The sequence below is a fragment of the Chiloscyllium plagiosum genome, unplaced genomic scaffold (assembly GCF_037043375.1).
Source record: "Chiloscyllium plagiosum isolate Xiang-an unplaced genomic scaffold, Cpla_swu_hap1 HiC_scaffold_30, whole genome shotgun sequence".
Lineage (NCBI taxonomy): Eukaryota > Metazoa > Chordata > Chondrichthyes > Orectolobiformes > Hemiscylliidae > Chiloscyllium > Chiloscyllium plagiosum.
This window is the reverse complement of record NW_028270168.1, coordinates 16,915,495-17,150,897: the sequence shown is the minus strand read 5'-3', so window position 1 is coordinate 17,150,897 and position 235,403 is coordinate 16,915,495. Positions and strand designations below refer to the sequence as shown.

The 235,403-nt window shown below is 40.8% G+C and overlaps 2 protein-coding genes across 5 annotated transcripts; both read right to left on the bottom strand.

Moving 5' to 3' along the window:
- Positions 1-277: 277 nt before the first annotated feature.
- On the bottom strand, positions 278-179,757 carry rnf19b (ring finger protein 19B). 3 transcript variants are annotated; one of them, XM_043717448.2, is made up of 11 exons: positions 179,631-179,757; positions 46,497-47,007; positions 37,794-38,095; positions 16,899-17,104; positions 16,387-16,531; positions 12,852-13,014; positions 10,088-10,202; positions 8,330-8,470; positions 5,941-6,148; positions 4,646-4,780; positions 278-2,614 (listed from the first exon to the last, which is right to left on the bottom strand). In XM_043717448.2, the coding sequence occupies exons 2-11, from the start codon at positions 46,731-46,733 to the stop codon at positions 2,176-2,178; spliced, it is 2,091 nt and encodes a 696-aa protein (XP_043573383.2). In that variant the 5' UTR covers positions 46,734-47,007; positions 179,631-179,757; the 3' UTR covers positions 278-2,175. The 3 variants fall into 3 exon arrangements, with proteins under 3 accessions (XP_043573383.2, XP_087832904.1, XP_043573380.2); XM_087976778.1 differs by having other exon boundaries at positions 16,387-16,528; XM_043717445.2 differs by lacking the exon at positions 179,631-179,757 and adding an exon at positions 47,115-47,257.
- An 11,419-nt stretch (positions 179,758-191,176) lies between these two features.
- ak2 (adenylate kinase 2) lies at positions 191,177-218,688 on the bottom strand. 2 transcript variants are annotated; one of them, XM_043717452.2, is made up of 7 exons: positions 218,479-218,685; positions 214,687-214,812; positions 212,396-212,506; positions 207,212-207,306; positions 206,096-206,168; positions 204,461-204,656; positions 191,177-191,949 (listed from the first exon to the last, which is right to left on the bottom strand). In XM_043717452.2, the coding sequence occupies exons 1-7, from the start codon at positions 218,575-218,577 to the stop codon at positions 191,942-191,944; spliced, it is 708 nt and encodes a 235-aa protein (XP_043573387.1). In that variant the 5' UTR covers positions 218,578-218,685; the 3' UTR covers positions 191,177-191,941. The 2 variants fall into 2 exon arrangements, with proteins under 2 accessions (XP_043573387.1, XP_087832903.1); XM_087976777.1 differs by lacking the exon at positions 191,177-191,949 and adding an exon at positions 198,481-200,664 and having other exon boundaries at positions 218,479-218,688.
- Between the last annotated feature and the right edge of the window lie 16,715 nt (positions 218,689-235,403).

Below are 235,403 nucleotides of genomic sequence, written 5' to 3'. Positions count from 1 at the left end.
TCTCCCCGTGTCTGCGTGGGTTTCCTCCGGGTGCTCCGGTTTCCTCCCACAGTCTAAAGATGTGCAGGTCAGGTGAATTGGCTATGCTAAATTGCCCGTAGTGTTAGGTATAGGGGTATGGGTGGGTTGCGCTTCGGCAGGGTGGTGTGGACTTGTTAGGCCGAAGGGCCTGTTTCTACACTGTAACGTAATCTAAAAAAAATCTTTCAGTCCCTTTCTTAACAGCAAGAGCAATGATGCACAAGGTGAATAAAAACGAGTCAATGAGGTGTGAGAATTAAAGTCAGACAATTTGCTTTATTTTTTTCATATTTATATTAAGCAATAACAAAGTGGTAGTTTTAAAATAACAAAAAACTGCTCTGATCACAAATTCTTGCTTGCACTGTTATTATGTGCTTGTGGCACTGTGGTAGGATCAGGGAATTGAAGAACCTGTAGCTGTGCATGTTTTGCAAGGAGTGACAGTTCATGAATAATTAAATAAAACTCCACTAAAAAGATATTTTGCAATGTTATTCCCCACTACCTTGGAGACACTGACTTGCTAGAGTGTGGCTCCACAAGACACCAGACCTAGTCAAGTTGCTCCTGGTGTGAACCTACATACTCAGATGTCAGCACTCAATAAGCTGTTAACTAGAGAGCTCTTCACAGCCAAATCCCACCCTGTTCTCATTTGAGAACGACACGTGTAAACTTTCTAGAAAGAGTCAATTAACAATATTCAGAAGAGATAATTCTACCTGATTTGAGATAGTTTGGGGTGCTAAGAGCAATTCCAGTATTACTATTGCTTCCCAAGTGAAATTAACCCAGAGGAAACAAAAACTGGAATAGTTAAACACTCCAGCAAGCACTGCTGCTGTCTACTCCATTAGAACAGAGTTCTCTCTTGGTTTTAAAGGAGACCATATTTAAAGCAATGTAATATCCACTGTACAATTTAATAAATCAGAAAAATACAATTACAATTTAGTTTGGTTCAAAACATTATAAATTAAAGATTTGATAGGTTTTGTCCATTTCATTTTTTAACCTTATGACATTCACCATGAAATATATGCAAACAGAAATCATATTTAAAATAGAAGAGGCTGATTTGAGACAGTAAGGTGCCCTGATCAGTGTCAAGTTATTATTGTAGTGTGACAATCAATGCCCAGATAGCTAAATTGGAATATTCTGAATTGTGATAGCCACTAAAGTATACACATTAGGCTCTTACACTATCTCACTAGCAGTAGAGTGGTCCTTGGAAAACTATAGTGCAAAAAAGTCACAAGTACATTCCAGGTTGTTAAAAGGCATTTCAGGCATGGAGACATTTTTCGGACTGTCAAACGCGTTCAGTCGAAACAGGGTTTCTTGCTCTAATCACCCAAACAGAATGAAGAATTTTAATGGGTGGAGTTTGGAAATCAATGCTAACTGGAGGTACTATCAAACCATCCTAAAATACAAGGTGACATGGATCAAAACAAGTCCCAATGAGACTTCCATTTTCTCTGTGACAGATATTCCTGTTTTGTTCCCCTCAAAAAAAGCTAAAATCTACAGCTGCCTGGATGTTTGCAGTGGAGACCAGTTTATACCAGTACAACTGACTTTGTACTGACAACACTATCTTTTCAGATGTACGTACAAAGCTTGAAGTGAGAGTTGAAAATCCAAATTAAAAGACTAGTTTCATTGTACTCATTTGGTATGCAACCACACTGAGACATGGCATCCTGCAAGTCAGAACCCACATAGATCCTAAATGTGGTGACTGGTATATTCTTGTAAAATTATTTGTTTGGAATGCATGTTTTACAAGTCAGAAAGGGCAGGACTTCACATCAACCAGCATCTAGCAAATCTTCACATTTGGGATGATCAAGAACAATTTGGAAAGATCTATGATCCCTGTAGGACTGAGATTTCTTTTGCTGGAGAAGAATTCTGAGAAAGAAACAGTTCTGCTTAAATTCATGCAAAAGTAACAGCAGAAGTGCTAACAGGTTTCACAAAAAATAATTAAAATCTTTATTTACTACATCAAAAATGTGATTGTGCAATGAAATCTTGTACATTTAAGCACATTATATTGAGACATCAAATACAATATAATTCCATAGTCTGAAAAGTAAAGGTGCATGTTGTGTGTTGATGAATTATGTGAGGGTTGGAAGTTTAAACGTAGTATACAGTCACCGTTGGCTGCCCATCTTTGTCGAACACGTATTCCTTTTGTTCATCAACATCACCATCCACACTCTCATCATTTAAGAGCTTGACATCTGAAGCAGCAATCTCCAACTGGCTGCTATTCACTGGACTGGGTGAATCACATTCATCGTAACTAATGTCAGGCACATCATCTGACTGAGTGTCTGTGCTATCTTCATCACTTCTTATGCTTTCTGGTTGGGCAAGAGTTACATCGCAGGGTTTACTTGTGATGCAGTCTCTGTGGTCACTATTGGAAGAGTTAGCCTTCTCGTCACAGCACAGTCCCTCCACTGACTGAGTGTGGATATGAAGTGATTCATCAATGCTGCTACCACTGGTTAAACAAAGGTGGCTGGGTTTGGTTTCAATGTCAACTTGCACTTCTAGATTATTGCACTCCCTGTATTGAAAACAGAAATTAATTAGCTTAGCATGAAGCTCTCAATTACAGATTTAGATTTTGCCATAGTTACCATCTCAGTTATAGGCAGTCCTACAGTTGTGTTCAAAATGCTGAATAGAAGACGAGATGAATCATTAGCTGTTTTTTAATCCAGAACTGAAGTTTTGTTCAATCTGCATAATCATGCAAACTAATGAAAATGATACATTTCCTCATCACAAGTGGCCATTCTGCTTTGACTTGAATAAGGTAATTCCTAATTACTTTCTGTGACCTTTTTCAGACCCTGATATAACCCTACTCTTGCAGCTCAGTTTTAAAATTGGACCAAACTAACCAACTATGCTTCTACTTTTATCATGGTTCATCAGCAGAAGTGAAGAACAACCAGACACTTCTTGGTGAATGGGTGAAAGAGAGACTTCTCCACCACAGGTGAAAAATGTTTCACCAAAACTGGGAGAAATTAGGCTCATCTTTTGCAGCCTTTAAAAGGAAAAGTCCATGTTGCCTCTAACATTTAATAGCTTTGTCCTAAAGATGATATAATATGTTTGAAAAGACATTGTTAAAATAGAGTTTTTCCAAATTTATTCTTTAAAAAGTTCCTAAACATGTAAGTCAGAGTCAAATTTAGGCACAGCACTTTGACTTTCCTGGAGAGTGCTGAACTATTGCAGATTTAACTACCTAATGTAACTGCTCCCCAAATAGTGAAGAATTTCAATATTAAATGGAATTATGCATCCAGTGGATTTTTGGCAGAAGACGATCATGTTAGATGATGATTCTAGTTCTTTCAGCCTGGTACACTGTATTCATTGATAATGAGCAGGCATTTCTATATTAGGGGAGAAAGTGAGATCTGCAGATGCTGGAGATCAGAGCTGAAAATGTGTTGCTGGTAAAGCACAGCAGGTCAGGCAGCATCCAAGGAACAGGAGAAGGGCTTATGCCCGAAACGTCGATTCTCCTGTTCCCGGGATGCTGCCTGACCTGCTGTGCTTTACCAGCAACACATTTTCATTTCTATATTAGGGACAGATTGCATGATTTCTTGGTACAGCACCTTCATTCAGTCCACAATCATGATCCCAAGCTTCAAGGTGCTTGTTCTTTTAATTCTCCCCCATTTGACTTTGCCTCCTATAGTGTTCTAATTAAGTTGAACAGAGCCCAATTTCTTGTTCAGACACTTTGCAGCCTTCTGAAATTGATGATGAGTTCAAAAATTTCCAGTCATAACCACAACTCCCACTTCTTTGGCCAACAGCTGACAATAATAATACTGTCAATGTCATTTACAGTTCCACAAAACCATCTTTCGTTTCTCTCATCCCATTGCCATGCTCTTTTGCCTTGCACCATCTATTTTGATATTTAATCATTCTTACCTTCTACTATGTCTTAGATATTTCTGGTTTGTTCTTTCCTGCTCTTGTTCTTGCTCAAAACCTGTTACAAGTCTAACTTTTTCCAGTTCTAACAAGACCTGTTTCACTTTCCCCATGGGCTGCCTGACCTGCTGGGTATCCCTGGCATTTGTTGGTTGATGTTGCTATTTTCTGAATGAAATGATTAATCAATAAGGTAGTATTAAATATAAAGCTTTACAAAAGTGGAAGAGAGTAAGATCTTTCAAGACAAGAGGGTGAAATAATGCAAATGTAACAACTGTGTGTAAAGGATTTCCTTTTGGCATAAACTCCCCTTTTTATTTTCAATCATTCTTGAGCCTCAACTAGCTCAAACCAGCTGTGACTGGAAAGATCAGAAAACAAAAAGCTCCCAGGCTCTGACAATCCTCGTGACAAGCTGAAGTTAAAGAAATGAACTGTATTGCCTTCATGGAATTAAAATTAGATTTAGAATATGACCTACTTTGGGAATATGTGGATCAATCTAATCAAATCTAAAGAATGAAGCAATTTCCAAACTTTAATAGTTACTGGCTGGAGGTTTCCTCAGTAAAAGTTGCAGTTTACTGGTTATCCATTCTATAGCAGCCTGGCATGTTTGTTATCTCACCTGTCATGTGGATTGTATGAGCTGATGATTGAACCTGCCATAGCCCTAGTGCTGGCATTATCACTGGTTGCTCCAAGGCTGATGGAATCTTTATTCAAACTGTAGCTTTTTTTAATATCAGTCTGAATCTCCAACCTGTGAAACATATTGAAAAACATCATACTTGGGTTTGTTATCAAAATCAAGTTCTCACTTCAATATGGCACTCCAAACCTGAAACAGTTCCCCTCACATTTCTTCACCAGATTCAGCAAAGGATATCCAGTTTTACAGGGGAATGTATTACTGTATCATGAGCGATAGCAGCCACTTCCCCACATTCTTCACTGTCCCAAGTTTCCTAGTCTATTCAGTCCCAATCTTCAATTTGATACTGCAATCTCTTCCTCAAAATAATTAGGTCCAGTCTATCCTATATTCTGTAAATCTTACTACGTATTGTAGAAAGATAGGTCTACTGAAGGCATCTCTTTAGTTGAATTAATGCACAACCTTACCAAATGATAGATAAGTAGCACATGAAATTTCATAATGGCAGAATAAGATTTATACTTCAGCTTTGTCACTAACTAATTGTAACTAATTCCAGATTGAAAGAACTGATATAAAGTTTCCTCCCCTCCTTATTGCAAGCTCTGCACTTTAATCAAGAGTAGAAGGCAGGTTTGTATTTTGTACTTTTAATCAATGAGATTGAAAGGTTCATCTGAAGTTTGCTGTAGGCTTAACATCATCCTTTGGATCATTTAGGATGTGATCATTGCTATTGTATCACAAATGAAAACATTGATGCAATTTGACATGGGTCTTTTATACAACATGCACATGATGGCATAGGTGTTAAAGTATACAATTGTTTTGTCATTGTCACACAGTATCTTCAAAACAATACAAGAGAGAAAGGAGATCATCTTTTCCAGAGTGAATTCCAACAATGGCAGAACCAAGCTCTGTTCCACCCTTAACTAGATGTTTTTATTCTTTAATGAGATGTGGGCATTTCTGGCAAGGATGGCATTTATCATCGTCCCTAACTGTCCTCATATCGAGTGGCATGCCTTTCTAATTTAGATGCAGTCAGGAGTCAACTGCATTGGTGTGGATCTGGAGTCACATACAGACCAGCCCGAGTAGGGGTGGCAGATTTCCTTCCCTAAAGCACATTGGTGAACCAGGTGCCTTTTTTTCCGCATTATACAGCGAGCAACAATAGTTAGTTATATTCCAGAATTTAAATTCCACCTGTCCCCTATTTCTTTAACACCTTTACAGAAAAAAATGGAGTTAATATTTACCTGCCATTCTGTCCATTGCTCCCTGACAGTGCCCCTCCAGTCAGCGTGCCCCCCGATAAAGCTGCAAAGCTGGCAGTCTCACTGTAGTTGCTCTGCATTACACTCACACCATCTAAGGGGCTGCCACTGGAACTCAGAACACTGGTCAATCCCTCGACACTACTCTCTCCAATGCTGGGGTTCTTCAGAGCATGCCAAGCATCAGCAACTGAAAGATCACAGAAAGATTAGGAGGAGAGAGAAAGACAAGGCAGAGAGAGTGGAAGAGTCAGATAAAGAAAGACCCATATCAGAGAATAATGTTAAAAACTCTCCTCATGATTATTTAATGTTCATTCACTTGTCATCTATCTCCTACAGGAATATAAAATACCACTAATTCTCAAGGTTAAATTTTAACCGGTGTGAATATCTGAAACAATTAACACATTTAAATTCCCATTTATATTATTTTTCTGAAACAGAATTGTCACCTTTTTACAAACTCAGGATTTAATAAGTTTTACTTCAAATTCACAGTGGCATTTATTGGATGGAAATAATAGGTAGTTTCTGAAAAAAAAATTAAATTACATTTCTGAGTTGAAGTTGAGGCTCCATTGGGGGATTTAGTTTTTAAAAGATCTCTTACCATAGAATAGAATACCACAGAATTCTTACAGTATGAGAACAGGCCATACAGCTCAACAAGTCCACAGCAACCAACTGAAGAGAATCCCATCCAGACTCTATCTCTATAACTGTGCATTTTTCCCATGGCTAATGCATCTAACCTACACAACCTGAATACATTGGGCAGTTTACTTTGGTCAATCCAGCTAACCTGCACAGCTTTGAACTGTGAGAGGAAACTGGAGCACCCGGTGGGAATCCACCCACACATGGGGAGAATGTGCAAACTCCACACAGTCGCCGGAGGCTGGAATCGAACCCAGGTCCCTGGCGCTGTGAGGCAGCAGTGCTAACCACTGAGCCACGGTGCTGCAGTTGAGGCTTCAATTTGGTGGAATGGTGGCGGGTCCAACCCCACTACATTCTCACTTCCTCCAGAATCAAAGTGGGGCAGGACGATTTGTGGATGTGTACCCACCACACTGTCAACTGAAGCTTTTAAGTCAGCAATTAATAACCTCCTCTCAGATGGCAGGACACACCATACACAAGAGGGAAAACAGGTAGTGATCTTCCAATGGGGGGAATGGGGCACAAGGGGAGGGTGTGGAAGAGCCTCCCTGTTCAAAAGGCACTAAGTGCCTGATCAAAGGTCACCATAGTCACTTCCTTCCGACTCTCTTCTCATTACCTCCCTTCAACAAAACCTTATAGCCTGACGTAGTATGCCCCCTCCCCAAGCTCACTGGTCAATCCTCTGGTAACCCTCACTCCAGCCACAGCCTCTCGAATGACACAGCTAATCACAGGAGCTTTCATTTGGCAGCACTCATCAGACGCCTTCTCCATCCTTGTGGTCCCACCATTGGCTCCTTAAGTGAGGATCAGTTAACCAGTGGGACATCCTGAAGGAGGCAATGTGTGTTTCTTGCTAAACAAAAAAAGCCAAAGAAAGCCAGAAATTGCTGGAAAAACCTAAGCAGTCTGGCGGCATCTATGGAGACAAAGCAGAGGTCCAGAGGGTTCAGTGGAGCCAAAACGTTAACTCTGCTTTGTCACCACAGATGCTGCCAGACCTGCTGCGTCTCCCAAGTCATTTCAGGTGTATGTGTGTGCCCAGCTGGCATGACCTCCCTACTGCTACTATCAAATGCAGCCCCTTGTAAATGAGAATGCTGGGGAATACCATCAGACAAACCACCAGACCCGAAATGTTGACTCTGCTTTCTCTCCGCTGATGCTCCCACACCTGTTGAGTTTCTCCAATTACTGTTTTGTTACTGCATCAGATTTGTTCTACTGTGCACGTGTTGCAGTCATTTCCAATACATGGTTCCATTTCCAGTACATTTACAGATTTTGCAGGTAGGTACATGTGTAGAGAACTTGCTATATGTAAACAGACATACAGGTGAGAAGAGACGTCTATATAAGATAGAAAAAGATGTGACTAAACATGTACGTATGTGAGTATACAGGCTTTGGATACATAAACACACATGCACAAACAAGCATATGTGTAAGCAAACATATACACACCCTCAGGTAAATAAGCAAATACACCAGGTGAACAAATGGATGCAGTGATCGGGAGATAGTCTGCAAAACGGAATAAGACATGTACGTAGTCAGCTGGCAAAATACGCACTTACACAATATACCCTTCTGACAGAGCTGCAAACTTTTCTGGGATACAATTAGCTATAAATTTCTAATGCATGCTGAATATTGATGTAGCCCTTTTAAAGTGACTCTCAGCTTTGTGTCTGATAGTTACCAGTAATTGGTCCATCATCTTCATCAAATTCAATCTTCACTCCTTTTCCATTGGCTGTACTAACTCCACATCCACCGCCACGGCAAAGTGATACTGGGACCACGCCATAAACATAAGCCAACATGATGGGAACTCCAATTCCTTAAAGAAAAGCAGACCTGACCTTAGTAATGTTTTGCTGAGAAACAAAAAAACAGCCAGCTCCCAATGTTCCATCCCTCTGAAATGTGCATTGACAACTCGATCCCCTGACCTGTCCGGACTTGTCCGACCTGCCCAGCTCCTTTTCCACCTATCCACTCCACCCTCTCCTCCCTGACCTATCACCTTCATCTCCTTCCCCACTGACCTATTGTACTCTATGCCACTCTCTCCCCACCCCCACCCTCCTCTAGCTTATCTCTCCACGCTTCAGGCTCTCTGCCTTTATTCCTGATGAAGGGCTTTTGCCCGAAACGTCGATTTTGCCTGTCCTCGGATGCTGCCTGAATTGCTGTGCTCTTCCAGCACCACTGATCCAGAACCTGTAACCAGTTACAGCAGCACTGATTTTACTCATTAATTATTTATAAAAGAAAACTAATTTACTGTAGGCACATAAATAATACTTGTATCAGAGAAACATTCATAAGACATCTTCAAAAAATTAGTTGACCAGCTGAGATATCCAGTTGTAATGTTTTTTCAGGGTAAGGCAGGGTCACTGTTTACCATTTTTATTGTACTTATTTAAAGAAAAGATTTACGCAAAAATAAAAGGCCATTGACTGCAGGAATTGAATTTCTACTAAAGCCAATTTTACAGCTTGTCATCTAATTCAAATTAAAATGACAATCGTCAGCCGATTCAGCCCAGACTTACGTTAGGAGAATTCCTTCAGCAACAGAGACAGCTGGTTCCTTGAGAACTTCATGCCAAGGGGCAAGTTACCCACTTATTGACTTGGATCACAATCAAAAGACTCACCTGAGGAAGTTTAGCAAGCTTGCCAGTAAAGATGGTCTTGGCAAAGGGTCTGTCTTGTTTTTAAAAATGGTCCTTTTGTTATTTGAACCAAGGTGAGGTTTAATTATGTCTACCTTATGCAGAGCAATACAAAATAATCAGGCAGATTAACAATTTGTTTCTGTCCTTGTCTCACTAGTATTTACAACCACTATATGAAAGATTTAGGATTGCATATGAGACACATGATTCAGTTTCAGCCTCAAAGGATCCCATTGTTAATGCCTGGGTTATACTATTGTGTAGTTAGATGTTGGACAGTATGAGACTGAGATTGCTTGTAGGAGTGATTAGCATTTCTGCATTTAAAAATATAGATTCAGACCAACAATCCATCATGGATTGTGACTAACATGCAATGAAAGGATTAGTGTTGCCCCTTATTTCTCTCACAGTAACAATGACTGTCACCATCAATAACAGCAAAAACACTTGAGGGAAGACAATGAGATTCCTCAAGAGGGTGAAGAGATCCTAAATGTCAAGATGAGTTTGGATTCAGCCAAACAAAACCAAGAGGTTTATTATATGAGCATTGTTAGAGCTGATGGGTCCATAGTTCAGTCAAGGAGTTCTGTATATGCAATCAGAGTATCAGACAACAAATAAAATCTTGGAAAAGCATAATTCTTGCTCCTCCAACTTGAAAACTGAGCCAAGGCAGTAAATCTTATTTTAACAGAAGGTTAGTCATTCTGTGGATATTGTGTTTGTTGTGAGATCCAGTCTCCAGTTAGAAATTCAGAGCTTACCTACACTGACTGCAGCTATCACAGGAGAAGCAATAACAGATAAGGTAACTGCACCAGTAATTGCCAGATTCCTTTTGTGCTTTGAAGTCTTCTTTCCTTTGTAGCGACTGTGAATCTAAATAACAAAAGCCAGAATTAGTTAAGACATTTACAAATTCAAAAGAAAACCTTCAAAGAGAACAGGAACATTTTTTTTGCTTGCATCCTACATATGCCAATTTTCTTCAATCTGAACAATACTCCTGAAATTGACACATTTACATGATACTGCATAGCTGGAAATGTGTTGCTGGAAAAGCGCAGCAGGTCAGGCAGCATCCAAAGGCACAGGAGAATCGACGTTTCGGGCATAAGCCCTTCTTCAGGAATTCCTGAAGAAGGGCTTATGCCCGAAACGTCGATTCTCCTGTTCCCTGGATGCTGCCTGACCTGCTGCGCTTTTCCAGCAACACATTTCCAGCTCTGATCTCCAGCATCTGCAGACCTCACTTTCTCCTCATGATACTGCATAGGCTACATGGAGGGGTAAATGTCTAATGTGTTTCCATGCTTGGTGTTGATTTTAAATTTGCTTTACAGCGAGTGGTAAAGAACTTATTCCCTTTTCTTCATTGCAAAATAGACAGTGCAACCATTTCAAGTTAAAAAAAAAAATCGGGGTAGAGATAAAACTACCATTGTCCTAGCAGGCTGCAGGGCTACTCTGGTATTAGAGAGAGAAAAAGAGAGAGAGAAAAAGAGAGAGAGAAAAAAAGAGAGAGAGAGAGAAAAAGAGAGAGAGAGAGAGAAAAAGAGAGAGAGAGAGAGAAAAAGAGAGAGAGAGAGAGAGAAAAAGAGAGAGAGAGAGAGAAAAAAGAGAGAGAGAGAGAGAAAAAGAGAGAGAGAGAGAGAAAAAGAGAGAGAGAGAGAAAAAGAGAGAGAGAGAGAAAAAGAGAGAGAGAGAGAAAAAGAGAGAGAGAGAGAGAGAAAAAGAGAGAGAGAGAGAGAGAAAAAGAGAGAGAGAGAGAGAGAGAGAGAGAGAGAGAGAGAGAAAAAGAGAGAGAGAGAGAGAGAGAGAGAGCTGTTTAACCTCCGGGGAAGGGAGAGGTTGAGAAGGATATTTCTTCATTGTAACCCCAGCTGCTGTGGGAATTGAACCCATGCTGTTAACAGTAGCTTGCCATTACAAGCCAGCTATCTGGCCAACTGAGCTAACTGATCCCCCCACCCCCAGAGTAAATCAATGTTCCAGTGCCATTTCGCTACTGGAAATAAATGAAAGTTTAGTTTCCAAAACTATCATAAACTAAAATGCTAACATAAATTTTAATTCAAAACCAATTTGATCAATCACTAATCTGTGGCTGAACTCAGAAGAATTACCTTCTTAGTGTTTGGGTTGGACAAACTGTAGAGGATTTAGGAGAGAAACAATCATTCAATCCAACCTTTAAGCCTATCGATCTACGGCTCTGTCAGTCACTCATATACTCATCGAGTTTCCTTTTGAAAGCATCAAAGCCAGTTGCCTCAGCTAGTTGGCTCAAGCCTGTGGTACTGGAGTTCTACTTTCTAAGCACTCCAAGCAAACACAGTTAAAAATCACACCACAGCAGGTTATAGTCCAACCGGTTTAATTGGAAGCACTAGCTTTCGGAGCGACGCTCCTTCATCAGGTGGGTTGTGGAGATTGTCTACAACCACCTGATGAAGGAGCGTCGCTCCGAAAGCTAGTGCTTCCAATTAAACTGGTTGGACTATAACCTGCTGTGGTGTGATTTTTATCTTTGTACATCTCAGTCCAACACCGGCATCTCCAAATCAAGTAAACCACATTTTGCTTTAGACGTAAATCTGGTACTTAGTTTTTAACATCTTTTCCAATCTGCTTTTATTGATGTTATTTACATCTCTAGATCCTTTTGCTATTTTATACAGCTCAATTTCTTATTTTCTGAAGGTGTTACACAGCAAACTTGTTACCCATTGACCCTTTGCAACTGCATGTAACCTCAGCCGTTAAGTTCAAGATAGAGATTTCTAGTTACTAATGACATCAAGGAATATGGGGATAGCACAGGAATATGTTAAGGGACAAGATCAACCACATTCTAGAATGAAAGAGCAAATTTGAGGGACTGAATGGCCTACTCCAATATTCATTCAACTAGGATACACCCAGCAACTGAGTATTTTGATGATATGAAACACCTGTATTTAAACAAGAACAATGACAAGTTTGGGGCAAAAACAGAAAACGCTGGTCAGGCAGCAGCCCTAGAGAGAAAAAAAAAGTCAAGGTTTTGAATCCAGTGACCCTTTGTCAGAGCTCTTGTCTGGGATGTTGCTAGAGAACGACCTGCATTTTTACACCAACAAAAATACAATTTCAGGTACCAAGATGGGAAGAAACCCCACTTCATGAGCAATAATCACAAAGAAAATGCCTTATTTTAGGGCTTATTAGCATTAAAATAAAACTCAGAAAATGATAATAGTAAACCATGTCTCCTAAGGTGAATCTATTAAAAAAAAGTTGAAGAATTCAAATTAGCATTCAGATCCACTAGATGAAATATAACAATTATTATTCTCCGGTCCAACTTCATAATTTACTGCATGCTTATTGTTTTCAGCAAGAAGACAAGCTGTGATCATATTAAATGTTGGAGCTGACTCAAAGGGCTGAATTGTCAGCCTTACTCCTATTGCTTATGTTATCAGAGGACATTAAAACAATATGTTACAAACAAAGGGGCAGATGTACTTTATTATTTTCCTTTACCTTCCGACCAACATAAACTGGGATGCCGATAATCATAGCTGGTACAGCAATTCCAGCGATGAGAGAAATGCCCACTGGAGCACCAATCAATGTGCCAAGCTGCCAAAGAATTTTTTTCTTCTTGCTCCATGGCTTCTTTCCCCAAAATGTACAGCCAGAGGGACTAGAGATGGCAACAGAAGAAAGGGATTTTTTTCACTAAGATAAAAGCATCAAGATGCCAACATATCATTGAACACAATTAAGAAAACACAGTCATGGAGTCATATAGCATGGAAACAGACCCTTTGGTCCAATGCCAACCAAGTTTCCCAAACTAAACTGGTCCTATCTTCCTGCAATTGGCCCATATCTCTAATCACCAGATGCCTGGAGGAGGAATGCCACATCTTCCACCTCAGGACCCTCCAAACCCACGGCATCAATGTGATTTTCATCAATTTCCTCATTTCCCCTCCCTTCTCTCCCCCCCCCCCCCCCAACCTTATCTCAGTTCCATCGTTCCAGCTCAGCACTGCCCTCATGACCTGTCCATCTTCCTTCCCAGCTATCCGCTCCACCCTCCTCTCTGACCTATCACCTTTACCCCACCTCCATCTACCTACTGCACTCTCAGCTACCTTCCCCCCAGCCCGATCCCCCTCCCATTTATCTCGCCACACCCTCGGCTCACAGCCTCATTCCCGAAGAAGGGCTTTTGTCCAAAAGGTCAATTCTCCTGTTCCTTGTATGCTGCATGACCTGCTGTGCCTTTCCTGCACCATACTCTCCAGCATCTGCAGTCCTCACTTTAGCCATATCCCTCTAAACCTTTCTTATTCATGTACCTATCCAAATGGCTTTTCATGTATTTGGTTCAATGTAAAATAGATTCATCTCTCACAGCTAGATGGCAATATTGCTGTAGCTGAAAGGCTGTGAACCATGACTGAGATGAATTTGCAATCTAAGTACATTTAAACAGGCAACAAACATTTCTGAAAAAGGCAAAATGCTGCATGTTGAAAATCTGAAACAGAAAAAAAAATCATCAAAATACTTGGATCAGTATGTGCACAGGGAGAAACAGAGTATTTTAGGTCTATGGGCTCAAAAGGTAGAAGACAGAGGCTAGTGGTGGAGGGTTGTTTTTCAGACAGAAGGCCTGTGACCAGTGGAGTGCCACAAGGATCGGTGCTGGGTCCTCTACTTTTTGTCATTTATATAAATGACTTGGATGTGAGTATAACAGTTTAGTAAGCAGATGACACCAAACTTGGAGGCATAGTGGACAGTGAAGAAGGTTACCTCATTTTACAACAGGATCTTGATCAGATGGGCCAATGGACTGAGAAGTGAGAGATTGAGTTTAATTTAGATAATGTGAGATGCTGCATTTTGGGAAAGCAAATCTTAGCAGGACTTACACACTTAATGCAAGGTCCTAGGGAGTGTTGCTGAACAAAGAGGCCTTGGAGTGCAGATTCATAGCTCCCTGAAAGTGGAGTTGCACGTAGATAGGATAGTGAAGACGACATTTGGTATGCTTTCCTTTATTGGTCAGAGTATTGAGTACAGGAGTTGGGAGTTCATGTTGCAGCTGTACAGGACATTGGTTAGGCCACTTTTGGAATATTGCGTGCAATTCTGGTCTTCTTCCTATTGGAAAGATGTTGTGAAACTTGTAAGGATTCAGAAAAGATTTACAACAAAGTTGCCAGGGTTGGAAGATTTGAGCCATAGGGAGAGGCTGAACAGGCTGGGGCTGTTTTCCTTGGAGTATCAGAGGCTGAGGCGTGACCTTATATAGATTTATAAAATCATGAGGTGCATGGATAGGGTAAATAGGCAAAGTCTTTTCTCTGGGGTGGGGGAGTCCAGAACTAGACAGCATAGGTTTAGGGCGAGAGGGTAAAGATATAAAAAGAGACCTAAGGGGCACTATTTTCACAGAGGGTGGTATGTGTATGGAATGAACCACCAGAGGAAGTGGTAGAGGCTGGTACAATTGCAACATTTAAAAGGCATCTGGATGGGTATATGAATAGGAAGGGTATGGAGGGATATGAGCTGGGTGCTGGCAGGTGGGACTAGATTGGGTTGGGATATCCAGTCGGCATGGACAGGTTGGACCGAAGGGTCTGTTTCCGTGCTGTATATCTCTATGACTCTATGATCTTTTATCATAATGTGCATTTTGTTTGCTTGATCAGAACATGAGAGCTTAGGCTATGTATATACACAATAGAAAAGCTGAGTTATTTTACAACAAATGCATTTCTACGGATTGTAAAAAGTATAATTCAGCAGAAATGTAAAGTGATATGGGAAATTACCTCCTAACCTTCAAGGCGGAAAAACAGGCTTCATGTTATGTGGAATTAAACTAGAGCTACTGTACACTCTTAGGCAAGAGACTTGGGAAAAAAGAATTTTTAAAAATATTGGACTAATATTTACAGCATTCCACTAAACATTTGATACCAGCACAGTTCAGAAATTAGTGTGATACTAGTGCCATAATGAAATAAAAATATGATGTGAAGATTTTGTCACCTTCCCCATTGTACTTCTGATTTAGAATCTGGCTACTCGAGAGACATCAACCTTTTCTCCAGGCAATGGCTTACAGGCTTCTACAGTTCCAATGGCAATCTTTACGCATGAGCTTGACAATAAATATTAAGGGTTTATTAAAATAGAAGACAGGTTATTGCACAGAAATTAATTTCCAGCAATAGTGAGAGATCAAGAACATTGGTTTCCTCTGAAGTCCATGAGCAGAGTCCATTGTAATTTGCTGGAAGGTAGAAGGCAGAGCATAGGATAAAGGGAACTCCCTCGGACTAGGGGAATGTGATATATGATGTCTCTCAGGAATTAGTACTGGGCTACACACTGTTATTTGGATGAAGAAATCCAAGAGTTGCTTATCGAAATTCACAGAAGGAATCAAATTAAGAGACACAGTAAATTGGACAAATGGGACCAGAAAACTACAATGGAAAGGACTAAAGAATGGATTTAGTAATTGGGGAAAAGAAACAGTGGCAGATGAACTTCAATGTATAGAAGCACAGTCATCCACTTAAGATCCAAGAATGATAAAGGAGAATTATGTCAAAATGCAAGAAACTAGGACTTGTGGAAGATGAAAAGGATTTGCGTGTTGACATAGACAAACCATTAAACACTAGCACATAGGTACAAACTGTAGTCAAGTAAGTCTATATGCATTGACCTTTATCTCAAAAGAGCTGTAATACAAGGTGGTGGAGTTATGCTTCAGTTATAGAGAGCTTTGGTCAGACCTCATCTGGGGTACTGGATGCTTTTCTTTGTATTACACTTTCTGATGCATTTTATATAAAATAACAGCTTTCACTCACCAGCTCATCAAATGAGCAAGTTAATATATCATTGCTAGCAAGTACATATTTTTATCCAAAAATAAGCAAAGTTTTATTTAAAAAATCTAATAGTGATTGCTTCTCTCCCTCCAGTGTTGCAAGTCCAAGAACACAACTTCTAATCATTAAAAGATGCTGTCTCTTACCTGAGATAATGGAGGTCAGAAATCTCCTTCATGCAAAGCCAGCAGAACTCACAGCCACAAACAGCACATGTCATGTGATTACAACTCCCATCATTCATTTTAATGATGTAAGCCCCACATCGTGGGCATGGCTTGATATCATCTGCTAATGAGACAGAAGTGAATGATTGGGCTGTGAATAGCTGATTTAATCCATAGAGAATAAAGGGCATACTATCTACCATAACTAAATTTCAACTGGATATAGCTAATAGAAATAAAGCTATTTCAAAATACCATGTATTATTAAAATACATTTAACATTACTTGTATTTAAGTTAGATAAGAATAAACATTTGAAGTAAACATGGAGAAGTGGAATAATATTTCATTTACCAACAGTGAAATCAATGCATATTGATCAATACAAACCCATGACAAATATGGAAAGTAGGCAGTACACTGGCGAATATTGGCTATTTGGAACTGTAAGCCCTGTATGAACTGTGACTGTGTAGATACTGACCACATACCATTGCCTGGTTCCTGGCCATAGTTCAGGCCTGACGTTTGTTTAGTACGAATTCGAAGACTTTGGGCCCTTTGTTGACGAGCATTATCACAGGTCTGATTTGGGTGCCACAGCTGTTTGCAGTGATAGCAAAACTCTGTGCCACAGCCATCTCTCCCACAGGTAATCTTCGGACAGCTTGCACATCCATAGGCAATGACAGCATATCTGGAAAATGCAACAATTTATTCAATTGAAAATTTAAATAATAAATCAGCATTCTTCCTTATCTAATATCACTGTTCTTTGTAATTTTATTTTTCAAATTCTTCAGCAGTTATTTGAATGACAAAACTGAATCCAAATTGAAAATAAAAACTATTTTTCACTCCTTTTAAGAAACGAACGTAGATCACCAACACCACTCCCCTCAACCACCACAGTGGGCAGTTAGAGCTATAAAAGTCCTATTCGATAACTAACAGAGCCTCAAGGTCAACGTTGGTGACAACCATCTTGTTTAATTTCCTTCTGTACACTATGTCCTGCACTTCATATTGAAGGCCTGGTCAAAGTCAAGAATTCACTGTGCAAGGGTAACAACCCATATCCTGTGGTTCAATACAACACACTCAAAGTACAACATCAAAATGGCACAGGAGCTCGTGTGCAATGGAATGATCCTGCTTATGGGTCAACAGGCCTGGATTCAAGTCTCACCTGCTCTATAGGTCTGTCATAACAAATGTGAACAAGTTGATTAAAAAGATGTTAAAATGCAGACTGTATAGCATCATTAGCAAATATATACTATCATTACCAAGCTGTTGGTCGTGAGAATTGGAAAGTTCTCACTTGTATAGAAGAGGGCTCTTTCTAACAGTAGTGAAAGTGTTGTAGCAAAGTAATGACAATCATTCCCCCATCTAGCGATGACTGGGAAATGGTTCCTTGCTAACAATCCAGCACCACCATCCTGATCTACACACTACAACTGACTGAAATAAATTATTGCATCAGGATTTCTGCCATGTTGGTGGGATTCTATTGAACTACAATCAAACACAAACAGAATAGAGATTTCATTCTTCCTGAATTACAACAACTGTATTTCAAATGCACTTCATTAGTTGTGAAGTACTTTGTGACATCCTGACAGGATGGAAGATGCTACATAAATCCAAGTTCTGTCTCCTCTTTGATCCAGTATACAACACATCAGCACACAAGGAAATAATCATCAAATCATCTCAGTAAAAATTAAAATAGTGAGAGCCGTGATCTTATAAACAATCACAAAGAAAAACACGTCAAGCTACATTTGACTTTGAGAACCACAGTGAGGATATCACCATTCACAACCACTAAGTCATAAATTGGACAATAACTTGTAGCATCTGTTTACATGCAGCTAAATGTGAATTCAGGAGGTTCTGTCCAATTCTCCCTGCTCCTTTGCAGGTGGTACTCCATCAGTACCTTATCAATAGAGTCTGTGTTAAAATGCACAGAGAACATAAAGGAACTGCACTTATCCAATAAGCATGACAGAAAATTACAGTTAGTCCATTCAAGAATAATTGAATTTTAAAACAACATGACAAATCTTAATTACTGCCAAACAGCTCTCTGATACTGAAAATGTATCATTATGCAATTTCTTTTTGGAGATTTTTATAAAACATTGTGTCTCCTCTCTCTCAATCCCATCTTTCTTTCCTTCTCTTTTATGTTCTTTACATGATTTTAGAATTAATTAAATATTGTAATTATACCTCCTGACTTAAGACACATTTCTCATGTGAAGTCTTTCAATCTGATTGGTCGAAGAGAAACATTATTGTATGCCTACTCACATATGCTATAAATGGAAGGTGTTGAACTGAAAAGTATTTCCAAATATTGAAAGATGCCTTTCAAAACTGGGAAAAAAAAAATCTGTGTAAGCATAAATGTACAGCTGAATAGTATTCCTTCACTGCCACCTGCAAAATTCAGGCCAAAGCCTTTGGACGTAGAAGCAGAAAATGAAGTCCCATTAATCACAAGTTAAATACAAGAAGAGGTGATTATTTGTCCCACTCAGAAAGACTTCAGTGTACCCAGTTTATGGCATTCTCCTGCTTTTGAGATTATTGAAGGATCTTCATCTTTACAGTCCTACTCCATCTGGAAGCACAATTCCATCTCCTGAACACTGTGTTTATCACTGCAAACTCCTAGGGCATCTTTTCCTGCAACTAACTCTGCACTCCTTTCAGAGTTTAGGATTAAACTGCATTCCATTCTACATTTCCAAACTGCTTACTATTCGGCACTTTTCTATCGATAAGACAATGAACGGTTTAATAATAAATTTATTAATACATACATTTATCCTATATTACTGTATTCAGTCCTCTCTACCAGTTATTGCGTTTCAAAGCGGTTTAGATTTTGGCTCTGGTTTTCATGTCTTATACTCTGGCCAGAATGACCATGACTACTCTGGCCAGAATGACTAGTACATTTCATTTGAAATAAAACAGATTAAACATTTTGGAGTTAATACTATAGTTAACGTTTGTCTGAAGGTATGATCGCCATAGTCTTACCAGACCACAGGGCTGCTGTTTCAGAGAGAGACAACTGGTGGTGGTTTAAACAGAGGGCCCAGAGAAGTTGAGGAGAGTCCTTTGTGGTAATTTCACCCAATGCAGGAACTGAAACCATGCTGTTGCCATCTTTCTGCATTGCAAACCAGCTGCCCAGCCAACTGAGCTAACCAAACCCCAATAGTTTAAGATGGACTGCAAGTTTACTTCAACTGCAGCATCATATTCCAAACCTGCCCAACCAAAGTAAGGTCTTTACAAGACCAGAAAGTAAACAAAGATCAATTCCTGTAATAAAACATGACTGTAGGTGGGATGGGATCCAAACAGAGATGATTCAACTGCTGCAACAACACAATACCTGGAAAAATCATTTCATGGCCATGGGAAATTTTCTTCAGAAAAGGTCAATTCTGACTCATAACTCATTTCAGATTTGTTATGTTTTGATTTTAATAGTTCTGTAGAATGTCCAACCATTAGTACGTGCCTAGTTTGAGTTGCTTTTAAAACTAAGCAAAATTGTTGGACAATTTTATCCTAGTTCCAACCAAATAACTCATTGTAAGATAAATGAAAATAATTTACTGTGTGACACCAGAAAAAATGTTGGCAAGAAGGTTTATGTCTACTTGATACAATGGAATCACTTTACACAATATCTAAAAGGTCAATTTATTTCTCTCCTGAAGTGGAGGTGCCAGTGTTGGACTGGGGTGGACAAAATCAAAAATCACATGACACCAGGTTATAGTCCAACAGGTTTATTTGAAATCACAAGCTTACAGAGTGCAGCCCCTTGCACCTGTCAAAGGTGCAGCGCTCGGTAAGCTTGTGATTTCAAATAAACCTGTTGGACTATAGGCCGGTATTGTGCAATTTTTAGAAAAAATATTATTATTGAAAAGACTTCCCAAATATTCTCTCATGTCTCAGAGGAGATCTCAACCCCCAACTCTCTCTCCCAGACCTCACAAAGCTGCTTAGCCTTGTCCGAGGGGCCACTCTCCAACAGGTGATAAACAGTACTGACAGAGAGTGTGTTCTTAGCACGAAACACCCTCTTTCTCTCTGTCGGATCTGTAAGAGTTGATTAAACATGTGATTCCTTTTCGAATAAAATCCCTGATCTGAAAAAAGCGGAAAAGGTTTCTACTAGATAGTCTGCACTTACGAGTTATTTGATCAAAGGACATCATTGCTTCTCCCCCAAATAAGTCACCCAAGTAAGACAGACCCCTAGCTGCCCACAGTTTAAACTTGGAATCCATTATCCCCAGTTGGAAACCCAATATACCAATTATAGGGGTAAGAAATGAGGTTTTGGCTATATCGCCCTCGCTCTGCCGCATTGCTCTCCATGCTTTAACAGTATTGATAATTATTGGGTTATAACAATACTCCATAACCGCCCTCATTTTGTCTAAGAACAGCAGACTAATAAAGAGGGCACTTTACCTGAGAAGCTTCAATATCTAAGCATATTGACACCGACTCCTCACAGGCCGAGTCACTAACATAGGATAAAAGAGAGCTCAACTGGTAGTTTTTAAACATCCGTGAGATCTACTCCCCCCCAGTCTATGGGGCAGTTGCAATTTGGTTAGCTTGATAAGGGGTCACTTATAAGAAAGCTGAACCAGCTATTAAAGGCTCCTGAATGTCTGTCTGGGAAAGATCAAAGGAAGTATTTGTATGGGGTATAGCAAACGAGGGAGGACACCATTTTAATAAGGACTATCCAGCCTCGCCAGGATGTTGTAAGTGCCTCCCATCTTCGAAAGTCTTGTTTAATTTTGTCAAACAAGTGGACAAAGTTTGCCTCAAATAGATGATCAAAGACGGGAGTAACAAATATACCGAAATAAATAAAACCCCTCCCCCACGTGACCATTTAAAAGGAAATTAGGACGCACCCTTGGCATCAGGTGTTTCCCCAAGACCTCTGATTTTCTAAAATTAATCTTATAGCCCGAAAAAGCACCAAACAAATTGAAACTGCTGGGTTTGACAGAAAGATAAGGACATCATCTGCATACAACGTAATCTGAAAATTACAATGCTGAAGATCCAGTTGTTGTGGTCCACGTTGGCACTAACAACATAGGCAAGGCTAGGAAGGAGTCATAGATTCATAGAGATGTACAACATGGAAACAGACCCTTCGGTCCAACCCATCCATGCCGACCAAATATCCCAACCCAATCTAGTCCCGGAGGATCTGTTTGGGAATTATCAAACACTAGGAAGGAAACTGAAGAACAAGTCCTCGAGGGTCCTGCCGAAGATTACTGCCACATGCTAATTGGCATAGGGATAAGAAAATTAGGGAAGTAAACACATGGCTAAGAGATAAGTGTGGGAAAGAGGGATTCTATTTCATGGGACGGTGGCATCAGTTTTGGAACCGGGGCGATCTGTACCGATGGGACGGTCTCCACCTGAACCAATCTGGAACCAGTGTTCTGGCGAAAAGGATAAATAAGAGGTCACTAGGACTTTAAACTTGTAAGTTGGAGGGAAAAGAAAGGGAAAGCAACAGGGAGTATGGAATCAAGTAGAAAGATAAGTAGCAGGTTAGCATGTGTGCAGGGTTTAAGTTCAAGGCAGACTAGGAATGAAGCAAAAAAGAAGGGGGGGGGGGGTGAGGGGGGTTGGGAGTGCGCTCTTTTTCCTGGCAAGATATGCTAAATACATGCCCGGCCTTCTGTCATGCAAAAGCTAGTTCCTTCTCAGCTATCTGCGTGAGCATGGAATTCAATGATCATGGAAACGCTGTGATCCTCTGTAGCTTAGCCACCGAGGGTCTATAAAAGTATGCCCTCTCAGCTGCCCTCAAACGTGTCTCAAGCAAGCATTGCCGCTCTCCCTTCTGCTGCCTTCTACTGGCAGAGTAAGAAATAATAATCGCCCTGGCATAAGCCTTAGCAGTTTCCCAAAGAATGGATGGGTTAATGGGTGAATCTGAATTAATGGCTAAGAAAGATCTGAATTGATTAGAGAAATACTCAATGAACTTCCTATCCTTAAGAATAAAGGGATCCATTCGCCAGTGTCCCAAACCTGTTATATTGCTCTTAATCTTAACCAATAAGTATACTGCTGCATGATCAGAGATAATAATATTCCCAATTGTGCAGGACGCCACTGAATCTAAGAATGCTGCAGGGTAAGGAAGAGATCAATCCTAATGTGGCACTTGTGCACGTTAGAGAAGAAAGTAAAATCCCTACCTGTGGGGTGGAGCTGCCTCCAGACATTCACCAGTCCTAGTTCTGCACATAAATCCACTAATTGCTTAGATTGCAAAGATGATATTGGGGGGGGACTTTGGACACTCTGTCTACTGTGAGAACCACAGGACAATTGAAATCTCCCCCTATGATAATGTGCTATGATGCGAGGTTACTCAATTTGGAAAATACATTTACCAGGAATTTAAGGGGGTGCGCTGGGGACAATAAACATTCAAAACACCATATTCTTTGCCATATATCAATGCTTTGAAGATTATGAACTTCCCGTGAATGGTCTTTAATATAATCTGGCAATTTAAATGGGAGATTTTTCCTAACAAGTACTCCTAGGGAGAAATCAACCCGATCAAGGTGCATCTCCTGCAATAGGACAATATCCACTCTCTCCTTTTTAAGACTAGAAAGAACATTTTTCCTCTTGACTGGTGAGTGGCTCCCCTTAATGTTCCAGGTACACCATTTAAGCACATCATTAGCCATAACACTCTGTGACAACATTTGAACTCAAGACAAGACAGGAAGAACTCCAATTACAAATCGCTGAGCATCAACGAAAGAAGACTCAGAGCCTAAAAACTACACAAACTATTACAACTAACAAACTTTCAAAATCTATGTACATAAAGAACGAAAAAAATGAAATAAAATACAAAGCGCTGATGGCACTCAATAGGGGAAGTTACTCCCATCCACTGGGGGCACTTACACATCCCAAAACCTTGTCTTCTGCCCCGCTACCGATATGGCAACCAGGGCAATTAAATACAAAACCAGCCTTTAGCCATCACAACCACCTTCGTAACTCCCTCCAGCTTGAGTCGCACCCCAGACACAAGCAAAAAAAAAAAAGAGAAATTTAATAATGTTAACGAAGAAGTTAAAAGCAAGTATTCTACTCATCCCCAACTATAACTTAACAGTGGTTAATACCAGAAAAATCCAACAAACTATCTTTAAGAAAACAAACATGATTATCTATATTCATTAAATCATTCAGCCTACTTTAACATGTCCACAAAGTTTTTTCACTATCCCTGGAGAGTCGAATGTGTGCGTGGATCCATTGAAAGCAATACAGATACCTTAAAGAATACGGAATCTGAGTTCCCTTAGTCTTCTCTTGATATCATCAAAGACTTCTTTTTCTTAATCACTGCTGCTGAAAAGTCCTGAAAGAACATAATTCTGGAGCTCTTGTGAATCAAAGCGATTGGATCTCTCCCTGGGTTCTGGAGGCTGCTATAACTCTTTGCTTATCCCCGTAATTATGAAACCGCACAAGGACGGGGCGAGTGCGCTGTCCGAACCTGACCTGTGCATTGTAACCCAATGAGTTCTCTCAATCTTCACCTGCCCCACTTCAGCCTCTAAGCGAAGGAACCGCGGCAGCTAGTTCTCAAAACAACTCACTGGCTGAGTGCCTTCCATTCCCTACAGCAGACCAACGACATGAACATTCTTCCTCCTGCCCCTATTCAAGGTCGTCAACTTGTTCAATTCAGGTACAGACTTGTTTATCAAAGGCTTGGATCTGCTCCTTAGAGGAATCAATCGCGATCTCTGCAACTGCAGTTTGGCGCTCTACCTCATCTGTTCTCTTTCTAAGGCTTTCAAGTTGCTGCTCATGTTTTTGAAGCAAGGCAGAGAGTGGGTCCAAACTACTGCTGAACATTTTTTCAATTATGGCATCAATCATTTCACACAACTTTGCAAACTCCACGACCAGGGCCTGGTGAGTGACCAGGTCAGAGAGGGCCGCAGTTGCAGCCGTGCTCAATGCTTCCAGTGTGCGTCGGGACCTACCCAATCCTTTCCTGTGCTTTGTCATTTTCACTCGACAAAATGGGATTAGTAAAGATTCTATAACTATTTTAGTTTTGAACTTTAAGTAAATGGCTTAGGTGGGGTGGGTTAGAGCACTCCTTCACTTGTGCTGTGATGCAAAGCCCAGCAAAGCAGACCTTTCAGATCGCCGCCATCTTGAATCCCCTGCTGTGTGATTTTTGACCTTATTATTCTCGTTTCAACATGGTTAAATTTTCTGAAGTAAAATAACATACTCAGCCAGAAATTATCGGACAAGCAATAATGTGTGTAAGAACTAATAGCAAAATCAGTCAACAGATTCAGGGGATTAAGATACTAGCCAGGAGTTATAGATTTCCAGATTTCACTGGTTAATGCATGCCTTGCTTTTCATAAGCAACACCTTGTCCATAATCTGTTATTTTTGAGAACTTTTTGGATTTGCACAGTGATTGTCCATTAAATATGCTGCAGAAAATGAATAGTACAGGTTATTGCTTTTAAAAAAAATTTAACTGTTAACTCATTACCAATTAATCACATTGGCCAGAAAGAGAATAATTTTGACTGTTTAATCTAACTAATGAATGTAATAAGTTGTTGTTAGAGCTTACAAATGTTGAAAGTTTTATTAACATTTTTTTTCTTTTCCATTGGGTTTCTTTTCTCTCTTCACTCTAACTTATTATTTATTCATTCACAGGATCTGAACATAGGACAGAGAACATAGAACAATACAGCGCAGAATAGGCCCCTCAGCACCCTACACTATCCCCTCATCATCCATATGCTTACCCAAGGATTGTTTAAATCTCCCTAACGTGGCTGAGTTAACTACATTGGCAGACAGGCCATTCCACGCCCTTACCACTCTGAGTAAAGAACCTTCCTCTAACATCTGTCTTAAATCTATCACCCCTCAATTTGCAGCTATGCCCCCTCATACAGGCTGACATCATCATCCTCGGAAAAAGACTCTCACTGTCCACCATAACTAATCTTTTGATCATCTTATATGTCTCTATTAAATCCCCTCTTAGTCTTCTTCTCTCTGATGAGAACAGACCCAAGTCCCTCAGCCTTTCCTTGTAAGGCCTTCCCTCTAGACGAGGCAACATCCTGGTAAATCTCCTCTGCACCTTTTCCAGTGTTTCCTGTAATGGGTGACCAGAACTGTACACAATACTCCAAGTGACGCTGCACTAGTATTTTGCACTAGTTGCAGCATGACATCACAGCTCCAGAACTCAATTCCTCTATCAATAAAACCTAACACACTGTATGCCTTCCTAACAGCACTATCAACTTGGGTGGCAACTTTCAGGGGTCTGTGTACATGGACACCAAGATCCCACTGCACATCCACACTACCAAGAATCTTTCTACTGACCCAGTACTCTGCCTTCCTGTTATTCTTCCCAAAGTGAATCACCTCACATTTAGCTGCATTGACCTCCATTTGCCCCCTTTCAGCCCAATTCTGCAGTTTATCCAAGTCCCCCTGCAATCTGCAACATTCTTCCACACTGTCCACCACTCCACCGACTTTAGTGCCATCTGCAAACTTACTGACCCATCCACCTATGCCTGTGTCCAAGCAGTTTATAAAAATGACAAGCAGCATGTTCCCAAAACAGATCGTTGTGGCACACCACTAGTAACCGGACTTCAAGCTGAATACTTTCCATCAACCACCACTCGCTGCCTTTTTACAGAAAGCCAGCTTCTAATTCAAACTGCTAGATCACCCTCAATCCCATGCCTCCCCATTTACTGCAAAGGCCTACCATGTGGAACCTTATCAAAGGCTTGACTGAAGTCCATGTACACCACGTCAACTGCCCTACCTTTATCCACATGCTTGGTCACCTTCTTGAAACATTCAATGAGGTTTGTGAGACACGACCTGCCCTTGACGAAACCATGTTGACTATCTGCAACAAATTGTTGCTTGCTAGATGATTAGAAATCCTATCTCTTATAATCCTTTCCAAAAATCGTTTCCTACAACAGACATAAGGCTCACTGGTCTATAATTACCTGGGTCATCTCTACTGTCCTTTTTGAACAAGTGCACAACATTTGCAATTTTCCAGTCCTCTAAACTTGTAGACAATGACGACTCAAAGATCAAGGCGAAAGGCTTTGCCATCTCCTCCCTAGCTTCCCAGAGAATCCTCTGATAAATCCCATCCTGCACAGGGGACTTATCTACTTTCACAGCTTCTAGAATTGATAACACCTCCTCCTTACTAACCTCAATCCTTTCTAATCTAAAAGCCCGTATCTCAGTCTTCTCTTCTACAATATTTTACTTTTCCTGAGCGAAAACAAATGAGAAATATTTGCTTAGCACCTCTCCGATCTCCACAGGGTCCACACACAACTTCCCACTTCTGTCCTTGACTGGCCCTATTCCTACCCTAGTCATCCTTCTATTCTTCACATACGTATAGAAAGCTTTAGGGTTCTCCTTTATTCTACCTGCTAAAGACTGCTCATGTCCTCTCCTTGCTCTTCTTAACTCTCTCTTAAAATCCTTCCTAGCTAATCTGTAACTCTCCATTGCCTCATCTGAACCATCTCGTCTCAACGTCACATAAGCCTCCCTCTTCCGCTTAACAAGAGATACAATTTCTTTAGTAAACCACGGTTCCCTTACCTTATCACTTCCTCCCTGCCTGACGGGGACATACCTATCAGGGACACACAATATCTGTTCCTTAAACCAGCTCCACATTTTAACTGTCCCCATCCCGTGCATTTTGTTATCCCATTCTATACCTCCTAAGTCTTGCCTAATCACATTATAATTGCCCTTCCCCCATCTATAACTGTTGGCCTGTGGCATGTACCTATCCCTTTCCATCCCTAAACTAAACGTAACCGAATTGTGGTCACTCTCTCCAAAGTGCTCACCTACTACTAAATCAAACACCTGGCCTGGTTCATTACCAAGTACCAGATTCAGTGCGGCCTCCCCTCTTGTTGGCCCTTCGACATATTGTGTCAGGAAACCCTGCTGCGCACATTGGACAAAAACTGATCCATCCGACCTACTAGAGTTATAGCATTTCCAGTCAATGTTGGGGAAGTTAAATATCCCCATAATGACCCGTGTTCCTTTCACTCCTACCCTGAATCGTTTTGCCAATCCTCTACTCCATATCCCGGGAACTTTGCGGAGGCCTATAAAAAACTCCCAGCGGTGTCACCTCTCCTCTCCTGTTTCTAACCTCAGCCCATCCACCTGAGGAAATGAGTCCTAGTTAGAAGCCCTTTCAGACGACATTATACTGTCCTTGACTAACAAAGCCACACCTACCCCTCTTTTATCATCTTCCCTGATCCTAATGAAAGATCTAAACCCTGGAACCTGCAACATCCACTCCTGACCCTGCTCTCTCATGTCTCCGAAATGGCCACGACATCGAAGTCCCAGATCCCTATCCATGCTGCAAGCTCCTGGCATTGAAGTAGACACACTTCAAACCAGCTTGCTGTCTGCCAGCACACTCCTGTGACCGTGAAATCCTGTCCATATCCTCCCTACTCACATCCTCCTGTGCACAGGTTCCCATCCCACTGCTGCCTGTGAACAGGCAACACAGTGGCACAGTGGTTAGCACTTTCACCTCACAGCACCAGGAATCCAGGTTCAATTCCAGCCTCGGGTGACTATCTATGTGGAGTTTGCATGTTCTCCCACTGTCTGCATGGTTCCCATCAGGTGCTCCAGTTTCCTCCCACAGTCCAAAGATGTGCAGGTTAGGTGGACTGGCCAAGCTAAATTGTTAGACGGAAGTGGGTACTGCAGATGCTGGAGAAGCACAGCAGGTCAGGCAGCATCTGAGTAGCAGAAAAAAATTGATGTTTCGGGCAAAACGCCCTTCATCAGGAATTACTTTAAATTCCAGCCAACATGTCAGGATAGAGACTCTTCCCTCTTCACAGATGCTGTGTCGTCTGTCCTTTACATGGGTCAACTTTAAATCAAGTTTTTTTGATCTGAGGAGGTTCACCAGGATATTGCCTGATTTGGAGGGTGCTAGCTATGAAGTGAGGTTGAGTAGATTAGGATTATTTTCATTAGAAAGACGGAGGTTGAGGGGAGACCTGATAGAGATCTACAAAACCCCAATGATACGAAGTTTTGACAATCAAAAGTCTAAAGTCACCTTGTCCTGCATGGTAATTTATCATAAGTCATGTCTCCAATTGCTCAGATTACATCTCAAATTATTATTCTGCAAGAAAGGAGTTATTATAATTCTCTTTACTAAGTCACTCACAAGCACATTTCCATTCATTCATAACTTGGTGGTTTTGTAATTCAGTTTATCTTGCAAGAGTAAAATGTATTAAGCATCCCTTTCTAGGTTGCCAACCCATTACTGTTTCTTTAGACTTTCAATATTTATCGGACCCATATTGCAAGTAGCTTTTAAATGCAAAAGCAACCCATCGAATCTGAAGTCAATTTCACAAATCGTCCAACCAAAATTGTTGCATAATTAAGAGGTGTTAGTCCTTTTGTTTTTACAATTAGTAATGTTCGTAGAAGTACCAGACCTATATGATCTAAGTAACACAGACCTGTCCCTGAATAAGTATTAACTTTGTAACCTGCTCAGAACAATGCCATCTCCGTCATTGTATCTCCATAACTCACTCGAAATGATGGAAAGATTATAATATTAATTAGTCTTTAGTAACAGTCTCTTGTGACTTGAATAGGTTGCAGGACATCAAATAGTTTCTTCCTATAATCTGCTGCTTTCTAACTCTTTGAAATTTCCTTATACACCACCTATTTCTATAACGCTGTACTAACTTTTACTTAGGTCTGCTATCTTGCACTAATGTATGGATTTATAATTTTAAATACATATTATATAGGGCTACTACCCCCTTTAAGAAACTTACAATCAAAACAGCACTTCTGTGAAAACTCAATAAATGAATGTGTAGAAACTGTCAAAACCAGTTATGGTGGATGACTTCTCACGACCCAGCTCCAGGAGATCAGTTTAATATCCTCTACTTTTTTTATTTAGAACACATAGGATTTTTCACTTATTTAGATCATATAGGTCTGGTATTTCTACTAACATTACTAACTGTCAAGACAAAAGGTCTAACACCTCTTAATTATGCAAGCTCAGACCGGACAGACATTCTAATCCCATCAGAAATAACAGCTGCATTTAGTAAGTGCTTAAACTATCTCCTGCTTCCCCAGGATAGATGTCATGCAAACTGGTGTACAATAGATACAACTACATGACACGATAGTGCTAAAATTTTAATGTATATAAAACAGTGTATAAAAGAGGATATTGTAAAAGCTGTACTTTGAATTCCATCACTACCTCAAATGGTGTCATCAGAGGCTCAATAAAGAGGTTATTTTCACCACACACTAATCTTGGTCATTACTGTCCACGATCCCACTCCTACATTTGAAATAATAGCGTCTCCTACCATCCACTCCTGAGGAAGCCTGAATCATGGATTGATCCTCAGACTGCAGGAAACCTGGCAGCTAAAAGGAGGCAAGGATTGTTGCACAGAACAGGTAAATACTTTATTAACACTGCTCCAGACCACGAAAATTGCTTCCTCCTTTACCCACTAAGCAATTCCATTTAACCCTCCAGAAATACCAGGTTCCAACCACTTGGGAATCAATTAGGAGAAAGTGAGGACTGCAGATGCTAGAGATCAGAGCTGAAAATGTGTTGCTGGAAAAGCGCAGGTCAGGCAGCATCCAAGGAGCAGGAGAATCGACGTTTTGGGCATAAGCCCTTCTTCAGGAATGAGGAAGATGTGCCAAGCAGACTAAGATAAAAGGTAGGGAGGAGGGACTTGGGGGAGGGGCGTTAGGAATGCAATAGGTGGAAGGAGGTTAAGGGGAGGGTGATAGGGCTGAGAGTGGGTGGGCACGGAGAGGTTTCAGGGCAGAGGAAATGACCTGGGGGGTGCAGTGAGAGAGAGACTCACTGAATTTTCAGGGCAGAGGAGATGACCTGGGGAGGTGCCTCATCTTCCGCCTAGGAACCTTCCAACCACAAGGGATGAATGCAGATTTCTCCAGCTTCCTCATTTCCCCTCCCCCCCCACCTTATCTCAGTCCCAACCCTCGGACTCAGCACCGCCTTCTTGACCTGCAATCTTCTTCCCGACCTCTCCGCCCCACCCCCTCTCCAGCCTGTCACCCTCATCTTAAGCTCCTTCCACTATCGCATTCCCAACACCCCTCCCCCAAATCCCTCCTCCCTACCTTTATTCTTAGCCTGCTTGGCACACCTTCCTCATTCCTGAAGAAGGCTTATGCCCGAAACGTCGATTCTCCTGCTCCTTGGATGCTGCCTGACCTGCTGCGCTTTTCCAGCAACACATTTTTCAGCACTTGGGAACCAAAGTCTTCCACAGACTCCCTGGATTCAGCACCAGCTGTCACCATCCATTTCTCTGGTCTCCTGTGGTCATCTTTCACAATGTCTAGACCCTTCAGGTATTAAACTCCTCTGCTGATCGATCTGGCTGCTCCATCGATGGTTTCTCAGACCCTAAACTCTTAAAAGAGTTTCCAAATTATGTGCCACCCCAACCCTTCCTGCTATCCTGTAACCCACCTTCTAAATTATTCATCTCTCCTTCCTGGCTTCACTGACTGCAGCCTGCTCTCAAACAGACCTACATGTGCCTTTCCTGGCATCTACATGAAAAATGTTTCTATTTGAGGAGACACCAAGCTTATTTCACAAAAGGTGCCTTTAAATTATTGGCCAAATCCCAAAGGCTGCCTTACATTCAGACCTATAACTACGTCCATCAGAGCTTGGTTGGATCAATAAGTGGGAAGTCTCTTAGCAACGGAATCAGAGGTAGGCGTGTGGGCAGAGGGAAGATTAGTTATCTTGGTGTCACTCCATAAACAGTTGCCGTAAAAGCAATGCTTTTGGAAGTTTTCAGCAGTTTCACAGATGCACTTGAAAGACTTTGAAACTTCCGGTTAAATTTTCCAGTGTGAGCAGGTACATGCACAAGATTAATGAAAGGCCCACACAGTTATGCTATTATTCTTCTACTGTGTTTACGTCAGACCAACATGAAGAACCAGACTTAAAAAATATGAAACTATCTGGATTCATTCCTTTCCCAAGGGAAATAGGGTGATTTAAATGAATCAAAATAAGATACAAGCACACTATTTATCCAACCCCCTACCATACTATAGCATTGTGTAAGAAAGATTACTACAGTTTTTATTCAATTCCTTCATGGGATGTGGGCATCACCGGCTTGGTCAGCAATTATTGCCCATCCCTAGTTGCCCTTGAGAAAGTGATGGTGAGCTGCCTTTTTGAACTGCTCCAGTCCATTTGGTGTAGGTAGACTCACAAATGCTGTTAAGGAGGAATGTTCAGGATTATGACCCAGCAACAATGAAGGAATGGCAATATATTTCCAAGTCCAAGGCATGGGAGGGGGTGGTGTGTGAGTGAGTGAGTGAGTGAGTGAGTGAGTGAGTGAGAGAGAGAGAGAGAGAGAGAGAGATGGTGGGGGAGGGGAGGTAGTGGTGGAGCGAAGAGACTTGCAGCTGATGGTGTTCCCGTGTTTAGTGTTTTAGTTGCCCTTGTTTTTCTAGCTGGTAGTGGTCATGGGTTCAGAAAAATTCTGTCTATAGAAGCTTGGTGAATTTCTGCAGCGCATCTTGTAGATTTGACACACTGCTGCTACTGAGCATCAGTTGGGGAGCAAGTGAATGTAGTGCCAAATCAAACAGGCTAATTTGACCAGGATAGTGTCAAGCCTCAAGTGTTATTGGAGCTTCACTCATCCAAGCAAATAGGAATATTGTATCACACATCTGACTTGTGCCTGGTGGATGGTGGTCAGGCTATAGAGAGTCAGGAGAGGAGTTACCCACTGTAGGATTCCTAGCCCCTGACCCACTCTAGTAGTCACAATATTTATACTGTGACAGTGACAGTAATGTCATTGAAAGTCACCTCTTGTCGGAAATGTCACTGCCTGGCACTTGTTTGGAGCAAATGTCACTTGCCACTTGTAAGCCCAGGCCTTGATATCGTACAGGGCTTGCTACAATTGACTGGTTCTGTATTGAAGGAGCCTTAAATCAGGCAGAACATTATTGAAGTTGCCCACTTCTGACCTAATAATGGAGGCAAAGTCATTGGTGAAGCAGTTAAAGATGGTTGGGCTAAGGACATTACCTCAAGGAATTGTTGCAAAGATGTCCTGCAGCTGACAGGACTGATCTCCAACAACCAGAACGATCTTACTTTATGCCAGGTATGATTCCAACCATCAGAGAGATTCCCTGGGGTTTCCCATTGACTTCAGTTTTGTGGGAGCTCCTTAAATCTGAGCTCACCTCTGGAATTCAGCCCTTTTGACCATGTTTGTACCGAGGCTGTAATTAGGTCAGGAGCTGAGTGGCCCTGGCAGAATCCAAACTGGGCATCACTGAGTAGGTTATTGCTGAGATGCAGCTGCTAGATAGCACTGTTGAAGACACCTTCCATCACATTACTGATGATCGAGAGCAGACTGTTGGGGAAGTAATTGACTGGGTTGAATTTGTCCTACTTTCTGCGTACAGGACATATCTGGGCAATTTTCTACATTATGAGGTAGGTGTCAAAGTTGCAGCTGTATTGGAACAGCGTGGCTATGGGCACAGCTGGTTCTGTAGCATGTCTTTATTATTATTACTTGAATGTTGTCAGGGCGCCTAGCTTCTGCAGGATCCAATGCCTCCTAGTGTTTCTTGACATCATTTGGAGTGATTCAAATTGATTGGAGATGAGTATCTATGATATTGGGGCTTTCTGGAAGAGGTGGAGGTAGATCATCCACTTGGCATTTCTGACTGAAGTCTGTGTTAGAAGCTTCAGCATTACAGTTTGGACTGATGTGCTGGGTTCTCCCATTGAAGATGAGGATATTTGTGGACTCTACTCCTCCAGTGAGTAGTTTAACTGTCCATCACCATCGATGACTGGATGTGGCAGGACTGCAGAGCTTAGGTCTGATCCATTTGTTGTGGAATCACTTCGCACTTTCCATTACTTGCTGTTTGTACTGTTTGGCATGGAAGTAGTCCCGTTTTGTCTTTTCACCAGATTGTCATCTAATTTTGATATATGTAGAATTCCTTCTGCATGCTTCACTGCACTTCATTCTGATTAGCAGCATCTTTTTGATTTTTAAAATCACTCATGATTTATCATGAGATTAACATAAATTGCATTCCAAAAGTTAGGCTTTGACCAACTGACCCACTGCTTCAACCAGCATTCTCTCTTTGATTTCACTCCCTTTTTAAATGTTTAATATTCAAATAATTATCAATTTCTTTTAGATGTCACAGACTGAATCTCATTAAACGCGGATAGGAACACAGGGAAAGGTGGAGGTTATTTAGCACCTTCAGCCATCCAGTAAGGCCGATACATGACCCAGTTCCATGGCCCCAAAGGCTTCAATACCTTAAACTAATGAAAATCCACCAGTCTTAGATTTAAAAATTAATAATTGACCAATCTGCTATTTGTAGATGAGATTTCCAGGTTCCTTCTATCCATGTGTACAAATGCTTCCTAATTTCACTCCCAAAGCTCCTAATTTTTCAGCTGTGTTCCCTAGTTTCCCAAGCAGCTGAAACAGCTTCCTATGAACCCAGGAGATCCCCTTCACCCCTCATTTCCAAAGAACACAATTCTAGTTTGTGTATCTCTTCTTGTAATTTAACCCTTTCGATTTCTATGCCTCTCACTTTTCTTAAGGTGCAAAATGACAAGTGCAACTTTCCAAACTAGAACAGTAGCTTCTTGATTGAGAATATTTTGCAAGATCAAATTTAAGACATCTGTAATGTCCTCACCTACTTCATTTAAAACTCTTAGATGAAACTCATCTAGTCCTAGAGGTTTGTAACTCTCTCCCGCCAGCATTTTCTTCAATATTGTTGATTTACTTACGTTATGATGAGTCCCTGTCCATAAGGCCATAACATGTAGGAGCAGAAGGAGGCCATTCAGTCCATCAAATCAGCTGTGTCAATGAGATTGTGGCTGATCTGATAATCCTCAACTCCATTTTCCTGCCTTATCTCCATAACCCTTGACCCTTGCTGACTAGAATAAGTATATTCAGGGTTGACATAACAACCTAGTCTCTGTAGCACGCTGTGGTAAAGAATTCCACAGGTTCACAATCCTCTGACAGAAGAAATTTCTCCTCCTCTCCGTCCTAACTGGGTGACACATTACTCAGATATTATGCCTTCTGGTCCTACACTCTCCCATAAGGAGAAACAACCTTGTTGCATATACTCTGTCAAGCTTCTAAGAATCTTATAATATGTCCCAATAAAGGTCTCCACTCACTCATTTTTCTAAATGCCAATCAGTACAATTCCAACTTACTCAACCTCTCCTCATAAGAAAATGCCTCCATAACCAGGATTAACCTAACAAACCTTTTCTGGACTAGCTCCAATGTCACCATACCTTTCCTTGGATAAGGGAACCAAAGCTTTTCATGGTATTCTAGGCATGATCCAACTAGTGATTTGAATATTTTAGAAAGACCTCCCTATTTAAACTCCATTCCCTTTGGATGAACACCATTGCCCATTTGCCTTCCCGATTACCTACTGAACATGGATGCCAGCTTTTTGTGAATCATGCACAAAATCCCCCAAATCCCTTGATGTTGCAGTCTTTCTGCATTTGAATAATATTCAGCTCCTCTAATCTCCCTGTCTACTTGCAAAACCTCACATTTTCCCACATTATATTCCATCTGTTAAGTTTAGCCCGCTCACTTTACCTAACTGCAGGCTCTGTCATCTTCACCACTAGCCTTCCCAGCTATTTTTGTGTCATTCACAAACTTGGCAATAGTACATTCACACCCCTCATTCAAGTCATTAATTTATATACTGTAAGTATTTGTGGCCCCAGCACTGATCCCTGTGGCACTCCACTAATTACAGGTTGCCATCCTGTCCCCTCTATCCCAACTCTTTGATTTCTATTAGTTAGCCAATCCTCTATCCAAGGTAATATACTATCCCCAACGCCATTAGGTTACCTAATCAGTTAGGGGCCAACGTATGGTACAATAAACCTTTTAGAAATAACAGTTGTTTGGGCCACACTGTCCCTAATTCAATATTAGTTTCCTTGGAATGTATTCTATTATAAATACAGGCGAAGTGTGATCACTTAACATTCCTGCAATCACCACTCTTTAAGGGATACACTTTATTCTTGACCACACTCTTCTACCTAAATTAGTTGTAGATGTTTGCATGGATTTTGTTAGCTCTGTCAGGTTTCTTTCATATGTCTGTTGTGTAGCCCTCAGTGTCCAATTTTTCACTGCTTGCTGTTCTTTGTATTTCCCATTGGACAGTTTTTTCCTTCTTATTTTTACATGCTTTCATCTTTTCACTTCCCGTTGTCTCTTAACTTTTATTTTTGTCATCCAAAGTTGTTTTTTTGTCTTGGAAAATAGAGTTCTTGTTCCCAAGGATATAAACAATTCTGAATGATGTCAAAATTATTTTTTTAACATCTCCCTCTAGCCTTCTGCCAGTTTACCTATTACTGCTCAGGATTCTGGGTTAAAAGTGAGCTTCAACACCTGAGTGGCCTAACAACCTAGTGTGGATTAGTGGGCTATGAATGTCACAGCTTTGAGAACAGCTATTAAACATCCCTACTGCAGGTGAAGAAAGGAAGGGTCAAAATGTCTATCACTCTCAGTGCTGCCAGCAAGCAACTGTTGAAAGAAACCAGGACAGATGAATTTCAACTGGATCTAAATCCAAGAATCACAAAATCAACTATTCAATTACCAACATTAACACTACCAGTAACAACCATTGTAATGGCTACAATGTCTTTCCAACTACTCTTCACAAACTACTCAGTGACCCACTTTTTGTTTTAAACCTTTATCTTTTTGCTTGAAATCGCTTCTTATTCCTAATGTGCGTACGCGTGTTGTGTTATTATTTCTTACGTTCATTACCAATATACTTACTCTTTTGTGAACTCAAGAAAGCCTGGTTAAATCGGCTCCTTTCAAAACCAAAATTCCTTTGTCTCGGAAACAAGGCATGTGCAAGAGAAAAGATCCAATTTAAATTAACCTTGTTGTGAACAACTGAGGAGGCAGTCGGATAAAAGGAGGAGAACCGGTTCATCCTTCGTCACCTGAGAGCTTGACAATCTCACCTGGTTACTAGTTTGTAATAACATTTATTTATGGATAACTTATTTCCATATGGTTTATTGCTTTTTTACTTGACTACTCCGCTAATAATAAACACAATCACTATCCGCTAAAAAAAGCCAAACACGAACAAATTAAATACATATTCTATAACATTCTGGCCACTCCATGCTCTCTGCTAACTGTGATTTCACTTTGAGTTTTAACAAACTTTTCCAATAACAATTTCTGAGAAATAGAATGCAAACTTTTCCATGTTTATGCCCTTGTTGCTGGTTCACCAACAGGAGCAATCAATCTATCGTTACTTTCCCTTAAAAAGTTTCCATGATTCGGTTAGATTCCCTATCCCCCTTCTTGGTTCCAGTCAAAAAAAGTTCCAATTTTTCAAAGCTTGCTCATAATTATAACTTCTTTTCTGGGGTCATTCTAGTTTACCCTCCATAGGATCTGCCACACTTCCAATAAAATCTTCTCTCTTTCGGTAATTACCCAATTCTCTTTGGAAAGCCAGAATTGAATTTGTCTCTTCCACATGCTTTGGCATGTTAAAAATCACACAACACCAGGTTTTAGTCCAACAGGTTTATTTGGAAACACTAGCTTTCGGAGCGCCATTCCTTCATCAGGTGGTTCATCAGCAGCAGTCCAAAAGCTAGCACTTCCAAATAAACCTGTTGGACTATAACCTGGTGTTGTGTGATTTTTAACTTGGTCCACCCCAATCCAACACTAGAACCTCCAAGCTGTGCTTTGACATGGTATTCCAGATCCTAAACATTCACTGAGTGAAAAAAAAGGGTTCTCCTCATCTCACTGCTAACTTTCCTGCCAATCACTTTGAAACTGGTTCTTAATATTTCCACCTCATCCAGTCTGCCTAGGTACCTTCAATGAGTTTGAACACATCTGTCAATTGCAGCAATTAAATTATATGGTCAGTAAACGGATGATCTTTTTAAAACAGGAACACATACATACCCACAGTCTGGGGCAGGACACCATCGACAGTCAGGGTCAGAAGCCAGATACCGACGTAACATAAATTCCTCATATTTCTCCATCAGCGCCTGATCGTTCAATATCATCCGGATATCATATGGATTTAGCCGCTCAGAGCACTCAGGGCAGCTGATATTCACGCGGCTCTCTGTGATTTCAATGCGCAGGTACTGGCGCAAACAGTCAAGGCAGGAACGGTGGTGGCACGTCATAATTTCAGGCACATTCTCCTGTGGATGACGCACTAAGCAGAGGGGACATTCCAGAAAGCCGGACAACACCTTGAACAAGAACAAACATGAGATAATCAGTTGTCACAAATTCTTTATTGTTTCTGTCTGCTAGTAGGTTTCTCTGTGAGTTCAATCATAAATAGACAGAAGAATGGAACTAAAGCGAACGAAAAGATCCAGTGTTTCAGCTGCAAGATCAGTTCGTTCATTTTAGTCACAGCCACCTGGTGATATTGTCTATGGTGGAAAAAGAACTCTGCCATGATTCCTACTCCTGATCAGCTGATAATGATACCTACTTCAAAAAGATGCTCGTGGGTCAATACCAGGTACAGTGACCCCAAGTCCTGGCTGTGATTTTCCCCTCGGGTCTGGCAAGCCCTTCTTCTCTCTGTCCATGATTACACTTGAAGAATTTAACCCCACAATGTCATGGACTGGCTGCTTGAAGAACACAAGAGGACAGAAAACTAGAGAAAGAAAACTGTACACTAGCTGATGCATAAAAAAATGTCTTCAGACACAACTAACCTCAGAAGCCAGATTTCTTCAGTTCCATCTTCAGTGTAATCATTCAACACACTCAAAGTACACTACAACACCTTATGAAGGTGTCAGTTTAAGGAACCTACTAAAATTTAGTATCTTATTTAACAAATATGGGGTAAAGAACATAAATAATGAACAGGGTGACTCACTCAATGCCAGAGTTGCAGACACTGCTTCCAGACATTCATTGCTAATTTGTAATGTTATGTTGAGGTATCAGTTATCAAGACCAGTGCAGCTCTGACCTCAAGTACACCAACTTTTTCTAACATGGTGACAAATGATGATAATGATGATGAAGATGGTGGTGACATCAAATGAGCATCAACCTGTGCTGCAAAAATATGCACCTGAAGAGATGCTCTGGCAGTGCTTGATATGAATTAACATTACTTTCCAATTCTATTGTTCATAAACTAATGTCAGGTATGCGCACATTTCCACATAACTTTCATTTACCCAGACATAAAACCAAAAGAAGTTATTAATCCAAATTAAGAAAGAAAGATTCTATACATTTTATGAAGTAAGAACAATTAGGAGATACAACAGAATCCTGGCCTGTTAGGTCTTGCCCATCTGGTTGTCAGGTACCAGCTTCATGAGTTTTAAGAGCTCCCGAACTCTTTGTATCAATAATTCACTGTCTAATAGTTCCTTAATGTTGGCGGCTGTGCTGAAGCAACTCATTGATAGTAGATGGTGCACGATTCAACAGGGAGGCCTCCTAATTATTCATGGTTCTGTAACCACATGCCTTTTCCCTTCTCCTTTCACACCTCTCCCCAAAATTTGCTCCCATATATTGATGCTGGCCCAATCATCAACAGTTGCTCAATTCAACCCAACTTTCTGTGAGAAGCTTCTGTCTAGTCCAATTCACACCTCACCAGTGACATAGCAGCTCTTTAAATGGACAAGTACAGATGTGGTGCAGGGTGACAGATACTTGCTAGATTGATTTCGGAGAGGTTTCACTATGGGTACCTCCTTCCTTTAAATGCTCTATGGCCACATTCTCAGATGATTTAATTGGTAGAAGGCCCATCTGATGAAAATGAGATCGCACCTGATCAGAAAACCTACCAAAGCAGGAAGCAAACTGATTAGATACAAAAGTCCAACTGTTGATGTGACACTTACTTAAATAGCAATTTAAAGAACACAGTAACTGGTGGTGCAGATGGTTATTTTATTCCTGGCAATTTCTGAGAATACAGGTCTGATGGGACCATTTTGAGCTAATTTTCGAAACTGGGATCAGAGTTAACCATAAAAGCTTTCTTTTTGAATAACTCAGCTTATGGGCAGCTGCAACACCATACTGCCTGGAACAAATTTCTTTTGACCTCTATCTCCATTCCCAGTCAGTGTCTCAGATTGTTTAAAGCCTTAGTTAGTCAGAGGCTGGGAATCCTCCACTGAGCAACTCCCCTCCTGTCTCCCCAGAGCCTGTTCACCTTCTACAAGGTACAAGTCAAGAGTGAGATGGACTAGTCTCCATTTGCCTGAATGAGTCCAGCTTCAACAACACTCAATAATCTCAAAGCCATTCAGGAGAAAGCAGGTGGCTTGATTAGCATCACATCTAACACCTTCAACATTCACACCCTAACTTGGATGACAGTGGCAGCAGTGCATTTTTCTACAAAATGCACAGTAGCAACTCATCAAGGTTTGTCCAACAGCACTTACCAAACTAGTGATCCCTACCACCCTGGAAGGACAAGGTGGCAGCAGATGTACACGGACATTGTCACCTGCAGGTTTCCCTCCACACTACACATCCTGACTTGGAACCTTATCCTTCCTGATCATTCTAATCCTGAGCCTGGTCTTCTGTTCTTTTCCCTTCCTACCACTGAACAGTTTTCCAGTCTAATCACTGAGACACCCTCCTAACATCTCTCTCACCAAGTTCTTCCTTAAATCCAAAATGTTTTATGAGACTTTCAGTAACCCCTTTGAACCTACCTAACCTGGCTTGACTGCAAACCCCCTTAAAATATATTAAGATAATAGCCTGAACCCTAACTTTTTCTTATTGTTAAAGAGTAAATGTAAGGCATTGCATTTCAGATGCAAATCAATTGGTCAAACGACTTGACTTTAAGCAAAACACATTTTAACTAGTGTAAAAATAGACAAAAATTGGCTTAACTGTAACTATGTAAATGCTTAACAAAATAATATATACATTAACTCCTAATTAACTGTTCCGATATAGTAACATTCCATAAACACACCCTTGGCAAAGAAAAATTCAGTAAAATAGATTGTCTCACATGCAATTCTAGCAGTAGGAAGAGAACCCCAGCTTTTAGCTGTAACAGAGAGAGGAATAAGAGCTTCCTCATCCAGCTTTAAGATCCCAGCAAAGGTTGAAAGCTAAAACTAGAAATCCTGGTTTTATGGGAACTTTATGGGAACTTGACCCCACAAGTTCTAACTTTTAAAGAAGCCCAAGGCCTCACAAGCTGTTTACCTTATTGACTGCTTGCTACCACTGTCTCAATCTTCATAAAACAAAGGACAAAATACACCCATAGTATTGTCATAATAGGAAACAAATTTCAAAGGGCCTTTGAACTTTTCTTTATATTGTAGGCAATGTGTCTGAAGCAAGTTGTTGGAGTTATGTATTTAAGTGTTAAAGTTAACAAAAAGGTTCTGAAGCTTTATTGTCCAAAGTGTGACAATTTGATTCAAGAGCACAGACTCATTTTTGAAAGTTACTGATTGGTCATTTTCAGCTTACCTATTAAGGAAATGGTGTTGGTAAAAGATTGGGGACAGTCTAATTTTCAATAAAAACTGCATCTAAAGTTTGTCCACCATGTCTCAAACAATAAAACAAAAGCTGCTTATGGCGGAGCAGTGTTTGACTTGGCTCCTGACCATCTGGAGGTTTCCCAAGGTTGATTTAAGGCTGATTGTTCACAATTCATTTTACTTTTAAATTTAAATTTTGTTTGGAAGGCATGTGTTTTTTAAAATAAAAAAGTTGAAATTTGAGCCATTCTTTATTATTCTAATTCAAGCAATGAGAATATGCAACTACCACCTTGTCCACGTTTGCAGTTATGTAAAACTAAGACCCACTACTTATCAGTTTCATTGAATTTCGGTTATGGTGCCATACAGCACCGAAACAGACCCTTCAGTCCAACCCATCCATGCCGACCAAGTTTGCCAAACTAAACTAGCCCCATTTGCCTGCATTGGGTTAATATCCCTCTAAACCTTTCCTATTTGTGTACCTGTCCAAATAGCTTTTAAATAATGTAACTGAACCTGCACCTAATGTGTTATATTTTAAAACCATTCAGTTGAATATTGGAAAAAGCAGGCTTGAAACAGCAATAAATACATTTTTTTGTTTTAATATATAAAGTGTATCAGAATACATAGTCTTTGTTTTTGAAAGGAAATACGACCAGTCCTGTTTTTTTGATACACTGCTGTGACCATATAATACTCCTACCTAGAAGCCCAGTTGGAAACAGAAAAACATTATTGTTGAGTTCAGCCAAAGTCTGGAATTGAACTTATTGCTGCTAATTGGGAACCAAGCCAATGTTCTACAGCAGGAGCAATACAATTGCCACACCCTTCCCAAGTTCAATTAAATATGACTTTTCAAAAGGTTTAACTTGCACATTTGTAACTCCGATTGCCACTTGTTAATCGTTAAAGAAAGTTAAATGTGTTACTAGGTTAATCCTCCGAAATAATTTGAACTTTCAGAAAGTACAGTAACAACTCGACTGGACTAACCATACGTAATCACTTAATGTTCTGTCTCAGAATGAAAAAGAATGCAAAAACAACTGACTAATTGCTGCTAGATTATTGAAACAGGTCATGGTATTACAACAACCTACCCATTCACTTTAAACCAACTTAATTAATTTCATTTATAATGCAATTTATCTTCATATAATTTAAAAATCTCTGGACAGATCAAGAAAAATATTTAAAATAGGTCGACATTGTATTAAAACATACTCAAAGAGAGCACAGTAACGCTACACTGGCCTCGGAGCAGTTTAATTTCCATGTAGTTTGCAAAATCTGTGGGATTTTGTTCCGAGAACACTGCCAGATTTGCAAAACTGGTTATCTCAACTGCTGTTCTTCAACTGACTTATTTCACCTGCCTTCACCACATAAAAATATTAAAGTTCTCAAAATGTTAAACTCCACATAATTAGGTCTTATCACTGCAACCAGGCAACAATTACAAAGGTGTAATTTTCCGACAACCCTCTGCATGTTAAGTTATCTGGAATATGCATTCTTTCTGACTGTCTGATTACTCTTTGCATTGCACTTCCTTCTCAAATTATAGACAAATAGATCAGTGTCCTTTGTCTGCTTGACGTGGCATTTTGTCTCCATTAGTTGCTGTAACTGATGACCTATCTCATTTCTTCAACACAATGAAGGGTAGGAAGAATCAAAATGGAAATTATAAAATTAAACTGTACTTCACATGTAGGTCAATAATTAGCCTGCAATACTGGTTCTGAAGCTTTTATTTATACATCAGATAGTGCAATAATGTGAAGAATTCCTAGTCATTGCTAAATCATTAGGGTAAACTCCATAGGCAAGAAAGGATATAGAGTGACAAAATCAGCCAGGATACTCTCATGGAGCAACGAGGGGCTATTTAATCAATGGCATGGTTTAAAACGTATGACCAAGTCACTTGTTAGTTCCTTCATCATAAAATGTGCAACAGGGAGAGATTTAAAACAGGGAATGGAAGAGGATACAGTATTTGTATTCAAAACCTATGTTAGATAGAGCAGTCCCTTTCCATAAAGTTTCACCTTGGCCTCCATTATGGTGTTCACAGCATTTTCCATATAACTAACACATGTGGAACCATCCTTGACCAGAATCATTAGCTCACACATCTATTGATAAAGCACTGTGCCAAACATCATATGTGTATGCAACAGAAAAAGGACGAGACATTCTTAAGATGGCTGGGGTTGGAAACTGCAAAGAGAATTACGTGTGAGGTTTCTATACAAGAGAACACAGAGGAATGATGCTAACCACTATATTAGGAAGCATTACATGGCAGGAATGACAATGGAAGTTTGTGAGAATAACTGTTGACATACATTTCAGTGTCCATAAGGTTGATCAGTAATACAATTTATCATAGAATAAACATCTGTTTGATGTCTGGCAGTACTAGTGGCTAGATAGCAACAATTGTTTTTAAACTATATGTTAAGCAGACAAAAAATATTTTTTCTGAAGGAACATAAAGAAAAAAATCTATACAATTAAATTTCAGTAATATACCCATTAATAATCTTCAACAATTTATCAAGTGACCTTTTTTAAAAAAGATGAACTTAAGTTATAGAGCCCACAGTTCCCAACATACGTCCTCAACTATACTTAACAGGTCAGTTACTTTCATTATTTTTGACAATTATTTTTTCACACTATTCCTTCTGCTCCACAGTGTCCCAAGCCTCTGACAATCCAAAGCAGAGCTAAGACACTAGTTGTCATATCCTAACAAGCGTAATTATAGATTGTGTTCCCAAACTTGGAAAAAAAAATGGACTAAGCTGGCAATGCAGCAGTCTGATCACCTTGTACAAGAATTTTAGATTGGGATGCTAGATCCTAACAGAATGCTGCTGCTGGGTTTAGTGGCTTTAAATGCCTTTCACAGGCAGACAGACAGATTGCCACTTACTCTCCTGTTCCTTCATTGTCCCTAAACTCTCCTTGTTGCTCATGCTCCCCACCTGGTAACCCAGCAAAGATCCACAAACCACTGTTCATGTAATCCCAGGTGTAAATGTATGCACAGGTGGATTCATAAGCCGCTTCTGCAGTTTAATGATCATGTTTGAGTTAACACACTGGGGCCCTAGCTATGTCAACATGTAGGCAGTGATGTTGTATGACTAAATATCTTCCAATATCATCTTTAGCAGGTCTAGGCAAATTAATCATTTGTGTAATTTTTGAGACAAATTATGTCTTGTTACCCCCTTGCATCATAATCCCCCTGATAATTGCTAGAGCATATTTGAATTAAGTTTAAAAAAAACATCATGACCAGAATGCTGCAGTATCAATGCACTTTCCCAGGGATATAAAACAGTGTCTTTAGGACATGTAAATAATTTATTTTGATAGGCTCAGTCTGTTCCCTGCTTGTCATATCGGATAGGTCTAGTCCCATGTGCAGTCTTGGCCATCTAATCTTAGCAGATTTATCAATATTAATTTGAGAAAGATGTGAGCAGAAGTGAACCCAGGGATCAGGAACTTCAAGGGAAAATATCCTTTGATCCTTTGGATATTTTTAAAAGGAAAGTGAACGGAATCATTCTCTTGAAAAATGTTAAAGCATTCGAGAAAACCTGACAATCCTTCATTTTAGACAGAATTAGGGGTTTATTTCTAACACATTAATTGGGTTAGATGTACATGGATTGGAATCACTAATGCACTAGTAGATTCCTTGACATAAATAATTGATCAGTTTTGAAGAATCTGAGAATTGTAAATTTTGAAGTTAGCTAAAATTAAGATTTAGGAATTATGAAAGGAATGGGCAAAATTGATCGAATGTTTGAAGGGCACAGGGCAAAACATTAAAAATGAAAATTAGTTGGTTATATTTTAAATCATAAAAAAAAGAATACGAGCAAATTGGCCTTCGAAGCAGACAATACAAATGGTAAGGAAATCAGATGTATTTCTGAAAACAGAAGGGAATGAAGGTAACATTGAGAAGGCAGAGGGTTTGAATTAACTTCTCAAAAGGGGTCCAAATAGCTCTTTTTTTGTCCCTGAAAATGATAATGTCAAATAATACAAAAAATGCAAAACTGGACAGGACTTTGTTCCTGGAGAAATTATGAACAAAATTATGTATTTTGAGTATTTGGAGGTTCAAAACAATGACGTAACTCATTTTTTTCTAAAATTATTTAACGAAGCATCAAATTGATGAAGTACGTGTAAACAAATTTGCTAAGAGGCAAGTGAATGAACATTAATCTTGAATGTGTAATGTCATCATGAGAAAAAAAACTCATTTGACATTTGAGTTGCCAGCAGACTGTTTTGCCAAACACTTTTCTCAAAAACAACACACCTTTGAAAACCACTTGTTTGAGCGATGTGTCTTTTAAATGGCAGATCTGAGTTGCTCAAGCTAGAATGATTCCTTGGCTTATGGGAAAGTCATGGTGACCTATTGCCAAGCCTTTACAGCAGAACATTTCAGGAGTATGCAGAGGTATCAAATCAGAACCTATAATGAGGTTATATCTTTCTAACGCTATAATTTCATGCATTAAAATTATATATCAGGTGCATACAAATGCTTTTGTGGCATTGGCAGTTCGTTAGTCATGCAGTACAAAGTTAGCTACAATTTGTTCTGGAAATGCAACTCTCCTTGAGCAGGGTACAGATACATATTATGGTCATAGCTCTATTCTATAGTGGTCATTATTTCTAATGGCCATTGGGGAGGGGATTGGGTAAACTTTGACCATTAGGTCTCATAGCATCTACACCTTGCAACTGATCAGTATATAAATATTAAACTTTAAAAACATACAAATAATCCAGTATTTATTAAAATAACATTTACTGGGGAATCTTCATTTGCCTATGATAATCTGACCCCCTTGTCAGTCATGATACAATAAAGGTGGGAGTTAGGCCACTAATCCTGAGTTTCAAGTTTCCAATATCCACATATATTTTGGTTTTACCACAGCTGCTTAAGTAGTACTAACACTGGTGGTGCCCTATATATTTTATTTTAAAAAGCTGTGATTTGAGGTCAGATTACACAATTCTAACGCCTAATCGCATTTAATGGTAAATAGATTCCAACCTTCCTTGCTGAATCTGAAGATGTTAATGTTGTCCTGCTGTCAGACGCGTGCAGTTTCTTTTCAGTCTCTGCCACTTCAGTGTGAATGCTTTCGATGCTGGCAACAGATATTTCCTGCTTCTCCTTTGCTTTGGATTTGCCATTAAATATGCTCTGGAAAGAAATCCTTCTTCTCTTTGCCGGGCATTTGGGATTTGGAGTTGCATTAACTGAGGAGTGGGGGGAATCTGAACGCATTTTGTCTTTTCGGTGTTCGGGAAGTGGTTGAAATTATTTCCTGGAGGATCTCTCTCTGTGTGCGCTGTTACTAAAGCAGTTTCAGTCAACAATGGCAGGGAGAGTCGAACAGTCTCAACCAGCTGAGGTACAGCACAGCTGGATATAAAAGATCGGCTCCACCAAGGTGCCCCAGCCCGTCCCGAGTCTGTCCCCCTTCGGTAGCAGCTTCACCAGTCCACCGCTTTGCCCCGCCTCTGCCTCCTCCGTCCCTTCCTTCTCCTCCTGCTCGAAGCTGCAACATAAAACAAGAGGAAATGAGCAAGTCCGTTTTTACTCAGGCTTGTGAGAGTTGTGTCATCATGAAGGCATGACAGAGCATGCTCAGGAAAAGTGCCTCACCTACTGCTCTTTAAACGGAGTGAGCAGAAAATTACAGCGTGTGGGATGGAAACTGCGTCATGGTCAATAATTCGATCATTTCAGAGACACTTGCTAACAACAAAAAAACACCACTATCAGTCACTAGTCTCAGTTTGACAACATAATGTTTAACTCCTCACCAGCCTCCTCACAGGTTCCTGATCTCGACGCTGCACAGAAATGTTTAACTTTCACTTTTGCTACTTCGTCGATGAATCATTTTAACTCTTTAACAACCAGTCACAAGGTTGGGGGGGGAGAGACGACTCATTTATTTAATTCAGCAATAAAATTCTGTAAACGGTATCAGGATCCATTTTAAAAATCGTTTAGCCTAGCTGTGGAGGATTGTATTTATTTAGTTTTATCTTAAAAACATAGTGACTTTGCTCGACCAGCACACTGACAGGAAGTTGCTCATCCTGTCATTTGTTAATTGAGCCTGATCCTCTTGCAAGCTCTGCATGTCCTGGAAAAGATCTGCAACCAGTCAAGTGGGAAATTCAGGCATATGTCACGGGATCTTTACAAATGTTGTTAAAACTGAAGTTACTCTGTAAAAACAACGAAAATTAGTTTTAGCATTCAGTTTCCATGTTTTATTTAGGCAAGAAAACATCCTAAAATACTTGAGAGGTGAAGAAAATAGTCTGAATCCTGAGGGAGTGTGGGACAGAATTTATTTTGGACACAATTGCGAAGTTGTATACAAAATATATTCAAAATTGTGCTGCTTATCTTTCTGATAAGAATAACACTGTCCCTGAACAAACATAATAGGGCAGTGTAACAAGATGCAAGTAATATGTTCTTCCATTATAAGTATTAATTGATCAATGTAAAAATGGCTACTGCTCCAGCTTGACAAATACAATAGAGATGGTGTAGTACTGCAGCTGAATTTGAAGTGTAGGCTAATGCTGAGGAAACCTAGGGTTCGAATGCCCACCAAGGAAGGTCATGGAATTTGAACTGAAATATTCAATAAAGTTTGAATATTAAGGTACTGTCAGTGATATTGATCATGAAATGATCATCAGTTGTTCTAAACCCATCTGGTTCATTAGTGTCCTTAAGAGAAGGAAATCTGCCATCCTGAAATGGTCTGGCCTACATGTGATTCCAGACCCACAGCAAAAGAATTGACTGTCCTCTGAAATGACTTTGTAAACCACTCCATTCAATAACAATTAGGGATAGGTGGCAAATGCTAGCCTTGCCAACAATTATCCACAGCCGTAAATGGATTTATTGACAAAAAAAAAGCATCTGCAATAAGTATGCAATATATCACCTAAGGGTAGCTGAATTTAACATCACTGAAAATTAGTTTTTAAAAAACACCTATGCCGAACCATGAAGGGCAGCACGGTGGCTCAGTGGTTAGCACTGCTGTCTTATAGTGCCAGGGACTCAGATTCGATTCAACCTCTGTGAAGTTTGCACAATCTCCCCAAGTCTTCATGGGTTTCCTCCGGGTGCTTTGGTTTCCTCCCACAGTCTTAAAATGTGCAGGTTAGGTGGATTGGTCATGCTAAATTGCCTATAGTGTCTAGGGATGTGCAGGCTAGGTTGTTTAGCCATGGGAAATACAGGGTTACACGGATAGGGTGGGGGCGAATGGGTCTGGGTAGACTGCTGTCCAGAGGGTTGATATGAACTGGATGGGCCAAATGGTCTGCTTCCACACTGTAGAGATCCTATTAATCATTCACTGCTTTAATCAGTGCACATTGATTGGTTTCTTAGTTAAACTTTTTCCACGCCCTTAACAGGCTTTGCATGTAAGTTATTCAGTTGGAAATGGGTGATTTACAGCTGGTGGTGGTTAACAGATGAAGAAAAATATGATGGATGATTTGGTTATGGGAAATAAAAAATATTCAGTTGTGTACAAGAGAACTTCTGGATATTAAAGGAGAAATTCAGCAGGTTTGGCAGCATTTGTGGAGAGAGAAGGCAGGGTTAACGTTTCGAGTCCAGCATGACATTTTCAAAATTGGATTTTCTTTCAATTCTGAAGAATCATGTTGGATTCTAAACATTACCTGCATCTCTCTCTCCACAGATGCTGCCAGACCTGCTTGAGTTTCTCCAGCATTCTCTGTTTGTTACAGACAAAATAGAGTTGCTTTGTCTTTGCAATCTCAACCACAAGAGCTGGTGATCAGATTTAGTCTCCAGACTGTACTTCTGACCTCCCTACTATAGGTGGACTTCATAAATTGACATAGCAATGTAGAAAATAAACAGGACGGATGACAATGATGGAGACCAAATTTGAGGTGTATTACTTCCTTTAAACATACTACCCTGTAATCAAATATTCACAACTGAAATTTGAATTTTATGAGGTATACCACAGGCCACAGGTATACCGCTGTACAATAATGTAATAATTATACTTTTGGAACAGAAAACAAGAGGTTAAGAGGTCAAATCCTTCTATGGTAAATATTCAAATTAAAGTCAGCAAATCTACAAATTTGCGAGTTATCTTGATAGTTGTCAAATTGATGTAAAATCCCAAGTGGATCACTGAACTTAAGGGAATTTATATTTGCCAGGATTTGGTGTTGGAGAGACTGTTAGGTCTGAAGGTTGATAAGTCTCCGGGGCCTGATGGTCTGCATCCCAGGGTACTGAAGGAGGTGGCTCGGGAAATCGTGGATGCATTGGTGATTATTTTCCAGAGTTCAATAGATTCGGGATCGGTTCCTGAGGATTGGAGGGTGGCGAATGTTATACCACTTTTTAAGAAAGGTGGGCGAGAGAAAGCAGGAAATTATAGACCAGTTAGTCTGACCTCTGTGGTGGGAAAGATGCTGGAGTCTATTATAAAGGATGAAATTACTGCACATCTGGATAGTAGTAACAGGATAGGACAGAGTCAAATTGGATTTATGAAGGGGAAATCATGCTTGACTAATCTTCTGGAATTTTTTGAGGATGTAACTCTGAAGTTGGACGAGGGAGATCCAGTAGATGTAGTGTACCTGGACTTTCAGAAAGCTTTTGATAAAGTCCCACACAGGAGGTTAGTGAGTAAAATTAGGGCGCATGGTATTGAGGGCAAAGTACTAGATTGGATTGAAAATTGGTTGGCTAATAGGAAACAAAGGGTAGTGATAAACGGCTCCATTTCGGAATGGCAGGCAGTGACCAGTGGGGTACCGCAGGGATCCGTGCTGGGACCGCAGCTTTTTACAATATATGTTAATGATATAGAAGATGGTATCAGCAATAACATTAGCAAATTTGCTGATGATACAAAGCTGGGTGGCAGGGTGAAATGTGATGAGGATGTTAGGAGATTACAGGGTGACCTGAACAAGTTAAGTGAGTGGGCAGATGCATGGCAGATGCAGTTTAATGTGGATAAATGTATGGTTATCCACTTTGGTGGCAAGAACAGGAAGGCAGACTACTACCTCAATGGAATCAATTTATGTAAAGGGGCAGTACAGAAAGATCTGGATGTTCTTGTACACCAGTCAATGAAGGCAAGCATGCAGGTACAGCAGGTAGTGAAGAAGGCTAATAGCATGCTGGCCTTCATAACAAGAGGAATTGAGTATAGAAGCAAAGAGGTGCTTCTGCAGCTGTACTCCAGGTGAGACCACACCTGGAGTACTATGTGCAGTTCTGGTCTCCAAATTTGAGGAAAGACATTCTGGCTATTGAGGGAGTGCAGCGTAGATTCACGAGGTCAATTCCTGGAATGGCAGGATTACCTTACACTGAAAGACTGAAGCGACTGTGTTTGTATACTCTTGAGTTTCGAAGACTGAGAGGGGATCTGATTGAGACGTATAAAATTATGAAAGGATTGGACACTCTGGCAGTAGGAAACATATTTCCACTGATGGGTGAGTGCCAAACCAGAGGACACAGCTTAAAAATACGGGGTAGACCATTTAGGACAGAGCTCAGAAGAAACTTCTTCACCCAGAGATTGGTGGCTGTGTGGAATGCTCTGCCCCAGAGGGCAGTGGAGGCCCACTCTCTGGATTCATTTAAGAAAGAGTTGGATAGAGCTCTCAAAGATAGTGGAATCAAGGGTTATGGAGATAAGGCAGGAACAGGATACTGATTAGGAATGACTAATCATGATTATATTGAATGGTGGTGCAGGCTCGAAGGGCTGAATGGCCTACTCCTGCACCTAATGTCTATTGTCTATTGTCTATATGTTTCTGGGAAAAGATTTGATGCTAGTCAACAATGCAATTGGATCTTAATCACCTCAGTGTAAAAGAATCACCACTCCACATTCTGAGGTAAGAAATCTAGCCTTGTTAGCATTGTCCACATCCCAAAACTTTTTAAAAAAGCTCAATCTTCTCCTCACTGGATAGGACACATCTTTTCGTGGGCATCATTAGGTAGCAATCAATGATGCAGACCTTTATATCACCTTCCTCCCTAAAGAGAAATGCTAAAGTGGCCTCCACCACAACCAACCTGACTTCAATCATTTACCACAGAACAGTGATCAAACGTGGGAACTACCCGGTTAGCTTTAAACATTACGACAGTGGATTGTGAATTAGTTCAGACAGTTCCCAGTCCATTAGCTCTTTGGCGTCATCTATTCAGTCATACTCCAATTAAGACACTCCCAGCTTGTGTTATGTAAAGATTAATTAAGTTAAACATAAGTAGGCAGGTGAAGTCCATTAAAGCACCTCACTGGTTTTGTTAGAATTTATTTGAAAACTCTGTCTTGCCTGATGTTTGTCAAACATTACAGCAGAACAACATAATTTGCATGAAACGCATTCCAAAAATGGGTTAGTCATATCTGACATCCTCCTTCTCTAAACAATTGGGATGTCAGAGCATCTTCAACTGAATAAAAAAATGAACTTTATAATACCAAATTGGTTTTAAAAGACAAAGTGTTGCACTAGTGGTCTAACAGATATAACAATTGGCTTTATGCAGCTAATCTCACATCAGGCATAAAATGAAATGTCACTTTTTTTTTGCCCATGAGATGGAGGCATTGCTGACTGGGCCAGCATTTATTTCTTATCCCTAATTGCTGTCAAGGCAGTGGTGGTTGTGGTGAACTGCCTTTTCAAACTGTTGCAGTCTATGAGGCAATAGGAACCCACAGTGCCTTTAGCTAGAGAGTTCCAGGATTTTAAACCAGCAAATGTGAAGGGATGGCAAGATAGTTCCAGTTCAGATGGTCTGGAGCTTGAAGGGGAACTTACGGTGATGGTGTTTCCATGTATCTACTGCTCTTGATTCCTATGGTAAAGGTCAAGGTTTAGATGGTGCTATCTACACAGCCTGAGTTGCCGCAGTGCATTTTGTACCTGGTACACATTGCTGTCACAGTTCTATTAGTGGTGGAGTGATTAAGTGATGAAGGTGCTGGATGGGGTGCCAGTCAAGAAAGTTGCTTTGACGTGGATGGTATTGAACATTTTTAATGTTCATAAAAGAGGAAAAAAGTGATAAAACAAGAGAATGAGTATTTGATCACTATCCAATGGCCCCCCTGGAAAGTTATGTAGATGTTAGATGAGACAGAATTAGCCTTAGCTTTAATTTTTTTTCCACCCCTCACAAATTATTCTCTATGATTTAATGACCTGTGTCACAAATCACGAATATTACTAATGGGCAAGGTAACTAAAGCTTTCCCTACTCATTGGACTATATCTCAAGAAGAAAGATGAAGATTTATTTTTTCTCAGGGAGTCAACCATCTTTGGAACTCTCTGCCTAGAATGTGTGGGGGAGGTTGTTGAATTTTTTAAGACAGTGGTAGATAGATTCTTTATGAGCATGGGAATCAAAGGTTACTGGGGTAGGTGGGGATGTGGAACTTGAAACACAAACAGATCGGCCATGATCTTATTAAATGAGAGAGTAGGCACAAAGGGCTAAATAGTCTACTTCTTTCATTTGATTGTAAGGCACAGCACCTTCAGAACAGCAGAGCAGAGGTGAAAACCATGGAGTGGGTAAGAATAGTCACATTTTCTTTATTATTATTGTCTGAAGCTCACAGTCAATGATCCAGGAGTAGCAGACAAATGCACCCATTTGCAGTGTGATAGGGATAATTCAGTCAAATAAAATTTTTGGTTGTGCTACTAATTCACAGTTCAGGTATAAATCAGCTTATTCACAGATGAAGAATGAACACTTTTACGAAGAATGCTTATTTCTGGTGATAAACCCACTTACAATTGTGTTAATTAAACCGTGCCAACTTATCACTCTTAAATCCATAAAGAGATATTGTTATTTGACAGAGAAAAAACCTATTCTGTACCACTATGTTAACCAATTCTGTCATTCATGGATGATTTTAAATTTATGATTATGCAAAATAATTTAAGCAGAATTTTGAATGATGCCCTAACCAGCATAACTTCAAATATATATTTTGAGTATAACCTTCCTGATTGCCCTAAAGCAAAAACTCTACCCTATTATTTAGAAATTTGGCAAGTCACACAGACCTCACTTTATCTAATGGTTATCCACCATCTGTCATATCTACAGAACACTCAAAAGGTTATACACCTGTAACCTTGTTACTCATTTGTTTTGCATTGGCTTTTAAGAAAAGAGAGGATGTTTGCCAGCCCAATCAATCAGTGTGATATGTTATGCCTTGAAGTGGAAAGATGCAGATCTATGTATGTGATTGATTGCATATGGGAAGGCTAGTTAAACTCTGATGCCAAATTTCACGTCATCTATCATAGAATCCCTACAGTGTGGAAACACACCCAACAAGTCCACACCAATCCTTCAAAGAGTAACCCACCCAGACTCATTCCCCTATCCTATTACTCTACATTCACCCTGACTAATGCACCTAATCTGCACATTTTTGGACTGTGGGAGCAAACTGGAGCACCCAGAGGAAACCCACGCAGACACGGGGAGAATGTGCAAACTCCACACAGTCGCCTGAGGCTGGAATCAAATCCAGGTCCCTGACACTGTTAGGCAACAGTGCTAACCACTGAGCCACCGTGCCACCCACTTCTTTATTCTGAGACCATGCCCTCTGGTTGGACACTCTCCCATGTGAGGAAACAGCCTTTCAGCATTTACCCTATCTGACAACCTGAGTATTCGTTCATTGAAATGTTAACAATTTTGGGCGTACTAATCAGTGATCTGGAATTTCAATCAATGCACAAAGAGCTTTATGAAGGGCAGTATTTACATAAAAAGTGATTTACCTTTTTGTAGATTAAAAATTTAGATTAGATTTCTTACTTTCAAAAAGCCTTTATTATATTTTGTTAGCTATGTAATGAAAGGAGCAGGTGGCAGCTCATGTGGATAAAAACACTATAGTGATTGGAACCAGGGCTAGGTGGATCTCACTGACTATGACTTCCTGATTGGGATTGTTAACCGAGGCCAATCAGGGAGCCCTGGCTGACAGATGTAAACAGAAGATTCAGAATGTCTCCTCGATCTAGGGACTGGCTTTGAGCTGGCTACTCAGAGACCATGTACAGTATACATGTAAGTAAAGGGTGTCTTGGTGATGGGTTACTGGCCTTTGTGCAGTTATTTCAAGAACTAAATAGGTTGAAAGTATGACCCTAGACACAGATGAGTAGCTGATAGAAATGGTGGGGGGGGACAGTGGTGTGGTGTCAAAATGAAGCCATTCAGCCCCTCACGCCTCTACCACCATTCTTTTTGATTGTGACTCATTTGTACCTTAAATCCATCCACCCACCTTGTTTCAGTAACTCTTAACTTGCTTGGCAAATAATATCACTTTTGAAAATTTCAAATTACCTTGGGGTCACAATGTTTAAAGGTGAAAGGTCAGATTTGCATGACCTTTTGTGTGAAGAAGTGCTTCTTGACATCACCCCCAAGACCTAAAGCTCATTTAAAGTTTATGCACCTTCTTCTGGAAATTGTTTTTCTTTATGTGATCTATAAACTGCTTTGATAAACTTAAAAATCTCTTTTAGATCATACTTAAATCTTTTACGTTTATGGGAACACTTTGCAACCTGTCCTCATTATTTAACCAGTATAATTCCAGTAAATCAGTGTTATACACCCTCCAAAGCCAGTCTATCCTTCAGGTGTGATTCCCAGAATCAAATGCAATACTGAAGTTGGAGTCTAGCCAGACCTTTGAGCAGCTGTAACATAAACCTCCATCTCTTTGTAAGCGGCCCTTTTGAGATAAAGGCCAACATTTCATTAGCTTTTTACATTACATGCTTTTGACCAGTCTGCAGAACACAGATGACTTTTTTACAAGTATATTTGGTCTACATAATGTTCTTTATACAAAACCTAATACAGGCAGGTCCCAGGTTTCAAATGGGTTCTGTTCATGAGTCCATTCACAACCTGATATGTAGGCAAATCGGAACACAATGCAGGACTCTATAAAATAGCCATTCATAAGTACAGAAAATGCTCATATGTCAGATTTTTAAAATTATACCCCCATATGGGATTGCGTTCGTTAAGTACGAGTGTTCACAAGAGGGACGTACATAAACCAGAGAACACCTGTATTCCAATTAATTGTACTTTATTAAAAAGAGAAAGAGCTGGAGAAACTCAGCAAGGCTGGCAGCATCTGTGGAGAGAGAAACCAAGTTAATGTTTCAGGGAACATCTGTATTCCAATTAATTGTACTTTAATAAAAAGAGAAAGAGCTGGAGAAACTCAGCAAGGCTGGCAGCATCTGTGGAGAGAGAAACCAAGTTAATGTTTCAAGTCATGTTAATTGTGAGTAGTTATTATTTCAGTGCAGCTGAAAGTGGGAGTTGAAAAGCCCACAAGCAGTACAGCTTGATGCATCTCAGCAAGATTAGAATCAGAGCATTGTTATAGTATTAAAGGAGACCATTCAACACATGGCAGATGGAGTACAATGTGGGTAAGTATGAGGTGATGCACTTTGGTAGGAAGAATAGAGGCATAGACTATTTTCTAAATGGGGAGAAAAATCAGAAGTCTGAAGTGCAAAGAGACTTGAGAGTTCTAGTCCAGGATTCTCTCGAGGTAAACTTGCAGACTGAATCAGTAGTTAGGAAGGCAAACGCAATGATGACATTTATTTTGACTGGACTTGAATATAAAAGCAGGGATATACTTATGAGGCTCTCTAAGGCTCTGGTCAGACATTTGCAGTATTGTGCGCAGTTTTCAGCTTCATATCTCAGGAAGAACGTTCAGGCCTCGGAGAGTGTTCAGAGGAGGTTCACGAGAATGATCCCAGGGATGAAAAGCTTAACATATGAGGAACATTTGAGGACAGTGGGACTATACATGATGGAGTTTAGAAGGATGAAAGGGGGATCTAATTGAAACATACAGAATACTAAATGGCCTGGACAGAGTTGAGAAGATGTTTCCATTGGGAGGAGAGACTAGGTTCTGAGGGCATAGCCTTAGAGTAAAGGGAAGACCTTTTAGAACGGAAATAAGGAAAAACCTCTTCAGCCAGAGTGTGGTGAATTGGTGAAATTCATTGCCACTGAAGGCTGTGGAAGCCAGGTTATTGAGTCACACAGTCATAGAGATGTACAGCATGGAAACAGACCCTTCGGTCCAACCCGTCCATGCCGACCAGATATCCCAACCCAATCTAGTTCCACCTGCCAGCACCCGGCCCATATCCCTCAAAACCCTTCCTATTCATATACCCATCCAAATGCCTCTTAAATGTTGCAATTGCACCAGCCTCCATCACTTCCTCTGGCAGCTTATTCCATACACGTACCACCCTCTGCGTGAAAAAGTTGCCCCTTAGGTTTCTTTTATATCTTTCTCCTCTCACCTTAAACCTATGCCCTCTAGTTCCGGACTCACCGATCCCAGGGAAAATACTTTGTCTATTTATCCTATCCATGCCATTCATAATTTTGTAAACCTCTATAAGGTCACCCCTCAGCCTCCGACGCTCCAGGGAAAATAGCCCCAGCCTGTTCAGCCTTTCCCTGTAGCTCAGATCCTCCAACCCCAGCAACATCCTTGTAAATCTTTTCAGAACCCTTTCAAGTTTCACAACATCTTTCCGATAGGAAGACCAGAATTGCACGCAATATTCTAACAGTGGCCTAACCAATGTCCTGTACAGTCGCAACATGACCTCCCAACTCCTGTACTCAATATTCTGACCAATAAAGGAAAGCATACCAAACGCCTTCTTCACTATCCTATCTACCTGCGACTCCACTTTCAAGGAGCTATGAACCTGCACTCCAAGGTCTCTTTGTTCACCAACATTCCCTAGGACCTTACCATTAAGTGTATAAGTCCTGCTAAGATTTGCTTTCCCAAAATGCAGCACCTCGCATTTATCTGAATTAAACTCCATCTGCCACTTCTCTGCCCATTGGCCCATCTGGCCCAAATCCTGTGGTAATCTGAAGTAACCCCCTTCACTGTCCACTACACTTCCAATTTTGGTGTCATCTGCAAACTTACTAACTGTACCTCTTATGCTCGCATCCAAATCATTTATGTAAATGACAAAAAGTAGAGGACCCAGCACCGATCCTTGTGGCACTCCACTGGTCACAGGCCTCCAGTCTGAAAAACAACCCTCCACTACCACCCTCTGTCTTCTACCTTTGAGGCAGTTCTGTATCCAAATGGCTAGTTCTCCCTGTATTCCATGAGATCTATCTTTGCTAACCAGTCTCCCATGGGGAATCTTGTCGAACGCCTTAGTGAAGTCCATATAGATCACATCTACTGCTCTGCCCTCATCAATCTTCTTTGTTACTTCTTCAAAAAACTCAATCAGGTTTGTGAGACATGATTTCCCACACACAAAGCCACGTTGACATTCCTGAATCAGTCCTTGCCTTTCCAAATACATGTACATCCTGTCCCTCAGGATTCCCTCCAACAACTTGCCCACCACCGAGGCCAGGCTCACCAGTCTCTAGTTCCCTGGCTTGTCCCTACCACACTTCTTAAATAGTGGCACCACGTTTGCCAACCTCCAGTCTTCCGGCACCTCACCTGTTACTATCGATGATACAAAATCTCAGCAAGAGTCCCAGCAATCATTTCTCTAGCTTCCCACAGAGTTCTCAGGTACACCTGATCAGGTCCTGGGGATTTATCCACCTTTAACCATTTCAAGACATCCAGCACTTCCTCCTCTGTAATCTGGACATTTTGCAAGATGTCACCATCTATTTCCCTACAGTTTACATCTTCTGTATCCTTTTCCACAGTAAATACTGATGCAAAATATTCATTTAGTATCTCCTCCATTTTCTGTTGCTCCACACAAAGGCCACCTTGCTGATCTTTGAGGGGCCCTACTCTCTCCCTAGTTACCCTTTTGTCCTTATATTTAAGATGGAGATAGATAGATTCTTGAGTATCAAGGGGATCAAGGGTTATTGGGAGAAAGCGGGAGAATGGGGTTGAGAAAATTATCAGCCATGATTGAATGGCAGAGCAGACTTCATGGGCTGAATAGCCTAATTCCTGTTCCTATATCTTATGGTCTTATTTGTACACTGACTCTCTGAATGGGAAATATGACTGAGAACTATTCACCTGCCATTTTCCTGTAGCCTTGTACATTTATTTGAATAGAAACAATTATATGATAATTAACTTCAAAAAGTAAATAATACTCAGAGCTCAAAAAGAAAATTGAGGAATAATACTGGCTTGGTGATGCTTACCGTCTATAAAAAGTTGGTGTTGCACCTGTGTTTAAATGTGGAATGCAGTTTCCTAGAATCCAGAGAAGCAGAGACCTAGGAAAGGAAAATGAACTTCCAGAATGTGAGCAGTCATTGAGGCTGTCCAAAGTGGCTTTTCAAGTAAATCCTAAATCTTTGCAAAAGAAGAATTGGAAGCTTTTTTGAAATGTTAATGAGATTTGATGACCCACTGTGTCACTACTGGCTGGAAGATTGCTGTGAAATTCATCAGGGCTGTTTTGACTGCATTTGCTATGATGTGCTCTGTGGAGAGTTTGACCATGGTTTGTCTGTTACCCACAGGCACCTCAGGTCAGAAACAAGTTGTAATTACACAATAATCAAAGCCCCCTCCCACCCCGGTTATACTCTCCTCCACTCTTTTCTGTCGAGCAGAAAATACAAAAGTTTGAAAACATGTATTAACAGATTCAAGAACAGCTTCTTCCCCACTGTTTATCAGACTTATGAACAGACCTCCTGTATATTAGAGTTGATTTTCCTTTGCACCTTCTCTATAGATTCTGCATTTTGTTCCATAACCCTGATGTATTTATGTAAAGTATGATTTGTCTAGTTAGCATGCAATACAATACCTTTCACTGTATCTCAGTACATGGGACAATAATAAATCAAGTCAAAATCAAATCAAATATAATAGATTGTTTCACCATTCGAATTCTGTAATAATTACATTTTTATTAGTGCTTGTTCACAACCTTGAAATCTTGTGGCTCTAATCTCTTAATAAGTACCTCGGATCTCACACTTTGTCAAAGTTTATGAAATACATTACTGGTCCCAAGCTAGATTGTAACAGAAAGTTGGCAGTCAGTCTTGGGATGGTAACAATCTACACACCTTAAGTTAGATACTTAAAGGTGGTGCCTGCCACTGAACACTAAATTTTGAGGAAGGGTTACTGGACCCGATACATTAAGTCTGATTTCTCATCAGAGATTCTGCCAGACTTACTGAGCTTTTCCAGCAATTTCTGCTTTCGTTTCTGATTTACAGCATCCACAGTTCTTTCTTTTGTTAGCAGTTAGGTAAGAGGACAGGTACAATGGACAGAATTTTCTTTTTCTGTATATATTCATCTTCATGTACAAATTGCTCAATTTTTATGGGCAGGAACCCCACTTGAATCATATGGGTTTCAATATCCACGAGCGTCACATTTGAAAAGGTACCCAACAAAATTTTGATCTCTGCAAGAACATCACTCAACATCTGCCCACCATTCCCACCAACCCCCAGAGATGTCAGAGACCAGGCAGAAAGTGGCACTGCCTTTAGTGATGCCTCTCTAGAGGTTCTTCTAAAGACTTAGCAGGAGAGAAGAGGGCAACATATCCTTGTGGATGACAACTGAAGATCAAGTGATAAAGCCTTGTGGCTGTGGGGGTCATACTCATGAGAACCGGGCCCAGTTCTACAAGAGGATGAATAATCTTCTGTTATCTGTCTGGATGTGTACTTCTGTCTTTATACTTCATGCTCCAAGATCGCAAGATCGAGAGTTAACATTGTACATTTTCTACTGCAGAGACCTATCAGACACAAAGATGTGTGTCAAGCCTCTCCTGTCAAATCCGTCATGAGCAATCGATGTCTGTCACTTCATTCTAGTTACCATGTAGCCCTTCTGGTATCACTGTGGTACTGCCTCTCACACACAGTCCAACTCATCCATGCCAACCAGATATCCTAAATTAATCAAGTCCCACTTGCCAGCATTTGGCCCACACCCCGCTAAACCTTTCTTTTTCATGCACCCATCCAGATGCCTTTTAAATGTTGTAATTGTACCAGCCTCCACCACTTCCTCTGGTGGCTCATTCCATACACACACCACCCTTTGCGTGAAAAAGTTGCCTTTTAGGTCCCTTTAAAATCTTTCCCCTCTCACTCTAAACCTATGCCCTCTAGTTTTGGACTCCCCTATCCTGGAAAAAGGCCTTGATCTTCACCCTATCCATGCCCCTCATGATTTTACACATGTCTGTAAGGTCAAAATACGCCAGGAAAAACAGTCCCAGTCTAATCAGCCTCTCCCTATAGCTCAAACCACCCAACCTTGGCAACATCCTTGTAAATCTTTACTGAACCCTTTCAAGTTTAACAGCATCCTTCCTATAGCAGGGAACACAGTATTTCAAAAATAGCCTAGCCAATGTCCTGTACAGCTGCAATATGACCTCCCAACTCCTATCTTCCAAAGTTCACTCTGAAAACATGAAAAGATGTACAATAATTAACAACTCATACCCCATTAATTCATGGATCATCATAAGTAGGCGAACATACAGGTTTGAAAGCATTTCCCCAAAGCCTTGCATGGAACAAGGACATATCACCAAAATTTAGTCTTTTGAGCTCTGCTTGCTTGTCCTGATGAGGTTTGCTGGTATCAGCCACTGTGGCTGCCTCACATGGACAGATTTGTTGATTCAGTCACCCGTCATCCCTAACACTGTCTGACAATGAGCAACATTGCATCGACTGAGGCTTCTGCTGAGCTGGTTGATTCTGACAGATCTCACCCCCTACCTTGTTAGTGTTTTGCACTATGGTTATGAAGGAGCGACATTACTGAACAAGTTTGTACTCATTGGAACCTCAGGAAGAAGTTTACTTTACCAGATATTCACCTCATATATAGAATTGAGATTGTGAGCACGTCTCTCATTTTTTTGCCCATCAACATTCACAACTTCGAACATAATTCCAATGGGATGGGCATTAATGAGTATTCATGAAACACTAATTGATGCAAACCAGGTGATTGGGAATCTGAAAGGTACAGAGAATTTAATAGCAAAAGTTTGACCTGTTTCTGGAACTCTGCATTTTTGAATTGAAGTCTCCCACCTGCCCTCCTTAAAGCTCTGTGCAGACGTAGAAAATTCTTCCCAATCTCTCAAATACAGCTGTCCAAAAGTTAGAATTGTTCAAAACCTACAGACTTTCATAATGTCTCATGCATCAATTTTAATTAAAATTTAAAAAAATAATTACCCCCCGGACAATATGGCCAGCAGCTGCCATGGTGACGTATCCGATGCTCCAAATGATCCTTGACTCCACATAACCAGGGGCTTTATCTGACATTCCTACATCCCAAATCTGACCAAAATTTGGCCTGGGTGGCATGGTGGCTCAGTGGTTAGCACTGCTATCTCACAGAGCCAGGGACCTGGGTTTGATTCCCACCTTGGATGACTGTCTGTGTGGCACTTGCATATTCTCCCTGTGTCTGTGTGGACTTCATCCGGGTGCTATGGTTTTCTCCCACAGTCCAAAGATGTGCAGGTTAGGTGAATTGGCCATGTTAAATTGTCCTATTGTGTCCAGGGATTTGCAGATTAAGTGGAGTAGTCATGGGAAATGTGGGGTTACAGAGATGGGGTGCATCTGGGTGGGATGCCCTTCACAGGGTTGGTGTGAACTCGATGGGCTGAATGGCCTGTTTCCACACTGTAGGGATTCTTTGATCTGCCCTGAGATTGCCGGGTTTGAGGTGCATTATCTGAGCTTTTCACCATTTTTGTTGATCCAGGGATAGCATGTTCTTCACGTGGTTCTTTCTACGTAGGATGCAGGGGAAAACTACAAAGGCTTGAAAAAAGTACGTGATACATGAGCATTTAGTGCTGTGCTTCACGTCCCTTGGAGACCTACAGGCATGACGTCCCTGGTCTTCTAGACTGCTCTGTCAAGTAATAACTCAGAGTGGCAGATTTTAATTAGTTCTCTTTTGTGGACGTACACATGCTACAGCGAGATGGAAACCTCGCTTAAGAAAACAAAGTACCTTAAAACAAAACTTTAGCATTGCTGCAAGAAGCCTTTTTCCCAGAGCTGACTGTAAGCCTGTGCCAAAGCCGCACCTTTCCATCTGAGTGACAGGATTCAGTGAACCAAAAGTATAAAGGTGACACCTGATAAGATATCATTAAATTATCAAATAAACCAATTTATAAATCAGAATTATGTATGTTTTGACCTGATTATAATTAGGCAGTGTTTCAGTGCTGGTTTTAGATGTTGACAAACTTCAAAATATAAATTAATTTTGCAATCTTGTTGTAAAGGCGTAGATAAAACTCTTAGGAACAATGTCAGCCATAAACAAAATCCATTAGTTTGCCAAATGCTTTCAAAATATGATGAATATTCTCCAACTTGGACAACACTGTACAAAATAAATCAACTTTTGGAATCTAATAATTCTTTGAATAATACCTTGAAACACTAACAAAAGAAAATATATTAACTAAGCGAGCATCATAACTTTGAAACTACTCAATGGCTTCATAAAACACAGGGTCAGCTTAAACTGCAGCAATTATCAAGAACCACATGCATTGATGTTATGGCAAAAACTTTTTTTTCTCCAACCATTTATCCACTGTTGCTTTCCATTGTTTCATGTTCCACACTGTAGCCTGAATGATGGGTAGATCAGTAACATATGCACAGACTTCTCTCAGTCCAATCTGCAGCCTATCACGAAGCATTTAATTTCTGAACTGTGTTCTCCCCTGATGTATCAGTGTGAGATGAAAGTCCAGTGTAAACTCCAGTGAGATGTAAGTCCAGTGGTTTCACATATTGATATACTGCACTATCTGGTTGATATAACCTAAGGGCTTAAGCTATTTCAAACATGGTGGGCCGAAGGGCCTGTTTGTGTGCTGTACTGTTCTATGTACTATATCTTTCCTCAGTTTTATAAGAGAGCAGGTTCAAATTAAATCTGGACATGTCCTCAAAAGTATTGCTGGTGGAGAAGTCAGGTGATAATTGTGACCGGAAGGTCAAAATTTGTTTCTGTGCTTTACAATCAAAAATCAATCCATTCACAAACTCTGTCCCACAACAACAACAACAATTTGGATCTTTTTAGCACTTTTAATGTCATTTAGTGTCCCTAGATCATTCACTGAAGAGTTATCAACTAGATCAAAACACTAAGCTACAAAACCAGTTGTAGCGGAGATGACTGACAGCTTGGTCACACAGCAACATTTTATGGAGGGTTGTAAAGAGGTTAGAGAAACAAAGGGGGTTGGTAGGCAACTCCCCGTCGAGAGCATGGTGCTGGAAAAGCACGGCAGGTCAGGCAGTATCCAAGGAGCAGGAGAGTTGATGTTTCGGGCATAAGCCAATTCCATGGCATTGGACCTGGGAAACTGAAGGCATGGCCACTCCGGGGGGTGTTCAAAATTGAGAATGTTCAAGAAGCTTTAATTGGAGTACAACTGGTATCTCTAAAGGCTGGAGGATATTATAGAGATGGGAAGGAAGGAGTGAGGACTTGGAAGGATTTTAACAGGACCTGGTGTGATTAGGATGTGGGTAGCAGAGTTTTGCATGACGAAGTTTACAGAAGATGGAGAATGGGAAGTTGGGCAGACTTATGTTGGATTAAACATAGATCATACATAGAATATTACAGTGCAGTACAGGCCCTTGGGCCCTCGATGTGGCACTGACCTATGAAACCAGTCTGAAGCCCATCTAACCTAGACTATGCCATTATCGTCCATATATTTATCCAATGACTATTTAAATGTCCTTAAAGTTGGTGAGTCTACAACTGTTGTAGGCAGGGCATTCCATGCCCTTACTGCTCTCTGAGTAAAGAACCTATCTCTGATATCTGCCCTATATCTATCACCCCTCAATTTAAAGCTATGTCCCCTCGTGCCTGCCATCACCATCTGAGAAAAAAGGCTCTCACTGTCCACCCTATCTAATCCTCTGATCATCTTGTATGCTTTATTAAGTCACCTCTCAACCTTCTTCTAACGAAAACAGCCTCAAATCCTTCAGCCTTTCCTCATAAGACCTTCCCTCCATACCAGGCAACATCTTGGTAAATTTTCCCTGCACCCTTTCCAATGCTTCCACATCCTTCCTATAATGCGGTGACCAGAACTGTACACAATACTCCAAGTGTGGCTGCACCAGAGTTTTGTATAGCTGCAGCATGATCTCATGGTTCCGAAATGCAATCCCTCTACCAATAAAAGCTCACACACCGTATACCTTCTTAACAACCCTATCAACCTTGGTGGCAACTTTCAAGGATCTATGCACGTGGACAACAAGATCTCTCTGCTCATTCACACTACCAAGAATCTTACCATTAGTCCAATATTCTATATTCCTGTTACTCCTTCCAAAGTGAATCATTTCACACTTGTCCGCATTAAACTCCATTTACCACCTCTTGGCCTAGCTGTGCAGCTTATCTATATCCCTCTGTAACCTGCAACATCATTCCGTACAGTCCACAATTCCACCCAACTTAGTGTCATCCACAAATTTACTAAACCATTCTTCTACTCCCTCATCCAGGTCATTTATGAAAATGACAAACAGCAATGGCCCCAAAACAGATCCTTGTGGTACATCTCTAGTAACTGAACTCCAGGATGAACATTTCCCATCAACTACCACCCTTTGTCTTCTTAAAACTAGCCAATTTCTGATCCAAGCCACTAAATCACCCTCAATCCCATACCTCCGTATTTTCTGCAATACCCTACCATGGAGAACCTTATCAAATGCCTTACTTAAATCCATATACACCACATCAACCACTTTACCCTCATCCACCTGTTTGGTCACCTTCTCAAAGAACTCAATAAGGTTTGTGAGACACAACTTACCCTTCACAAAACCGTGTTGACTATCCCTAATCAAATTATACCTTTGTAGATGATTATAAATCCTATCTCTTATAATCCTTTCCAACACTTTCCCCACAACTGAAGTTAGGTTCACTGTTCTATAATTACCAGGGTTGCCGCTACACCCCTTCTTGAACAAGGGGACAACATTTGCTATCCTCCAGTCTTCTGGCACTATTCCTGTAGACAATGACGACATAAAGATCAAAGCCAACAACCTTCCACTACTGTCCTTGACCTGCCTGATTCTTACTCCAGTCATTCTTTTACTCCTGACATACCTATAGAAAGCTTTAGGGTTTTCCTTGATCCTACCTGCCAAAGACTTCTCGTGTACCTCCTGGCTCTTCTTAGCTCACTCTTTAAGTCCTTCCTGGCTAACTTGTAACTCTCAAGCGCCCTAACTGAGCCTTCACATTTCATCTTTACATAAGCCTCCTTCTTCCTCTTGACAAGAGCTTCAACTTCTTTGGTAAACCATGGCTTCCTCACTCAACCACTTCCTCCCTGCCCGACAGGTACAGTTGCTTTTCCTTGAACAAGCTTCACATTTCAATTGTGCCCATCCGCTGCAATTTCCTTCCCATCCTATGCATCCTAAATCTTGCCTAATCGCATCAAAATTGCCTTTCCCCCAGCTATAACTCTTGCCCTGCATACCTATACCTATGTCTTTCCATCACTCAAGTAAACATAGCCGAATTATGGTCACTATCACCAAAGTGCTCACCTACCTCCAAATGTAACACCTGGCCTGCTTCATTACCCAGTCCCAAATCCAATGTGGTCTCACCTCTTGTTGGCCTATCTTCATACTGTGTCAGGAAACCCTCCTGCGCACATTGGACAAAAACTGACCCATCTAAAGTACTTGAACTATTGTGTTTCCAGTCAATATTTGAAAAGTTAAAGTCCCCCATAACAACTACCCTGTTACTTTCGCTCCTATCCAGAATCATCTTTGCAATCCTTTCATCTACATCTCTGGAATTTTTCAGAGGCCTAAAGAAATCTCCGAAAGGGTGACTTCTCCTTTCCTGTTTCTAACCTCAGCTCATACTACCTCAGTAGATGAGTCCTTGTTAAACGTTCTTTCTGCCACTATAATACTGTCCTTGACTGACAATGCCACACCTCCCCCTCTTTTAGCACCTTCCCTGTTCTTACTGAAACATCTAAACCTGGGAACCTGCAACAACCATTCCTGTCCCTGCTCTATCAATGTCTCCGAAATGGCCATAACATCCAAGTTCCAAGTACCAACCCATACTACAAGTTCACCCAACCTATTCCAGATGCTCCTGGTGTTGAAGTAAACACACTTCAAACTACCTTCCTGCCTGTTGGTACACTCCTGCAACCTTGAAATCTTACTTAAGACCTCACTACTCTCAACCTCCTGTACAATGGAGCTATAATTCAGGTTCCCATCCCCTGTTAAATCAGTTTAAACATGCCCAGAGAACATTAGCAAACTTCCCCCCCACAGGATATTGATACCCCTCTGGTTCAGGTGTAGACCATCCTGTTTGTAAAGGTCCCACCTACTCTAGAATGAGCTCCAATTATCCAGGTATCTGAATCCCTTCCTCCTGCACCACCCCTGTAGCCACGTATTCAGCTGCTCTCTCTCCCTATTCCTCGCTTCGCTAGCATGTGGCACGGGTAACAAACCAAAGATAACAACTCTGTTTGTTCTAGCTCTAAGTTTCCACTCTAGCTCCCTGAATTTCTGCCTTACATCCCCATCCCTTTTCCTACCTAATTCATTGGTGCCTATGTGGACCATGGCATGGGGCTGCTCCCCCTCCCCCTTGAGGATCCTGAAAACATGATCCGAGACATCATGATCCCTGCCACCTGGGAGGCAACACACCAACCGCGAGTCTCTCTCATTCCCACAGAACCTCCTATCTGTCCCCTCCAATGCTGTACTAATGCTGTACTACTCTCCCCACATCCCTTCTGATCAACAGAGACAGACTCTGTACCCCATGCCAGAGACCTGTATCCCATGGCTAATCCCTGCTAAGTCCCCCCCCCCACCCAACAGTATCCAAAACAGTATACTTGTTACTGAGGGGAGAAGCCACAGGGGATCGCTGCACTGTCTGCCTGTTCCCCTTCCGTCCCCTAACTGTAATCCATCTACCTTTTTCCTGTACCTGAGGTGTGACTACCTCCTTGTAACTCCTCTCAATTACCCCCTCCACCTCCTGAATGATCTGAAGTTCATCCAGCTCCAGTTCCCTAACGCTGTTTCCAAGGAGCTGGAGTTGGGTGCACTTCCCGCAGATGAAGTCAGTGGGGATACTAGTGGTGACTCTTACCTCTCGGATTCTATAGGAGGAGCATTCACTGCCCTAACATCCATTCCCACTGTTCTAATTCCCAAAGAGACTATTGAGAAAAAAAACTAGTAACTTTACCAATCTGGTGCACATAACCATTTTTTTCCATCAAGTTTCCACAATGGTTGGATAAAATTTGCTGAGACAGAGGCAGAGGTGGATAATGTTATATAGATAGAAACAGGCAGCAAAGAGATGTTGGTTCAGTCTGAGACAGTGGCCAGGAAGAGGGATGGAGTCAGCGTATGGGGAACAGAGTTTCTGACAGGGGCCACAGGCAGTGGTCAAAAGTTGGCAGATTAACATCTAAATCGAGCAGATGGCGTTTAATACACATGTTCTTCAGAGAAGGATCAGTTGGTACTGAGCCCCTAATCTGCCATTTAACCTTGAGTGCCATATGTTCTTGAAATAACATAGTGAGCACTGCAAGTTATTTAAAATGTGTGCACAGCATACTGCAGCACCATTGCACTGAATAGTGGGATGTGGTTTAGCATCTACAGTCTTTGCAGGTTTAGCTAAAGGTTTCAGTCACATCTCCAAACATTAATAAATCATCAAATACCAGGCATTTCCCTTCAGGGGTGGTGAGGTCAGTAAGGGGAAATGATCTCACATACTCTGCATATCTCATGATAGAAGAGCACTGGTAGGAACTTAGAAACCGATCATTGGTCATCTGTAGCTAAGGCCAGGGTGTTTGTTTTAGGTATTTTAGTCAGTGAATAGTTGACCCACATTTGATGGCTCAGATCTCATCAATGCCCTTGCCTGTTTAACTGTTCTCAGGTATGGTAAATGTCCTCATCACATTGGAGAGGGACCCAGTCGATCTCAGCCCAGAGACCATCTATTTCTGACAATTCCAATCATTTCTAACTCAATTGTTACACCATTATGATGTGTAGGATATGTTTCTTTAATTGCTTCAGTACTGTAACCTTCTCTCTGTACAAAATTGCAACTCTTGAAACCTGCTAATGGACACAGCACTGCTGTCAATGTGTTTATTCAACATTGTTTTTCACTAACATGGTGCTACAGGAAGTATACAAATCTCTATATCACCGTAATCTACACACAACACTACAGTCTGAGTTTACTCATTGAACAGTTTAAGGACACTGTATATGCAAATAGACATCATTGCCGCATGGAATCTCCCCATGACCAGCTCTCAATAACATCTTACTTGCTTTCCATGAAAAACACAACATGAATGGAAATATCAACTAACCTCCTATCCTTTGCGCATTTCCAATGAATAGATTATGCATTTGCTAGACGTGAATCTCCAGCAGTATATAATCTGCTTCCACATCTTAATTGGCTCCATCCTGTGCTCATATTCGCCTTTGAAATGGAAAAGTCAAACAAGCTCCTTTTCATGACATGCTCATTAAGAAAACTGTTAGTTTTTTTTAATCTGCATTGGTCAATATTTATGTTAAGAGTCCTACAGTTCCATATGCCGTACAATTGGCCTATTGACTTCCTCATTAATAGGGAATGTGTTGGGGGGTTGCTCATCTGCAAGCTTGATACTGAAATAGGAATGTATCAAAGGCATCCTGTGAGATAGTGGCTCCCCTGGTAGGATCATTTCTTGTTGTGTACTGTATAACCTCAGGAATGGACCAAAGGCCTTTGGGTTTGAAAAGTGCCCAGTCTACCTCAGATTAATAGTAAGGTCTCCAGACGTTTGACTAACTGGTGTAGCTAGCTGTATCACACTGCTGCTATACAATAACAATAGGAGTTGTATTCTCCACTAACAAGATGCTATCATCAAACCAAAAGGACGTTCTGTCTACCACACCTATGAGTAATGTGACATATACATTTCAATGCCTGTGTGATGTCAGGTACTCAATCTGTGCATCTCAACAACCAGAAAATCATATCAAACTGCCTGTTTCTTTGGCTATTCGCAACAAGAATATGCTCTACTACCCACACTGGAAAACTCAAAACACAGGATCCAACATTAGATACAATTCCGTGATCAAACAATGTTAACTAATTCCAATTGTGCTACGAATTACACTGAGAACCAATTTAAAATTATCAGTTGGGTTCAAAATATGGCTCACTCACATGTGCTAAAAGATACATATAGTTAACATAGGCCCCTGAGCTTTGGAAACAGAGAGACTATGTCCACATTTTTCAACTAAATAAAATATTGGAGGACATCCTTTTCTTAGCACACTTTGCCACGGCAATACATTGACTAAACAGAGTCCACTGGCTTGAATTTAAACAGAAGATTGACAGCATAGTTTTTTTTCCATCAAAAACCTTCTCACTGTAAAACGAGCTGAATTTCCAAACAGCCAAAATCATGACTGGGACTGATCGCAATGAAAATGGCTCAAACTCCTACTCTTATATGTCTACATCAATGTCCTGGTGTAAAGTAATAACTGGTGCAGAAAGTGGCCGCCTGCTCATGCAGACTTATCATGATAGTATGATACTGAATGTATGAGATTCGAACTCACATATTTCCACAGTTAACTTCATGGAAATGCTGGCCATGAAGAAGTCCTGCCAACAACAATAAGACAATGCTGCTAGGACTAGTTGAGGCCATTTAAACATTTACTGTTTAGCACAGAATGAGTCATTGATCTTGAGATCGTCGATTGGCTCTCCAATAGCAGCTCCCCTTAATGGAACCAAATAGTTTTCACTCCCTCTGGGTTGCTATCCTCTCTACATAGCTGCAGGCAGAAGTGTTAGAATCATAGAAGGATACAGCGCAGAAAGAGGCCATTCTGCCCACAATACCTGAACTGCCTCTTCAGTAAAACTATTTAATTAATCCCACTCCTCTGACCTTACCTAGTTTGGTTTAAATATTTTTCCTCGTTGTCTGCTGCCAAATGTTACTGAATCTGCAACAATTCTGTTCCCGCTGCCCTCTGCTTCAAAGGACATAGCTAAACTAGTCAAAATCCCAGTTCAAACCCATCAAATCAGGCTGACCCTGGGGATTTTGCCAAGGTCAGTATCAGTGCTGCCAGATCAGGCGTGTTCTTTGTTAAAATTATTTTTTAAAAATTCGAACAGGTGCCTAATTTTCAGGTGGATTTATGTTGCTTGTGAAACGTCCACATCACGTGGTCTGAACCACATGCTCAATCCTCATTCATTCACAGATCTGTATCCTGAAACCACCCCCTTCCCCCCCCCCCCAACAGAACCCTGGGATACCATTAGCCTGAAGTTTCTATCTCTTTATCCAATTGGAGACCACAATAGAAGCTCTGTGGAAATCTAATGCCCAATGGAATGGAATGGAGTTTTGAGAAGATTTAATTTTGTTTTGTACACAGGTTTGTTAGATATTACAAGCCATTATCTGAACTTAGGTAACTCTAAGTTACTTTTTATGATTTTAGTGCAAAGATTTATTGTATTGAATAAAAATATAAGTGCAGACTTAGTTGTCTCTTAAACCAGCAAAATATTACTGCTTCCTTTGAATATCTTTTATTGATTTGATTTGGTTTATTGTGTCATGTGCCTATGTGCAGTGAAAAGCTTTGTTTGCGAGTAGTACAGGTAGATCAAAATAAGCAAGGACATCCAGATCACAGGGTGAGAAAAACTTGGATACAGTGAACCATATAGGTTTACGACACAGGACGTGCGCAAGGTAAGATCAACATTAATAAGATCAACATTATTTGAAGTTAAAGAGTCCATTCATTAGTTTCAAATGCCTTAACCCAAACTGATTAGTTGATTATCTGCAGTGACATAGCATGCATTACTGAGGTCTAATACACCAAGATAAAAGGACACTAAGAAACTTTAAAATGCCTTGTCAATTGAGTTAAAAATCACACAACACCAGGTTATAGTCCAACAGATTTAATTGGAAGCATTAGCTTTCGAAGCGTCGCTCCTTCATCAGGTGGATTGTCAATTGAGCTTCCTTTGAGCTGTTTAGGCAAGATAATATTGGGCTATTGGCATTTTACTGAACTGGAGCTAACAAATGCATTTTAATTTCTGACAGCCCTTCCTACATTTTGGAAATCACACAACACCAGGTTATAGTCCAACAGGTTTATTTTGAAGTCAAGCTTTGGGGTGTTGCTCCTTCATCAAGTAGCTAGTCAAGTAGCTAGACAAAGGAGCAGCACTCTGAAAGTTTGTACTTTGAAATAAATCTGTTGGACTATAACCTGGTTTTGTGCGATTTTTAACTTTATCCACCCCAGTCCAACACCGGCACCTCCACATCATGGCTACATCATTTTGGAAGGCTGGGATTTTGCCCATCACTTGATGTGACAGGACATTACTGAGGAAAACTGCAATATGTGCTTACAGGCAGAGCCCTTCCATTAAATGAAGGTCATCAATGGACTTTGGAGAAATGAGCAAGTCTACACAAGATCATTTAAATCAGGATCTACCTACAACATGTTGCTCTACTGCAGCAATTGCAAGATAACATATGAATTCAATTTTGGACTCCATTTTGAACAAGATAAATTCAGAAAGCTGGTTAAAATGATAATTTGAATCCAATATTGATCCTTAGAATACTAATTTTCACATTTTGAAAACAAATGGTAAAAGTCAACAAGTGACCCTCAAACACAAATAAAACCACTTTAATACACCTGATGTTAATAAATTCTAATGCACAAGTCTCATGATCCCTGATTTAATTTGTCAAATTTGTCCAAACCGGACAATGAAAATTTGAATTTAGGTTCACCATTTGATGTGTGAAACAAATGAACACACAAATTATGAGCAGGAATAGACCACCTGCCTGCTCTGCCATTCAATACGTTCATGGCTGGTCTGACTGTGCCCTCACATCCACATTGCTGCCTTCCTCAATAATCTCTGACTCCCAGTTTAGTTAAGAATCCATATCTACCTTAAAAATATTTAATGACCCTGCTTCCACCAGCCTCTAGTGAAGATAGTTCCACAGACTCATAGTCCTCAGACAAGAAGATCCACCTTACCGCCAACTGAAATGGAAGGCCCATTAATTTTAAACTGTGTTTGCTGTACATCTCTGTGACTCTATAACTCTTGTCTCTCATTCTTTCAACATTCTTTCAACATCTACTCCTCAAGTCCTCTCAGGATCTTACATGTTTCAGGAGAAAGTGAGGACTGCAGGTGCTGGAGATCAGAGCCGGAAAATGTGTTGCTGGAAAAGCGCAACAGGTCAGGCAGCATCCAAGGAGCAGGAGAATCGACGTTTCGGGCATAAGCCCTTCTTCAGGAAATGGGGGCTTATGCCCGAAAAGAAGGGATTATGCCCGAAATGTCAATTCTCCTGCTCCTTGGATGCTGCGTGACCTGCTGCGCTTTTCCAGCAACACATTTTTCAGCACGATCACCTCTCATTCTTCAAAACCCTAAATGATACAGGCCCAACCTGCCCACTCTTTCCTCAAACATAATTCCCAGCCCACCACCACCACCCACCGCAGCAACCCATCTCAGGTACCAATCAAGTTGACCTTCTCTGTACTGTCAAATGTAAAATGCAGCAATGTCCTGTGAATGGGACTTCATGACATTTTACTCAGGTTGCCTGGAATTTTCATGTGAAAATTTCTATCTTGCCTGAAAGTGCAAGGTAACCCAAAAGGTTTAACAACCTCCCTCCTGAATACTTTTACCATCAGACACCTCCCTCAAAGCCTCTGTTGGAATGATGCCATTCCAGATGGAACACTCCACCCTCCAGCCTCCTCACTGGTCCAGTGTTTGAGAATTCCATTCCTCCTCCTCGGATGTCCATGAACCTCTTGGATCCGAAAAATTGCTGACACTTATGTGTAGCATTTCGAAGGGCGGTGGGGACAGCACCAGTAATTGGGATTACTGATGGTACATGGACAGCCTGCACATATCCCAACAACTGGTCAGGTCCAATTCACAGTATCCCACAGACTCCCTCCAAAGTCCCTACATAGCCTCAGTTTGATAACCATCAGTACATCATAAATAAAGTAACACTGGTGGTAAGTGTTCTCCCTCAGAGCCAGGAGGCCTGGGTTCAAGTCCCACCTGCTCCAGATGTGTGTCATAGCATCCCTGAAGAGGTTCATGTGGAAAATGCCTGCGGAACTCCTACAAAGATGTCCTGAGACTATGAAATTTGACCTCCAACAATCAGAACCATTTTCCTTTGTGCCAAGTATGATTCCAACTGGTGGATAGTTCTCACCCCAATTTCAATTGATTTTGGTTTTTATAGGGCTCCTAGCTGTCACACTTGGTCAAATTATGCCTTGATGTCAAGAGCAGTCATTCTCACCTAACCTCTGGAGTTCAACTCTTTCACTTGTGTTCCGACTGTTTGGGTAAAGTGAGTTCAGGAGCTGAGTTGCCATGGCAGAAGTCAAATCAAATATCCCATGAGCAGGTTATTCCTTTGTCAGAGCTGCTTGATCTCACTGATGACACCTTCCAAGTTTTTCCTAATGATTGATAGAATGATAGGGCAATAATTTATCTTACTTTTTGTGGGCAGGAAATACTGGGTAGATGCCAGTGTTAGAGAGGCACTCTCATGACCATTTATCTGTGCTATAAGGAGAAGAATTATTCAGACCTACTCCTAATTACTACAAAGGCTCCTATTATGAAATGTACTGTATGGAATCTAGTTGATAATATGTTTACAATCAAATGTATTTTCTTTCTATCACACATCAATACACTAACATGTGAGAAATTGTCATTTATGCCAGGTACTGGCGGCTGTCAAACTGTTCACTGAGGCTAGTGGCTCTGGTGGGGGAAGAGTGCAGAGAGAACTGCTGATCTTGTTTTGAAGCATGTTATACCTCAGGCCTTTACTGAGTCACACTCAACAGCCTAAAGGCAATACAGATTATCTTCAGTAAGTTTAGATGTTGCCAATAGTTCTTGTCAACATATTGATAGAAATACAACTTCTGAACCAGCAAGTAAGGTGCAGTGAAATAGAAGAGTCCAGGATGTCAACTTTGGATTTGTAATTAGAGTCATAGAGTCAAAAAGATGTACAGCATGGAAACAGACCCTTCGGTCCAACCTGTCCATTCCGACTAGATATCCCAACCCAATCTAGTCCCACCAGCCAGCACCTGGCCCATATCCCTCCAAACCCTTCCTATTCATACAACTATCCAAATGCCTCTTAAATGTTGCAATTGTACCAGCCTCCACCACTTCCTCTGGCAGCTCATTTCATACACGTACCACCCTCTGCGAGAAAGAGTTGCCCCTTAGGTCTCTTTTATATCTTTCCCCTCTCACCCTAAACCTATGCCCTCTAGTTCCGGACTCACCGATCCCAGGGAAAAGACTTTGTCTATTTATCCTATCAATGCCACTCATAATTTTGTAAACCTCTATAAGGTCACCCCTCAGCCTCCGACACTCCAGGGAAAACAGCCCCCACCTGTACAGTCTCTCCCTGTAGCTCAAATCCTCCAACCCTGGCAACATCCTTGTAAATCTTTTCAGAACCCTTTCAAGTTTCACAACATCTTTCCGATAGGAAGGAGACCAGAATTGCATGCAATATTCCAACAGTGGCCTAACCAATGTGCTGTGCAGCCGCAACATGACCTCCCAACTCCTGTACTCAATACTCTGACCAATAAAGGAAAGCATACCAAACGCCTTCTTCACTATCCTATCTACCTGCTACTCCACTTTCAAGGAGTTATGAACCTACACTCCAAGGTCTCTTTGTTCAGCAACACTCCCGAGGACCTTACCATTAAGTGTATAAGTCCTGTTAAGATTTGCTTTCCCAAAATGCAGCACCTCGCATTTATCTGAATTAAACTCCATCTGCCACTTCTCAGCACATTGGCACATGTAGTCCAAATCCTGTTGTAATCTGAGGTAACCCTCTTCGCTGTCCACTACACCTCCAATTTTGGTGTCATCTGCAAACTCACTAACTGTACCTCTCATGCTCACAGCCAAATCATTTATGTAAATGACAAAAAGTAGAGGACCCAGCACCAATCCTTGTGGCACTCCACTGGTCACAGGCCTCCAGTCTGAAAAACAATCCTCCACCACCACCCCTGTCTTCTACCTTTGAGCCAGTTCTGTATCCAAATGGCTAGTTCTCCCTGTGTTCCATGAGATCTAACCTTGCTAATCAGTCTCCCATGGGGAACCTTGTCGAACGCCTTACTGAAGTCCACATAGATCACATCTACTGCTCTGCCCTCATCAATCTTCTTTGTTACTTCTTCAAAAAAACTCAATCAGGTTTATGAGACATGATTTCCCACACACAAAGGCATGTTGACTGTCCCTAATCAGTCCTCACCTTTCCAAATACATGTACATTTGTTCCAATTAATTTAGACTTTGGATTTTGTGGCTCCAAGCTGCACATTAGATGTGAAACCTGAATGATGGAATTGCAGCTGTATTTGAAGGAACAGTGCATTTATGGAAATCAGAGGAATTCAGGACAGGACCTACACATGGAGCAAGGACAGCTTTCAGGTGTAATCATTCCTCAAAAGATTAGTGCTCGGTATAATCAGAAGTAGGAGGGACACAGGGGACTGACAAGAGTTCTGTGTTCAGGTGATGGATGCAATGTAGCAAGGCAACCTAACTTGGTCAGGAAAAGTGAGTAGATTTGCTGACTCAGCTACACTTTCAGCTACCCCCCACCTTTCAATTTGTCTTGTTACATGTCCTCATCCTATCACTCCTCACACCCACTTGATGTTCAACCCAACCACCCTTCACTTTCTTTGTTCTTCATCATATTCCCACTAATCCATTGATTGTTGCTACTCACCCACTCTTCATGCAGCGTCATTCCTACCTCACTGTCAGTCTCACATAATACAACGTATCCATTAGGTAATTTTGGGACGGCATGGTGGCACGGTGGTTAGCACTGCTACCTCACAGCGCCAGAGACCCGGGTTCAATTCCCGCCTCAGGCAACTGTGTGGAGTTTGCACATTCTCCCCGTGTCTGTGTGGGTTTCCTCCAGGTGCTCCAGTTTCCTCCCACAGTCCAAAAATTTGCAGGTTAGGTGAATTGGCCATGCTAAATTGCCTGTAGTGTTAGATGTAGGGGAATGGGTCTGGGTGGGTTGCTCTTCGAAGGGTTAGTGTGGACTTGGTGGGCCGAAGGGCCTGTTACCATACTGTAAGTAATCTAATCAGGTAAGTAGTCACCATCAATCACTCACAGGTCTGTTTCTTCAAACTTTGTAGGATCATAGGGAGATGTTGTAGCAGAGTTGCACAATTGTGTCATTTTTCAATCACTGATAATTTTACTGTGATTAAGCAAATTAGGAATTAAATTATTTTCTGTTTAATTATGGTTAGTTGTGAAACAGAAGAAAACCATGTGACCAGATCAAAAGTAAACTTTATGGTTCAGGCCAATTTAAACGAAGGCTAACAAATGTGAGAATACTGGAGGTAAACAGTTTTTACTCAAATGCTATGTTTAAAAGTAGTTTAATTTTGTAACAAAGTATAAAACAGAAACATGCATATTAATTTGAAATCAGGTTCTGGGGTAGGCTTTGTCATCTTTTAGTTGTTGTGACCTTTTTAGGTGCATCAACTGAGACATGTGGGATGATAGTTACTCACTGGGAGGTGACACTACACACACTCAGCAGATACACAAATTGTTCACTGGTGCCATCTGATCTTGGTAAAGCTGGTAAACCAAGAGAGACAAGCTGTCATAAAAGGGATGATCTTATAAAGTGATTGACATGCAAGTGAATGAATCAGGAGACAGTAAGAAGTTATGTCACTAAGATGGCCACTATTTTTAGAGAAACCAATCAGAAATTAAGCATTTATTGTTTAGTCAATCCAAGACTGACCTTAGATATTTCATAATCAACTTGTTCAGAGATGTTATGACACATCTGATGTAGGTGGGACTTGAAGCTGGGTATTCCTGTCTCAGAGATAGTAATACTACCACTGCACCACATCTACTAATAAGCCCAACAGAATTCAAAATTGCTTTGATCATGCACAAGAGGTAGGGACTAGCAAGGGCTAATACAACTTAGGATTTTAGGGATCTGATATACAAGAAAGAAAGATCAAAGAATGAAGGAGAAGTTTAGTCAACAAAACAGAACAACAATGCCCATTCATTCAATGTTGCAAACTGGCAATGTAAGTAGATCAAATAGAAAATCACTGTTTTTGTCAAGTATTATTTCTTTTGTATTTATTCTCATTCAAAATTTCTGTAAAGCCTGTGCAATGTATTTGGGTTGGGGATGGGTCTTGTGACTAATCAAGATTATTAAACTGTTAAATTTCTCAAACTCAGTCTATAATTGTAAAATCTACATTAATTAAAGTTAAAGTGAACCCAAAAAATATTACACAGTGGATACTGTCCCTGCTTCTGAGCCAGAAACTCTGGTTCAAATCCTACTCCAGAATTTAATTACCATGGCAAGTTTGTCTATAGTATGGTCAAACAGGTTGAGCATCAACATTGAACCCTTCCATCTTACATGAATGGCTGATGGTCAAATATGGAGAGATTCCTGGTCAACAACATGATGGAAAGAAATTGAAGACTCTATAATTATTATTTGTAGCTTCAGGCTACAAAGTGCATATAATTTGAACTGCTTGGTTTAATTGACTGCTTGGTGAAAGTGAGGACTGCAGATGTTGGAGATTAGAGTTGAGACTATGGTGCTGGAAAAGCACAGCAAGTCAGGAATAGATCAAATTGGCACCAACAGCAGCGGGTTTTGAACCCTATGTTGGCTCAGGTGGTTTCAGTACCTGCCTCCTTGCTTTACTCTATAATGGAAGCACTGAGTTAGACCTGCCTTCTGGAGAGCAAAACATGAGAGAGAGTGTTAGACGTAACCTATGACAAACATCCATTTCACTAATAAAGAACAGCAGGTAGACCTGCGATCCTCTCATTCAGCATTGAACAACTCACAGATAGATTAGATTACATTAAAGTGTGGAAACAAGCCCTTTGGCCCAACACATCCACACCGACCCGCAACCCACCCAGACCCATTCCCCCATCCCCCACATTTACCCCTTCACCTAACACTACGGGCAATTTACCATGGCCAATTCACCTAACCTGCACATTTTTGGATTGTGGGAGGAAACCGGAGCACCCGGAGGAAACCCACACAGACACGGGGAGAATGTGCAAACTCCACACAGAGAGTCGCCTGAGGCGGGAATTGAACCTGCATCTCTGGCACTGTGAGGCTGCAGTGCTAACCACTGCGGCACCGTGCCACCCACTTTCAGGGTGGAAATTCTGCCCAGTGTATCAGATTAGTAGACAAGCAGGAGGCTGGAAGAACACAGCAAGCCAGGCAGCATCAGGAGGTGGAGAAGCCAATGATTGTGGTATAACCTTTCTTCAGGAATCAGTTTGTTCACCTTTCATCGGAACTGGCTCTGAGTGTTTCCATTAATTTTGTTTTCATACAGAGGTGTGACTTGTGAATGACACATACTGGTCTCACTCATTTTGTTTCAAAATGGAACTCCAGTACATTTATTTTCAAGTATGACTGGTTGTTAACTGTTTTTTTTCACTCTGGGTGCCATTGCTTGTGGCGTGGTGTTAACATTTGTCCAGAAACTGTTTCTCCCAGATGGATGCTTGAATAATAACACATAAAAAGTAAGCTGCAAAACAAAGTTTGGAATCTTTCTTGATAGTTTTTTTTTAAAGACAAAAATTCCAGAATATGTTCCTTCAGACATTCAGATAGTTCGGAATGTCTGCATTTTCTCTCAATCTGATTTCTAAGGGACTTCCATTGGATTGTTCCATAGTTAAGGGCAAAGTACTGCAATGGTTTGCTTTTTATAGGATGGCTGACAAGAAAGTTCTCCCATCTTACTGTCTACCATCAGGCATAGTGGAAGGACAAATGAGCTGATAAACAACCTGGTTGGATACATAATAAATGCACCATATGACCATCAATTCCTGGTGGGGGGCTCAAACTTTGGAGTTTTTGGTGGTGACGCTACCTCTGCAGTCCAAGAACACCTCAGAGATTGTCAGTGACACCATTACAAATATCTGTCAAATGCTGATTAAGCTCAACAATGACTGAATGAATCGTGAAAAGATTCTGATTCGCAAGGAAGCAATCGTATCACTATTCTGTGTTTTCCATGATCTTCCCTTGTTCTGCAAATGTTGCAGGATATCCATTAAGACAATTCTTCAGCAATCGCATTCCTTCTGAGTGTGAACTATCTTTGCAGTAAGATTAGAGTGGTGCTGGAAAAGTGCGGCAGGTCAGGCTGCATCCGAGGAGCAGGAAAATCGACATTTCGGGCAAAAGCCCTTCATCAGGAAAGAGGCTGGGAGCCTTGGGGTGGAGAGATAAATAGGAGGGGGGTGGGACTGGGGAGGAGATAGCTGAGAGACTCTCCCAGCCTCATTCCTGATGAAGGGCTTTTGCCCGAAATGTCAATTTTCCTGCTCTTCGGATGCTGCCTGACCTGCTATGCTTTTCCAGCACCACTCTAATCTTGACTCTAATCTCCAGCATCTGCAGTACCCTCTTCCACCCTGAACTATCTTTGCACCTATAGCTGTGCACATTTGGCAGGTCCACATTGATATCTGAGTTTTCACCTGGTGATTCACATTTTGCAAGTGAACACAAGCAGACACTGCCGTCATGGACCGGCACAGGGAATCCACATCAGGAAACAAAATCCTTTCAGGTCTCTGCACACAGATGCTTAACTTTGAGGATCAAAAAATGTCTGGAGCTGGAAGAACTTGGATTGTCCCTCCAGCTTTCAGAAACTACCCATTGCTCCAAACTGAGCAGGAAACCTGTCTCCAAACCAATTCAACACGCATCAGTCATTTGAAAACTTAATCAGTTTCTCCAGCAATGGTGGGTTCCCCACTTTCATGGTGGAAATTCTGCCCAGTGTATCAGATTAGTAGACAAGCAGGAGGCTGGAAGAACACAGCAAGCCAGGCAGCATCAGGAGGTGGAGAAGCCAATGATTGTGGTATAACCTTTCTTCAGGAATCAGTTTGTTCACCTTTCATCAGAACTGGCTCTGAGTGTTTCCATTAATTTTGTTTTCATGCAGAGATGTGACTTGTGAATGACACATACTGGCCTCACTCATTTTGCTTCAAAATGGAACTCCAGTACATTTATTTTCAAGTATTACTGGTTGTTAACTGTTTTTTTTCACTCTGGGTGCCATTGCTTGTAGCGTGGTGTTAACATTTGTCCAGAAACTGTTTCTCCCAGATGGATGCTTGAATAATAACACATAAAAAGTAAGCTGCAAAACACAGTTTGGAATCTTTCTTGATAGTTTTTTTTAAAAGACAAAAATTCCAGAATATGTTCCTTCTTTTCCTAAGTAACAGCCAGCTTCACAAGGAAAGGAGATGGAAAACAAATGTATGTAATAAATATTAAAATAAAAGAAAGAACTGCGGATTCTGGAAATCTGAAGCTAAAACAGGAATCACTGGAGAAACTCAATAGGTCTGGCAGCTTCTAGGGAGAGAAAGCAGAATTAATCTTTAGAATTCAGTGACTCATTTTCAGAACTCAAGAACATCTGCTCCAAAGAAGAGTCACTGCACTCGAAACATTAACTCTGTTTTCTCTCCACAGTCACTCCCAGACTTGCTGAGTTTCTCCAGCAATTTCTGTTTTTGTTTTATATAATAAATGTACTTTTGGAAGTCTGGACTCCAGAGGGTTGTGGATGTTCTGTCGATTAATGTTTTTAAGGCTACAATAGATAGATTCTCTCGGGAAATTGAGGAATAAAGAGAGTGGTGAAAATGTCGAGGTGAAAGATTACCCATGATCAGACTGAATGGCAGAACAGGCTCCTATCTATTATGTCCTTATGTATTCAGACTTCAGCAAAATAATAAAAGTAAAATATTGCTTTTGATGAAGTTTTGTAATAAAAACAAAATGTTGCAGAAATTTGGCAGTGGAGAGAAGCAAAGTTAACATTTCGAATTGAATATAACCAAGTTCAAAAGATGTCATACTGGATTCGAAATATTAATGCTTTTTCTCTCTCCACAGATGTTGCCAGACCGGTTGATTTTCTCCAGCATTTTGTTTATACTTCAGAAAAATAACAGCATTTATTGTGTTTAAAGTTTAGTAAATGCAAATCTTTCTTTTCAATAACCTGTATGAACAAATGTTTGAAACTTGAATTAAACAGTTTGCTTTGCTGATACTGAGTTGGAATGAAATGATTGGGGAAAAGAAAGAATACGCTGGTCTTATTGATTCTTGAGCTGGGACACAAACAGATAATCAATGAAGAGATCAGTTGTACTGAGTGAGAAGGGAGAGGAAACTTGATCCACGAAACCGTTTCACCGGCTAAAGATCAAGAATGTACCTCGTCAAACTTGCCAGTATTCATGAATGAGTTTTGGCAGAGAAATTGAACAGGCTATTAGACAGAGGGATCTCGATCAGACTTCCTGCTTTTGACTCCAATCTAGAACCAGAGAGTGGTGACTCTTTGTTCCAGCAGGGTTGCTGTGGGAAAGCGCGGTTACAGCAGTATCTTTGGTTCAGCAGCATTGGGGTGTAAGAGCCCAGATCCAGCTGAGCTCGAAGTGGGAACTGTTCCAAAGACTATCTAACTTTATTGAGCGAAGTCTATGAGATGAACTTTCTGGTTTTATTTTTTTCTAGCTTTATGTTCTGGGGTGTTTTGGTTTATTTTCTGTGTTTTAAGATGGCTCCAGAGAGCGGTGACACTAAACAACACTTTTCACTGTATTTGTAATAAATACACATGACAATAAATCAATTCAACCTCTGCTACTGGTACACCTGTGCAAAAACCAAATGAGCAAAGGACTGGGTTAGATAGTAATGGCCCTTTTAATCAAGTGCTGAATAGTCTGTTCACTTTGCGGAACGATTCAGAGAGCACCTCTGGGCCACCCGGACGAACCAACCCAACCACCCTGTAGCACAGCATTTCAACTCCCCCTCCCACTCCACCGAGGATATGCAGGTCATTGGACTCATCCACCGCCAAACCACAACAACGCAACGATCGGAGGAGGAGCGTCTTATCTTCCGACTGGGAACCCTCCAACCACAGGGGATGAACTTGGACTTCACCAGTTTCTTCATCCCCCCTCCCCCCACCTTGTCTCAGCTGAATCCCTCCAGCCCGGCACCGCCTTCCTGACCTGCAGTCTTCTTCTTGACCTCTCCGCCTCCATCCTACTCCGACCTATCACCCTCACCTTGACCTCTTTCCACCTATCACATTTCCAACGCCCCTCCTCCAAGTCCCTCCTCCCTACCTTTTATCTTCTCCTGCTGAACACTCTCTGCTCATTCCTGAAGAAGGGCCTGTGCCCGAAACGTCGAATCTCCTGTTCCCTGGATGCTGCCTGACCTGCTGTGCTGTTCCAGCAATAAAGTTTCAACTTTGATCTCCAGCATCTGCAGACCTCACTTTCTCCTGTTCACTTTGCCTGCCAAGACTCATTCATGAATGGGTTTGACAAGATACAAGGTTGACCTTTCACCCAAGAAAGAGTTTCACTGGAGCAAGTGAACACTCAGAACAGGGACAGAATATGTAAAAATGCAAGGTATATTATAAAAGACAGAAACTAGTTGAAGTCCACATCAGGAGGAAGGGTTACACAGATGTATTATTTATTTATTAGAGCAATGTATGTGGTAATAGCAACACTTCATATTGCTGGAAAAATAAAGCAAATATACAGTTCAATTTGATATCCCCAATAGCTAGTCTGCACACAATCAAAATACACCCCCAAGGTAATATTCAGGACACCTGGGTTCAAATTTAAATTTGATACTAAAAAGAAAATCTGGAATTAAGAGTCTAATGATGATCATGAAACCATCGCCAATTGTCAGAAAAATCCATCTGATTCACTAATGTCCTATGGGGAAGGAAATCTTCCATCCTAACCTGGTCTGGCCTAGATATGACTCCAGACCCAGAGCAATGTGATTGCTCTTTGGGAAATAAATCCTGGCTGAGTCAGTGACAGTCACATCATGAAACACAGAATCCCTACAGTGCAGATAGAAGCCATTTGGCCCATCAAATCTGCACCGACCCTCTGAAAAGTTTCCCACTCTGTCCACATAACCATGCATTTCCCATGGTTAATCCTTATACTCTACATATCCCTGAATGATAAAGGTTAATTTAGCATGGCCAATCCATCTAACCTGCACACCTTTGGACGGCTGGAGGAAACCAGAGCATCCAGAGGAAACTCACACAGACGTGGGGCGCACATGCAAACTCCATACAGTCACTTGAGGCTGGAATTGAACCCAGTCCCTGGTGCTGTCAGACAGCAATGAATCAAAATAATTGAAGGCCTCAGATCCCATTTACATGGAGCAAGTTTACTACAAAAACAGTAGGCCCTTCACAGTGTGGGAAACAGCAGCGACCAGGAAGGGCAGTGAGTGGACCAGGTACCAGGCGGGATGGGGGGGGTTCATATCTGACATTGGCCCATGCCCTTTGAATGTGAGATCAAGAGGAGCTGTCACATTTTCTTATGTTCAACTATGTGTATTTTAAAAATATAATTTGTTGGTTTCAGTGTCTGGTCTCCTCAGAGACACATAAGCTGCACGTAGTCCTAGCTGTTGCTTAATGACGAATGCTATGACTGGATTGGGGTTGCTAAACGGAGGTCTGTGATTAAACCAGAAAAAAGAACACACTTTTTGAATAACAGACGTTGTATGCTGGTACTTTAAGCAGAACACATCCTTTCAGTCTCAAGTGCTCAAAGAATTGAATAACCTTTTGGCTCACAGTGGTTCTGCTGATTCTTTGAAAGAACAAATCAACTAATCTTTTTTTCCCAACAGTGTTGAAAATTATTCGTTACAAGTACTTATCCAATTTCTCTCTGAAAAGGTATTGCTTCCACCAGCCTTTGAGACAATGCAATCCAGTTTATAGCATTACAAACACACAGGTTAGACCACTGGGCATATTAGGTTTGCTGTGCCATTCAATGAGATCTTGCCCAATTTGATCACTGCACATTCCCGACTAACGCCCCTGTTAATGTTTCACTCCTTTACTTATCAAGAATCCATCTACCTCTGCCTTAAAAATACTTAAGGACTCTGCTTCCACTGACTTCGGAGGAAGAGAGTTTCAAAGATTCACAGCCTGCTGTGAGAAAAAGATTTCTCCTCGTCTGTCTTCAATGGGTGACCCCTTATTTTGAAACGATGACCCTGGATGCTCCCACAACAGGAAATACCCTGCCCAGAGTTGCTCTGTCAAGAGCCCTCAGGATCTTAGACATTTGAACTGACATAAAAAGAATTTTCACCTCCCCACTGGTTCCCCTGCAATTGTCTTAAATCTTAAATAGTTACGGAACCTCCTACCTGTGTGGTCAGTTACTCCTTATTCCATCAAAATTCCTCATAACTTTAAATACCATGATCTCCATTTAATATTCTTTGCTCAAAAGAAAACAATAATACTTTATGATCTCACTATATACTGTAACTAGACTATCATAAAATAGATTTAGGCCAAAAGCATTTCAAAATGTTTCCTTGCTATAAGAAAATAATACCACTTCCTTGAGGGAACCTGCTGGAAAGAAATTCTTTAGAAATGCAATACTTTGAACTGATAAGATTTCAAGTGAGTTTGTATCCTTGCCAATCCAAGATTCTAATCTCAATACAAGAATAACCATGAGGAAATAAAACTTACTTCCTCATAACATTACACTTACACTATTACGATATGATTCAGAGGACAAAGGGTGAGATCCTCAGAAGAAGTTTGCCAAAGGGCTTTGGAGGGAATCAAAGGTCCATTTGGAATAGATTTTGAGGAACATTCAGAAAATGAGGAAAGAGATGATAACCCTGAATGCATTAGGAAGGGAATTTCAGATTTCAAGAAATTTCAAAAGCTTCGTTACAGAGGAAGAAGGGGTCATGTAGTGATTGTAATGAGGTCAGCTATGTGGACTTCATAGAATATGAGTTTCCTGACTGGGACTGTCAATCTGGTCCAATCAGGGAGCCCTGGCTGACATATAAACAGGAGTGTTCCCTCCTCCAACTCTATTTTGACTTAATCCCTGCCCACCACTTCACTGTTTGATCACGCAGCATTGCCCTTTGATGAGAAGGGCATTGCTGGTCACTGGCTATTTGGGTGTTTCCTCTCTTCCTGGTGGTGGAATATATATAAGGATTTATACACCTGTTGTCTTTCACTGTGTCTCTTACCTGCACACACACAACATGGGTACTGGGGAAAATATAAGCACTATCGCTGTTAGGCGGTAGTTGAGAGTATTTAAAAAAGTGGAAAAGGAAAAAAAATAAACAGGAGTGCCAGAGGTTCCGTCCATTCTGAGAGAGCTGTATCATTATCAAGGACTCTCTTTATGTAAATAAAGGGTGATTTGGTGATGGGATACCAGTCAGAGCAGGACACACAAAGAGCTGGGATTGAAAAGGTAGAGGATAGAGTCTGTGGAGCTTTAAAGTCAATGTAAGGTTTAATACCCAAAGGATAAAGGTTTGTACATCTGTGAATTGGGACTTGGAAACCATTCTAAATTGACAAGGGGAAAGTGAAAATTTAGAGGGTGGAAAATACACCTGTGCCTGGAATACTTCACACTTTATATAATGGGAATAGGTGGGATGTGATTTGATCTCAATGTCTGCATCAAATCTGTACAATATATGGTCTAACTTAAACATTTCAATAAGCACAGGATTAAATCCACACAAAGTCACCTTCAGCTTTCGTTCACTGCTGCCTCTGAGTCACAAGGATCCATCCTAATGCTTGACCACAAAAATCAAGGCCAACGTTCCAATGCAATGCTGGGGGAGGGTTGCACTGTCAGGGGTGCCAGCTTTCCAATGAGACAGTAAGCTGAGGCAACATTTGTCTGGTCATATGAATGTAAAAAACTCATGGCACTCTTACAAAGAAGAACAGGGGAGCTCGCCCTGATGTTCTGGCAAATATTTGTCTCAATCAACATCACTGAAAATATTTTCCCTTGATCATAGAATCATACAGCATGGAAACAGACCCTTCAGTCCAACCAGTCCATGCTGAACATAATCCCAAACTAAACTAGTCCCAACTGTCTGCACCTGGCCCATATCCTTCCAAACCTTTCCTGTTCATGGACCTTTAAAATGTTGTAATTGTACCCGCATCCACCACTCCCTCAGGAAATTCATTCCATACGTGAACCACCCTCTGTGTAAAAAAAATTGCCTCTCATGTCTTTTGCAAACCTGTCTTCTCTTATGGGAACTTGCTGTGTTCAATTTGTTACTGCGTTGCCAAGGTTACAACAGTGGATACACTTTAACAATACACTATTGTCATAAAGCCAGCTGGACGGCATGAAAAGGGTTAACTAAAAGCAAGTTTATCTTTCTTGGTACACAGTGAAGAAAGGCAAAATATCACTTAGAGCATGTCTCTCACGAATACTTTACCAGCAGTTGCCTAATTGTCATAGGAAATTTTATTAGGTCCATTTTCTAATTAACCTAAATTCATAGATATAAATGAAACTTAATTTGTGAAGTTCATGAATATAATTTAGGTCAATGACATAAATCTTAAATTCTCAATCTGCAAGACTCAATTTATTTTCCTTAATACATGGACTTTAGAATAAAACATCTCACCTGGAGAAAAATGTATTAATTATTTGTGCTACAAATGGGACACATGTACTGACTCAGCTGGCAACATCTTCAGTGGACCCAGAAGGTTCTGAATTTGACGCTCTCAACTTCAGGATATCAGTGTAGAATCTAAGATCACACTGCAGTGACATATTCAGAAAGGAGAGTTCATTTACCAAATCCCTTTCACAACCCAAAACATTCTAAATTGCTTCAGTATTTAACAATCAATGAATTATTTTGCAATGCAGCCCTTGTAGTAACGTAGGGATTGCAATGACGTGATCATCCACAGCAAGATGTCACAAACAGCCCAGGTGATAGCTCGATATACCATTATTGGTCAAGAGATAAATATTCATCAAGAGAAATCCTTTAGCATTCTTCAACTATACAATGGGATCTTTTAAATTTACGTGACAGCTCAGGACTGGTGTAAAATTTATGCTCACCACTGCTCATTATGTTGTAGGAGCTCTCTGATTGATTTGCTGCAACCATCTTCAGTTAGGGTAGGGTTTGCTTGGTCTAATGTAGCAAAAGAAACCACTTGGTAGTCCAATAAGAAGTTGCTCTTGTCTTAAGAAAGAAGTAGTTTATTGCAATGATAGCACGTATGTACAGATTTCCACTATCTAATAGCCACTGTTACAGAGAGTATGAGAAGGCCCAAATGGTAGGTCTTTCTCCTTTGAGATCTTAAGCTGTTGCCCCAACAAGCAGATATGATATTCTCATTCTGGGTGAAGCTTAAGGGACTGCACAGTATTACCTCTTTCAGATCCTTACGTGCCCATTCAACAAGGATACCAGGACTTCAATGTAACTATCTCAAGTGAACAATTTAATTATCTTTTATGAAAGGCAACACCTCCAACCAGACTCCTTCAGAGCCCCTGCTGATGTTTATGGATTGGGTTGAAACCCACAGCCTTCTGCTTACCGGCTGATACCCTAGATATAAGTCTGACCTAAAGCTTTGTTGGCCTTTCAGATGGAATGTGAAAGATCTAATGGTAAAATGGTGGAGTCCATATTTTGGACAGACAAGGCCAAAAGAACGAAAGGGGCTTCTACATCCAAACATGTCTCATAAAATCTTTCATTGACAGGCTGACCAAAAAAAGCACAATGAGTGCAAATAGCAAATTAGCTCAGGCATCAGAGTGCATGTGATTTCAGACCTTGCAAAACAATTTATAAATTGAACCTTATCAACCATTGGACAGTTTTTTTTAACTTTTCCGCAAAGGGTCTGCATCCATTCCTTTAATCCCAGGTGAGGCGAAATGAAACATTGCCCTCTGTTAATAGAACAAAATTAAAATAAACTGAAGTAAGCGACTTACGTTAAACAGTTAAGCCTCAAGTGATGATCTATTTTGTCATTGCAGAGGTGAACTCAACCTCTTTATTTTAAAGTTAAACTAGAAAGCGGAAGGAACTGTTAGTACAATTTGTTAGCAAACTTTTAGTGTTGGACCTACCCCATCAGAATACAGATACTTAATACATGTGTTATTGGAGTGACTAAATCTTGACAGGGAGAGGAAATAAGGGACATTTTGCACGGGGGCTGGAATAGGACGGGCGGAGTGCTGATGAAATCTGAGGAGTGGAAGCGTGGGAAAGCTTGAAACCAAGGAGGTCAACACTGATGGACAACATTTGGGGAAGATGAGAGGTTGGAAATGTATTCAATTAAAATGGGAAGACTTTGTAGCTAAATGTCCCACTTAGAAAGAAGTGGCCCATTCAAAGTTAGAATCAGGGGCTTACTTTCGTTTACTCAGCCCTGGACTACATGTAGCCAAATTATTCATTTGATACCAGGTCATTGCTTAACTACAAATACAGAGAGCCAAGTAATGTTCTGGGGACCTGGGTTTAAATCCCACTGTGGCATATGATGGAATTTGAATTCAATAAACATCTGAAATTAAGGGTTAAATGATGACCATGAAACCACTGTCAATTGCCAAAAAAACTCATCTGGTTCACTGATATCCCTTAGGGAAGGAAACTGCCTTCTTTACCTCGTCTGGGGTACATGTGACTCCAGACCCACAGCATTGTGGGTGACCCTCAACTGCCACCTGGGCAATTAGGAATGGAAAATAAATGCTGGTCTAGCCAGCGATGTCTACATCCTGTGAATGAATTTTTAAAAAGCTTCGAATTTAGATGGTGACAAGTCAATTTACAAAGTTACAACTACTCATAGTTATCCAATTAACAGTGAGATGAGGAGTTCTTCTAAAGTCAGCTCACATTACAGGGAAATGGGTCAGTTACCAGACATTATACATGTAAAATAATTAACAAAGGAACTTGAGAAGGAAAGAGGAGAATATTTTTCAGAGGGGACCTGGAATACTGGAAGGAATGGTGGAATCACATTTCATAGGAACTTTTAAAGGCAAAAGGACATGTACACAAAACAGGTGCGTTCTGCAGCATTTTGGGAAGGGGAAACAGACTTAGGACTAAATTGGGCAGATCTTACAAAACATTGGCATAGTCACAACAGGTCAGGTTGACTCTTTCTGCCCTAAAAGATGCTATGGTTATATTAACAATCATAGTCGAGTCAAGAAACATTACGTAAAATATGAAAAATTTATGGGAACTAGTTCATGAAAAATGGCAAACATTGAATATATCCAAACGCACTACCTCCAGGGGAAAGTGATTTCCAGTGTTTAAATACAATTGTAATTTATTTTATTTGCGATTGTTTGAAATTAATAATGTATCTGTTGTGAGGTTTTAAATGCAATCAATTTGAATCAACTAGAATGCAAAACTTTTAATGTAACATCACAAGAGTTTATAAGAGAACATGTATCTGAATTCCTCTCAGATCCCGCAAAAAAAGTACAATTGCAGAAGAAGAGGATCAGTATTTGAAGAGAGTATGCACAACTCTAAACTTGCTACCTGTGTCCAACCTCTGCTCAAATGGGTCTACAGGTGGAATGTTTTGCTGCCTTGAGCACTGTGGGCAATGGTGAGAAACCAGAAAAATACAGTGAGAATGGGAAAAATCAGATTCCTGATTATTAGCTATCTCTCTGCACCTCCCAATTCTCTCCTTCCTCAAGAACTGGACAGTGCCAATTCCTAAAATGTATGTCAGAGTGGTTTCTTGTTGGCAGCAGCTCGACACTTGCTTCTCTTCCAACTCTTCGCCATAATGTCCTTGCGTACTTCATGGATGCCAACCTCTTCCACAAACAGGTCGGCTTTGCAAACCACCAGCCTCACCACACCACCCTGCCTGCACTCGGACAAACTCACACCCCACCTCAGCCCTTCAGGACTTCTCTTTAGAGCTCAGGGACACAGACAGCCTGCCTGATTCTGCCAGATTGCTTTGTACACAAGGAGGCATACACATCTCATGGCACATGAAGCACTTCGCTTCCTTTCTTAGTGCTCACTTACTCTTCAATATCTCAGAGGCTGCCAGCTTTTGTGGCTTGCGTTGCTTTTTTCGTGCAGAGAGAAAGATGGACAAATTGTCACAGTTCAAAGCACTGAACAGTCATGAGAGTGGACAGGTTGCTCTACAGCTCTGTGTTCGGTCAATGTTACATCTCAGGGCACAGCAGAGGTACCAGGCCCTTCAAACACCCTCCATCTCCCTCCCCTGCATGTGATGCTGCAGCTTGTTGAAGTCCAAGCCAAGGAAGGACCCTGCATTTGGAAAGGACACTCTCAGAAGTCCTGGCCCTCTAAGACGAAGGGCCCCTCGGAATGACACCAGCTTTAGTCTTCCATGCCAATACAGCCAATGAAACCCCATTACAAAGTAGAGTAGGTCCTGCTCCAGACCTGAAAACAGCAGACCCCTCTCCTGCCTTGAGCACCCAGATCCCCTAGAGGCCTGGGCACCAGCTGGTGGGCCTTAATGTATACCCCTGCACCAGCCCCCATATTGGACTGGTAAGCTAGAATCTCAGGCTAATGTTCCAGGGAGCTGAGTTCAAACCCCACAATGGTAAATGATGAAGTTTGAATTCAATAAAACTCTGATATGGGAAGCTAGCCCTAATGCGACTATGTAATCACTGTTGTAGCCTAACTGGTTCACTAATATCCTGTAGGGAAAAAATCCTCCATCCGTACCTGGACTGGTTCCAGACCCACAGCAATATGGGTTGACTGTTAACTGCCTTCTGGACAATTAGGAACGGCCAGCGACATCCACATCCCTTGAAATATTTTCATGAGGTTATTTGTAAAGCACAAGATGGCTGAGCATGTGACTGTAGGATAACCTTTGAAATATGATACTCAATAGAACACTATGTGATCTACCCTTCCCTTTCAATACTCTTAATAACTTCCTTTATTTTGAACCCTAAAGCAGCTGTTCTTATTTCATGAAAGCCTGTGTTCATTGCATTTAGTTCAATTTAATAATGTGATTTGCCCCAGGCAGAGACATACTGGCAATCATGTGTGACAGTGTTTCCCAGATCCCTCCTCACGACAGTATGGAAAATCTCAAATGTAAATATCTCTTTAGCAGGCTTGGCATTAACTGTTGCGAATACAATAAATGAGTGCAACAGGTTTCTACGCTACACCACGGTTTGTGCAAATTTAATTATTTCAAGCCTTATTGAAAGCATTATTAGTTTATACTGTGTACAGTTGGCATAATAGAGAAAGGGCTTCTGACTCGGACTCATAATCTGTTCACTCTTGACCCAAGGAAGCTCATAGTATCAGCGGTCAAAGCCATTTGTCTGATAAGAATTCCAATTTGAATTGATTTCACCCTCAGGCTGTTACCTGACATGGAATTCATTGTGTCTATTATAATTATATTGAGTGGAACATGAGTCCATGATTAAGAAAGCAAATGTAATGTTGTCATTTATCTCAAGAGGGTTGGAATATAAAAGCAGCGATGTTCTTCTGAGATTTTATAAAGCTCTAGTTAGGCCCCATTTAGAATACTGTGTTCAATTTTAGGCCCCACACCTCAGGAAGGACTTACTGGCACTGGAGCGTGTCCAGCGGAGATTCACACGGATGATCCCTGGAATGGTAGGCATAACGTATGATGATCGGCTGAGGATCCTGGGATTGTACTCATTAGAGTTTAGAAGGCTGAGGGGAGATCTAATAGAAACTTACGAGATAATGCATGGCTTAGAAAGGGTGGACGCTGGGAAGTCGTTTCCTTAGGCGGGGAGACTAGGACCGTAGGCACAACCTTAGGATGAGAGGGGTTCAATTTAGAACAGAAATGAAGAGACATTTCTTCTGCCAGAGAGTGGTGGGCCTGTGGAATTCATTTCCATGGAACGTAGTGGAGGTCAGGACGTTGGGTGTCTTCAAAGCAGAGATTGATAAATTCTTGATCTCACAAGGAATTAAGGGCTATGGGGAGAGTGCGGTAAGTGGAGTTGAAACGCCCATCAGCCATGATTAAATGGCAGAGTGGACTCGATGGGCCGAATGGTCTTGTTTCCACTCCTATGTTTTATAGTCTTATGGTCTCCTGCTGCATGGGGAAAGTTGAATATTATTGCAAGCACTTTAAGATTTAAGTTGAAATAATTTTGTAATTTTTTTATTAGATAGATTTTATTAACAAGAATGGCACTGGTGGCAAAAAGATCAGCTGTCATCCCCTCCACATGTTGCCATTGAAGTGGCTGTGGTGAGGATGAGAATGATGTCTATCTCCTACAGAATGTGCCTATGTGAGGAATGTGTGGAGAGAAATGCAATCTTTTTTTTGAGGTTTATCCTGAGCAACACGATGATGCTCTCTGGTCAATGGGCTGTTTCCAGGGACACAGACCAAGGTAAACATCAACTGCACCTGGAGGATCATCAGCTCCATGAAGGATCCCCTATGGTCTGCCCGAAACCTGTTGGTCTTTCAATGCAAGGAGTTGTCCTTGATTGAGTACTGTAGACCGGCATTTCCAAGGGCTAAGACCGTGAGCTAATGAACGTACTAAAGCTTGGCGGAAGCGAGGACTGCAGATGCTGGAAATTAGAGTCGAGAGTGTGGTGCTGGAAAAGCACAGTGGGTCAGGCAGCATCGGATGCTTGGCATTAACTGTTGCAAATACAACAAATGAGAGCAACAGGTTAGGGCAGCCAGCGCAGAGCTGCAATGGGGAAATGTTTGTTTCCCAAAGCCTGTCAGCCATTGTGCACTGAGGGGCAGGAAACTGTGGGCACTGTGTCTTCTAAAGAATTTACATTGCATACCAAGAGTATTGAAAACATATTGAGGAACCTCAATTTCTCAATACAGTACATGGGGTGTCCACTGCAGGAGCACCATGGGAAAAGGTTCAAGGTCTTTCAGCCATAGCACAAAGGCTGGATTCTATAGAAGTCTTCAGGCTATATGCCTGACAAGAGAGTGAGCATCAAGATTTTGGTGAGACACTTCAGAGGGAACATGCTGCAGGAAGAAATTTTCATTTCTATTGTACATTCTGTAATTTTCAGTGCAGGCTGTACACATGGCATGGAATTTCACCAGTGTGAAAACAGGCCCTTTGGCCCAACAGGTCCACACCGACCCTCCGAAGAGCAACCCACTCCCCTCTGATTAGTACACCTAACACTATGGGCAATTTAACATGGCCAATTCACCTAATCTGCACATCTTTGGTCTGTGACAGGAAACAGGAGCACCTGGAGGAAACCCACGCAGACACCGGGAGAACGTGCAAACTCCACATAGACAGTCACCCGAGGCCAGAATTGAACCTGGGACCCTGGTGCTGTGAGGCAGCAGTGCTCACCACTGAGCCACTGTACCGCCCTATAATGAAAGTATTAAGGCTATTGCAATTGTACAAAAGATTTCTAAGAGTGGACCATGCTGTATGAAGCCAAATTGAAATTTGTTACACTTTCCATAATTTTTTAAGTTGAAATGTTCTGTGATATACTTATATAAACATGAGAAATTATGTATACTCTGGAAATGAATGCCTGGTAATTAAGGTGAGGATGAAGGTGGGACAAGAGAGGGGTTTTAAGAGATGTTTGCTTGCAAAAAAAACCTGAGAGTTTCTTTTGTTCCTCAGATGCACCCCTTGCTATTTTCTGAAAGTAGCAAGTGGTTTTGACTGAAAATCACCTTCCAAAAAAAAACTGCACAACATATTCAGATTAGTTTTTCTCTTCCTGAGGAATTTCAATTAGCATCTCACAGAAAACTATCCTTGATACAAATTCTCCCCACAATTTCACAAACCGCATTCTCAAGGATTAAAAATATAGCCCAAAAAGCAGCTGATGAGTTACACATAAAGCAGCGTATCACAACATGATAGATTGCTGCATGTCGACATTAGATTTGTCAGTTGTGTAAAAGATCACGTTGACCATACATGGATTTCCAAAGTTGTAGAGGGAATGATTGAGCAGCTGATGCAGAAAATATTGGCAGAAACCATTGCCAAATGTGCACTAGTGACCCTGTTGGAGTCTCTCAGTTGATAAATACTTCATTTTGTTGAACTTTTAAAAATATTAAGTTAATGGAATGTGAGAGTCACTGACAAGGCCTGTTTCTAATTGAACCACCATTTATAAAACTAACCCAACTTGATGAGCAAGAAAAGCAACATCAAATAACAACTTGGGTTCACATGTAAAATATTAGTGAAGTAGTTATTTTTGTATTCTATCCCCTGGATATATATAAGTAACTGGGTACTTTTTACTTCACCCTATACTGATGGTATAGAAAGTTTACAATAGCCATACAGCACATTACATACAATGACCAAAGAAACTTGCAGAAATAAAACAGGCTTGTACATGCTAATAGGCATACAAGAGGAAGTGACAAAAATATGTGCATCATTTGCTGCATCTTAGATTTCGTGACAGTCTGTAAAGATGTAAACTATCCCACTATGTTACTCCTTTTTTTGAGTCATACAGTCAGACAGCACAGAAACAGACCATTTGGAGCAACTAGGAGAAAGTAAGGACTGGAGGTCCTGAAGAAGGGTCCTGCCCAAAATGTCAACTCTCTTGCTCCTTGGATGCTGCCTGACCTGCTGTGCTTTTTCCAGCACCACGCTGTATCTACGTACCTTTTGGTCCAACTAGTCCGCGCTGATCAAGTTTATCAAACTAAACTATTCCCATACGCCTGCATTTAGCCCATATTCCTCCAAACCATTCCTATTCATGAACTTATCGAAATGTCTTCTAAACACTGTAACTGCAGCCTCATCCATCACTTCCTCTAGCAGTTCATTCCACTCACCATAACCACTCTCTGTGTAGAAATTTGCTCCCCACACTACCCCCCACCCACCCCCGCCATCTCCTTTTTAAATCTTTTTCCTCTCACCTTAAAAATATGCCCCTGGTTTTGAAATTCACCATCTCAGGGAAAAGACCTTTGGTATTCATCTTATCTGAGCCCCTCATGATTTTATAAACTCTAAGGTCACCCTCAATCTCTGATGACATTTTTCAAGTGAAAAATGTCCCAGCTTACCCAACCTATTTTTATAACTCAAACCCTCTATTCCTGGCAAAATCCTGGCAAATCTTTTCTGAACCCTCGCCAACTTAATAACATCTTTCCTATAACAGGGTGATCAGAATTGTGCACAGTACCCAGATATTAGCCTTCTATAAAAATTTGATATTTTCCTATCTTCAATGCAATGATAATCACACAATTCAGAATTCACCTATGAGATTTAATCACAGACTAGAATGTCCAAATGGGAAAAGACACAAGGCCATCTGTAGAACATTGCAATTGCTTTAAAAGTGAAACTTGTGCTCAAAGACTACAGAGAAAAAAACGCTTTGCTTCATCAGAAAACTCACACAGACATCAGTGGTGGAGACAATGGTTGTTTGTGGATGTGGTGCCAATCAAGTGGGCTGCTTTGTCCGAGATGGTGTCAAGTTTCTTGAGTGTTGTTGGAGCTGCACCCATCTAGATAAGTGGGAAATATTTCATGACACTCCTGACTTGTGCTTGTAGATGGTGGACAGGCTTTGGAGAGTAAGGATGTGAGTTATTTGCCACAGTATTCCTAGCCTCTGATCTGCTGTTGTAGCCACTGTGTGTACATGGCGAGTCCAGTTGAGTTTCTGGTCAATGGTAACCCCAAGCATGTTGATAGTGGGGGACTTCAATGATGGTATCACTATTGAATGTCATGGGGTGGTGATGAGATTGTCTCTTACTGGATATGGTCATTGCTTGGCATTTGTGTGCTGCAAATGTTACTTGCTATTTGTCTGCCCAAACCTGGGTATTGTCCAGATCTTGCATTTGGACTTCTTCAGTATCTGAGGAGTCACAAACGGTGAAGAACGTTGTGCAATTAATAGAGAACATCCCCACTTTGATCTTATAATGGAGAGAAGGTCATTGATAAAGCAGCTGAAGACGGTTGGGCCTAGGACACTACCCTGAGGAACTCCTGTCAAGATGACTGACCTCCAAAATCCATAATCACCTTCCTAGGTGCTAGGTATGACTCCAACCAATGGAAAGATTGTCCCCCTGCTACCCATTGAATCTAGTTTTGCTAGGGCTTCTGGATTCCACACTCGGTTGAATATAGCCTTGATGCCAAGGACTGTTACTCTCACCTCACCTCTGGAATTCAGTTCTTTTATCCATGTTTGAATCAAGGCTGTAATGAGGTCAGGAGTTGAGTTCTACCCATTTGGCCTCACTGGATGAGCCCTCCAAGATGTCCTCTCTTAGTTCAGCTGTAATATTCTTCCTAATCAGTAATGTAACTACTGAACCCCTTTCACAACCCTCTCTTTATCATACTTGAAACATCTAAACCTTGGAGCATTAAGCTGCCAGTCTCAACCAAGTTGTAGCCATTGCAGAAATATTGTAGTTCCTCATACTAATCCAGGCTCAAAACTTATCTATATGATAGTACTAGGTATAAGTTGCATTGACTCATTAGACATTATAAGAATGACTATCGGGAGACAATAAAGACAGGTGTGCCTCCAACAAAATCTAAAGCTAGACTCACCGCGATTAGAATAGATATATATTTGATGACTGGCATGGACACAGTGGGCTGAAAGGCCTCTTTTCACAATATTACTCCTCATTTTCCCCACTCAAGACGATATGTCATCATCTGATTGGGTAGAACTTAATACAGTTTCCAACAGTAACCCTTTCAGAAAGCTTACACTGTAGATAACAACAGAAGGATGGAGGAAATTTGGGAAGTAGAGAGGCCTGAGATGGAGGAACACAGAGATCTCTCAGTGCCCAAGGAGATTACATGGATAAGGATGGACAATGTCCTGGAGAGATCTGAAGATAAATTGAGAATTTTGAGTCATTGCAGGGAAAGGAGGGACAATGAAAGTATGATTGGAGAATAAGGTTCCAGATCATCAGTGGAAGTAGGTAAGCTAGCTGGGAGAGAGGACATAGACCAAGCTGGGGCTTGGTCAGTGTAACTATTCATCACCCCATACATGCTGTTTTAACAAATACTGTTTAAATGGAAGTGGCATACATACTGGAAATAATTTTGAGGTCCCCACACTCTGGAATTGATTCCCTGAACCTCTCTGGGCCTCTCTCTCTGGCTTCAATACTTTCTCAAAACGAACTTCTTTAACCAGGTTTTGATAACTCCTATCCCCACTTCTTTGTCTCAGGAAATATTTCAAAATGAAGCACTTGGGAATATTTCCTACATTAACTGTGTATAACATTTAGTTGCATCACAACAACCTAAAAAAATCCACTGATGGTGAGGCACTTTGGAATGCCCTAAGGTGGCACATGTTACTATATAAATGCAAGTTTGTTCTTTTTTTGTATGAAAAGGCTTCCTCAAAAATCAAAATGGCAGCTCAAACCAATTCTGAAAATCCCCCAAGTAATTTTATAAACTGTAGACTGGTTCTTCATGCTTTGATTCTTAATCTTAGTTACTTAGTAAACAGTGATAATTTAGTGTGTTTTAACCAAGCAACACAGTTCAGATTAATGTAACTGATTTCTGATAGCAGTCTTTTATCATAATATTGAGTGAATCATGATTTTCTTGCTGAAAGAAAATGGAAAATATCTATGAGACACAATACATTACGGATGGGATCAACACAAAGAACTTGCAGTAGATAGCAACAACTTATAGTTATTGAATGCATTAAAAGTAATAAGACAACTCAGGAGCATTATCAGACAAAATCTGACACCACCAGTTAACGTGTGGAGATTTTAAAGCAGATAATCAAAAGCTTGATCACAGTTGTATTTTGGGGAGCATATTCAAGGAGGAAAATGATACTTTAGGACCAGAAGTCCAGTGCTAAGGGCAATGGCGGGTAAAGGCATAGTTACCAATAATGGAGCAATTAAAATCAGGGATGCTCAAGAGACCAGAATTTGAGGAACACAGATATCTCAGAGGCAAAGGAGATTACAGAGATATGGAGAAGTGAACCCACAGAAAGAATTAAAAACAAGCGTAAGCAAATTTTAAAATTGAAACACTGCTCAATTAGAAGTCAGTGAAGGTGAATGCAGATAGGGATGAAGGTTGCCCTGCTACAGGAAGGAAAATATTAAATTGGAGAAGTTGCAGAAAAGATTTACAAGGTGGGAACGGAAGGTTTGAGTTATAAGGACAGGCTGGAGAAGCTGGGACATTTTTCCACTGGAGCTTAGGAAGCTGAGGGGTAACCTTACAGAGGTTTGTAAAATCATGAGGGACATTGACGAGGTGAACAGCAAAGGTCTTTTCCCGAGGGTGGGGGAGTTCAAAACTAGAGAGCACATTTTTAAGGCACAAGGAGAAAGATTTATAAGGGGCTTCAGGGGCAATGTTTTGACACAGAGAGTGGTTCGTATGTGAAATGAACTGTCACTGGAAGAGGTAGATGCAGGTACAGTTACAGCATTTAAAAGACATTTGGTTAGCTACATGAACAGGAAGGGTTTAGAGAGATATAGGCCAAAAGCAGGCAAATGGAACTAGTTTAGTTTGGGAAACTTGGTCAGCAAGAACAAGTTGGACCACAGGGTTTAGTTCTGTCCTGTGTGACTCTATGACTCTATAACTTGGTGTGAATTGAGATGCAGGCACAGAGTTTTGGATGGCCTCAAGCCTACAAGTATTGGATGCGGAAGGCCAGCTAGGGTCCTAGTGAAATTGGTCAAATCTTGAGGCAATGAAGACAAGGATGATGGTTTCATCAGGAAATGAGCTGAGGCGGGGTGAATTTAGGCCAGTACAGCTACACAGAAATAGATATCAATGTTGCAGCACCCTTTCTGTTTTAAACACAAGCCTCAATACTCTACCACGGAGGTGAGAAAACATTGGGGTAGACATTGATAAAACCTCTATCTTACTTTATTTATGATTCTGTTTTGGAAAAAAAATGGAATAAAGGGTAGATAATTCTGTTCTATTGGCCTCTTCACCTTTTTTTTAAAAGTTCCCACCAAATTGTTGGAGTAAGATAAGTGAGGTCAGAGATAATTATGTTTTGAACAGATAAAGAAGGCTCAAGGCTCCAGCAGCAACAAGCTTCCTCTTCGAACACAGATGGCTCCAGATGTGGTTTCACGGTAGATACAGTTTCCACGGGTTAAGGGTATTGCTCCATTTTTGTGTTCCATCAATTAACACATATTGCTTCACTTAAATGGAAATCAAGTCATTTGGGAAAATCTGTTTTACTTTTACAGTTGGTGGTTTTATAGAAGTGAAAGTTTCTTTTTGAAAAAAGAGAGTTTGTTTGCTGAAAACATGAATGGGATGAGAATTTCACATTAACCAGAATGGAAATGATGCCGGAGCTAAAAGGAACGGAAGAAATTAATTCTTTTTCTGCAGGTTTTTAATTACAAATAAGCAAAGGGAGAATTTGTAGCGAGAATTTGAAATACGATAACAGTGTGGTTTCCTGTGCACATATGTGACGCATATGTAATCTGAGAGCTAAAAATAAATGATGAAAAGGATTTTTTGTTTGTTAAACCCATTCATAAGTTACCTGCTACCATGTTTGGGGCAGAGGAGTGGGAAACAGTAGCTGTATTGAAAGCACATATATGTCTCATCTTCAAATGCAAACTTTTACTGAGGGAGGGCAAGGAAGAACTCAGCCTATTTGCATTGTCCCAGAGGTGATGGAGTGGAACAGGGGAAATACGATCAACCCACTTCACTACTTAAACATACAGTGGAATTATGTTACAGACAACAGTTTAAGATGCACCACATTTACACACAATGCACTGGCTGCACCATTTCTTTACCATGTTGGGGGTCTACCGCAATGGGCACAAACTCATAACCCCAAGTTTTCACTCTGGGGTGACAGCACAGAAATCCCACCCAGGTAAAAACATTCCAATGTTGAAATTTTTCTTCCAGGGATGGGAGGAGACCAGATTCTCTGGAAATCAGGGCATGCAACCCTGGAGCCCCATGTCAATTTAGTGTGAACTCGTGCCAATATATGTCCTCCATCTATCATCCTTTGGTCTTCTATGCCAATGTATTCAGGATCCACACAGGTAGACCTCAGGAACCATTCTGAGATAAAACAAAATAAGTCTGAAGCGCAAATTACAGAATTTATTTGAAAACAAAACACTAATTCATAAAAACGTTTCTACATAATCCCTTAAAACATGTAATTTAACTCTCTAATTTGTTGTAAAAACAAGTCATAGAGTCATAAAGATTTACACCATGGAAACAGACCCTTTGTTCCAACTAGTCCATGCTGACCAGATATCTTAACTTAATCTATTCCCATTTTCCAGCATTTGACCCTTATCCCTCAAACCCTTCCTAGTCATTTACCCATCCAGATGCCTTTTAAATGCTATAATTGTACCAGTCTCCGCCACTTCCTCTGGCAGCTCATTCCATACACTTATGAAAAAGTTGTCCCTTAGGTCCCTTTTAAATCTTGCCCCTTTCACCCTAAACCTATCCCCTCTAGTTCTGGACTCCCCCACCCCAGGGAAAGTTAGGGTGCAAATATTATCTTTAGTAGAGTGGTGTGCTCTTCCTGCCGGATGTGGGAGATTAGGGAGACTTTCCATGTTACTGCTGATTATGTCTGTAGTAAGTGTGTTTGGTTGCCAATCCTATCAGATTGCATGGATCAATTGAAGCTGCAGTTAGAGGCAATAAGGAACTTACAGGGTCTAGAGGGTGTGATGGATGACAATTATAGGAAGGGAGAAAAAAATCGCAGATACAGACAGGTGGATGGGTTACCTCCAAGGAAGGTAGGAGAGGGAGGCAGGTAGTGAGAAGTCTCCTGTGGCTATCCCCATCACAAACATGAAATGTGTTTGAAATGTGTAGTTCCATTTCAGGGAGTATATATTTGGAGCTGTCTTTCATATGGTGAAATGGCAGACAACCCACTATAATACGGAGGGTTGTGAATTCAGTTTGGAGGAAAGATGGCCATCTAGCCTCTTGTGTGTTTCATGTAACCTGCACCATCTGCAAATACACTGGTGAGGGGTCCATCATGAATCCCAAGTCAAGGTGTGATGAGATGCACTATGAAGAGGCTTGTACAAGAGGTGCCAAAGAGGAGGTTGTGTATACCCTTTAAAAGGAAAGGTGCAAAATACAAAGCAGATTGAAAGCTTTTGGATAACTCTTTGATAATTGCATGGAAGAGTTAAGAGATAATGGGTTCTGATGTGGTCACCTGTAATATAATGGTCCCTGGGACAAAGAAGGAGAAGCATCCATCACCAAAGGTGTTAATCTGGTAAAATGATGGAACAGGACTTGCTCTGTCTTTCACAAAGGTTTACTCACAACATCCCTTGCAGATGTACAGACTATTTTTCCCATTCACAGACTCAATGCCCTCACCTTCCTGCTGGAATACGGTTCTTACACACAAAACAATTGCTTGGATGTGCCATGGCACAGGTCAGTGGCCATCACTTCCTGAGGTGGGCCGTTTACCACTGCACAGGACCCCTCACTGGGACTTGTTTCTGTGCCCAAATCTTTCCTCAGTTGCTCCTGACTGCATTAGAGCATGTACAAATATACACCCAACTGACATAGCATTTGAAACATGAACAGTAGGAACATATGTACCCAAGTGTTTTCTTTAAATAACTGACCAAGGTTCATTTGCAATAACGTTTATAGGTATTTCCCCTTCTGTCATGTTGTGTAAAGGACATAGTGACTGGTTCTCCTTCAGCTGGCCCAGATATCGGGTTGTTTCACAGACTTACAGATATTAGAACAATCAGTCGGCTCTTTAGATTAGAATCCTTACAGTGTGGAAACAGGCCCTTCGGCCCAGCAAGTTCAAGCTGATCCTCCGAAGAGTAACCCACCCAGAACCATTTCCCACTGACTACTGCACCTAACACATTGGGCAATTTAGTGAGGCCAATCCACCTGACCTGCACATCTTTAGGTTGTGGGAGGAAACCCACGCAGACATGGGGAGAACATGCAAACTCCAGGCAGACAGTCGCCTGAGGCTGAAGTCGAACCTGGGTCCCTCGTGCTGTGAGGCAGCAGTGCTAACCACCAAGCCACCATGCCACCTGTTTAGTAATCCCTTAGCAAAAGACAAACAGCAAAATGACTTGGCTGTGGTTATTGATCTACCCTGAAACTATCTTGTAAATGTCAACAAGAGATTAATTAAGGGCTTACTTTGGGAGATTAAGGTAATAGAATACACAGTGGGAAAAAAGTATTCAAGAGTTTTGGAAAGATGAAGCTTCATTGTCAAAGTGAGCTCCTTTCATCCTGCCTGAAACCCCTCCCTTCGTGTTGAGTTGCAGCTTCTCCTTGATAACCTAGACAAATGATCACATTCATCCTGGAATCGAAATAAATGTGGAGGCCACTTATAACATTACTGCAAGCATTGAATATTTAAAGAACTCATGAAATGAATAGGATACATCTTCATATGGGGTTGTATCTCCTACAACAGAAGCCAAAGCAATATCCACATGAACAGCAAGCAAAAGGTGAATGGTAAGAAGCAGATAAACCACTGACTGAGAACGTGCTACAAAAAGGTTAAATAAATTTAAAGAAAAGTTGTATCAATGTCAGCCTTACAAGATCAAGCTTGACTGAGTCAGCACCAATGACTCCAGTGGTCTCTGCTTTTAATGGGAATAATCAGCAGTTACCTCATTCTGTTACAGTCGGTAAGAATTGAGCAAACTGCTTGTATGATTGGTCATTTACGGTTATCCTGCAACACGGGCCATAGTTGCATTCCGATTGAAAGGAAACTTAATCCCCTTACCAGCAAATCAAACAATGAGAAAACATTTGGAGTTGAGACCAAAGAACAAACCAGCCATTGGTATCCAAAGCCATCAGAGTGAACCAGAATTCCAGCAACACCAGAAAAATTCACTTACCAACTGCATGGTGCCTTTAATATATACAGAATCTTAAATCACTTCACAGATGGTATTGTGAAAACAGATACTCGAGGTAGGAAAGACTTAGATGAACAAGCAAATCCTTGATTCAAGAAAGAGCATGTTTATGGAAATGGGGAGAGGGAGGTATGGAAATTTGGGAAGGGAATTCTACAGAGGAGGATCCAGGAAGTTGGAGTGTCAATGATTGGGTGAAGCCAGGGGAGATGCACAAGTTGCTGGAGATAAAGTTGATGATAAATTCAGGGACTTGGAAAGGGAAAGAGGGATTTTGATGTAGGACAGTAATTAATGAGGTTGGGAGGGCTGAGGATCAATTATTTATGTATAAACCTTGATGTTAGGGAATACTGGAGAACATTGAATAAGACCAGGCAATTGGGAGTGTTTTCCTTGGAGGGGAGAAGGCTGAGATGATGCTTTGATAGATGTTTTCAAAATTATGAGTGGTCTGGACAGAGTGGATCAGGGGAAACAGAGCCCTCACTCGTAAACAGATTGAGAACAAAACAGTACAACTTTAAAGTGTTTTGCAAGAGAAGCAAATATGAGGTGAGAAAACCTTTTATCTGACAGTGAGTGGTTAGGGTCTGGAATGCACTGTCCAGAAATGTGGTGGAAACAGGTTCAATTGACGTATTCCAGAGGGCATTGGATGGTTATTTAAATATACCCTAGGGTTACGGGGAAAAGGCAGGAGATTGGCACAAAGTTAAAATGCTCAGAGACCCAGTGTTGAGACAATAGGCCGAATGGCCCATGTAACAATTCTGTGATTCTTCTGTGACACAATGGGCTGACTGGCCTCTTTCTGTGCTGTAATTAAGAGTGGGTATACATCTATCAGTATGCTACTGAATAGCTACCTGGACCAGGAATCCTTGCTGATTTACCCTCTTCTCCCTGTCTTGGATTTTGAAGAGGGAAGATTATGATGCTCCGTTCTCCATCGTGGCTGAGATCAGGTCAATTCAGCGTGTCAACTTGGGTCATTTGTCATTTATTGATAAAAGATCAGACAGACAGCAAGGATTATGTGGTCACATCTGAAGAAAGGTAGACAGTTTTTTTTTCCCCCTGTAGCTAATAGTCTTCCCTCACACAAAACATTAGAAAGCAAGACTCTTCTGAAAAACAGCTGTTGCACCAGTCCACAGAACAACTTACCGCATCACACAATGAATCATTCATTAATGTACTTTAAGCCATTTTCAAGTAATGAGAACATTAAAAGCTTTTTTAAATAATTAAAAATGTTCTGATGAACAAAACCTGCTGGTGAGTTATATGACTCATACAGGAATATCACATACACAGCTTGACACAGGATTTACATGCTGGTGCCATTTTTGGCAATAACTAGTTTATAAATTGAACACGTTACCAAATTCCAAAAATTGGCTGGATCGCCCTAATCTCCTGTCTGCCAAGAAGATTTGTCGTCATTCTGTTTTAAGCTGTCGGTAGAAAATGATTAATATCCCCAGAAACTACTTGCGATGGTTTGTTGGAAACCTAATGTGCTTGTGCCAATGGCCTCTGTCAAACCAGCAAAGACTAAACAAGATGCTGTCGGAAAAATCTGAAATTAAGCTGGTTGCAGAGTCTCCACAGCATCAAGTACTGGACCCAGTACAGGTACAGCCATCCATTGGAATGTAGTTTTGACCAGTACAGCTGCAGAGACATAGCTGTTACATCAGTTATGATTACACTACCAAATTACAACAGTAATGTACGTCATCGTTAGTACGGTGCTTTGGGACATTGTATGGTCAGAAATCCACTATATATTTTTTTCTTATTATTACTTTGTTTGAGAGGAATTTGTCTTTGTGGGCTAAAAGAAATAAAATACATATGTATGGATTCGTACCCACATATGTGGCTGGATAAACACCCTTCCAAACACAGAGCCCATCAACCAAACCCACCACATTTAGACTTCAGCCATTAATCTGGAGGCACCAAAACACCAATGTTGGTGGTGTTGAGCTCTCTATAGACACCAATGTGTCAGGTTTGCCAGAGCAACAGAGACATGTACTGAATTCCCTCATTGGTAGCATGAAAACATCGAAAATTGGAGCACAAGTAGGCCATTCAGCCTTTCAAGCCTGCTCCCTCAATCATTACAGTTGTGGCTGATCATTCAACTCAGTTTCCTAGTCCTACTTTCTCCCCACTGATTCATTTAGCCCTAATTTCTAACTCTTCCTTGCAAACTTGGGTGCATGGAAAGCATGGCTTATCTGGAATTGCAACTACTCGTAATTTGCATCTGGAAAAAAAGTGTAGTGCCAGCTAACCCATAGTTCAGGTGAGTTCAGTAACTGAGGATATCCCACAGAATCCTAATGTGACTCCGTTCATCAGAAAGTGCCAAGATTTCTCATCTCAAACTGTAGGCGGAATCTTGTTGAGGCATCAGAAATCTTATCTGACCGTTTGAGAGCCAAAGACCCACACTGCCTTGCCCGGGGAAGACCAATGAGCAATATGTCAATCAGGCATTGGCAAGGACACAGGCAGACCTCCAATCAAGACCCCAAGGGCTGACGTTCCTACCCAGAAGAGCTTCTGGCCAACCAGAGGCTGGGAGATCCTACAATCAACCATGGCACAGAGGAGGGCACTGCTGCTCCAGGAAGATCACCCCTCACCCTCCACCCCTGCCCTCCCAAAGATCCCAGGATTGTGTGAGACCCTGGAGAAAGGTAGATAATGGATAAGATGTTTGAATGAGGGCTCATGGGGAAAGAAGGGCAAGGAGCTGGATGCAAAGCAAAGGGTTCAGTTTCCACAACACCCACAAGACACTGACTGCCTTTGATTAAGGGACCTGAGCCCCTCCCAAGGTGACAGATTACCTACAGAGTAACAGCTATCATAATGTTTCATAGCACCAAACCTACCTGTAGCTGGGATAAATCCCAACAGGAACAGGCTGAGGGCCTACTGCAATTTTTATGAACATAAAAACAAGGAACAAGATTATGCCACTCAGTCTTTCACCACTCATGACTGTTCCGATTTTCACCTAAACGCTATTTTCTTGCATTCACCTGATAATCTTCCATCCCCTTGGTAATTAAGAATATATCTATCTCTCACTTAAAAATATTTAAAAATTCTGCATGCACTGTCTTTTGAGGAAGGGAATTTCAAAGACTCTCAACTGTGGAGAGAAGAAAATTGGTTTGTTATCTCTGTCTTAAATGGGTAATGCCTTATTTTTAAAACTATGACTCCCTAGTTCTAGATTCTCCCATAAGAGGAAACATCCTTTCAACATCCACTCAGTCAAGACCTCGGGATCATATCGTCATCATTATTACTGGCAGTCCCTTGTAGATGAGAATGACTCTCTCCCACTCTCAGGGTGAGTCCGTAGGTGGTTGTACAAACTGATGGGGCTACCACAGACTTGGTCACACTAGGGGCAGGTAGTGGTCATGGGAAGGGGGTGGGTGGGGCATCGGTATGGCAGCACGCTCCTTTTGCTGTTTTTGCCTGGCTTCCATTTTGTCCCAGCGGCAAGTCTCGAAGTGCTCAAAGCCTTCCCAATGCCCTTCCTCCACTTTGAACAGTGTTGGCCCAGTGATTCCCAGTTGTCTGTGGGAATGCCACACTTCGCCGGTGAGGTCTTGAGGTATCCCTGAAGCACTTCCTGTCCACCTGGGGCTCCCCTGCCATTTTGAAGTTGGGAGTAGAGCTTGGGGAGTTTTATGCTGGTCATGCCGATGACGTAGCCAGTCAAGGATGGTCAGTACTTTGATGCTGGTGATGTTGGCCTGGTCTTACAGGTTTGAATTAACTTACCTCTGTCTCTTCAGAAGTCCACAGCAATTCTTCATTGGGGCACTGAAGAGCTTCAATTGGCAGAGGAGCAGGATCACTGACCCTCGGCCTTTTCACCAAGAACTGAATTCTGGCAGAGCCAGGAACGTGCTGGAATTCTGGTTCACCACCATCTCACTAAGTTCTGGGCCCTTCCTCCTTCAAGCTCACCACCCACTGAAGTTTGTGCCCAACACAGATGTGTCATTTTAGATTTAGATTAACTTAAACTCTCTGTGCAGTATTACACAAGTTGCACTTTATTTGGGTGAAACAAAATTTTTTTTAGCATTCCCAGGCTTTCACCAAAACAATTTACTAAAAGAAGTCTTTTCGTGCCCTGAAACAAAATAAGCTGAGTCACGGACTTACAAAGACTGAAATAAACCTGTTTTGTTGCAAGAGAACAACAGACATTGACCCAATATTTTGTGATCATATTCCATAAAAATGGATATGGGGAGGTTTTGATAATTAGATACAAAGCGGATATGTTCCATATAAAAGCAGTTTGGCAGTAATTGAGCATCTTCGGCTGTAATGGTGAATTCCTATTTAAAAATAAAATATCAATTGCCTTCTCCAAAGTTGATATACACTTCTAGCTGCAGACTAGCCCAAATCACAAACACTACCTTAATTTTAAATTTTCTACGGTTTGCAGAAATAATCCCTATTGGTGGAAACATGCATTGGACAAATAACCACAAAAGGATCAAAAACAGAAATTGCTGGTGAAACTCAGCAGGTCTGACAGCATCGTTGGAGGGAAAGCAGAGCTAATGTTTCAAGTCCAGTGTTAGAACTCAAAGGAATGTTTGTGCATAACACTGGGAACATTTTAACCTGAACTGACTCAGATTCAAGCCAGTTTCCACATGCTGCAATGGAAGGTTTTGTGTACTGCTCGGGGTGTCCATTGAAATCCCCAACCCACACAAAGAAAAACACAATCGTGGCATGACACAAACACCTTTTTTTATCGACTGTAACTGCAACACAGAAAGATCTGCCACAGACTGAGATATCAGATGACAGAAAACAACTGCACCTTCAGTTGTTTGTGTCACTAAAGAATGCTGAGGATATGGAAAACTCTCACTTCGGCACATTTTAACACAGATTGCATCTGTCTTCACAAGCCAACTGCACACTCGATCAGACAAAAGTGCCAAGTGCTTTATGTTCACAGTTACAGAACAGGATGCAATAGCTCAGGGTTCAGAATCTTTGATGCATTTTTGAAGGCTGCAGACACTTATCTTTATAGCTCTGTGCAGACATCCTGCAGAATTATAAACTTGCTTTTACAAGTCTCTGCCAGAATAAAATATATGGAGTTTTTAATTTCCTGTGAACCTGCTTCTCAGATAGACCAAGAGATTATTGCCATGGCTCGCTCTGTCTGAGTTAGTCTTTTGAAAAAAAACCCTGTGAGAAAACTGATGAATTTCTATGCTGTCTGTCACTTCTAACCTCATGCAAAGCATGAAAATAACTTCCTTTAAGCTGGTTGGGGCAAAAATAAATGCACCATAGAACATGCTGTAATTAGAAGCAGCTCATTAATAAACACAACATTTACTTTATCAAAAGAGGGTGAATAAAGTCAAGGTGGGGGAGGGGGGAGAGGAAGCACAAGATCCCTTTTTAATTTTATAAGGCTTTGCTCCACACCCTAATTAATCCCCAGAGATTTTCTGCAATAAAACAATACCAAGACAAATTCCTTCTCACACAATATATTGTGATGATAGGATTGGGATGCTTTCAGGCCTTCTCCTCCTCCCTAGGCTCATTTCTTTCTAACCCTGGGCATCAGGGAAACTATATCAGAGTGAATACATCAAGGAGGGATCCAAAATTGGCCACATTCCCAAGGAGAAATTACCAGTTTTCCTGATTGAACTCCCTGTTGGAGTTGGCGTTAGCATTTTGCAATGTCTGCTTTTCTCTCTTGACTCCCCGTCTCCCCTCACATTTGTGACTCAACGCTGAGAGTTTGTTCCATCTTGGCCAACGGATCTCTCATACCTCACCCACATAACCCACATAGGAAGGCCGAGAGGCATGTGCCATTAGTCATTCTAGAAGGGAGCTGAAAAGGAGAGAAAAGGGGAGGAGATTTGGAAAGAATCATGGTTCTGCCCCAGTTCTATGTTCACCTCTTCATACTCAGCTTATCAGGAACAGGAAATAAACCAAATATATACATTTTAGCCTCCCAGGGAGGTTAAGGTTCAATTGAAGTCTGTAAAATGATTCTGTTTTAAATCAAGAGGCTAGGCAATACAAACTCGCAGATATCTAATTTATGTTGAAGGTAATTAAGTAATTTTCTTTTTACAAATTAAGATTGATTCAGAGAAGAAAGAAAAGATAACACTGTTCCTACTAATTTATTATTTCCACGTGGTTGGTTCTGACAGAGACAGTTTGAGAATAACCATCCTGTTTCTCTGTTTAAATGTTGAAGCTCGCGCTCCACCACTCAGCCTTCCCTGGGTAGCTGGATGGGAATAATTCGATTAAAGAGGTCTACAGCACAGAGAAAGGCTTTTGGCCCATCAAGTTTATCTTAAATCTCTGCCCCCTGGTCACTGAACCCTCCACCGAGGTAAAGTTCTTTTCTGTCTGCCCTGTGAATGCTTTCATAATTGTATACATCTCATTTTACCATGGAAGAATTTGATCACAGTACATTTACTGGGACAACTACATACTAAAGCATCAGTATAATGCGGCTGAATTACTAACTGAGTTTACAGTCGAAACCTGACCATACCAAAGCAGACTCACCAGGGATCTAACTTATAATATGTTGTTCTACACATTGAGTTTGAACTGTGACACCTAATTTACAGTTTTGACCTCATACTAAACACTAAACTTCTAACGTGACAGCAATAATGACATTACACAAGTGCAAACACCTAATTCAAAACTAGGATGTTTTTGAATATGGCTTTGAGCTTTAGGAATTGAAATTTTTAACAGTGGATGTATGGTGGCAGCTGATTGAGAAACTGGCTATAATTCTGATGTCAGTGCTACTCAAACAAGCTTGAAGTTAATTACACTAAGAAGCGAACCTATGTTTACAAGGTCAGAGGGAGAAGTATAAACATGAATAGTTGTTAAGCAGGTAGCAGAGCTGGAGGGTCTCCACATAGTGAACTAAAAGAGCTGAATTACAAATGCAGCTTCTAGACAATAGAAAGCTGGAAGCAGTTTCATAAATGTGGGGGTCTCTTTACAAACCCAAAGTCTGGAGAAAGGATAGTTCTATCAATAGCAATATAAAGTATTCATAATGGCTTACAGAGTCGAAGAGTTGTGTTTTTTTTAAACGTAAAATTACTAATTTGCTTAAAATGCCATTTGAGGACATCCCCAATCATTTCACATTGTCATACAGATAGACCATGGGGATAGAAAGCTCCTTTGTTAAAATTAGTTGGGTTTTGTCACAGAAGACACTTGCAGCTTTGCTTTACTGTAGGCTATGCCACAACGGATTGACTGATCTGACAGGAGATGATTATTCGCCAGGCCTGATATCTAAACAGAGGAAAATGCCATCATTTACCATGTGGAATTCAGTTGGGTCTCAAATGCAATTTGGATTTCATGAAGGGAAAAGCTAGAAGATTTGCCTAGATAGCAAAAATGGAGGAAATCTACAATGGTCCTTACAGTGCCTTGTGGCTGAAAGCAGTCCGCAGATTTAGCTCGGAAGCTGTGAGAAAGCATTTGAATATCTGCTGGTGATCAGAACCAGGTGGCTGAGATAGCTTAGAGTCTTAAAGAAAAGTTCGAGGGTCACTTAACCAAAAAGTCAACCCAATGATCCTATAAAAGTCTTACTTCAGAGAATAGCTGGAATGCTGAGGGGAGTTAAAGTGAATTCCAGAGGGCTCTTGCATACGATTGAGTTGGTCCCCACTGAAATAAAGATTGTTCAATATTTGTTATAATGTACAAGGGAACTTTGCAGGGGCTGGGGAAAGTAAGAAGTAAAATTGAGTTTATAGCATAAGTAGTTCCAAGGCAGAGTATGAAGTTAATACAGTTAGCTTTGCCGAATTTTTAAATAACAGCACTTTGTTTAAAAAAATGAAATCATGTGGCACAGTACTGTTGATTAATCAGATTTTTCTTTAAATGTTAGTGGTCCCTATCAAGATCATAAGAATGCAATAGTTTCTGTCACTTCATCTAGGAATACTAGGTCATAGGGAATTTCCACCTTTTGTTTCCAACCTACAACAATTGCCAGAACAACCAAGCTCTTAAAAGAAATTCAGATTGCAATATACTCTTAGATTCATTATGATTAAAATCAGAAGTTTGGAGCAGAATGTGGAAAGGAACAATTGACAAATAGGAAGTGCTGCATGTCTTCATTTGATACTGTTTGTGATGGAATGACTCATTTAGTATAACAGAGAATGTGAAGAGCCTGGAGAAGCTTAGGACACAGAAGGTCTCAAGGATATGTAAGACCATAAGAAGTGGGAAAAGGTGTAGACCATTTTGCCCCTTGAGCCTGCTCAATAGGATCATTAAAATTCAAATTTTCTTTCTGTCAAAAAATATTTATATGTAGCTGTGGCTTTCATATCCTGATGATACTAATTTGCATTAGGTGCAGTTCCATTTCAGCAAGCATTCTCTAGTATCTCAATCAAGCAGCAATTTTTCACTAAGGCGAGACAAGAAGGTTTGATAGTGAGGTTTGATAGACATGACAGCCAGGTCTTACCCTCTTGAACAAAGTGCACATATACATTTTCCCAGAAATGGTCACTGGCTCCTGATCAAAAATGGATCTTGATTAACAATGTTTCAAATCCTACAAGTGGCACTAGTGACTCCTAATTGAGAGCAACAAGTTTTGCTTTGACTGAAAATCCGATCTGCCACTCTCCTGTAACTCAGCTTCACTATTCTACTTCCTGAAGCAATTCCAACAGTGTGCACAATCGACTAGTTTTAAGAATTTTTTGAGTATTCAAATAGTAAGCATTTCTTAATGAAATTGCCAATAATTATGTCAGCATTATTAATCTTACTGGGGAAAAATCACACCACATCACTAGCAGTGAGCATCTAAAAATCATTTACATTGCAAAGAACGTATCTGAGTGATTGCAAATACTTATTAAATCTCATGGATGAGAAAATTATAATGAAGTTAGCTTTAGTTTTTTACAATTTACTGGTTAGACAAGAATATGACTGGCCATTATCCTAGCTGCTTACTGTTGTCTTATGTGGTTGACATAATTTTTCCTTTCACAGCATAGCTGGACTAATTTCTCAGGCAATGTGAGGTACATTAACAGACATGACAGGTCATGACACAGCCCCTCACTACAGCTGACTCAGTGATGGCATGGAATGAGGGAGAACAGCTGAGAACAGAGAATCAAATTACCATTTAAAGGTAGCATTACATTTTAAAAGACAAACAATATGAGGAAAGCAATAAGCCATACATCTCCTTTGACAAGGTTGCACTCTGGAAACATTAAAACATATTCGGTCAAGAGGACTCTGGAGCGTACGTTTGTTTTTGTGAAACACCACAAATGCTTTCTTCCTGCGTCAGCCATATAGGACCTGACGCAGGATCTGACTGTAACGAAGCTGGAAAAAGTTCAAAAAGAACAAAGCGGCCATTTCCTGCAAATGGGAGAGGATCCAATGAACGTGGAGAGAAAACTGCACAGCTGACTGGTAGTAAGGTCCCACCACAATAATACAATGGTGCTAAATTATTTCTCAATCGGACTCATTGCCTAACATCACCAGAATGCAGATGATCTTGGAATACATTTTAAACTTTGTTAGTTCTTGACTGCAAAAAGAAACTTTGATATTCCCCTTGAAGTAGGGGGTCACGTTGTCAGCATAAAGGTGTCAGCCATTCAGGACCGAGAACTTTCATTCAGGCCATTGTGAACATTTGAAACACTTTTTACCCCGAGAGCTACATGTTCAGTCATTGAGTACATTCAATTCAGAGATACTAAGAGAATCAAGGGCTTTGAGGGTAGTACAGGAAGGTTTAGCTGAGGGAGAAGATCTAACTGAAAAGCAGTACAGTCTCGAGGGGCTTATTCCTGCTAGTTTCTTATTTTGTATTGACATATTATAAAATATTTAGAAAAATGCTAACCTTTGAAAGAGTATCTCCCATCAAAAGATGTGAATTAATGTGTTACCTGATAGTATACCTTAGCAAAGGCATAGGTTTTATTCTGTTCAGCAGAGAAACTGGTTCTCCATTAACGATTCGAGTCTCACATTAACGTCCTTGGGAGAAGTCTAGGTGATTTAAATTGGTTGGGATGGGGAATTGTTTGCTGAAGTTAATACACAGAGGAAATTAAAAAAATGTAAACGTTACATCAGTACATTTGCTCAGGTGATCACCATCCTATTCTGAAGGAGGTGTGGTGTCACCACTGGTATTCACTGTATTTTTTGCATTTCTCTGGGTGTGCAGCCATAGAGCTCATGACCGATCAGGATAAAATGCATACAATGTCAGTTGACATAGAAACATGGCAATCTGTGTTAGGTTAACATATTGCTATGGACTGGTTTGCTGTATTTGCTTAGTTTTAGATCAGCTCTATATTTTTTCTAGCATTAGACTACCTGACCAGCACATTCAAAGTAAAACATTTGGGGAGTGATAAAGTTAGAGGGAGGGAAATCATATTTGCACTTAGTCAATTATTTTTTGCTACATAAGTGGTTTCCCTTATATCCCTGGAAAAGTACCAGTGGATCAAAGGGAATTAAGATCTGTGTAGAGTAGTACATAACTGATTAATCGAGTTGAATGTTTGATGAGACCTCTGGCTTATTGAACAGTAGAATTGAACATATTGACTTTCAGAAAGCGTTTGATGAGATTAATCCACATTAAGGAATAGCAAAAAATGAAACTGAATTGGAGCTATCCTTGAGGGAGGTGGATATAAAAGGAAATGTTCTTGAATCCATAGAATCATAGGATTTAAAGGATTTCTTCCAATATTTTTACCAGGATCTCTGCTTTACACCAAATATAGCTGTGAATTAAATGAAGCAAAGCAAAAAAAGACGTGTGCTTCCAGATGATATTTAGGAAGAAGAATAAGTCCTGTTGTTGTGTGAATGAAAGGAAGACAGACTGATTACGTAAACAGACAAAATCCTGGCAGATGGATTTCAATGTGGGGAAATGTGAGGTCATCCACTTTGGATCTAAGAAAAACAAATCACAATATTTTCTTAATGTTCAGAGACTGAAGGAGCAAAGGGATTAAGTTGTCTACACAAATCACTAAAAATAACTGCACAGGTATAAGAAACCGTCAATAACCTTTATCTCAGGGGAGTTAAAATATAAAAAGGTGCAGAAGCGATGCTTCAGGCATTGAGAACATCGATCAAATTCAATGCTTCTGATTGAGTTCAATGTTTAATATTGCACTTTAGGAAATATATACTAGCTTAGGAAGGGTTGCAGTACAGATTCTCTCGAGATTCCCGAGTTTAAAGAGGTAAATTATCAGTACAAGGTGCACAAATTGGAATTGCTAAAGGATACCAATGTATCTGAAAAGGTGACAAAGAAATTCTACAGGACAGAATGCAGAGGAACTGTGTCCACAAGTGCAAAGATGTGCAATGTCATCTTCCCGTTCTCCATCTCGTTCTGATTCTGAGGCAGTTACAGAATGCCAGCGCTCATTTGCTTGCATGTAATGTCTTAAAGATGGCACAGCCACAAGAGGTATTGATATTTGGGAGATATCTGCTGAGTGGTGGCACAGAAAACTGTAGGGATTCTATGACTCTATACTAGGTTAGGGGAATGGGTCTGGATGGGTTGCTCTTCGGAGGGTCGGTGTGGACCTTGTTGGGCTGAATGGCTTGTTTCCACACTGTAGGGATTCCATGATTCTATGATAAGTGGAGGCATTCAGATCAGGAGGCATACTCTTTAAATTAGAGCCAGACCAGTTAGAAGCGGAACCACACAGGTTGATGGGAAATTTGAAAGTTTATCCTGAAAAGACCACAAATGCTGAATCAATTGAAAACCGCAAGCTTGAGATCACTGGATTTTTACTAGGTCAGGGTATTGGGGGATATACTGAAAGGTAGGTTAATGAAGTTGAAGGATAGGTCAGTAGTCATCTAGTAGAACATGAGAGCTGACTTGAGGATTGAATGGACCACTCCTGGCCTGCTGCTCCAATGAGAGAAGCATCTTCCAAGATTATTGCCTGAAAAATTACAGATCAATTATTGCGCAGCACTTCCTTATTTTTAAGTAATTGTTCATCTCACTTTCTGCTTCACATGCTCTATTTCCACATCCATTCCAGGATGTTCAGTGTCAAAATTCCTTCTGTAGTCTGGGGAAACATAAATAATAGGATTCCATGATTGTATGATACAGACCTGACCTTACTCCTTGCTGCTTTCCATCGAGATCAAGTTGGCCCCATCTTGTGGCCATTCAAAAAGTTGCTGACATTTGTTCCAAAAGGAAAGGAACCTTGTATTTGTGAGTCTGATTGTGGCCAGCACCACTTCTAGATGGTGGGACATACACACACATACACCAACCCACCCATACACACAAACACACACACTCACTCACAGACACAGACACACACCCATATAAATCCATACACACACACACACAAATGCACACCCACACACCCATACAAACCCATACACACACACACACACTATTGGCGCTTTCCTTGTAAATGCAATCCTTGTACAGTTTTGCAGATTTACTAGTAATGAGAGATTAACACTCAGTGATTTATTAAATTCTATTAAAATCTATTAAATTCATGCGGCTATTTTTAATGGCGATACCCTATCTCCAGTGTTCAGAACAAAAGCTCTGTATTTATACAGCTCTTATCAACAGAACGTCATTTTAGTCTTTTGTTTTACACTAAAGGAATGAAGGAATATCGTGAAGCTAAGTTTGAACATCAGTTTTTTTTTAAACTGTATGGTGAAATAGGCATAAGGCTTACTCCCACTTCAATGTAATATTTCACACTGTCCATTACATGTTGTAATGTATTGATTGTTATGTAGACAAGAATAAAAATAATATTGGAGGTGGCAAAATCAGTAACCTTTTCAATTTTAGGAGCTCAAACTACACCGCCCCCATATAAAAAGGTGTCCAAGCAAAACCTGAATCAGTACTTGTTGATCTTAAGGTTCTTCAGAATCTGGATTGTGAAAAATTGAGGGAACAGTTGAAGGATTAACCTTTCTAGATTCAAAGTTTGCAAGTAATCCCAGCAATAGATAAACCTGGGCTGTCTGCAATAGTTGCACACATTTTGACTTCAGTAAATGTACACTTAATTCTAAAATAGCATTAAGAAGGTGCTCAACCTCACAGTCACTTGACAGTATCAAATAAATACAAGCTAAAATATTAACTGGACAAAAACTGAAATTGCTGGAAAACTCATCAAGGTCTGGCAGCGTCTGTGGAGAGAAAGCGGAGTTCATGTTTTGGGTCCAGTGACCCTTCTTCAGAACTGGACTCAAAACATTAACTCTGCTTTCTCCCCCTTGATGCTGCCAGACATGCTGAGTTTTCCCAGCAATATCTATTTTTGTTTCAGATTTCCAGCATTTGCAGTTCTTTTGTTTTTTTAAAAAAAGTTAACTTATTGCAGCAGAGCTGGAACCATAAAGAGCTCTTCATTTTCTATTTTTCTCACAAAGGCAGTGGCCAGTAAACTGTTGACAATTTTTCAGACAATAATTCATTTCAGCTGTAAGCATTATTAAACCAGTCCACTGGAAAACAAACCTGTTCCTCTCTTTACCCAATATGGACTAACCCAATCCATCCAAGACCAGAGCAGATCATGGTTGATCTTCTCTCTCCAAATGAGATCAATTAAACAAAGAATTCCAGCCCAAATGGGCTGAATGTTCCTGTGAAAATGAAGGAGCCTGTTATTGGGACCATGTCTGGGTCATGTACATTTGGTAGTGCCCACTAGCCCAACTTTATGCGAGGTAGCCAATTAGTTTGCAACCTACCTGTTCACCATCCATGTAGAGATGACAAGTGACACCCGGACACGAAAGGGTCAATCAGAGAGGCCAAGAAGAATGCTGGCTGCAGTGCCATCAGGAAAGCTGAGAGCTGGGATGGAGACTGAGGTCCGATTAGCAGATTATAAATAGCAGTTGGAATCACATTATGGATCAGGAGAAAGAACTCCAAATGCCTGTGAAAGTGATGCATCCAATCTTTCTGCTTCTTTATCTGTGAATCTGCAAGATTACAAAATGGCGCACTGGTGTCCCATCATGAAATCACTTCTAATGTGTTGCTGCATTGCCAAAGTTACTTTGCATCACCCAAATAGGGACAATTGCCCTTTTAAACATCTGCCAGGCGGGTCAGCAATGCCAGTGGCAGCCCATCTCAGGACAAGTGCACAGAACTGGAAACACATCAAGGAGGCCATCCTGATTTTCTTCCTATTTCTCCTTACCCCTGTTTCCAGGGATTCAGAAAGTTTCCAAAATATCTTATGGTCAATTTAACCCAGAAAACCATTACAGAAGCAATTCATAATCATTCAAGGCACTTGCTCACTATTACAGAGTTTCATTGCCATAATAAAGTTAATGTGCAGCAGGTCTGATCTACTGTAAATCTTATCAAAAGAGCTGCATTTGTATCAGCTTATATTCTCTTCACCCTGCAACAAGTACTGGCACATACCAATACCACAGCAGAGCTTAAACTGAAGCTTCTGTTTATTGAAACCATCTTCTGCTGGCAACATGGCTGTGATAGCACAGCTCTTGTAAATTATTTCTCAGAGGCAGCAAATGTCTTTGGACGTATTAATAGTCTGAAGAAGACAAATGCTTTACCAACCTCAGTCTTGAGAAAGTTATGATGACCTACCACAGACTGGCCTCGACAGCAGCAATCTCAATGCAGTGCCACAATCAACATGGAGATAGACAACTGACTGTCCAACACTGACAGTTCCTTTGGCAATCTCTTGAAACATAGTTAGAGGCAAAAAGACTGTGGCTGCTGGAATCCAAAGTAGACAAGCAGAAGGCTGGAGGAACACAGCAAGCCAGGTAGCATCAGGAGGTGGAGAAGTCCGACATTTTGGGTGTAAACCTTCTTCAGGATTCCTCCAGACTTCTCCACCTCCTGATGATGCCTGGGTTGCTGTGTTTCTCCAGCCTCCTGCTTCATCTCTTGAAATATTCTAGCAAAAACTATTCATTACATATCTTTACCAAAACTCAAGTGTACAGAGTGGTTGGATGGGTCAGAATCATGGGTTCTGGCAATGCACTTGTGTCATGGGTGTCTTCAACCCATTATGAATATTTGAGGCACGGCCACATCATAAACAATGAGGTTGTGAACAGATTTAACCTAAACACAGTCTCTTACAAAGCTAACTGCTCTGGCTAGAACTGTAGGGGTTGAAACAAGGTCAGCCTCATAGACCCTGATTGTCAATCTGGTCCAATCAGGGAGCCCTGGCTGACAGATAACAACAGGAGTGTCAGACATCCTATTCACTCTGAGAGCTGGCTCTGAGGGAACTGGATCAGTGTCAAGGACTCTCCACATGTAAATAAAGGCTTGGTGACAGGGTGCTAACCTTTGTGCAGTTATTTCAATGCTGATGAAAGAAAAGCACCGTCCTGAAGAAATTTGCTCACAACAGTTGTCTTTGTGTTGGGGAAAGCAGTTCTGACATCATGCTGATATTTGGGAAGCTTGACTCATTGATTCTGCTTTCAGAGACTGGACCCAGTATGTGGAAAGAAGGCATATTTTTGATGGGCAAATGACACTGGAGTAGATGAAAAGCAATCAGTAATTCTCCTACAGCTTGTGGACCCACAGCCTTTTCAGTTATTAGGGGCCTAGCTTTCCTGAGGCAACAGATACTAAAATATTTCAAGAGTTGACTAATTTAGTTAATGAATATTTTGATCCCAAGCCTGCTCCAATTCTGAGATGCTATCAGTTTTACTTGGCAATTCAAGAAGCGGGGGAATCCATACTGGGATTTTTGACTAGCTTAAGACAACTGGCAGAGACTTGTGACTTTGGTTTAAGCTTTAATGAGATGCTGAGAGGTTGTTTGGTACTTAGGATTAATGATGTAAACATGCAAAAGCACCTTCTAGCTGAAGCCCAACTGGACTTCAACCAGACACTACACCTACAAGTTGCAGGGTATTCTGGTGGAAGTGGACACCCTTACCAGTCCAACACAGCTTGGGGGATACTACTTGAGTGAAGGCAATTGCATGGCCACACTCAGGACACATCCTGAACAGATGGACTCTGGGTCAGCCCACAGCAAAACACCGAAACAAAGCCAGGTCTCAGCCAAACGGTTAAAATTTTCTTCAGGGTCCAGGCTCACAAACCACTGTATTTGCCGCGGACAAGTGCACTCAAGACAGCAAAAGAGTGTCATTAGACCTAAATGGAGTAAGAGAACTCATAGGTCGGTATCCTGGAAAGTGCACTCCCTGGAAAGTTCACCAACATCTGGTTTGGAACAGCTGAATGACTGAGTAACATCCAAATCCAAACCAGTCAAAATAAATGCCTGGTTAAGTGGTCACCAGTTTCTAATGGAGGTTAATACCGATTGCAGAACCATTCTTTAACAAAATTCCCAACCCTTAATTTTGCACAAGACCTTGGTTAGACTGAGAACCTATACTGGGGATCCTTTACAGATTAAGGGTACAGCATTGATACTGGTCTATTATGAGAAGCAGCTGGTTCAGTTACCGCTGATTGTAGTAAAAGAGTCAGGCCCACACCTAATGGGGTGAGATTTGTTGAGAAAGATTCACCTCAATTGGCCCAACATTTTACAATTAGAGTGAAGTCCTAATTAAGTACCCAGAGGGGCTATCAAAGAAGTGAAGGCAACTTGCATGTTGACCAGGAAGCAATCCCATGATTCTGCAAGGCACACCCAGTGCTATTTGCATTACGGGCAAAAGTAGAGGCAGATATCAGAAGGTTGGAAAGTGAAGGAATCCTCAAACCAGTGCAGTTTGCAGAATGGGCAGCACCTCTCATACCAATAGTGAAACCTGATGGGTCGGGTCACCTTTGTGGGGATTTTAAGTAAACGGTAAACAGCTGTTTGCAGTTGGATAAAAATGCTATCCTTCACATTGAAGATTGATACGCAAAGCTGGTGTTGGGGGGTGGGGTCTGATCTTCACAAAGCTAGCCATGAGCTATGCGTCCTTGTAAATGTGGTTAGATGAGGATTCCCAGAATTATGCTACAATTAAAAGCCATTGTGATTTTTGAGAAGATTTGTAGCTCAAGGTGAGGTTCAGGTTGTAAGTTTGCTCACTGAGCTGGAAGGTTTGTTTTGTTTTTACACGTTTCTTCACCATCCTCGGTAACATCATCAGCAAGCCTCTGGTGAAGCTCTGGTGTTCTGTCCTGCTTTCTGTTTATTCGTCTTGGTCTGTTAAGGTGGGCAATATCATTTCCGTTTCTTTTTTTCAAAGGATCATAAATGGGGTCCAAATTGATGTGCTAATTGAAGGAGTTCCGGTTTGAATGCTAGGCCTCTAGGAATTCCTGTGTGTCTCTCTTAGGTCCCTCTCCGAGGATGGATGTGTTGTCCCAGTTGAAGTGGTGTGCTTCTTCGTCTGTACGTAAGGATACTAGTGATAATGGCTCATGTATTGGTGTTCATGTATCCTGGTGGCTAGTTTTCTGCCTGTCTGTCTGACGTAGTGTTTGTTACAGTCCTTGCAAGATATTTTGGAAATGACATTTGTTTTGTTGGTTGTTGGTATATGGTCTTTTAGGTTCATCAGTATCTGTTTCAGTGTGTTGGTAGCCATAAGGGTATGTACCAATATATCAGACTGCCATCTGGGGTATTGTCGGCCTGTGCCATTTCTCAGTGGATGATGGAGAACATTTTACAAGGTCTACCCCAGATCACAATTTATCTAGAGGATGTGCTAATAACAGGGAAGACCAATTTAAAAACTTGGACATAGTTCATAGGTGTTACCCCCAGGCAGGCATACACCTTAGAAAGGAAAATGTGTGCTCCAGACACCCCAAGTGACCTACTTGGGCTACAGAGTTGATAAGACTGGGTTACATTTGGAAGATAAAGTGAGGGCAATCAAAGGTGTCCCGGCTCCCGTATCTGTACTGGAGCTTAGGACTCTTTTTGCGCTGGTGGATTTTTACAGAAAGTTCATGCATAACCTGGCCTCCATTCTGGCACCTTTGTATTAACTCTTTAAGATAGGATCGGCCTTGGAAATGGTTGCATAGCCAAACCATAGCTTTCAGGGAAGTGAAGAAACATCTATTATCCTCTAAAGTATTGGCATACTATGATCCCAAGTGAGACCTGGTATTGACATGCGATGCCACCCGGTATGGCATTGAGGTAGTATTAGCTCATAGATGTTATTAGCTCATAGTATTAGCCCATAGCTTCAGGTCAAGTTCAGTAGTGGGTTCTAAAACAAAGTGCAAATTGGAACATCGTCCGGAAGATCAAGTGGCAAATACAGATGCTTTGAGCTGCCTCCCACTGGCAGTTACACCACTAGTGGTGCCTTCCCTGGAAGAATTCATAGTAGTTCCAGTTACAGCTAACAATATCAGATTTTGCACGCAGAAAGATCCAGTCTTGGCAAAACTATAACAGCTGGTGGTGATGAAGGAAACAAAAGAGATGTCACAACTAGAACTGAAACCTTTCTGGACCCGGAGAGACCAGATCACCATCTCGGTTAGGTGCATTAGTCAGGGGGAAATGTAGAGTAATAGGGGAATGGGGCTGTGCGGGTTACTCTTCGGAGGATTGGTGTGGACTTGCTGAGCTGAAGGGCCTGTTTCCACAGTGTAGGAATTCTAACTCTAATTCAAAAAACATACCTGGCCCCTCCAAATAGCCAGAATGGCTGTCGGAACCCATGGGCTCTCCCCTTCCGTCTAACATTGAAGAAACCTCCAGAGTGTGAGATGGGTGTAGCTGATGTCACAGTCTCGATTCGTTACTGCCCAAAGAAGAGGAATTTATTCTGAGATGCTCCGGGCGCAAGAGATGGGACTATGGTCTAGTACACACTGTCCAAATCAGAGGAACTGAACCTGGGGGGAAAATGTCCCAGGAAAAAGAAAAGACGTATATTCCTGGAGTTAGTGGAGGAGAGATGTAGTGATTGGAATGAGATCAATCAAATGGATCTCAAAGTATGAGTTCCCTGGTTGGGGCTGTTAACCTAGGCCAATGACCTCCTTCACTTTATCAGGGTAAGTTCCACCATTTTCTTGCCAATACCTCACACCTTCTTGACATCTGACCGTACCCATGTCCCAACAAGGTTCACACTCTCCCACTCTCACCAATGCCTGCAATATCTTCCTCAATTGCTCTCACCCTCCCAAGGTCCAACTGCACTAACTCCGTATGCCACTTGCACTGTCCACTCACTCAGGACATATCTCCACTTGTACCAAAAAATAATAGCTGCTTCGCCGAGTTTCATCTCCTTCGACACCTCTCTCTCTCTTATTCCAAGAGGAAAACAGCCCCCAGTGGGGCAGAAAGAATCAAGATGGCTGTGAGTTGTCCAAACTTCAACTCCTCATCCTTAATGTGGACAGCATCCTGACTCTGACCACCTGCATGACTGACTGAATGACCATTTCCAAACCCCCTGGGCTGCTATTGAGGCTACCCTTTGACTTACTGTCCCAGGACTCCCTGAATGAAGACTATCTCCTTTGTTTTGTGCCCATGCAAAATGGCACAAATACAGCAGTACTGTGAGGCTGGTAACTCCTGGCTGAGGGGGCAAAACACAAAAAGAGCAAGGCGAGTGGGTGGTGAAGCCCACAGTATAGCATTGAAATGCAGAAGCCATATTGCAAGTAGATTGCAGATGTGCCATGAGGGTTTTTAAGAGGCTGGCACATCTCAGATGCCACTGCTATGAATGTAGGTTACATGTGGCTGATGCCAATGGACCGTGCCCTGACAGGTTGATGCCCAGCGCCCAACATGGAGTAAGTGGTGAGCTGAAGTCACCAAGGTCCTGCTCTGACATTGGGATTTTGCAATGTCTATCTTGTTTAATATATTTGGTAAGATAGGAAGCAGAATATTAATGTGCAGAATTGTGCAATTAATATGCCATTACACAAGCAATAATCCTCCTTAATTGGTAACGCACGCTGCCTAGTGAGAAACTGGCCTGACCGCTTAGCAGATAGATAGAAGATGCTACGAGATGCTCCCCAGATCGGGATTGGTTTTGCTGGACAGCTCACCCAATTCTATTACAAATTGTGCTGTAGCCCACATCGCTACAATTCCACCGACTGCAACACTCTTTGATCTAAGTGTTGCTGAGCTGGTGTACTCTTTTAAAATTTTAAAATTTGTGGGCGGCACGGTGGCACAGTGGTTAGCACTGCTGCCTCACAGCGCCTGAGACCCGGGTTCAATTCCCGCCTCAGGCGACTGACTGTGAGGAGTTTGCACGTTCTCCCCGTGTCTGCGTGGGTTTCCTCCGGGTGCTCCGGTTTCCTCCCACAGTCCAAAGATGTGCAGGGTCAGGTGAATTGGCCATGCTAAATTGCCCGTAGTGTTAGGTAAGGGGTAAATGTAGGGGTATGGGCAGGTTTCGCTTCGGCGGGTCGGTGTGGACTTGTTGGGCCGAAGGGCCTGTTTCCACACTGTAATGTAATCTAATCTAATCTAAAATCAGGCTGATGCCTGAGGAAGAAAATTAAAGCTACTCAATTAAAGAAAAAATATTTTGTCTGATTTGTTCAAGATATCTTTGATTGGCCCCTCTTTCTGAATTGAATTTCCAGTTTTCTTTACTTCATTGTGTCAATTTTGAAGGTTGTACAGCTACTGCAAATTGGATTAAATTCCATTACAGCATGTTTGGATCAGAGTGTACTAGATTTCAGAGAACACTGACTGTAAAATTGTATTCCAAGTGAGGCCAAATTCACTCCCAATTCAATAAGTCTCTACCTTACATAGAAGATATACCGTTGTTTAATATCACCAATATTAAACAAAATTCAAATCCAGAATATCTGTCTGCAAGCTGAGTACTAACAGTTTCTCAGTCACTTGTATAATCCAAGAGAAAATTGTTCACTTTAGTCAAAAACTATAATTGCCATTTTCATCACCAAAGAACAAATGCTTGAGTGCTGGGCTCATTCTTTGTAACCTGATTGGGTATTGGTTAAGACCTTTGTCAACAGCAAAAAGCAATCACTACAAATATATTGTAACAAAGTTTACAGTTGCAAGGTAAATCAGGACAGGATAGGGGCTCAAACAAAGGGCAGGGGAGCTCTCAAGGGCCAAATATAACATAAATTGTCTTAATGTGCAAGTGAAAATATTTTCTGCAGATTAAACTTATGCTTTTAGCCAGGTTGTAGGATGTGTCAACTACTAAAGATGGAAACAATGGGTGGAATTTATTATTAGGATTAGAGTGGTGCTGGAAAAGCAGAGCAGGTCAGACAGTATCTGAGGAGCAGGAGGGTCAACGTTTCAGGCAAAAGCCTTTCATCAGGAATTTATTGTTGGCAACTACAGTCCAGTCTACGAGCTGTATAACGAATGGGGATGTACAGCCCTCTGCTGAGGAAGGCATGCTGGAATTAAATGTCCATCAGCCACTTAACCAGGTAACATCAGGTTTCTCCTGCAATTTAGAGACCCGGAATATTTGGAAGCCAGCGTGTTTCCATTTGCTGTCAACATGGGATCTAGGGCACAGGTAAGCAAGGAGGGGATGGGAATCAGAAGAAAAGGCAGGGAATTGTGCTCGATGTCCTCCCCACTCACCTTCCCAATGGCTGGTCCCTCAATCAGGCATTGATTAACAAAACAGGACAGGACTAACACTGACAGGGTAGAGCACACCTTGAGAGCTGCATCAACAAGATACACACACAGGAATAATGCAGTGAAGAGCCTGGAGTCTGATAGTCAGGCAAGGGCTTGAGTCACAAAGGAGAGTAGAGATTGAGCTCTTCAGTCCAGAAAGGAAAAAGACAACTCTTGTATGACAATAACAGAGAAAGGGAGATCAGAAATAAAATGGGGATAAAACATGATATTATTTAAAATTGAAGGTGTAGTAAAAAGGACACAAGTTTCACACAGTAAAAGGAAAACTTCAGGAAAACCTTCACAATGATCAATCTTTGGATTGGAATTTATTTTCCAAAAGAGTGGTGGAGGTAGATATATTTAAGGAAAAAGTCTGTTATCAGGAGGAACGGAAATGTGAGATGCCAAAAGGCCCTCTGCATTTATAATGATCTGGTGAGGTATTTCTTTACGCTTCACTGCTTTATTAAATTTAACCATTTGAGATGTGATCTGGGAAAGGCTGAAGGAGCAGTTAGTGGGCTTCACTTTGCCCCTCTACCTCATCCTTCCTATGCTGAAGGCAATGATTCATCCTTGGAAACAATAGTAAGGATCCTGTAACGTATTATAGAGTCATAGTCATAGAGATGTACAGCACGGAAACAGACCCTTCGGTCCAACCCGTCCATGCCGACCAGATATCCCAACCCAATCTAGTCCTACCTGCCAGCACCCGGCCCATATCCCTCCAAACCCTTCATATTCATATACCCATCCAAATGCCTCTTAAATGTTGCACTTGCACCAGCCTCCACCACTTCCTCTGGCAGCTCATTCCATACACGTACCACCCTCTGCGTGAAAAAGTTGCCCCGTAGGTCTCTCTTGTATCTTTCCCCTCTCCTATGCCCTTTAGTTCTGGACTCCCCGATCCCAGGGAAAAGACTTTGTCTATTTATCCTATCCATGCCCCTCATAATTTTGTAAACATCTATAAGGTCACCCCTCAGCCTCCGCGCTCCAGGGAAAACAGCTCCAGCCTGTTCAGCCTCTCTCTATAGCTCAAATCCTCCAACCCTGGCAACATCTTTGTAAATCTTTTCTGAACCCTTTCAAGTTTCACAACATCTTTCCGATAGAAAGGAGACCAGAATTGCACACAATGTTACAACAGTGACCTAACCAATGTGCTGTACAGCCGCAAAATGACCTCCTAACTCCTGTACTCAATATTCTGACCAATAAAGGAAAGCATACCAAACTCCTTTTTCACTATCCTATCTACCTGCGAGTCTACTTTCAAGGAGCTATGATCCTGTACTCCAAGGTCTCTTTGTTCCCTAGGACCTTACCATTAAGTGTATAAGTCCTGCTAAGATTTGCTTTCCCAAAATGCAGCACCTCGCATTTATCTGAATTAAACTCCACCTGCCACTTCTCAGCCCATTGGCCCATCTGGTCCAGATCCTGTTGTAATCTGAGGTAACCTTCTTCACTGTCCACTACACCTCCAATTTTGGTGTCATCTGCAAACTTATTAAGTGTACCTCTTATGCTCGCATCCAAATCATTTATGTAAATGACAAAAAGTAGAGGACCTAGCACTGATCCTTGTGGCACTCCACTGGTCACAGGCCTCCAGTCTCTCACACCTATCACCACCCTCTGTCTTCTACCTTTGAGCCAGTTCTGTATCCAAATGGCTAGTTCTCCCTGTATTCCATGGGATCTAACCTTGCTAATCAGTCTCCCATGGGGAGCCTTGTCGAATGCCTTACTGAAGTCCATATAGATCACATCTACTGCTCTGCCATCATCAATTTTCTTTGTTACTTCTTCAAAAAACTCAATCAAGTTTGTGAGACATGATTTCCCACGCACAAAGCCATGTTGAGTATCCCTAATCAGTCCTTGCCTTTCCAAATACATGTACACCCTGTCCCTCAGGACTCCCTCCAACAACTTGTCCACCACCGAGGTCAGGCTCATCGGTCTATAGTTCCCTGGTTTGTCTTTACTGCCCTTCTTAAACAGTGGCACCACGTTTGCCAACCTCCAGTCTTCCGGCACCTCACTTGTGTCTATCGATGATACAAATATCTCACCAAGAGGCCCAGCAATTACTTCTCTGGCTTCCCACAGAGATCTCGGGTACACCTGATCAGGTCCTGGGGATTTATCTACCTTTACCCATTTCAAGACATTCAGCACTTCCTCTTCTCTAATCTGGACATTTTGCAAGATGTCACCATCTATTTCCCTATAGTCTATATCTTCCATATCCTTTTCCACAGTAAATACTGATGCAAAATATTCATTTAGTATCTCCCCCATTTTCTATAGCTCCACACAAAGGCCGCCTTGCTGATCTTTGAGGGGCCCTATTCTCTCCCTAGTTACCCTTTTGTCCTTAACATATTTGTAAAAACTGTTTGGATTCTCCTTAATTCTATTTGCCAAAGCTATCTCATGTCCCCTTTTTGCCCTCCTGATTTCCCTCTTAAGTATATTCCTACTTCCTTTATACTCTTCTAAGGATTCACTCAATCTATCCTATCTATTCCTGACATATGCTTCCTTCTTTTTCTTAACCAAACCCTCAATTTCTTTAATCATCCAGCATTCCCTATACCTATCAGCCTTTCCTTTCATCTTGACAGGAATATACTTTCTCTGGATTCTTGTTATCTCATTTCTGAAGGCTTCCCATTTTCCAGCCTTCCCTTTACCCATTGCAACTGGTACTGCTCACATGAGTACATGTCAAGCCCCTACTCACCTTCCAATACAGTTAGGAGCGAGAATTAAAACTTGTTTATTTTCCTGTCATTATCCAATATTTACAAATGCATTTTTTTCTGCCGCAATCACCAAACATCATGATCAGAAGTGGGATTTCAAAACTGTCCTTCCTCTTACCAGCAACACAGACTAACTGTCCACTGTATAATCATCAGCCATAGAGTCATACAGCATGGAAACAGACCCTGTGGTCCAACTCCTCCATACCAACAAAGTTTCCCAAATTAAACTAGTCCCATTTGCCTGCATTTGGCCCATATCCCTCTAAACCTTTCCTATTTGTGCACTGTCCAAATGTCTTTTAAATGTTGCAACTGAACCTACATCTAACGCTTCCTCTGGCAGTTCATTCCACTTATGAACAACCCTCTGTGTGGAAAAAGTTGCCCCTCAGGGCACCCTTAAAATTATGTCCTTTACTTTTGAACTCTTCTACAAATCATAGATTAAACATGTCCTAGATTTGCACAGTACAACAGGATAATGTCCATCTTCCAATTTCAGAAGACTTGTGGATCCAATTATATAAGGCCAAGGTGAACTATGTTCCTTGCATTAAGAGAGATACTGTCCTTCAGGTGAGATATTGAAATGAAGACCCCATTTCCCTTTCAGTTAGATGCAAGAGAAGAGCAGTGACTTCTCCATACCCTGGCCAATATCCATTCCTCAAACAAAATAGATCAACTTTCCATCAGTCTTGTTGCCATTTATGTGCTCATGTTGTGTGAAAATTGGCTATCATATTTTCCTACAAATATATCTACTCTTCAAAGAATACCTCATTGGCAAACAAGTGCTTTAGAACACTTTAAGAATGTGAAAGGTGCTACATAAATCCAAATAAATTCTTTATTCCTGCTATGGTTTTGGAAAGCAGTACAACCTACGTAGCACAATAAATTACAGGAAATCTGGTAGATTGATGGTATTAGGCAAGAACTTTCAAAAGCTGATTGGAGGCAGATGTTTGCAGGTAAAGGGATGGCTGGAAAATGTGAAGCCTTCAGAAATGTGATAACAAGAATCCAGAGAAAGTATATTCCTGTCAGGATGAAAGAGAAGGCTGGTAGGTATAGGGAATGCTGGATGACAAAAGAAATTGAGGGTTTGGTTAAGAAAAAGAAGGAAGCATATGTCAGGTATAGACAGGATAGATCGAGTGAATCCTTAGAAGAGTACCACCCACGCAGAAATGAGCTGCCAGAGGAAGTGGTGGAGGCTGGTACAATTGCGACATTTAAGAGGCATTTGGATGGGTATATGAATAGGGAGGGTTTGGAGGGATATGGGCCGGGTGCTGGCAGGTGGGACTAGTTTGGGTTGGGATATCTTGTCAGCATGGACAGGTTGGACCTAAGGGTCTATTTCCATGCTGTACATCTCTTTGACTCTACGACTCTAATCATTGAAATTGTTGGTCTGTTAGAATCCCAAGCAAACAGCAAAAAATAGATTATTGATAGAACCATCAAATTCAGCAATTGCAAAGTTTTCTTCACCAATGTGACAATCTCACAATATCCGATCCATATAATTATGGCAGACTCCAACCAACAGAAATTCTGCAAGTTGGATTCTTCCATTCTTGTGGAGGCAACGTCAAAACTTTGCACCTTCAAAAACATGTTAAGTTGTTCAACGTTACATACACAACTCCTGTGCAAAGAAAGTCAAGACTGAAATGGTGATTAACAGCTTTCAAACCCAACCACCGAAGAAATAAAACTGCTAGCAAATCAGTACTTTTAATTATTCCAAATAAAAATACACAAGATGCTGTTTCCAACACTATCTTCATCTCTGTGATCAGCTGATTCCTACAAATGAAAAGTGACTTCTTATAACTGCAAACTACCATAATCACTGTAATACATCTCCAGGAAGCTAGGATGTATATGTCATAAGCTCAGAAACTAGATGTCAAAGGATTAAGGATAATTTGGCATGACTGGTTGCTGCAGAGTGCAAGAAAAATTGCACAGCAAGTGTTACATCAGTCACTGACATTGTGACTTGTGGCTCTTAGACCGGAAAGGAATAATGAGATTTGACCTACATTTACTCAGATTGAAGCTTTGTGTCTGTATGACTCAGATTCCAGGAACAGCCTATTAAACTGCCGTTTGCAATTGTTTATAATTTACCAGAAGCTTAATCTTTAAAGTTTCCAAAAAAAACCTCTTTTCATGTATGTTTCTAAATTCCTTCCCATTTCAAATACTCCTTGATCTTCTCTCATTTTTTCTCATTCAGAAAGTGGGTGAGTGAATTTTTCACCATGACTAACAGCAGTCTCAGCAACTGGTTAACACAGTCTCTGTCTGGCAGATATGATTACCCTTCTTCCTTTTTTACAAAGAAGTCACACACTCTGCAAGATCATAAGATGTGGGGGCAGAAGTAGGCCACTCAGTCCATTGATCTTGCTCTGCTATTTGACGAGATCATGGCTGATCTGCTAATCAGCAACTCCACTTTCCTGTCAATTTCCTATAAACCTTAACACCCTCTACTTCAGCCTTGAATATACTTAATGACCCAGTCTCAACAGCCCTCTATGGAAAAGAATTCCACGGATACACAACCCTCTGAGGGAAGAAATTCCGCCCTACTCCTGTCTTAAATGTGCAACCTATTACTCTGAGATGGTCCCAAACTCTCCCACAAGAGGAAACAACGTCTCTGCATCTACCCTGTCAAGCCCCCAACGAATTATACAAGTTTCAATAAGGTCTCATTCTCTTATGTGTACAAGGGAATTTACACAACCTTTCTTTATAAGCAAATCCTTTCATACCTTGGATCAACAGAGTGAACCTTCTCTGGCTTACCTCTGATGGTAGTATATCTTTCTTTAAATAAGGGGACTAAAACCATTCACAGTATTCTAGTTGTGATCTGATAATGCCTGTATAATGTCAGCAATACTTGTCTATTTTTATACTCCATTTCCTTTGATATTAATGCAAATAATCTATTTGCCTTCCCTATTAGCAGCTGGATGTTAGTTTTTATGATTCGTGCATGAGGAACCCCAAATCCCTCTGTGCTTCAACATTCTGCAGTCTCTCTCTATGTAAATAATACTCACATCTACTACTGTATTCCCTTCTTTCTCTGCCCGATGGTAACTAATTTTACAATGATCCAGTTGTACATTTGCTGATGTTTATGTGGATATTTCTAGATTGGGATGTTATATAAGCAGAAATAAATGTCTTGGTTAAGATTTTAAACAATTACATGTTGCCAGTGTGGCTCTGAAATGCAGTCTGCAATGTGGATTTAAGAATGTGGAAATCTGAAATATTTTAAGTAGAGTTGCTTCAGGGGTGTCACACACATTTCTATAGGATAGCATACAGTATAGCATTTGAGCTTCCGTTGGTTAAATTGTTCAAAGGCAATTAGGGAGCTGTAGTGAACTGGTGACACCCTAGTACCAAGAACAAGGTTTTTGTAAATGGGAACAGAAAATACATAAAACTGATATGAGCTGGGCACAGTACAACAAAAATAGGTTTCTCTGTTATAAAGTAGCCTGTGGAATTGGTAGGAAGATCTTGGTTTGTGTAAGAGGTAATTTAATAAGCAGATGGGTATTAATAGTTGTGACTCTGCATGAAGACAGATTTGTGAGGAGAAAGACAGTTAAAGTTAGAATTATTATTCATAACAACAAGCATTATTAGGATGCAGATGAAAGCACTGAGGGAACCTGTCTGCAAGGTTACAGACCATACACAGCTTTCTCTCAGCATTTGGATCCTAGTTGAAAGAAGTGATTAAATCAGATCTAAATTCAATTGAGACACTGGTAGATCTCACTGAGCATTAATAAATGCAGTGTTAGGCATGTAGCTGGGATACAATCAAGCAGATGTACAACATGCCTTAGAGGGTTCCAAGCTAAATACAGGGAAAAAGCCAGAAAGTGCAGGAGAAACTCAGCAGGTTTGGCAGCATCAGTGGAGTTACCATTTCAAATCTGGAATGACTCTTCTTCAAGATAATTTTTCTTTTGGAGTTTCTGCATCTACAGTATATTTCTTTAATTACAGGAAAAAAGACCTAGTTTAAAGGTTTGATGCTACCATTGAAGGCAATTAGAGTACTTGAATGAATAGCTGGTTGCGATAATCCCAGCTGATAGTAATACTGAACAAGTCAGATCCCAAGTTAAAACCTAGCTTGATGGAATATAAGTTTTATTTTTTTGCTGTATTTGTTTAGTCAGTCATTGAACATATTCACAAAAAGCTGCCAATGTAATTTTATCAAAAGAACAAAATCTATCAGACACAAAACAGAAAAAAACTCTTCTATGGTAAGGAAAATTAAAACAGTATTAATCAAAAACCAGAAATAAAGATTCAACCCTTTCACCCTCAAAAATAACCTTACAAATACTCAAACCTCAGTGAAAGGTCACCCCATTTCCACTTTAATTCTCCTTGTTCTGTTGGCATGACTCTGCTTTGGTTATTTCTTAAAACTTCTGCATTCATTTAATGTTATCACCTTTAGTTAATGTCATTTCCTTAGAGCTTTAAACAGACAGATAACACAGCTCCCATTTTCCTTATCATGGATTCCTCTACCTCCTCTTTCACCACCTTCTGTTTCTGGAGTTTTCTGTCATTAAACCACTCAGGACATGTTTTCAACCCAAACTACTTTGGAGACTGCAAACAGCAATTTGGCTGCCACAGTCCTGTTCTGTCTAGAGAAGCCTGCACACTCAGTGACCTTCTGAATACTTCTGTCCCTCTTCATAAAATATTTTTTCTCTCTCCCCGAGTCATTGGGCACCTTGCGGCTGGGCAACAGCCCAACCTTTCATAAGCATTGAATGATCCAAATAAAGGCTCTATCTTTTTTATAAAATGCATGTAAACAAATTTCCAGACATCCAGCATCATTCAGAACTCAAAAATGTAGTGATGTTCTTCTGTTATTACATCTCACATTATAGAGACAGAAACTTAAAGCTATAAGTTGTTCCATTCATTTTAGAAGCATGTTTCTATATAAAAATCTCATGAACCTTCATCACATTAGTGTAAAATAAACAGGGCTTTCTCAGGATGGCTGCACAATTTCACAGTAAAACATTTGTTACCTGTTCTGAATTGTGTTTTTGTGACTACGGGTTCCTGCAATGATCAGGACCCAAGGAGTTGATTACAAGCAAATCTGATTGGTTCTCAGTTAATTGAGCAAGTTGGAACAAGTTACCATAGAAGAGTTTTTTTCTGTTTTGTGACTGATAGATTTTGTTCTTTTGATAAAATTACATTGGCAGCTTTTTGTGAATATGTTCAATGACTGACTAAACAAGTTACAGAGACACAAATAGAGAGAGATAGAGAGAAAATGTTTTCATCCTTACCAGAAGCTGTCAGTTCTCTGTGACAAAAAAATCAGTTTAAACTTGGAAGAAACCAGTTATTTTTCCTGCATAGCTTGCTGTGCCTTTTGAACTGATAAATCCGAGATATTTCCAAGTGAATCGGTGGCTCAGTACTTCTTTCAAACCAATAGAAGCTTCCAGAAGATCATCTGTGCACTAAGAGCTTGGCTAGCTGAAGAATGATCATCTCAAAGATCCTGTAAGTGAATTCAGTTTTAGTATGGAAGGGCAAAATATGTCGGCGCAGGCTTGGAGGGCCAAAGGACCTGTTCCTGTGCTGTATTGTTCTTTGTTCACAATATTGGAATTGGGAAACAAAGATCATTGAGCCAACTTTCCAGTTTGCTACCTCCACCAATAATCCTATTTTCCCACTTTGTTGGTGTGGGTGGGGTGGGGGGGGGAGGGAGGGTAGTGGGTAAGAGGAGGGAGTTTATAAGGGAATTAAAATTTTATGTAATAATGGTATATGCAAATGGTTTATATTGGTTTGCTCCTAATCATAATCTAATTAATTATAATAAATAATCATTCTTGTTCAGTATAGAAACCTGGTCTATGTTTTCTACCAACTTGGTTTGAAAATGAGGTAAATCAGGGTAATGTGGGTACCTTTCAAAAAGGTTTGACATTTGGTACAACTTGGGGAAAAACAGGGCTCAGTAGGGTCCACCCTATTTCAGAGAAGTGTTCACTTCAAAAAGGTGTTGGGAATGAAGGATTTGAGTTATAAAGATAGGCTGGGACTTCTTTGTCTGGAGCATAGAAGGTTGAGGGGTGACCTTATAGAGATTTGTCAAATCATGAGCACCATAGATAAGGTGAATAGAGAGCTTTCCTCAGATGGGCCAATTCAAAACTAGAGGGCATATTTTTAAGGTGAGAGCAGAAAGATTTAAAAAGGACATGAGGGGCAACCTTTTTACATACAGCACGATTGATATATACAAAGAACAAAGAAAATTTACAGCCCTGGAACAGGCCCTTCGGCCCTTCAAGCCTGAGCCAATCCAAATGTACTGTCTAAACCTGTCGGTCAATTTCTAAGCATTTGTAACCCTCTGCTCCCCACCTACTCATGCATCTGTCCAGACGCATCTTGAATGAATCTACCGTGCCTGCCTCTACCACCTCTGCAGCAACCTTCAGGGTACAATGGACCTGCACTCCCAGATCTCTCTGCTCATCAACTTTTTCAAGGCTCTTCCATTCATTGTATATTCCGCTCTAGAATTAGACTTGCCTAAATGCGTGTATCCCCCTTAAACTTTCCACCTCTCACCTTGAAAGCATGACCTCTCGTTATTGAATCCTTCACCCTGGGAAAAAGCTTGTCTCTATCCACCCCGTCTATACCCTTCATGATTTTGTAAACCTCAATCAGGTCCCCCCCAATCTCCTTTTTTCTAGTGAAAATAAACCTAATCTACTCAACCTCTCTTCATAGCTAGCACCTTCCATACCAGGCAACATCCTCGTAAACCTTCTCTGCACCTTCTCCAAAGCTTCCACATCCTTTTGGTAATGTGGCAACCAGAACTGTACACAATATTCTAAATGCAGCCGAACCAATGTCTTATACAATTTTAACATAACTTGCCAGCTCTTATACTCAATACCCCGTCCAATGAAGGCAAGCATTCTATATGCCTTCTTGACCACTCTATCCACCTGTGCAGCAACCTTCAGGGTACAATGGACCTGCACTCCCAGATCTCTCTGCTCATCAACTTTTCTCAAGGCTCTTCCATTCATTGTATATTTTGCTCTAGAATTAGACTTGCCTAAATGCATCACCTCACATTTGTCTGGATTGAAAGCCATCTGCCACTTTTCCACCCAACTCTCCAGTCTATCTATATCCTCCTGTATTCTCTGACAGTCCCTTATGCTTTCTGCTACTCCACCAATCTTCGTGTCATCTGCAAAATTTCTGATCATACCAACAGTGCCCTCTTCTAAATCATTTATATATATTACAAACAACAGTGGCCCCAATACTGACCCCTGTGGAACACCACTGGTCACCTTTCTCCATTTCGAGAAACTCCCTTCAACTACTACTCTCTGTCTCCTGTTGCTCAACCAGTTCTTTATCCACCTAGCTAGAACACCCTGAACACCATGTGATGTCACTTCCTCCATTAGTCTACCATGGGGAACCTTATCAAACGCCTTACTAAAGTCCATATATATGACATCAATAGCCCTTCCTTCATCTAACAATTTGGTCACTTCCTCGAAGAACTCTATTAAGTTGGTAAGGCACGATCTCCCCCGCACAAAACCATGTTGCCTATCTCTGATAAGCTCATTCTTTTCTAAATATAAATAGATCCTATCTCTTAGTACCCTTTCCGGCAACTTCCCCACCACTGACGTCAGGCTCACTGGTCTGTAGTTACCCAGAATATCCCTACTACCCTTCTTATTTAGGGGGACAACATGAGCAAACTTCCATTCCTCCGGCGCCTCACCTGTATTTAAGGATGCCACAAAGATATCTGTCAAGGCCCCAGCTATTTCCTCTCTTGCCTCCCTCAGCAACCTGGGATAGATCCCATCTGGTCCTAGGGATTTGTCCACCTTAATAACCTCTAGCATACCCAACACATCTTCCCTACTTATGCCAATGTGATCCAGACTAATCAAACTTCTATCTCTAATCTCAAGATTCATCATGTTCCTCTCCACAGTGAACACTGATGCAAAGTAATCATTCAGAATCTCACCCATTCTCTCAGGTTTGGCACACAGCCTTCCTTCATTATCTTTTAGTGGACCAATCCTTTCTCTAGTTACCTGCTTGCTTCTTATATAAGAATAAAATGCTTTGGGATTTTCCTTAATTCTGCTTGCTAAAGCTATTTCATCAACCCCTTTCGCCCGCTCGATTCCTTGTTTAAGACTTGTCCTACTCTTCCGAAATTCCTCCAGGGCCCATTCTGTTCTTAGCTGCCTAGACCTTATGTACGCTCCCCTTTTCCTCTTGGCTAGTCGTACAATTTCTCCTGTCATCCATGGTTCACGAATCTTGCCCTTCCTATTCTTTGCCTTCAATGGGACATGCCTATCCTGCACTACCGTTAACCTATCTTTGAAAGCCTCCCACATATCAAATGTGGACTTCCCTTCAAATAGCTGTGTCCAATCCACATTTCCCAGCTCCTGCCTAATTTTGATATAATTGGCTTTGGCCCAGTTTAGAACTCTTCCCCGAGGACCACTCTCTTCTTTATCTACGAGTATTCTAAAACTTACAGAATTGTGGTCACTGTTCCCAAAGAAATCCCCCACCGCAACTTCTACCACTTGTCCTGGCTCGTTCCCCAGTGCCAGGTCCAATATGGCCCCTTCCCTCGTCGGACTATTGACATACTGCTCTAGAAAACTCTCCTGGATGCTTCATACAAATTTTACTCCATCCAGACCTCTGACGCTAAGTGTATCCCAGTCAATGTTGGGAAAATTAAAATCTCCCATCACCATTACCTTATTATCTCTACATCTGTTCATAATCTGTTTACCTATTTCTTCTTCTACCTTACGCTCACTGTTGGAAGGTCTGTAATACAGCCTCAACAGTGTAACTGCACCCTTCTTATTTCTCAGCTCCACCCGTAATGCCTCACTACCCAAGACCGCCAAAGTGTCCTTCTTTAGCACAGCTGTGATATCGTTCCTGACCAGCAATGCAACTCCACCCCCTCCTTTACCTCCCTCCCTATCTGAAGCGTCTATAACCTGGAACATTTTGTTGCCAATCATCATGTCCTTCCTTCAACCAAGTCTTTGTGGTGGCAATAATGTCATACTCCCAGGCACCAATCCAAGCCCTAAGTTCATCTGCCTTACACACTATACTCCTGGCATTAAAGTAGATATATTTCGGGAATGAACTGCCAGAGGAAGTGGTGGAAGAAGGTACAGTTCCAACATTTAAGAGACATTTGGATAAGTACAGGAATAGGAAAGATTTGGAGGGATATATGTAGGCAAGTGGAACTAGTTTGGTTTGGGAACATGGTTGGCATGAACTAATTGGGCCGAAAGGTCTGTTTCCATGCTGTATAACTCCATGCATAATTAACTGAGCAATATGAAGGAACAGCAATATATTTTCAAATCAGGATGGTGAGTGACTCATGGGGGAGTTTGCAGGTGATAGTGTTCCCATGTCTCTTCTGTCCTTCTTCTTCTAGATGGTGGTATCATTGGTTTGGAAGGTGCAGTCTGAGAAATCTTAATGGTCTTAGTGCATCTTATAGATGTTGGTGAAGGGAGTGAATTTGTGGACATGGTATCAATCAAGTGGACTGCTATGTCATAGATGGTGTCAGCTTCTTGAGTGTTGTTGGAGCTGTACTCATCCAGACAAGTGGGGTTCTAGCTTATGCCTGGTAGATAGTGGATAGGCCTTGCAGAGTCAAGAGGTGAGTTACTCACTACATGAGTCCCAGCTAATGACCTGCTCTTATTGACTTAAATGGCTAGTCCAATTCAGTCTCTGGTCAACGGTAACCGGCAAGATATTGGGGCATTCAGTTTTGTAATGCAATTAAATGTCAAAGGGCAATGGTTAGATTCTCTCTTATTTGAGACAGTAATTGCATGGCACTTGTGTGGCACAAAAGTTACTTGTTACTTCAGCCAAGCCTGGGTAAACTTCAGGTTTTGCAGTATTTCAACATAGACTGTTTCAATCTACACAAATAACGGAGGAACCACAATTAGGTCTGGTGCCAGTAAACACTCCTTAGTTGTTAGTCACTTTGTTAACAGACTGGAGCCCAGAGATTTTCTGATCAAACACTAGTAAGATGGAAAATTATAGTGCCAATTTACAATTCAGACAAAAGAAAACTGACCAATAAAACTGCCATTTCATGAAGCACTACTTTGGGAAGATAATGAACCTACTAGAAGCTACACAGAAATAATCGTTTGCTTTACTTCAGTGGCATCAGGATATAGACCACTCAGTCTCAATATATCCACAGGCTCAACTTTGGACAGAAAAATAAAAAATAAAGAAGGATAAAAAAAGAATTGAACACAAACCAAAATAAAAGGATAAGGCACAAAATAAGACCCATCATTCAGTTTGTCACACCACTCCAGGAGAATCTTCAGAAGTGTACTTTATTATAACATAAATAGAGTATTGCTGGTAAAGATACATTCTGTTGAATCTTTTTATCTTGCACTCATCAGGACAGTTTGCAAGAATACCAATTCAAAGGGAAAGCTAACATTTATACTCTATGCGATGAAGATGCTGATTGGTTGGCAAGTGGAGTGGGATATTATTATAAAATTGAGATGAAGAAAATTATTTTCTCTTAGATGTTTGTGTGACTTTGGAACTCTATGCCTCAGAATATGGTGGAAGCAAAGTCATCAAATAACTTTGAAGTGGAGTTAGATAGCTTCCTGTTAGACAACGGGATATCATAAAACCTTATCGGGGGTGGAAAGGATTTTGGAACTCAAAACATAGGCAAATCAGCCAAGATCTCACTGAATAGCAGATTTGACTTAAAGAGCTGAACGCCTCCTTCTGCTCTGATTTCCGATGTTCATGTGATCTGATTGGTTCAGAGGTTGCCATGGAGATTGAACCAGTTAATAATGGTTGCCTAGCTGTTAACTTTCAATGCCTCTACCGATCAGAATTCACGTGCCAATCAAACAGCACTCAGTTCAAATGTTGGCTTTTCCCTTAAATTCGGAATCATGCAAATTGTCCTGACAAGCTGAAAAACTGACAATATATATCTCGTTTACAAGCAATGTTCAGGTTCTGCATGAACAATTAGAATTGGTTTGTGTGGCTTAAGGCGGGGGTGGGGGGGATGGTGCAGAGGACACAGTTTGAGCAGGTGATTACTGAAAAAATAATCATTTTTTCCCTCGGATTGCTTTCTTGGACTATGTTTGCACACTCATATCAATAAACATCACAGGGCTCCAAGACAAAAAATAGGTGCAAAATGACATGATCGCTCTCATAGATCTAGCTGCTTTTGGTGGAAGTTTATGATCCTGACTACAATCTAGTGACCTTTATTTTGAGGTCTGTGTGTAGGATGCAGAGTTTGAAATGAATGCTGATACCCAGTAACAGGTGAGCCTGCCCAAACACACACATAGCTCACAAACAAGGGAAATTAATGATGGATATAAACGCTGATATTGATACTGACACTCACATCCAATGAATAAAGTAAACAAAACACTTGAAGGAAGGGAAATATGCAAACTGCCGGAAGATCTGACAGAAGACAACACTTTCAGGAAATAGGAGAGAGGCAGACAGAAAATTGACAAGTAAATAAAAGCAAACAAAATGTGTGGCTTTCAAATGCCACACAACTGAAAACTTAAACTCTTTTACAAAAAAAAATAAATGCATGTGGCACTTAACATTTGGAAGTGCAGGTAATTAAACTGTAAAAATAATACTGCTAAGTGCAGTGAACACAACATTTTAATTGTTGTCTAATGGCCCTAGCATCATTTAAACTGCAATCTCACATTTTCAAAGGGAAACAACCTCTGCTTTTGAAGTTCAGACTAACATTAACCATATTCAAACTGTGGGCTGCCTAAATTTGCATGTTCTCGACTGGAAGACAGGAGGCCTGAGCTGATTCATCTTCTGCTTTCTTCAACTCATAGCCTTCTGTTGACATAGAATATGAGTCACCCTTTTAATGTATGATGGAGAAATGAGAAGATATTGTGAGGGAAAAGGATCAGGCTTAACAGTGACGTCTCTCTCATGGTTAAACATCCAGCTAACACTCACCTATCCTATAAGGTAATGCTTCTGAAAGGATTAATGATGGAGTCTGCATTAAAACTCTATCCAATGTGATGCGTTCATGCAATCTTGGGTGGGAAACAAGAAGAGTCTAGATTGAAAGACAGTGTCCAATGTCACCGACCACTCAGAGACAACATTACTATGACTAACCAGCACTGTAGCTACTACCTACTGTTGTCATGCAGGAAAGTACAAATTGCTGTTAAGACAATTGCCTCTCATCTTCTAGTGGTTCATTCCCTACCACTGCTACCTAATGAAGGAGCAGTGCTCTGAAAGCTAGTACTTCCAAATAAACCTGTTGGACTATAACTTGATGTTGTGTGATTTTTAACTTTGTCCACCCCAATATAGAAATACTGGCCAGCACTCTATTCCAACCGTTAGCTGGTTGTTTCAGCAGCGCATTCAACATGGAATTCAGCAAGGAAGTCGATGTTTAAATACCTCAAGGTAACAATGGTGAAAAATGTCCACCTGATCCAGGGGGGAAACAATTCACAGAACAAGTGAGTATAAAGTCACTATCATATTAAGAATACTCAGACAGTCAGTCTGCATTTGAATAGATGTGTGGTCAACAGAACCTGTAAAAGGAATGGAAAGGTAAAAGCAGAACTCCCGGCTAAAACCTTCACCTCAGAGCTGGTAAGAGGTGCAGGAAAAATAGCGTGGGCTAGTCAGAGAATTTTTTAAAAAGTTAGTCACACTTGACAGTTATAGAATATTTAGAGAATAAAGGACAGTCATTATTCAGGGTTCAACTGGAAATCCATTTTGGAGCTCCACATCTAAGTTCAATATTCCTGTCAGCAAAGGAAAAAGCCTCAAAATTAATGGCATGAATGACCGGGCAAGGGCAGATATAAGTAAAAAAAAGGTACTTTACCATTTACAGTGAACGTCACTGTCACTGTGAGACAGCATAACGAGACACAGCTAAAATATTAAAGTCAAAGGACATTACATTAATTCTTACAGAAGCAGAAGATATAAAAGAAGAAATATTAAAGTATTATTATAACAACAAATTTAAAATCGTGTAAAACAAAAACAAGATAACACTGGCTATAGCGGTGAATTATCAAATCATTTAGAAACAAGATTAAAATAACGTTGATACACTGTAAGATTTAGAGGCCTAAAACCAGCATATCACAAACAGCATAGACATACTGCAGATTTATAACAGCTTTAAAAGTAATAAGAATAACTAATTATATGAAGAAAAATGTCATGACAATTAGTACCATGAATATTTAATGTCCGTAATCGGGAAAACAGAATACAAGATTAGACCTCTTGGAGAAAATAGTTCTTGAAATGAAGAATTGCTCCAACATTAATAATAAATCTCAAGCTGAAGTAAATATACCACTGTATTCAATAAGACCTGCAGATAATGACAGTATAAACTGCCAAAATTTAAGAGAAAGTAGACAGTATTAAAGAATGTTTTCATGCTTTTGCTAATTACTTTAATGTGAGAATAAACAAAGTCTTAAAAGAGCAAGTTTTAATAGAAGAATTCAACATCCCGGGTAGATAATAGATCTATCAAAGAGAGCAAAGATCATAGCTAATTGGATTAAATAATCTCTACAGGTTAGTGGAAACTATGATCATGGAGATTTGAAATCAGAATTCATAGAGGAACTATCTTTGGAACTATTGGTGAGTTTTTGTCAGATTTATTATGGTCCAAGGAAGATCTGACTTTGGACAAATCTGTCCAAATTGTACTCGATACAGAAATCATGAAGATTCACTGACAAATCCTGAGAGGAGAAAGACACCTTGTTGACCAACTAAGTCAAGGGGCATCTGGTAGAAGATTTCATTGGGCTCCCTAGCTTCATGGCAGAACCCACTGAGATTAGCTGTGCTGATGTAACAGAATTGCTTCATTCATCAACAGGAAGGCAATTTGTTACTATGTAGCAGGAATGGAAATATTTTCCATTCCTATCATCACCGAAAAATATTTAGAAGACAAAAATCAGCAAATACTGAGAACAAGAACAGACTGTACAACCCACTTGAGTTCACTGGAAACTTTAACAGAAATTCTTCAGACAGCAACACTGCAAGGTGAACAAACTGTTGCAGCAAATTTGACTTTGTTACCAGATGATAAGCTGAAACAAGCTCAAGAGCAGCATTTTAATCCTTGGTCACTGGAACTGAATTCTTTGAAGGACGAAGAAAACTCAGCTGAGCAGTACATCTCCAGTAGCATGGCTGAGGATGTGTAAATCAATGAGGTAAAAACAATGACTGCAGATGCTGGAAACCAGATTCTGGATCAATGGTGCTGGAAGAGCACAGCAATTCAGGCAGCATCGAGGAGCTTCAGCAAAATCGACATTTCGGGCAAAAGCCCTTCATCAGGAATAAAGGCAGAGAGCCTGAAGCGTGGAGAGATAAGCTAGAGGAGGGTGGGGGTGGTGACGCCTCCTAGCAGAGCGCTTTAGGGAACATCTCCGAGACACCTGCACCAATCAACCAAACCACCCCGTGGCCCAACATTTCAACTCCCCCTCCCACTCTGCCGAGGACATGGAGGTCCTGGGCCTCCTTCACCGCCGCTCCCTCACCGCCAGGCGCCTGGAGGAAGAACGCCTCATCTTCCGCCTCGGAACACTTCAACACCAGGGCATCAATGTGGACTTCAACAGCTTCCTCATTTCCCCTTCCTCCACCTCATCCTAGTTTCAAACTTCCAGTCCCCTTGACTTGTCCGGACTTGTCCGACCTGCCTAGCTCCTTTTCCACCTATCCACTCCACCCTCTCCTCCCTGACCTATCACCTTCATCTCCTCCCCCACTCACCCATTGTACTCTATGCTACTCTCTCCCCACCCCCACCCTCCTCTAGCTTATCTCTCCACGCTTCAGGCTCTCTGCCTTTATTCCTGATGAAGGGCTTTTGCCCGAAACGTCGATTTTGCTGAAGCTCCTCGATGCTGCCTGAACTGCTGTGCTCTTCCAGCACCATTGATCCAGAGGATGTGTAAATGTCTAGTTCACCAGGAAAACATCCACAGGGGACAAATTAAGATGTCCACAATACTCAACAAGTTGAAGTAAAGAGTGTACATACTTCAACACCGATGTATCAGCAGAGTGAGAGTAAATATTGGTTTGAACACAATGGAGGATCAGCTGAACAGCTTCCATGGAAGCCAGACCAATGTCCACAGATTCAGGCCACGATCAAAAAGAAATTACTTGGTCTGAAAATCCAGGATACTGGAAGAATGAAAGTACTTGTATCAGCAAAGCAACCATTCTCCATGATGGACATTCATGAAATGAAAGGATCCAACTGAGGAGCAACAACCTCAGTTAGCAGTAAAGAGTCAATCTGCAAATGCTATTCAGGAGGTGAAAATAAGGGAACAGACCAACTATTGAGTTTAGTAGGAACAAGATCTTTGCGAAAGATATCATAGCAACAAAAAAAAATTCCACTGGAGAAATAATTTCCAGAAGATCAGAATCAAGGTCAAAGACCTACTAAGGTGGGAAGAGAGAGAGAGGACTGAGGTAGTGATAAATGTAAAAATAGTTATTTACCTCAGTGTATAAAGGGGAAAATTCTGGAGGGAACATATCATATAAGGCAGTGTCCTGAAAGGATTCTTTGGTGGGGAATAGAGCAGCTCAGTTTGAGACCACAATGGGCTACGACAGGTCATTGCTATCTTCTGACAGATATAATTACCCAAACTAGCCAGCCCATATAACCTGACCTATTGTCATCCTGAAATAAATTACGTCTTGTAAGACAAGTGCCTCTTTTTGTTGAACTCACTAGTGCTTCATCCTCATCAACTGTGAATGAAACAGGCCCCCAAGACCCTGTACGGAAAGTGAGCATGTCACCAGCACAACAGAAACCTTCAGAGATCTGTGGGCACTGTAGGGTCTGGAATGCATCATCATCAATTCATGTTATTTTGATTTAATAAATGTTTGTTCCCCTTATGTAAGTTTCCATTAATAGTTTATTTGTATTTTTGTCAGAGTGCCCCATCAAAGGCCATTTAATGATTCTAATTTAGTGTTAAAAAGAGATTAAAGTCAGCACACTACATCGACCATTACCTCGTAATAACTGTTTCTGCAGCACATACAACATTGATAAACTATCCATTTCTAAAATATGAGCACAGCGGTGATGGATGACCAGGACCTACTGAGAATTAGGATGCAGCTAGAGTCTGCCCAGCAAAACAAATGAAACAGTTATATTTAAAGGTAACAAAGACATGAATAATTATCAGGAGCAGACAGGGTGCACCAGAGATGTGCAATGCTCCTCTTGCAGGGAGCCAGCATGGACACAATGGGTCTAAATCTTTCTGTTCCGTGACCATTCTATTATGGAGGTGAAAGTAGCAGGATATGGGGTAAGAAGCTCAACTCATTGTGAGGTTAAAAGCAATGTTAAAGTTTACCCCTGTGAGGAAAGTAACCTTCACAGTTATGAGCTACTTAAGTCCTGGGTCTTTATGCTGTATGATGTCATAGCCTCACACTTGACATTAGCCAAATTAAAGGAGTTGGAACAAAAGATGCTTTAAAGGCTGATTTATTTCCATTCACGCAAACCATTGCAGCACAGCTTTGTAGCTGCAAGCTTAGAAGATCTGTGTTGAACATTATTTTTAATTGGAGTCTAAAAGTCAAATTAGGGTCAAATAACACAATTAAGGACAGACTGATTACTGAGAATTTCCCATGTGAAACTCCAAGTGTAACAGCAAAGGATTGTGATAACAGAATTAGGGAGGCACACAGATTGATGTGGGGATAGTACTCAGGAAAGGAAAACTGAAGTATAGATCGACCCTGATCTTGTTAAATGGCACAGTAAGCTTAAAGAGCCCAATGGCCTACTTGGGCTCTCAATTGTCATGTTACAATTTGAGTTTAAAGAAATTACTAATTATTAATAATTTTATATGTAACTATGTAACACAGAGACATGACAAGGGTTATTGCCAGAGGCAAGAGAAACATATTAAACTGAACAATTGATAACAAAAGGCAATACATTTTGGTTGCCATCTTAGAGGCTACATTAAAACAGTGAATGCCTTCAAATTGTTTTTCCTTGGCTACAAAGTGTTTTTGTTTATTCTGAGGTCACTAAAGCCATGAAATGAAGTTATATTCCATCTTTAGCTATTTGAAATGTGATGACGTTCAGTGTGGCATAGTGAAAATAATGAAAAAAACTGAAAGAAAAGATGCTAGGTGTATCATTCTTATTTTAAAGAGGTGGAAATTCACAGCAATTCATGTGATAATCAGCCACTACCATCTCACGATGTCACAAAAGGAAACTCAAACAAATTTAGACCAGTGAAACTACAAGAGAAATAAGCATTCCTTCAGATAAGGATATTCTTAATGGTACCTGACAGAAGATTATGGCAGGTTTAAATAAAGTAAACTATTAGCTGCTGGTACAAAGTCGATGGAACTCAGATTTGAAAGTTTTGGGCAAGAGATATGAGGAAGTGTTTTTTTGCACAGTGAATAGTAATGACCTAAAATTTGCTGCATACAAGAATGGCACAAGTGGACATGATCAGAGACTTCAGAAGGAAATTGGATCAGTGCTTTAGGGAGATAAATTTGCAATGTTGTGGGGATAGAGCAAGGGGAATGGACCTGCTCCACATAGGCTTGAATAGCCTCTCTTTAGATATTCATTTAATTTGCTCTAGAACCTTCTCTCAGTTTTCTTAGCTGCCTGCCTCTTCCCACAGATTTACACAATCATATACAGGGACACGAATCAGTTATAAGAATATCAAATTAAAGCTCAGATCAGTCAAGCTATTGCACTTTGTATTTTGATTGAAAATTGCAATCTCTCAACTGATGGATTCATATTTGAAGGTCGGAGGCTGTTTTATTGAGGAGTTGAACACTTTTTTTTGAAGTATCACAGTGAAACATTTTGGCCTTCACTAATGCCTCTGTTCATACTGGAATAGGAATTCTATATTTAACAATGTTTATTGTGCTATTTTATAAAGTAACAGAATGTCTAAATACTGATTGATAGTACCAGCTGTATATTAATCTCACAGCTTCGAAAAGTTAATACTGAAGATCTTCATTATAGAGTCATAGAGATGTACAGCATGGAAACAGACCCTTCGGTCCAACCTGTCCATGCCGACCAGATATCCCAATCCAATCTAGTCCCACCTGCCAGCACCTGGCCCATATCCCTCTAACCCCTTCCTATTCATATACCCATCCAAATGTCTCTTAAATGTTGCAATTGTACCAGCCTCCACCACTTCCTCTGGCAGCTCATTCCATACACATACCACCCTCTGCATGAAAACGTTGCCCCTTAGGTCTCTTTTATATCTTTCCCCTCTCACCCTAAACCTATGCCCTCTAGTTCTGGACTCCCCAACCCCAGGGAAAAGACTTTGTTTATTTATCCTATCCATGTCCCTCATACTTTTGTAAACCTCTATAAGGCTCCAGGGAAAACAACCCCAGCCTATTCAGCCTCTCTCTGTAGCTCAAATCCTCCAACCCTGGCAACATCCTTGTAAATCTTTTTTGAACCTTTCAAGTTTCACAACATTTTTCCAATAGGAAGGAGACCAGAATTGCACGCAGTATTCCAACAGTGGCCTAACCAATGTGCTGTACAGTCGCAACATGACTCCCCAACTCCTGTACTCAATACTCTGACCAATAAAGGAACGCATACCAAACACCTTCTTCACTATCCTATCTACCTGCGACTCCACTTTCAAGGAGCTATGAACCTGCACTCCAAGGTCTCTTTGTTCAGCAACATTCCCTAGGACCTTACCATTAAGTCCTGTTAAGATTTTCTTTCCCAAAATGCAGCACCTCACATTTATCTGAATTAAACTCCATCTGCCACTTCTCAGCCAATTGGCCCATCTGATCAAGATCCAGTTGTAATCTGAGGTAACCCTCTTTGCTGTCCACTACACCTCCAATTTTGGTGTCATCTGCAAACTTACTAACTGTACCTCTTATGCTCACATCCAAATCATTTATGTAAATGACAAAAAGTAGAGGACCTAGCACCGATCCTTGTGGCACTCCACTGGTCACAGGCCTCCAGTCTGAAAAACAACCCTCCACCACCACCCTCTGTCTTCTACCTTTGAGCCAGTTCTGTATCCAAATGGCTAGTTCTCCCTGTATTCCATGAGATCTAACCTTGCTAATCAGTCTCCCATGGGGAACCTTGTCGAACGCCTTACTGAAGTCCACATAGATCACGTCTACTGCTCTGCCCTCATCAATCTTCTTTGTTACTTCTTTAAAAAACTCAATCAAGTTTCATAGAATTCCTACAGTACGGAAACAGGCCCTTCAGCCCAACAAGTCCACACCAACCCTCCAAACAGTATCTCACCCAAACCCATTCTCCAACATTTACCCCTGACTAATGCACCCAACCTACACATCCCTGAACACTATGTGCAATTTAGCTGGTCAATTCACCTAACCTGTACATTTTTGGATTGTGGGAGGAAGCCCACGTAGACATGGGGAGAATGTGCAGTTGCCTGAAGCTGGAGTCAAGCCTGGGTCCCTGGCGCTGTGAACCAACAGTGCTAACCACTGAGACATCATGCCACCATTCATTGGTGAATAGAGAATTTTCATTTTAATTTTGCATGTGACACTTGCCTCCTCTACCAAACTAGCTTTACTTATTGCACTCATTTTTTAATGTGAAGTTAGTACTATAGCTGTCAGGGTGGAGAAAACTCTGTTTCAACATTTAATAATGAAAATCCAGATATGCTCAAACCATCAAAGTCTGTTAATGAATTTATTACTTTTAGTTTTTCTTTTTAACTGAAATTTACTTTGTCCAAAATAATATTTAAATTAAAGATTTAACAATAAATGAGTAAATTTATTAACTGGGGTTTCTACTCCTTTTCTAAATCCCTCATTGAATATTGTACTTAATGGATTCTTAAGGAAGTCACTTGATACTTTTCCCGAGAGCAGTAACTCCAATTAGCTGAAGATAGGTGCTTCACTATATCCATGAAAAATGGACAGTAAGAAACATAAGAGTATAAGTAAACATGGTAACTGCACTGGATCCACACTGTAGCTCTAATGATAATGTAATCACAATTCAGATGGTCATAGTCTGGCAATTTCAGCTTTAACTAAATTCTACAGAAAATAGCCACATCTTTCTAAGGTAAATACTTGTAATAGAGTTTCCATTTCAGGCACAAGGAGGGAAAGTACAATATCCCCACAATGTGCTCAGGATTGTGCTGGTTAAATTGCAGTTGGCATAAGCAGAAACATAGAAGCCCAGCTCTTCCAAACAGTGATGGAAACTCTATTTGTGCCAGTGGATATTCAAAGGGAATGGTCAGTGGTGTCAGGGTTAGTTTAATAGGTAACTAGGAATTAGAGAAGGTTTCAATTCTTCTCACTTTTCCTGGGTAACTTTTAAGCTAAGTCAGTTGGAACACTCAGAAGTCTCCAACTCTGACTCAATTTCTCAGAGGGTTGCAGATGTCAGGTAATTACTCAGCGGAAGTTTCAACGTCCAGGGCGAATCCCAGGGAGTTGGCTGGTTCTGATGCAAAACTCCTCTCAATGCTGTTGCAATGACATGCTTCCCATTGAAAGATCTGGACCAAAGTCTTTACTAAATAATGCAATTAGATAGCATGATAAAATGTAATTGTTTATTTCCCTTTTAATTCCTTGTCATATTGAGTGAAAACCTGACGCAGTTTTATTAATACAGCTGAAATGGGTTAGGCAATGAGAAAGCAGCATTTTCAGTCAGTGTGCCACACAGTCCACCTGTGAATAATCTGATTTAAAATCACTGAAAATGAATTTTGAAAACAATTGCAGAAACATTTCCTACTTTCATTGATGGAACTTTGTTGGTTTTAGCAAATCAAAGTTTCTTAATATGGGAAACTTTTAAAATGGACTATGCATCCAAGAAAATGGGCACAATGTGAGGAGTCTATATCCAAACCAGCAGAAATGCAAGACTTCAGTCTAGGACCACACTCAGTTTTGTGGATGGAGCCTTATTTAATCAAAATGATCTTGTACCAAAGATTGCTGAAACTCCAGCATGAATGGTTTTGCGTATCTCACTCATGCTTAAAACTGCCTAATCTTTTCTGCTGTTTTGACTGATGTAGCCAAGTGGCATTGATATTACAGACAAAAAGGAGCAGAAACTTGACCCTGTTTTGATTTTGACATTAACTGAATAATATTTGGATTTTTCTTCCACTGTCATCAATGACTCACTATATCACTGTGCTAATGACTACACATAGGAGGCACATGCAGGCACTGATGTCTTTAAAGCCTATGTAAACAAGTCAATAGCAAAGCTGGAACTAATCTCATTAATTCCTTTTAAATGAAGCAACATGTGAAAAACCTGTTTAATCTGCTTAGGTAGAGCATTTGACAGAAGGAACAGGGCAGTACATCACAGGCTGGATTCATTTTGCTTACATAGTTAGTTGTGAGAAAATCTGATTGCTTAATCAAAATCGTTTCAAAATTTTGCAAACTGTGAAGTATGGCCTTTTATAAGCTTGGTATGGTTTTGGTCATTCTGCTCAATCCCAAATTTAGGACTCACTGAAGGAAGATTTTACATTGGGACAGGGAGAGAAGGGAGGAAAATTGGACCCAAATATTTTTGCTCCTAAATCAATGTCAGACTGACAATGGCTTTATAATACTTAATTTCATGTTTAACAAGAAGAGCAATAAATGTGAATCTGGATTCAAATACGTAATCATACACATCACATAGAACTGAGCAAATATATAGCTGATACATATACCCTGTAGCCACAATAATAATGCAAAGATGTCATGAAAAGTCTAAAAATTTTTAACTGAATTTGCAATATGGATATTCAAACATACTTACACAACAGTGACAGCAACACATTTACCATTCCTTTAAGTCTTAACTGATTAGCTTGTGATTCATCCAAGCTACTGGTGTAAAACAGCTGCTATTGTTACACTACTGGCAGCTGTGAACTAGCAACCAGCAAATCTTTGTTGAAACACAGTCTGTCATTTCACCCAAAACTTTCACAACATTCTTCTGCTTGCTCTCCCATGTAAATGATCAACTGGACTCTAGTGGTGGGAAATTTCACTTTTGACTAATAACCATTCAGTAGCTCAATTTTTCTGAAGGCTGAGGCGGGGTTGGGGGGGGGGGGGGGGGGTGGTGTTGCACCCTGTTCCCCATACCAACCGTTTTTGCGTTTGCCTTTTCACAAATGCCAGTCTCTTCAATTTTGCAGTCTGTGTGAATTGTCCATTTAAATTAGTTGAAAAGTTAGAGAAGCATGTTTCCTTTACTTTACTACACATTTTTGTCTACAAAAGAAATAGTTTGGTCCATTATTCTGTGTAATTAAGCATTTATATTAAATTGAATCCAGTGTATTTCAACATCTATTTCTTTACTGTTTGTTTGAAGGTCTGACAAGATTGACATTAAGGAAGTTCACAAGATTTTTTTAAGAATTCTTTCACTGGATGTAGGTTAAAATATCTCCACATTGGCTGGTATCCCATCACTAAGTCACCCTTCATTTACACGTTCGTAGTACTTGACAGTGGTCAGGCTTCCTTAGAATGAACAAAACCTCTGACACTCCTGTTTATTTTTTTCCTTTTTTCTTTTCTTTCTTTTGTTTTCTTTCTTGTTTACCCCCACATTACCACCTAACTGCACTTCTGTTTATTTTTTAAATTTTTTTTCTTAGCTTCCTCAGGGTGAATAGAACACACTTCTGTTTATATCTGACAGCCAGGGCTCCCTGATTGGACCAGATTAACAGCCCCAATCAGAGAACTCATATTCTTTGAGGCCCACCTGGCTGACCACATTACAATCACTACATGGGTGTTACTGGCAAAACCAACACAGTTGTCCATTCCATTGAACTACATGGCTTGCTTGGCCATTTCAAAGAGAAGTTAGAGTTGACCACACTGCATTGGGTATAAAAGTCATATGTAGGCCAGGCCAGGACAGAGTTCTTTCCCTAAAGTATATGGAGTTGATTTTATTGCTTATTGAACTAAAAGCAAGAGTCTGAAACAGATCTGAAATCTTTCTCAAATTTAAGGCTAACCTGTCATTTCTTACTTGGGAATATGATGCAGAAAGTTTAACAATATTAAAACTATACACATTTTTGCATTCAAGTCAAGTATCTTTAGAAAGAATAACTACCCCATTGTACAATTCTTTATTGAAAATATGTTTTGTACAACTAAGTGAAATGCTAAATAAAAGCAAAGTTGCTGGAGAAACTTGGTACATCTGGTGGCACCTGTAGAGAGAGAAAAACAAAATAATCAATATTAAGTCTAACATGAGACAGCTTCAGAATTGAAAAGAGAGGAGGAGAAGTGATGAGTTTTATATTGTAGAAATGTTGGGGAGGACCAAATGGAACAGAAGTAAACATCAGAGGCCAAGTGAGATGAGAGATCGCAGATGTCACAGAAGAAAATGCAAAGAGAATAGATCAGCAGGTCTGGCAAAAGTGTCTGAGGGTGAGTTGACCCAAAATGTTAACTCTGATTTCTCTCCACAGATGCTGCCAGACTTGTTGAGTTTCTCCAGCAATTTCTGTTTTTTTTTCTGATTTACAGCATCCGTAGATTATTTTTAGTTTTTGCAAAGGGAATGGTGATGGTTGTAGATATGTGACAGATAGTCCCAAAGTAGGTGTTAATAGTAGGTTATGGGTCTGCTCTGTTGAAAATAAAACTAAGAAAACTGGACACTGACAGGATAGGGGTCCAGGCGAACCCAAATGGAGGACAGAGATCATAGTTTGAAGTCGTTGAACTCAATGTTGAGGCCGAAAGCCTTTAAAGTGCCAAGAAGCAATGAGGTGCTATTCCTCCAGCTTATGGTGAACTTCCCTGGAGCATTGCAGCAGATCAGGATGGAAATATGAGCAGGAGAGCAAAATAATAATGAAATACAGTTTTCAAGTTGCACAATATTTTGTTTCAGTTCAAGGGTAAATGTTAGCCAACTTCAGATTGTACAGTGGTAATGATGCTATAATTGGCAGGATTATGAAGAAAAAAAAGATTAGCCAAGATTCTCTTTCCCAATAGAAATCAGTAGCCTCTGCCGGAATTCCTTGCTTTTAAAAATAGAAATGTGGAACAGGATCTGATCCAACTGTGATGGATGTTGAAACCGATATGACATTCAGTGTCTTGGTCAAAACATTCAGTCATTTAGATGAGATGTGCTCACTACACTAACTCCTACATGATAAAGTGTTCACACAGGAAGGAAAAAGGCAATTAAGAAAGATGCTAGAATTTCCATTTCCTCATTGGACTATAAGAAAATGTTTGTCTAGACTGTAAGAAATTAAGAAAAACTTTTTGTAAAAAAAATCTTTGTTTCTCAAGTGAAAAAGGAGTATTTGAAAAAGAAAAATATAGCTATTTCAATAAGGAATTAAGCTTTATTACAATTTTTCCCCAAAAGTGGTCTTTCTAATTCACTTAATAGTCAATTTAGATTTATTAATTTGAAACAAAAATACAAATTCTCTGTCCAAACCCTCCTCCTCTGTAAATACCTACATACCTTCAAAAAAGTCTTCTGAATTGTCAAATTTTGATTGCAAGTTATTTCCTACATTCTGAGAACAGTGAATGTCAGAATTTTTCACATTATTGCTTGGTTTAAATTATTAGTGCTAGTTGGATGAATCTTACCATATTTTGACAAAGTGTCTAATTTGTCAAGTATCATGGAGAATTACCCTTCACAAGGCCTAGTGGGTTTTCTCATGTAAGCATCCCAAACTCGCTCCATTAACCAAGTATCATGCCCTTATGGTCCCCCACTCATCCATTAATAGCCAGATCTGCCCAATCACCATAGCCAAAAATATTTGCCACTGTCCAAATATCCCAGCATAATGGCATCCCTGGCACCAGCGCAATATTTAAAATGTCACTGCGCAACTAGTGAAGTGCTGGACATTCTGTATGGTCTCACACATTCTTCCTGGGCACGACAGATAAGAGCAAATTGGTGCCCTACTTTGTGGACGTGGACCTGTAGGTCCTAGCGGATGGGGTGGTATGGAGGGGGCACATCCTCTTCCTGCAAGACCACCAGAAGAGGCCACAATGTCAAACCATGTCCCAGCCTGGTATGAGGTTGGCATTTGGGTCAGTGTGTTCTCCATGGTCCAAAGAAATGCTGTCAGTGCAAGAGGAAGGTGAATGTGCTTCTCTGCTCTACCATGGTAAGTGCAACCATCTCTTCACCACCTCAACACGCACGGTCACTCTGCTACTGCACCCATCTGCCACCAAGGCTCATGTTCTATTACTGTCACTACAGCATGCAATATCTTCCCTCATTCACTCCTAGCACCGTCCTCAGCCCCCCTTCCCCATTATCTTCAAAGCTTTTCCTTTAAGCTTCTTATTAATTAGAGGTCAGATTCAAAAACTAAAGGGATACTGCCTTCCCAAAGAGTGATTAGCAAACATTTTCACTTCTGTTTTACAAACCATATCACTTGCCTGTGATGACGACATGAGAAAAATGACAAAGCAGAAGAAATTTTTCTCATAGTCAGTGGTTTGGGTCTGGAATGCATGGCCTGGAAATCCAGTGGAGTCAGCAAGTTCAATTGAGGCATTCAAAAGGGCAATGGATGATTAGTTAGACAGATAAAGCGTTGCATGGTCACAAGGAAAAGGAAGGAGATTGGCAGAAAATTAAAATGCTCAGAGAACCAGCATAGATGCAGTGGGCCAAAGTGTGCTCCTCCTACACAAGCATCACAATTCTGTGACTGCTCCCCCTTGCTTTAAAACCCAGTTCAATCTTTCTGTCTCTAAGTATTCCCATTGCTTTCCCAGTTGCCTCATGGGACCTCCAAAGGTTTTCTACTTCCCTGTGAGCATTAATAACCTAACGAATATGTAACTTATTATAAAATGGAACACAAGTAATAAAATGGAGAAATGTTAGCACTTCAGCTGACTAAACTGAGGCGTTGCTGCAAGGATCCATCAAATAAAGGTATTGCCAAGATGTACAATTTGAAACCTAACAACTGCTTTTGTACAATAATGCTGGAGACCAATGAATGGACTACTAATAACCTAGTGATTGTTTAAATTACGCCAAATAGGCTAAATTTTCAAAACTTAAATCTGACAACATTAAAATCAAGAATGGCATGTAATTCTTAATATATATGGCATTAGGAATGAATAGCTGGATTGTGGTGATTGTTGCAGCTTTTCAGTGTATTTTACTGTATTATTCAGTGTGAAATGCAAGTGACAATAAATCATTCAAGTCAATGTATCACTGTTCATCATCTACAATGCTCCTAGAGAGGCTACCATATGTATTTTTAATGAAGCTGCTTCCCTTGGCTGAACACAAGGTTTGAAATTAAATCGAACACAATGTTCTTTGGAGCTAGAACAAAGCGTAGGGATTATACTTGTGCATTTTATTTGCTCATAGATTTGGGAAACGTTGGACCAAGAGGCTAAAACCTAATGAATAAGATCAATAAAACGTGTTCACCATTAGTTACTTAAAACAAACATCAAAAATTAACATCTACATTGCAAATCACTTCAATTTTTAAAAGATGTTTTCCACTGCAAAACATAATTGAGAAGTCATTTCTGTTTTAAAATTCAGTGTTTTTGTTGGAATTGGCTACATATTCTTGAGATTCATTTTTAGTTACAAGTTAATTTTCCCAATTACACCAACTAAAATACAAAATAGCAAGCCAAGGTCAGGAAAAACATTTACACATTTATTGGTAAAATGTACAGAAAATGCATGCTATTCTGGTACAAGAGTCATTGTAGCAATGTTCAAAACGCATGGGGTGAAAAGTGAATTCACTCCCAGAACCCTCAAATTGTCCAGAGTGAGAGAGAGTGCAAAACCGCAAGGGCAATCAAGAGAGAAGGAGGCTGCAGGATGGTGGGAGAGAGAGGCAGATAGCAATAGCAGGAAGATGCAAGGGGTTGGGAGAAAGTGGGAGGCTGCAAAGAAGACCGTAAAGGTTCAAACTTGTCAATAAAGAAACAGTTAGGTAAATTGGAGCCAGGAAAGTTTGAAATTACTGAGATAATGAATTACTTGCATATGAATGTGGAATTTCTGGCTTAATACTGTATATATTCAGGAGCTACCATATGGGGAAAATGCATTGGAAGCTATTATAATGAATGTTGCATCAATTGTTTAATTTAAATCTGAGATTAAGTTCCGGGATGCAGTAGAAAGAACAGTAAATGCCTGGTTAAAATATTACAACTTTGTGAATTTGCAATAGGAGTGCATTAGCCACAACCTTATAATCTGAAAGGCGTACTTAGGGTCATGGCTTCTTGTGTGTAGAAGTGTGAATCTATTATTATCAAAGATAACTGTTGTTATACCTGTTGACTTATGGCAACTTAAGTACTGTGGTGTCGAGGAAATTAGTGTTTTCCTTGTGAGTTGTAGCTTTAACTTTAGTGGAAACTTGACAATTATTAAGGATATTGATGAATTTATAGAGTCATAGAAATGTACAGCATTGAAACAGATCATTCAGTCCAACTTATCCATGCCAACCAGATATCCCAACCCTATTTAGTACCGCCTGCTAGCACCCAGACCATATCCCTCCAAACCCTTCCTATTCATATACTCATCCAAATGCCTTTTAAAATAGTATTAACCTCGACCACTTCCTCTGGCAGCTCATTCCATACACGTATCACCTTCTGTGTGAAAAAGTCGCCCCTTAGGTCTCTTTTATATCTTTCCCCTCTCACCCTAAACCTATGCCCTCTAGTTCTGGACTCCACCACCCCGGGGAAAAGACTTTGTCTATTTACCCTATCTATGCCCCTCATGATTTTGTAAACATCTATAAGGTCACCCCTCAGCCTCTGACGTTCCAGGGAAAACAGCCCCAGCCTCTTCAACCTCTCCCTATAGCTCAAATGCTCCAACCCTGGCAACATCCTTGTAAATCTTTTCTGAACCCTTTCAAATTTCACAACATTTTTCCGATAGGATAGAGACCAGACTTGCACACGATATTCCAACAGTGGCCTAACCAATATCCTGTACAGCCACAAAATGACCTCCCAACTCTTGTACTCAATACTCTGACCAATTAAGGTAAGCATATCAAACACCTTCTTCACTATCCTATCTACCTGCAACTCCACTTTCAACGAACTATGAACCTGCACTCCAAGGTCTCTTTGTTCAGCAGCACTCCCTGGGACCTTACCATTAAGTGTATAAGTTCAGCTAAGATTTGCTTTCCCATAATGCAGCACCTCACAATTGCCTAAATTAAACTCCATCTGCCACTTCTCAGCCCACTGGCCCATCTGATCAAGATCCAGTTGTAATCTGAGGTAATCTTCTTCACTGTCCACGACACCTCCAATTTTGGTGTCATCTGCAAACTTACTAACAATACCTCTTAAGCTCACATCGAAATCATTTATATAAATGATGAAAGGTAGTGGAGCCAGCACTGATCCTTGTGGCACTCCACTGGTCACAGGCCTCCAGTCTGAAAAACAATCCTCGAACACCACCCTCTGTCTTCTACCTTTGAGCCAGATCTGTATACAAGTGGTTAGTTCTCCCTGTATTCCATGAGATCTAACCTTGCCAACCAGTTTCCCATGAAGAACCTTGTCGAACACCTTACTGAAGTCCATATAGATCACACCTACTGCTCTGCCCTCATCAATCCTCTTTGTTACTTCTTCAAAAAACTCAAACACATTTGTGAGACATGATTTCCCATGCACAAAGGAGAAAGTGAGGTCTGCAGATGCTGGAGATCAAAGTTGAAACTTTATTGCTGGAACAGCACAGCAGGTCAGGCAGCATCCAGGGAACAGGAGATTCGACGTTTCGGGCACAGGCCCTTCTTCAGGAATGAGCAGAGAGTGTTCAGCAGGAGAAGATAAAAGGTAGGGAGGAGGGACTTGGAGGAGGGGAGTTGGAAATGTGATAGGTGGAAAGAGGTCAAGGTGAGGGTGATAGGTCGGAGTAGGATGGAGGCGGAGAGGTCAAGAAGAAGACTGCAGGTCAGGAAGGCGGTGCCGGGCTGGAGGGATCCGGCTGAGACAGGGTGGGGGGAGGGGGGATGAAGAAACTGGTGAAGTCCAAGTTCATCCCCTGCGGTTGGAGGGTTCCCAGTCGGAAGATAAGACGCTCCTCCTCCGACCGTCGGGTTGTTGTGGTTTGGCGGTGGATGAGTCCAATGACCTGCATATCCTCGGTGGAGTGGGAGGGGGAGTTGAAATGCTGTGCCACAGGTTGGTTGGGTTGGTTCGTCCGGGTGGCCCAGAGGTGCTCTCTGAATCGCTCCACGTCGTGGTCGACGGTGCCCTCCACCGCATCTCCTCCACTTCCCGCTCCTCCGCCCTTGAGCCCCGCCCCTCCAACCGCCACCAGGACAGAACCCCACTGGTCCTCACCTACCACCCCACCAATCTCCATGTACAGCGCATCATCCGCCGTCACTTCCGCCACCTCCAAACAGACCCCAGTACCAAGGATATATTTCCCTCCCCTCCCCTATCAGCTTTCCGTAGAGACCACTCCCTCCGCAACTCCCTTGTCAGATCCACACCCCCCACCGACCCAACCTCCACTCCCGGCACCTTCCCTTGCAATCGCAGGAGGTGCAACACTTGCGCCCACACCTCCCCCCTCACTTCTCTCCAAGGCCCCAAGGGAAACTTCCATATCCGCCACAGATTCACCTGCACCTCCACCCACATCATCTACTGCATCCGCTGCAGCCGGTGTGGCCTCCTCTATATTGGGGAGACAGGCCGCCTACTTGCGGAGCGATTCAGAGAGCACCTCTGGGCCACCCGGACGAACCAACCCAACCAACCTGTGGCACAGCATTTCAACTCCCCCTCCCACTCCACCGAGGATATGCAGGTCATTGGACTCATCCACCGCCAAACCACAACAACCCGACGGTCGGAGGAGGAGCGTCTTATCTTCCGACTGGGAACCCTCCAACCGCAGGGGATGAACTTGGACTTCACCAGTTTCTTCATCCCCCCTCCCCCCACCCTGTCTCAGCCGGATCCCTCCAGCCCGGCACCGCCTTCCTGACCTGCAGTCTTCTTCTTGACCTCTCCGCCTCCATCCTACTCCGACCTATCACCCTCACCTTGACCTCTTTCCACCTATCACATTTCCAACTCCCCTCCTCCAAGTCCCTCCTCCCTACCTTTTATCTTCTCCTGCTGAACACTCTCTGCTCATTCCTGAAGAAGGGCCTGTGCCCAAAACGTCGAATCTCCTGTTCCCTGGATGCTGCCTGACCTGCTGTGCTGTTCCAGCAATAAAGTTTCAACTTCCCATGCACAAAGCCATGTTGACTATCCCTAATCAGTCCTTGCCTTTCTAAATACATGTACATCCTGTCCCTCAGGATTCTCTCCAACAACTTGCCCACCACCGACATCAGGTCTATAGTTCCCTGGCTTGTCCTTACCACCTTTCTTAAACAGTGGCACCACGTTAGCCAACCTCCAGTCTTCCGGCACATCTCCTGTGATAATCGATGATACAAATATCTCAGTGAGAGGCCCAGCAATCAGTTCCCTAGTTTCCCACAGAGTTCTAGGGTACACCTGATCAGGGGATTTATCCATCTTTATGCATTTCAAGACATCCAGCACTTCCTCCTCTGTAATATGGACATTTTTCAAGATGTCACCATCTATTTCCCTACATTCTATATCTTCCATGTCCTTCTCCGCAGTAAATACTGATGCAAAATCCTAGTTTAGTATCTCCCCATTTCCTGCGGCTCCACACAAAGGCCGCCTTTCTGCTCATTGAGGGGCTGAAGTGGGTACTGCAGATGCTGGAGATCAGAGTCAAGATTAGAGTGGTGCTAGAAAAGCACAGCAGGTCAGGCAGAATCCTGATTCCTGATAAAGGGCTTTTGCATGAAATGTTGATTTGCCTGCTCCTTAGATGCTGCCTGACCTGCTGTGCTTTTCCAGCATCAATCTAGTCTTGACTCTGATCTTTAAGGAGTCCTATTCTCTCCCTAATGTATTTGTAAAAACCCTTTGGATTCTCCTTAATTCTATTTGCCAAAGCTATCTCATGTCCCCTTTTTGCCCTCCTGATTTCTCTCTTAAGTATACTCCAACTGCCTTTATGCTTTTCTAAGGATTTACTCGATCTATCCTGTTTCTGGATTCGTGGTGCTGGAAAAGCACAGCAGTTCAGATAGCATCTGAGGAGCAGTAAAATCGACGTTTCGGGCAAAAGCCCTACATCAGGAATAGGTCTATACCTTACATATGCTTCCTTCTTTTTCTTAACCAAACCCTCAATTTCTTTAGTCATCCAGCATTCCCTATACCTACCAGGCTTTCCTTTCATCGTAACAGGAATATACTTTTTCTGGATTCTTGTTATCTCATTTGCCCCCAGTCAGCTTTTGAAAGTTCTTGTCTAATACCATCAAAATTGGCCTTTCTCCAAATTAGAACTTCAACTCTTAGATCTGGTCTGTCCTTTTCCATCAATATTTTCTTATAGTTCTGTTTTTGCATGGATCTAAATACCTCAGACATCAACATAACTACAAAAAGAAATGCTATTACATGGGTGCATCATCTAATAAAGTAGTGAGAATTAAAAAAATAATCCATGAAAACCAAATAGTAATCCATCAAAATCAAAAACTACCTTTCAAGAGGATCTTTCAAAAAATAATTTTACAGTGAGATCTGAACATTTAAGAACCATGCTGTAGTGTGGCAGCCATGTTAATTCATCAAAGATAGTGACTAAATAAAATAATTGAACTATAAAAGCCCTGCCATTAAAACATTTGCAGCATGTTATATATACATTAAACTCAGAAACCATGATATGCCAAACGCCCGCTTGAAATTTCAGACAAACTTTGGATCTTAAAAAAAATCATCAAAATGAAACTCGAAAATATTTTATCCACCTACATGAACTACTTGATGTCAAAAACCTAACAGTCAAAACAAACTAAGAGTGGGGTTCTGTAACACTATCAGCATAACAGGAAATGACCAATTTTGATGTTAATTCTCATAAAATGGAACAAACATGATTTATTGGAGGAGGCTAGAAACTACACAATATAACCTCTGTGAAATGTCTCTCGTCACCTCAGCAAAAATAGCAATATTTGCACAAACAGTTGAGTTAATGTTGCTGCTGAAGTTCAGGGATATGAAGGACACAGCTTTATGTCAAAACATTCCTTGGAACGAGTTGAGATCGTGTTGAAGCACAAGAACCCACTCTTCATTTAAGATAGTCAACCCAAAATGGAGAAAGTGAGGACTGCAGATGCTGGAGATCAGAGTCGAGAGGTGGTGCTGGAAAAGCACAGCAGGTCAGGCAGCATCCGAGGAACAGGAAAATCGATGTTTTGGGCATAAGCCCTTCATTAGGAATGAGGCTATCATTCCTGATGAAGGGCTTATGCCTGGAAACGCCAATGCCCGATGCTGCCTGACCTGCTGTGCTTTTCCAGCACCACACTCTCAACTCTAGTCAACCCAAAATGTCAATCCTGTTCTTCCTGATAGATGCTGCAAGGTTTGCTGAGTATCTCCAGCTTTAATGCTTTTATTTTAGATACAACTTAGTGGTAAAGATCATTTGAACATCTCACTCAGCTCACATAGAGAAGAATGTTTCCTCATTTCTCATATTTCCCAATTAACAAATCACCAATAAAATTAAAAAGACTACTGCTGACAATCCATGAAATCAATTAACCAACTGTGGCCTCAAGTTAAAACCTTATGCCTCAAAGAAACCAAAACAACTTTATAATGCATATTCTTTTTCCATCCTCTTCTACTGGACATTATTCCTGTTAACTATATTTGCATGTGTGAGAAACAGAGAGCCCAAGTGACTGCATAAACCCTGAATGTTTGACCTTGTCTTTATACTATTCTTCTCACAGTTATTAGGTGATAAACTTGTTGTTGTTCTCTCAAAGAAAACCCTGTAATTAGCTCTCTATTATTTACGGTTAAAATAATGAACTACACCTAAACTGAGAGATGTTTAGCCTTGGGCTAAAAAAGAATTTAAAGGCTTTGTTGCAACTAACCAAAGAAACTAAAAAAAAGCTTGGAATTATGAATCCTACCCAATTCCATACTCTCTGAAACCAGAAATTTGAATCCAGTTTTATTACGTCTTGTTGTCACTGTAACTGAAATCATCCAATTCAGTTTACCAACGATTGAACCTTGGAACTTTCTGCAACATACGGCTTTGCTCTCTCATTGTCCACTGAGCAGATAGGCAAGATATTCATTTGAAACATATGGAAATTACTACAAGTTATTTTACTGCTTTTTTTAAAACTTTTTTTCCCCAATGTTGGAACTGTAAGTTATTTGGCTACTCTATTGCCAAAGAACAATAACCAAAACATTGGTAATTAAGGACTACGTTATTATTCTTCCTGCTAAAATCCACAAGTTCACATTTCATGAATATTACACTCCATTTGTCAATTTTTTTCTCACCAACTTAACCTCTAACTATACCTTTGTCTACTCCTTATGTTGTATTCACAATTTACTTTTCTATCTTTCTTTAGATTAGATTACATTACAGTGTGGAAACAGGCCCTTCGGCCCAACAAGTCCACACCGACCCGCTGAAGCGCAACCCACCCATATCCCTAACCTAACACTACGGGCAACTTAACTACAGCCAATTCACCTGACCTGCACATCTTTGGACTGTGGGAGAGCATCAACAAATTTAGTAATCACCCATTTTGGTCCCTATATCCAGGTCATTGAAGGAAATTGTAAATACTTGAGGCACCAGCATTGATCCCTGTGGCACACTACTCATCACAATCTGACAATTTACCCCCTATAATATGAATTCCCATATTAACATAGTAACTTTTGATGTGATATTTTAACAAGTGCCTTCTGGAAATTTAACTCCACTGGCTTCCCTTTTTCTATGTTGCTTGTTACATTCTCAAAGATGGGTTAGAGTGATGCTGAAAAAGCATAGCAGGTCAGGCAGCATCCAAGGAGCAGGAAAATTGATGTTTCGGGCAGAAGCTATTCCTGAGGAACCTGCTGTGCTTTTCCAGTATCACTCTAATCCAGACTCGGGCTTCCAGCATCTGCAGTCCTCGTTTTTACCTACAATCTCAAAGATGTCTAATAAATTAATCAAATTTGATTTCCCTCTCACAAAGCATGTTGACTCTGCCTAATTGGATTAAGATTTTCTAATTGCTCTGATATAATCTCCTTAATAACAGATTCCAACATTTTGCCTATAACAAATGTTCGGCTAACTGGCCTTGAGCTCCTTGTTTTCTGTCTCTTTCCTTTCTTGAATACAGGAGTCACTTTTACTATTTTCAAATTGGATGGGCCAATGCAAGAATCTGGAAAATTTAGATTCAATAGCCACCATCTCAATAGCCACTTATTTTAAGACCCTAGAATGAAGTCAGTTAGGGACAGATGATTTGTCAGACTTTACTCCTAATTATTTTGTCAGTACCTGTTCACAGATGATTGGATTGTTTTATATTTGTTCTTTCCTTTCATATTTTGATCCACGATTCAATTTTATTTCATTGAGTGGAAGGCAAAAGGAGAAATGGTCTCAATTATTTATTGATGTCCAATAACAACATGGTATTCATTATGCTGAAAAGGTGCAATAGAATGAAGACAGAACTGACAAGTTGGGAATATTCATTCAAAGGAGATAAAGTAGATGGTTTTGTTATATATTGAACCCATACTGATGGGTATAAGTGCAGGTGATTGCAATTTAAATGTCCTGATTGTCTCAGTGGGTATCAATGGGTTAATTGAGATGATTATAAGAGGTAATGAAAGAGAACAGACAGAAAAGCAATTCTTCCAGGCACAATGACATCTAACACCTTGTAAAGCGATGGTGCCACCTCAATGGGTTTACACAAACATCAATCAGAATACAAACTATTAAAGAAGCTTTTGTAATGAATCGGGAAATGGGATTAGGAGAAGTGTTATCATTATTTATTGAACAGGTGTGCCAAAAATGTAAGTACAGACTTACATTCCTGCGTAAAGGACATGTCTGCCAAATCACACAAATCAAGTGCTCAATTTCCAGAGCAGGTCAACATAGGAAAGTGGGAAAATGGACAACATTCAATGCTTCCTGTGGAAGTGAGTTCTGAGGCTGGGGTTGGGCGTTGGAGGTGTGTGGCTGATCGGATGGGAGGTTTGGGTGGACTAATTAAGTCCAGGCAAGAAGATATTACCCCCAGGATGCTAATTAAGGCCCTTAAATGACCAATCAACAGTGGACAACTTAGTATATGTCAGTCAATAGTTTCCATTTATATGGCAACATCAACAAAATAATCCCCCAGGAAATTCAGTGACATAAGGAAAAAAAATGAAAACCAAGCCTAAGATTATGACAGTGGATGTTGGAAATTGGAAACATCTTTAAAACTGAATTATAGTCATAGAGATGTACAGCATGGAAACAGACACTTCGGTCCAACGCATCCATTTATTTAGTATGCAGCATTAATGTTACAACAGTAACTAACCTTCTACAAACATAAGCAGATCTCTAGCATATTAACACAAAGGTTACAAAGATTCCCTGAGGTCATATGTTCTATTGAACCAATGTCAAAGATTTAGCTGGAGGGCACTGCCCTATTATCAATAAATGTTTTGGGAAGATAGGATTTTTTTATTCTTAGAAGGAATGAAAAGTAACCTTCAAATGGAGGTGGGCAAAGGGACAATGGCCATCTTGACTTTGGGAGTAACTGCTCAAGGTCACTGGCCAAAGGAGTCAGGCAGCAAAGGTTGCTATCCCCGAAGAAGGCATTTAAATAGGGATAGGTGGAAATGAGAAAGAGAGGTTCCAGGAGAACAAGCCTTCTTGGGAGAAGACCAGGAGTTCCCCTGTATCAATTCAAGGAAAGAATAAAAGATTGTTAATACAAAAAACTGTAAAACATCAGGAATTAACATTCCACCACTCTATATCACAGATGTCCATCATCTCTACTTCTCAATTCTTACGATTGCTTTGGGATCAGTGAAGCGTCATCATCTGTTATGGAGTGCAAATTTCCTTTCTTTATATAAATAATGCATTGTATATAAACTGTCACTTCTTAACAGATTCAATAAACTATATGAAAATTGCTTACAAATGGTTGACTTCCTATATTAGGTAAATGAGGTTTGAGCCCCACAACTGAACATGTAAGGGCTGTGTCAATGTTTTGGTGTTTAAGAATTTTAATGGCAGCGAGAAAGAGGCAGTTACCTTCTTTTTTGGGGGGGAGGTGGGGGAGGAGGGAATTCCAAAGCATAGAGCTTAGGCAGCTGAAGCCAATTTTTATAGGTGCCGCATCAAGAGCATTCTGTCTGGTATAGCAACTGTACCATTCAAGATCGGAGATGGTTACAGAGAGTGGTGAACTTGACCCAGACAATCACAAAGGCCAACCTCCCAGCTATAGAATCTATCTACCTGGCCCGCTGTCAAGGAAAGGCCACCAGCCATTCTTAAAGATCCATCCCACACTGGCAATGTTTTTCTACAACCTCTACCATCGGAAAGAAGGTACAGAAGCCTGAACACACGCAGCAGTTGATTTCATAACAGTTTCTACCATACTGTTGTTAGAATATTGAATGGACTAACAAAATATTAACATTCGCCTGTACCTGTGTTTTGTTTTTGCTGCTGATTACCTATTATTTATTATCTATGTTACTTAAGTATATGATCTGCCTGTATTGCTCATAAGACAAAGCTTTTCACTGTGCCTCAGTACACGTGACAATATATTCAATTCAATTCTATTCAGGTATGGCTCCTGATGGTAAAGTGAAGGAAGGGAGGCTGATACAAAAGAGAACAGAGGCAGAGAAAGATTGAAAATTGGTAGGAGAGTTAAGCTGTAGGACGGGAGGAGGTTCAGAGGTAAGGAAAGATGAGACCTTATTAGAATTTCAACATAAGATTGAACACTTTAAATTTGAGATTTTTGGAATGTGAGGTTAATTATTCAGGTCCTCACTGATCTACATGAGTGAGTGGGAACACTCGAAAATGGAGGAGAGCTTTGGAACAGTCAACTGTAACGATGATAAAGGCCAGATGAGGACTACAGTAACAGATGGGGCTGTGACAATTGCAGAGTCTGGTAGTGGTCTTTGGAGAGAATGTTATCCAAATGTCAGCTAAGGGTCAAATTTGGATGGCAAGTTCATGAAAACACTAGATTGGCCCAAGACTGTGTCCAGAAAAGGAGATGGAATTCTTGGGAAAAGAGTATTGTTTTTGGTGTGGTCAAAAGACAATGGCCAATCTTATCCATATTTAAATGGGCATAAATTCCAGTTCTTTCAAGACCAATAAAGACAGTTAAATGGTGGTAGAAAAGTCATGCTTGGGTGTTCGATGTAGACACTTCCTAACCAACCTGCTTGAAGCTGATATTGCACATCTCTGGAGCAGGTGGGATTTGAACTTGCACCTTCCTGACTCAGAGATAGGGACATTACCATAACAACCCTTTACATGGAGATGTAGGCTCACTCAACATCTACAGACAATGGTAAAAAAAGATATATGGGTCATGTCTACAAGGCATGTAAAGAAAAAGCGGAGGGAGCAAAGGTAGGTGCCTAGACTGCACAGGAAATGGCACAGGAATGGGAAAAGAAAGAGTTGTTAGAAATATTCTTCCTATTGGCAGATAAATAAAAATGGAACCAGGTGAGGGAAGTTCCACTGAGACAATGGATGTGGTGTTGGAGGACTATGGAGTGGTTGAAGACTGTAATAACACTGAGGAAGGATAATTCACCATTGACGTGACCTCAGAGAGTAGCACTTGTGTTCCTGGTTGGTAATGTTTTTGTGCTGTGACAGACTGATAACCTGATCAGCGTGAATGTTGGTGGATATTAAACATCTAACAGGAGGAGAGGCTTCCACGAATATCCCCATCCTCAATGACTGGGGAATCCAGTGCATCATTCCAAAAGAGAACACGCTAAGCACTTGCAAAATCTTCAGCCAGAAGTGACAAGTAGATAATCCATCTTGGCTTTCTCCAGAGGTCGCAGCTTCACAGATGTTAGTCTTCGGCCAATTCGATTCACTCCAAGTGATAAAAAGAAACAGCGAAAGATAATGAATACTGCAAAGGCTATGGGCCCTAACAACACTCCAGCAATAGTATTGAAGTCATAGAGTCAAAGAGTCAGAGATGTACAGCATGGAAACAGACCCTTCGGTCCAACCCGTCCATGCTGACCAGATATCCCAACCCAATCTAGTCCCACCTGCCAGCACCCGGCCCATATCCCTCCAAACCCTTGCTATTCATATACCCATCTAGATGACTTTTAAATGTTGCAATCGTGCTCGCCTCCACCACTTCCTCTGGCAGCTCATTCCATACATGTACCACCCTCTGCATGAAAAAGTTGCCCCTTCAATCTCTCTTGTATATCTTTCCCCTCTCACCCTAAACCTATGCCTGCTAGTTCTGGACTCCCCCACTCCAAAGAAGAGACTTTGTCTATTTACCCTATCCATGCCCCTCATAATTCTAAAAGCCTCTATAAGGGCACCTCTCAGCCTCCAGCACTCCAAGGAAAACAGCCCCAGCCTATTCAGCCTCTCCCTATAGTTCAAATCCTCCAAATCTGGCAACATCCTTGTAAATCTTTTCTGGACCCTTTCAAGTATCACAACATCTTTCCAAATAGGAAGGAGACCAGAATGGCACGCATTCTCTGAACCAATAAAGGAAAGCATACCAAACACCGCCTTCACTATCCTATTTACCTGCAACTCCACTTTTAAGGAGCAATAAACTTGCACTCCAAGGTCTCTTTGTTCAACAACACTCCCTAGGACCCTACCATTAAGTGTATAAGTCCTGCTAAGATTTGCTTTCTCAAATTGCAGCACCTTGCACTTATCTAAATTAAACTCCATCTGGCACTTCTCAGCCCATTGGCCCATCTGATCAAGATCCCATTGTAATGTGAGGTAACCTTGTTCGCTGTCCACTACACCTCCAATTTTGATGTCATCTGCAAACTTACTAACTGTACATCTTATGCTCACATCCAAATCATTTATATAAATGATGAAAGGTAGTGGAGCCAGCATCAATCCTTGTGGCAATCCTGTGTCACAAGCCTCCAGTCAGAAATATGGCCCTCCACCACCACCCTCTGTCTTCTACCTTTGAGCCTGTTTTGTATCCAAGTGGCTAGTTTTCCCTGTATTCCATGAGATCTAACCTTGCCAACCAGTTTCCCATGAAGAACCTTGTTGAACACCTTACTGAAGTCCATATAGATCATGTTCACCACTCTGCCCTCATCAATCCATCAATTCTTCAAAAAAACCCAATCAAGTTTGTGAGACATGATGTCCCACGCACAAAGCTATGTTGACTATTCCCCAATCAGTCCTTGCCTTTCCAAATACATATACATCCTGTCCCTCAGGATTCCCTCCAACAACTTGCCCACCACCAACATTAGGCTCACTGGTCTATAGTTCCCTGGCTTGTTCATCCCACCTTTCTTAAACAGTGGCACTACTTTAGCCAACCTCCAGTCTTCCAGTACCTCACCTGTGACGATCCATGATACAAATATCTCAGTAAAGGGCCATGGAATCACTTCCCTAGCTTCCCACAGAATTCTGGGGGACACTTGAACAGGGTCTTGGGGATTTATCCACTTTTATGTGTTTTATGACATCCAGCACTTCCTCCTCTGTAATATGGACATTTTTCAAGATGTCACCACCTATTTCCCTACATTCTATATCTTCCATGTCCTTTTCCACAAAATACTCGTTTAGTATCTCCTCCATCTTCTGCAGTTCCACACAAAGGCCACCTTGCTGATCTTTGAGGGGACCTCTTCTCTCCCTAGTTACCTTTTGACATTAATGTATTTGTAAAAACCCTTTGGATTCTCCTTAACTCTATTTACCAAAGCTATCTTATGTCCCCTTTTTGCCCTCCTGATTTCCCTGTTAAGTATACTCCTACTTCCTTTACACTCTAAGGATTCATTCGATCTATCTTGTCTATACCTGACATATGCTTCCTTTTTTTTCTTAACCAAACCCTCAATTTCTTTAGTCATCCAGCATTCCCCATACCTACCAGCCTTTCCTTTCACCCTAACAGGAATAAACTGTCTCTGGACTCTAGTTATCTCATTTCTGAAGGCTTCCCATTTTCCAGCCGTCCCTTTACCTGCGAACATCTGCCCCCAATCAGTCTTGAGTTCTAAAACTTAACATGCCTCTCGCCAAGTTGTTCAGTACAGCAACAAGACCAGCATATATTCAACAATGTGGAAAATTGACCATGTACATCCTGTAGAGAAAAACAGGACAAATCCAACCCAGCTAATTACTGGCCCGTCAGTCTACTCCCAATCATCAGTAAAGTTGACTGATTAGAAAATATCTACAAGTAACAATCATGAGTGCCTCTTGTTGTGAACATTCAAGCCAATATGTGCACGAATAGATCCTACAAAGAAGGAAGTAACAAACTATAGCTTTCACAAGATGAAAGAAATCAGTAGTTGGGAGGGAAAAAGGGGAGAAAACACATCTAGCCCCATACAATAGAAATTATTTTAAATTAGATGTAAATCATGACAGAATAGTGCAGGAAACACAGCAAATTAGAGCAATTAACCTTTCAGAATTGCTTAATAATGGCAGTACCTATCAGGATAAATGCCAGAATATAGCTCTATAGGAATTAACACCTTCATTCACAGTTTACCAGTGTACATAGATCATTAAAATGTTATAAACAAGCTGGTCGGGTCCTAAAGGATATAGCTGCAAGACTGGGTGTGCACAGGTGGTGAGGGAACCAGCAAAAGGGAAAAACATACTTGAACTCAGACTTACAGAGTCACACAGCATGGAAACAGACACTTTTGGTCCAACCAGTCCATGCCAAACATAATCCCAAACTAAACTAGTTCCACTTACCTCCTCCTGGCCCACATGCCTCCAAACCATTCCTATTTATCTACTTATTCAAATGTCTTTTAAACATTGTAATTATGGTCACATCTGCAATCTCACGGTATGGTTTAGCCCCCACTCAATCACTACCATTAAGACAAGGGATCAACCCTGGTTCAATGAAGAGTGCAGGAGGGTATGCCAGAAGCAGCACTGGGCACACCAAGAAACGAGGTGTCAACCTGGTGAAGCTACCAATTAGAACTACTTGCATGCCAAACAGTGTAAGCCACAATGATCTGGATGGAATTCTGGCCAAGTTTGTCGATGATACGAAGTTAGGTGGACAGGCAGGTAGTTCTGAGGAGGTGGGGAGGCTACAGAAAGATTTAGACAGTTTAGGAGAATGGTCTAAAAAATGGCTGATGAAATTCAATGTTAGCAAATGCGAGGTCTTTGCACTTTGGAAAAAAGAACAAAGGCATGGACTATTTTATAAACAGTGAGAAAATTCATAAAGCCAAAGTACAAAGGGATCTGGGAATGCTAGTACTGGATTGTCTAAAGGTTGACTCGCAAGTTGAGTCCACGGTTAAGAAAGTAAATGTAATGTTGTCATTTATTTCAAGAGGGTTGGAATGTAAAAGCAGTGAGGTGCTACTAAGACTTTATAAAACTCTGGCTAGGCCCCATTTAGAATACTGTGCCCACTTATGGGCCCCACACCTCAAGAAGGACATACTGGCACTGGAGCACATCCAGCAGAGATTCACATGGATGATCCCTGGAATGGTAGGCCTAACATACGATTAACGGCTGAAGATCCTGGGATTGTATTTGTTAGATTTAAGAAAGTTGAGGGGAGATCTAATAGAAACCTAAAAGATAATGCATGGCTTAGAAAGGGTGGATGCCGGGAAATTGTTTCCGTCAGGCTGGGATACTAGGACTTGTGGGCACAGCCTTAGAATTAGAGAGGGTCAATTTAGAACAGAAATGAGGAAACATTTCTTCAGACAGAGTGGTGGGCCGTGGAAGCCACGGAGCACAGTGGAGGCCAGGATGTTAATTGTCTTCAAGGCAGAGATTGATAAATTCTAATCTCAAAGAATTAAGGGATACGGGGAAAGTGCGGGTAAGTGGCGTTGAAATGCCCATTAGCCATGATTGAATGGAAGAGTGGACTCGATGGGCAGAATGGCCCTACTTCCACTCCTATTTCTTATGGTCTTTTGGTCTTAAGTGCTAGTTAGAGCTAAGCCATCCCACAATCAGATCTAAGCTCTGCAGACCTGCCACATCCAGTTGTGAATGGTGGGGGATAATTAAACAATGGAGGAGGAGGTTCCACAAATATCTCCATGCTCAATGATAGAGGGGTCCAGCACATCAGCACAAAAGATAAGGTTGAAGCATTTGCATCAATCTTCAGCAGGAAGTGCCAAGTGTATCATCCATCTCAGAGTCCTCCAATGGTCCACAGCATTACAGATACTGGTCTTTTAACCACTCCATATTTATAAAATCATGATGGGCATGGATAGCATAAATAGATAAAAGGCTTCTGCCTAGGGTGCGAGAGTCCAGAACTAGAGGACATAGGTTTAGGGTGGGAGGGGAAAGATTTAAAAGGGACCTCTAAGAGGCAATGTTTTCACGCAGAGGGTGGTACGTGTATGGAATGAGCTGCCAGAGGAAGTGCTGGAGGCTAGTACAATTACAACATTTAAAAGGCATTTGGATGGGTATATGAAACACTGTTGATGACAACTTCCATCACTTTACTGATGGTCAAGAGTCGACTGATGGAGTAGTAATTAGCCAGGTTGGATTTGTCCTGCTTTTTATGTATAGGACATATATAGGTCACTGGTAATCCCAAGGATGGTGATAGTGCGAGATTCAGTGATAGCAATGCTATTGAATGTCAAAGGATTGCAGTTAGATAATCTCTTATTGGAGATTATCATTGCATGGCATTTGTGTAGTGTGAATATTACTTCCTATTTGCCAGCCCAAGCCTGGGTATTTTTCCAGATTATGTTCCATTTGAACATGGACTGCTTCAGTGTCTAAGGAGTCATGAACATTGCTGAACAGTCATTGACAAACATCCCCACTTCTGACCTTTTGATGGAAGGTTATTGATGAAACAGCTGTAAATAGTTGGGCCTAGGACACCACCCTGAGGAACTCCTGCAAAGATGTCCAGGAGCTGAGATGACTGACCTCGAACAACCGCAATTATCTTCCTATCTGTCAGGTCTGACTCCAACCACCGGAGTGTTTGCCCCCGATACCCATTGATTCCAGTTTTGCTAGGGCTCCTTCACTTAGTTAAACACAGCCTTGATGTCTAGGGCTATCAAATCTCACGTCACCTCTGAAATTCAGCTTTTTTATCCATGATTGAGCCAAGGCTATAATGAGATCTGGAGCTGAATGACCCTGGTGGAACCCAAACCGGGTGTCACTAAGCAGGTTATTGCTGAGCAGTGACCAGAAACTCAACTGGACTCACCACATAAACACAGTGCTACAACAGCAGGTCAGAGGTTATGAATACTGCGGTGAGTAACATACCTCCTGACTCCCCAAAGCCTGCCCGTCATCCCCAGGCATAAGTCAGGAGTGTGATGGAATACTCTCCACTTGCCTGGATGAGTGCAGCTCCAACAACACTAAAGAAGCTTGACAGCATCCAAGACAAAGCAGCCCACTTGAATGGCACCATATCCACAAACATCCACTCCATCCACCATCATGCCCAGTAGCAGCAGTGTGTACTATCTATAAAATGCACTGCAGGAAATTATCAAAGGTCCTTAGACAACACCTTCCAAACCCATGACTACTTCCATCTGGAAGGACAATGCCAGCAGTAACATGGGAACACCACCTCCAGGTTCCCGTCCAAGTCACTCATCATCCTCACTTGGAAATATATCATGATTCCTTCACTGTCACTGGGTCAAAATCCTGGAATTCCCTCCCTAAGGGCATTGTGGGGGCTACCTACATTACATGAACTGCAGTGGTTCAAGAAGGCAGCTCATCACCACCTTCTTGAAGGCGTCTAGGGACAGTCAATAAATGCTGGTCAGTCAGCAATGCCCACATCCCAAGAGCGAATTAAAAGAAAAATATTCCTTTTTATCTAGATCACTAAAAAATGCAGGTTCTGGAAACTCTGCATCAGTTATACAAAATCCTGGTGGTGCCACACCTAGTGTGCTATAAGTATTTGGCTTTGGAGGTCATGAATTAAGATTCAGCAGAATAATATCTGACTCCAAATGTTAAATTACAAAAAGGGAGTACAGCTATTCTTTGTTTAGCTGACCTAATAAATTTCCTTTAAAAAGTGCGCTAAATGAAAATGTGTTGAACAAAAATCATTTTCCCATAAAAATGTGATGATGCTGGATTAAGTTCCTAACCTGTAAATCTAACATTGCAAATCTGTAGGCTACATAAATATTTATGACATCACTTTGTATTTAGCTCCTGTATCCAATTCAACACTTCATATCTGTGATTCATGCCAGTCACCCACTTCTCTCCCTTCTGCTTGCAACCCATTTGCTCCCTTGCTCATTTCCTCAGTTCTGCTGCCTAACTCTTGAGCTCCCCTCTAAGGATTTTGTTATTGGAGGTGGTCATTGCCTGGCAGTTGTATAGCACAAATGTGTTTTCGAACCTTGCCAATGTTAGATGATCGATGTGTGTTGAGTCAGTTCCAATTTTACTTCAACTGGGGGAGTCATCTCACCCTGATCAAAGCCACTTGAAGACTATACAGTATTTTATAAAAGAAAATGTGCAAATTATCCCCATCAACAGCTATTCACCTCCTTAGCCAGACTGACATCCACTCCTTAGTCTGTCTGACTGTTCTCTCTAGGCTTTAAGCCCATCTATTGTTTATTCCTTACTCCCAGCCCCCACTCCATCTTCTGCATAAAAAACATTCTCCAAGGTACCATCAGTTCTGAGGAAGGTTACTAGTCATGAAACATTAATTCTGAATTCTCTCCCCAGAAGCTGCCAGACATGCTGAGTTTTCCCATCAATTTCTATTTTTGTTTCTGATTTCCAGTATCCACAGTTCTTTGGCGTTTTTCAAAATAAAATAGGGATGTTTCGAGACAAAGACAAAGACAATCTTTGGTAGATTTACTAAGAGTCCTATTAAAAATGGTAAAACTAAGACAAAACCAGGTGATGCTGCAACAAAACTTTCGTGAGCTTACAGAAGGTGCTGAGCTAAAAAGTGTTCTCTTCCGCCATTCAGCTAAAGGAAGCTCCTGAGTGTCACCTAGTGGCTAATACTGAAGTCTGATAACATGAGTCAGCGTTTGGTACATGATTCAGGGTTTAAAAACAACAGAAAGACAAGAAGCAGGTGATTAAAAATGAATGCAATACAAATACTGAGCATAGTAGACACAGGGCAGGGACCCATGTTCAATTCCACCCTCAGACAACTGTATAAGTGCAGTCTGCACATTCTCCCACTGTCTGTGTGGATTTCCCTGGGTGCTCCGGATACCTCCCACAGTCCAAAGATGTGCAGGTTAAGCGAAATGACCATGTTAAGTTGTCCATGGTGTCCAAGGAAGTGCATGCCAGGTGGATTAGCCATGGGAAATGCAGACTTAGAGGAATGGAGCAGGTCTGGGTGGAATGCTGTTTGGGGAATTGGTGTAAACCCGATGAGCTGAATGCCCTGCTTCCACACTGTACGGATTCTAGAGCTGTATTGTTTTGTGTTAATATTTATGGCTAATGTATCAACTCTATATAATGCAAAACTGCGTCAAACTGAATTTCAAGATTGAACTAGTTACTGTGATTGCCAAATGCTTTTATTTCTGAAGTTGAAACATCTCATACAGATTAATGAACAGCAAGACCACAGCTAAAGGGCATTCACACCTTCAAAGGATTTGATATTATACATTAGAATACTGCAGTTTGAGCATGTAAAATAGTTTCCCAAATCATGGGATCCTGTGTGAATATTCCCATTAAAACTTCATGTACACCAGCAAATGGAGTTTGCTTTAAAGTTCACTATTGCTATAGCCAAAAAGTAGACCAAAACCATTCATGATTTTAACAATACATAGAGCCAAATTTTGTTAGTGTGCCATTAGATAGACTTAAAATTGCAGCCTGGGGTTATAAAAAACATTGCTCCAAGTTATTGGAATTGAGAGCTGGTAAGAGCACAGCGATAGCTCTATCAAGGCATTTAGAACCTTGGCAAATAATGGGACAAACTGGGTGACTACAATGGGATTTAAGGATTTAGAAATAAACAGAGGAAATGAATTTGGGATAATGAGTGGATTCAATGTCCGATCAGATACAGAAAGGAGACTAGAGGAAATGAATGGGATCAAAAGCCTGGACTAAGAAACAAAAGTAAATCATAAAATAAAGTAAGAGTTTAAAAATCTTAAGTTCAGCAAGCTCACGTGAACATCACAGCCTTCATCTTTTCCTCCGACTTACACACTGGTCTGACTTTGAAATGAGTCTCTGTCCATTTGGTGTCACTGGGTTCAAACCTTAGACTTCCCCAATAAAGTCTACCTTCATCACATGGGCTGCAATACTTCAAATGGAGAGCCAACTGGCACCTTGTCAAGGGCAATTAGAGATAGCCAGTAAATGATATTCTTGCCAGTTGTTGGCAGATAGGATCAGGGTAAGCCCTAAGGCTTTCTATAGGTATTTAAGGAATAAAAGAATGACGAGAGTAAGATTAGGGCCAATCGAGGATAGTAGTGGGAAGTTATGCGTGGAGTCAGAGGAGATAGGGGAAACACTAAATGAATATTTTTCTACGGTATTCACTCTAGAAAACGACAATGTTGTCGAGGAAAATACTGAGATACAGGCTATTAGACTAGGTGGGATTGAGGTTCACAAGGAAGAGGTATTAGAAATCCTGCAGAGTGTGAAAATAGATAAGTCCCCTGGGCCAGATGGGATTTATCCTAGGATCCTCTGGGAAGCCAGGGAGGAGATTGCCGAGCCTTAGGCATTGATCTTTAAATCGTCATGGTCTACAGGAATAGTGCCAGAAGACTGGAGGGTAGCAAATGTGGTTCCCCTGTTCAAGAAGGGGAGTAGAGCCAACCCTGGTAATTATAGACCAGTGAGCCTTACTTCAGTTGTTGGTGAAGTATTGGAAAAGGTTATAAGAGATAGGATTTATAATCATCTCGAAAAGAATAATTTGATTAGGGATAGTCAGCACGCTGTTGTGAAGGGGAGGTCGTGCCTCACAAACCTTATTGAGTTCTTTGAGAAGGTGACCAAACAGGTAGATGAGAGTAAACCAGTTGATGTGGTGTATATGGATTTCAGCAAGGAGTTCGATAAGATTCCCCACAGTAGGCTATTGTACAAAATGTGGAGGAATGGGATTGTGGGAGATGTAGCAGTTTGGATCAGTAATTGGCTTGCTCAAAGAAGACAGAGGGTGGTGGTTGATGGGAAATGTTCATCCTGGAGTCCAGTTACTAGTGGTGTAACGCAAGGGTCAGTGTTGGGTCCACTGCTGTTTTTATAAACTACCTGGATGAGGGCGTAGAAGGGTGGGTTAGTAAATTTGCAAATGACACTAAGATTGGTGGAGTTGTGATAGTGACGAAGGATGTTGTAGGTTACAGAGAGACATAGATAAGCCGCAGAGCTGGGCTGAGAGGTGGCAAATGGAGTTTAATGCGGACAAGTGTGAGGTGTTTCACTTTGGTCGGAGTAACCGGAATGCAAAGTACTGGGCTAATGGTAAGATTCTTCGTAGTGTAGATGAGCAGAGAGATCTCACTGTCCAGGTACACAGATCCTTGAAAGTTGCCACCCAGGTTGACAAGGTTGTTAAGAAGGCATACAGTGTTTTAGCTTTTATTAATAGAGGGATCAAGTTCCGGAACCACGAGGTTATGCTGCCGCTGTACAAAACTCTGGTGTGGCCGCACTTGGAGTATTGTGTACAGTTCTGGTCACCGCATTATAAGAAGGATGTGGAAGCTTTGGAAAGGGTGCAGGGGAGATTTACTCGAATGTTGCCTGGTATGGCGGGAAGGTCTTACGAGGAAAGGCTACTTGAGGCTGTTTTCGTTGGAAAGAAGGTTGAGAGGTGACTTAAAAGAGACATAGAAGATAATCAGAGAGTTAGATAGGGTGGACAGGGAGAGCCTTTTTCCAAGTATGGTGACGGCTAGCACGAGGAGGCATAGCTTTAAATTGAGGGGTGATAGACATAGGACAGATGTCAGAGATAGTTTCTTTACTCAGAGAGAGTAGTAAGGGTATGGAATGCTTTGCCTGCAACGGTAGTAGATTTGCCAACTTTAAGTGATCATTGACAAGCATATGGACGTACATGGAATAGCGTAGGTTAGATGGGCTTCAGATTGGTATGACAGGTTGGCGCAACATCGAGGGCCGATGGCCTGTACTGCACTGTAATGTTCTATGTTCTATAGAAGTTTATAAACTCATGAGGGGCATGGATAAGGTAAATAGACAAGGTCTTTTCCCTGGGGTGGGAGAGTCCAGAACTAAAGGGCATACGTTTAGGGTCAGAGAGGAAAGATATAAAAGAGACCTAAGGGGCAATGTTTTCACGCAGAGGATGGTGCGTATGTGGAATGGGCTACCAAAGGAAGTGGTGGAGGCTGGTACAATTGCAACATTTAAAAAGCATCTGGGTGGATATATGAAAAGGAAGGATTTGGATGAATATGGGCCGGGTGCTGGTAGGTGGGACTAGATTAGGGCGAGATATCTGGTTGGCATGAATGAGTTGGACCGAAGGGTCTGTTTCTGTGCTGTACATCTCTATGACTCTTTGTCTCCCATAAACACAGTGTTGAAGTAAGTGGAAGTCAATGTGGCACACAGCATAGGCAAACCCCAGCCTGCTCTGTACTAGATTATCCTGGGAGAAAGTGAGGACTGCAGGTGCTGGAGATCAGAGCTGAAAAATGTGTTGCTGGAAAAGCACAGCAGGTCAGGCAGCATCCAAGGAGCAAGAGAATCGACATTTCAGGCTCCTTGGATGCTGCCTGACCTGCTGTGTTTTTCCAGCAACACATTTTTCAAACTAGATTATCCTGTAATTGTAAAGGTAGGGAAATTGCAATAAGCACCAGCACTCATAAACAATTGCAGGGTGGGAAAAGTGGAACATCAAGCAGGATGTTTTGCACAAGCTTCCCGTGGACATGGAACGAAGGAGTTAAAATCGAGCTTGCTGAGTGACCTCCCACACTTCCCATTAGACACACTAGAGCCAGCATCAGCAAGGAACCAGGAAGCTACCAACATCATGTGAGAGTTCAACCACCACAAAGCAATGGTGTAAACTGTGGTAAAAAAAAAGTTTTTGAATGTAAATTATTAAAGTTTAGGATAGGTGGGGCATAATTTTCTCTAATGGTCTGAAGTTTTCCTCACATAGCGGTGTAAAAGTCAAATCCTTGTTGGGTTTTCTCAAATGCTTTCATCTCCACAGAAAAGTTCCAGTTTTTATATAGTCTACAGCACACGTTTGTAAACGCTCACCTCATCATTTGCGGGAAGGAATTGATCATGTTTTGTTAAATTCAATTGAATGGTGCAAACGTGCATTCTCCTGGAGTCGCGTTACATAGCACCAGATCAAGGCTTCCAGCCATTGGTGCATTCTAAATTAAAATGTCCCGCATATGAGGCAATTACTGTAATCACCATGACAACCACTTTGCTGGTCAACATCACGTTCAATTATACGTCTTGGTATGTCACTATTCTTTAAGAAACAGCAGGAAAGAGTTTATGTCAATCATTAATTGACCCCCCCCCCACAAAATTGTCTTTGTCGACAAAATTATGCCATCTCATAACGATATAATTCCTATTTTCAAAGCTGGTAGCAAAGATGAACTACAGGTCCGAGAACCCAAAAATAATATTTATTTCAGAAACTGGCCTTCACCTGCAACAGAAATTGAAGCAATTTAGCAGAAACTGAACCGTGGGAATAGGTAAACCATGTACAAGGTACTGAGCAAACACAACCTACAAATACAAGCAGCCTTTCTTTTTGCAAATCGTGATGATGTCAATATCAGATCCATTTCCTATTGCATTAATTATAACTCATTTTCAGATTCACATCTGTCTCAATGTTTCAGCAAACTGGCAAAATCTCTGGAAAATGTCTAACCTTGTTCCTCTCTAGGATTGCATTGCATTGGAATAGATAGAGATTTTCAAGAACGATGCATTTCAAGGGAAGGGTGCTACGGGGAGAAACTGCAGCGTTTTGAACACCTCTAGCAATTGCTGACATGCATTAATTTATTGCATGGGTTCAAAATACAGTTGTGCATTCAAATACAGAATCTTCTCTTACCCTGTCTGGGCCAGTCTTGCAGCACAGTGGCGGGTCGCGATGTTTTATTTAGCCCTGGCTTTTCCTTGCTTTTCTTCCTCTATTGTGGCTTACCCTGGATTGAGATCTTCCTTTCCATTTATCGTTAGCCATTGAGAAGCTGCGGATGCGCAAACTGCTCGAGACGTCACAAAGAAAGCTCCTTTCTGTTGTGACGCCAGTGGAATTCCTCTGCATTAATCTGGAAATAAATCACTTTCTAAACCAGACAGGGTGAACATTTAGATTTATTTTGACTTCCAATTTATCGATTGGAAAAGCTCCCGTAACGCATCAGATTGAGCTGCCTTATGCTTAAATACTGAATGAGGCGGATGGGAATCACACCCTTGTAGCCCAGTTGGGAATGATCATTTTATTAGCATCCCTGCAAATTGAATGCCATCTTTGTATTCACTCTTCACACCGTTTTATCTCTTCCTGTTGTTCAAGGATTCCATGGTAGGGTTTTCTCCTACTGCCCATTGCCTGCTAAGGCACTGGGGCTGACCCAGGTCCAGTGAATTAAAGTGCAGTTTCTCAGAACCAAAGTCGAGACACTGGAATGTGGTAAAATGAGATTCATGCACTAATGAGGTACCTACAGTAAGAAAAAGGGCACCTATCCAGAGTGAGCATGTGACAAGAGAGGTCTTAGACACTGCACTACAGCAGAGCCAATCTTTTCAGGAACAAAATACACACTTCAATGCGACAAACAATTGCACTACACACCCACTTTTTCAGCTCAATTTCTTGCTCATAAACATCACATTTATTGCATTTACTCTGGTTACAGTCTTACTAGAGCGGTTTGCAACATAATGCATACAAGTTAAAGAAGGAATCGAATACATTAAAGTTTCAAATCCGCTGGAAGAAACAGACTGTCTTCGATTGCGAGCACACATTTTTAAGATCTGCTCAATTCAACTATCTCTAACTATTCATTGGCTGCATGGTGTCTGAGTGGTTAGCACTGCTGATTCACAGTGCTAGGGACCTGGATTCAATTCCAGCATCGGGTCTATGTGGAGTTTGCGGATTTCTTCCGGGTGTTCCAGTTTCCTCTCACAGTCACAAAGATATGCAGGTTAGGTGAATTGGCTATGCTAAATTGCCCATAGTGTTAGGTGACATTAGTCAGAGGAAAATGTGTCTGGGTGGGTTACTCTTTGGAGGGTTGGTATGGTCTTGTTGGGCCAAATGGCCTGTTTCCACACTGTAGGAAATCTAATCTAAATTTGTCTACACGCAGTTCAGGAGTCCAAATTTTGAGGATGACATTTCACATTTGTAACAATATTTTTAAGTTACAATTTTTATTAAATAATTGAACTGATATGCAATTGAAGTTCAATGGATCAGAGCAAAATGCAAAGTACAGTAAATTGTGATTTACTGGGTCAGTGGTATAACCTGGGCTTGCCTACAAATCTCGCTCCACTGACAAGAGCTCTTTTTCTGTTGTTCCTGACAACTGTATTATCAGAGAAAAGAATTTTGTTGATCTGTTTTGCGGCATCAAATCTTAACGTCACACCTATGATTATTTTTACATGCAGGGGTAATTAAGGTTTCAATCTTCGATGACCTGGGGTGTGCTGCGCTTTTCCAGCAACACACTTTCAGCGCTAATTAAGGTTTCAGCAAAGGTATAGAGCTTCTTTGATTTTGCTACAAGTTCAGCCACCAGTTAACTAGCCTCTTGAGCTTTAATTGATAACTGCACACTCCATCAGACATTGGGCCTGCTCCATGCTTTGTCCTTTCAAGTGTTTGGAAGTACTGAATGTCTTTATTCACAAGAGATGGATTTCTGTATGCAAATGGAATTTTAATTTACAAGGTACTATCGCAGCTCTTTCCAACTTCAGTCTGAAGATGAAAAATTCAGGTAAGGGGAAAAAAAATCCCTTTTCCACAAAAATCCAGAAACCAGACAGTTCTTAATTTCTGAATAGTTCTGGCTTTTTTTTTGCGGGAGGGGTTCAGATTTTTCATTAACAACTGAATTAGTGAAGGTACTCACTCTTTTGACAACAAACTTATCCATTTCTTCTTAGACTAGTGGTATCAAAATAAATTTTGGAAAAAAATGTGGATATGGTCAATTTAGCTACCTATGCTAACATTAGCTCGTTTTGTCTTATTCCAGTATAACAGGTAAAAACTATCACATTATTTGAATTTTGCCTTTTGGTCATCTAGTTTAGAATGCTCACGTACTGGAAATTAAAAAAAACTGCATTTTTATTTTGATAATTAATTTTCACCAGTTTTATGAGTTGTAATTTTGGTGAGGCCTTTTTTGGAATACTGTGTCCAGTTCTAGTTGTCCAGTTATAGGAAGGATATTATCAAGCTGGTGAGGGTTCAGAAGAGATTTACCAGAATGTTGCCAGGCATGGAAGACTTGAGGTATAAAGAAAGGCTGGATAGGCTGGGACTTTTTTTCACTGGAGCCTAGGTGGTTGAGAGTGGTCTGATAGAAGTTTGTAAAATAATGAGACGAATAGATAAATTTAATAGTAGTTGTCTTTTCCCTAGGATGGGGGATTTCAAGATTTGGGAGCACATTTTTAAGATGAGAGGAGAGAGATTTTAAATAGGCATAAGAGACACATTTTTTCACAGACACCACCCACGCCCTCCACCTCCTCCAAGACTTCCGTTTCCCCGGCCCCCAACGCCTCATCTTCACCATGGATATCCAATCCCTCTACACGTCCATCCGCCATGACCAGGGCCTCCAAGCCCTCCGTTTTTTCCTCTCCAGACGTCCCCAACAGTACCCCTCCACCGACACTCTCATTCGTTTGGCCGAACTGGTCCTCACCCTTAACAATTTCTCCTTTGAATCCTCCCACTTCCTCCAGACCAAAGGGGTAGCCATGGGCACACGTATGGGCCCCAGCTATGCCTGTCTCTTTGTTGGCTACGTAGAACAGTTGATCTTCCGTAATTACACCGGCACCACTCCCCACCTCTTCCTCCGCTACATTGATGACTGCATTGGCGCCACCTCGTGCTCCCGCGAGGAGGTTGAGCAATTCATCAACTTCACCAACACATTCCACCCTGACCTTAAATTTACCTGGACCATCTCTGACACCTCCCTCCCCTTCCTGGACCTCTCCATCTCCATCAGTGACGACAGACTTGACACTGACATCTTCTACAAACCCACCGACTCCCACAGCTACCTGGATTACACCTCTTCCCACCCTACCTCTTGCAAAAATGCCATCCCGTATTCCCAATTCCTCCGCCTCCGCTGTATCTGCTCCCAGGAGGAGCGGTTCCACCTTAGAACACACCAGATGGCCTCCTTCTTTAGAGACCGCAATTTCCCTTCCCACGTGGTTAAAGATGCCCTCCAACGCATCTCATCCACATCCCGCACCTCCGCCCTCAGACCCAACCCCTCCAACCGCAACAAGGACAGAACGCCCCTGGTGCTCACCTTCCACCCTACCAACCTTCGCATAAACCAAATCATCCGCCGACATTTCCGCCACCTCCAAACAGACCCCACCACCAGGGATATATTTCCCTCCCCACCCCTCTCCGCCTTCCGCAAAGACCGTTCCCTCCGTGACTACCTGGTCAGGTCCACGCCCCCCTACGACCCACCCTCCCATCCTGGCACTTTCCCCTGCCACCGCAGGAACTGTAAAACCTGCGCCCACACCTCCTCCCTCACCTCTATCCAAGGCCCCAAAGGAGCTTTCCACATCCATCAAAGTTTTACCTGCACATCCACTAATATCATCTATTGTATCCGTTGCTCCCGATGCGGTCTCCTCTACATTGGGGAGACTGGGCGCCTCCTAGCAGAGCGCTTTAGGGAACATCTCCGAGACACCCGCACCAATCAACCAAATCGCCCAGTGGCTCAACATTTCAACTCCCCCTCCCACTCTGCCGAGGATATGGAGGTGCTGGGCCTCCTCCACCGCCGCTCCCTCACCACCAGACGCATGAAAGAAGAACGCCTCATCTTCCGCCTCGGAACACTTCAACCCCAGGGCATCAATATGGATTTCAACAGTTTCCTCATTTCCCCTTCCCCCACCTCATCCTAGCTTCTAACCTCCAGCAACTCGATCCCCTGACCTGTCCGGACTTGTCCGACCAGCCCAGCTCCTTTTCCACCTATCCACTCCACCCTCTCCTCCCTGACCTAACACCTTCATCTCCTTCCCCACTGACCTATTGTACTCTATGCCACTCTCTCCCCACCCCCACCCTCCTCTAGCTTATCTCTCCACGCTTCAGGCTCTCTGCCTTTATTCCTGATGAAGGGCTTTTGCCCGAAACGTCAATTTTGCCTGTCCTCGGATGCTGCCTGAATTGCTGTGCTCTTCCAGCACCACAGATCCAGAATCTGGTTTCCAGCATCTGCAGTCATTGTTTTTACCACATTTTTTCACAGAGGCTGGTCGCATGTGGAATGAACTTCCTGAGAAAGTGGTGAATGTGGATGCAATTACAATGTTTAAAAGATATTTGGATAAGTACATGAATAGGAAAGGTTTAGAGGGATATGGGCCAGAAGCAGGCAGGTGGGACTAGTTTAATTTGGCATTATGTTTGGCATGGACTTGTTGGACTGAAGGGTCTGTTTCTGTGCTGTATGACTTTATGAAACAATGTTTGTTTTACATTGTTTTTCATTACCTTTGTACAAAATTTCACAGCACACTTGGATAGTTCTCATGGCACACAAGTTGAAAACCACTGGTCCAGAGAGCTCTATTCGATAACCGACTGTGTATAAATGTAAATAAAGAATCACGCAGTTTATAACAAGTTGAAGAGCTTTACTTAGAGATAAGAAGCAAACAGTGTCAGGGTCAGTGCATGTGCAGATACCCAAAGCCCAGAGACATTGCAGACTTGTCTCTCAAAGTCCAGGTTGTAATATTGGCTTAAGCATAACATAAAGCACATTAGTCTGCTGAATGTCTTGTTTGATGTCAACCAGCTCAGATTGCACATTCAGTACAGTCAATGTCCCTTATTGTCTGGTAGAATCGTACTGTTATAGCATTAGCTTCAGCAAAGCGATATAACTTCCAATCCTCTCAGGATGTGAACTTCTCCAAGTTTTCAAAACCCAGGCTAATCAGTTAAACATTTACTGTCCCACGGTGTGTTATAGTGATGATTGGCTCAAGTATTACAGAATTTGATAAATGATTGACTCAATCTATATTTTGTCATGAGTTAATGAAACAAAACAAACTCACCTCCTCCCCATCATTTTCAACAACATAAAAACCTTATTACTTTTCCACTTCTCTTCAGTTCTGAAGACACATGTCGGACACAACCTAAAATTTGTTTCTCTCTCCACGGACGTGGCTGGGTTTCTTCACAACTTTCTGTTTTTTATTTCAGTTCTCCAGCATCTGTAGTCGTAATCATATATAGCATAGAAACCGATTCTTCAGTCATCCATATCTATGTTGACCAACAAATGCCAAACTATACTAATCCCATTTACTTGCACTTGGTCCATAGCCTTTTATGCCCTGGCATTCATTTGAGTATTCCTTAAATGTTATGAGAATTTCTGTTCCACCACCCTCTCAGGCAGCACATTCCATATATCTACCACCCTCTGGGTGAGAAAGATTTTTCTCAGATCTCCGCTAAACCAATAGTGCTCACCTTAAACTTATGCCCTCTGGTCTTTGGCACATCTGCCATGGGGAAGAGATTCTCATGATCTGCTCTATCTATACCTCTCATAATGCTGTATAGATTCCCAGTCAATCTTCTCTGCAAACAAACCCAGCCTTTCCAGTCCCTCCTTGTGACTGAGACTTTTTATCCGAGGCAACATCTGGTGAATCTTCTCTGCACCCTCTCCAGTGCAATCATGTCCCTATTAGTGTGGCTGGCCAGAGCATCACACTGTATTCTATCTGTGGTCTAAGCAATCTTTTACAAAGTTGTAACAAGCCTTCCTTGATCCTACATTCTAGAATTATAGAATCAGCGTGGCAGCAGGCCATTTGGCCCATTGAGTCCACACCAACCCTCTAAAGAACATCCTACCCGGACCATCCTTCCACCATCATCCTTTGCTTCTTATTTGCACGACAGTTTTGAATACAGTTTTTCAATTTGCCCTGGATTCCATGAGTTCTTACATTTTGGACCAGCCTTCCACGTGGAGCCTTGTCAAAGGCCTTACTGAAGTCCAGCAAAACACATCAACATATTCAGTCACCTTTTCAAAAAACTCAATTAATCAGGCAGAATCACCCTCTAACAAATCTGTGCTGAATATCCCTCATCAATCCCTGTCTTCCCAAATTTTGATTAATCCTGCCGTTCAGGACTTTTCCCAATAATTTCCTGACCAAAGACATCAGACTAACTGGTTTTAATTATCTAACCTATCCCTTCTGCCATTTTTGAACGAAGGAACCACATTAGCTGTCGTCCAGACATCTGGCACTTCACCTGAGGTCAGTGAAGTACCCTCACACCTCAACCTCCCACCCAACTTTGTGTCATCTGAAAATTTGGGAGTTATTATATTTAGTTCATTCATCTGAACCATTAATATATATAGTGAATAACTGGGGTCCAAGCACTGATCCCTGCAGTACCCCACTGATCATTGGCTAACACTCGAAAAATGACACATTTATTGCTAGTCTGTTTCCTGTCTGCCATGTCAGTACACAACCCCCAATGCTGTACGCTTTAATTTTACATGCTAATTTCTTACATGGGTCCTTCTGAAAGTCCAAGTTAACCACATCTACTAGATTCCCCCTTATCAACTCTACTAGCTATATCCTCAAAACATTCCAATAGATTTGTCAAGCATGATTTCCCTTTCGTAAATCCATGTTGACTGTGTCTGATCCTGTCAGTTTTCCAATGCTTTCTTATTAATTTTTTTAATAAGTGACCCTAGCATTTTCTATATTATCGATGTCAGGCTAACTGGTCTATAACTTTCTGTTTTCTCTCTACCTCCTTTCTAAAATAGTGAGGCAAAAACTAATGAGCCTGCAATCCATAAGTCTTGAAAGATGACCACCAAATGCATCCACTAATTTCTGGACCACTTCCTGAATTACTCTGGCATGCAGATTATCAGGAGTGATGATTTGTTTGTCTTTATCCTCTTGATTTTCCCACCATTTCCCTACTAAAACAGATTTCCTTTTGTTTTTCTCTCTCACTAGACCACATATCATCCCAAAAATGTGTTGGAGACTATGTGTTCTTTGTGAAATCAGAACCAAAATATGTAGGTAATTTGTCTACCTTCTCTTTGGTTCCCATTATAACTTCTCCTGTTTCAGTTGTAAGGAACCTATATTTGTCTTCCCTCATCTTTTGCTCTTCACATACTTCCTTTAGATCTTCTGCTATTTTAAACCCTTGGTACCTGTCATCAGCTTCCCTTTTTCTCTTTATTCAATCCTACACATTCTTTGACGTCAGTAGTTCATTGGATTTGTTGGGCCTACCCAGTATTTTTATTGGAACATGTTGATACAGTACTCTTCTTATTTTCTTCGTAAATGCATCCCAGATCTGACACAGATTTGCCCAAAAATATCTGCTCCTAGTCCGCTCTGGTCAAATGATATCTGATTGTATTAAAATTAGCCATTCTCCAGTTTAAAACTCTGATTTTAGGCCCATCATTGTCCTTTTCCATAACAATCTTGAAACTAACAATTAGGATCGCCATCTGCAAAATGCTCTCCCATTGATACTTCAGCCACTTGCACGGCCTCATTGCCTAAAATTAGGTCTAGAACCACCGACTCTCTTGTAGGGTCTTCTCCATGCTATCTTAAAATGCTGTCTTGGATACTCCTAAACCTTTCACACTATGACCACATTTAAAATGTTTGTTTTAGAATGCTGTGAATTGTCTTAGCTGCTGTGGAGCAATTGGTCTTTGCTGTCAGAATAAGTTTTCAGAGCAGATTGTTGAATGTGGATTTGTCCTATGCCTCATTGGTGAAACTGAGTCTCTTCATAAAAACCTACATGATTGAACCATTACATGTGGTGGAGGTATTGAAGTCCAAGTTCCTTCACTTGTTTTAACTGTATCCTTTGTGCTAGCTCTCAAATTTTGTGTTACTCACTCCCTGTTGTCACTCCCCACCTTACCCATCCCTCTCAGCCCAAGCCTAACTGCACCAATGGCTCTGATCTAACATCAGTGGAACTAAAGAGTCAGGGATGACAAGCAGGAGAAGTGGCAGGGAATGGGACTAGTAATGAGCATCAATGGGATGGGGGTACAGGTGGGATAAGCTTGGATGCAGGAGTGGGTGTTTAATGGCACCATAGAGACACTCTTTCAGATTTAAAGAACCACATTTTTGGCAGACTCCATAACTACTAAGATCATAACCAATAAATTTGTGCAAAAAAGTAAATAAGAACAGGGCAAACAGCCCAAGTCTACACTCTAATAGGAGCTGAAAGGACAATCAGTGGAGCGTCCATCTCAGCATTCATCGCTATCGGAACTAAAGTCTAGGCCTTTGTGTCATCAACATAGGAAAGTAAGGTTTAATGCTTGTTCCTTGTTATTTGTCTGTTCTGAGTTTTAAAAAGCATCATCTAACAACTATAAATACTCTATCCGTGGTCATCACATTGAATGAAGGATGCAAAATTGAGTGAAATCAACAACTTTGCAAGCAGAACAGACAATTCCTTCTGCAAATCATGCGTCATTTGATTCTTGTGGTACACTGAGTTCTTGGGGAAGAACAAGGTTTGGAGAGAAAATGAAATCTCTTCTCGGAGTTGAAATGAGTCAGCAAAAACCAACATTAAAGCAGATTAGGTATGCTTTATGGAAAATACTTGTTCAATGTCCTTCTGTTAATACACTTTAACAATTGATTTAACCTGTTCTAAAGCACTAAATCACATACAATGCTTTCAGGTGCTGTCAGCAAGAGCTTTTTCCCCTTTCAATAGGAACAATATGGCCATTTGTTCTACTAAATTTATGACAAAAGTGCTGGATTGGAAGTTTGAACCATTCTTATTCCTCAAAGCAAACCAAGCTGCTAAGTTATCACACCATTCATTACTTACTAATCTCAATTTTTGCCTGTCTTAATATTCCTACATAGGATTGTGAACACATGATGAAATATAAATGGTCGAGCTGATAAGAGACGTACAACTCGAAGAAATCAAGGAGCTAAAGAGTCAAAATGCATTTGCAATAGAAAATAAGAATTTTATGTTCTTTACTCCCTGACAGCCTTTTTTCTATTGTTACTTTTTCTTTCTTGCAGCATTTAACTTAGTGTTTTTTTATTTTACTTGTTCACTTATCTTAAACCAAGCAGCACAATGGCAATGGATCGAGTCTGCATAGATGTCTCTAGCCACCAATGCCTTATGTTGGTTGCCAGAAAAGCAATCTTAATTGCATTTAATTGGAAAATGAAGGTTAGGTGCACTGTATAAGTCATCATAAAAGATCGCATTAGTCAATACTTGGCTTATCATTGGTATTTCCCATTAACTATCACAATTGTTGAAGATCGAAGACCTTAGGTTATAGTTAAAATCAAAAACACCCTTACAGCTGTCCTTCAAAATATCAGTTTAGGTGCAACTTGCATCTATTTTACAAATACGTTGCAATTTTTAAAAAAGATACTACTAAGAACAATGGGCTGAATTTCATATTTTAACTAAATGTCAATTTTGTTGGGTTTCACGTCGGGTTTCGTTCTATGAGGCACGGTGAGATTTCTTGCACTATCATCCCAAACATGCTTCATTAGTTGCTGGAAAAGCACAGCAAGTCAGGCTGCATCCAACGAGCAGAGAAGTAACGTTTCAGGCCTGAGCCCTTCATCAGGAATGATGAATTTGAAGTTGAAATGGGGCATAGGCGAATGGTATGGAAGAAACTGACTTTGTTGAAAAAGAACCTTTAGGTCCATCAGGTTTTTTGTTTACAGCGGTCAGCAATTGCTCATACATTCAGCCCTTCCTGATGAAGGGCTCCAGCCCAAAATGTCAATTCTCCTGCTCCTCGGATGCTGCCTGGCCTGCTGTGCTTTTCTAGCAACACTCTCAGCTCTGATCTCCAGCATCTGCAGACCTCACTTTCATTAGTTACCAACCCCTATTTCAATTCTGTAACTGAGTGCTGCATCTGTATCTATGTATCCTGTAACTAAGATGGCACCAAAACGGTAACATTACAAAGTTTTCACTGCATTTAAAAGTACGTGACAATAAAGGCTATTCTAAATCTAATATATGCTCACTATTGACTATCATGTTCATGCAAGTCTCTTTGTACCTGCCTGGCCACATAGGTGAATCCCCAAACATCAAAAACCCTTCAAGTAGTCCTCATTAATCCCATAAGCATAGCACCTCCAAGTCCCCACCCAACCCACCTATCTAATCTGCATTTGCCAACCTTTCTCCCCAGCCCTAGGCATGCATGCCAGGTCCTGTAGTTCAATGTCCCACCCTGTAATAGTTGAAGCTTCAGATAATACCAGAGGAGTCATGCCCACAGCAGCTGCTTGCAACATAAACTAGCACTTCTACACTGAATGTATAAGCAATTGCTGACTACTGTACAAAACAAACTGTAGGACCTAAAGGTTCTTTTTCAACCATAGTCAGTTTCTTCCACACCATTCGCCTGCGCCCCATTTTAATGTCAAAATTTTGAAAGTATTTAATTTTCAAGTGTTTTAAATAAAATTAATGTGTGAAGATGTTTCTTATTTAGGGTAATTCAAGGCTTCTAAAAGTTGAAACCCTCAACAATTAATTTTGCTCTTTAATCACATAAAAATGTTACAATCATGCAACAAGCATTAATACTTGAACCCAATGTTGCTTTAACCTGCCATTAAATCTCCAATCGCATCTGTAGAAACTCAGTTTGTTTTGAAGTTGATATACACATACTGCAGCTATATGGACCACCACGGAAGGTTACAACAGAAATGAAAACCTCATGATTCTCAGTCATGTTCCAAGTTAGACAGTAGTCAAACAATACTTATATAAACAGGAGTTCCAGAGAACAGTCATATTGGAATTAATTGTTTCTCTGTCAAAAGCCACCAGACATCTCCAGCATCAGCAGTTTGCTTTTAATAACTGAATTAAAAGTCAATACAGACTGGGGTTATTCAAAAATCTGCATGGAGTGTCCAAGCATCAAACTGCCCAGGACGTTTTAATGAAGGCATCCTTGACATTAGTTTGGAGACATGGAGGAAATACAGTCGAGAATCAGCTACTTAGACATCTGTAGTATAACTTGACACATCTGCTATACCTCATGTTACATGGGGGACAAGTGTTAACATGATTCTTCAGTCAGGCTAAAGGATCATTAACCAGGTGGCTTGATAATTAATTTAGGTCAACCTTTTCTTTAACACTTGTAACTATAAAGTACAATGGTTAATATTTTAGTGGACACATATCATTAATCAATTTAATAAAAGATTCAACAGAAAAGCTTATGCTGAGTCACACTAGTATTTATTGAATTCTAGATTTCATACTGAAAAGGACTGAAATGTCCAATCTCTTTCGGCACACATTTTAAAACTATGCTCGCAGTTAAACTGCCTTTGCACTCAATATTTCATCATGATTGATCAATTCTGAATTATGCATTTCAAAAATAGTCATCTCCAAGTTAGTAAAAATATATTTATAAAATGAAAATAACAGTGATGAATTATCCTTTTTATTGACATGAATATTAAAATTGAGCTGTAATCAGCTGGACCAAACTCTAGTAATACCAGAGTCAATGCAACTATTTTAACTTTATTGTTCAATCATAACTAATATTCTTTTTGAAAAGCATTTGATACTAGTAACAGTCATGCCCTTCATTACACAGTGACCCCAAAAAGTGTAATACTGTGTGCACTTTTATCAGAGCAAGGAAAAAAAAAAGTGGGCAGTAATTAGCTCAGGATTTTTACACAAAATTAGATTTCGCACTACCCCCACAAATACTTCCTTTTCCTATTATATGATCAATAAAATAAAATGGTTTAAAAGTTTGATTGCTGAAAAGCCCTCATAAATCCCAATAATAATAAACCAGAATTTTAAAATGGAATTGCACTTTCATAACCCACCAACATCCCCTCCTACATTCTGTAACCTACCACCACCATCCCCTTCAACATTATATAAACTTGACATAATAAACCTTGATTGTTGGCACATTGGTGGCTGGGAAAAGTGTGTCTCGGGCATCATAATTTTCAGATGGCTGAAATGAGACAAAAAAGGGTTAAGTAAATTTTAATTTAAACAAATCGGTGACACAATTTTAGGTCCTTGACCATCAGCTGAGATGCATCAGATAGCTCACAATCAGATAACCATATGAAACGGTTGACAAACCATTACAGTAATATCGAAGTCAACATATACACCATACTTTTTATCTGTGTTTTTACATACCATTTGTGTGTACTATTACATGTTCACTCATGTATATGCAAATATTTTTTACTGACGGCATATAGTTTGCATTGATATTACTTTCACACCAGTTTTAGCCCCTTTATTTCAGTCAACTAAATTCTTAACTATAAAAGCCAGAGATTTTTGTTTTTGAAAAGCAACCTCCCCAGTCTAACAGGCTCTGCTTTCAGGACAAAAACATTATTTTTTGTCTCGAAGAAACAGACATCACCACAACATCCTCCACAAGGTGGTTTATTTTTAAAATTAATTCACATGCACAATTCAGACATTTCTATTCACTTTGTAAATGGACAAATACGGTTTATATTAAACTGAGAAGTTTTCCTATAATTGTCTTTTGAAACCAGGCCATACTGAAATTATTGAACAAAGGCATAATGGGTAATCATTTTGGGAGGGGGGAAATGGAAGAAAATGCCAAGATGTAGTTATATAATCAACTGCAATAGCTTCTATTATCATTACACTAGTTCAAAGAAATCTGCTGTACCTGTCACTGCTTTCCGAGACTTTTATAATTATGTCCTTTGTCTGCATCCATTTGTCTTTTTCTTCACTGCTTCTGATCTTTCCAATTCATTCGCTGCATTTATTTAATATTATTCCTGTATAAAACTAACAGCTGTATACGTATAAACTTGAACAATGATTGAGTATTTTTATTAAAACATTAACTTTACTCACTTCTCGTTATCATTTTTCTTAGTTACTGTTGTTAGCCTTAATTTAAATTTTGAAGGGTTTTTTTTTTAAAGTATGGCCTTTTGAAATGAATCCCACCTTACAACAATGATACACTTGAAAAGTAGTTTGTTGCATCAAGATTCTGAAAGACATTATATATCTGCAATATACAATTTGTCTTTTCAATTTCTCTTTCAGATTGGACCAGGCTTGGATCACCTTTCTACTAAGATACATCACAACCCTCTTTTTCAGCATCTCTGAGTAGTAATGTTGGCAAAACCATTCCTAACACGATGCAAAACAGAAAAATAAATGTTGCGTTTGACAACAAGACTAAAAACCTTTCTCAGTGACTGAAATATTCGTTTTTGAAGCCTCGAACATAGAATGATTTTTGCATCCATAGAAACAATTATCAGTGTCCTTTTGCAAATCTGAAAACCTGCACTCTCCATCAGTGTCAAAATGGAATTTGAACAAGTGAACACAAAGTTTTGAAGTGCCCAAGGAAGAAATAGGGAAATAATCTGAAAGTGGCAGAAAAATACACTTTTAATTGCTTTTCTTAGTTGGAAATAGGCCAAAATTAAAAAGATCTGTTTGTCTGGACCAATTAAATGGTAAACTAAAATGTTAGCATTGAAATAAGCACCAGAGTACTAATACAGAAAAATCCAAAAACTATGGAAGTAAAATAAATCCAAAAAATTAAAATAGAAAATAAATGATTAAAGATTCATCAAAAGGAAGAACAGAATGAAATAGAATGAGAGCACCAGGGTTAAAGATTAAAATACATAGGTCGTCCAGAAAAAGGGAGATATTTCAGCATACAGAGAAATGAATAACATTGATGTCGATCAGAAACCTAGCGCTATATGTGTGAAAGGACAGAAGTGTGATAAATAAGACCAAGAAGTGGAGTTGTCTCAGGTTTTGCAATTGTCCAACAGGTTTGAGGTTCTGGTAGCTTGTAAATACACCATGGTTCCATGGTACAAGAAGCCATTCAAGTAAGGGCTATTAGGACTGTGGTGTCGTATGGGGCATGTTAGGAAGATCATTCTCCACAGCTGACAGCAGGAGTCTAGGTTGTATTGCCTGCCGGTGACAGGGATTGGGTCATCAGTTCTGAACTGGAGAAGAACTTACACCGTTAAAGGGAAGATCCAGTTGCTCTGGGCCATGGGATATCACCAGCATAAACAGGACTAGGCAAGAGGTCCTGCTTAGGGATTACAAACAGTTAGGGGATAAAGTAGAAAGTTGAGTCTTAAGCCACAAGTAAAATAATGTAGACTAATTCACATTAGAGAAATGAATGCATACCTCAAAGACTAGCATGGGACAAATGGGTTTCAACTTATGGGGCACTGGATAAAGAGGAAGCTGTCATTTCGGGCTAGACTTCACCAAAATCGTGCTGAGGCCAGTGTTCTGGTAAGTCAAAGAACTGGGCAGTAGTGAGGACTTTGAAATAAATACTGATGGGAAGGGACCGTGAAACAGGAAATTTGATAGATCAAAAGGAAACAATGAAGTAAGAGAATAGGGTAGTGAATTAGATAATGATAACCAAAGTGTGACAGTAACAGTACAGCCCTCGATGTTGGGCTGGCCTTCTAACCTAATTACCCTTCTTTGTACTATCTTCCAAGTGCCTATCCAAGAGTTGCTTAAATGTTCCTAATGTATCTGACTCTACTGCCATTACTGGCAGTGCATTCCACGCACTCACCACTCCGTGTAAAGAACCTACCGCTGAAATCGTCTCTAAACCTTCCTTAAAATTATGCCCCTTATGAGAGGCTAAAAATACAAAATTAATAGTGCACTAGCAGAAAAATCAGAGGTTATGGTAAAGAGTCAGAATGAAAGGCTCTGTATCTGTGTGTGTGGATTTGTAAAATGAATAAATTGCTATTAGATAAAAATAAACTACAGAAGTCTTAAGTAGGGGGCCATTCAGTATATCATGCTTGCCCCGGATCTTTAAATGAGCATTACTACCTATTGCCAAGCTCCTGCTTTCTCCTCCCTGATACATTTGCACATTATTTATAACCAAATTGTACAGTGCCCTTTTGAATGCCTTAACTGAACTCACCTCTATCACATTTTCAGGCAGTGCATTCTATATCTTAACTACTTGCTGAGTGAAAAAGATTTTTCTCATAACACCCTTGCTTCTTTTGAAAATTACTTTAAATCTATGTTCTTTTGTTCTTTCTTCTTTTACAAGCAGGAACAATTTCTTCCCACCTACTCTGTCCACCCCAGTCATGATTTTGAAAGCCTCTGGAAATTGCCTCCTAATGTTCTTCTCTGTAAGAGTAGTCCCAACATCTTCAATCTACCCTCATAACTAAAGTTTCTATATATTATCCAATAGCCATTACTGAGATAACAGTGGCAGGGTGACCAAAACTGGGACCTGAATATTGAAGTACATTTAACATTTCCAAAAGATTACATTCCATTTTAAGAGAAGTGTAGGTCTATGACAAGTGCTTTAAACCTGAATAAAAATGTGGTAAGGAGATAAAAGCAGAACCAGCAAAAGAGAAGTTGGAAACTAAATGAAAAGGTAGGACAATAAAAATGCAGTGAAAAATGTTTAAGGAGATATGGAAAGGAGTCATGAGAAGAATGCATTCTCCATGGCTGATTGTAGAGTCACAGAGATGTACAACATGGAAACAGACCCTTTGGTCTAACCCGTCCATGCCGACCAATATCCCAACCCAATCTAGTCCCACCTGCCAGCACCTGGCCCATATCCCTCCAAACCCTTCCTATTCATATACCCATCCAAATGCCTCTTAAATGTTGCAATTGTACCAGCTTCCACCACTTCCTCTGGCAGCTCATTCCATACACGTACCACCCTCTGTGTGAAAACGTTGCCCCTTAGGTCTCTTTTATATCTTTCCCCTCTCACCCTAAACCTATGCCCTCTAGTTCTGGACTCCCTGACCCTAGGGAAAAGATGTTGCCTATTTATCCTATCCATGCCCCTCAATTCTATAAACCTCTACAAGGTCACCCCTCAGCCTCTGACGCTCCAGGGAAAACAGTCCCAGCCTGTTCAGCCTCTCCCTATAGCTCAGATCCTCCAACCTTGGCAACATCCTTGTAAATCCTTTCTGAACCCTTTCAGGTTTCACAACATCTTTCCGATAGGAAGGAGACCAGAATTGCACGCAATATTCCAACAGTGGCCTAACCAATGTCCTTTACAGCCGCAACACGACCTCCCAACTCCTGTTCTCAATACTCTGACCAGTATCAAACTGAAAGAAACACTGTACAAATTTAGAAAGAAAATAATGCTCGGTCAGATTTTAAGAACCAAAGAACAAAATAAGAGAAATAAATATAGTGTAAGAGACAGGATCTGATCATATCAAAACAAATAGTAAATGTTTCTACAAGTACTTCAAAAGAGAAAAAAAAAGTTAGTGGTCATCTTCTAAAGAATGAGGCTGGGGAACTGATTACAAAAGACAAGAAAATGTCAAGGTGTTGAATAGGTATTTTGTGTTTGGCCTCAATGTACAGATAGAAGATTCGCTGGTTCTAAACTTTCAAAATTCCTTGCAAACAGATTGGATAAGCAGCTTTGAATGGTTGAATGAGCTATTCATTCTCCCAATTTGTATGGTCCTATGTAGATTCTACAACAGTAGAACAGATTAGAAAATTGTTAATGCAACATTTTATTCAAGGCAGGGAGAAAAGGGAGGAAATGGTAGGCCCATTAGCCTAACATCTGTCAGAGGGAAATTGCTAGAATCCATTATCAAGAAGGTTAAAGCAGGATACTGAGAAAATCATGATGTGATCAGACAGAGTCAACATGGCTTTGCCAAAGGGAAACATAGAAGAACAGATAGTGGACAACAAGAAAATAGTACAGCATTTCAAAAAAAAAACATTTTACCTTTACTAAAGACAGAATTAACATACCACACAATGGGGAAACAAAGGTTCTATTGAGAAAGATAATTGAAAGAAATTAACATCAGTAAACAAAAATGCTGGTGAAATGATTGGAAATAAAAATATTGGTATGGATTGAGAATTGGTTAGCAAACAGAGAAAAAAAAGAGTAGGAATAAATAAATCTTTTTGGAAATAGTAGGGTAACACAGGGATCAGCATTCTGGCCCTAGCTATTCACAACAAATCTCAATGATTTGGATGAGGAAATTAAATACATTTCCAATTTTGCTGATAACACAAACAAGAAAGATTTATGGGTCATGAAGAAACTTCAAGGTGATTTCGACAAGTTAGGAGAGTGGGCAATACTTGGCAGATGCAGTATCATACAAATAAATATGAAGCTGTCCAATTTTGTATTGTTTAATTGGCGATAAATTGGATATTAATGCATAAAGGGACCTTGGTGCCCTTGCACACCAGTCATTGAAAACAAACGTGTAGGTACAACTACCAGGTAGGAAAGCAAACGTTTGTTAGCCTTCATTGCAAAACGATTTGAGTACAGGTGAGGGCTGCTTGTGCAGGGCTTTAGAGAGAGTACACCTTATCTCCTGTTTTGATCTCCTTATCCAAGGAAGAAGATACTAGTTGGAGAGGGAGTACAGGAAAGAACACCAGACTGATTCCTAGGAATGGCAGGCTTGCCATGAGGGGATTGGGGTTGACCAGGTTTGTATCCATTGGCGTTTAGAAGAATGAGGGGACATCGTTGAAACATATTAAACAGAGTTGGGCAGACAGGATGCAAGGACGATGCTTCTCCCATCTGGTGGAAAATTAGAATGAGGGGGGTCACATCTCAGGATATGGGTGGGCCATTGAGGAGTGATGAGAAATTGAGTGGATGGTGAACCTGTCGCATTCTCTACATAAGGCAGTGAAGGAATATATTGAAGAAAACATGGGCAAACATGAAGACATTCTTCCTTACCTCAATCCCAAAGGGTGTCTCTTATTCTGAAACCTAATTGCAAGCCCCCCATTAATCTCAAGCCTAAGGAAGCATCCTTCCTATTGAACTCTAAGAAATGAGGGTTATAGAGATTTATAAAATCATGAAGGGCACGGATAGGTGAATATCCAAGGTCTTTTTCCTACGGTGGAGTCGTCCAAAACTAGAGGACATAAGATGAGAGGGGAGAAGTTTAAAAAAGACCTGAAGGATAATGTTTTCATGCAGAGGGTGGTGTGTGTATGGCAGCAGCTGCTAGAGCAAGTAGTGGAGACAGACACAAATACAACATTTAAAAGGCATGTGGATAGGTATAAGAATAGGAAGGGTTTAGAGTGATATGAGCCATATGCTGGCAAATGGGATTAGGACAGATTGAGATTGAGATGTCTGGTCAGCATGGATGAGTTGGACTGAAGGATCAGTTTCTGTGCTCTATTACTCTATGATTCCAATTTGACATATTTTTGTAGAGAAAGGAGACAAGAATTATAGGAAGGGCAGAAATTGAAACCACAAACAGATAAGCAATTATTTTGTCCAAAGGCAGAGCAGGCTCAAAGGGCCAAACAGCCCACTCTTGCTCCCAAGTTTTATGGCCCTAAAACTGACAAGTGGACTCTACGTGTGAAACAAAAGTAGTCATTAATGTCCTCCAATAAATACCTGATATTGGTCAATTTTATTGGCAATTGGTAACTACTAATACACAAGACAATAAAGATAAATGCTAATGTAAAATGATTTTAGTAAACAGCTCATGGATGATTATCTCACATAGTTAACAGTAAACAGGTGATCAGTATTAATTCATTAATTATGGTACAGTAGTTGAACCGGTGCCTGTGTGCACTGTCCTTCTCTGGTTCAGAAGGTCTGGATTCAAGTTCCACCTGCTACAGAGTTTTGTTTTAGCATGTCCAGACAAGTTGATTAAAACATCTCTTTTATAAAGAGGGTGCAGACTGTACAGGGGAGTTGAATGAAAACAGTGTGGCTAAGAAGAAATCCATAAACTCTCCATTAAGGATAAGCCCTGTGTCATTGATTCAAAGTCAACTAGAAGCTTAGATCCTGTTAGCAAACTAACCCAGGTAACTACTTAATTCAAATCATCAATGGCACTCCAGGGATTTGATTATACATTCCCTAAAAAGATCTGGTAGTCACATTTTTAGCAATCAATTTCTTTGAGGGTATGAATGCAAACAGAATAAAGAATGGTAGACTATGTTTCTAAAAATGCATATTGTGTAACACTTGCGTTAATTCTGTGAACCTATGCTAAGGTTTCCCAACATCACTCCAGCACACAGTCAAATTTCAAGTCTGACAACAGTCTCAGAGAGAGATAACTGCTGTAAAATTATAAGGGAATCATATAAGATACCTAACCAATATTGCAATGTTCCAGCTCCTGACATGCCAATCATTTTCCAACTCTCAGTAATAGCAGTTTAGATATCTAACTTCTTAATCTACTTTGTTATTGAAATAAATCCAAAATCACAACCTAATAAAATTTAATCAATTTTAACTGATCATACATTAAAAGAGATGCACGATTAGGAAGTAATACACAGAGTACACATTAACGGGCTGATGCATCAATCACTCCAATATACAAAAAAGTGTAAACAACAGCATGCAACAGGTTATAAGGAAATACGCAACTTTTGAGTATGCTGGATGGACTCGTGAGTTTTTCCCATATCCCTAATTTTTATGTCTAACATTCTGTCGATTGGTGACTAGTTATTGATGTCAGGATATGGGGAATAATGAAGCAGATGGGAGAAAACATGTTTATTGTTTTCAAATTTTATTTATCATTACTGTAATGCATCTGAATGCTCTAAAATAACAGCAATACCACTGGTAGAAACAATTAAAGTGAAGATACAAACAAAAATATTCCTAGATAAGGATAACTGTTCAACTTATACACAAGTTAATTAGAAATGCAGTTAAATTACGTCTACTTGAAAGAATGAAATCAATCACATCAATTAAATAAATTTGAATACTCCAGAATGAACTTCATTGGTTCACTTTTATTTTAACTCTTTTACAAAGCAAAAGAAATTCTCAATCTTGTCTTTGAATTACAGCAAAAATATTAAATTCTAAATTTTGGAACAGGATACATTAATGAGATAAGTAGAACTTTAGATTTTAAGACTTTCCAAATAGGAGTTAAGTTTATATTTCTGCCAAAAGTGATTTTTCTCCTTTAAGCCTACCAGAATCAGAAACAATGTAATGATCTTAAATGGACACTAGACTCAGAGCTGGACAGAAAAATAAGATATTGTGCAGGTGAGAAAATTACTTAGGGATAGTGGTATCTGGTGGACGCCAGACTCTCAGAACAGGATTACAGACAAGCCCTAAAAGTAAAAATCTGAGACTTAGCATTATGTGCCATGGAATAAATTTTGCAAATACTTAATGACTAATGTCACAAAAACAAAATCAAGTAACAAAGGATGAAAATAGCTTTCATTTGAAACAAAAATAAAAACTAGAACCACAGCAGAAAATCATTCTCTACATTGAAATTAAACTGTCATTAATTTATCCACAGCACAAATAATTCTAAAATCTCCAGTTATATTATTTGACATGCTGTTTTCTCTTCAGTTTTTTGTTTCACTTATTTTTCTGTTTTTATTTTGTTCTAGTGCTCAATTTTCTTAAAAGAAAATAGCACTTAAATAAATTCAATTCTGTTAACAATCATACAATCCTTGAAGACAATTTGAGAGGTAGATCATCCAGGAAGTTCCAGTAAGGAAGAAGACAAAGGTCACCTCGCTCAGTACAGACCAAGCCTCCACTTCTCAGCTAAAGAAAATCCAATACATATTATTTCACTGATTCTATTAGATCACAGTAATGATAAATAAAATTTTTGATCACTACGTTACTATAAGTAAACCTGAACCAGAGAGAAATATCTAAACCTTAAATTTTGCATCTTTATGCAGAGACTTGAGTATCTTGATACCAAATATGAGAAAGAGATGCACGATTAGGAAGTAATACACAGAATACACATTAACAGGCTGATGCATCAATCACTCCAATATACTGTACGAGCAAGGCAGGCCCTCATGGATCCACATGAAATGAAATTAAAATTTGATTGAAGTAAATAGTACTTTACTAGGAAGGCCAATCAGATCCCATACTCTGGTTTAAGGTCTTATTGGAGCTGTTGCTATTAAACATTAAGATATATACAATATTGTTTTGGTTGGAAAGGTAGTGTCATTGCTGTGATAAGCAGAGCTTTTTAACAAGTTACAGGTTCACAGATTTAAAAACTATTTTTTAAAAGACCTTCCTGATCAGAGTTAAACAAATTTAGAGAAAGATAGAAATACCAATCAGTTTGTTATGAACAGGATGGCCATCTGTCATCCAGCACAGCCAATTTAGCCCCAACTTTGCAGGGTTGAAGGACACAATGCAGGTTAGAAACCTGCACCATTTATTGGTGATGTATACAGTTCAGAATCTAGCTTTAAGATGTCTGGATTGATCTGACATTTCTCTTCCTTGACATCTCTGGCTCCATTTCTGGGGACAAGCAGAATCCATATTGTCTGAATTAATTGATTCCCACAGCTCTGTGCTACACTTTGTCTCATCCTACAACTTGAGAGGACTCTATTCCATTCTCCTAGTTTCTTCCACCTTCTTGCATTTTGTCTCTCAATGCCACCTTTTGTACCAAAGTAACCGATATATGTTCCTTGACCAAGGATCCCTCTCCACGATGGGTGCCAACTATCTCAACCATGACATTTCCTTGCACTTCTGCTTTCACCCTTTCCTCTCCCACCTAGATATATGACACACTTTTCCATTTCCCCACTTTCCACAATACAAACCACACAATAGATTATCCTCTGCAAGTTCTAACAGCCCTAGCTTGATGCATCACAAAATCCATGGTCCCTACTTCTTTCAGAATTCTAAAGGAATTGTTCACACTGCCATTCTTGGGTTTACTCTGTTGAACATCAAAAACCATTCCCCTTCCCACTTTATCCCCCCACACATCTACAAAGATGTAACAATTGTCTTATCTCATGACTTCCTACAAATAGCATCACAACCCACCTACCAGCTGAAATAGTTATATTAAATAGAAAGATGCACAAGTAAAATATGTATTCACTATTCAAATGTAGTCACCTCTACATTAGAGACTAAATGTAGACTGGATGACCAACTTACAGAACTTCTCTACCCAATCCAGTAGCAGAATTTTGAGCTTCTGATCATCTGTCATTTAAATTGTCCTTCCAACTCTGATCTCTTTTCTCCACCCCACCCTCTAATACCCCCAAAGGAACACTAAATTCAAGAAATAGCAACTCACCTTTCAATTAGGCACTTTATAGCCTTCTGGACTCAACAACAAGTTCAACCATTTTAGATCCTAACCTCTCCCCCACTGTTCTGAATGGCAGCCTTGGTTATTAATTTTGCTATTCCTCGTTACACCTACACCAGATCCAACGTGTTTAATTCCCCCATTATCATCTTTTTGCCTAGTACCAATCCATCAACCTGTTTATCATTCAATTTATCTTGCTTTATTCTTTCCCTCATATTCACTTCGGCACTTGTTTAAAACTTGCTATGTCAATAATATTTTTCAAGCTTTGATATAGGGCTAATCAAATTGAACGTTCCCCCTGAATCTCTCTCCACATTTGCTGAAAGCCTGCTTGTTTTACCAGTTTTTAAAAAATTGATTACTTCTGGATTCAGTCTATAAAAGTGCAAACAAATTATAAACAAATTAGAAATGTGAGTAAGTGGCATCTCAAACAATACAAAACTGAAATGGCCTGCCATTACATTCACTTCAAAGTTTTCTTAGAAATACAAAACTTAAAACAACTATGAAAATATTCACTGGGCTTTGAAAGAACATTTAAAACAAATCAAAAGGCCTATAGGTCAATCATTAGCAACACACCATGGGACAATCAAGAGCTAGTCTAGTCAGTAGAAACTCAGGTGCAACTACATAATTATAAAATACATGATGATGAATTGTAGAATACTAATTTTAAATCCTAGACACACTTTCATTGACCCTCACAGAATGAGAAAAGGATATCCTACTGCTTTTTGAAATAGAAGTAATCCTAATTTTCATTAATTTTACTTTGGACAATTGCTTCATAGCATTAGACAACATTACATGAAGAACGAAGGCCCCCTTGTACAACTGTGCAATCTACTTTGTAACTAATAATGTATAGTTGTTTCTTAGCACTTCAAACGAAAATAAACCCATTTTCAGCAGTAAGTTGTACTCACCATTTCATTCATTTAGTTACTATAAAAAGGTTTATTTTTTCTGATCAGTATATTATGCTGACTTTGTAGGCCACCAGTTATCCATAATTCTCAGAAGCAAAATGTTTAAGGGCAGAAAAACAAGAGATCAGTGTGCTGAGGAATAGGCATAGATATTCAAAGTAAAAATCCTTGACAGAAATAAAGAGTATTAGTTTGCAGCATGATAGATTTTTCATTCAGAAATGTTATTTAAAGTGAAATAAATTTTATAAGTCTGTAAACAGTCAAAGAATAGTGCCAGTTATCAAAGGAGAAAAGAGGGCAGCTCATTGTTGGGAAATTCTGACCTCTGAGATAACCCAAACAGGAAACAGAAAAAGGCAACAGAAATAAACATCATAATTTTGACAGGTTAATAGGTTTAGATGTTGATTTTATACATTTTAAAATTTACTGAGCTGAATTTTTCACAGAACATTAATGATTCCATTTAATAATGTAGTATCAAATACTATTTCCCCCAAGGAATAACTAATTTCTAATTTAACGTTTAGAATAACTAAACCAGAATGATCCATTTTCAATTCAAACTGACAGATGCAGAGGATACCATAACTTAAGACAATTTGCGATCTGACACACTGAATTGATTAATTCCTGTAAATGAATTCCCAATCCACTACTTACTTGAAAAATGATTTCTTTTTAACATGTGCACTCAAATGTTGTCAAATCAGATTAGACAGTGTAATGCAGACTAAATGCAATGTTGTCAATTGCATTTGACCACAGAGAGAACACAGCTTGTTAAATTTGATAGTAAATCACTTTTACATTTTAGCTACATTTTAAACTCAGAATGCATTAAACGTTATGATTCTTTTATGGAAGTTGAAGCACCAACTAGAAATTACAGATTAACCAGTTTCATTTGGAAAGACTGGCTTTGAATCAGAAAAACTGGATCTGAATTGACCAACTGGCAAATCAAGCTATTTCAACATCAGAGACCTTGTTAAAATAGCAACAAGTGAAAATGATAGGCTGCAACAACCAGACTTGCTGAGGTACCAAATGCAATCTTTAGCGCTTTTTGATAGATATTTCTTTTAAATATTTTTGAAAATGTAGTGATAATAAAGCTAAAGTCAAGGGGATGAGTTTCTTCATCCTTCCAAATTACCTCTTAACAACTGTCATGATCACATTACCCAAAATAAAACTTAAGATTAGAAATTACCTGTAAATAATGCAGTAGATTAAATTAAATCTGGCAGCATATAAACAAATCAAACAAACATAACCAGGTCCTTACATGCAGCTCCACTGAATGCAGCTAGAATAGTAGAAAAAACAACATCAGGAGGCTGTGTGGCATCAACAGCTGTAAGGAGCCCTTTCTTTTGGTAATATGTAATGAGGGGTTTGGTTTGGGTGTGGTAAGCAGAAAGACGAGATTTTAATGTTTCTTCATTGTCATCTGAACGTTTTAGCAAAGGTTCACCGGTTACCTTCGAATAGAAACAAACAATATATTAAGTAGTAACCACATTGCACAAAATGAATCTCAGAACACTCAAAGATAATTCTTCTAATATAGTAGCACGCATACACAATTTGGGGTGAGAGACAACAATTTGTCCATCACAATCTACACGCCAGTAAAAAATACAAACTTGAAAAAATTTGGAGACATTAATCGAAGCATATGTTTGCCTTTAAAATCTCTTCCTTCATGCAGTCAATTGCAGGTCACTTCCAATTTATACACAAAGGAACTGGATTGTTTAGAGAACACCCATTACAATCTTTTGATTTTATCAGTTATTTTCATACTCTGCAGAAGTTACACCCACAAGGGAAAACTTGCTTCATACAAATTGAAATGAGACTTTGTCAGCACAATATTGCCCAGGGTTGAAAAGAAATAATGTTACCACTATATTTATAGAAAAAGTTTTTGAGTCCTTACATTCTGAAAGGTTTTCCAGAAACAGCCTTCCACCCAGACTATGAAGCCAGTGTTATAAATGAAAATTCATGGCTAGTAGCTAAAAGTCAATACAGTGGGCTGATTTTTTTTAATGCAGGCTTTTAACTTGCCATCACCCAGGTACAAAAATAACAAGGTGCAACACTTAGTCGATCTTCAATACTGAAACTGATGCAAGATTTATTTAACTGTCAAGAACCTTCCATGAATTGTATGGAAGGATGTTTGGAGTAAAGGAATTTTATTATCTAAGCTTACACAAGTAATTTTTGGCAGAGGTTACAAGTCTGAGATATTTAGATTTATTTTTCTTAATACCTCGCAAAATAAAAGCAGGAACAGGCAACAGTCCCCAATCTCTTTGGAAGAAGTTATATTAGGGGCATACATTGTGGATGTAGTTTTGCAAGTAGAGGATTTTAAACTAATTCTGAATTTTAAGCCTGTTGAGTTTGGAGTGGGAAGTGCCCCTCTACCCACCTCTATATCTACACAGCTTCTCAAAGCAATGGAATAAGCTGTTGAAGGGGTACATCAAAATGAGTACACTCCTACACAAAGCCCCATTTTAATCTGATGAATATACACTTAAGAAGCCCAAGCATTAGATACCTGAAGGCAACCACAAAGATACTATTAAACTAGTTTTATTGTATCTACAAACAAAGAATTTGTTAATTGCAAGTGAGTCAGAAGCCAACTGAGATAACTACACCCATTAATGCTCGAAAATTTATTTCCTTTATTTGAACATATTTGTTTTGAAGACCTGCTGAGTCTGTAGACTGTGAGATTGCTGCACTCTCATTTTACACCAGTAAGATGCACATAAAAATTTTTAATTTTGAGAAACATTTTTATACGTCAGAATACATAATTTGAAATAACTCATGTATAATTTATTTTGCCTAATACTAAGAATAGTGTACAACCAATCATGACCATTTTGATACATACATCATCTTTCATTGGCACTTTAGGTGGGTTGTACAATTCATGATAAGTGCGTCCACTGGCCTGGTGAATCAGTCTGTGAAAAAACAAATGGTTGCACAACAAAATTCTACTCATAAAACTCAATACAGTTAGCATTTGGCATTTTACATTCATTAAAAAACTAGTCTTTTTGCTGGAGAGCAAATACTTAATCTCAAATTACATTTAATAGTTTGGTAACATTAAGTAGGCTTAATGAACAACTGCTTTCTATCCACCCTGTCCATGCCCCGCTATCTTATACACCTTAATTAGGTCCCCTCAGTTTTCTCTGCTTCAGAGAAAGCAACCCAAACTTATCCAGTTTCTCTTCATAGCTAAACGGTTCAACACTATTAGGTTCTCCAATGGAACAGGGGTGCTAAATTGAATAAGGTACAAAGTAGTAATACTTTTATCAACCAAAGACTCTTATTTCAATTCAAGTTCAATGCAGGCTGCATGTATCCATTAGACAGACATTCTTGATCTGAATTGAGATATAAAGTATGGTAGCTCCTTTAAAAATCTTAAGCTTTTTTGTATTAACACACCCCAAAAATTTAATGGACACATATACTGCTTAATTCTGGTTGCTAATTCTTATACACATTCAAATGATAATTCCTTGCTCTGTATAAACTTTGTAAAAGTTGAACTCTTATTTTTTGACTAAAATTTAGTCTTAGAAACTTATTTTTTACAAAAGCAAAATTTTGTCACATGAAATCCACTCCTCCCCACTAAATTTTACTTCTATACTGTCTGCCATAACATGATAAAGAGAGAAAGACAGGCACTATGATCCTGTGGAGTAATGTTTGGAACTGACAGTAGTGCAAACTTAATAAGGTGGACCTACTGGTGATAGCCATGGTCAGCAAAGGAAACAGCTGCAACTAATGGATCCTTTAACATTCCCAAATGGGACACTAGAATTGGCTTTGTACAGTAGGCTAAAAAGAGGGTAGAGTTAAAAACAGTGTTTGCTGAATTTGTTAAGTAATTGTGAAAATCCAACTATCATCCAAATTGCAGCTAATCGAGTAAAACAAATCACGCAACAAACCTGTCAATGAACAAGTAAAAAATTATTACCTGCCACAGATTCTGCTTATCAGCAAGTCATCTTGAATCTTAAGCTCTACCACAGAGTCCAATTTTTCAGATCGCTTTTCCAATTGTTGATCAAACTATGAGAAGAGCAAAGTATATTCAAATATTGCAAAAGTTAACATGCCAATGTCATAGTTTAAAAGACAGACAGTACAAAAACACTACTTAAAATCTGTTAATTAATATTCCACCTACTGGCTACTGACTCTCCACCAGACCTCAATCTGAATGAATACAACACAAATGACTTCTATGATGGTAGTCCTGGAATAAGATGTTTACTCCCTTCCCAACTTCTATTAATTTTCTATTTACTGTGAGGAATCGTCTGACATCCATTCATCAGTAGATCATTTAGGTGACTTTTTTAAAAACATTATTCACAGGAAGAGAGTGCCACTGGCTAGGCCAGTATTTAGTGCCCATCCCAGAGGATAGTTAAGAGTGAACCACATTGCTGTGGGTGTCGTCACACATACGCCAGACCAGGTAAGGATGGCAGTTTCCCTCCCTAAATGGCGTTGGTAATCTAGATGGGTTCATGGATTCATGGTCATGATTAAACTCTTAATTCCAGATTTTTCATTGAATTTAAATTCCACCATCTGCAACGGTAGGATTCAAACCTGGATCCCCAGAACATTACCAGGGTCTCTGGATTAACAGTCCAATGATAACACTACTAGGGCATTGCCACTACTGCACTCCACCATTCTCCTCATTCCCCTCCCACCCCCCCAGCCACCTCCCAAAACACTTAAGACAATTCAAGTAGATGAACTCAGACAATTCCAGTAAAAATTAGGACAACCATAATCAATTCAGTTGATGCATAATCAATAAACAAAATGCCATAACAGGTAAATATAATTATACTATAATACAAGCCAATAAATTGGAAACAAATTGATTAATACCTAATTAATGCCTAATGTGCTTCATCACTTTCTGTTGTAATAAGCATGCTTTGTTATTTCAGTACTTTGTTACAAACCAACCCACATAGGGCAAACCCACATTGTACAGTCTGAAGCATGGGTACGGTACAAAGTTTGCACAACAACTAAAGTTTATATAGTACCTTTAATGTAGGGAAATGTCCAAAAGCATTTCATAGAGATGCAATCAGAGTATAACAACCAAAGGATTTCAGGAGGAGTGACCAAAACCATTTCTTTTTCCCAGAAAAGGAAAATTGGTTGGTGAAAAGACAGAAGGTCCAGAATGTAAATTAAAGGATGTGAAGCCTAGATGGTTAAAGTCATGGTAGCCAACAGCGAGCTGAAGAGATGGGATCAATGCACTAGGAACCAGGAGAGCAGTGGAACAGTCAAAACTGGAGGTGACAAGGTCGCTTGGGTTTCAGTGACAGGTGAGGTTGGGTAGGAGATAGATGGCATGACAGAGATGGCAATAAACAGTCTTCGTGATGAAAGGAATATGGACTATGAAATTCATTTGAGGTGCTGAATAGAATGACATCTGCAAATAGTTGGAACCAGTCTGATTTTTCTAACATGTTTTTCCAAAAACTATCTATATAATAAATCAATCTATTAATTAATGTTCACTAATGTTCAAATATTAGATTTAACACTAACTCATTTAATACGTTAAGGGGCCATAGCCTTATTTTCTTAATTTCTCTTCACTAAATAATCCAAACCCTAGAGTTATGTATGTTACCATTAAACCCCATTCACAATAGTCATCAATTAACAAAACAATCCCTTAAATTATTGTGCTTTGTAAATTGGCAAATGCCTTCTTGGATTTATCATCAATGATTCATTATGCATCAGCATTTTAGATACTCAAACTACCACTCCCACACGGTGGCACGGTAGCACAGTGGCTAGCACTGCTGCCTCGCAGCACCAAAGACCCGGGTTCAATTCCCGCCTCAGGCGACTGTGTGTGGAGTTTGCACATTCTCCCAGTGTCTGCGTGTTTTTCCTCCAAAAATGTGCAGGTTAGGTGAATTGGCCATGCTAAATTGCCTGTAGCGTTAGGTGAAGGGGTAAACGTAGGGGAATGGGTCTGGTTGGGATACGCTTCGGCAGATCCGTGTGGACTTGTTGGGCCGAAGGGCGTGTTTCCACACTAAGTAATCTAACCATAAGAAAATGATTTCAACTTCTTATATATTGCAGGGTTTTTTTTACTCTATGTGACACTCCCTTCATTGAGTACACATGTCCATTGATGAATTTTATCTATCAATGTAATAAGTTTGTTCAAATGGTGACTGTTTCTCCCATACAAATTAGCATCCTACAATTTTAAACTCATTGGAAGATAATGCTTGTAAACACTGGGTGCAAAGATATCAAGATTAACTGTGGGTAGCTGTTTGCACTGTCCAGTTAGAACTAGATTTCAACTGCTACATTATATTTCCTAATATGTAGCCTATTGAAAATAAATTTCTTCTCAAAAATGTTTAAATAAGCTCCAAGTTTTGAGAAAGATACTGAAAATCCAGATTGTTAACAGTGACCAAATCAATTAATTTCACTCCAAAAAAAATCTTATATATAAAATAGTTGCCTACACTATTATCAGAGAATCATGCATTGTGGAAGAGACCCTTTAGCCCATTGAGTCTGCTTCAATAAAAAGCTACCCTCAACCTACACTGCCACTTCCCAGCATTTGGCCCATAGCCTTGAAATGTTATGATATTTCACATGCTCATCCAAGATTTTTTTTGCCTGCCTCAACTACCCTCTCAGGCACTACATTCCAGATTCCCACCATCCTCTGGGTGGATATTTTGTGCCCCTTCAAGTCCACTTTAAATCACCTGCCTTTCAGTCTAAAATTATGCTTGTTTGTGATCCTTCACGGAAGGGAAACAGCAGCTATCGATCCACCCTGTCCATGACCCACAATTTTAAACACCTTAATCAGGTCTCCTCTCAGTCTTATCTGCTTCAAAGAAAGCAACCCAAGATTGTCCAAGTCTCTCTTCATAGCTAAACTGCTAAAACCCAGGCAATCCTGGTGAACCTCCTTTGCACCCCTTCCAGTACAATTACATTCTTCCTATAGTGCTGTGGCTGGACTGCCAACAGTACTACAGTTGAGACAAAATCTTACACAGCTCCAAGATAACCTTCCTGCTCTTATAATCTATGCCCAACTGATAAAGGCAAGTGTCCCATGTTTCCTCAACTAGAACTGCTGCCTTTAAGGATCTTCGGACAAGCAACGAAGATTCCTCTAAGCATTCTACTATCCTATTATTCATTGAGAGTTTTCCTGTTACATCTTCCAAAGTTGTCCGGGTTAAATTCAATATGCCACCGATCTGCCCAATCTCTCTACATCCTTCTGTAACCTAATATTTTCCTCCTCACAGTCAAACACCCAGCCAAACTTTACGTCATCCGCAAACTTACTTATCATGCCCCTGCAGGGGTACAGCAATGATCCCTGTGGTACTGTTGTGAAGATAGGAGTGTACCTTTAAGAGAGTTAAAAGCAGCAAAACTACCGGACACAGAACCAAGCGCTCTCAATAACACAACAATGTAACACTGATTCGAACAACTCTATTAGTTCAATGCTGGAGACAAAAACAAATTTGAATTCAGCTAATCAGTTTAAATTATACCCCGAAAAAATACCAATTTCCAATAAAGTTTAAACTGAGTACATTGACAATCTTAAAAGCCAATGACACAATCCGATGCTCTGGGGTATAAGACTGTGGAAAAAACAGTTGAGAGGAGAACTGCCAAGTCCTAGCATGTAGCAGACTGCTTGAAAAAAATCTCTTAAAAGTACCTTTTCAATCAGTAACCTGTGACACAGAAATTCCTACCAAGGAGAAAAGATGATACAGGAAGATCCAAAGACAAGAACCTACAGCTACCTGGTTTTGAGATAAGTGCTGTTTTGTCAATCTTAATTGGGAGTTTTATTAGATTAGAATTATAGAAGGGAAGGTAAACGATAAGTTTGAGAAAGAAATTGTAAATAGTGGTTAGTTAATCATTCTCTGATATACTTTAAGAAATAAAGTTGTTAATTTTTACTTTACATAGTTCTTGGCCACTCGAATTTTCACAGATTACTGCATGGGATATCTCTTTTCTATGTTGCTGGTTTTAAATTAAGCAGGAGAGTTTACCCCGTGTCGTAACAGTACACCACTGGACAAGAGCCTCCAGTCATACAAACAGCCTTCTACCATCACCCTCTGTCTTCTACCACTAAGCCAATTTTGGATCCAACATGCCAAATTACCGTGGACCCCTTCTTATCACTCTTCCATGTCGGACCTCATCAAAAGCTCTGTTAAAACCCATAAAAATTACATCAACTGTATACCTTCATCTACACAACTAGTCATCTCTAAAAATTCAATAAAATATGTGACACACAACCTCTCTCTCAGAAAGGATTGCTGGCTATACCTGATCAAACCCTGCCTTTCCAAGTGGAGATTAATTCTCCAATAATTTCCCTTCTACTGATCTATGACTCACTCATCTGTAATTCCCTGGTTTATCTCTACCACCCTTCTTGAAAAGTGAAACTATATTAGCTGCTCTTTACTTCTGTGTTATCTCCTCTGTGGCCATACGGGAATTAAAAATTCAGCTCAGAACCCCTGCAATTTCTTCCCTTGTCTCCCAAAGCAGCTGGGATACAACTCATCCGGACTTGGGGATTTGTCAACCTTAAAGCCAGCAAAACTCCAATACCTCCTTACGCCCTATGACAAAGTGCTCAAAAATCTTAGCTCCTCTTCCTAAATTTTGCTTCCCTATCCTCCTCCTGCAGAGTGAAGACCGATGTGAACTACTCATTTAACACCCTACCAATGTCCTCTGGCTCCAAGCACAGATTGCCCATCTTGGTCACTAATGGGCCCTACTCTTTCCTGGATTATCCTCTTTCACTTGAAATAAATTTATTTTTAAACTCTTAATTATATTTTTTGTAAGAATTTTAGTTGTATTTCCTACATTCTTTGGAACTAAAGCAACATTAACTCAAAATAAGAAGACAGCAATAAACTAAATCTCTGCACATTTCTCATAAAACCGTCAAGTTGAATCAAATTTAACTGGATATCTTTATTGCAGTGCTTTTTGATGATGCTACAAGGCCATGTTCCACTCTGTCAAACAATTTTAATAAAGCTTAACCTACCATCTGTGCCTGATTCACAGTGCGAGGGAATCCGTCCAACAGAAATCCATTTTTGCAGGCTGCACTGTCCAAGTTTTTATCAATCAGTTCAACCACCATCTCATCACTGACCTGGACAAATAACCAAGAATTAATTACAGACATGAAACTTTATAAAATAAGCTCTAGTGCCTTCTAACATTCCATAAGCTAAAATGGAGAGCTGTTGAAGAAAGTATCTTAACTTTGGGATTAAAAGAAAGCATGATTGCCACAATTTCCCAACCACAAACGTTTAATCAAAAAAGATACTTAAAAAGTGCACACACTGATTTCCCTAACTAGAGAGGTAGATAATGTATATAGAAGGGAGACATAAAATGGTATTTTGAACTTTTCAAAAAAAATCTTCGAGTAATTAACTATGTTGTTGAAAAATTTTGTTGTTGAAAAATATGTACAGTAATAGAATGGAGTTAATGTCAATTGAACTGCAGTATTATAGTACACTTGCCTAGTGTCACAAAAGCTGCACTCTAAGGTCCTAACAGTGATAAATAGATAACAAGTACCTTAGGACAACAAGGTACTTATACTGGGAAGGTTTCCCTCGTATAGAAACCCATGAGGTTGACAAAGCACAAGCTTACATTTGTTTCCATTGCTCATTTGTTCATCTGGAATAGGTTGCTACTCCGAAGTTATAGCTTGAGAGGCACCACTTTGCATCAATGTGGCTGTCCTGGAATCTCTCCTGCTCTTATGATATACCATAGGTACAATGGAAGGACTTGGTTGATGATCAATCTGTTCAGTCATTTTCTGATTGATCTTCTGCAACTATCATGTCCTGAAGTTGGACTGAAACACAAAGCTGCTGTCTCAGATATAGGGTGTAAGCTATTGCATTGCAAAACCTCCGTAACAAGTTATAGTGCAGCTTACAAATAAAAATAAGTACGATTGGATGAATCTAAAATTGCCAATACTTATTGACAGTCAGGAGAATTGAGAACTGGAATGGGTAGATATAAAACTGACAGTATGACTATCACAGCTAAGACAAAAATAAAACATTTTGGGATAAACTATTTGTAAGTTGGCTCTATTAGGAGGGAGAGTGCTGCAATGGTATTAAAACTTGCACATATTGATACTTATTTCGTTACAGTACTGAAAGGTGTCCTGTTTCCATGAACTAAAAAAATGGCCAAATCTTCAAGAAGGAAAAATAGCAAAAACTATCAAGGACATTTGCAACACAAAATGTATGTAACATGATTGTGTGCAGAAATGACTTGCACAATGTACACAGTAGATCACACACACACTATACAATATACACACACGCACAAATCTTGAAAATGTAAACTATCATGCAGAAAAAGAAAGGTTCAATAAAATTTAAATTGGCTTCTCTAAGCACATTTCACAATGTAGAAGAATGATTTGGTATCTGCCCCTCTTTTGTGACTTGATCTACATCTGGGCAGCAGCGGAGGAGCATAGAATGTTTACTGGTATATATTCAAGAACGTCCACAACCAGTGGGCTCAGGGGAACTTGAATAGCTAGTGGTTACAAAGTATAATATTATCTAATAACATTGCTATGTCTTTTAACAATACAGAATTTGTTCGCTTTGTTCCTTTACTTAAAAAACGATACTTCCGTTAGATGATTTGTTTTAAATACAACCTAGTGTCTCCTCATGGATTAACAGAATGAAATACTGTGAACTAATCTTGAGTGCCAGGCACCCTTTGGTAACTCATTCCAGTGACTATTTTGATTTTTATAATATCTATTTTATAATCAACATGTTCAGAGAGGTGTAATGACAAAGCTCTGTAACAGGAGGGACTTGAACCCAGGCCCACCTAGCTCATAGGGATACAACTACCACAACAGCCCAACGGTGATCATTTTCTATGCATAACAAAACTGACAATCAGTTTTAGAGTACATCACATGAGCTCAACTGAGTCCTCATAAAATTAACATAAGGTGTAGCAACTGTGGGGAGTTTTTTATCTTTGCCTTTGCCCAGAGATATTTTTGCCACTGCATCTCCACTGTCCATCTCTTCCTTGGCTAAATCACCTAATTCAGTCAAGGAAATATTAAGGACAGAGCTTTATGGTCTTTATTAATAAGGTTTTACACTAAGCTGTTTCGTCACCACTTTGATACCAGGAAATAAACGAGTTTAAATTGCATTTAGAAGTCAAACATAATTTTAGAACACAAACTAAAAGTATTAGCATTTAGTATAGTTAACAAAGTTAATCAATTTATTATACACCACTTACAAGTTGGCCCTCATCCATTGTCTTCTTCAACTTCAGACCTAATTCTGATCCTGATGCCACCATTGCTCGTAGCATGTCACCTGTTGCTAAGTGACAGACATTGTAGTGGTCTGCAAGCCTTTGAGCCTAAAGGAGGAAGAGAGAGTAATTAAGGTATCTCTATATATAATTAGGAAACACCACAAAATTACTTCAGAGTAATTTAGGACATTGAATGCATTACATTATGCCTCTGAGCTACGTTCCCTCTAAATCTTTTCTCTTCTGCACGGGCCTCCGAAGTTCGTGCATGGGCCTCTGAAGTTCTAGTCGCAACTTCTGAAATTCTGGCACTAATCAACATGCAGAGACCCTGAAAACACCTGTGCAACTAAGAAACCTTGCTATCTATGTAAACTGTAGTCCATCAAAAACTTGAATTTATATAGTGCCGTTTACATAACAAAAAATATCTCTTGACATTTCACAGTTGTTATACCAAATCAATATTTTACACCAAGCCACACAGAGACAAGTAACTAACATCTTTGTCAAAGAGTTAGGTTTTAAGAATTCTTTAAAGGAAAGAGATGGAGAAGCAGGAAATATTTGATTGGGAACTTCATAGTTTTCGGATGAGGCAGGCAAAGGTGATGATGCAAAAGAAATTGAGAAAGCACGCAAGGTTGCAAGAGATTACATGTTAAGACCGTGGAGAGATCTGAACAAAAGGATAAAGTATGTGAAACTGAAGCTTTCCTGGAACACATGTTGATGTGAGTCCATGGTCAGAAGCAGGTTTAATGCAACTTCAGATAAGGACAGCAGCATAGTAGGCTTGCTCAAGATTGGAGGACAGCCAGGAGAACATCAAAATAGTTGAAGCTGCGAAAGGATGATGGTTGCAACAGCAAGTGGGAGGAGGCTGTAGTGAAAATGGGTAATATTATGAAAATGGAAGCAAAATGTCACTTGTGACTTTAACAAGAGTCATTGCAGCACTTTGGCACTGCAGAAACCCAATTGGTGAGGTTCACATATAGAGTTATGTGAATGATGGAGAATTCTACATGACAGCAGTTGTCTGGTTGAACGTCAAAGTGTTAAAATACTGTTTAGTGCCAAGAGCAGCAGAGCAGAAGAGACATTCAGAAACCTCGAGATAGAAAGCATCAATCTCTCTCTCTCTCTACCCATCCCCCTCCACAAGTGACCAACAAATCGAAAACTGACAAGTGTGTCATCATTGCAAATATCAAAACGACTAAAAGAAAAATAACTGACGCACTTTGTGATCTGGACTTTTGATCTTTTGAATTTTGTTTACCCTGCCCATATTCTTTTCCTACCCATAGTGTGTGTTACACTGTCTACCTTCTGTTTCCTAATTGTAATTGTGTTTTTGAAAGAGTACAGTTTAAGTTTGCATAAATTAAAAATGTTTTTTCACTGTTCTTGCTAAGTAAACAATAAATGAATTTTTTTGTGTTATTGAAGAAATGTGGTTAATTGCTACTCAGGACAAAAGCAGTCAGACAAATTGATAATTTTGGTCGCTTCATTGGGATTTTATACGTTTGTGATGGCTTGAACAGTGGGACATGATTATCAGGGCACTTATCCCATTTTAGCTGTGACAGGTGATTTTTTTTTTAAATAACTGACACATCTACAAGTGAAAACCCATTAGCTTAAGCACAACTTCCACAGATTGGAAACACATTAGCTGTAGCTTAACCAATGCATATGTACAAAGTTGCGTTATTTTAATCAGGCACTTACAATCTTATTCACAGCATCTTGGATCTCAGATTTAAACTTGACAATTTACAGTATTAATTACAGTAAGATTTCTGTGTTCCCCCACCACAGTATGATAGCTCCTGAAGTTACAGCTTTTTAGATTACAAATTCATTTGCAAGGAATTCTTTGTCTCAGTTGTCTCACCATTGCCTTCCATTCTATCTTTGGGATTAAAATTTTTTCTGATTGGATATCCTCAAGTGAATTTCTCATGAAATTTGGGGTCTTTCAGGGCAGTCACATGCTCCAAACCATATCCAGCCTCAGTCTTGTAAAGAGGAAGCTGCATGTATTGCATGGATGCTCCAATGAAAACTGTAGGCTAATATTTTAAACTAGCCCTCTGAAAGTAGCTTGGGAGGTAGGATGGATGGTAAAATGACATAGGAAGGAAACAGGTGGCATACCAATATATTTTCACCATCCTCACATCTACCAGCTGCTGGACAGTGGCATATGGATTGCCCACCTGGTGCCCAAGTGAGGCCCTTATTCGTCTAAGAATAATAGAAATAGAAATTTCTCAAACATGCATCCACCATTCAACAAGACCATGGCTCCAGGCCTCAACTTCTCTTTCACGCTAGCTCAGCATAGCTAGGAGATAGTGAAGACTGCAGATGCTGGAGTCGATAAAATATGGCACTGGAGAAAAGCACAGCAGATCAGGCAGCATTCGAGGAGGAGAGTCAATATTTCGGGCAGCAGCGCCACATTTTATCGAGTTTAGCATAGCTGTCAATTCCCTGATATTTCAAAATCTACCTCCTCTTCAATGATCCAACTCCACAACATTTCAGGCTAACATCTAGTGTTGGCATTGAGAATTCTAAACATTCACCACCCTTTGGGAGAAGAAAGTCCTTCATAGTTCCGTTTAAAAATGAGTGTTCACTTATTCTGTAACTATGTGCCCAAGTTCGAGATGCCTCCACATGTTCAAAAAAGGAAGATTTAGCCAATCTAGGTGTGGCTGATGAAAAAACAATTCATTTTTCAGTAGTCAAAATCCTTGGGCCTTTCCTCATCAAGCATAAAAACATAAATTGTCCTTTCTGACTAGCATAAATTCAGATTGATACAGACATAATTTTTAAAGTACCATGATGCAATTAAGTTGGTCAGATCTCACTTTAGCTTAAAAGATTTTACTTTTTAAACTTTAACTTTACAAATCTTAAATTTGCCTACATAAGTTTCAATCTAAGATTCAGGAATCCTATAATTTAAGAACTTTATTGAATGCTTGAACACTACAAAAAAATTTTTCATGAAGGCCATTTTAGTAAATGGAATCCCAATTTACAGTGAAAATTGGGAAATAATATAGTAATTTAGAAATCTGAAGTAGAAAAATATGCTTTTATTATTGTAAAAATATTAAATGGGCCATCTAATCAATTAAAAGGGTCCTTCTTATCCAAATTTAAAATTTAGGATACACATGAATGGATGTTCCACGATGGAGCTAGAAGAACTGCATTCTCCCTCCTCTACCAACATGTAAGTTACATACCATTCTGGCAATGAAACTGGGATATGATCAACTTAATTAACTTAAAAGTACTTTATGAAAAACATTTTGTTTGTATAATCTGCATTTATGTTAAAGCAGACAGTTTATATTTGCATAAATATGGCGAAAGGCCTAAGGATTATAACTGCTGGAAACTGTAAAACGCCTCATGCTGTAGATTGCGATGGGATGTACAAATGTCTCTTGTATTGAAAGTGCCATAGGCTATATAGAAAGAACTATATACTTTCAATATGCTGAATTTTGAACCATTATGCAACATACCTGTACAAATCTTTACAATTAAACTACTTTTTTTTGGAAAAATGATCTCAATCAATCATTCCGGTATTCAGCCTAATGACCTATTTTTCACTCTGCAGCCATTCCTCCCTCCACATCTCCCTAACCCTTTCTTTTCATCAGGCTCTGCGTTTTTTGTTTCCCCAATGCCTTGACCCCCTCGTCCCTCAGTCGACACAATTCCCCTCACCTGTGTGCCTTTCCCTGCCCCGGGTGGCCCCAGCAGAATGGCCTTGATCCCTTTCTGGACATGACTCGCTCTCGGTTCCTTGCCAGCTCCTGGACTCATGTTTTGATTGATGTCGGTTCGTTTTGAAACGCCGGAACCAACGCCGCTCCGCACGCGCCACTTCTGCTGCTTCCTCTCGCGCTACCTCCCGGCTCCTCGCGCCGACTCAGTGCGGAGCGAAATGGGAGCGCTGTCATTGTGGCGGAGAGATGGGCAGTGGGTACGCAGGCGCAGTCATAGTAGTGGTGAGACCGGTGGCGGATGCGCAGGCGCAGTCGTGGTGAGGCGAAGGACTCATGCGCAGTCATTGCAGTTGGAAGACTGGGTGCGCAAGTGCAGTCATGGTAGTTGGGGGGGGAACGAAATGTGGTTGCGCAGGCGCGGTTCCCACAGTTGTCAACTTTCTTCCCTCTGGTAGTTGCTTCAGGAGCAAGAAGATGTTGCGTTAAAAATTCAGCATCAACTTATTAAATGTGTACTTTCCATTTATTCTGCTTGTCTGTTGCTTCACACTAATTGCCATATTAATTTATAATCTGCTTGTGTTTTTTTCCACCTGATTGAATGTTTGAATTACCTCTCTAACAGACTGCAGGAGCCTCAGAGAACCCTTTGTTCTGCTCATTTTCTGTTAAACTTCGTTACAGTTAATAATGTTCTCAGGAATAAATCCCCTAGATGCTACCTAGGTAACCCGGGGGTGGGTCAAGGCAAACTCGGACACAATAAAAATAGTCAGTTTCCCATTTTATTTCAAAAACTTTTTACAGTAATCCGAAAAATTATGTAAAGGCTATACATTTGAGTAGTAGAGGGTAACATCAGTTTAAAATAAACTTAGAAATTCCTATTCTCCCAGTTTCTCCATCTCTGTCCCACCTTTTCTTAGGATCTCACCTTCCGTGAAGGGGGATGGGCCTCAGAAATGTTCATATTTTTCCTCACCAAGGATTCCTGCCACCATGGTTGACAGGGCCCTTAGCTGTGTTTGACCCATCTCTTGCACTTCTGCCCTCACCCTTTCCCTTCCCTTCTCTCCCACAACAATGATAGAGTCCCCAGTCTTCATTTATCAGCCCACCAGCCACCACATCCAAACGACTGTAAGCCACCATATCCATCGCCTCCCTTATCAGTATTCTCCCTTGCAGAGACTGTTCACTCTGGGACACACTGGTCTACTCCTCCATTCCCAACATCTCAGACAATCGCAGAAGTGCTTTACCTGCCTTTTGACCTCCCATCTCCTCAAAATACAGTGCCCTAGACATACCTCCCAGGTGAAACAGCAATTTACCTGTACTTTATTCAATCTAATCTTCTGCATTCACTGTTCACAATGTTGTCTCCTGTAGAGTGGGGAGATGAAGCAGGTGACTGCTTTGCAAAATTCCTACATTCTATCTGCAAAAATGACCTTGTGCCTCCAGTTGCTTGCCACTTCAACACACCGCCATGCTCCCTGGCCAATGTTTCTGGTGCAGATCTGCTGCAGTATTCCAGTGAGTCTCAGTGCAAGCTTAAGGAACAAAGTCTAATTTTCTGCTTGGGGATTCTTGAGCCTCTAGTACTCAACATGAAGTTCACTAAATTTAGAGCCTGATTCTAGTCTCCCATGTTTTTACCCACACCACACCCAATCCTGTGCTTTTAGCACAGTAACCCATTTGCAGGAAGTCCTACGCCTGTTATCACATTACACAGATTGCATTCATTACAGCTCACACATTTTCTCCTACTCCTACTTTGGGCAGTATAGCGGCACAGTGATTAGCATTATTGCCTCACAACTTCAGGGGCCCGGGTTTGATTCCAGCCTTGTGGAGTTTGCATGTTCTCTGTGTCTGAATGATTTTTCACTGGCTGTTCTGATGTACTCCCAATGTCCAAAAGTGCAGGATTGACCATGCTAAATTGTCTGTAGTGTCTAGTGATGAGCAGGTTAAGGTGAATTAGCCATGGGAAATGCAGGGTTACGCGGGTAGGGGACAAGGTCTGAGTGGGATGCTCTTCAGAGGGTCAGTGTGGACTTGCTGGGCAGAATGGCCTCTTTCCACACTGTAGGGATTCTGTGATTCCATACTCTTAACTTTTATTATCACTTATTTAGCTTTTCTTCTGTCCTAGCTTGCTATCCATAGTCTCCCCTTTCATATTTTTCTCTCTCTCTCTCTCTTTAGGCTCCATCTCCACTTTCACAACTTCTACTTTAAATATCCTCAAAGACTGAGCTTCCACAGCCCTATGAGGTCGAGAATTCCAAAGATTCACAATCCTCTGAGTAAAAAAAGTTTCCTTATCTTAATTCTAAATACATCCCCTTATTTTTAAATTGTGCCCCATGCTCTAAACTCACCATCCAAGGAGAAATCTCATTTGCATCTACCCTGTATATCCTTTTAAATATTTTCTAGGTTTCAATTAGATTGCCTTTCATTCTTTGAAACTGCAGAGAATACAGGGCCAGTTTGCCCATGTCTCTTCACAAGACAGTCGTATCATCCTGGGAACAGGTCGGGTGAACCTTTGTTCCACTTCCTCTACAGCAATCATATCTTTCCTGAGGCAAGAAGACTAAAACTGCACATAGTATTCCAAGTGCTGACTAGCCAGGCTTCCCATATTCTCCGCATCTTCACACAAGTTCCCTTCTTCATCTTTGATAGGTCCCACTTTTTTTCTTACCTATCCTTTTAGTTTATAAAATGGTAAAATGTCTTTGGGTTTTCATTCATCTTGCTTGCTAATATTTTTCATGCCCTCTCTTTGATTTCCTTATTTCATGTTTTTACTTGATCACTGTACTTTCTGTACTCTTCTAGGCTATCTGTGGTAATGAGTTTTTTTGTGACTATCATAAGCTCTGTTTTTAGGTTTAATCATCCCTGCATTTTCCTAGACAATGATGGGGGTATAGATTTGACAGTATCTTCCTTATTTTTGGAGAGGACATGTCTGCTTTGACCCAAGGATCTGACTTTCTGATGTCTCCCACTGGCTTACTACTGACTTAGCCTTCAACAGTTCTGTCCAGTCCACCTCAGCCAAATCCTTCTCATAGAGTCATATTTTATAAAATTTGCCTTCCCTCAGTTAAAAATTTTTACTTCTGATTTATCTTTGTAATTTTCCATAATAATACTAAATCTAACCAATATGGTCACCCACTATCACTTTACTCACTGGCCTTTCTTCATTTCCCAAAATAGATAAAGAATGGCATTTCCTCCATTTGGGCTTGTCACATATTGTTAAAAAAAAATCCTGGATTGAGTACATGACTTTTTCACCCTTAATGCCCCTTATATTTTTTGAAACCCAGTTCATATTGGGATAGTTAAAGTAGAATAATCAAATCCTTACAGTACAGAAGTGGGCTAAGTCCACACCAACCCTTCCAAAGAATATCCCACCCATACCCACCCTCTACACTATGCCTGTAACCCTGCATTTCCCTGACTAATCACCCTAGTCTATATACCCCTGGACACCATAGACAATTTTAGAATGGCAAATCCACCTAAACTGTGCATCCTTTGGACTGTTGGAGGAAATCTTGGGGAAACCCATGCAGACATGGGGAGAATGTACAAACTCCACATAGTCACGCAAGGCTGGAATTGAATCTGGGTCCCTGGCGCTGTGAGGTGGCAGTGCTAATCACTGAGCCACTGTGCCGCTTGTCTATTCCCAATTCCTTCGCCTCCGCCGTATCTGCTCCCAGGAGGAGCAGTTCCACCATAGAACACACCAGATGGCCTCCTTCTTTAGAGACCGCAATTTCCCTTCCCACGTGGTTAAAGATGCCCTCCAACGCATCTCGTCCACATCCCGCACCTCCGCCCTCAGACCCAACCCCTCCAACCGCAACAAGGACAGAACGCCCCTGGTGCTCACCTTCCACCCTACCAACCTTCTCATAAACCAAATCATCCGCCGACATTTCCGCCACCTCCAAACAGACCCCACCACCAGGGATATATTTCCCTCCCCACCCCTCTCCGCCTTCCACAAAGACCGTTCCCTCCGTGACTACCTGGTCAGGTCCACGCCCCCCTACGACCCACCCTCCCATCCTGGCACTTTCCCCTGCCACCGCAGGAACTGTAAAACTTGTGCCCACACCTCCTCCCTCACCTCCATCTAAGGCTCTAAAGGAGCCTTCCACATCCATCAAAGTTTTACCTGCACATCCACTAATATCATTTATTGTATCCGTTGCTCCCGATGCGGTCTCCTCTACATTGGGGAGACTGGGCGCCTCCTAACAGAGCGCTTTAGGGAACATCTCCGAGACACCCACACCAATCAACCAAATCGCCCCGTGGCTCAACATTTCAACTCCCCCTCCCACTCTGCCGAGGACATGGAGGTGCTGGGCCTCCTCCACCGCCGCTCCCTCACCACCAGACGCATGAAAGAAGAACGCCTCATCTTCCGCCTCGGAACACTTCAACCCCAGGGCATCAATATGGATTTCAACAGTTTCCTCATTTCCCCTTCCCCCACCTCATCCTAGTTTCTAACCTCCAGCAACACGATCCCCTGACTTGTCCGGACTTGTCCGACCTGCCCAGCTCCTTTTCCACCTATCCACTCCACCCTCTCCTCCCTGACCTATCACCTTCATCTCCTTCCCCACTGACCTATTGTACTCTATGCTACTCTATCCCCACCCGCACCCTCCTCTAGCTTATCTCTCCACGCTTCAGTCTCTCTGCCTTTATTCCTGATGAAGGGCTTTTGCCCGAAACATCGATTTTGCCTGTCCTCGGATGCTGCCTGAATTGCTGTGCTCTTCCAGCACCACTGATCCAGAATCTGGTTTCCAGCATCTGCAGTCATTGTTTTTACCCCTTTTTATCCTATTATTGCCCTCTTATTCCTACAGGCAGAAATTTGTCTACGTATATTTCTTCTATCTCCCTCTCGCTGTTTGAGAGTCTATCGTTGAGAGACTCCTAGTAGCACGATTGCCCCGTTTTGATTCCTAAACCCAATCTATAAAGCCTATTTAGTATGCCATCCATTCTCACAACTGTAATTGATTCTTTAACTAACACTGATACCCATAACTCCTTTTCTGTCACCCATTCTATCCTTTCTGAAAAGTCTATATTAAATTGCCAATTCTGTCTCTCCTTTAGCCAGCTATCTGTTTTAGCAACAACACTGTGCTGCCATGTATATATGTGCCACTAGTTTATCTGCTTTCTTTATAATACTCTTTGTATTGAAGTATAAACGGCTTAAACACACCAATTTCCTTTGCTGGATGTTTCTTAATCTTCATTCCATTGTCTTTATCAATCATTGACTACATCACTAATTAATGTTCTACCTCCTTTTTTCTGATCTGAATCTGACCCAAGTCTGCAAGAGGTAGTTTTCTGCTGAGGTGGGTCAGAGGTAACCCCTTTGTTTTATATTAAAAAAAACAAATTTCTTCCTATTTAGAGTTTCACTGATACTTTACTGGTACAACATTCCATGAGCTTCACACAAGAATTTGCCAGATTTTACAACTGTAGTTTTATTTTCCTTTAGAGACAAAAAAAACTGCACCTACTGGAATCCAAGGTAGACGAACTGGAGACTGGAAGTGATTTCCTTGAATTCAAGTAGCAGCAATTACTATATTATATGCTATTGCATTGTTTTTGAAGTTCAGAGAAAAAAATAACTCAAACCAACAGCAGTTTTAAAAGGGAGAAGAACAGACAAAGGAAGCACATGGTGAGGTCAGTGCAGGAGAGAGAAAGAAACTCACATTGCTAACTGACAGCGTTAGCAGTTACTGCCTTTGTTGTTGAATTCATGTATCGCTGGACATCGGAGTGCATCTTGGAAAATTAAAAAAACAGTGAAATTCACAACTGATCTTGGAGGAACCTGTTTGGGAAAGGTCACAGCGCAGAAACAAATAAGTGGATTTTAAGTGCGGCCTTAAAACAAGTTTGCAGTAGTGAGTAGGGTGGGTTCTTTCTTGATTATATGTTTATTGAGCTATGTCTCTTGATTAAACTTAAAATACAAGCCATAAGTATTCATTTAACCTGGAGCAGCGTTTTGTAGAGGAATAAGACATTGGTATTTCCTGGGTCTGTAGATTGAAAGAAGCAAAATGGCCCTTAGTAGAGTGATATGCTCTTCTTGTTGGATGTGGGAGTTTAGGGAGAGTTTACGTATTACTGAGGATTATATCTGCAATAAATGCAGTTAGTTGCAAATCCTATCAGGTCGAATGGATTAGTTGGAGAGGCAGTTAGAGACAATGAGGAATTCACAAGAGCAAGGGAATGTGATGGATAGCAGTTATAAGAAGGGGGAAAAGTCTCAGATACAGTCACATAGATGGGTTAATTCCAGGGAAGGTAAAAGAGGTAGGCAGATAGTGCAGGAGTTCTCTGTGCTATCCACATTTCAAACAAGTATGCTGTTTTGGAAAATGTAGGGGGTGATGGACACTCAGGGGTATGTAGCACAAACAGCCAAGTTTCTGGTATTGGGACTGGCTTTAATGTAACAAGAGGTACATCGGTTTCCAAGCAATCGATTGTGTTGGGGGACTCTCTAGTACAGATAGACATTTCTGTGGCCAGCAGCAAAAAATCAGAATGGTGTGTTGCTTCCCTGGTACCAGGATCAAGGATGTCCCAGAAAGGGTGCAGAATGTTCTCAAGGGGGAGAGGGACAAGCAGGAGGTCATTGTACATATTGGAACCAATGACATTGAAAGGGAAAAGATTGAGATTCTGAAGGGAGATTACAGAAAGTTAGGCAGGAATTTAAAAAGGAGGTCCTTGAAAGTAGTAATATCTGGATTACTCCCAGTGCTATGAGCTATTGAGGCAGGAATAGGAGGATAGAGCAGATGAATGAGTTGCTGAGGAGCTAGTGTACGGGAGAAGGATTGATAGTTTTGGATCTTTGGAAGCTGTTTTGGGGTAGAAGTGACCTGTTCACGAAGGACAGATTGCATCTAAATTGGAAGGGGACTAAACTACTGGCAGGGAGATTTGCTAGAGCTGCTTGGGAGGATTTAAACTAGTCAGGTGGGGGGGCACAGTTGAGAACAAAGGCGAGTCAAACAGTTAGGGCAGGCAGGGACAAAGCAGAAAAAAGGTAGGACTGATAAATTAAACTGCATTTATTTCAATGCAAGAAGCCTAACAGGGAACGCAGATGAACTCAGGGCATGGTTAGCAACATGGGACTGGGATATCATATCAATTAGAGAAACATGGCTAAGGGATGTGCAGGACTGGCAGCTTCATGTTCCAGGATACTAATGCTACAGGAAGGACAGAAAGGGAGACAAGAGAGGAGGGGGAGTGGCATTTTGATAAGGGATAGCATTACAGCTGTACTTAGGGAGGATATTCCCATAAATACATTGAGGGAAGTTATTTGGTTGGAACTAAGAAATAAGAAAGGGATGATCACCTTATTGGGATTGTATTATAAACCCCCTAACAGTCAGAGGGAAATTGAGAAACAAACTTGTAAGGAGATCTCAGTTATCTGCAAGAATAATAGAGTGGTAATGGTAAGGGATTTTAACTTTCCAAACATAGACTGGGACTGCCATAGTGTGAAGGGTTCAAATGGAGAGGAACTTGTTAAGTGTCGACAAGAAAATGTTCTGATTCAGTATGTGGATGTACCTACTAGAGAAGGTGCAAAATCTGAGTTGAAAAATGTGGTACTGGAAAAACACAGCAGGCCAGGCAGCATCTGAGGAGCTTGAAGAAGGGCTTATGCCCGAAATGTCGATTCTCCTGCTCCTCGGATGCTGCCTGGCCTGCTGTGTTTTTCCAGCACCACATTTTTCAACTCTGGTCCCCAGCATTTCCAGTCCTCACTTTCTCCAAGGTGCAAAACTCGACCTACTCTTAGGAAATATGTCAGGGCAGGTGACTGAGGTGTCAGTGGGGGAGCACTTTGGGGCCAGTGACCATAATTCAATTAGTTTTAAAATAGTGATGGAAAAGGATAGACTGTATCTAAAAGTTGAAATTCTAAATTGCAGGAAGGCCAATTTTGACAGCATTAGGCAAGAACTTTCAAAAGCTGATTGGGCGCATATGTTCACAGATAAAGGGACGGCTGGGAAATGGGAAGCCTTCAGAAATGAGATAACAAGAATCCAGAGAAAGTATATTCCTGTTAGGGTGAAAGGGAAGGCTGGTAGGTATAGGGAATGCTGAATGACTAAAGAAATTGAGGGTCTGGTTAAGAAAAAGAAGGAAACATATGTTAGGTATAGACAAGATAGATCAAATGAATCCTTAGAAGTGTATAAAAGCAGTAGGAGTATACTTAAGAGAGAAATCAGGAGGACAAAAAGGGGACATAAGATAGCTTTGGCAAAAAGAGTTAAGAAGAATCCAAAGGATTTTCACAAATACATTAAGGACAAAAGGATAACCAGGGAGAGAATAGGGCCTCTCAAAGATCAGCAAGGTGGCCTTTGTGAGGATCTGCAGAAGATGGGGCAGATACTAAATGAGTATTTTGCATCAGTATTTACTGTGGAAAAGGACATGGAAGATATAGAATGTAGGGAAATAGATGGTGACGTCTTGAAAAATGTCCATATTACAGAGGAGGAAGTGCTGGATGTCTTGAAATACATAAAAGTGAATAAATCCCCAGGAGCTGATCAGGTGTACCCTAGAACTCTGTGGGAAGCTGGGGAAGTGATTGCTGGATCTCTTACTCCGATATTTGTATCATCGATAGTCACAGGTGAGGTGCCGGAAGACTGGAGGTTGGCTAACGTGGTGCAACTGTTTAAGAAAGGTAGTAAGAACAAGCTAGGGAAATATAAACCGGTGAGACTGATTTCGGTGGTGGGCAAGTTGTTGGAGGGAATCCCGAGGGACAGGATGTACAAGTATTTGGAAAAGCAAGGACTGATTAGGGATAGTCAACATAGCTTTGTGCATGGGAAATCATGTTTCACAACTTGATTGAGTTTTTTGAAGAAGTAACAAAGAGGATTGATGAGGGCAGAGCAGTAGATGTGATCTGTATGTATTGACTTCAGTAAGGAGTTCGACAAGGCTCCCCATGGGGGAGACTGATTAGCAAGGTTAGATCTCATGGAATACAGGGAGAACTACCCATTTGGATACAGAACTGGCTCAAAAGTAGAAGACAGAGGGTGGTGGTGAAGGGTTGTTTTTCAGACTGGAGGCCTGTGACCAGTGGAGTGCCACAAGAATTGGTGACGGGTCCACTACTTTTCATAATTTATAAAAATGATTTGAATGTCAGCATAAGAAGTATAGTTAGTAAGCTTGCTGTTGACACCAAAATTGGAGGTGTAGTGGACAGCGAAGAAGGTTAGCGCAGCAGGTCAGGCAGCATCCAAGGAGCAGGAGAATCGACGTTTCGGGCATAAGCCTCCTGAAAGAGGGCTTATGCCCGAAACGTCGATTCTCCTGCTCCTTGGATACTGCCTGACCTGCTGCGCTTTTCCAGCAACACATTTTTCAGCTCTGATCTCCAGCATCTGCAGTCCTCACTTTTTCCTAGCGAAGAAGGTTACCTCAGATTACAACAGGATCTTGATCAGATGGGCCAATGGGCTGAGGAGTGGCAGATGGAATTTAACTTAGATAAATGTGAGATGCTGCATTTTGGGAAAGCAAATCTTAGCAGGACTTATACACTCAATGGTAAGGTTCTAGGGACTGTTGCTGAACAAAGAGACCTTGGAGTGCAGGTTCATAGCTCCTTGAAAGTGGAGTTGCAGGTAGATAGGATAGTGAAGAAGGCTTTCTTTTATTGGTCAGAGTATTGAGTACTGGGAGGTCATATTGCAGCTGTACAGGACATTGGTTAGGTCACTGTTGGAATATTGCATGCAATTCTAGTCTCCTTCCTGTTGGAAAGATGTGAAACTTTAAAGGGTTCGGAAAAGATTTACAAGGATGTTGCCAGGGTTGGAGGATTTGAGCTGTAGGGAGAGGTTGAAGAGGCTGGGGCTGTTTTCCCTAGAGCGTCGGAGGCTGAGAGGTGACCTTATAGAAGTTTAGGAGAAAGTGAGGTCTGCAGATGCTGGAGATCAGAGATGGAAATGTGTTGCTGGAAAAGCGCAGCAGGTCAGGCAGCATCTAGGGAACAGGAGAATCGACGTTTCGGGCATTAGCCCTTTCACCAGTTTCCTCATTTCCCCTCCCCCCAGCCTGTCTCAGTCAAATCCATCAAATTCAGCACCGCCTTCCTAACCTGCAATCTTCTTCCCGACCTCTCCGCCCCCACCCCAGTCTGACCTATCACCCTCACCTTGACCTCTTTCCACCTATCACATTTCCGACGCCCCTCCCCCAAGTCCCTCCTCCCTATCTTTTATCTTAGCCTGCTGGACCAACTTTCCTCATTCCTGAAGAAGGGCTAATGCCCGAAACGTCGATTCTCCTGTTCCCTAGATGCTGCCTGACCTGCTGCGCTTTTCCAGCAACACATTTCCATCTCTTATAGAAGTTTACAAAATTATGAGGGACATGAATAGGATAAATAGGCAGTCTTTTCCCTGAGGAGAAAGTGAGGACTGCAAATGCTGGAGATTAGAGCTGAAAAATGTGTTGCTGGAAAAGCGCAGCAGGTCAGGCAGCATCCAAGGAGCAGGAGAATCGACGTTTTGGGCATAAGCCCTTCTTCAGGAATGAGGAAGGTGTGCCAAGCCGGCTAAGATAAAAGGTAGGGAGGAACGACTTGGGGGAGGGGCGTTGGGAATGCGATAGGTGGAAGGAGGTTAAGGTGAGGGTGATAGGCTGGAGAGGGGATGGGGGCGGAGAGGTAGGGAAGAAAATTGCAGGTCAAGAAGGCAGTGCTGAGTAACCTTCATCCCCCTACGCTCCCGGATTAACGAGTTCAACATGCGGCGAGACATTGAACAATTCTTCCGCTGCCTTCGCCTCCGCGCCTACTTCTTCAACCAGGATTCTCGCCCACCCTCCTGACGACCCCTTCTCCCGCCTCCAACACACCCCATCCACCTGGACACCCCATGCTGGCCTCTTACCTGCCCTCGATCTCTTCATAGGCAACTGCCGCCGCGACATTAACTGCCTCAACCTATCCACCCCTCTTACCCACTCCAACCTCTCACCCTCCCAAAGTTCAGCCCTTCACTCCCTCCACTCCAACCCCAACCTTACTATGAAACCGGCAGATAAGGGAGGCACGGTGATAGTTTGGCACACTGATCTTTACATTGCTGAGGCTAAATGCCAGTTCGCGGACACCTCCTCTGACTGCCCCCTTGACCATCACCCCACCACCCACCACCAAACTATCATCTCCCAGACCATCCATAAACTCATCACCTCAGGGGATCTCCCATCCACCGCCTTCAATCTCAAAGTCTCACAATCCCGCACCGCCCGTTTCTACCTCCTGCCCAAAATCCACAAACCTGAACTGCCCCAGCTGATCCATTGTCTCAATCTGCTCCTGCCCCACCGAACTCATCTCTGCGTACCTCAACGCGGTCCTTTCCCCCTTAGTCCAAGAACTCCCCACCTACGTTCGGGACACCACCCATGGCCTCCACCTCCTCCATGATTTTCGCTTCCCCGGCCCCCAATGCCTTATCTTCACCATGGACATCCAGTCCCTATACACCTCCATCCCCCATCACAAAGGCCTCAAAGCCCTCCGCTTCTTCCTTTCCCGCCAAACCAACTAGTACCCTTCCACTGACACCCTCCTTCGACTGACTGAACTGGTCCTCACTCTGAACAACTTCTCTTTCCAATCCTCCCACTTCCTCCAAACCAAAGGAGTAGCCATGGGCACCCGCATGGGCCCCAGCTATGCCTGCTTCTTCGTCGGATATGTGGAACAGTCCATCTTCCGCAGCTACACTGGCACCACCCCCCACCTATTCCTCCGCTACATCAATGACTGTATCGGCACTACCTCGTGCTCCCACGAGGAGGTTGAACAGTTCATCCACTTTACTAACACCTTCCACCCCGACCTCAAATTTACCTGGACCGTCTCAGACTCCTCCCTCCCCTTCCTAGACCTCTCCATTTCTATGTCGGGCGACCGACTCAACACGGACATTTACTATAAACCGACCGACTGCCACAGCTACCTAGATTACACCTCTTCCCAACCTGCCCCCTGTAAAAACGCCATCCCTATTCCCAATTCCTTTGCCTCCACTGCATCTGCTCCCAGGAGGACCAATTCCAATACTGAACAACCCAGATGGCCACCTTCTTCAAAGACTGCAATTTCCCCTCAGACGTGGTTGATGATGCTTTCCACCGCATCTCCTCCCCTTCCCGCTCCTCCGCCCTTGAACCCTGCCCCTCCAATCGCCAGCAGGACAGAACCCCCCTGGTCCTCACCTACCACCCCACAACCTCCAGATACATCGTATCATCCTTCGTCATTTCCCGCCACCTCCAAACAGACTCCACCACCAAGGATATATTTCCCTCCCCTCCCCTATCAGCGGTCTGGAAAGACCACTCCCTCGTCAGGTCCACACCCCCCACCAACCCAACCTCCACTCCCGGCACCTTCCCTTGCAACCGCAAGAAATGCAAAACTTGCGCCCACACCTTCCTCCTCTCTTCCCTCCAAGGCCCCAAGGGATCCTTCCATATCCATCACAAATTCACCTGCACCTCCACACACATCATTTACTACCTCCGCTGCACCCGATGTGGCCTCCTCTACATTGGGGAGACAGGCCGCCTACTTGCGGAACGTTTCAGAGAACACCTCTGGGACACCCGCACCAACCAACCCAATCGCCCCGTGGCTGAACACTTTAACTCCCCCTCCCACTCCGCCAAGGACATGCAGGTCCTTGGCTTCCTCCATCGCCAGACCATGGCAACACATTGCTTGGAGGAAGAGCGCCTCATCTTCCGCCTAGGAACCCTCCAACCACAAGGGATGAATGCAGATTTCCCCTCCCCCCACCTTATCTCAATCCCAACCCTCTGACTCAGCACCGCCTTCTTGACCTGCAATCTTCTTCCCAACCTCTCCGCCCCCACCCCCTCTCCAGCCTATCACCCTCACCTTAACCTCCTTCCACCTATCGCATTCCCAACACCCCTCCCCCAAGTCCCTCCTCCCTACCTTTTATTTTAGCCTGCTTGGCACACCTTCCTCATTCCTGAAGAAGGGCTTATGCCCGAAACGTCGATTCTCCTGCTCCTTGGATGTTGCCTGACCTGCTGCACTTTTCCAGCAGCACTTTTTTCAGTCTTTTCCCTGAGGTCGGGGAGTCCAGAACTAGAGGGCATAGGTTTAGGGTGAGAGGGGAAAGATATAAAAGAGACCTAAGAGGCAACCTTTTCACTCAGAGGTTGGTACGTGTATGGAATGAGCTGCCAAAGGAAGTGGTGGAGGCTGGTACAATTGCAACATTTAAAAGGCATTTGGATGGGTATATGAATAGGAAGGGTTTGGAGGGATATGGGCCGGGTGCTGGCAGGTGGGAACTAGATTGGATTGGGATATCTGGTCAGCATGGACGAGTTGGACCGAAGGGTCTGTTTCCGTGCTGTACATTTCTATGACTCGATGACTGTATAACACAGCAGACAAGCAGGAGGCTGGGAGAACACTGCAAGGCAGGCAGCATCAGAAGTTGAAGAAGCCAATGTTTTGGGTGTAACCCTTTTTCAGAACTGGGAGTAGGCATAAGGGGAGCTGCAGATAAAGGGGGAGTGGGTTTGGATAGGGAGCGGCGCGTAGTGGTAAGGTGGTGATGGTTGAACACAGGTAGAGGGTGTGGCCTGGTTGGTCGATGGGAGGAATTAATCTGGTTGGTAGCTGGAAGGAAGGGCTGGTCAGAAGAATGGAAGAGAGGAGGAGGCACTGGAAAGGGAGTCCGGGGATGGGAAGGAAGGTTATTTGAAATTGGAGAACCCAATGTCTTCTGGGCTGTAGGCTGCCAGGCAGAAGACTAATCCTAACCCTATCCACCCATTTCAGTTCTCATCCCCATTCTCCCTCCAACTTGACCATCTTTGGCCTCATTCATTGCCAGAATGAATCAGACCACAAATTGTAGAAAGAACACCTCATCTTCCGCCTGTGCAGCCTACAGCCCTAAGGACTGAACATTGAATTCTTCCAGCCTCCTGCTTGTTTTATTTTCTTTTAGCAGTGCCGTACTGTTTTTTTAAAGTTGGAATTAAAAGTGAAAATGTCTATAAACACTTTAAGGTTCTGATCTCTTATAGTATTCAAGACAGATTACCTGGTCATATTTCTGTTTGAAGTTAAAAATGACAAAAGGCCATGTTATAGTCCAACATGTTTATTTGGAAGTACAAGCTTGAAAGATTGCTGTGAAAAGTGCTACACAAATCAAATACTATTATTTTACTTCGTTACTTGTCATTTTCACCTCATTTTTCATTGTATCATCATTTCTTTTGTCATTTAATCTCTCTCTCTCTCACACCTCTCTTTCACCTCACTGCAACATCACTGCTTTTGTGCTTTCTTCCCCACTTAACCGCTTTCCCTATCTTTTTGTTCTTGCCTAATTGATAAGTATGCAAATATTTTTTTCCAATTCTGAACAAAGGCTATGACCTGAAAGCTAATCTCTGCTTCTCCCACATTGCTCCTGGCTAATCCATGGAATATTTCCAACATTTTCTGATTAATTAGGCCGCAAGTATAATATAGTCAGAAGCTAATCAACAAAAAGTGTGAAAAGAACATGGAACCTCCTACTAAAAAAAAGTAATTAAGAAGGAATAAATGAAACTTACATTTAAATAGCAAGTTTAATAAAATAAAGCATCCCAGTTCAGGAACAGTAAAATGAAATAGTGAGGAGAAAGTGAGGTCTGCAGATGCTGGAGATCAGAGCTGGAAATGTGTTGCTGGAAAAGCCAAGCAGGTCAGGCAGCATCCAGGGAACAGGAGAATCGACGTTTCGGGCATAAGCCCTTCTTCAGGCTTGAAATAGTCACATTAGGAAATATCAGGTCTGATTATCAAAAGCACGATCAAAAATATTTTAAGGTGCATCTTAAAGGAGGAAAATGAGAAAGAGAGGTGAAAAGAGGTGCACGGAGGGTGTAGCAGAGCTCTTCAATTCTATTAGTGACGTCCTGGAAGAATTTCAGTAGAATTGTCAAACATGACAATTTCCTGTTATAAGTCAATGCTGACTCTAATGATGCTACCATTGTCTTCCAGTTTTACATTGTACATAGCATCACATTCAGTTTGAGAGGGATAATTCAGGTTAGAAAAACTGTGATGTCACCACCATTACAGATGCCAGACTTCAGCTAATTTGATTCAATCCGAGTGATGTCAAGAAACAGTTGGAAGTGCTGGGTACCACAAAGCTATCCACCTATGACAACATCCCAGTGGTACCAAAGACTCATGCCCCAGAATTTGCTGTGTCACTAGCCAAGCTGTTCTAGTAAGCTGCAGCACTGAATCTACCAGACCATGTGGAAAATTGTTCAGATATGTCCTATACATAAAAAGCAGGAGAAATTCGATCCGGCCAAATACCACCACAATTGTACACTCTCGATCATCAGTAAAGTGATGGTAGGTTCATCCATATAGGCTATTGATCTACACTTACTCAGTGATGCTCAGTCTGGGTTCTGTCAGAGCCACTCAGCTCCTGACCTCATTACAGCCTTCATTCAAACATGGATCAAAAGAGCTGAATTCCAGAGGTGAGGTGAGAGTGACATGAAAGCTACATTTGACCAAGTCCAGCATCAAAGAGTTCTAGCAAAATTGGAGTAAATAGAAATCAGAGGTAAAACTCTCCATTAGTTAAGTGTCATACCTGGCACAAAGGAAGATGATTTTGGTGTTGGAGATCAGTCATCGCAGCTTCAGGACATCTTTGCAGGATTTTCTTTGGGTTATGTCCTTGGCCCAATGATCTGTACTACTTCAATGATTTGCCCTCCATCCTAAGGTAATAAATGGAGGTACACGCTACCAGTTGCAAAATATTCAGCACCTTTCATGACTTCTCAGATACTGATACAGCCAAATGCAGCAAGATCCAGATAATAAGTCGGCTTAGGCCGGCACCTGGCAAATAATATTTGTGCCACATAGGTGTCAGGCAATTACCATCTTCAATATCATCCTTTTGGCATACAATGGTATGGCCATCATTGAATCCTCCAGTATCAATCTCCTGGGGGGTTCCATTGACCAAAAACTGAACTGTACCGGTCATTGTAAGTTCAGTACTATGGCTGCAGAAGCAGGTCAGAGGAATGAGGAACAATGACATACATTTAAGAAAATAGTTTATTATTCACAAGAAAAATATATTCAGTGAGAAAGGAGAATTCAAGAAGGGATAAGTTGACCATGGTTAATCAGCATCCAGTTGAAAGAAACAACACACGATGTGGTAACGATTAGTAGAAAGCCGGAGGATTGGGTAAGTTTTAAAACTGACAAAAGATAATGAACAAAATAATGAAGATAAACTTTGAAGGTAAACTTGCACATAATATCAAAAAGAACAGCAAAAACTTTAAATCTATATAAAGGAAGAGACAGGCCAAAGAGAACATAAATGCTGTTGAAAATGATGCTAAGCAAATAATAAGGAACCATGGAAATGCAGAGGAGTGATAAATACATTGCATCAGTCTGCATAGATGCTAATACTATTCCAAAATACTAAATAAGGGGCAAAAGGAGGAGAGGAAATAAATACTATAACTATCATTTGAGAAAAAGGATTAGGGAAAGTAATGGGGCTAAAAGTCCCCTGGATCTGATGGATTGCATCATAGGATATTAAAATAAGTAGCTACAAACATAGTGCAAGTACTGGTTGCAATCTTCCAAGGATCCTGGAGTTCTGGAAAGGTGCCAGAGAA

What these genes read in the sequence shown, in the direction of transcription:
- rnf19b (XM_043717448.2), bottom strand. Translation starts at nt 46,733, where the DNA reads ATGCGTTCAGATTCCCCCCACTCCTCAGTTAATGCAACTCCAAATCCC. An exon ending in TCTGACCTCCATTATCTCAG is followed by an intron (nt 13,015 to 16,386) that starts GTAAGAGACAGC and finishes TGCCATCTCTAG; the next exon opens with TCCCTCTGGCTGTACATTTT. An exon ending in CAGTTTATGTTGGTCGGAAG is followed by an intron (nt 10,203 to 12,851) that starts GTAAAGGAAAAT and finishes TTTGTTATTTAG; the next exon opens with ATTCACAGTCGCTACAAAGG.
- ak2 (XM_087976777.1), bottom strand. Translation starts at nt 218,577, where the DNA reads ATGAGTCCAGGAGCTGGCAAGGAACCGAGAGCGAGTCATGTCCAGAAA. An exon ending in CAATGGATGAGGGCCAACTT is followed by an intron (nt 212,507 to 214,686) that starts GTAAGTGGTGTA and finishes TTATTTGTCCAG; the next exon opens with GTCAGTGATGAGATGGTGGT. An exon ending in AAGTGCCAATGAAAGATGAT is followed by an intron (nt 204,657 to 206,095) that starts GTATGTATCAAA and finishes TTCTATTCGAAG; the next exon opens with GTAACCGGTGAACCTTTGCT.